The sequence below is a fragment of the Polypterus senegalus genome, chromosome 8 (assembly GCF_016835505.1).
Source record: "Polypterus senegalus isolate Bchr_013 chromosome 8, ASM1683550v1, whole genome shotgun sequence".
Taxonomy (NCBI): Eukaryota; Metazoa; Chordata; class Cladistia; order Polypteriformes; family Polypteridae; genus Polypterus; species Polypterus senegalus.
Genome location: NC_053161.1, coordinates 44,834,900 through 45,110,567, shown reverse-complemented (window position 1 = coordinate 45,110,567; position 275,668 = coordinate 44,834,900). Strand labels below are relative to the sequence as shown.

Sequence of the window (275,668 nt, the reverse complement as noted above, 5' to 3'; positions counted from 1 at the left end):
TCATGGTGGACTATGCCACCCGGTACCCAGAGGCGGTTCCCCTGCGCCCGCTAATACTAAAAGCATCGCACGGGAACTGGTTAACTTGTTTTCACGCGTGGGCATACCCAAGGAGGTCCTCACGGACCAGGGTACGCCCTTCACTTCGGATACGTTCAAGGAGGTGGCCAAATTACTGCAGATAAAGCACCTGAAAGCGTCAGTCTATCACCCGCAAACTGACGGGTTGGTGAGCGATTTAATCAGACGCTTAAGCAGATGCTCCGCAAGGTAGTCAGCGCGACGGCAGGAACTGGGACCAGCTCCTCCCGCCGTGCTTTTGCCTACCGGGAGGTACCCCAGGCCTCTACGGGCTTCTCCCCTTTTGAATTACTATACGGGCGACAACCCCGGGGAATCCTCGACATCCTAAAAGAAGGCTGGGAGGCCGAGGCTCTTCCCTCCTCTAATATTTTGAGTACGAGCGCAACTGCGCGACCGACTCACAAAGATCAGGCCCCTCCTAAAAGAGCACGTGACTCGTGCGCAAGCAGCGCAGGCCCGGTGTTACAACCGCAACTCCGTCCTCAGGGAGTTCCGCCTGGGACCGAAGTTATGGTGCTCGTCCCGACCTCCCACTCGAAGCTGCTCGCTCACTGGCAAGGGCCTTACGAGGTTAAGGAGAGAAAAGGACTCGTCGACTATTTGGTAAAACAGCCCAATCGTCGACCGAGTGAGAGGATCTATCATGTCAACCTGTTAAAGCCCTGAGAGATAGAGAGGAGCTTCCCAGCCCCGTAGGTCACTCTCCCTTTCACAAGCACAACTGCCCTTAACCTCGGAAGAGCTGACCCCCAAGCAGCGGCAGGAGTTAGCCCAAACACTCCGAGCCATCCCGAGGTAGTGGCGAGTCACCCGGCGGACCGCTGATTGAGCACGATATAGTCACGGAGCCCGGGGTAATCGTCCGGGAGAGGCCCTACCGACTCCCGGAGGCAAAACGCGCAGAGGTCGAACTGGAGGTGAAACGTATGTTGGACATGGACATAATTGAAGAGAGCCATAGTCCCTGGTCCAGCCCTATTGTCCTCGTCTCCAAGCCAGGCGGCTCCTGGAGGTTCTGTAATGACTTTAGACGCCTGAATCAGATCTCCAAGTTCGATGCCTACCCCATGCCCCGCATTGACGACCTCCTTGGCGGCTGGAGTGCGGCTCGATATCTGACTACCCTTGACAGGACAAAAGGGTATTGGCAAATTCCTTTAACGGCATCCGCAAAGGAGAAAACGGCCTTTAGCACCCCTAGCGGGCACTGGCAGTACAAGGTCCTCCCATTTGGGCTGCACGGGGCTCCGGCGACCTTCCAACGTCTGGTAGATAGAGTGCTGACGCCTCACCAGTCCTATAGCGCCGCCTACCTGGATGACGTTGTCATCTATTCCGCACCTGGGAGGAGCATCTACTGCAGGTCGCAGCTGTCCTCCGAACACTGGCTAAAGCCGCCTCCGCATAAACCCCCGGAAGTGTTTTTTTGGATTAAAGGAGGCCAAATATTTAGGCTACCTCGTGGGACAAGGACAGGTGCGGCCACAGAGCTCCAAAGTGAAAGACATCTTAGAATGGCCCCGTCCGAGTACCAAGAAACAGGTGCAGGCTTTCTTGGGGCTTGCGGGTTACTACCGCCGGTTTGTTCCCCGTTTCTCCAAAGAGCAGCACCCTTGACTGACCTGACAAAAGGGCGCCCCTATACGTGGTGTGGACCGACAAAGCAGAACACGCGCTCAGTGACCTAAAGAAGGCCCTAACGCCGGCACCTGTGTTACGGACGCCCGATTTTGGGCTCCGTTTATTCTCCAGACCGACGCCGGACACAGGCCTGGGTGCCGTGCTGAGCCAAAGCGTCGATGGTGTCGAGCACCCTGTGATGTACCTTAGCGGAAACTGATGGACCGGAGACCCGCACGCTGCAGTGGAGAGGGAGGCCTTGGCCATTAAGTGGGCAGTGACCCACCTCCGGTACTACCTGCTGGGTCGCGAGTTCGCTCTGGTGACTGATCACGCTGCACTTCAGTGGATGTCCCTGCACAAAGAGTGAATCCGCGGGTCACCAGGTGGTTCCTGGACTTACAGCCGTATAAGTTCACTGTCACTTATCGGCGGGCACCCTTCAGGCCAATGCCGATGCCCTCTCTCGTATTCACGACCTCTCGGTTAGGTCCGCCCGACCTGACGGTCCTGGGCTAAGGGGGGGATCGTGTCACGCGCGCTTGAGTAGGAGGCAGCGGATTGATTCGACAGCACCTGGGAAACCACTCGCCGCCAGGGAATGGTGGGGTATTAACTTTCTCCCTCTGCTTCCTCATAGGCAAAAAGACCGTCCTGCACCATAGGCATGGATGACCGCAGTGCGATACTTCCGCCCTTCCTCCGCCATCTTGCCCTGACGTCATCCTTCCCATCCTCCCTTGCGGTCCTTCCCGACATTCCTCCACTTCCGGCTCCTCCCCAATAAAATGGCGCGACGCCAGGAGTCGGTGTCGCGATATGAACTCTTTGTTTATGATTTTGACCTGTTTTTTTTCTGTACAATATACGGGCCGGAAAACCCCAACCCTTGCTACTGTCTCTCTCGGTCTTTACAATGTTTATATATGTGTGTGTATGTATATATATATGTATTTGTGTGTATATATATGTGTGTGTGTATGTATGGATGTGTGTATGTATATGTATGTGTGTATATGTAGATATGTATATATATATATGTATATATGTATATATATGTGGATATATGTGTATACAGTACAGGCCAAAGTTTGGACACACCTCCTCATTCAATGTGTTTTCTTTATTTTCATGACCATTTACATTGGTAGATTCTCACTGAAGGCATCAAAACTATGAATGAACACATGTGGAGTTATGTACTTAACAAAAAAGGTGAAATAACTGAAAACATGTTTTATATTCTAGTTTCTTCAAAATAGCCACCCTTTGCTCTGATTACTGCTTTGCACACTCTTGGCATTCTCTCGATTAGCTTCAACAGGTAGTCACCTGAAATGGTTTTCACTTCGCAGGTGTGCCTTATCAGGGTTATTTAGTGGAATTTCTTGCTTTATCAATGGGGTTGGGACCAGCAGTTGTGTTGTGCAGAAGTCAGGTTAGTTGGACGATCATTTATTTTCAACAGGACAATGACCCCAAACACACCTCCAGGCTGTGTAAGGAGCTATTTGACCAAGTAGTTTTGATGCCTTCAGTGAGAATCTAACAATGTAAATGGTCATGAAAATAAAGAAAACACATTGAATGAGGAGGTGTGTCCAAACTTTTGGCTACCTGCGAAGTGGGTAGCCATCAGGGCCTGCTGCTTTCCCGCCTTGAAGTGACTTTATAGCATCTAGTAATTTTGATAACGCCAGAGGTTTATCGAGTTCCTCCACACTAAAAGTGTCTATTTGTGGTATCTGTAATGTATCCAGAAATGCATTAGATTGTGTATTATCTTCTTTAAACTCAGTAGTATATAAGGATTTATAGTAGTCTCTGAATGTGTGCATTATATTTTCATGGTCGATGATTTTGTCTCCGTTCGTGTTGGTGATTACTGGGAATGCGTTGCGGACTTCTTGCTTGTGAATTTGTTGAGCTAAAAGCTTATTAGCTTTCTCTCCATGTTCATAGTAATGATGTCTGGATTTATAAATTAGTTGTTCAGTTTCTTTAGTTGTCAAGAGGTTTAGTTCTGAATGCAGAGCCTGCCTTTTCCAATGTAGAGCCTCGCTTGGAAGCCTGGCATGTTCTTCATCTATTCTAGTAATTTTGCTTTTTAGCTCTGCTACTTTCTTGGTTTCTAATTTATTTCTGTGGGAAAGATATGATATAATCTGTCCTCTTAAGAAGGCCTTAAGAGTTTCCCAGAGTATTCCTGCAGAAATCTCTGAGGATGTATTTGTCTCTAGGAAGAAACTGATTTGTTTGGATATAAATTCTGTACAATTTTCATCTGCTAATAGAAGGGGGTTGAGACACCATCTGAGATGAGTGTGTGGGGCATAGTGACTTTAGCTCCAAGATCAGAGGTGCATGGTCAGAAATAACAATAGCATTGTATTTGCAAGATTTAATCATAGGCAAGAAGTTATTATCTATAAATAAATAATCAATCCTTGAGTAGCAATGATGTACTGGTGAGTAGAAAGAATATGTTCTTGAGTATGGGTTTAAAAACCTCCAGGGGTCTGATAGGTTGTGATCAGTTATAAACTTTGTGATTATCTTTGCAGTGTTAAATGTCGTCTCCCCTGTGTTAGAAGTCCTATCTAAGAGAGGATTTAAAACACAATTAAAGTCCCCAGCCATTACAATTTTATAAGTGTTCAGATTGGGAATGGATGCAAATAAATTTTGTATAAATTCCTTATCATCAACATTAGGTGCATAAGCATTTATCAAAATCATTTTACAGTTAGATAAGTCTCCCATGACCATCACATAATTTTAAACAGTTTTTTGGGTTTTCAGTGGGTTGCTACTTGTCTGGTCCTTCCCATAGACCAGTTTTCAAATAGTATCCCTATCATGACCATACATCTCTAGATAACATATTTCTTAGGATCATTGAGGTGCACTGTCAAGCCTGACCACCACACTAAGGTCAATCCTTTTGGCTATCCATCAGGTAATGGTCCTATCTTAATGCATATTCTCAAAAACAAGATTTAATATAGATTAGCACAAGATCTCAAGATGCAAACAGACATCAATACTCTCATTTTAGAAACTGATACTGAAATTTCTGGAATATTCCATTTGAGGTGTGCATTGTTGTGATGGTGATACACAGAAATATGTTTATATGGTTTATAAATCAAAATAGATGTCAGATGATTCTTTAAGAGATTAAACTGAAGTTTAAGCCATAATGCCTATGTGAAATAAAGCAAAACAATAAAATAAAGTAACCTTAAAGATTATGTTCAAATAATTCTAAATTTGAGTTACAGATGTATTATGGATTACAAGCTTCAAGGGGTCTTTCTTATAAATTTAGAGACTAGAATGAAAAGAAATTCAAAATATCTTCATGCATGAATATTGTTGTAAATGTACTTCCAACAGAGAAACTGAAAACATCCACGCTGAGGAGCATTAAAATATCTATTGCAATCCAGGATATGTATGAAACTTAATTCAATGTAAGCTTGTTGCAAGAATTTATTTGTATGTATTTGTTACTCTGGTCACATTACTAGCTGAGCTTGCGTGTATACAATTTCAAAGCGCCTTAGGCAGCCTTTCAAAGCAATAACTGCTGCCAAGGTGTTATATTATTGATGATGTTTGCATTCTGGCCGGATTGGTACTCTTCTGTAAAAGCATTGCTGTGTTGATCTTCTGACGCATCTCAGGGGTGGCCTTGTTGATAAAGTCATATTTTACAATTATTATTATTAAATAAGTACAGCTCCATAAAATGTTAGCAAGAAATAGTTGTAATGCTTTGTCATTTTTCACTTGTGGTAACTCTACAATTTCTGGTTAGTACTGTGATGTAAGTTTTTGAAAATTGGCTGGCAAGAAAAGAAATCCTATTAAAGTAATAACTGCTATTAGCTAGTGTGTTTACGTAAAATATAAAAGCATCAAGTGGTGTTAGCATGTATATCTTTCTAGTGGGGGCTGCGTGGTCTCATTGCCTCAGAACCCCTTTGTTCTTTGTCACTTAGTATTGCCTAATCTTATTTTTATATTGTTCCCTTTTATTTTTTCATCTTTTAAAGCTCTTTGAGCTGCATAATTTAATATGAAAATGTGCTATATAAATAAATGTTGTTGATGCTGTTGTTGTAATCTGCTTCTCTGTCTGAATGAAAAAAGCTTGGTTCTCAGTGTACCAATTTAATTGAGTTTTATTAGGATTTCAGTGACACAATATTTTATAACAATGTCACAGTGACCTGGTATTGTACCTGCATGGCATTTTAAAATGCTATCAGAAAACATGGACTACTAGTGATAGCATTATTGTCATCACATATACAGAGCAGAAGTTCTTTCTTGCATAAAACATATGGACAATCTTCTCTTGTTCTTTGTATATTTATCAAAATGTAAAGATGCCAACATTTTCTATGTGTGTTAAAATGCTGGGTCCCATAGTATATATTGCTGCTGCCTAATGGATTTAGCATCATGTGTTCAAAACCTTTGTCCAGATGTTGTCCATGTGGAGTTTTCCACCTACAGTACAGGCCAAACGTTTGGACACACCTCCTCATTCAATGTGTTTTCTTTATTTTCATGACCATTTACATTGGTAGATTCTCACTGAAGGCATCAAAACTATGAATGAACACATGTGGAGTTATGTACTTAACAAAAAGGTGAAATAACTGAAAACATGTTTTATATTCTAGTTTCTTCAAAATAGCCACCCTTTGCTCTGATTACTGCTTTGCACACTCTTGGCATTCTCTCGATGAGCTTCAACAGGTAGTCACCTGAAATGGTTTTCACTTCACAGGTGTCCCTTATCAGGGTTATTTAGTGGAATTTCTTGCTTTATCAATGGGGTTGGGACCAGCAGTTGTGTTGTGCAGAAGTCAGGTAAGTTGGACGATCATTTATTTTTCAACAGGACAATGACCCCAAACACACCTCCAGGCTGTGTAAGGGCTATTTGACCAAGAAGGAGAGTGATGGAGTGCTGTAAATGGTCATGAAAATAAAGAAAACACATTGAATGAGGAGGTGTGTCCAAACTTTTGGCCTGTACTGTATGCCCCAAACACCTGTAGGTTAGGTACTTTGTCACTGTAACTTAGCCTCTGTGTTATGTGTATTGACCTTATGATGGACTGGTAGGATGTTCAGGGCTGTTTCCCAGTTTGTGTTCCTTGGGATAGCCTCTGTGACTGATCTGAGTTTAATTAAGTGGATGTGAAAATTTTATTTTCTGTTATTAAAATGTATTGACTAAGCACTTCTCTCCTTTATTCAGTGGTATTTAGTCTTAATTCTGTAAAACCACAGTAGCTTCAGGCTTTCAGTGTGACGTGGTCTCCTAATCAAAAGCTGATGGTGTTGTCTTATCGAATTTCAGATATAATTCTTTTATATTCTGTGTTTCTGTACGTAGGTAAACTTAAAATGAAAGTTATGGCTGGTCTACCCACAAATCCATTAACTACTTTATGTTTAAGTTTACATTTTTTTTAACAGAACTCAATTCTGCACAGTCAGTTTGTGTTTCCATTTCACTATTTAATTCTGTTTTGAAATATTAAGTATTGGGGGCAGTATTGTGATGTAGTGAAAACCTGTGCACAATTTCTATCTGCATGGAATCTGTTTGCTCTTCTCGTGTCTGCTTTTCTCTTTCTCTAGATTTTTCTCTTGATAATTCAATTTTCCTTCCACATCCCAAAGACTTACATGTTTTTTAAGTTACTTGAAACTCTAAGCTGGCCCCAGTGTGACTGTGAGTGCCAGTGTATGATCTCCTGTAACCCTGATCTGGATTAAGTAGGTCTGAAATATCATGTTAATACAATTATGTATATAATACATAATCATCTGTCTGTCCTTTTAACAGCATAAAAAGTTGACAGCCTGATGGGCTAATAAACCTTTTCCATTCATTTTGCCAATCCTCGTTTATCTAAAGCAAGCTTTCAGGAAGTGGCAGCCTACCTTTGTAACAATGGATACAAGGGATGAACTAAACCTGGACAGTCTAAACTCTGTACTTCTCACACACCTTTTGCGTTGTGTCTGAATTTCAAGAGTGTTACACTGTGGTTTATCATTACATTCAATCACCGTATGAAACAGAAGTCTGTGTTTGCCATTTAGAGCAATGAGACATCATCACAGACAAGAAAAGACCACTTAGTCATTCAATACTGTTGTTAAAAAACAGCATATTAGTCATATGCATTCTTGAAATTATTTTGTAAAAAAACTTACTGTGAGTTTAGCTCATTTTAACATATTCTAATATGATAAAGCACATTAAGAACAGCTGCCAGCAGAGTACTGGGTAACTAGACAATAGTAAAAGAGCAGAAAGATAGTGTGCTAAAAGAAGAGCAGTTAGTTTTTTAAATACTAAGATGGCAAGCCTTCAGCCAGGGTTTTGCTTGGTAAAGTGTTTTAAAATATAAGAGACAAGCGGTGCAAAGTGGGTTGAGGCCCAATGTGGAAACCGTGTTTAGTTGCCCAGGGTGATGGTGAAATACCAACCTTTTTAAAATAAAAAATGTCATGTTTTCAGAACGCTGTTATTGCCGCCAGGGTGTTGTTCTATTAATTGATGGCTGCTTTCAGTCTTTTTTTATTTGCAGTGACTGCAAGAAATGGAGAGTTGGAAGTGACGATACAGGCTTTGGTCCCCTCAGTCAATCTCCACTCTTATGGGCAGAAAATGGATTAGAAACTGTGCCATAAGATATCATAATCATGTGTTTGGCAGTATATAGTGCTTAATTTCAGAGATGCATATCGAAAAATCAAGAATTTACATCTTAACATCCACAAGTTCTATATGTGGTTGTAATGCCTGAGCACTAACAGTAGCACTTCAGTGCAAGATCTGTCTTCTAATATTTCATGCTGAATGGTGCAATGGTTAAAGTTATTGCCTCATGGATCCACGTTCTTAGGTTCAAATCCCACAATCAGTGTTTTAATTAAGTAAGCTCTATAAATGGATTGATGACTTATCCAAGTATATACTGATGTTTCAGTGTCTAGGAAAACACAGAAGATGTAAAGATTTATCTTTATATCAATATATGATCAGTGTGGGAACAAAACAGATAATAAACTTCCATTTGAATTTGTATCAGTTGAAAGGAACACATTCTAAGTGACCATGCAGGATGGTCAGAGCAACAGTTTTGAAATTAATTCTTGCAGTAATGGAAAGCCAGTGTAGACAGAAAAGGTGGTGTTTGGATCAAGGGATAGAATACACCAGGTCAGCAGTACTTGATTTTTAGATATCTTTTGCAGTTGCAGGATGCAATGCTAGCAGCGAGCTATCCATTTTACAAAGAATAAGAACCTTAAGAAGAAGCTCAACAGCATAATTACTGGAGAAGGGAATTGTATTGTTGTTGTGAAAGAAGAAACAACAAGAATCAGTCACTTAAGAGTCACCCCAGCATATGCCAAAGTTCCTCACAATAGCATGTGATGTTTTTAATATGGAAAAAAAAATGAAATAAAAATCTAAATATATATAAAAAGTATATATATATATATATACTTTTTATACATAAAGTATAAAACAGAGTACCAGAGCTCAGTTCTATTTTGAGGTGCAGCAACAGCCATTTTGTTGCATATTTTACCATACTGACAATAACTTATCTTAATTCATAGGAGAGCAAAATAAACAGATATTAGCAAAAATTGTAAGGAATGCAGAGTGAATAACACATCATAGGGTGACTATAATGATCAATAGAGAAGGAAAGGAGACCGACAAAAAAATAAAAAAGAGATCTTAAACACACAGAGGAATGACAGACAAGCAGGGACGAGTGATTCAATTAAGATGAAAATGAGATCAGACAGCAGGCAGTCTGAGTACGAGAAGACACTGAAAGAAGACAAAAGAGTTTGAGGGAATCAACATTCCCTGACAAAGTGACACAGTAGTGAATGAGACCGATAACAGAAAGAAATCAAGATCTACCAGAAGGAAGATAAGAAGCAGGCCATAAAAAAGGATTATGTGAGCTGCATGAAAATGAAATAGATAAAGAGAATGGAACAGTGCAGGCAGCTGACATGAGGGCACTCTGGTGTTCCCCACAATGTATCGAAGCTCATAAAGTTTTTGCAAACCTCCACTCTGCAATGGAAATTTAAAAAAAAAACAAATATAGACTTGTTACTTCCTGGAACAGTTGAATTACCTGTTAAATAAATGAGATTTTTCTTAAAAATATCTGATAAAAATTTTTACATTTTAATCAAAACTATATTTTTTTCTTAATGAAATAACAGAATGACAACTGTGGCTCATTTCCATTCAGAATGATGACAAGTACAGTAGTTTCTGTCAGCATGCAGCTATTTTAAATAATAAATGTTGTAAAATGACACAGAGATCACAAATAAAGAGTTAGAGTATCACCTGGGTAACCCCACATAATATGACAGTTTTATGAGTAGATCAACATGCAATTAGTTATGGGATGTCTTTACATGCACAAGTCCAAGCAGAACCAAAGTAGGTAACTGGTGTGCCAATTTATGAAAGAAGATGGTAGGAAGGAGCAGGTTCAGGAGGACGGACACCAGAGATGATGTCAGTGATGGTAGGGCCATCAATCTCCTGGGGCCTCATGTATAACGCCGTGCGTAGAACTCGCACTATAACATGGCGTAAGCACAAAAGCCGAAATGTGCTTACGCACAGAAAAATCCAGATGCAGGAATCTGTGCGTACTCCACCTTCCACGTTCTTCCGCTACATAAATCCCGATCAGCATGAAAACTAACGCTCGTGCACGCGCTTTATGTAACGCCCCAACTCCTCCCAGAATTACGCCTCTTTGAATATGCAAAATAATATAAATCTCCCTTAAGCGCAGCCTTCTGTGAAAAGACAAAGGGAAAAGCACGGGGGAAAATATAAGAATTTCAGCGAATACCAAGTGGAGGCAAAGGAAAAACATACTATTTGTTCAAATAAACCGTGGTATAATCAACAAAAGGAAGTTGATCGAGTGACATAGCGTGTTGGAGAAACTTGAAAGCTCACGTTCACAATGTCGCACAGTGCCGGAAATAAAAAAGAAGTCACATATCAAAGTCGCCGTGAAAAGACGAGTTGTAAGCCCACTGTCTAAATGTCATATGAAAGCTTATTAGGGTACAGAGAAAAAGGCACACAGTGGGGAAAAAGCACGAAATGTCAACTTCAATCTCGACATTTCCACTTTAATCACGTAGTTTATTTTGTCATTAAAGTAGAACATCATAAACTTCATCTTAAAATCGTTTAATTAACCAGTTTCTCAAATCACATCGTAATTAAAGTAGCACGTTAAATGCTTTGTTTTGTATTTGATCTTCTATGTGCTCTATGTGTGTGAATCACTACTTGCTTCTTAAACCGGCTCTCTTCCTCCAACTGGACACAGAGTCCATTACATTCGTGATATTACAGCTCTCTGAATAACTAAAATACTGAGATGTATACATGATGTAATTTTCATGATGATAGGAGTTAAAGCACGTTATTAAACATGGGTTTCACTTCGATGAAATAATTTATTGCAGCAGTACTCAGGGGCGGCTCTAGGCTTGTGGTGGCACTGGGCAGAGGAAGAATCGGTGGCTCCTTCGCCCGCCAATGTCATGCATGGTGGATGGCCACGTCCGTTGCAGACACTGCATTACCGCCTCGTGCTCATGACACAAGCCTTTAACTTTTGCCGAAATTTGTAGCTGTGTTGTTATTTTCTCTTTCTGTTTTATATTCAATATATATTGGCGTAGCCGTCACTGCAGTCAGTGCTTTTCTTTCCCCAAGTAACCGATCGCCATACAATCAGCTCTGTAATAGACGTTAAGCCATCTGTAAGCTTAGCACCGATTCTTCAAAACGTTTAAAGAACATTGAAATATCTTCGTAGTACATGTTTAATTATTCTATCCTTAATGACACTCGCAGTGAAGAATATAGATTATTTAAATGAAGTTAAAGTTTTATCTGTATAATTTAATAAACATATTTTGCTGCATTTCACCTTAAAAATGATATCGTCATCATATGTAAATACGCGCTTTATAAAGTGGCGCAGGTTGTGCGATATTATAACTGTAGTGCAAGTTTACAGTGGGGTGATTGTACTTATAAGTACAAACAGTTCTACAAGGTGCAATTGATTGAGTGCATTTAAAGTTCTTGGGATGAAACTGTTTCTGAACCGCTGAGGTCTGTACAGGAAAGGCTTTAAAACGTTTTGCAGTGGCTGAGACACTAATAAACAATATGCGGTTAGTTTCAGTGTATTTATAAAGCCGCGTCAGGAAAATAAGGAGTAACCACACAGGAACAGTAGCACTGTTTTGACGCTGGGTGCCACCAGTCTGCAAAACCGAGTGGAGAACTTGCGTACGACAAGGTATGAGGTACCGTGGAAAAGTGCGTGGCTTTACGCCAAGTGTAGGTTTTATACATCGCGATTTGAACGTGGAAAAGTTCTTACACAACATTTATGTGCGTACGCACCATTTATACATGAGGCCCCTGGTCTGCAGAAGGAGAAAGAGAGGGAGGATGAGAAAATGGAGCCATCCCCTAGCTTGGCGGGTAATTACATTAACTAGAGTGTTAAAGCCATCCCCCACATGTGAGAGAATGTACTGTAAATAAGGAAGGTCTGTGTTTCTGACAAAACACACTGGGGACACTGTTATCTATAATGTCACTTCAGTAGAACCCCAAATATCTGAGGTAATGTGGACCAATGCTATCTAGGAAAACTGAAAACTGTTGAAGGCTTTGGTCATTTTGGATTAAAATTAAGGAAGGATTTTAGATTAAGTTAGGTAGATTAGATTACAGTAGATAGAACTTTATTTATCCCCAGGAGGAATTTTGGTGTTTTGCTGAATTTCTTTAAAATAAATAAATACAGTACATAAGGAGATAGATAAATATATGTACAATACTGCATGATTGTGACACACTAGAGTGATATAGATATAGAGGTTCCTTGGTGCAGTGGAAGTCAATAGCCAGTTCCTTGGTTTTGCTGATATTAAGATGTAGATTATTCTCTTTGAACCAAGAAAGTTATCTGCTTGATTCCTGTATTCTGTCTCATCCCGTTTTTCAGTACACCCCGTAAGTGCAGAATCGTCTAAGAATTTTTGCAAGTGACATGACCTGGTATTATATTTATAATCTGACGTATACAGAGTGAAGAGAAAAGGATCCATGTAGTTCATTGTAGTGCTGCAGTATTACTTACATTCATATCAGAAACACAGTCCTTGAGGCTCACAGTATCACTTTTAAGCCTCTTTTCATACATAAGTGAATTTAATGTTCCTCGCTTCTACTGCAATGTTCCACAGCCACCTCAGCATCAAAATGTCAGCAGGTGTAGTGTCTTACTGCCGTATGATATAAAAAAGTGTTGTTTCAACATCATTTAGACCATCTGAATAAGGAATCTTTTGTGATTTTCTGTGCAGATCTCATCCTAATATAAACACAAAATTCCTCAGTGAATGAAGCATTATAGCATGTGTGTGCAGTCAACACTGATGACACATTGAAAAGTTGGAGAGGGGTGAGTGAGTTACAGCCATATTCCCACAGTCACCAGCTCCTTGTACTCTTACTCAGTACAGTCGAGGCTAAAAGTTTAGTATTTACATGCTTTTTACATTTTACAAGCTTTTACAAATTATAAGAAAAGTAGTGTATTACACTATCAGGTTCACTTCAGATAATTTGGAACCACAGTTAATCGTGGGGTGGATAATCGGGGTTCTACTGTATTTTAGTCACTACATTCTATTATTTTGGAGTTTACAATTACATTATTTGTGGGTAAATTCATACATATGTTTAAATCAGTTGCTCAATGGTTATAATAATTATTAATATTTTGCATAGTGCCAAGCTGTGTAGTTAAAATTTAAAATTGACCATTACCAATTATTTTCTAATAACTTTTTTTGCAGTCAAATTTTAAAATTGAATTAAGTAAGCAAAAACCAACAATCAGATTAAAAATAATTCTAGTGACAGTTTGCAACAACTCCCGCTGTGACAGCGAGCCCTCTCTACCCAATACTCCCAAAATCATAAAGGATTAAAGTTTACTTACTGATACTTGTTTAGACCAGTGAGATCAATATGAGAGAGAGAAATCAGATAAAGGAAGAAATAAGGATTAAGATTATTGGCAGCCAAACAGCTCCCCACCAAATGCACAACAGTTTGTCATTTCTCTGTTTTGAAGCCATACGATCCATTGATTTGATCCACTGATAAGACTAAAGAAAGAGGATTTCAGAAGTTTAGAGAGAAGGAGTCAGTTGATTTGCAGCAAGAGGATAAGATTAGTATTGCAGAGATGGTACACAGACAAAATAACCACTGCTGGATAAATGTCAGGGTAAGAGAAGTCCAGGAGAATAAATATATAAGGCAAAGGAGAAACAGAGAGAAAAGAGGACAGGCAGTTAGAAATATCAGACCAGAAAGGAGAGACTGGAGGACAATCCCAAAACATATGAAAACAAGTACCTTGGATATTTAAAGTACACAACTAATAGATGGGATCAGCAGACAGATGAATAGAATAAAGTTTATGAGGGATGAGGTACAGGAGAAGGACAAACTTAAACTTATTATGTGGATAATTTGGGCTTCTACCCTAGAGGATGCAGAGATATTATTAAGTATAGCTTTCCTTAAGATGGGTGGAGAAGAAGGAAGGTCATGCTCCCAGAAAAGACGGGCCACTCTTTTTATGATTACTAAAAATAATTAAATAAAACAAAATAAGTTAAGAAATAATAAATAGCAATATATAAAATTTCAATTAAAGAATTATCTGAATAAGGATGAAATATGAAATTATTTTACACTATTACAGCTGAACAAATATAATATAGTGTACCAGAGCACATTTCTACTGCGGTGCACCAAACACTCACTCTTTTTGTATTATAGCATACTGACAAGCTTGGCATGTTGAAAAGCTGATACAAAATAAGGTAAACTGTTAGTTTAATAAAATACTGTAGTAATAAGTCAGTATATGTTTTTCTGTCTTTGTCTCTCTCTTTAATTGGTGTGTATTACAGTGTCACCATGATTAGTACAGGGTCACTTGATGAATCTAAACTCGGCCTATATGAGTGATTGTGCACGTGTCTTACTGTATAACATCTGGTCCAGGGCAGATTACTGCATTTCATGTGACATTCCCGGAATAGAATCCAGCCGCCCATAACCTTGAACTGGATAAAGCAAGTTTCAAAATGCAGAGATCTTCTTTTGTTCTTTAGGTACATAAAGCAAGTTTCAAAATACAGAGATCTTCTTTTGTTCTTTAGGTACATCTGTGAGGTCTCAAAGTACATATAGAATGTGGCCTAGGGCTATGTTTGATGTAAGATGAACCACTGTGGAAGTGGTTGAAAGTCTGACTAAAGAAAACATAAGGGTTTACTTCTTAGAAATTGATGTTCCAGAACAGTGTAAGAAAGTTATTCTTTTTTTTGTGCTACTTATTGAAGCGTCTAAGAATAAATACTGACTTTCACCTGAGTAAATTATTTTTGCTTAACTTAACATACCTCCAATTCTTGTCTCTTTCATGCCACTAAGAATCAGAGTAAATACACTCACACTGGAGCATTTTAGATTTACCTGTTCAGCAGAGATTATTTGTTTGGTAAGTTTAGGGAAACCTATATCAGCATAGGGAGCTCATACAAACTTTACAAAATAGAGCCCACAGACCAGGAATGAACAAGGTTTTATGGAATGTGTGAGGATAATGTTGCCTACTGCACTCCCATTCTATCTAATAATTAACAAACACATATTTAAAAAGTTTATTTGAAATTTTGACAAAAAAGTGACAGTGTTAATTAAACTTAAGCATACTTTTTTCTTTTTAAACTTTATATTTGCATTGAAAATAACATCCTTTCTAAAACAACTCCTTAGACGATCCAACCAAACCATTCACCCTGTTGAAACCACTTGCCTTTTGAATCAAAAACAAGCCTATTTGACTGTCTTAGTGCTACACACAGACAATCTTCCTATTGTATTATGTATCTGACCCCCTTGCTGCAGGGCTTCTGCTTTTTCTCAACATCATGCTTGGCTGGAATCTTCTACTAACTTTTCAGTCATTAAGACAAATTGTTTGCCTGGCCTCTTTAAGATATGTTTTGAGCATACGCTCTCCACAGTAAAAGTAAAAAAAGAACACAGAAAGGTAAAATGTAATTTATAACTTAAGTTAAAATGTAAAAAATACCTGCATTTGGCAGTATATGAATATTAACAAAGTAAATAAAAAGTGTCTCATATAAATTAAATCAAATTATTTACATATTGTAAGTATCCCTGTATTTAGCGATCATGATTGTGATTAACTACTTTACCATTCATTAGGTGTGAAATCCACATAATAAAGATATAGGGATATGGGGGCTGGAGCTTACCCTAGCAACATCTGCACAAAGCCAGAGCTGATTTCTCATGGGTGCCACCTCATCAAAGAATCGAATTTGTTCATTTTAAGTAATGAATAAAATGTCCACTCCTGCATTAAGTCATAATTATCTGATATTTTGGACAGTCATACCTTAAAATTTGCAAATTACAACATTAACATAATTGAAAAAAAAGAGGACATCTTGTTCATTCGTTCATTCTTTTCTGAGCCTAGTTATTCCATCAAAGCTTCAGATAGAGAGTGATTCTATCCTGGCTTTGGATTCAAGACAGGCAGTGGCGAACCTACACTTCTGAAGCCTGAACTGTTCTAGTGGCCCCTTCACAATCAGCAATAAAGTCTGGCAAACCACTGTTCATTAAAACAGTTGGCTTAGGCTACTCTAACACTATTTCACCTTACTACTTACCTTATTTTTCAAAATATAATATTTATTTTTGAGTAGGGGATACAGTGGGATGCAAAAGTTTGGGCAACCTTGTTAATAGTCATTATTTTCCTGTATAAATCGTTGGTTGTTACGATAAAAAATGTCAGTTAAATATATCTTATAGGAGACACACACAGTGATATTTGAGAAGTGATTTACAGAAAGTGTGCAATAATTGTTCAAACAAAATCAGGCAGGTGCATAAATTTGGGCACCGTTGTCATTTTATTGATTCCAAAACTTTTAGAACTAATTATTGGAACTCAAATTGGCTTGGTAAGCTCAGTGACCTCTGACCTACATACACAGGTGAATCCTATAATGAGAAAGAGTATTTAAGGGGGTCAGTTGTAAGTTTCTCTCCTCCTTTAATTTTCTCTGAAGAGTAGCAACATGGGGGTCACAAAACAACTCTCAAATGACCTGAAGACAAAGCTTGTTCACCATCATGGTTTAGGGGAAGGATACAGAAAGCTGTCCCAGAGATTTAAGCTGTCTGCTTCCACAGTTAGGAACATATTGAGGAAATGGAAGACCACAGGCTCAGTTCAAGTTAAGGCTCGAAGTGGCAGACCAAGAAAGATTTCAGATAGACAGAAGCAACGAATGGTGAGAACAGTCAGAGTCAACCTACAGACCAGCACCAAAGACCTACAACATCATCTTGCAGCAGATGGAGTCACTGTGCATCGCTCAACCATTCAGCGACTTTACACAAGGAGATGCTGTGTTAGAGTGATGCAGAGGAAGCCTTTTCTCCCCCACAGCACAAACAGAGCCGCTTGAGGTATGCTCAAGCACATTTGGACCAGCTAGCTTCATTTTGGAATAAGGTGCTGTGGACTGATTAAACTAAAATTGAGTTATTTGGGCATAACAAGGGGCGTTATGCATGGAGGAAAAAGAACACAGCATTCCAAGAAAAACACCTGCTACCTACAGTAAAATATGGTGGTGGTTCCATCATGCTGTGGGCTGTGTGGCCAGTGCAGGGACTGGGAATCTTGTCAAAGTTGAGGGACGCCACTCAGGATTCCACTCAGTATCAGCAGATTCTGGAGACCAATGTCCAGGAATCAGTGACAAAGCTGAAGCTGCACCAGGGCTGGATCTTTCAACAAGACAACGACCCGAAACACTGCTCAAAATCCACTAAGGCATTCATGCAGAGGAACAAGTACAACGTTCTGAATGGCCATCTCAGTTCCCAGACCTGAATAAAATTGAAAATCTGTGGTGTGAGTTAAAGAGAGCTGTCCATGCTCGGAAACCATCAAACCTGAATGAACTAGCGATGTTTAGTAAAGAGGAATGGTCCAAAATACCTTCAACCACAATCCAGACTCTCATTGGAACCTACAGGAAGCGTTTAGAGGCTGTAATTTCTGCAAAAGGCGGATCTACTAAATATTGATTTCATTTCTTTTTTGTGGTGCCCAAATTTATGCACCTGCCTGATTTTGTTTGAACAATTATTGCACATTTTCTGTAATATCCAATAAACTTCATTTCACTTCTCAAATATCACTGTGTGTGTCTCCTATATGATATATTTAACTGACATTTTTAATCGTAACAACCAACGATTTACAGTATACAGGAAAATAATGACTATTAACAAGGTTGCCCAAACTTTTGCATCCCACTGTAATTAAAATATTGTATCTTTATGAACAATTTATTGAAAAAAATTCTAGTCTAGATTGGTATCACAAGTGCCATCATGTCGAAAAGGCAATCACGATGCTAACATGATTCATATCAGCATTGTGATTACACTTTCAGCAGCTCCTTTTTGTTACGACATGTCATCTACTGTGTGTATCAACCAAAGAAGATATTTTTATGACCTTTTCATTTTTACTGTATTTTAATTGTACATAGGTAAAATTGTTCAATATTTATTGTAATAGAATTATGTTTAGCATAGTGTGAGGTTTTTAAAGATTATCTGTGTAAATAAAGTTACTGAAATATTGTCCTTTATAATGACTTCAATCAATGAAATATGCTTTCATCTTTTCGATTTTGGCTAGCCTAAGAAAAAAGCTTAAACAAAATTTTATTTTCTGCCATAAATGTTAATAATGTTTTAAAACATTTATAATAAGCGCTGCTGCCTCGCAGTTAGGAGACCCGGGTTCGCTTCCCGGGTCCACCCTGTGTGGAGTTTGCATGTTCTCCCTGTGTCTGCGTGGGTTTCCTCCGGGTACTCCGGTTTCCTCCCACAGTCCAAAGACATGCAGGTTAGGTGCATAGGTGATCCTAAATTGTCCCTAGTGTGTGCTTGGTGTGTGTGTGTGTGTGCACCCTGCGGTGGGTTGGCACCCTTCCTGGGGTTTGTTTCCTGCCTTGTGCCCTGTGTTGGCTGGAAGTGGCTCCAGCAAACCCTTGTGACCCTGTAATCAGGATATAGCGGGTTTGATAATGGATGGATGGATAATAATTTTATATTAAATATATTTAGAAGGAAGCATCCTTAATTTAAAATATGTTTGTTTATGGCTAGCCTACATATTACTTTAATAACCTTTTAATTTCTAACTATTATTTTGTATTGAATTACACAATATTGTTAATAATTTTTAACAACCCCTTCTCATACAGTAGACACCCAAAATTTTTAAGCAATGTAGACTAAAGTCGCTTCTGGGATGCCTCTGGGATTAGGGGCCCTGAAGCCTAATCTTCATTAGTTTCATAGTAGATCCGTTCCTGAAGACAGGAGTCAAACCTAGGCAGACCACCAGAACCTATTAGTACACACTCATGCATGCTTCCACACTCATTCAAGTAAGATTGATCACACCACAGTGGGATATTTTTAAAGTTGCACCTACATTTACAATGTGCAGGTAAACTGGAATCTCTAGAGAAAAGACACCAGACAAAATGAGAGGGTGCAAACTTCTCACAGATGCTGACCAGAACAGGATTTGAATCTGTGCCAGAAGCTGTGAACTGACTGGGCTAATCCCATCCTGTGCAAGAAATAATAAATCTGTAACAGTTTATTATTAGCTTTTCGAAATTCTATTTTATATTTTTAATAACATACCATACAGAAAATTTCAATAAATTTTTTACACATTTCAGGGTCATTTTGGGGTACAGGCGACATGGTGGCACAGTGGGTAGCACTGCTGCCTTGCAGTTAGGAGACCCAGGTTCGCTTCCTAGGTCCTCCCTGTGTGGATTCTGCATGTTCTCCCCGTGTCTGCGTGGGTTTCCTCCAGGTGCTCTGGTTTCCTCCCACAGTCCAAAGACATGCAGGTTAGGTGCATTGGCGATCCTAAATTGTCCCAAGTGTGTGTGTGTGCCCTGCCCGGGGTCTGTTTTTCTGCCTTGCGCCCTATAGTTAGGATATAGCAGGTTGGATAAAGGATGGCTGGGTTGGATAATGGATGGATGTTGGAGTACATAGGCTATTCTGGTAGCACTGGATGCAAGACGGAAAACAGCAGTCAATTTCCAAATGACAATTACTTTAACAGACATAAAGCTGAGGGTATGGACCAGAGTACCCTGAGTAAAACCAACACAGACACAGGGAGAACATGCAGAGTCTATAGACATCATTCAATCACGGAATCAACTGGGAAATCCAGTTGTGACCACCAGGTGGCATGGCAGCACCTCAAACCACAGACACAAGTCCAAATTAAATAAAGGGTTTTATTGTCTTAAATAGCATCACAAATGGGTTTACAGAAGGCACACAACACACACAAAATGATTCTCTGGCACTTTCTTTCTCCTCCACTCCTCCAGGTAAATTTAGTCTGCTTCCTCCCTAGTCTGACTTGCCTGGATGAAGAAGGCTGCTTCTTTATATACAACCTGGAAGCACTTCCGTGACTTGGTACTGTGGCTCGGGAGTACTTCAGGGTATGTCTGTAGTCTGGTGAAGTAAGGCTTGTAAAACTCCTCAGCCCACTGGTGGCATTCATGGGACCAAACAGGACTGTCCATACCCTGTGGGTCTTCAAAGCAGTACTGAAGCCCAGTAGGTCTGCCATCTAGGGTGTTGGGGGAGACAATGTCCTGAATAATTAATCTTCCCCTGTCCTTCCACAATATTGGCATCCCTGCCAGGTAAGGATCCCAGTTCTAATCCACCGGGATGCCAGTCTCAATGTGCCATTTTTCACACAGTCTAAAAGTAAATGAAATATCTAAATTAAAACTGTAACTAAATGTAAAATCTTTCTTTTATCTAATGGTTTTTTTACTAGTTGTTGATAAATAAATAAGCTTATTCTACTAAATCAAGGATGAACAATAGTGTCCAAGTAACAAACCCATGCATAATAAACCATTTAATAAAACAGCTTCAATTTAGAATGATCAGAGTTGGGTTTGGTTTAAAGTAATCAAGTACTCGATTAAGTAGGTTTTAGATCAAGTGAAACATAATGCGACTCTACAAAGTCGATACTTTAGTGAAAAATCTTGTAGATTCTTAATGCTTAGAAAGATGAGAAAACCCTGCCGCAAAGTTATTTTACTATTTATGATATGCCATGTTGACAGTTAATCTGCACATCTTTGGTGATTTGGGAGCAAAATCCACAAGAACAAATTCATAAAATGTATACTACCTATTGACAACGACTAGGCTTAAATTCATGTTGTAATGCTGCTCCTATCACTGATCCTATATTTTTTCCTCTTGTTTTTGTTTCCCCTTTTTTATTTTCTTTTAATTGTTCTTCTGTTTAGTTTACTTAAGAAGGCCTACCACCTTCTAGATTGACAATTTCTTTCAGGTGCTTTGGCAATTAGAAATGCAGTAACCTAAGGGATAATTAATTAAAAAGCTATATAAACAATTCAGACAATGAATATTTAAATATTTATTTTGGTGGTTGAATTTTAAGAATGGGTTTTAATGGTTTTTCCATTCCCTTGGTGTGAAATACTAGCACATAAGAGACATCGAACACTAATCTATTAAGCAGCAGTGATAACTATACCATAACACCTCTTATATTAAAAAGAGAATTTATTGTCTTATGCTATATTCACTTTCATTTTCACTTTTAAGAAAGTTGGGAGGCAATAAGCAGGCCAATAAGGGATGTTGAAAATCAACTTGGCGTCACTGGGACACTTGAGACAACCTTGTCTATAGCAGCAGAAATGTAATGACTCTAATCTTCCAATATTAACAATATCCTGCATTTTAAAACACCTGGCAAGGATTCATATGACACAAATATGCCTGTGAAACAGAGCATAACATGTATTATCATCTTGCATTGATCAATTGGAACAAATGCCCACACCTTTTTACATATGTCCTGACAGTGCCTCTGTTTGTTTTGTAGTCCTCTATCACAAGCTTTCATTCTACTATTCTATCATCATCCTTCTCCTATTGGACCTCTCCTCTGTTTGAAATAAGTTCTATCCCAATGAGGCTGTTCTCTTCTGGTCATAATCAATGCAGAGACAGCCCTAGCCTCTAACTGGGAATCTTCTGCATTTCTCCCATTCAATTTTTTAAAATCCTCTTTTTTGATTTTGTTCTACCTGAAATTTTAGCAGCAAGGATTAACAAGTTACCCTGCCTTATCACTGCAACTGTGGAAAACTATGGTTCAGCTAGTCTGGTACCAGGTGGACCTGGATTGTTGCTGTTACCCTATTCTCTAAACCTAGACAATCTGCTGTGTGGGTCCGAGGTGTGATCATGTATTGTCCGTATCATATGCTGTTTAATTTCCTCAACATGTCTAAGTTTGGCTGGTATGCTTTTATATAGGTGTTTATAGAGTCATTATTATCACATGTACATAGTACAGAAATAATGGCCAGATCTTTACTGATTCAATATTTCTGAACTACTCATTTAAGTAATCAATTCTTTTGATTCATACGATTCATTTGAATCATTCATAATCTACCAAATATGGGAAGCCTCTTCACCTCTGATCACATCACAAATGCATAATTTAACAATTTGTACATTATTTTGATATATAGTATATGTATGTGTGTATATAACTGAAATAACTGAATATATATATAAATATATATATATATATTGAAGAAGCAGCACAATACATCATAAAGGTTTGGGGTTTTAGCCCCATATACTGCAACAAAAAAAGAGTAACGTCTCCACGTATTTTGTTACAAGGTCAACATAAGACATATTATGAAGGGAAGAGGGACAATTTATACAGAGTGACCGGAAATTAGAAGGTGGAATGCTGGGAAAATCATGATGCAGGATGGGTGATTGACGTCATCATAGGGGAACTGGAGGGAAGAAGGGAACCCGGAAGTATGGTGGCTTTTTGGCTTGTCATTGTTATGGCTGTGATTCCTCGTTCTGGCTGAGAAAACAAAGGTTAGTGGGCAGCCGTTGTCCCTTGGCACGACCTGACGCGATGCGGCCCGGGTCCTTAAACTGCTCCCCATGTGATATATATATATATATATATATATATATATATATATATATATATATATATATATATATATATATATATATATATATAAATTTAATAAGGAAAAAACGCTGGGATACTCAAAAATAGTTGGGGAATTTCCCTGTATAAAGTCTGATGGACAATAAGAAAAAATGAGGTCAAAAGAATCAAAAATATGAGACATTTGACAAAAACATGGTGGGTACAATGGTTTATATGGCAGAAAATGGTAGCAAAATGGAAGTGATGTCATCTGAGATGGCCAGAACTGACATAATCAGGGATTGTCAGAAGTGCCGTCTTTGTGATGGAGCCGGAAGTGATGTCATTGGGGCTGGCCGGACGTGATGTCGTTATGGTGAAGCCAGAAGTGATGTCATCGATGGACTGGATTGTGGGATCATGGCCATTTTGAAAACTCGGAAGTATGGTCAGTGAATTATTGTTTTTCTTCTTTGTTTCTGTAGATAGGGAGAGAAAGAGATGCATTAATACCCATAATCAACCTCTTATCTCGTGAAATATCACTCACCTTAGCACTTGTTGGGTGCTGTGTGACAATACTGTATATAATATTCATCCATACATCCATCCATCCATTATCCAACCCGCTATATCCTAACTACAGGGTCATGGTGGTTTGCTAGAGCCAATCCCAGCCAACACAGGGTACAAGGCAGGAAACAAACTGTGGGCAGGGTGCCAGGCCACCGCAGTGTATATAATATTTAATATGATAATGCATATATCATTGTCCTGTTTTCATATACAAAGCATGATAATGCATTGAAGATGCATAATTAAAGTAAGATGTTAGTTTGTTACTAAATCACAAGTGCAAATTATAATGGTCACAAATAAAGTGAATGAAAATTGTTAGACTGATTCTCAGGTACTGACTCTTTCATGAATCGATTGATTGAGACTCATTTCAGACTTATTCTTGGGTAGTGATTTGTTTGAGAATCTAATAAATGGGCTCTTGAACAGGCACTTTAAACATCTATCAGCGTAATGAAAATGCTGACGAAATTATACAGGAATCCTATTGAACTCCACTGAATTGATTTGTTCGTGCTCACAAATTGGTTCATATGATTCACTGAAAAGAGTCATTCAAAAAAGAACAAATTGTTTGCGAATCACTCATGATTAGAGTACAGTGAAATTGTTACTTGTACATGCTAAATAACATAAATACACCATAAATAATAAGTAATTGCTTGTTTTTAGCTCTTGCTATTGCTGTTCAAAATTCTTGTATGTTACCTCTGTTTATGTTTGCTGATCAGCAACATTCACCATTTAATATGTTCTGTTTGCCAATGACCTTGTTCACTGTAGATTTTCCTGGAAAGTCACCTTACAGCTGGCTTAGATGAACATTTTTTCCCAGTGCCCAAAGATGGTTTGTGAGGCCAGCATGACTTCACAGAGTTGCAGATAGATAGATAGATAGATACTGTAGATACTTTATTAATCCCAAGGGGAAATTCCCATAATCCAGCAGCAGTATACTGATACAAAAAACAATATTAAAGAGTAATAAAAATGCATGTAAAAACAGACAATAACTTTGAATAATGTTAGTGTTTACACCCCCTCCGGTGGAATTGTAGAGTTGCATAGTGTCGGGGAGGAACGATCTCCTCAGTCTGTCACTGAAGCTACTCCTATGCCTGTAGCAGCCATAAACAGAAATTTCACATGTGTACTATAAGATCACTACCATCCAATCTGCTTGTGCACGCGTGGTGTCACAGCCCAATCTAACCAGATTTGTACCCGGTTTCTTTTACAAAAAACAAAAAACAAACCTGCTAATATTTCCATTTGAAGAGTACATTAGCTGAACATAATGAGAACATTATGAGTAGTGCCACTGGATATATGACACTAATCCCTGTGCGCTCCCTCAGCGAAGCACCAGGAGTCTAAACAAGCCTTAAAGGAGCACTTCCCACTCCCCACATGAAAAAACACTTTGTAAAGTAATAATAGTGACAAAAGATTTATTACTATTTTCAAGGTGTTTCTTTCTTTGTGATGGAAGAAAAAAGTCCAAAGTATTTGCACTGATAAATTAGAAACAAAACAGACATTCTAGCTGCACCCAGAGCCAGTTCTGTACTGCTCTCTTCTGAAACACCAAAGTGTGCCCAAAGATTGGAACTCAGTGAATGCGATGATATATATATTTATTTATTGTTAGTTTGTGCATATTTGTTGCATTTTGTTTATTATTATTGTTCCGTCTGCATCTTTTGTTGTATGAAACAAAGTGGTGCAGTGGTTAGCACTGCTATCTCACAGCTCAGATCACATTTTTGGTCAAAATAATCAGCCATATTTGACAGACACTTCCCTAGCCCTTTGGGACACTTAAAAGTCCACTGCACCATTATAATCCACTCAAAACTAGTTTAGCTACACCAAGCTTCTTGGTTTTTATGCATTTTCAATAGTTTTTGGAACACAAAAACAGTTTAAATAAATGATTACTATTACTTGGAAAAAGGTTACTATTCTATATTCTGTAAGACTATAAGGAAATATACAGAAATTAAAATTGAAAAATTTGTGATATTGCCAGGTCCATGGCTCTGAAAGAATGGCAGTTTCTTAAATAAATAATCACTACACTTGCAGCTTAAGGAGGGGACATGGTAGTGTGGCAGGAGCAGTTCCAGGGTGTGATGTGGGCATGGGCATTTCCGCACTAAAATGCACAAGTGCGGTATCGCCCGTGTCAGTAATTCATGCTAATCACCACACCTATGCCACGTCCCCATTATAAATAGGAAAACGTGAGTGCGGAGGAGGGGGAAAAAGGAAAAAAAGATTGTAGAACAGAGAATGGAGGTTAGTGAAGAGAAGAGGAAGGCCGGAAGAGAAAAAAGCCAGTGTGGGAGTGAGCAAGTGAGTGAGAGCAGGCTCGCTGGAGTGCAGGCAGCTGGGAGGAGAGCCATTCAGGAGGAGTGGGGGCAGATGAGCAATCTCAAGGAGCTGGAGTGTCCCAGAAAGGGGTTGACTCACCACGGAAGGCAATGGGTGTCAGGCAGGCATGGGATACTGAGCCCCAGCATGAGTGACTTGGTCACTGGGAAACACAAATCTTGGTCCAGCGGGAGCTGTATGTAGCCAGGGGATGGAAGGTTACCAGACCAGTAGAAGGCAGCTCCACCTGCAGATAGGGCAACTCCCCTGCTGCAGCGCCCGTATAGGAGAAGTATGGGATCCACCAGTTAGAACGAAGAAGTTACCAGGGTTTTTAAAAAGGACCACTCCCTGCCATAGTTTTTATTTGTTTTTTTTATTTTGGATTTTAATCTCCACTTATCATGTATGGACACTGTTTTGGTTTTGTTTGGTTTGTTTTTAATAAAAGCACTTGGATACCTTTACACCATCCCCTTGCTACAAGTATGATTTGTCCCCATCTGCCAGTTCATCTGGTTACATTACTGACGATGGTGGGTTCGAGTGGCTCCCAGAAGAGAATTGAGAGCATGGAGCAGGACCCGCACTGTCACAGCATTATAAAATGAATAAATGTTAATAACAAATTAACATGCTCATGACAGCTGGGTTTACTGCAGAATACAACAAAAATTGTGTGATTGACTTTTATTAGGTTCTTCATTATCTGGTATGACTTTTGAAATTACAGTATGACAATATGTTTTTGCACAAACAACTACAGTGAAACACTGAAAGGAACTCTCATTCTTTGAGAGAAATCAACTATGGGTATAAAATGTGTTCTCATGATTGGAAGTGCATGGAAAATAAGGCTTGTGGTGCCCACATTTTTTGCATTCTTGTATCTATTCTGAGTTAAAAATAATTTGCTCTAGGAATCATAATGATTTCAAAACAGCACATTACAGATAAGGCTGCCAATGTACAGTGGTTAATGCTGTAGTCAGAAACAGGGTTCTTCCTGCACCCGGGTCTTTGTCTGTGTAAACTGACTCAATATAACTGAGTGAAAGTGTTTGTGAACCTGGACATATATATATTATATTAGCAAAATAAGTCCTGGCTTACTCTGATCCAAAAACAGATCAAATACTGGAATGATGGTTCAGTGGTGCTACATATTTGCTACATATTTGATTTAAATACAAATCAACAAAAAATCATTTGACTCAAAATTTACTTCAGTTCCTGTGATGTTTACTATTGATGCTCAATCTGCAGTTTGGAACGGGTTAGATCATATTGTCAGGGATGCCAGGGGCCATGACCCGGCCAGGACGACGGGAAGGACCGGATGTGGGTCTGCACCCATCCTGGATCACGTGGGGGGTTGCCTTCCGGGTTGCTTTGGGGACCACGGGTACAGGGCATGGAAGCCCTACCCTGTAGGGGCCCGTGGTCACCGCCAGGAGGCGCCCCAATGGTGTGGCGGAAGTGCTGGGGGGAAGATTTATGACGGCGCCCGGAGAGCAGCCGGGAGGAAAGCCGGCATTTCCGCCACGCTGGGGCGTGGCCAGAGGAGGAATGCCGGGAACATCTGGTGCTCATCCGGGTACCATATAAAAGGGGCCGTCTCCATTCATTTGAGGCTAGAGTCGGGTGGAAGGAGGACGAGGCAAGAGGAGCTGTGGAGGCGGCCCGAAGACAGGCATTTGTGGCCTGGACTGTGATTGTTTTGGGGTATTGTGCACGTGACGGAGGTCTGAGTGACCATTGGCTGGGGTCTTAGTGACCTTTATTGTAAATAATTAGTGTAAATAAACGTGTGGTGTTTTAAACAACATGTCCGCCTGTCTGTGTCCGGGCCAGGTTCACAATATATTTAAGAAAACACACATACAGCTCATTTGGCTTTATTGCTTTAGTCTTTGCAAGGAACCTGTAAAACCTTGACTAACGTTAAGCTGATCTACTATATTTTTGATCATGATGCTATAACTAGTGCTGTCTCCTATTTAGCCTTCTGTGATGAACACTCTTTGTCGCCATTAGTAAGAATGCATGAATATTCTCACTTTCTCAAGATCTGTTTTTTCTTTCAGTGATGAACTATACCGATCAGCTCCACCCAGAGGGGAAGGTGTGTCGAGTCACCTGCACAGAACAGAATTACATCTGGGGATTTGGACAGGACATGTGAATAGCCAAGACCCCATCAAAGTGAGAGGAAGAAACCAAACATCCATTTACCCAAGGGTACAGCCGCAAAATAAAACAGCATATTTGTCATACACTGTGACAAACAGAGATTTATCTCAAATATTGAAATTACTTCAAAATTTTACCATATGTGGAGGAAAAACTAGGATTGGTAAACTGTTGTTTTAAGATTTTTTTTAAATTTCAAAAATAATGATGTTGACCACTAGTTGATCACGATCCCTTGGTTGTTTAAAACTGTTAGGCAGAAGTTTGGTATTTAAAGTCCATTTTAACATTTGGCCAAAAAGATGTTGTGCTTTGCATTTCTCTCAAGTAGCTCTGCTCTAAAAATCTTTTGTCTTCTTAAATGGTGCAAACAAAGACATGAGATATAACAGGTCTCTGTACTTCACACACAAGGATGGAATGTTTTCTTGAAATTGAACATTTTATTTTCAACATATTTGTTTAGATGTTGGTGTCTTTGCTAAGTTTTCATGTTCTTCCTGTGTCTGTATGGATTTTTCTTCAGGTTATCTGGTTTTCCTGTTACATACAGTACCAAAAAAACATCTGATACAAATAATGAGCGTAAATTGCTCCAATGTGAGGGAGGGAGTCCTACAGTTGACCTCTTTTTTCCTTGATCTTGGTTGTGCTGGGAAAAGCAGAAACCTTTTGTGACTATAAACTCTATTGGATAGAGTTTTTGGAAAACACATCAATGGACAGTTATGTGCCATCCTTTAGCCTCATTATATTTTGATCTCCAAGAAAAAAATCCAAACCTGTGGTAGCATGCCACAAAAGTCTCTCTATTTCATGGTTTGCAGCCTGTTTTAAATAAGATAATTGGAGCTTACTTCCACCATATGAAATAACACTGATTAGTATTCAAAAGAATCATTAAGTGATAGCAATTAATGGGTAAGGAATACAAAACAATTCAAAGTACATTATGGAAACTTTAGGTGATGTGTGATGAGGCCCTTTGTGCCTTTTGCACTGCCCATTCAATTAGCCATTGATCACAGCCTTGTTAGCAACAGATTTAATATTCTACTTTGTTGTAAAAAAATGATAAAATACATAATTGACTAATCAGCAAACCATGATTCAGTATGTTATTTTCATTAATTTTATGAAGATTATTTGTCTTGTGATGTACACTTTTTCTCTATATATATAAAATCCAATGTCTGTCTGTATGTCTGTCCGCTTTTCACAAGAGAACTACTTAATGGATATAGATCTGTTTTTTTTCTATAATTTGCTTGAACATTCCAGTTGATTTTGCGACTTCTCTCATCGTGCTAAGTATCATAGTTTGCTCGCGGTCCCAATTTATTTGCACAAATTGGAGAGAGAAGCAGCGGGCCGAGGGGAGGAGGGTGGGGCTCTCCTCACTCACGCACCAACCTCGTGGCATATCTTACATCTGCTTAGCTAGCGAACAAGAGAACTACTTAACAAATTTAGATTGGGCTTTTTTCTAGAATGTGCTTGAACATTCTGGTTGATTTTGCAACTTCTCTCATCACACTAAGAATCATAGTTCGTTTGCTGGAGTGATATACTCATGCTAATTCGAGACAAAGGCTGTGGGCCAAGTGGAGGGGGAAGCATGACATCAGGAGCAGGGAGCCGGGCAGGGCCCTCTTCACTGTTTTGTTTCACTATTACATGGGTGGAGCCGTGGGGGATGGCTAGTAACATATAAAAGAATATCTTTTTGTCAGTGTTATAATTTCAAACAGCTTGTATATCTCAACAGTTGCTGTCAATCGAACATCCTTAAATCCAAATGGCCTGTGAAATTTCTTCAATGAACAGCCATGAATGTTTCTTGGTCCTTATTCCCCATTCCAACAAAAGACAGATCTAAACTAATAGTATTCTTGCTTGCATTCTTTCCTATGTAGAGAACTTGCTGAGGGCAAACATTAGTCATCAGATAAAGCTAAAATGGTAATTACTAGAAATGAATTTATAGAGAGGAGCAGCCAATTGAGCAAAATATCATGATGTGCAAAGTCTGAATGCTCACTCATCTCACTGCTCCTCTGTCTTTCTGTGATTATTCTTGTATATTTCTTTTTCATATTTGACAAGAAAAAAGAACACCTATTGAAATAAATGAATACTTTTGGGTATGTTGCTTTTCTAATTACAGATATCTTCAAGCTTCGTTTGCTATTATGCAGAAAATTTCACTTCATATCTAGGGTAGTTTGACAGAAGTTGTGTACCCATCATTGCTATATGTTTTCTTTTGCATTATCAAAACCTTCAAACCAGTTATAATCCTGTTTGTTCATTATTTTATCAATGCTATTTTCTGCTTATTAAAACACAGTTGGAAAATTGTCCATTTACTTCACCACTGAGATATCATTAAGACTACCTGGAAAAAACAGGCCTTTTCGTGCACAGTTGCAAGATCAAATATGCAGAGCCTTCTCTCTTTTTCAACAGCCTAAAATAACATCTGTTCATAACAGCAGTGTTTGTTACATATTCTTGCACATTTTCTTTTGATGGTTGACAAGTCTTATGTCATGAGTAACACTAACTTCAGCCTGAAAAAGACAACAATTATACTTGTACCAAATAAAAAAAAATGTCTTTGTCAGTAATTTCCAACCATTGCCTCCATTAGAATGCAATGCATTGACAGGTTGGTGCTAAGACTTCAGCTATTACAGATTTTTGGAATATTGTTAGGGCACTATGTTCCTTACACTTCATGTTATACCCAAGAAGGATGTCTTATTCTTTTGGATTTCATGCCACCTGCTGAAATTGGTTTTGGATTTTCTACAACTGTGTGGCCAAACAAAAATCCAACTTATTTGTTAAAAGTGTTGATGATACCATCGTCACAGGCCTGATCACTAGTGATGAGATGACCTGCACAGAGGTAATTACCCCTTCCATCACAGCGGTGCAAGGACAGTAATATCTATCTTAATATCTGAAAAGGAACTATAAATAGATTTCATGAGTGAGATCATACTTCCATCTGCATCAGGGCAAATGCTATGAGGAGAGTAAGCAGCTTCAGAAATATTTTTAAAGTCAACATTTCTGATGAACGTTGGTGTGCACAATACATTTTGGCTCTTATCAAGAAGGCTCGCCAATGCCTTTACTTATTCAGATATCTGAGGAAAGCGCAGATATTTCCATTTATACTCTCCCACTTCTATAGGTGTGCAGTGCAGTTCATTCTCAATGGCTGCACTAAATCCTGGTACAGAGACCTGCTCAACTCTGAAACAAAACAACACACTGCAGAGAGTGGTGGACTTGACACAGAATAATAATAATTAATGTATTATTAATAATAATTATATTATTACTGATAAATGGGGTATTTTTAACTCAGTATGCTTACAACTCAGTATGGCAAATTGTATTAATAAAGACTGCAGCCCCCTCTTTTCAAAAGGTACGATTCAGCGCTACTGATAATCCACTGTGGTCCCCGGCCGGGGCTGGAGCCCGGCCGGGACGCCCAGGAGGACAAGAGGAGGGCTTGTGCCTCCTCCAGACCGCAAGGGGGCGTCCGTCCTGGTTCTTTTGGGAGCCACGGGTCGAGGGCATGGAAGCCCTACCCTGTAGGGGCCCGTGGTCACCGCCAGGCGGCGCCCCGATGCCGGTTTATCCCGTGCAGTCGCAGGCCCGGCCGGGACGCCCTGGAGGACGTGAGGAGGGCTTGTGCCTCCTCCACACCGCGAGGGGGCGTCCGTCCTGGTTCTGTTGGGGACCACGGGTCAAGGGCATGGAAGCCCAGCCCTGTAGGGGCCCGTGGTCACCACCAGGCGGCGCCCCGATGCCGGTGTATCCCGTACGGTCCTCGGCTGGGGCTGGAGCCCGGCCGGGACGCTTTGGAGGACCAGAGGAGGGCGAGTGCCTCCTCCAGACAGAGTGGGGGCGTCCGTCCTGGTTAGGCAGGGGGCCTCGGGTACAGGGCATGGAAGCCCAGCCCTGTAGGGACCCGTGGCCACCGCCAGGCGGTGCCCCAGTGCCTAATTATCCCGGGAGCCCAGCACTTCCGCCACACCAGGAAGTGCCGGGGGGAAGACTTTATGTGGCGCCCGGAGAGCTGCCAGGAAGGCAGCCGACACTTCCGCCACGCTGGGGCGTGGCTAAGGAGCAGATGCCGGAAACACATCCGGGGGCATTATATAAGGGGCCGCCTCCCTCCAGTGATGTGTGGAAGTCGGGAGGAAGTGGACTGAACGGAAGGAAGGACTGGAGGTGGCCAGGAAGGCACAAAGGACTGTGGGCCTGGACTTTGGGGAAATCGGTGCGAGAAGGCACTGGGGGTGCACGTGAGCACAAACTTTGTAAATAGTATTGTAAATAAATGGTGTGTGGTAAAAATATGATGTCCGTCTGTCTGTGCTGGGGTCAGCGTTCACACCACCTATAATCATATTGTGTTGTGAGCTGCTAATTTCTTTTTTTTTTTTTTATTTCTGATCTTCTGTTTACTATTTGATACTGTGTTAATTGTCTGCCGTTACATATTCTTTGTTATGATACTGTCGTTAGTCTACAATATGGCCAGAATATGCACTGACAGAACATAAAGGAACATAAGAAATTTGATAAATGAGAGGAGACCATTCAGTCCTTCAAGCCCGTTTGTTTAGCTAATAGCTGAGCTGTCCCAATATCTCATTCAGATTTTTCTTATAGCTTGTCAATATTTCAGCTTCAACTACATGTATTTGTATTTTTTTCCAGTATTCCACAACTCTTTGTGTAAAGAAGTGTTTACTGGCTCCGGTTTAAAATGCACTTCCCCTTAATTTTCACTGATATCCTCGAGCACATGATTCACCCTTAAGATGGAAAAATGTTCCTGGATCTACTTGCCTCTTAAGTACCTAGATTAGATCTCCACATTGTGTGATCTTCCACTGTTGTTGGACACTTCAGAAGAAATGGTATTTTTAACTCTAACTTTATTCTGTAACATTAAAATGACTGGCACTCTCTTATCGATAAAGGTTGGTTTCTGTTGCATTTCGGGAAAAATAAAATTGGGCTAGAATATGTATGAAGAGGAATCTGTGAAGAATATGTTTTTGGTTGTTCATCGGCACTGCTATAATAATTTACTAAAGCATTAATTGGAAAGGCAAAAACTAGCCAACTCGTACACTCAGGTCCATAACTATTTGGATAGTGACACAATTTTCAGAATTTTGGCTCTGTACACCACCACAACGGATTTGAAACAAAGCAATCAAGATATGATTGAGTATAGACTTTCAGCTTTAATTCAAGGAGTTTATCAAAAATACTGTATGAGCTGTTTAGCAAAGACATACTTTTTTATATATGGTCCTCCTATTTTCAGGGGCTCAAAATAATTGGGACAAACTGGATAATCATAGATATAATGATCATTTTCAATATTTGGTTGAACATCCTTTACAGTCAATGACTGCCTGAAGTCTGGAACCCATAGCCATCTCCAAGTGTTGGGTTTTTACCCTAGTGATGCTTTGCCAGGCCTTTACTGCAGTTGTCTTCAGTTGCTGCTTGTTTGTTGGACTTTCTGCCATCGGTTTTGTCTTCACCAAGTGAAATGCATGTTCAATTGGGTTGAGTGCAGTTGATTGACTTGGCCATTAAAGAATATTCCAATTCTTTGTTTTGAAAAGCATTTGATTTGCTTTCGCAGTATGTTTTGGCTCATTGACCATCTGTACTATGGAGTGTTTTCCTATTAGTCTGCAGCATTTGGCTGAACCTGAGTATATATTATAGTCCTGTACACCAGAAATCCTCCTGCTACTTCTGCCAGCATTCATATCACCAATAAACACCAGTGACCTAACTTCCATTCAAAGCCATGCATGATCAGGCCTTGTTTCACAGATGATGTGGTATTCATTGATTCATGAGCAATTTCTTCTCTTCTCCATACTCTTCTCCAAGACAAGACAGGCTTTTAAAAAATATTTTCTGACAAAGCCGGATCTGTCCTTCCTATGCCTGAGGGTTTACCAGTGGTTTCCACCTTGTGGTAAACCAGCTATCTTTGCTTTCTAAAGCCTTCTCTTGATTGGCAATAATAGGTTGACCTCCTTGAAGTGTTCTTGCCTTGGCTAATCCAGCACAGTTGTCTTCTGTGGTTTTCCAGACTGTCTGGTTTTGCGTTTACCAATGCATTCCTTCTTTTTTAGAACAACAACAAAAACAACATTTATTTATATAGCACATTTTCATACAAAAAAATGTAGCTCAAAGTGCTTTACAAAATGAAGAATAGAAAAATAGAAGACACAATAAAAAATAAACATAAGTCAACATTAATTAACATAGAATAAGTAAGGTCCGATGGCCAGGGTGGACAGAAAAAACAAAAAAAAACTCCAAAGGCTGGGGAAATAAAATAAAATCTGCAGGGATTCCAGACCAAGAGACCACCCAGTCCCCTCTGGGCAATCTACCCAACATAAATCAAACAGTCCTCTTTGTATTTAGGGTTTTCACGGAAGGACTTGATGATGATGGTCACGTAGACTTCTGGCTTTCAGTCCATCAATGTTGGTGCATCCTGATGCTTTGAGTAGGTGGTGGTGGCGCAGGCCGCAACCACAAAGAAACCAGAAAAAGAAACAGAAGAGAGAGTTGGGGTCAGTACGGATTTTATGATGAATTGAATATACAGAGTATCAGTATTAAGTTAAAGTGAAGTTATGAGAAGGCCATGTTAAAGTAATGTGTTTTCAGCAGTTTTTTAAAGTGCTCCACTGTATTAGCCTGGTGAATTCCTATTGGCAGGCTATTCCAGATTTTGGGTGCATAGCAGCAGAAGGCCGCCTCACCACTTCTTTTAAGTTTTGTTCTTGGAATTCTAAGGAGACACTCATTTGAAGATCTAAGGTTACGATTTGGAATATAATGTGTCAGACATTCCGATATATAAGATGGAGCGAGATTATTTAAGGCTTTATAAACCATAAGCAGTATTTTAAAGTCAATCCTGAATGACACAGGCAACCAGTGTAGTGACATAAAAACTGGAGAAATGTGTTTGGATTTTCTTTTCCTAGTTAGGATTCTAGCAGCTGCATTCTGCACTCGTTGCAAGTGATTTATGTCTTTTTTGGGTAGTCCTGAGAGGAGTGCGTTACAGTAATCTAGTCTACTGAAAACAAAAGCATGAATTAATTTCTCAGCATCTTTCAATGATATAAGAGGTCTAACTTTTGCTATGTTTCTTAAGTGAAAAAATGCTGCCCTAGTGGTCTGATGAATATGCGATTTAAAATTCAGATTACAGTCAACAATTACCCCTAAGTCTTAACTTTTAATCCTAATGCATCAAGTTTATTTCTGATAACCTCATTGAATCCATTATTGCCAATTACTAAAATTTCAGTTTTCTTTTTATTTAGTTTGAGAAAATTACTATTCATCCATTCAGAAATACCAGTAAGACATTGTGTTAGTGTATCGAAAGAGTCAGAGTCATCAGGTGCTATTGATAAGTACAGCTGTGTGTCATCAGCATAACTGTGGTAGCTCATGTTGTGCCCTGAGATAATCTGACCTAACGGAAGCATGTAGATTGAGAATAACAGCGGACCCAGGATAGAGCCTTGTGGAACACCATACCGGATATCATGTGTCTTTGAGAATATACCAGATGGTTGATTTGACCACTCCTTGTGTTTCTGCTATGTCCCTAAAGGGTTTGTTTTGTTTTCTCAACTGATGAACTGTTTTTATTTGCATGGACAGCTCTTTTGACCTCATATTAAGAGTTCACAGTGACAGCATCCAAATGCAAATTCCACGCTTGGAATCAATTCCAGACCTTTTATTTGCTTAATAGTTGATGAAATAATGAGGGAACTGCTCTCACCTGTCTATGGAACAGCTTGTTAGTCAAATGTCCAAATACTTTTGAGCCCCTGGAAATGGAGGACTATGCAGAAAAATGACTGTTATTCCTAAATGGCTCATACAATATTTTTGATAAACCCATTGATTTAAAGCTGAAAGTCCATACTTCAATCACATCTTGATTACTATGTTTCAAATCCACTGAGATGGTATACAGAGCAAAAATTATGAAAACGGTGTCACTGTCCAAATACTTATGGAACTGACTGTATGAGAATGCTAAAAACTGAAACTGGTCTTTTTTGTCAATTACCCATAAATCACTGCAAATGATGGGGAGAGTATAGAACAATTTAAAAAATGTTATGTCTCCTGTCTTTCTCTCTTGAAATGTTGTCTCCAAAAACGCTCTGCTGTATTGCTGTGCTCCATCTACAGTAATTACATTGATGGTTTGAAGGTAGGGAAAGAACTATAGCTGAATGGTAAGACAGTTTACAAAAAAGATGAAAATCATTCAAAATGAACAAAAGCCTCTCTGTTTAAACATGTTCAAAAGGAAAGGGTACATATTTAATTTACATTGAAGCCACACACCACACAGCCTAAAGCTATATGCCAAAAATTCTAAATCTAACCACATATTAGATGTGTGCCACATGAATCAATAAGTATCTTTGTTGAACGGTATTAACTGTAACAGGAAACTTAATAATTGTATACTTGGCAACACACAGATATCACTGCCAATTGATTCATTAACTGCCTAATCCACTGTCAACTGGGACTGAAATTACTTCAAACAAGTTTTTATTATGTTTTAAGTAAAATACTAACGAGTTGAAACACAGCTATGTTCCTAATTGGGTGTCCTGCATGGTAGCACTTGCAGAATGATGGGACATTAACAGAATGTAATAGTAATTAAACCAGAGGGCAAATGGAAGTACTGCAAATTAAAGTCCAGCATTTCATTATTTCCATATTCTTGTTTAGTTAAGTCAAGATTAATAAAAATTATGATCCATATGCTGAACTATTTCCATGCTCTTGCACAAGTCGTAAAATATGACTTGAACTGAAAATTGTAATTTTCACCTGTCAAAGTTGAGAGGGTGAGCTGTAGTAAGTATTTTGTTTTGATTGATAAATCAAAACTCATAGGGTTTTGGGTCTCTCCACAACTTTGGAGAACCAGGAAGTGCACAACGTCATCCTTTGTTCCTATGAACTAGTCATGTCATGCACCACTCACTCTTCCGATTGACCTTACATAGCAGCAATATAGCAACCACCAACAGAAAGTTCCCAAAATGGCTGTCCCGTAAGAAAAACACTTGATTATTGTTTGTTTCCAGCAAACCTGCAAGTGATATAATTTTACAAAAAAAAACAACAGGAATAACTTTGATCTATTTTCAGAGGGTAGAAAAAAAAACCTGGAAATCCCAGAGATCCAGGTATAAAAGATTACGTTTCAAATGGTTTTGATATGAACTTTCCATTCTTAAAAAAGTCAGTTTAAGCTCTTATGACATACAATATTCTGTGTGGTAATCAATAAAATGTTTTAAGTGCAGGCCTTAAAGATCTGGACTTGACTGTCTCTTAATCTCTATTTGTTCTTTATGCACAGATTCGTGTAAGCCACAGTCTTAAACTCTGGCACAAAGGTCCTCTCATTATGAATCAGGATTTTGACATAACTCTCAGTCTTGAACTACGTATTGGACTTAGTGATCATATTCAGCCAAGACACAATATTTTTTTCTTGCTTTAAAATGCAGTGAAGTTTGAAAATAATATCGACGCAAAAACAGGAAAACCAAACTATGGTTTCAAAAGAGCAAGTGGTATGAAATACTAAAGTGTGATCTATTGACAAAGAAATAGCACCATACAGGTTGTGATGGTGGGGTGAAAATTAGTAGCTTGTGTTAATCCAAGAAACCCTGGTTCAGTTCCCACCCATTATGTTTAATGTTTCCTTTAATCAAGCATTTCCCTTGCTGTATTTGTCATGACCCAAAGATGCCTTGGGTGGAGCCATATTGTCTCTGGAATTATTTATGGCAACATGGGGTTCTTTGAATCACAATGAAAAAACAAGAATATTGTATACAATAAAGCTCTCCAGTACTAACAATAGTTATGTATAAAATACAACCACTTTAAACATAGTAATGTTTCGTCATGTACCAAATCCCATTACTGCCAGCTGGGATTCTATGCCCTTGAGCAAGGCCCTTAACCTGAAAATCACTGTACAATGGCTGACCCTGTGCTTTGACCTCCAATGCTCATACAAAAGGTCAGTTTACCCTCAGGGACTAATAAAGTATATCTAATCAAATAAAAAAAATACTTTTAATTACTTTTCAACTTTCCACCTTCTCACCAGGGTAATGCCAGGGAAACTGAAAAATTAGTATTAAAACTAAAGTAGTGGTTTACTCCAGTGTGGATGTTTGAAAAGGTCCCACCACTGTTGAATAATTGAAATTTTATTACAATTCAGTAGATTGCTATCACAATTTAACCTGAACCTGAGCTTGACTGACCCTGGGTTAAGCATTAAACTTCTGTTGACCTTAATGCAGAATGTCAACGATTAAGGGAAAATAGTACCCAAAAAGGATTAACAGGGAAGATACAGTGCACTGTGGGAATGTGTAATCATCAGACTGTTCAGCACAAGTCAAATAATTTGATTAGCTAAAGTAAAGCAACCCTTGAAGCTTTTATTTTACTGGCTTTGTCAATACTGTATACACCCCAATTAGCAGACAGTTTCATATAATGCATTCCACTCCACTAAAAAGTGGGCTAAGTAAACAATGGGAATTCTATTATTCTGTTAATATCCAGTGGTGCTTGAGGAAAAACGCCTTTGTTAAGCACCATTCTTTTATTTTTTAAATATCTACTGTCTGGAATGTTCAAAAAGTAAGCCATTCATTATTTTGAAGTGAGAAGAATGTAGGAGAGACCCCACTTCATCCTTGTGCCTGAAAATGTAAAAAGTGTTTTAGTAACGAGTGTTATTGTTTTCATATAAATGGGTGTAGGAACAGCTCAAAAAGCAATTTGACTTAAGGATTTAAAAATGTATACTGCATATTCTTCATTTTTTTGTTAAACTTAAATACATTTTTCTTATAAAATATATTTCCTGATAATGTGAATTAAATCCCTATTTTAAGAAAATACAAGTTTTTAAGAAGGTAAAAAATGATCCTAACATTCTGAAGTAAATGAAAAACAGCTTCAGACAAGAATTGCAGATATTGAAATTGACATATCATGAAATAATCTACATATATTTGCAGTGTCACCATATTAAAATGAAGGTGGTGGGGCTGGAAAATATCCTAGCAGCACTGTGCACAGACCAGAAAACAGCCGTTAACAGGGTGCCAGTCCATCACCCAGTCCACATATTCTGTACACCCAGACTAAGAGCAGTTTAGAGTCACCAATTAACCTGTTCTGTACATCTTCAGGGATACTGGAGAGGAAACCTAAAGTACCCAGATGAGGCCCAAAAACGGGACAGAAAATGAACCCAAGATCAGTGAAGTAGCAGTCCTAACCATCACACTATTATTACCACCCCATGACAATTGTTCTCCTGGGAAAAGAAGACTTTAGCATCAATTATTTTTTATTAACTTACTTATATATATATTTTTTTTTTCAAAAGCCTAGAAAACAAATTTAACATCCACTAACAATTGTTCACATTATGGAAGTGAATCTAAACACATGTTTCATACACGGATATGTGAGGTTGCTTAATTCAAAAGAACACACACACACTTTACATTTCTGTAGAATAAATATCCTTAGACATATTATAACAATGTAGGTAGGGCAAATTGATATGCAACTCTAGAGTAAAGATTGCTTCTGAGAGTTTGCATGCGTGCTGAGCCCTTTACATGTAGTTATGTTTCAAGTTTTAAGTACAGCTCCTATCACAAAATGTTTTTCTGAAGGTCACAGTCACTTGCAATCATGACACTAAGATACAAAGATTCTTTTAAAATTTGCTTGATTTAATGGCATGTTCTTTAAAAAGAAACTGCTACAACTATATTCTGGGAAACATACTGGTCTTCAATAATTTCTGTAGTGTCTTTATAGTTCACTTACATTTATTCTATGGGGCCAATTTAATGTCTCCTATTAACCTTACCCACATCTCTTATAGGTGCATGCCTGACTGTAGTCCATGACACTGATGCCAGTTCTGGTGTTATGATGCTGTCAGTACAGGTTCCATCAACCCAAACTGGATTAAGTATTTATGGAAAGGGATACACAAATAGATTTTTATAGCAACTGATACCGTCAACGGTATACTAATAATGAAAGTTAAAGAAATAATTCTGTCAATAATGCAAACAAAATATTTGTTTTAAATTTATTTTAATAAATATGCTATATTGACATTATTCAACAGGCATTTATGTAAATGTTGACTTATGAAGATTGAAGAATGTGCTTCACTTTTATTGCATATGGTATTGTTGGGGTGGTTTATAGTGAGCAGTAAATTTGTAAACAAAGTTATAAACCACTAAAAAGTGGAGATTTGTAGATCTTCTAATGTTGCCTAGATGAAAATGTTACTTACAGGTCACCCAGACATAAATGAGTATATCACTGGATGTCATTTGCTTGACAGCACTGTATTTTGTACCTGCCACAAGGCTTCATTGGTTGTATTCTGCGATATAAGGCATTATTATATTGTACTGTATGTAGATGACACACAGCTTCTAGCACACTTAAATCTTGTCTTTAGCTCTAAAATCAGACCAGCATTAAAACTTACAAGGACTAACAGCAATGAAAAGTCTAGAAATGGACTTTCCTAGCACTTTTTTGTTTCAACTCATTTCTAGGCCAGTTCAGTAACTAGTTCATGTACTGGGTGGCTGAATTTTTTATTGTATTTCTGCTCCACTTTTTCGATAGTCAGAGACTAGAATGGTTGAGTAATTACAGATTCTTTTTAGAGTACTCTGCATTATGTCCTATAGGCCACACACTAAGATTAATAAGTATAAAAAATGTAAGGATCAGTCTATTAAGGTTTTATGGAGTGTGTTGTGTTCTTTAAACAGACACCTAAAACACATGCACACATAATACTAATATAATACTTTAGCAACACAACTGAGTAAAGGCCACTCCTTCCAAAAAAGTGCCACAAAGAATGCAATTAAAAGGTATTCATTTTATGTGATGCACAGAAGTATGGGTGACCTAGCACAGTGTGTAAAGATCAGACATCCTGCATACGAGTCTTACACTTAACCACCTTTTGGGTTCTTTGCTTATTCAGAGTGTGGATGTGTGTGTGAGTATGTGTGTGACACTTCCTACCGTCTTCCTGATGCTGTCTTGGCACCCCCATCACCCTGAATTATATTACGCAGGTTGGTACTGTTATGTTATATTATACTGAAGAGGTTACTTTTAAAAATGTGTGGAATATGTTCACAACACATGTAAAATATGTCTGATATAGTAAAAACTATATTTATGAAAAATACATGCATGCAAGTGTATGGGAATGAGGGCAAATGAGGGTGTTGACCTTCTTTTGCCACAATTTAGTGTAATAATTATTAATAATAATATAACAATAAATCAACTTATGCCAACAATGAAATTCTTGTTTGTCCTTATATTGTGCATCTCTATTGCACTATACTGGCCACCCATAATTTAGGGAATTGCACAATAATTTTGCAGCAAGATTTTGTAAATATAAACAATGGAAATTATGTTAACATAGTTTTGCAATGAATCATTTCCATTTGCTTTTTCCTCTAAGAATTACTGATTTAAAATGATTAAATCACTCCGAAACATTCTGTTCTGATTTTATTACAGCATTTTGCTCTGGAACATACAACTATTGAAATATCTGCTCATATTGCTCCTAATTACACTTTTTTGGTTGATGTAAATGCTTGCAGAAATTAGCAAGCAGCTCACAAACATGAAGTATCAGTTTTCTTTGGGTTACCATGGCAATTTGTTTCAATGTATGCAACTGTATTTAGGGATCAGGGTGCAAGATGAACTTAAAAGAAATATTTCAGTTTTCTTTGGTACTGTATTGCCCTTATAACAAGAAGCACATGTTTCCTGGCTTATTTTTTCCTCATTATTCCTTCCCTTTGTACCGTACTTTTGACTATATTTGTGTTTTTCTATTTTTTCCAGTTCTGGTCATCTTTGTATATCAGTAAGCTCATTAACCACACTCACAAATGAAATATGGTTAGTAAAAATACATATATACATTAAGAAAAGCAAACATGACATACAGTGAAAGACATAACATGTATTTTATCAATTCAAATATACTTATAGGTGCTTTGATGAGGTGCCTGGTAGCAAAGTTGAGTTTCAGGTTAAAATGCACATGTGAGGGAGAGATAGACCACCGTGGCAAGAGTAGAGCAGGTAGACAGGCATGGAGAAAAAATGGAGGTCTGCTAGATGATGTTAAGCCCTGAATTTGTACTATGTGCCCTGGAAGAACAATAAAGAGGGATGCTAAGAACAAGTGAGGTTATGGAGGATGAGCATAACCCCTGCTGTCCAACATAGGACAGAACACTGTCACAGGTAAGGAGACAGAGATTGGTCGCAGGGCAGTTACGAATTTCATGCCTATGAGCTGCTTAAAGTATCAGGTTAAGACATGGAGAGCAGGATATTTAAAGATCAACTGAAGGCTCAGAGGAGAAATCACACTGTAACTTGTTAGAGGTGAATTCTAGCTTTGTGTTCTCAATGACAAATTTAGAGCTGCCCCTCGACCTCAAACATCATGTCTATGCTTCGCCTGACTTTTGTCCTGATGGGTTTCTAGACCGTTTGAGATAAAGTACACAGTAAATCAGGATTCAGGAGAGAAAATCTCACACAAACCGACGTCTGTCTTCCAAAAGTAAGTGAGATGGGTGCTAAGATTAATGGTGCTTTGTACTCCTTTAGCTGTTTCAGTTTGGTAAGCTGTTTCACTTGATAGGCCAGATCAAACTCCGCATACTGTAAACAGGCCTGGACGGACTGGCGGGTTTTTCTTTCTTTATTTGTAGTTTGTCATTTTTTTTTATATGCCTCAGCATTTATTTGGGAACAAGGGGTACCCTATCCTGTTATAGTCTGGACAGCCATAAGATCTTTTGTATTATTAATCAGGTTCTTGAAAGTCCTAATAGTAAAGAGCTAGTGCTGATATATAATTACCGTATACACTTAAGTATAAGTCGGGTAATGAAACCCGAACAATCGATCATAAAATCAGACCCCGACTTATACACCTGTTCAAAATATGACACTTAATTTTTTTAGCATCTTTTTGCCTCCTCCAATCTCAAATCAGTTTCTCAAAACATCGAATTTTGTTGCAGCAGCACAGTTACCGATTGCTTTCGCCACTTCAACAACTTTTAATTTAAAACCAGCTTCATATTTTCTTCTGCTCGAATGCTCATTCGTAGATAAGGGATGCTGTTATGATAAAGGTGTATGAGGGTGTGAGATACAAAAAACACAAAACAGTGCAAACGTCACTTTGGAATAGTTCGGGTAGTACCGTGTGGTCATGCAGGCACAATACATTGAAAAAAAAGGCAGTGTGCTCCGTGGTTATGCTCTCAGGTGGGTGTTAGCATATCTTAATCACTTGGACCAATAGCGTGAGTTTTCCGCATTCGACTTATACAACCGTCATTATAAAATACCAGAAATTATACGGTAAAATGAAGTCCCGACTTATCCGCTGGAGAACTTAAATGCGAGTATATACGGTAGCTAAGTCAACACATCAATGGATGTCAAGTCTTTTTATATCTCAAAGAGCCCTGGATTCTTTTTCTCTAATTAATATTTATAACATGACACATTCATGCTGTTCTTTCTGCATTAATCCCCCTTTTCATCATTTCTAGAATGATTTTTTTAGTCCTGTTGTGAGCTGAACTTAAATATATATTAAGTTTACGGACACTGTCATACTAAAATTTTTGAGTTCTTAAAAGCCTGTAACAATAAAAAAAGAAATGTAAAAATGTTTTCTTTGTTCTAGTGGTCTGTAAACTGATGGACTGTAAAGCCATTATTTATATGCCACAAACCCCTATGGAAAAAAGATTGTCATAAACATTCCTCATGCATGCAACAGCCTGAAACACTTGAAATAAGCCTCCTCAGACTTTGTTGGGATTAAATGTTAAGTTGTAATCAAAATATGACAGGGAAAGTCAAGTTATAAAAAGTGCAAGAAAAACTGTGGCCTACAATGGATGGTCAGCAATCACCACAAAAAAAAAAGAAAAACATGCACAGGTCATATTGTGTATGTAGTGCAGAATTTTAGGGGGATCCTTTGAGAGCAAAATTGAAATGCATTTTGCATCAAATTACTGCCTGATAAGATAAACCTTCATTTGAAAACAATAGGCAGGAACAAGATTTAACTGAATACTAAGTGCTGCCTGTGATGGCTACTAAAAAAAAGAATTATTCTTGACCAAAATGCTGGCAACAATAAGAAAAAAATGCCTGCAATACTTCTCCAGTTGACACGTGTATATACTGAGCCTTGATATTTTAGGAAGAATAACAGATTCTCGAGCCTTCAGCCAAATGGAGTTAAAAGTCAACTCAGACCACACACTATGTGTATTACAAATGTGCACTGCCTAGTCAAACTGCTGCCAGCGGTCGGCATGTGGATGGAAGTGCATTACACAGCCACTGTGACTGCAGTGAGCAAAACACAATGCAACAGACTGACAAGAGAAACCTAATGGATGTGTTTTTTATATTGAGGAGTTGGTGAAAAGGTGACCGAGTTCAAATGATATGCAAAATTTTAGAACAAAGAAAGGGGCCACACATATCTGAAAAAAAAAAAATCTTCAAAAGAATAGTTTGGCTATACTGTAGGCTGGGCTTCAGAAATTATTTTTATAGGGATGCTGGCAAAGGCATAGGGTCAGACCTAATCAGTTTTCTTTTTTGGAATAACAGAGTCACCCAGGAGGCATACACTGGCATCCTTCTGGCCAAAGAACAAGTTTCACAGTCTTAGAAATGTGTGCACTGAAGGCTTTGTGACTATATTGTCATTTCAGGTCTTTTGGATTAGTAGCTTTAGGTGACAGCATTTTACTCTAAAAGGAGTATGTGGAATGTCTTGTGCTTTATCAGGTAATGACTATTTTTAAGCTAGAGAACATTTTTCATTTTTAAATGTTATTTTGCAAGTGTTTTTCTGTCATTTTCAGGCATTTTTTGAGCATTTTTCAGTTGCCTGGTGCTTTCAGAAAAACTGTTTTGCAGGGAAGGTATGTCAAAATTTCCTTTTGCCATTTTGTGGATTGTGAGATGATTATCATATCTCTAAAATATTTTCTTTGACTTTGTGATTTTAATTATGGCTCTCACGGTACAGAAAAGGAAGTGTTATCAGCAATGTGACCACACATGTTGAGTTCACCCTATTTGGCAGCAAACGGAGTTTAGAAGTCTAGAGGACAATTCTGGACTCTCTATGAGCAACTCAGACAGCATCCTGAAAAATGTCAGTATCCGTTTCAGATGTCAGTAAGCGCAGTGATATGTGATAGTGTCTTTATGATATTTACAGAAGCTCAAAGAAACAATTTGCCTGTTGGTATCGGTGCAACATCATTCAAGCGCATGATCTAATTATCTAGTGACAGCTAGTAAGGTTAAGCATGTGCATAGCATGCAATCAAGTGAAAAGACTCGAACTGACATTATATTCATATACAGTAGTACCTTGGCTCTTGTCATTAATTCATTCCAGAAGTCATGATGAGTGGCAAAAATGATGAGTACCAAACAAATTTTTCCCTTAAGTAATAATGTAAATTGAATTAATCTGTACCAGATCCCCAGCAAAATTCACACTTTATAAGGCATATATACATTGTGGCATGCGGCTGGGGGTGGAGCCCAGCCGGGATGCCCAGAAATACCGGAGGAGGGCTTGTGCCTCCTCCAGACCACGAGGGGGCGACCGCCCTGGTTGTGTTGAGGGCCATGGGTAGAGGGCATGGAAGCCCAACCCTGTAGGGGCCCGTGGCCACCACCAGGCGGCACCCCGGTGCCTGAAGAACCCTGGACCTCAGCACTTCCGCCACACCAGGAAGTGCTGGGGGGAAGAAGTCTGGGGACACCCTATGGGCTTCTGGGTGCGCAGCCGGCATTTCCGCCACACAGGGGTGTGTCCGCGGGGGATTGCCGGGAAGCAGCTGAAGCCCATCCGGGTTGGGATAAAAGGGGCTGCCTCCCTCCGTTCATTAGCAAGAGTCGGGTGGAAGAGGACGGAGCTTGGAGAGAGGAGTGGAGGTGGCAAAGAAAGGCATTTTGTGACTGTGAGGCCTGGACTTTGGGGGATCGGTGCAGGAGACACTGGGATTGTGCACTGAACTACACTGTAAATAGTTTGTAAATAAAGGAGTGTGTTGGGTGAAACAACGATGTCCGCCTGTCAGTGTCCCGGTCCAGTTCCACAACATTAATGGAATTATATTTTACTAATAAACAGTTTAAGTTCATAGACATAAATAAAAATACAATAATTAAATTAAATAAATTTAAATTTACCTGTACTGGCTTGATTTGATAGCCTAAAGGGATGGTGTTGAAGAAGGTGTTGTGGAGATGTTAGTGCTTGGAAGGAGAGACTTTCTTCCATAAAAGCTTTGGGTAACTGCCGTTCAGGACCTGTTTCTCTTTCTGTCTTCTGTCTCTTATCACCACTGCACCAGGCTTAATTTTCACTAGAAACCTATCCAATGATGCCTGTTTTTGCCTCATTTCAAGGTACCTGTAAAGTAGTAAACTGTTTGATCATTCAACAAATTAACATTCCGGCTTGTTAGAGCTTTGTCAGGGTGATATTTTACAACACAATTTTGCACTTCTACCCATTTTGCACACATTTCCTTGATTAAAGAACTGGGGACATCCTCCCTTACAGGTACATCCTTCTCATCAATTATATCTGAGGCTTCTACGGTAAGGGCCATCTTAATGCATGGACACACTGGGCAGTTGCCCAGGGGCCCCATGCTAATCTATGTATGTTGTGACTTGCTGAGTGGTTGTGTAGGTAGGGGTCTAGTGCACTGCTTTGCCTGGGGGCCTATAATGCTGTTAAGACTACCCTGCCTGCAGCTCCTCCATGCTGAGCTGTTCTTCTTGTTCCTCAACTAACTCCTCCACATCATCAGCATTGACCTCCATGCCAATAGACTGCCCCAGAGATACAATATACTCCATAATACCTCTAGGCCTGGGCTCAGTCTCAAAGCCTTCAATGTCCCTCTGAGTTACAGCTTCTAGTCATCTGTTTATCTAAGGTAACTTCAAAGCACTTCTAGAAAAGTGCTATTATGTACAGTTTTTTTTTTCTTTATTAGAGGTGAACTGGACTAGATCAGAGGAGTTGTGTTAGGGAACAAGAACCTCACAGTACTTAAACGCCTCCAACAGGTCATCCTTCAAGCCTGGAGGGTGAGCAGGAGTATTGTCTAAAACAAGCAGAGCCTTCAGATGCAAATCTTTCTTCTATAAATATTTTTTCACAGATGGGTCAAACACTTTGTTCATCCACTCCAAGAAGAAATGCCTGGTGACCCAAGCTATTAGCTCTCCACATCACATGTAACTTGCTTTTTATCATGTTATTTTTCTTGAAAACTCACAGGTTAGACTAGCAGAGGCTTAGGTTTTCAATCCTCACTTGCATTCCTACACAATAACATAGTTAGCTTGTCCTTCATTGGCTTGTGCCCTAGTAAAGCCTTCTCCTCTAGAGTGATATAGGTCCTCTTGGGCATTTTTTTTCCAGAACAAGCCTGTCTCATCACAACTGAACACTTGCTGGGGAATAAAACCCTCACTCTCTACATAGTGCTTAAACTCATGAACATATGCATCAGCTGCTTTTTTGTTTGCACTAGCTGCCTCTCCATGTCTCACAATATTATGTATGTCACTTCTCTTTTAAAAGTTATCAAACCACCCATGAATGGCTTTAAACACTTCATGACTATCGTTCCAGGCTTATTTTTCAACAGATCTGCATGAAACAGTTTTGCCTTTTCACAAATGATTGAATGGTTATTCTTGGCATTCAGCACTTTATCGCAATATCAGACAAGTGAATACCAGTCAGATATTTCTTTATCTCTTTTTTCTGCTCCCTCATAGTACAAACTAATTTTCTTTTCTATTGGATGTTATCACCAACCTTCTTAGGACCCAGTATTTGTATAAGGAATAGAGAAAAAAAAACACACACACTTAAGAAAACGTACAGCAGAACTAGTGGGCTTCTGCACTGAATGAGGGCTACGGCGAGACTAAAGCATGATCCCAAGCTCTAGGGGCCATGACGACTGCCAAACAAATGACGGTCACCGCAGTGATTTTTTTTATCGGTCTATCTAACTATCCTCAAATGCAATGAATACCTAAATGAGTTTCAAAGCCAATGAGTATTAAGGTTTGCCTGTCCATTTAATTCTGCATATACTGAGGGATACATTTAATCCACCCAGTTTAGTGTCACAGGGAGCCAGTTAATATCCACAGCAGCACTGAGATTTAGGCAAGTAGCACACATGGATGGTACACTGGTTATTTACTGGGCACAATTGCACAGCCAACCAGAAAAGAATGTGTTGTATCCAATCCAGCAACAGAAACCTATTAATAAAGTTACATTTTTAGTTTAAGCCTTGCGCCCCGTGCTGGCTGGGATTGGCTCCAGCAGACCCCCCGTGACCCTTTAGTTAGAATGTAGCGGGCTGGAAAATGGATGGATGGATGGAAATTTACTATAGCTATTTTAAAACAGTGTGTTGTGGTGTTGAAGTGGCAAATGTTCATACTTTGAATCATTGGAGGCAGAGGTTGGCAGGGGAAACAAGGGGTGAATGTTATTTACTTCTCAGCATATGAAGGACTAAACATATTTTCTTAATTGGGAAGTATTAGTGACACATTACTTGTATTCAGTGTTAAAACAGCTAATTATCCACAGTTAAGCACACTCACTGATATGAATTAGAACATGCAAACTGCATACAGTTGACGCTGAGAAGCAGGAAAACATTTGTACTAAACTTACTAAACTACAGCCCCTGACAAAAGTCTTGTCACTTCTCTATTTTGTAGAAACTCCTGCTATTAACCTGACTTTTAATTAATCAACTGGTGTTAGAAATAGCTTATATAAAAAGCTCAAGCCCTCCCAAAAGATGTTTAATGCACTGAAATAAATTAGTTTCACTGAAAAAAGATTTATCATTTAATCAAGACAGAAAGGTCAAATTTGGGCAAGACAAAAGTTTTGTCGCCTATACAGAAAATTAACAACTTTACTGCAAATCCAAAAATATGTCAGAAAATTAAGTAGTGGTGCTGTGAGATCCAAATTTAATATCTTGTATGACTTCCATGAGCTTGAAGGACAGCATCCATGCGGTTTGGAAATGATTCATACAATTTATTGATGAAGTCATCAGGAATAGCAAAGAAAACAGTCTTGCATGCCTCCCAGAGTACATCGATATTCTTTGGTTTCGTCTTCCATGCTTCCTCTTTCATCCTACCCCACATATGCTCAATGATGTTCATGTCTGGTGACTGGGCTGGCCAATCCTGGAGCATCTTGATCTTCTTCGCTTTAAGGAACTTTAATGTGGAGATGGAAGTATGCGATGGAGCACCATTCTGCTGCAGAATTTGGCCTTTTTTATGGTTGGGAATATAAGAGGTAGCTAAGATTTCTTGGTATTTTAGACTATTGATGTTGCCTTCCACCCTGCAGATCCCTCACATACCCCCATACTGGATGTAACCCCAGACCATGATTTTGCCTCCACCAAACTTCACTGTTTTCTGGGTAAATCTCGGCTCCATCCGGGTTCTAGTAGGTCTCCTGCAATATTTGCGGTGACTGTGGTGTAATTCAACAGAAGATTCATCTGAAAAATCCACCTTCTGCCACTTTTCCAGCATCCATCCTTTTAGCAGGCTGTGGGCCTTGGCAAATGCCACACGGTTTTTCAATTGACTTTTGTTTAGTTCTGGCTTATGGGCACTGATTCGACCTTGGAGGCCATTTCGAGACAGAATCTGACAAACTGTTCTGGTTGACACAGGGACTTCAGGTGACCAGGTCTCGTGGAGCTCTGCTGCAGTGGAAAATGAGCTGGCCTTGGATTTTCGAGCCAACAAACGGTCCTCTCAAGCAGTTGTCTTGCGGGGTCTCCCTGACCTGGGCTTGTCAAAAACGTCTCCAGTCTCTTCAAATCTTTTTTTTATCCTCTGAACTTGACGCTGAGACACATTGAAGGTGTTTGCCACATCAGCAGTGGATTTGGTCTTCAGCCTCTTGATAATCAACACTTTAGTCTCAGGGTGAATCTTAGGCATGTTTGCAGAGGTCTAGTTGCAGTTGATGTGAAGGTCTAGTGTACTGGGGTTCTTTTTATACACACCTGAGACCTAATTGATCCATTATTAGTCACAGGTGAAGCTCATATGACAAGGTGACAACACTTATGTCTTGCCAAAAATTGACTCAATGGGCTTCACCAAGCTGTGAATATTACAATACTTTTTGTCAGTTTCATTTTGCACTGAAACCTTATTACAAAAGCTAATGGGGTTAAAATGACCCATTTCTTGTAACAAAATCTTGATTATAAATATATTTTAACGGCACCAGGTCAATTTGTACACAAGCGACAAGACTTTTGTTAGGGACTGTACAACTTGATTAAAACTACATGTATACCTATACCTTTTGCTCAGTCGAATTTCTGAAATTTCACATAATTTTAGACGAATAAACTAAATGTAAATGTGGCATGGTGACACAGCAGCTGGATCTGCTGCCTCATGGATCCAGTGTCCTGAGTTCAAACGTTACATCTGGGCAGTTTGTATGTGAGGTCTGCATGTTCTGAATTCTCTTACACGTACTCCAGTTTTCCTAACAAATCCCCAAAAATAAGTATGTTAGTTTAATTGGAAATTGGGCCTACTTAGTGTGGGTATGTGCATGAGTAGGCCATGTTATCCTGTTGGAAGTAAACTTCAAAAGATGGGTATACTGCAGTCATAAAGGGATGGACAGGTTCAGCAACAATACACAGGTAGGCGGTGGCATGTAAACGAGGCTCAGTTGAAATTATGTGGCCCACAGTGTGCCAAGAAATACCATTACACCACCATCACCAGCCCGAGCCATTGATACAAGGCAGGATGGATCCATGCTTTCATGTTGTTGACACCTAAGTCTGACCCTACCATCCAAATGTTGCAGCAGAAATTGAGACTCAACAGACAAGGCAACATTTTCCCAAACTTCTGTTGTCCAATTTTGGTGAGCCCATGCAAGTTGTAGCCTCAGTTGCCTGTTTTAGCTGACAGGAGTGGTTCCCAGTGTTGACTCCTGGTGTTGTATAAATAAAGTGGCCAGTGAGTGTATATGATAATAAGTTGCTGTGTTGTAATAATGTGCAGTACATCCACTGGAAAATCTTAAGTTATATGCAGGACAGAGTTAACTATGGAAATTGCCTTGCCATGAAGGATTGGGTTTCAAAATTCCTTACAATGAGTTCCAGCTGAATCACTCTGTATGGAAAATGAATGTTGCCTGTATCCTTGTGTCTGTGTTTTTTCCTGAGTGCTTCAAGAGATACACAGATTCTATTTAGTGGGCACTGGTTTAAATGGGGAGAAGTGGCACTTTCTGGGTAGGAATGTGTTAACCTTAGAACTTTAGAACAATTTTGACTAGAATCTTATTCATCAAATTTATCCAAAATAATGTAAACTCAAGTTTTGAGGGTCTTTAAAGTCCTACTATGGTCTAAAAGTTTTATTTGTGCAACTATCCTTCAGTGTCACCATGTTCTTGTGAAAGATCATACTTTAAAAACACAAAACTAAAAAGCTTCAACTCCTTCTGTGTCTATCTATCTATCTTTCCTCATGGCTCATTCTTCACAGTTATTGAATGAACCAAGTGACTTTTCTCTCAGCTCTGGAACATGGAGACCAGACCTGTGCACAGAAGTCCAGGTCTCACTAGTGTTATATATAACTTTTGTTCTACTTAGTGTACCCTATAACAAAAGATATCGGCTCTCTTAATTTCTTCATCTAGGTAGATATAGAAAATCCACTATGACGCCTAGGCCATTTTCATAAGGTCTACTTTCAATTTTTAAACCTTCAATTGCCTTTAAATCCAACATTTTTACTTTCTATGCATAATGCTTTACATTTACTTGTAATAAATTTCATCAGCCACAAAACTGCCCAAGTCTGGCATTCTTTACCACCGTAATAATTCATCTGATTCTACATTATCTTCAGTTCTGTCTATGCTCTGCTATTTTTTTGTGTAGCTGCCTTCACACAGCTTCTCCGCTGCTTTATAAACGAACACCATATAAGGCCGTCGTTTCTCCTTGCTTCGCAGTTCTGTACTGTTTTATTGTTCGTTTATTACGATTCTTATAGTCATTGTGTAGCTACTCGAGACTTACTTTACTGTTCAGGTACCCATTTCCTTTATTTAATCCGTGGCTTGTACGCTATTTTTTGTTCGTTTATTATGATTATAGATATTTATTGATTCCCTTCTTTAGCTGACTGCCTGCTCATATTAGACGCTCCGCTGGTTTTTTGTGAAGCAGCCTTTACACAGCTTCTAAGCTGTTTTATAAACAAACGACATATAAAGCCATCCTTTTTCCTTGCTTTGCCAAGGAAGCTGCCTTTTTATTTAAATCACGGGTTCTCCTCTGTTTTATAATTCGTTTATTACGATTATTATAGTTCTCTTTATATATCACGTTGTCAGTTCAGCACTCTGGTTGTAATATGATGAAGCTGCGCAAGCTCACTCTTGAGAATGCAACGTATAGTTGTCCAGGAGAAAAGCAATCTTGCCTGAAATCAATGGCAACCTTTTGTTGGGTCTGTCCCTGAGACTTATTACTTCTCATCGCGAAGCAGAGCCTTACTGGAAATTGGAGGCATCTGAATTGAAATGGGAGATCAGAGGGTGTAACGGGGATGCGAGGAATACATTGAGTGTGGAGAAACTCTAGAGACAGCATGTGTATTAACTTGTGGATTTTTCTGTGAGTATTTGGTGGCAGCATGACGAAGTTGCTTCCGCAAGACCGCGTTAGCTGTGGAGCTCAGCTTGGAGCATATTCTTTTCCTACCTTGTCAATTGTGTAATGCGTTTTTTGAACAGGTTTGATGCATGGAAGTGATCACTCATACTGCGTTCAGTCAGTTCATGTGAGCGGCTCTCTTGTGTGATGTTGTGATGTCCACGGCTTTATTTAATGTTAGCTAAGACCCGGCACTTAAAAGTTTCTGGCTGCACTCCGGTTGTAATATGACGAGGCTGCGCGAGCTCACTCTTAAGAATGCAACGTATAGTTGTCCAGGAGAAAAGCAATCTTGCCTGAAATCAATAGCATCCTTTTGTAGGGTCTGTCCCTGAGATGATGTCACACGCAGCTCCGCCACCCACGGCCATCGAGCTAATGTCCATTACAGTATATGGAGAAAAATAGGTTCCAGTTATGACCATTACACGTAGAATTTCGAAATGAAACCTGCCCAACTTTTGTAAGTAAGCTGTAAGGAATGAGCTTGCCAAATTTCAGCCTTCTACCTACACGGGAAGTTGGAGAATTAGTGATGAGTGAGTCAGTGAGATCAGTATCATCAGCACCTATCCTTGAGCATCAATTTTAACAATTCAGTGTTTTGGACAATTTTGCACGCACTCAAGCAATTCTTTAACTTTGCTGCTAAGCCTTTCATGTAGGACCTTATCAAGAGTTTTCTAAAAATCAATATAAATAGTATAATAACGTATTTCATCTGTAACAAGGCACTATATAGGTGCCTGACCCGACAGATGGATACGGAGACACGTATAAAAACCAAGAAACTTTTATTTTCTTCACCTGTGGGGCACATCTTTCCCGTGATCCCCACAGGCACAACACAGTCCCAAGTACAACTAAACCACCACCAAAGCAAAGCACACTCTTCTTCTTCCTCCACCACTCCTCCCAGGCAACCATGTCCTCCTCCTCCCAACTCTGGCTCCTGAGTGGTGATTGCTGGGCCCTTTTATAGTCCACCCGGAAGTGCTCCAGGTGGTTGATTGCCAAGTTCCGGCTGAACTTCTGGGTGTGGTGAATACGCTGCCCATAAAGGCTTAGGAGTCTCAGCTGCAGCACCCCATGGTGGTGCCTGCGGGACCCAACAGGGCTGCACCGAACTCCAATTCCCATGAAGCCCTGCGGGAAACCGAGGCGCCGCTCCAACCCAGGTGGATCTAGTGTCCAGGGGGAGGTATTGCACCATCCAGTACTACTCCCCCTGAACATACAGCGGATGGGCGTCCCGGCCAGGCATGGACCCGGCTGTCTGACACACATCATATATGTTTCTTGCTTCCTCTTAGAATTCTAGCATATCAATGGAACATTAGAACATTACTGTATTTTTTTTTAACTTCACCAGAAACGTGGATGTAACTTCAGAAGCATATTATTAATTATTCACAATCTTCACAATAAAACAATTGCATATAACTGCTGATTATGGCTGATTAAGACACAAGATATCATACCTCTCCACCAAACATATACTTCATTCTCCTGATAGAACACATCTTAACAACAGGACAAAGATAATAACAGATTTACAATCTAATCACATGCAATACCAAATACAAATCTCTGTCTATCTGAAGTGCAAGAGTTCACATGATTGTAAGTCAAATCATTGGTCTGATATTCAGGAATCCACTAATTCCATTTTTATGTATATTAACATTCTCTTTTTTGTGCAGTAGAACAAGGAAAATGGCAATTTTTATGATTCAGAACCCGTTTTTGTTACACACATAAGCGTGTGTGAGGAATGAGTAAGGCAGCAATAATAAATTTAAAACAAAATAATCATATGTAATTTTTGTTTATTGGATAAAAGAACTGAACTTAGCCCAAGCACAAAGTTGTACGTGAATGACCTGACTTTAACCTGGCCCAAAACCTGACTAAAAAACTCATGTGCTCCACTGTGCTAGTGATTCTTGCTCCAGGGTTGCAGAGGATGGAGAGTTGTTCAGCTCAGTTCTGTTAGACTAATTTACCTCTCTGTCATGAAAGGAAAATAGAGCAGCTGTAAAGCAAAATTACAAAGGTGCCTGACCTGGAGTTTTTCATGTGACACACCACAGTGCTTTTCCATACATTTAACTTCATTTTATCAGGGTCACTTCATTTGCTCTGAAACTATGATTATCTTCTCTCTGACCTGGTGTCATTTGTGTTAGTGAGCAGCTCAGGCAGGAGGCTTCATTCTTTTCTTTTCCCTAGACACAATCATCATTATGCATTTTCGGACCACGTATAAATACATTTTATCTGGCAGAGGTTTTTAAATACATGATCAATTATCCTGCAGTTTTTGCAAAAGCCATCTGGCAAATCTCTTCATGGGCTTTTCTAAGAAAAGATGTTATTGTGATGCTCATCTAAAATACAAACCCCAAAAAGACACTTTGCAGTGGCATTTAACTGTTTGCATTGCAATTTGCAATATTCTCTGCAATGTTCAGTGTGTTTTGATTGTGCTTTGTTCTCAAATTCACCTTACTTTAATTGTTTTCTTTCTTGTTTCCTGAAATGTAATACAACTGGTCACAGAAACCATATCCATAGGTAACTCAGAGTACAAACTGCCTGTTGATTCTGTACGGGCAATTATTCTTCTCTTAATCTCTTCAGTTTTAAACTTAAGATGGCTGAAATCCTCAGATTGTACCCAGAAATATAAAATGAGTTGTGGAGTATTAAATTTAGAAAGATGTTTAAAAACTATGTGCTTTTTGGTATTGATGGTTCCTGCTTTATTCTCAATATCTGCGGCTACTTCACAAGTGGATAGCTGACACTACATGAATCCTTACAATCAAATTAATTTGTAGAGCATCAGACAGTACCAGGTACGCAAATAATTTCACTGCACACAAAGGATGATCTAGCTTTATATGTATTGTGACAACTACACTATGGTTCTATGATAATAATAAGAAGCTGTCAATTGGGTCTGTATGGTTCACTGTCTGCAAGGTATAATTGTAGGCTCCCTGCAGTTCTAGGTGTGCCTGTAGCTTTTAAATGGATAAAAGAGAGAAAGAAATAACATTGGTTCACTATGTGAACCACACTTTACGTGATTCATGGGATAGTGATAGCTACCTCTCTCAAAAATCAATATTCCAAATCATCTGGGTCTAATTTAGAAAATCAAGAAACGGTGTAAGGATTAAGCACTAGATGCTAACATGGTATTTTAACTAGAAGTGCAGGTAGGCTAATCAATAATAGTAGTTTCCTAACATTTGAATCTATTAATGGGTTACAATAATGTTACAAGACATTTACAAATGATTTATGCAGCCTTCACCAGACTTGAAAGGCATTAATGATGATAACCTCTACCTACAGTATTGTGCATATACTAGTTTGTTACTGCTGTGTAACAAGACCTTAGGAAAGACTTTAGTTGTGTTACATTGCAACAAGTGATGAATAAATGCACCATAGCTGTCCCATAAGACCTCTAATCTAAAGTACTACCAATACTTTTTAAATCATACTAATTATTTTTACCTAACAGTATTAGACAAAATTAAACATGATTATTGGATATCTTTACATTTCTGGTTATAAATAATTCATAATAAATATAACTACCTTATCTTTTCTGATATGACAAATACCCCAGAACTCAATGAATTTCAACAGTATATGAAAGCAAATATTTCTGATTCTAAATGACAGTGATTTCTCTACTAAACTCCAACTACTTCAATACCCAAAGCAATATAAAACAAATAAAAACTAAGTAGAGAAGGTTGAAATAATAATATGTGGTCATGTGAGGATTAGAACCCCATCTCTGTTGAGTATCGATCCACAACAAAATGCCATATTTTATGATTGCCTTGAATATACAGTCCTCCGAACAGAAGGGGCTGAGTCAGTTGCTCTCATTGAGTGTCTTCTTTGTGCTGTAGGAACAGAAAGAGAAGATACCATTCGCAACAGTGTCCCTGCTCATCCCATTGTTGATAAATCATGTCAATTGCAAAATGACAAAAACAAAAGGCATAAATTCTAGCTTCTGAATTATGAACTTACTTAATAAGTACATTACACTTCTGAATGCTATATCAATATCAAGTACTATCATACCAATTCCTACCAGATCAGAAAATTTGCCTTTCCAATATTAGGTAATCTGAATATTTGGTGATGTTTTAGTGGCAGTCTACAAAGACAAGAAAAAAACAGACCAGAAGGTCTAGTACTAGCAAGGGTCAAAACCAGAAATCAAACAATAGAAATGTTTAAACAAAGTGAACCAAAAATCAGAGTCTTAAAATCCAGCCAAAAGATTAGTTGCACAAAGATTGCTAACCAAGTAGCACTCACAGAAGATTTAGAAAGTATCTACAATCATTGATGCTTGATTACATCATGTAATGTCCTTTAATGGACAATCACATCTTGGAGACAGAAACACATCACATAAAAAAAGGCATCATAAAAAACAAAAAGTATAATCATTAAATCTAAGGATGCGACTCTTATTGACATAGTTTAACAGAGTCTGGAGTTAGATGGAGGGGGGAAACAAGTGCTCAGTAGTAAGAGTCCTGGGTACAAGAAGAATGAGAGTAACGAGGTAAGGAGGGTACAGTGGTGGGTCCAGTTAGTTTGATAAACAGGTGTGAAGCCAGTCATGAACACTTAAAGTAATCTGACTGGATGGCAGCACAGTCTCATTCTGGCTGTTTTTTTTATTCCAGTTGACCTCTTCATATTGTATGCTGGCATAATGGATTGTGGGCAACATCAATGATGCTGTTAAAATGGACTGGTAGATTGAGCATTTTCAAGAAAATAAGACAAGAACAATGTTCTAGAATACCAAATATTTCTGTTAAAAACAAAATCCAGAACATTAAACAATAAGTGAAGTCAGGGCAAGAATGGCCAAAACGCAATGCCAAAACTAGGAAAACATTACCAGAACCAAAATGCTAATGGTATGAACTAAATCAAGAAATGGCAAACTATGAATTATAACCCACAATATCTAACACCATGAGTTAAAGAATAACACTTTTCAAGGTTTGGACAGCAAGCTAAAGCATTTTATAGTGGAGTCTTTGTGACATGACATAGAGTGCCCCTTGGCGGGCATTTCTTATCAGCAGTGCAGTGTACTCTAGTGACTCAGCAGCCAATTTCTGACACTCTAAAATAGCAGTGCGATGTAGTTAAATTTAAAATAAAATAGTGGCATTCTTCTGAAAGTAAAGAATTTAATCAAAACAAATTTTTGGTCACATTCCTTGAAAACAAACCACAAAGAATATTGAACAAATAAAAATTATGTAAGACCAAAAACTTTTCTTTTTCCAATGAAATATCAGAGATTTACCAATTTTTAATAACAAGATGTCAGACCTGTACAGGTAGGCAAAGAGGGCCAGCGTGTTTTTGTTAAGTTGCAAAAAATTGCTTGTTTTCTTTTGTAACTATCGTCCCTGTGATACAGTAGATTTGTCAGTTAGAAATTTAAATAAAAACAATAACCAATTCCTGTCTTCAACACAAAAACACAGTTGACAGTTCTGCTGTTTCACAATGCCAGAGTAATGGATTTTGATTTTATCCAAGGTACTGCCTGTATTTAAGATGTGCACCTTTTCCCTGTGTTTGTATAATTCTTCTTCTGGCATCCTAAAGATGTAACGATTATACTGATTGACCAACTCTGAATGATTGCTGGCATGTTTGAGTGTGACTGGCTTGCATCCCATCCAAGACTGACTCATTGGCTCCTGCCATATACCCTAGGTGACTGGAATGGATAGGGTAGCCAATATCTAAGCATGACCCCATGCTGGTGAGTTGTAAGAATTTCATTGTACTCTGTCCATTTTACAATACTACTACAAACCTGAAGGGAGATAATAAATGGATAGAGGAATGCATGTATTTCCTTTATGTGGCATATCCAAGTTAATCAATAATAACATCACTCTTTCACTTAAGCTGACTCTGCCTTTCTGTTCCCTTCCTTAAATGTTTAGAGCATATACTGAACTAGCAGACCACAAATTTGCTCCTTCATTCACTTGTGATATGCTTGGCACCTCATCACACAATAAGACATAGGAGAAATCAGAATATTTTAAACAAGAGCACATTCAGACTATTTGCAAAGGAACTATATGGTAAGTAATTTACATGATTACATATTTTTAAAGTAATGGTTCATTGACTGGTATAGTGCAAGCATGTCAAATTTAATTTTTCAAGAAATAAGATGTCAATGTATATACAATAATTTAAGAAACAGAAAATTGTTTAAAGATGGTCCTTAAAATGTGTGGAGGGTGATTTTCATAGTTAGAATATTATATGATGCTAGTGAAGGACTAAAATTCCATTGCAATACTGATCAAAAATTCAAATAGAATCCTTTGGTCCCTTTTCCTTCCTTTCCCTATCTCGCTTTCACAGGTTTACGGATAGGGTTAGGGTTGCACATATTTTAACAGAAGTCAATGTCAGGAAGAGTGAGAGAAATAGGCAGTAAAATAAGCAGCAATAAAGAGACCATCGTCTTGAACCACCATATTGCTGAGCAGAGCAAAGAAAAAATTCGATGTTGGCAAGGCTGCTAGTAAAAAAAATGAACTGAACAAGACTTCTTTGATTGTAGGAGTTTAATATTGTTAAGGGATGCTACATATAGGAGAAATAACCTAAATAAATGAAAAACAATTATCAAGGTTTGTCCAACTTTCAATTTAAAACTTTTTGCTTTATGTTTTAGAAATCTTGGTAAGTATTACATTCCAAAGATGGAGTAAAAATGTCTTGGTTGTTTCTTTTAATTTTTATATTATTTTAAAAAGTGTTTTGTTTTATTCATCAGGCACTAAATAGGGAACTATTTTCAAAGAAGTTTAGTTATCACATGACATTTCAGTATACAGTTGAAAGACTAGACTGGGTTAAACTATTAATTGTTTTAATCTTGAGATTTAATGGACAAAGGGTGCAGAGTATTTGCATTTGCAATGTCTGAATTGATCAATTATTTATTGTAAAAAGAATACAAGTGAAGCTGGAGCTAAACTCTGAATTCAAAAGATACATAGGATGCCTTATGGAAACATCTCTTTACCAACTGACCCTCCGACTGGAATGCTACGAAGTGCCTCTCAGCATCTTGTCTTGATCATTGTATGATTTCTCCCTTGGTTGGGTAGTAGTTGTCCTATTACCTGTACCAACAGAATTAAGGGCTAACTAACAGACATAGCTAAGTTTGCAAATATATGGCTTCTGCTTCTCTTTTACATCATACATACAAAATACATTTGTCCTATTCTTGACTGTTAGTTCATGATAGTACTGGTGTAAACAAATACAATTACAACTTTTTACTTTCCTTACAAAAAATTGAAAGAAATCTTTCCAAAACTAAAGGCTGTTCTGTGAATTTTATTTGAATACGTTGTTACTTTACAGTGTTTGTTCCCTTACTCATGAATGTTTATTTCTGTTTTTTGTATCTTCTTTATTTTATTGTAATTTGTCTTGTTCTGTTTATTTATTATTTAGGAGTTATGTATTGTACTATGTTCTCTTGTATTCTGTGGGTGTAGCCTAAGGAGGCGTCCCCACCTATCTGAAAAATGCCACTCATGATGAGGTTTTGTAGATTTCTAATATTAATGCTAAGGCTTCACCACAAAGATAATAATAATAACCTTATTAGAAGAAGAAGCAGAAGTAAAACATAATAGATCAAGATACTGCACGAAAGTGCACAGATTTGTTGCCACTTGATTGCAACAACATCAAGAATAATATAATAACAATTACCAAGATGAAAAGACCAAGACACACACACTGAACGAGAGTTAAGCCAGATAACAGACATGTTTACTTAATAATGAACGATCTACAGCTGTACTTCCAGAAGAATTACCTTCTGGCTTTGGGCCACAAGAAGCGCCTCATAAAGTAACAGTTACTGAAACTAGCCATGGATATAAGTCGCAGTCAATCTTCCTATGTTTCTTTTATTTTCCACTGTGCCATACTGTGTCCCTTTCTGTGATCTCCTCTTTCCTACTGCAAGACTCAGTTTATCTAATGTCCTGGGAGCCTCCGCCTGCCTTTTTGAATCTTACCAGGCTTGTAAATTGTAACACAAATGTTACAGCGGTTTATGAAATGCAAAGTTCAGTGTATTTGTGTGACAATTCACTCTCAGTCACCCATCCAGCCTTGCTTATTATCAGGGTAACATACTGGCTACTATAGCACAGTTTGCATCCATGGACACTTGTGCATTGATTTTATAATACCGTTAGTGCCTAACATATGCATGCTCATCCACACTTAGAGCAATGATGTTTATGTTCATGCCGATTTGCATGGATGCTGCCTGCATTAATATTAACTTATGTGGAGCCATGGGGAAATGTATAATCAGTATCACCCCGTGCGGTGTACAGTAAGCGCATTTAAAGTTTGTACAAAATTCTACAAATGCTTGGTTACCCAGAACATCACTATTGGAAAGCTGTATTTTCCCTGTAGACAAACATTATGAAAGCTGTCATTTTGGATGAAAACATATGGCTTCTCCACATATATAATGTTATTCCATCTTTGTCAGATATATTTTACAAGTTCATTGTCCAACTTTTCCAAAACATTCAACCATTCATGGGATGTCTGTCGATCTCTTCCTAAATTTCACCTTCTTGCAGCTCCTAGCAAGTGACAATAACATAAAACTTCTCCTAAATCAAAAGGAAAATAGGAGTAGTTTCCTATTTAAGGAAAACTGATACAATGTTTTTATTCCTACTCAGGTATACCAAAAAAGGAGCTGTGTCTGCTCAGTCAAGGAGTCGGAATTGGGTGTAGCAGAAGGACAAAACTCACCTAGGAGGAGTGAAGGAGAAAGAGACAAAGGAATAAAGAATAAGGAAAATTGTAAAAACCTGCCCAACAGAATGTCCATGTACAGAAAACTAGGAAATTTCAAAAAGAAAGGAAAATGTATTTGACAATCTTACATACACCCTGTGATTCAGTTATGGCAGGACATGATACCCTTTGATCAGCACAGGACAAATATTCAAAAAATTATAGCTTGAGGATAGGTAAAAGCACTGATCCAGGAATAAAAATGGAGTTTAAGCTTCTATATTTTCCCAATAGAGTAAACATAATGGAATCTTTTGTTTTCTTAAGCAGCTTAATTTAACAGTTTTACATGATTTAAATCACATCTGACACAATAACTTTAACTATGATTTTAATGTTCCCCTGGGCAGCAGGAGATCAACATTTTTTTTTTTGGCCATACAACAGGAACAGCAGCTGGCCAAAAGAAATGGTACCTGTGTAAAATACCTGGGACCTCATGTATAAACGGTGCGTACGCACAAAAATGTTGCGTACAAACATTTCCATGTTCAAATCGCAATGTATAAAACCTAAATTTGGCGTAAAGCCACACACATTTCCACAGTAGCTCATACCCTGGCGTACGCAAGTTCTCCGCTCAGTTTTGCAGACTGGTGGTCCTCAGCATCAAAGCAGTGCTACTGTTCCAGTGTGATTTCCGTTTCTTTTTTAGATCCACATCCCTGATGCGGCATCATAAATACACTGAAATTAACTGCATATTGTTTACTAGTTTAATGCATCTGATTGTAATTAACCTGTAACAATATAATGGTCCACAGAATGGTCAAACTATTCTAAACACTATAGCTGTTTTACCGTTGTTACTCTCACTGCACCTAATTCTTCTTCTTCTTCTTCTATCAGCTGCTCCCGTTAGGGGTTGCCACAGTGGATTATCTTTTCCATTCTACTCTCACTGCACCACTTATTATACTCAGTACTCTTGAGTATTTATATCACTGTATCTGAGTGGGGAATCACAGCTGTACAGCAGCTTATCAGAAAGAGAATTATCGGTATACAGTATCGAGCACACGCTGCCTCAGTTCTATTGAACTGCTCTCGTACGGCAAATGCTTCAGAGCCTTTCCTGTACGGACCTCGTGGTTTAGAAACAGTTTCATCCCAAGAACGATAAACATACTCAATCAGTCCATCAAGTGCTCCTTGTAGAATGCTTTGTACTTATAAGTACAATTACCTCACTGTAAACTTGCGATACAGTTATAATATTGCACAACCTGAGCCACTTTATAAAGTGCGTATTTACATATGATGACGATGTCATTTTTAAGATGAAATGCAGCAAAATATGTTAATTATTTTATACAGATAAAACTTGAACTTAATTTAAATAATCTATATTGTTAATAAATAAACATGTGCGGACACGGTGTTGCAGCGCTGGCAAGGAGCTGGTGCTCCATTCACAGATTGTTCCTGCCTCGCGCTGTATTCTTGATGGGACTGGCGCGACACTGGAAGGATAGATGGATAGAATAATTAAACATGTACTACGATGATATTTCAATGTTCCTTAAAAGTTTTGAAGAATCGGCGTTCTAAGCTTACAGATGGCTTAACATCTGTTACACAGTTGATTGTGTGGCAATTGTGTATTTGGGGAAAGTAAAGTAAGGACAGGAATTGTGGGTTAGTACATTTGAAAGAGACAGTACTGCTACAATAAAGTATTTCATCGAAGGTTGTGCAGCAAGCATCTTGCATGAGGCATGAACAATCACTGCGCCACCATGTTCCCATGTTTAATAACATGCTTTAACTACTAAAATCAAGAAAATATCAAGTATACATCTCAGTATTTTAATTATTCAGAGAGCTGTAATATTGCGCATGTAATGGATTCTGTGTTCTGTCGGAGGAAGAGAAAGCTCGTTTAAGAAGCACGTAGTGATTCACACACATAGAGCGCATAGAAGGTCAAATACAAAACAAAGCATTTAACGTGCTACTTTAGTTACAATGGGATTTGAGAAACTAGTAAATTAAACGATTTTATTATTATTATGATGTTCTACTTTAATGACAAAATAAACTACACGATTAAAGTGGAAATTTCGAGATTAAAGTTGACATTTTGAGCTTTTTTCCCACTGTGTCGCTATTGTTTTTTCTCTGTACCCTAATAAGCGTTCATATGACACTCAGGCGGTGGGCTACGACTCACCTTTTCACACCAACTTTGATATCTGACAACTTCTTTTTTATTTCGGGCATTATGCGACTTTGTGAACTTGAGCTTTCGAGTTTCTCCGACACTCTATGTCACTCGATCAACTTCTTTTTGTTGTTTATACCACTGTTTAAACCAACAAATAGTACGTTTTTCCTTCCCTATACTGGGTATTTGCTGAAATTTTATTTACGGCCGTGCTTTTGCCATTGCCTTTTCACAGAATGCTGTGCTTAAGGGCTATTTATATTGATTTGCATATTCAAAGAGGCGTAATTCTGGGAAGTTTGGGAGTGGCAGCAGGTGCGTGCACATGAGTTACTTTTCACGCTAAAAGGGATTTTTTTGTGAGTACGAACATTTCCGCTTTTGTCCATACACCATGTTATAGTGTGAATTCTACGCACAGCGTTATGCATGAGGCCCCTGGTGTTGGCATCAGTCAATGAGATGAATTTGCTTACCCTTCAGATTTGGACATGCTGGGAAAACTACACATCAACCTTACTCACATTGTAAGACATACTAAACTTCAATAATAAACAATGGAATAACCAGAGTTTCATTTCTGGCTGAAGTATCTTTTATGTTTTTTATGTATTCTTTCATTTGTCTTTTGTTATTTACGTACTCTATTTTATAATATTTGAGCTGTGTATTTGTTACCTCTGTTCCTTGCCTTCCTTATATTGAGCCCAAGGAAGAGGGGCCCCCTGATGCTGCAGCTGTGGGACCATCCCCAGGCCTTTATAATCCTGCAAAATTCATAGTGCTGAGACCAATGTACATTCTGTTTGTTCAGCTCTATCTTATATTTTTTGATTTTGACCTGTGGAAATTATATAAATGTTTTTTTCTGTTCTTCTAGTTGTCATTTTGCTTCTATTTGAATTTGTTGTGAATCCTGACACAATTAAGCACAAAAAAGTGGAGTATGCTTCAGACATTACTCATAATCTGCCCAGTCCCAGACTCAAAAGGCATGCTTTCCACGTGTATGGGTGCAAAATGTCCACAAAAAGGGGAGAAAAAGCATAAAAACCTCTGGCCAAATGGAAACAATGTTCTCTGAATATTTCAAAATGTCTAAAAAGAAGGAAGAAAAAATTAAATATTTTTTTTGCCTTTCAAGGAAGCAAGTTCAAAACCAGAATCTAATAGTATGTTTAGATGGAGCAGGGGGTACAAACCAGTAAATCAAAATAAACCCACAAGGATAGGAAGTCAAAATTGGGCTTCAGCTACTCCTTAAGTACTTGCTACTCCTTACATTCCTGTTACTTAGATGGCCCTGCTAACTTGGGCTCCACATAAAGGAGACAGGGCACATAATAAAAACCCAAACAATAATAAACACATGCATAATATAAATCCAATCAGAGAAACAAAAGTATTATATAAGCAAACTTTAGCCAGGATTATAATCCAGGCTGAAACATAACATTATTCTGATTATTGGATTATAGGTTAGTTTTGTTTGATATAGGTCTATCATTTAGGCTTAACTTTTTGATTACTTTTTGCTGTATTTCCTTTAAGAACAAAACATATAAAAGAACAATGTTTTGTTTTGTTGCCCCAGAGATGTTATGTTTTCACTGGACTTTGGTCTTGGTTAACTTTGGCCTTTGTAGGCTTTGAAGTCCGCAATTTGAGTATGGGGGCCTGGCCTTGAGGCCAGGTTTTTCGATAAATGTGTTGTTTTGAGAGCTGGGCAGATTGTAACAAGCAATTTTGTTACTGTGTCCCACAGCACTTGAGGGCAATATGTTGTGGCTGCAGAAGGGTACTTAAAGGAATACTTCAACCAAAAATTATATTTCTATTACCCTGTGCAGTTTGTGGTAATGGCTATGAAAAAGTTTTAATGTCATATTGTAATGCAGAATGGAGATAACGTTTCTGATAGAACAGATGTCTATGAAGAAAACAGCAAACAATATCAAAGGCATCCATGAAAAAAAATCTAACATAACTCAAGTTGCATAATCCACATGTCAACACATCCAGAATTATGTTCACAACATCCTAAATATGTGTATTTTTACTAAAATTTTGTTAAATAAACCTCTTCTGGAAAATGCACTTATGAACGAAAGTAGAACTCACTGAAAGTGATACTCCGTTCAAAAATATATTTTAAAATGTCACTTACCCAATGTAGTTTGTAGTGAAGGCCAAGAAAAAAATGTATCTCATGTTTTTGTGGAGAAATTATATATTACATATTCAAACTCAACTGGGCCCAGTGATGACTACATAATATTGGTCAAAAGCCCCGTTTTCCATTCAAATGTGCAGCATTGTGGTAATGACTTCTTTTCTTAATAATATTTTAGAGGACAATTTCACACATTTTGCATGTATTGAGACCATACAAAGGGATATGAGACATGTAGATTTTGTGACATGAGTAATTTGTTTTTCTTTTTTACAATGCATGTTTTTCATGTCATTTGCTGTTGTCCAGAATTGTTCACCAAAAGACTCCACTGAGTTTGGCTATTCAATATGTAGTTTCTTCACAAAAAACAAGAGGTCAAAAAATTTTCTAGCCCACCACTACAAACCACATAGGATAAGTAACATTTAAAAAGTATATATAAGTGTATAATTTTTGGGCGGAATATTCTTAACCAAGCACTTGACGTGTCTTATTCATTGGTCAGAGGTCCACCCTGGTAACAGTTCATTCATTTGCTAACACTGTGTCTCACGTGATATCCACATTACAAAGTGCTCTGAGATGTGTGTGCAATTAAAGGCTAAAGAAAAGCAAATGAAAACATTATCAGGAAGAGAATATGCTTCATATTTGTGCATATATGATATGATCCAATGAGCAGAAGATCAATTAATCCGTTCAGTTTCATAGACTGCCACTAATTAATTCAGAAGTACTCCAGTTAGAATATGAATATAAATGTAACAAAGGGAAGCAGACCTTCAGTTCAAATGCGTGTTAATGTTTGAGTGCATTCTGTTTTCATTTATGACAGTTTTCCGGAAATGTAAATGCAACAAAGGGAAGTGGGTCATCAATTCAAATCGTCAACTCGGGTTTGAGTGCATTTTCATTCATGAGAGTGTTTTCTGAAAGTGGATGTTAAACACTTTTATTTAACAAAACTTTGGTAGTAAACCAGAATTTCCTGGATTTCAAGACAAAGTAGTGGATAAGGGTTCTACTGGGCGGTAGGAATTAAAGTGGAGAAGTAGAGAAAAATAATGTTTTTTTAAGAAGGTGTGAAGAAAAATGTGACTTACAGTGGGTATTGGACCAGCCATCCTTTTGGGTCCTTAAAGAAATTACCGCTATAAGTAAGCTCTGTGCACAGGTTTTGTGTGCCATACCCTAACTGCATTAATTATTTATTGTTGTCAATAAATCACATTTTGCTTGCTATTTTGGTTTTCTGTGTCACTTCTGGGTTCACAGTCATCTTTTGAGAACTTACTGAACTCCCCAAATCCAACATACAGAAGGTTGCAACCTGTGTTCTCCTTTATGCATTCTACTGTATACAGTATTATCCAGACCATATGAGAAATACGTTCTTGGGATGAAACACTGTACTTTGATAATAATCTTTACATTCTTACAAATTTTGAACCTGCATTATCATTCTGAGTAACTGGAAGCTATCTTGGCAGCATTGCAGCACAAAGCAGCCAATACCCTATCCACCTGTCAGCGAGGAACTGGTAAAAGACCGGGCATAGCTACACCCACACTCACTGAGTCAGTAGCTGTCGTGCACAATTTTGGGTTGTACTGTAGAAAGAAATTCATGACACCAGGAGAAAACCCCAATAAACATATGTTGTAATAATAATAATAATAATAATAATAATAATAATGAATAGTATGAGTCAGTTTCTCATACTATTTATCAGCTTCTTAAATAATGAAAGGCTCCTTACTTCCTTTTTCTAGTTATTATGAGCTTGGTTCTGCATTCCAATTTCATTCTGTGGCTCAGCTGTTTCAAACATTTTCTTTATACCACTGACACTCAATTACCATAAAACAGGTTTAACCATCAGGCCAGCCTGTCTGAAATTCAGTGTTTGCAGACTAGTTGTGTGGCATTAAGTAGTGGAACAGTAATCCCCTGTCCCCGTCAGTGACTTCTTGTGCAAAATTAATTAAAGTCAAGTAGCCTGCCTGTGCTTTGAATATCTGAAAACAGATTAAAAAAAATGTATTGCAAATCACTTTGCGGTGTAAAATGAAATTATTATTTACAATTAATATTTTGAGAATACACGATTTGTTGAAAAATGTTGCATTGCAAATATATAACCGGCACTAATTTTATCATTTCATATGCTTCAGCCTATAAAATTACATAAAAAAACAGGTGTCTGAAAATATCAAGCAGATAAGTAAAATCAATGATATAAAGGAGGTTACGAGTGATAATTTATATTGCAACTAATGCACATTTCATGGTATTGGATATTGATATACTGTATTCCACTCGCTGTGCTTTAAGTATGAATTTTAAATAAGTCCCACCACATGAATGACATTCGTTTTCCCGATGGTTTTTACATGCTGGCGATGGGCCAGTTTAAAAGGCTTTTTAGTAAAGAACTTAATTGATTTGCAACCAACAGCTGCATCTGACTTATGAGGTACAGTAAGCTGAGAGGAGTTACTGTACCTTTCTATTTGGTTAAGCATAATTATACTGTAAAAACTCTTAGGAATATTAAATTATTCTATAAGAAATGTTTAATCATTTGTAAATTATCTTTATTTATTTGAAGTGACATTCTGAGGGGGTAACTGAGAAATTAAACTGCAAATAATTACATCTTTTAACTATTTGAATCACACGTTACAAGCATTAGAAAAAAAAAAACCTTTGCATTTTACATTACATACATTGCCTATAGTGGAAGTTTTTTTCCCTAGTGGAAGTTTTCACATGTTATTGTTATACAACATTAAATTAGAATAAATTTCATTTGTTTTGTTTTTTTTTTTTGGTCAACAGAACAAAAATATTCTCTTACGTCAAAGGGAAAATTGATTTATGCAAAGTGGTGTAAATTAATTACAAATATACAAAATTATTGATGACATAAGTATTGACCCACTTTAATTTGACAAATCTGAATCATCACTAGTGCGGCCAGTTGGTCCCATATTCAGTTCAGTGTAGCTCACCTGTCTATATCCAGGGGGTTTCAGCTAATTGTAGTATAAATACCCCTTATCTTGAAGGTATAATTTGTGGTGTGTTAGTATTGTGGTATAACCTACACAATGAAGACTAAAGAACACTCCAGGTAACTCTTTGAAAAGGTCATTGAAAAGCACAAGTCAGGGGACAGAGACAAGAAAATATCCCAGTCACTGAATATCCCCTGGAGTCCAGTTAAACAATTCATTAAGTAATGGAAATAATATGGCACAGCTGTAAATTTGTCTAGGGAAGGCCATCCACAAAAACTGAGTGATTGCACAAGAAGAAGGCTAGTGAGAGATCCCACCGAGAGACCTGACTCTGAAGAGATGAAAACTCTAAAGGAGGCACTGGCTACAGTTACTGAGACTGGAAAGATTGTGTAGACAACAACTGTTGCCTGGGTGTCTCAGTAGTCACAGCTTTATGGGAATGGCAAAGAGAAAGCCAATGTTAAAAACACACAGATGAGATCTTGGTTAGAGTTTGCTGGAAAGCACATGGAAAATTCTATGGTTTGCTGAGACCAAAAGTGAGCCTTTTTACTCATTAGACTACACACCATGTTTGAACAATGCAGCTTTTTCAGAAATACACCATCCCCAACGTGACGCATGGTAGTTGAAATATCATGCTCTTGTGTATGTTTCTCTACAGCATGCCCTGGAAGACTTGTGATGGTAGAGAGTAAAATGAATGAAGCAAAATACAAGGAAATCCCAGAGGGATAACCTGATTCAGTCTGCAAGAAACCTGTGCCTTGGACAAAAAAATATTTTCCAGCAAGCCAAAGCTACACAGGAATGACTTGAAAACAGCAATGTTAATGTCCTGGAGTGGCTGAGTCAGATCCCAGATCTCAATCCAGTTAAGAATTTGTGGCTGGACTTGAAATAGACTATTCACTCATGATCCCCATGTAACCTGACAGAGCTTTATCAGTTTTGATAAGAAGGGTGGAGGAAAATGTTTGTGTACAGATGTGCAAAGCTGATAGAGACCTGCAAACACAGACTGAAGGCTGTTATGGCTGCTAAAGGTAAATCTACTTAATACTGATTTGAATACTTATACAATCAATTATTATGTTTTATAATTGTAATTTGTTTAGATCATGTTACAGTGATAATTTTTCACTTTGCCATTAAAGAGTCTTTTTCTGTTGATCAATGTAAAAAAAACATCTAATGTGATACGTTATGTAATAATAAAATGTGAAAACATCCAAAGGGATGTTGAAAAGTTCCAAAGGGGGTTGAAAATATTTTTTTTTTGTTATAGACACTGTACAATTATTATTCCACCTTGCCTACATGGAATTTTCTCTGGATACTGTAGTTTCATTCTCACATCCTATAGATTTGATTGACAACTTCAAAGTGCCCCAAGTGTGCCATCTTATGTACTAGCGCTTTGTTCCCGTTGCTTTTTGGTTTTGCCAGTGGTGTCTGTAAGCCCCCAACAAAAGTTAACTGTATTAAGCAGCCTCAATACTGCATGGTCTATATTTCCTGAAAAAATTATAATAAAATATTTTACTGATGCCAATATTTCATGTGCATAAACTGGATGGAGGCCATTTGTTCAACTTAAGTAACAGGCTGAGTATAAAATAAGCACATCAATGGTAAATGAGATGTCTTTTCCAGTTGTCCCCATACTCCATCTTCATTTTTCCCAGGTCTTGTTTGCAGGGAATGCAGCACAACAGTCAGTCATACCAGTTATAATTTAATCCTGTGAGCAGAGCAATAAACAGAGCATGTCTTTGGCAATCTGATCTCAGTGCTGAACATGCTGTTTTTCATAGTGTAAAATATACAGCCTATAAATCTTGACACTTCAAAACACTGAATGTCAACTGTTTAAAAAAAAAAAGTTGCCATCTTTTAATATTGACCTCGAGCACATACAGTATTCTAGACTGTCAGATTAATTTTAATTTTAGTGCATCCCTTTCCTTACGAAATACTGAGGTCACTCTACAGTTGATGATTTAAATTGTTGAACAGTAATGATTAAAAAAAAGTTTCAATTTGTACGAAAATATGAATTTAGAGAGTAGATATAGAAATGTAAATGCATTAATTAATAGTGTTGGTTTAAAAATAAAACGTGTGAGCTTATTTGTTGGCTTTTCACATCTCATTATTTTTAGTAGAAGATACACTAGGAATAGAGAAATGAGCACTGCAGTTGCATAAACGCCACTTAAAAAGTCTGAAGGAATCAACTATATTATTCATCTAAATTCGGGGTTTAAAGTAGTACTCTCAAAAGGCACTACAAGTTCATACTTTACTGTGTAAATACTTTTACATTTTAAAAATATATATTGGACAATTGCCTCTCTTAGCAATGTTATGTATTCTTTTTTTTTAATTTAAGGTTCTTTCTTATTGCTCTGGAAATCTGCGGCAGCATATGTGTTTGGCCAGCAATACATTTTTGGGCTGGGTTATCTGTCTGCTGTCTACTAAGCTGGGAGTGTATGAAAGCAGTGCAGCACGCAGTGAAATAGGAAACCTAGACCACCTCCTGCTGGATTTCATTCACTCCGTCTATTCAGAGTAGAAGGAGAGGCAGGAGAGTAGATGGGAGCCGTTTTCCTCTTTCTAAAGACAGGCATTCTAGGGAACTTTGAAAAGCTTTGCTTTTTTAAACTGGACAACAGGAATCACATCCAACTTGGTTACTGGAACATTACAGGAGAGCATTTTCCCTGAGCCGGGAGACAGTTTTATAGAACTGTCAAGGTAAGTAAACTGGTAACAAAATTGTTCAGGATATGAGAGTTGCAGTCAGCATGGATCGGCAAGGCTTAGATGGAGCTTGCTCTGCTAAACAGGTGCAAAATTTTATCTTTATGTGATATAGTGCTTTTGTTAAAAAATTGAAAAGGGAGCTTTTTGATTTAAAATTGCAATAATGTGAGAAACCTATAATTTACAATTGTATTTAAACAGAAATACTGTTGAGTTATTGCACTCTGCCTTTTAGGGAGCATTTATCTTTTGCAGTACGGGTGCTCGCTAAGTGTTATAAGATGTGACAAGCTACTGTATATTATTTGAAATATGGCTGGGCTTTGCTCTCTCTGTCTGCATTAAATTTATGACTTCTGTACATTTGCTAAATAAATAAAAGATAAAGTAGGCAAGTATAAAGTGAATCACAGTAATATTAAGAAAGAAATCTAAAACAGTCAGTGCTGTTTGGCAGAAATACACTGGGAACAATTTACTTACTGTATAATATGTCCTAAAAATATAGGGAATTTAATTTGCAATATTTCTGCTTCTCCCAGGAGATGACAAGACATTAACTTGGCAGGAAAATCAAGGAGAAGCTTAATAAATTAATTAATTAAATGAGAATTCATGGAAATGTGGCATTCATAAATAATTTTATTTACCCATTTACTGAAAGAAATTGTTCCATTTAAGGTTTTTTGGAAGCCGGTGCTTCTTCCACAAGTATTTTGCACAAGGCAGGAGCCAAATCTGAACGTCACAGAGCAGAGTCACACAAATGCCCACACTTACTCATGTCGGGCAGTGTTAGAGCTGCCACTCAACTAAACACGCACACACTTTGAGATGTGAAACGGTCTGGAAGAATGGGGGGCATGTATACGCAGGGACAATAGCAAACTCCTCACAGAAGGCAAACCCCGAGCTATAGAGCTGTGAAGGAAGCATCCACTTTTATAAAGAAAAATGTATTATTCAGTTGAATTTTTACAAATATACTTTGATGATGAAGATGTTACAATTTAAGAAAGCAATTAGCTTAAAAGGAATTAAAGTATTTTGCTAATTTAAAAAGATAAGTTCAGCATTCAGATTAAAGCAATGCAGTCCTTACTTATTGATCTATCGCCTCATACATAATAGCAAAGAAGCCATAAATCCTCATAAACATACATCACTGATACTAAGTTATTTACCTGATCTCCAGACAGCAGCACAGTGGTGTAGAGGTTAGTAATGCTGTCTCACAGTGCTCAGTCCTTTGACACCCTTAGCTGGTTTTGAAAGTGGATCGCTGATATCTGCCTTTGTCCCAGATAGTCTGCATTGACCAGTCCACTTGTTTCGTTAGACAGCACTTTGTTGCATGAGGTTGTTTCTTTTGTAAGCTTTAAGATACAGTGGGAGTAGCCCCATTTTCTCCTTACCAGTCTAATTTTGGTTATTTATTGTTTTCAAAGGGGCATGGTAGCAAAGCATTGAGGTGATAGATAAGCTGGAAAGGATGCTAGCTTGAAATTTATTTGCAGGTCAATTTAGTTCACTTCATAAATTCCTTTGGTGCCAATTGCAGTTTTCATTTGTAAACACAATAAAATTTTATTAAAATTAATTTTCCCTCTTTTAATTATAACAATTATTGAATGCATTGTGAAAAAACTTAATTGATTTGCAACCAACAGCTGCATCTGACTTATGAGGTACAGTAAGCTGAGAGGAGTTACTGTACCTTTCTATTTGGTTAAGCATAATTCTACTGTAAAAACTCTTAGGAATATTAAATTATTCTATAAGAAATGTTTAATCATTTGAAAATTTTTATCTTTATTTATGTGAAGTGACACTCTGAGGGGGTAACTGAGAAATTAAACTGCAAATAATTACATCTTTTAACTATTTGAATCACATGTTACAAGCATTAGAAAAATTTAATTATAACAAGTATTGAATGCATTGTGAAAAAAACTTGCAGTTGTAAAAAGACCAGTTAGGACATTAGTATAAATTGGTTATATAAATATTAGAAGTTTTATTTTTTAACTGATGATTGACCAGATAATATGAGTGGAGCAGATGTGATGTACTTAATAGTAAGTAGTCTGAACTACTTCTTTTAGATTCGGCTAGGCACTTCAAGTAGTCGACCTATCTTGTTAAATCATGTTCATTATAAAATGATAAGCACTTACCCAGTGATTGGCCATGGAGTCATAATTTGACAGTAACTTAGATTTTGAAATGATTTGGTTTCAAAACTTCACTTTATCAATCATAAAATATCTACACAGTTTAATTTTACTTCTCTTGACTGAATGAGCTATTTAATCTTACATGTATCACTACTCAGTTCCATTTTTAATGGTCCTTCTGCAAGAAGTTTCACCATTTTACACCACATACCGAATGGCTCTTTGATCCTACCAAATTTTGTGGTCACCTTACCGTGTAGTTGCCTTGTTTACAGTGACTCTGGGATATCAAGTCATCTTCAGCACCTTGTTAGTGAAATTAATGTTGTTTGTTTCAACAGAAAAGAATACTTGGCACAGACCATGAAATCTTCTGACACCAAACATTTTTGAATTTACAAGAACATGTTGCACAACAGTTGGCAAATGCTCGTTCAGATATGTGGCTACAGCTCCCTGGAAATTCTTTTCCTAGGTCTGTTAGTGAAGCTCCTAAAAAGACAATGATTAAAGTTCAGGTGTTATGCCTTCATTTACAAATTTTGAAAACTATCCACTATTCACTATGCTGGTCGAAACCCATGGAGGATGCAGGCAAAGGTTCATCACTGATGTTGCCCATAAAACAAAAAAACATGCTAAAATAACTGCACAAACAATGAATGTAAAAAACACAGGTGCCTTTGTTTAGTACAATAAAACAAAGTAATGACAAACTAAACATGTGCAAAGTTAATGAAAGGTAAATATAAATAATAATAATAATAATAATAATAATAATAATAATAATGGTATATATCTTAATTGGGTGCTTTGAGGCAAATGCATAATCATAAATATATGAATGTAATAATAATTGAAAGAACACAATTATCTCAAAAAGCTATTTACATTATACATTATATAAACATAGCAATACTTGCAGAGTTTTCACAACTGACATCTAACAAAATGTAAGGACTGACATGACATTGTTCGAGACACCTGATGAAGATGTGTGTGTTGAGGGTGATTCTTGATATTATAAACGTGCATCTGAAATGACATAAGTGACAGCGCTATAAAATACACCCAAGTAGTTCCACCAATACCTTTTTACTTTCTCATATACGAAGAAAGTATTGTAATAGTCCAAAGATCTGATGTTGAGATTTTGCTGAATCTCGACATTTTAGATCTCTCTGAGTCCGAAAATACTATTTTTGGAATTATGTCTGTGTGTCTGTCTGTGTCTGTAAACACAGTAACTTGAGTACGCTTTCACTTAGGTCAACCAAATTGTGCATACAAGTATTAGGTACAAAACGTAAATTTCTATTAACTTTGGGGCTATTTCCATTAACTGGAAGTGGAACTTTACCTTTTATTCATGCAGCTGCAGAGTCTGATTTATTCAACTCTACTTTTTTAATAATTGTTCAATATATTATTAATTTGATTTGATTTGTTGTTGATAGTTCTTTACCTCCCTGCGTGGTTTGCATGTTCTCCCGATGTCTGCGCGGGTTTCTTCCAGGTGCTCCGGTTTCCTCCCACAGTCCAAAGACATGCAGGCTAGGTGGATTGGCGATTCTAAATTGGCCCTAGTGTGTGCTTGGTGTGTTTGTGTGTGTCCTGCGGTGGGTTGGCACCCTGCCCGGGATTGGTTCCTGTCTTGTGCCCTGTGTTGGCTGGGATTGGCTCCAGCAGATCCCCGTGACCCTGTGTTCGGATTCAGCGGGTTGGAAAATGGATGGATGGATGGATGGATAGTTCTTTAATGTACATAATATAAAAATATAACCATTGCCTTGCGGTTTTACTCCTCAAATATCCATCCCCACCTCTGATTATACGAGAAAGTCTAGGGGAGACCACTCCTGTTTTTATTATAATATTACTGACACATGTCACTGATTGCAACTATTAAATGATAAGGAATATAAACACAATCAAATTCTGGGACATATTCCCTATTGACTTAATATGGCCATGGAGGCATGCTTAGGTAGTAGGATTAATATGGCAATGATTGCGACATTTCAGTAACTTCAGACTGAATGTGCAGTCTTTTCCTTAAAACTTCTCTGAGCACTATTGAACTTGGTGATGTCTAGATAGCACTGTTATGTATATAAAGAAAATAAAGTATAGGTAGCTAAGTACAAGCAGGCAATTAGCAGCCTGCAGGCTAACTTTGCATATTCATTATGTTGCAAAGCAAGCTCATTTGTCTTACATTTGTGCTTATAGTATGTATGAATTTACATAAGGACAGAAATGTTTATACCTCTTTTCTTCTTTCATTTCCTTTTGCAGTATTGAGTGCCTGACAGCTTTTGCCTTTTTATTTTGAAAAACTCCTTGATGAGTCCTTGCCCAGTTGTTGGCACTTCACTTGCAATGCAGTTTTTGATGGTAGAATGGTGAGATGAACGGGTCCCACCAAAATAACCTATCAGCAGCCTTGACACCTTTTCCATCCCCCCTCATCGCATAGCAAATCTATGCCTGCACCGCAGAAGGAACACGTTGTTAAGGGCATGAGGAGCATGTAGAGCACAGTGTGCACTGTCTGAGACAAAGTGAAATTGACTTTCTTAATTGGCACCACCCCAGAAATTGAAATGACTGGCACTGGTGATACTACTGTCATTGACATAACGTACCCTGAAAAAGTCTCAGTAAACCTATAACTTTAACTTTTCTCTTTGTCCAAGTTCTTGTCCTTGGGAATGGACATTTTAACTATTTCATTTTTAAAGCTCCTTTTGATGATTATATTGAAATTTTCCTAGCTGCTCCTAGTATAAATTGGTGCTTCATTTACTGTTTTAATTTGTATTTCATATTTTATCTTCATTATACTCATCAGCTTGTATATTTGATGCTATATTATGTTCTTGCATGTTCTGCAGAGTGCATTGGGATGAGGATAGATGCAGATTTTTTTAATCGATTGATTGAGTGTCAACTTATTTTATGGACTCTTTGGTTAAAAGCATTCCAAATCCATTGGCTAAAGAGGAAGCACATGCAGCCATATATTTACAGTATAAATGATCGTTGATATTAGTTTTTTTAAATCATGTTGGCTTTATTTTTATTATTTTGTCTGCTTGTTAAATAACCAGCTGAGATTGTTCTTTGATTGATTTTTGAGCTGATTCAAAGTAAAATGTTCCAAAGCAAATGCTATATAAAGAGTGATTTAATGTTGGGCTGAGTGTATCGGTTGTGGCAAAAATCTTCCCAGCTAACCTCATAGACCGTTTAACCATGTGTAGCACTTTGCACTCTTTTACGTTAAGCTGCATTTTCCAGGTGTATGCCCAGTTCTGAAGGTTGTCCAGGTCTTTTTGAATTGTTTTTGTTGCCTCTTCAGCATCTACCATCCCTTCAATTTTACTTTCATATGCAAATTTGACAAGTTTACTGACTATACTGGAATCAGTGTCACTAAATCAGAAGAAGTAATGGTCCAAGGACCAGACTCCGATGGACTCTACTGATGACCTTGTCATTGGGTCTTTGGCAGACATTTAGAATGTTTAAAGAAGTAGACATTAATTAGTCATTAAATGTTTAAACTATCCTTGCCCTGTTCAAGAGTGAAAATATTTTTTCAAATTTTATTAGAATGACTCATTGTTCACTGGAAAAGAGGTACACACCCCAACAATCAGTAAAAATGAAAGAGAACACCCTTCTGTGTTTTAAACAAACCTGGGAGAAAAGCCAAAGGTCCTTTTATTTCTTGAAAAGTGATACCATAGATTACTCCAACTACCAATGGAAACAGACTAGGCTCTCAGGTTGGTTCTCCCATAACCTTCTCTGTCTTGGTCAGAAATTAAGGCTTGAAGAAGGCTGTCTGCTTGACAGTCCTGTTCAACTTTTCTTTTAAATGTGCAGCATGATTCCAACTTTCACAACCACTTCTATGACCTGGAGTTTTTGTGGCCCATTTTGACCTCTCAAAAGTTTTTTGTATGTAGCACCATTTCTGTAATCTGTTTGTTCTATTTTCTAGTAGTTTCTTTCTTCACATGCTGGTATGCAAAGAGTGCTCTCTCACTTCCAGTTTAATTAGTTATTTTGCTCTCTTATGGAGGCATACCTAGGAATAATCCCTGTGCCATCTTAATAATGCCCATGTTGCTTGCAACTGTTTGCCCACTGAACAAAAATTATAATAGCAGGCATTACTGCATTTTCTTAAGATATTATTAAAAAAATAAAAAGGAACCATTCAGCTGCATGATAAAAATTTCAGATTATGTTGAACCTCTAAAATGTAGGTATATAATACACAGTTTAAAACAAAAGTCTCCCCGGGTGATGGCTGATATTTTCAAAGCCCAAATAGTTGTTGTGCAAAATGAGTAATTGAACTTACTATCGAAATGTTTTGTACAATCCTCTGTTTTGTCTTCTTAAGCATTTTTTCCAGTTTTTAAACATTCTCAAAATAATAAGAAAAATATTCATGCCAGTTACTGATGACACGTTTTTGGCTGATGGTGCTGGCTCAACTAGCCCTGCAGTGTTCTTAGTTAACACTTGGGTGTGTGTGTGCAACATGAGCCTTCCAGTTTAATGATGTGGATTCCACTTCATCAAAAACAAGCTAGCAGCATGATAACAGTGTTTAGAAAATTGTGTTTTCAATTGTTTGCCAGCCTTTCACTGTCCTGCAGTCACCTGGTTGCACAGTTAGTGTAGGTACCAATCAGCCCCAGAGACACCCCATGCTCAACATAATTACTAAAAAAAATATTTTTTTTTGAAGTACGTAAAATAGTTTTCATGCTTAGTGCTACATGGTTGTTTTCGGGTGAGAAGCTTTAACAATGGACCCTGGAGTTTTCTCTATAATATTATCTCCATATGTCCAGCCTGAACTTTTCACCTTAACAATGGGACTTAAGGTCATCATCTATATTAAAAATAGGACAGTCTGTTGTTTGCACTTTCGGTTCTCACTTTTCTCAGCTGAGTCCATAGAACACACACCAGCAAAGAAAAATCTATCACGATTTCTTTCCTTAATGGTAGCCACAGTAATCTGAAAAAAGAAAAGAAGGTAAATATCAGGACTACACTCTTCACAAGACATTATACTGCATCTTGATTTTCACTCACCACTGATAAAGACCTCACTAAATTTGAAAAGGCCACCAAGGCAGCATACTCCTTAAACTTCATGGGAAATGAGCTGCCAGAATGATACTTCTGTTTCAAAGTAGCACACAATCTCAATGTCAGGAAAAACAGATATTTATGTAGAAAATTGTTTTTTCAATCATTTAATTGACTGGTTATTTCCACTATTTAATCCAGCCTTCCATTATACTTCCTTTGTGGGCGGGATGCCTGACTGTCCTATGGGACATCTACTATATACTGTATATACATATATATATATATATATTATGAGGGGCCGTTCAGGAAAAAAAGATTGGTTTGTAAATATATAAATTGGTTCAGATATATATATATGGGTTGAGATACATTGGTTTAGATATATACATTGGTTTGAATAGAAATAGATAGATAGATAGATAGATAGAAATACATCTGTTCAGATATATACATTGGTTGAGATATATCCGTTTGGATATATAGGTTGGTTCAGATATATACTGTACATTGGTTTGAATAGATCGGTTGGAATTTATGGGCAGGCACAGCATGGCCACCTAAGTTTAGCATCTCCCCATCGCTTCATCATTGCTTCAAAATTGTTGTCATTATTGTATGTATTTTATATAAGTAGCATATGCCTGTCTGCCACATATTGTTTCATACACCGTCTCGGTTGGGGGACCTCGATTTCAAAGCACTTTTTTTCCTTTCATTATTTAAAACACTCGCACAGATACCCGCCTCCTTGCCTCGCTTTGTCCCGCCCCGGCTCAATGCACCCGCCTCACTCGCTCCCTCTTGTCTCTCCCATGACAGATTCTTCTCAAAAGTTGAGTTACCAGGAAGCATTGATAGCAACCACAGTACCTCCCATTTTTTCACCTCAACAGACGCTGGTTTATCATTGACCGAAAGCTGCCCGGTGATTTATGTTATTCCGTATTGAAAGCATTTCATTAAAGGGCGATCTGTTTCAGCAAGGACATTAGTCCTGTTTGCCGAAATGGAGGAAAACACTGGAATAGCGCTGTTTCTTCTGAATGTTTATCAGGGATCAGAATGATCAGAATATCCCTGCTTCACAAATAACGAGTGTTTAACTGTTTTTATAGTAAAACTGACAAAACCACACACATGCACACGTACACGCGCACATACACACACACACACACACTCAAACTCACAAATCGTGGGTCGCACACACTATTTGATTAAGTGTATCTGTCAGGGGTGATTTTTATTATTCCTTATTGGCAGCATTTCATTTAAAGATGATTCACGTCAAGAAGGCGAAAGAGTCTCTTATTTTGTCAGGACAATCTTTTTTTAGGCGTAAGCACTATAAATCCGTTCAGAGAGGCCAGTTTACATATTCTCTTCTTGTGTGTGCATGTGCGAGAGTCAGAGATAGCCAGCCACTTAAATCAAGTACATTAGTGCAGCACAGAACATCAGCTTTTCCTTCCCGTGCACATGCATTGTCTGGGTGTGGTCTGCAGCATACAAATTACTTTGTACCCGGGTCAGGATGAATTTATGTATTCTAAGTTAGAATTGCTCATGCTGATTGCATCATTCATCAAACAGTCACTTTTGCATTTGAAGAGGGCATTTTGATTGTGAATAGAAAAATGAACTCAATGGCCAAATTACTAAGTCATTTAAGGGAATATTTAGAATCTGATAGCAGTTTTTTTTTTTAAATTGTTCTTGATTAAATCAGGTGGAGTTGTGCCTTTGATGTTTAATTTCATCATTTCTATTATCTCTCTGAAACAGGAAAAATGTTCCTGAAATTTTATAAAAGAATAAAATATTTATGTAATGAGAATTAGTAATGCTGAGTGGAGGCCTGAGTTGCTAAGGTGATGCTTTCGTTTACCACTTCTTGTGTGAATTACTTATGTTTGAATGCTCCATCTCATCAAAGTGGGAGAGAGAAAAAAAAGAGGTTCTCCACGGTAATACATGACTTCTGTGAAGGCTGGCGTAAAAACTGCAGTAATGTGGAGGTCCCCACTGCATTCTTGAGGACACCACTTTTGCTCTGATTCACTGGTACATGCTGTTTCATGTTGTTTCGTAAAGAAATCTACATTTGTAGTCATCTCCAATGTTAACCTTCAAATGACATGGCGAGTTTGGGTTCTGGGAGATTTGTATGTTTTATTTAGAAAGGTTGAAGCTAGGCTAATAATATGGGATAGCATGACTACTATGAATTTTCATCCTTTGCCTACATACTGTACAGCATATTATACATTATTTAAAAAGGTAGGATATTTGTAGCTCCTCAGGTTAACTTTAGTTGCTGGTCTAGGTTTGTATATTATCAAAATCTAAACAATTACTCCAATATTCTAAATGTATTTTAATATATGTTATGAAAATAAAGGAAAAAGAGCAGATTATAATTTTGTGTATGTTAGTTCATTATGTGGTAGTTAATTCTCAAGATATCCATTCCTCATTTAGTAAGAGAACAAATTCATTTAAAATAAATCATGTTTACTTGTTTATTACTGGAGTTTTTCTTGTTGTTTGTTTAAATATCATTTGGTTAAATATCAGCAGGCCATTTATGCCTAGTAAGAGGTTTGGCAGTTTAACAACAGTACATGTCTAAGTTTTATGCTAGTGGGTTTCTGTAAAACTAGTTAAAACCTTGATTAGAGTATTTAACAGGATTATCATACTTTCAATATTAAGTAATCCTGCTTCTAATTCCATTTGCTATGATAGTGTCCCACATTTCTAAATTTACTTGGAATGCTGTTGATTCCTTATTGATTTTGTTTACATTTGTATTTTTGTTTTTGGCATCTCGCAGCATTCATCTCAATGGTCAAATCAGCACTGGAGCATTGTACTAATTTCTGTTCTTTTTGATTCATCCATCCATCCATCATCCAACCCGCTAAATTTAAAATACTGAGTCAAAACCCATGTTTTCATATTATTTAATATAAATTTTTCCAACATCATAGGTTTTCGCTTTTTGTAGTTTTCTTCCTGCTCAATAGCACTATTGTTTTCTTCCTTCTATAATAATATATGGAAATAGTTTAATAAACTCCATTGTAGTCACTGGTTGGTACTCACACCTCTGATGAGCCTGGTTCAGAACTTGGCTTGGTTACTGTCTGTGTAGAAATTGACATTTTCCCTTCATCATCTTAAGCTTCTTTCCACATCTCAAAGATTTGTATGTTAGAGTGGCTGACGAATTTAAAGTACACTTTTGTGTATGAGAGCCTTGAGATGAATTTGTGACCTGCTTAAGGTTGATACCTAACTAGTGCCTGAATTAAGCTCAGTTAACTGCAACCTTGAATTATTTATTAACTTGCATACTTTAATCTATTTATATCATGTCTTTCCAATAATTGTTTTCATACTTTTATGCTTCATTATTTTATAGGAACTATCAGGATATTACATATTTTGCAAAGGGAATACAGAGGCAGCAATAGATTAGCAGAAGGACGAAGGGAGCCCAGCTATGGGCATGAAAAAGACACAGACAAAGAGTACACTATAGACATAATTTGTCTGACTTGGGCTTTTGGTTTAAGTTAGTTTTCACTGAGTCCAGTGGGTTAGTCATAGGAGGAAACTCTTGTAACAGTCGTCCACATCCAAAATAACACATAAAAAGGAAAAACATAAACAAAAGTGGTACCACTCAAGAAGTATTTAACATCTTGTAAAGTACATTGAGCTATATACCATGTATGACACCGTAGTATATGGGCACGACACCTCTGTATGCTTTTCGGGTTGGCTTACCGTAATACAACACACGATGTATACCCTTCGTTTTTTCTCTCTCTGTTTTAGACCCTAGGCCCTGGTGGTGAGGCAACATCAAACTTCATCATCAGCTCTTGTTTAGCTTAATCAATTCCAGAGTTGTAAGTTGCCATACTTTTGCATCATGGACTATAGGAAAACATTTTAGTAATTCCCACTATTGGTGCACTCCTAAACCATTAGTTGCTCTTGAAAGGCCAAGTCCCTCAAGCAGCTCTTTAGATCTACTCCTTACTCTTACATTTCGGATCCATGTGCTTCCTCAGGTCTTCTGCCATTCCATACCTTTAAGATGACAACATGGTCCATTACCCATTGCTTGAGACTATGCACTGAACCTTTTTTGTCAGTGTTACCATCTCTAGCAAATCTTTTGTATCCCCACTATCTCTGTTAATTGACTCTCAGGTACCTTTCTCAAATTTTGAGTATCTTACCTGTTGTCATCCTTGAGAAGCACTTCATGCTTCTATGCAGGTCACAATTATCTCTTCTTTCTGGGTATAGTATGTCTGCAGGGCACTTCCCACATTGGTATGGCACTTGCTTCATCACTATTAGTTCCCTGGTCTTCTTTAGCATCTAGGTCCTTTGTGAGCCTTGGTGCTGCTCTTGCTGTTTTTGCATGAATGCAGTATCCTTGTCCACCAGGGTACTCATCACTTGCTTTAGCATCTTCGACTAAAGAGTCTTGCAACAGAATATATATATAAAAAAATAAAACAACACCCAATATGCATTAATATACTCAATGGACATTTCAGGAGTCTACATTACTACCTATCTACTATGTGTCTTAAATAAATAAAAATATAAAAAAAAATATGATGCTACACATCTGTAACATTAATAACATGCATAGCAGGATTTTACTTATCAATGACTAACTAAAATATACAGTAAGCCAAGAAAATATTGATTTGTTTTTGTAAATTGAACAGTTTAAAAGCTATACCCTAATACTAACAAGTGGCAGCTGGAAAATGCAATTTTCGCTATAAAATCAAGTCTATTGTTTAACCTTTTATCATGTATCAAAATCCAAATGCAAATAATTCAGGTTCATTGAGGTTAACAAATATCATAGAACCTACTATATGCACTCACTGGCAGCCTAACCCAAATATTTGTTCAGGACAGTAAAGAGAAATGTAAAGAGATTGTTACAACAAATTGCTTAAATGTATCATGGTAAAATAAACGTCACAAAATGAGTGAGTCAATGACAACAGGATCTTTCACCCTACAAAGTCAACCTGGTATTGTCATTTCAAACTGAGTGGAAGGAAGGAGGTACACACGCTCAATAAAAAGGTGAAGATTCTCATTAATTTTTTTCATCAGTAAGACAGTGAAGGGCAAATGGTTGAATGATGACCTCACTAATTATAAGCCAGTACTAAGCAGATTGGAAAGTTACCCTGTTCCTGAAAAAAATCAAGGTCATTGTAATGGATTTGGAGCTTTTGTATTGATGTTTAAGGTATGTTTAGGACCTTTACATTAAATGGAATATCAATCTTTAAACATGACCTATAAATTCTATAGACTTGTTTGTAATTTAATGTTGTAGCATTGGCGGAACTCGAGTCCAAGGAACAGAGATATTAATAATTTGTGAGTAGCAGAGATTTTAATGGTCTTTCTAAAAGGCAAGACAAAGCAAGAGACAAGTCAAATATGTAGTAGTACTCAATACACAAAAGACATTTTATCTTACAACATGAAACACAGGACAAAGTCCAAAGCAAGAGTTTCTTTTCCTAAGTCTATCGCAAAGGCCTTCACTATGCAGCCAAAGATAAGACTCTGTGCATGCAGCCTTATTGAACTGTGAAGCTGAGCTGCTAGGACTACACTAATTCACATTATTTTGCCCCAATAATGGTGTTGCATCCTGCATTGTAAAAAGAAAAAGACCATAAGATTGAAATGAAAAATAAAATTAAAATTCAGAGCACAAGTTGAATAGTAATGTGCTCTTGATTTGGTATAACAAATAACAGCCACAAATGATAATAAACCATTCAAGCCTTTCCTGACAAATGTTGCAGCTTGCATTCAAGTTTCTTTTTTTAATTAAAAATCCAGTATATAAATGCAAAAAAATTTAATAAAATTGTTGACCATAAAAGAAAAGATGAGAAAGAATTAAATGACAACTTTGAATAACATATAGACTTTTATATCATATGTTGTTATTTTGAGACCTGATCTATAATAGGAGGTACTGGAAAAAATACACTACTTACAACTAATTGTTGTCTCCAAAGAAAACTACAGACATTGTAAAATCATCCAGTTTAACGGCATATCACCCAGCATCTCACTGCAACTCTCTGACTCCCAAGATGGATCTTCGTGTGCTCTTCAGCATTACGGTTAACAGTTTTTTGCGACTAACAGCTGTTGTGTGAGGAGATATGGTCAAAACAGACAAAGATGATCATTAAAAAAAAATAATTATGTATATATGCCATATATATGTGTACATTTATATATACTGAACTGACAAAATCATTAAGCAAAGTTTAATCAAAAGTACTGAATACTGAGAGTACAAAAAGGCTTTAAAGTAAAAAAAAAACTGGGAGACTAAACAATGGCTGAGCCAAGAAAAAAGTTCAAGAGACTGTTTAAGTACAACAACAGATCGGCGAAACGGTTTCAAATGGCTGCCAAACAAGTCCATTTGTCATGCAATTGAAACTAGGAAGCATGGCAAGAGTGAATGTGTATTTGGCAGACATGACCATAGGCATGAATATGGGAGCTAAAAATCCCCCCTTCTGAGAATAGTTAGTGGGTTGGCCCCAAAAACGAAATGAGAACAAACATTATTCATCTAGAACACCCTTCTACATATTAGAAATGAAATTCCAAAAGGTTGGGTTCAGAAAGCATGCTTATGAAAATTTCAAAGGTAAAGTGTATAATGTAACCATTATTCAGTCCTAAGAAGCAGTCTGCATTAGATATCTTCCCAGGCCAGGGAGGATCATGGAAAGGCACTGCCTCTGTGTTGAAGCAAAGTTAAAAAGGGAGCTGATTCCAAACCAGATGAGAAGGAGGAGGTTAGGAGCACATACTAATACAGTGCATTGCCGCATCCACCACACGACAAACCAACTCAGGATCCAGATTAGGACCCAAGTGCATCCATGCAATGGGTGACATCTCAGCAACACACTAGTTCAGATGGAGTGGAACAGTGTGAGGTTTTTTTATGGTGGCTGGAGTGCCAATTCTGCCACCAACCCCCACGTTTTTCCCTGCAGGTTATTCCAAACTAGAGTCATCCGAAATCAACCCTAAACATGTTTATTATAAACACAAAACATTTCCCTTAGGTTTACAAATGTGAACTGAGTAATAAAATAAAATAGCAGGGTAAATTGTCCCCTTTGGACCATCAGTAAGAATGCAATAATTGTAATCTAAAACAAAAACATTCTTGGAAATGTTTTGTTTCAAACAACAAATTGGGTCAGAGTGAGAGGAATAGTATTTTCATTTCTTTTGAAAACTGCAAAATAAAACTCTTTATTCTGTATTTATTTCCCTGGATCAAGTAAAGAGACCAAATCTCAGACTTACATGACTTCATTCAGTGAGGCTCAGTCATCATATTCCGTTGGAGCTGCTCAGCCAGCCCTACCAAAAATGTTTCTTAATGTCCCATTCTTCTCTCAAGGTTTACTCTCCCTTAACAGAGGGTTTTTTTTCTGTAAACAGAGAACTTGAATGTGCCTATAAAATAGTATCAGATGGATGATGTGACCATATATGTCATCTCCTGAGCATTTGTATTGGTGTTGGTGAGAATATTGGATAAACTGTAAAACATTCATTGTTCTTTACAGCCTAAATGAATATTTCATGGAGTAATCTTTACTAATAATATAGGGTGGTCCAGATCTAATTATGCAATTTTCATTACGCTATAACTTATTAAGTTTATTACATAGAAAATCACCCGAAAAATCCTGGACCATCAAGAAGTGTACAAACTGACGACATGAAGAATCGTCTTCGTGCCGAATTGGAATCGTCCCTGCATAAATCAAAGTTATCCAGACTGCATAAGTAGATCGGGACCACCCTGTATATAAAATGGAAATGAATAACAATGATTACTGGTTTGCTATTTTTATTTGAGTACTAGGGGGCTTTGCCCACTGCTCGCTTTGCTTGCCCATCCCTCCCCAAGGGGGCACGTTGTGAAGGGGAGGGCTGAACGCACGCTAAGGAGATACGGTCGGATCAGCTGCTGACTTGCATGTTCTGCTTGTCGTGCTGCAAGTCGGCCATTTAAAAGCCTGTACAGCAGCAGTCCTTTTGTGTCACTGCCTTGTCTCGCAGGACGTTAATGTGTCTCTCGCGGGACGTCAGTGTCTTCTGAGAAGATCACGTCTCGACCCAAGATTTTTTTATTATAATAGAGAGATATTCCTAAAATTATCATGGATGTGAAACAAACTACAGAAAAACTATTATCTTAAGCAAGTGGGTAAAAGGAAAAATTGGCACCGATTTAAAGTAGGGCAGGTCTGGTTTCATTAATATTTAAAAGAAGCAAAAATATCCAGTATAAATAATAGCCTATTGTATCATCAGTTCCATCATCCAAAAGAATATATGACAAAAAGACACAGGAGTGGCTTAAAGGTAAACCAAGTGTGCTAGGTAGTTAGATGGATTAACTGGCATGGTGCACGTTTCCTTCTCATTTATAGCAGAAGTTAAAAGTAGGCACTGTAGAAATGCTTTTTTTTTAACTTCTCTGTTTACAATCTTGCACTTCTTTAACTTATTATCATTGGTACTGGAATTGGCTTGGACATTTCTCTGGTGTCTGTCTTCCTGGTTACCATATTGTGCCTGTTTTCCTAATCACCCACTTTCTTTTCCCTTTTACAGGTCTTTTCTCTCTAACTCTAACAGTTTTGATGGCAATACAATTTCACAGCAAAGTTTAGGTTCTGTTAAATGCACATGGCAACCTAGCCATGTAACATCTTAGATATCACGCTCACACTCATGAAAATAAAACAGTACAAAATGGCGGTGCACATGAAAAAGTAAACATAAACAATTACAATCAAATGATGTCACTGAAATAACGATAAAAACAAGTACAAAAATGTAGCTTTTTTTGCTTACTCCTTACAGTGTCTGGCACTTTGATATATATTTTGCAGTGCCTGCAAGAGTTTGTTATTTTGTATATTGTGCCTTTTTATAGGGCACCTCATTGGACTCCAGGTGCCCAAGCTTCTTCCAGTCACAGTTAATGGTGTGGCAGAAGTGCTCTCTTATTGGGCCCTGAAAATGTCCATACGCCGCTGGTAGTGGCCACAGGCCCCAGCAGGGTTGAGCTCCCATGCTAGGGTTGCCCTCTGTTGGTCCTGGGGAGAAACTGTCCTGGAAATACTCTCTCCCCCGGTCCATACATAATCCAGGTGTCCCAGCCGGGTAAGGGCCCCAGCCGTCCGCCAAGTTTTATGAAATAGTTATTCCCCTGTTTCAAATCTGAGTTTGAGGGAAGGAGTGAGCTGATAGTCAAAGGGAATAGATACTCTAAGGACAGACATGTGCAAGACGTAATGTTTGCATAGATATGTGAAAAATGATGTTGATGTAAACAGGTGCACATTTGTGCACATCTATAAAGAAAAAATACATAATTGCACAAAAGGGGAATTGAAAACACACATTGAACTATATGAAACGATGGTTAAATATTACTGGGTATAATGTTTTACTTTCTATATCTGACCTACAGAAGCAGTCAACAACACAACAGAAAGATGATATTCAGAATGTTGAATAGCTTGTCTAGTGCCACTCTCTTTCATTTGTAATTATACACTGCTCTGTGTGTAAAAGTGAATCCATCTATCAAGCTGAAGCTCTCCTATTGCTAGTGCATATTCTATGGAGCAGCTTTCAGTCATTCTAAATGCAATCATTAATGAATAAAAGTGCTGCACAAAAAAAATATTAATAGCATGTTACTTTTAACTGAATGATGTAGCTAAGTCATTCTGGTCCTTTCACAGATAAAATACAAAGGGGAAAGTAATTACACAAAGCCACCCATTTTTTGACACATGTCTTTCTTGTAATTTAAAATAAATTATAAGCTGTGAATATACATCTGCTGATGCCTCAGTCTGGACCTTACATCAATAATGTTCCAGGAATCATCAAGTGTTTCAGGTCTTTGAATATCATACATTCTCCTCCAGGTGACCTCACCAGGGCTGTTCAAACTCCAGCCTGTGTCCTGATAGCTACCTACTCTGACCCCAAGCTTCTCCTCAAATGAGCCATAGGCATCTCCAGGCTCTCTCTGGCATTTTCATGGTACTGCAGATGGCTCTCCTCTTCCTCTCTCCTTTGATGCCCAAACCTTTAAAAACTCTGACCAAAGAACAAGCTGCAAATCCCCTGCACCCAACCTCCACTGGGAGACACCTAGCTCTCCATTCTGACTGCTGACACATGCTGACCAGCTTGGCGTACTTGGAGAGCTTCCTATCTAAGGTTTTGTCTAAACAAAGACAGACTGTTAGCTCTGGAACAAAGACTTGCTTGGTGAATTCAGACACCAGGAATATGTCTAGTCACAGGGTGGTGGCTGCAGTGTGGCTGGGCAACTTCAGCTGCTCTCCGAGGTCCACCAATAACTGCCAGTCAATTGCTAATGCCAGGATGCTTGCAGATGATGATCTCTTGGTGGGATTTGGCTGCTCTCTAGCTCTTACAAAGGCGATAGTCTTCTTGGAAGATTGGCACCTCTTTTCCCACCCAAGTCCTGTGCTGATTACTTCAGCAATAATCTTCAAGAACTGATCATGCCTCCATCGATACCTTCCCTCTCCAAGTGCCCTTGTACAGCTGCAAGGTTACTTGCTTGGAATACTGTGGGAAGCTGGTGACTCTGCTATGCCCCGTGTGTGCAGATTTGATGGGCTTGGTAGCACATCATATACTGCCTGGATGAGAAAACTAATGTGGTGAGGTTTGTTATTCCAGAGCTCAGACCAAGTCACTTTCTTCTCAACCACATTTTGGCATCTCTTCCAAGCTCCCTGCTGCTTCACTCACACAGCCTTGCAGGGTCTCCTCTCCTCAACTGTTGCTCTCATCTCCTGCACTAGGCAGCACCCATCCTTCCCTCTGCTGGTATCTGATTGGGGCGTTGGAAAGAATCCTAACCTGACTTGGCCTTGAGTGGCCACTCCCACCAGCCTCCTGTGATGCAGCCTTGCCTCTGCTTCCTGAAACTGCATCCTCTGCCCTCCACTTACTGCCAGTCCTCACTTGGATTATTTTTTTTATTTTTTTAATTTTATTGATTTTATTGTAATCATTCCACACAAATAGAATAGAGAAAAAAAAAGATTGAAAACAAATCAACCCCCACCCCTTTCACTTGGATTCTTCAGTTGGCCACCATCGGTTCACTTGAGTCTTCCTCCAAGAATCTGAAGGGCAGTTGCAGGTTGTTGTTGCTGTAGAATGTGATGCTTCTCAGGCTGTTTGGCAACCCCAACCATTTCCTGAGGTGGCTGCTGACCATCATCTGCAAGGTTTCAACAATTGAGAATGGGATCTCATAGATAAGGAGGGACAGTGCTGGTAAATCCAGGCTTTGAACCTACCTGGTAAGCCAGACTTTTCCATGGCTTTCAGCCAGCCATCCAATTCAGTACGGATTCACTGGACGGGATGCTGTGTCCCTCAATGAGCTTTCAAAAACTCTGCCCAAGCTCTTAAATGGTTTCTCTGTGATGGTTAGGATGGCTGCGCCTGCAATGGTAAACCAGAACGTGTCCTCCGCCTTATTCTTTTTCAGCACAATGGATAATGATTTGGCTGGTTTGAAACACATCCTGGCCCAATCTACCAGCTTTTCCAGCCCCTTCTGCATTGACCGGCAACCTGTATCAATTCCATGGTAATTATTAGGTCATCCATAAATGCCCTAATGGGTGGTTTATTTGAGTGGATTTCATTCTGAGCCCTCTGCACTCTGGTTCAGCAGACTTGGTGAGCATGTTCATGGCTAGTTAATATAGCGTCACAGAGATTGTACACCCTGTAATGATGACAATGTTTACCTTGTCCACCTTGATGTTATTGCTCCTGAAAAGACCCTCATCCTGCAATTGTCTTAATAATCATCGATGAATCCTGATGGGGACATGATGTTTTGTCAATGTAAGCTGCACAAACTTGTATGGAATTCTGCCGTAAGCATTCGTGAAGTCAAGCCACAACAAAGCCAGGTTACTTCTGTTCTCTCTGGCCTTCCTGATGAGTTGTGTCACCACTCCTGTTTGTTCCAGACAACCTGTATCCCTAAAATACTACCCTTCTGGACTGATGTATCAATGTAGTTGTCCTTTGTCAGGTAGGTGTACAATCTCTTGGAAACAGAACTGAAGAAGATCTTTGCCTTGACACACAGCAGGGAGATAATGTGGAACTGGTCTATCTGGGTGGAATTTTCCTCCTTTGGGATCCACACCACTTCAGGTACTTTCCCTTAAATTGGGATCTTTCCTCTTTTCCAGAAGACCCGCAGAATTTTCCACACACGTAACATGAATTTGGGATAATACTTGTTCCCTTTCTATGAAGTGCCACTTGATCCTGGAGCAGTATTTGCCCTTGCTTTGCGGACAACCTCTCTGACTTTCTTCAGCTGTAGCTCTGACAAGTCAAACTGCACTTCCTGTTCAGGGGGGTCTATTAAGATGTTGCACGTTCCCAGCTCCTGCTCTTTTTCCGGGTCCCAGTATGTCTGCCTCAGATGTTGATCTATTTCTTCCTGCGAGCAGACCAGCTTCCCATTGCACTTTTGCCCTAGCAGCTCCTATGGATTAACCTCCTTAGCGTTAGACTCAAGCGTTACTCGGGCTGTATAAACAGTGATGCAAAACTGTTAGTATCACGTGTCACTTGGTCAACGGTATAGATTTGTTTCATGCTAGTGCCGAATAACACTTGGGCTGTAAAAGCACTAACAGCGTTATTGCCGAGTGTTACTCGGGCAGTTGCATAAGTTGACATAAGCATCAAATTCAAGCTTTACTATGGCAACAGTGCAGGCACGTCTCCGTAACAGAATAATGTCGTCTGGTAAGAAACATTTTTCAGCAGTGCAGGCGTTGCTCGTTCTTGACAGTGATAAATGCAGTGATTTTGAGAAGCTTCTCATCAGCAGTGATGACAAAATGAATATGTCTTCAGGCAGTAAATCCGAAAGTTATTCTGATGAATATTAAAGTGATGCTCGCATTTGGGTTTCCATTGACCCTGCTTCAAATAAACAAGAACCACCTTGTTTTAATTATTATTATTATTCATGTCATATTATTATTATTATTTGTATCATTATTATTTTTACACTTCTGACTTTGTTTTCTTTAGTGTTTTGCATGTTTTGACAGTATATGTAGTATTGGCACTATAGTAATAATAATAATATTCATTTTATATTATAATTCAGCATTATTATTATTTGTATCATTATTATGCCTTTTTACACTCTTGACTTTGTACTTTTAGTGTTTGCATATTTTACAGTAGAAAGATGAGGTTTAATAAAAATTTAATTTTTTTGGGGAAAAAATGTAATGCTAAGTAGGTTAAAAAAGGGTGCAGGTTGTTAGCTGAAACACATCTAAAAATTGAGTTTATAGTAAACGTGATTATAGTAAATATATGTGATATTTATATATATACTGTGTATATATATATATACTACTGTATGTATATATATATATATTTATACTGTATATACAGAAATCTTTGGAGAGGTTACTAAACACATTGCTAACCCTGTAACAAGAACAGGCAAGCAGCTATATTTATAATAATTAATTAAAACAGTAGTGTAAATGCAGAAAAATGCTTCTTCACATGTGGATTTATGTCTTATCTATTTCTTGATTTGTCTCATCTCCGTCTAGTAAGGAAATGGTGTTGTCTCCTGTTTGGAGGCACTATGATGTATATGAGGGAGGAAATTAAATTGTAGCTTAATAGAGTGGGGAGTGAGACTTCTGAGTTACATACATGGGAGAAGTTATAGGGGGGCAAAAGTTGCTTGAAGATTTGCATTAGTCACAGCTAAAATGTCATGGACAAGTGTAAGAAATGCAAAAAGAATTACTTTTTTACCATAATATTGCTTCCTTAGAATCCTTGCCAAAACCTCAAGTATGTATTGTTTCACAAGAAAGTTGGAAGTATATATTGAAAGCTGTGAAAATTTGAAACAAGCACATTCTGGAATATATCATCCTATTCCTGAGGTGGGCTGCAGTGAATGAACCAGTCTTTAAAATAAGAAGAATGTCATTCACACCCTGCCAGTATGATGGTAGCTGATTGTAGGAAAAACATCTGGAAATGTTCATTTTGTCAGACAATGTAATAGTTGGCAGAGCTGGAAGACTATAGTATACCTGGCACAAACCTTGTGGATGAAGGAAAGAATATGCTATACATATAAGACAGAAATAATGCTTATACTGGTGTAGTTGGAGCAGTTGGGGTGGGCATGTCTTACATTTGGATGCATCCTTTGTCAAAAGCTGATAACAGCAAATTAAAGTGACAGATTCCCCTGCTTGAAAGTAGTTTCCAAGCGACTGGAGTATGAGTATTGTGTTATTCTAAAACAACAATTAGTCAGAAACATTAAAGAAATGAAACTCAATCTGAAAGTACACAATAAAGATACAAGTACACATATATAATAATATAAATAATTACAATGTTATTGGATCTTTTATTCATGTACTGAGCATATTATTTCCACTGTAGATTTATAAGAATCTGGAGACTCTCCCAGCATCAGTGGAAGTTGGAGCTAGTTTTGGATGGATTGGCAGGCAATTGCAGAGCTTTATGGAATCACAAACACAAAATATGAATTGGCACAGCTTCTAATCAAGCTAATAAACATTTAGACTGGAACCTCTAACTAAACCGGGCTATCATAATTAGGTGCCCCAGTAAAGAACAAATAATTTAAGCTTGGAGATGTGGAAACAGAAATATATTGTACTGTATGCAGATTTTGACATGAGTGACACATTCATAAAAAATATAGACTCGATTCAGGAGATTGTTCATAAAAATAATCATTGGTTATATTCTGGCACAGCTCGTGTCTGTTCTTTCCATTTAAAATACAGAGAGTAAAAAAGACTGGTTGAACCTTAATACTGTTTCCATTGAATCAGTACCACATTTTGGCCACAAAATGATTAAAAAAGGGACCAGAAAAAAATTAAACTAAAAAATACATGCAATTAACTATTACATATTCTTTTTCTGTGGTGGAAAATTGGTTAAGGGTGCTGTTTCATAGTTTAGGAGTCATTCATCCTGTTTCCAGTCTTGTCACTTTCTGTGTGGAATATGCATCAGTTTTCCTGATGATCAGATTTGGTTGACTGGTGAGTCTAAAATGGAACAGTGTTATCGAATATGGCTGTTTGAAGTGCTTCCTGCAATAAACTGTTGTCTTATCTTACACTCAGTGATGTCAGGACAAACTCTGATTCCCAGAAACGTGGATCAGGAAATTAACAAATAACATTGAAGGACTGAGAAAATGATTGAATGAATAACTTAGCAGATAAATACTGATTTTACGATGATAATAATAATTTTTTAATTATATAGCACCTTTCCCATACTCAAAGTACTTATATTTAAAATTCTTAATACTTATTTAGTGCTAAGTGTGATCAAAGACTCTTTAATTTAAAAACAATTTTCCATCTTTACCAGAAAATCAACATGAATGTTTTGGTTTAGTCTTATTGACTTTCTTTATTTTCAAAAATCTGCTTAATTAGTTAAATAAGTTTAGTTCAAATAAAAATAATGGAATTCTTCTAGAACTTTTTGAAATAATAAGGAAAAACACTGAGACCTTGCATTCCATGGTATGCAGTTTTATGGTGAGTTTTATCCTTGTACATACAAAGATTGTTATATACAATTAAAATACATACCTAAATAGCTTACACACAGCATCTCTCATATGCTTAATCGCATCAAAATCTCATTTCGGCCAGTTCTGTTATACCTTAAGAAGTGAAGCATGCTGGTTGCTGAGGGCGTGTAACATTTATATCAGTTTCCTATATATGCACAGCAGTAAAAACTAAGTCAGTGTAGGAGATGACAATGCTAAAAAGGAAAATAAAGTTGTAAAGGTATACCACTGCAGTGGACTGGTGCCCTGCCCGGGGATTGTTTCCTGCCTTGCATCCTATGTTGGCTGGGATTGGATCCAGCAGACCCACATGACCCTGTAGTTAGGATATAGCGGGTTGGATAATGGATGGATTAATGGAAGGTATACCAAAGCGACCAGAAGCAACTTTAAAATATATCTTGTTATGCTTTGCTGCTTGAGATGTAGTGAAGAGTATTTTTTTTTCTTTGTGTGTATCATTAAATTGCTGTTTTCAGTGTTTTGTAAATGTGTTTTAATTTCAACATTTTAAATTGTTAATCTGTTCTTGAACATATATTTAAATATAATATACACATATTGCTTTTCTTTGACACCAGTATAACATTCAATGATAAAAATTTGTGATCAGAAATTTTAAAAATAATTAAAAAATGTAGATAGAGATTTAGGCCCCTGTGTTTAGGCTAAGAAATCCAGAATGTTTTGTGCAATGATTTTATTATGTCAACACAGAAATATTAAGGATAGATAGATATCCAGATGGATAGCTTTATTTGTCCCCTTGCGTAAATTTCTCTTTTTACAGAAACCCATTAAATAAATAAATAGTGCAAACAAAGTGGGCCCCATTTAATGCCAGGAGTTGCTATCAGCAAAAAGAGAGAAAATAAAGAGCACACATGGGTGTTAAAACAAAAAAGAAAGATGCAATCCATAGTGTAACCCACTCAGTCACTGTTGAGTCCAAGACTGACTTCCTCCTTGTAGTGCCACATGTTTTTAAGGTACTGGGTCCCAGAAGACATTGAACTATGAGGAAAAGAGATGTTGCATCAGCGACAGCGTCCCCTCTCATCGCAGTGGTGGTAAGGCTTACATTTTCGGAGCCATGTGGATGTCTCCTATTCAAACATGCGTATCGATAGATAGATAGATAGATAGATAGATAGATAGATAGATAGATAGATAGATAGATAGATAGATAGATAGATAGATAGATATTCACATGGTCTAAACATACACTAGAATGACTAAAAAGGAAGAAAATAAAATAAAAAAGTCTGACTTGGCAGTCACAGCCCCAGTAAGACATTATGCAGGTGAATTGCTGTTGGTACAAAGAAGCCCCAGAAGTGTTTCCCAACACACTTCGGCTAAATAATTCACTGGCTGAAAGTATTTAGCAACAATGTGTCAGAGCACTGTTCAAAATGGCACTCAGTTTTGTTTTAATTCTCTCCTTTGCTGCTATCTCCAGGTGGTCCAGGGTGTGTTCCATAACTGAGACTGCTATTTAATTTAGGTTGTTGATTTGATGGGCCTCTCTTGCAGTAATGTTATCAGCCTAGTACACCACAGTGTACTGTACATTGCACTGGCCATCACAGAGTTGCAGAAGATCTGAAGGTTCTCATTTCCCACTTTATTGGAACGCAGTCTCCTAAGAAAAAAGATCCTGCTCTGCCCTTTCTTATTTAGTTCCTCTGTGTTATGAGATCAGTCCAATCTATCATTGATGTGGGCCCCCAATTACCTATAGAGTGCACCTCCTCTGTATCCTCTCCCTGAATAGCGACCGGACATAGAGGCTCTTGGGTGTGGTGAAAGTCTTTGGTTATACTGAATTTGGTGGTGGTGGTCCAGTGTTGCTCACATCCGTATCAGAAACATTGGTCTTTGAGTCTCATAAGCTGTGGTCTTCCTGACAGATTGTTCATTATCCAGGACACCATAGGCTCATCCACTCCATATCCCTGAACTTACCCCTTAACAGGGTTGGCTGGATGATATTGATTGCAGTGGAGAAATCAAAAATCATAATCCCCACAGTGCAACCAACTTGGTCCTGGTGAGAATAAGCTTTATGGAGTAGACAGATTATTACATCATCCACTTCAATCTGAGGTAAACTGTAGTGGGTGATAAATTTAAGGATGATCAATTTAATACAAATGCAGAAGCAAATTCATAAATATTTTATGGGACAATCTATTATAGATTTGTGTCATTGCCCCTAACAATCAGATTGATAGATTCATCCACCTGCCTGCCTTAAAATATTCATCTCAGATCAGTTTATTTCTGTATGGTGCATTAAGTACAGGCTTTCACATATTTACAAAATAAAAAAACTGCAGCAACACTAAACTTTATTAGAATATAATATTTACATATGTAAAATGCACAAATGTCAAGGTGACTAGACAATAATAGAGAATATAATATGTTTGTTTGAAATGTAAAAAAGTTATGCTAATTTACCTTCAAGCTACCAAAAAATATGACCAGTTGTGAAGAAGTGGAAGGTGGTTGAATTCATGTTCTGTTAGGTTGTCATTTTTCTCTGTTTTCTCAGTTTTTTATGTTCTTGAGCTTTTTTTTCCTTTTGAAGTTTTTTGTTGTAGTTCTGCAAATTTTATCTGGTTGATTGCATACTATGTTGAAAACATAATTAAATAAATCCTAATAAAGAGAATGAAGAGAGGGAAACACAAACTCCAGTTAACAGGATAAACCTCTGAGGATCCATACTCCTTTGTAATAGGCAAAGGTACAGATGTGTGACTCTTCAAAATTCTGAGAAACACCATCCAGAGCACTGCCCCTCACCTCCAGTTCTCAGAAACTGAACCTCCACTCTTACAAAGTATAAACTATATATCCATACACCAAATTGTTATAAAAAATCAATACCGATTAAAGAAGCAACCAGATACATAAAGAATGTGTTTGTACTGAATGTAACCCTTAGAGTAACAACAGAAACTCTGCTCTTTGAGATAATTGAGTTAAGGACCATAAACGATAAAACTAAACAGTTCTTGTTATACAAACATTTATCATTATAAAATTCCAATGTTAGACAAAATACAAATTTGGTACCCCTTTCTAAAATACTACTGTACAATAAAGAATATGTGATAGTTAATTAACAAAGCAAAAATACATTTCTTATCATTGCTATCACTATATCTTTTCTTCTCTTTTCTTTTCTGACATTCAAAGGTAACAAGTGCGGAGTTTAAAGTATCAAGTCAATAGTAAGAAACTGCTTCACTTGCAGTGTGAGCAAGTTTAAATTGATCTTATTAGTGTCAAGGCAAATCCACTATAAATGTTCCATGAAGACAGCTCATAATACAAAGTTTATGCAGCATATCAAACGGCACGTTTGGAGACCACAGTCTCTTCTTCAGGGCCCGTTACGTGACATTCTTAAAACAGAAAGTGTTTCTTTTTTAACACAAGTAGCAATTGAGTTATATTAGTTGCTGCAACAAAGCAAAAAGCTATAGAATCATTCATAGAAATTAAATCATTTATAAAACAAAAAGATATTTGTTATGTTGTATTCACAAGTTTAGATTCTGCAGTGTTTTGCTGCATATAATCATAGTACTGAAATGAGTGTACCACGTGGACTAATTATGTTTAATGATAAATAACTATAAGAAGATTCATGCACACATGATAGACTATATCATTTATAGGGGATACTGCCAGGATATGCCCTGCCTCACCTCTACCCTAATTGGATTAAAAGGGTTTTACAATTTAATGCTTTGTTATGATAAGCCCACAAGTCTTTCACTTGTGTTAAAACTTAAATCTTTTGGCTCCCAGAAATAAGAGTTATGTTACTTATTTAGGTCAAACTCAGGCATAAAAGATTACAATTATTTATAGTACAGTATGTAAAGTGTCACTAAGTTTGATTTTTGTATTTTAAAAGGGATCTCTGGCTAGGATGGACTTCCAAAGACTCATAAACATGGCCAATGTATTGCTGCTTGAAGTGGTTGTTGGAATGATTTTACACATCAGCTTCAGCTTAGAATTTTCCCAAGTTTTGCCAAGGGTCTATTTAACATTTGAAGGTAAGTCCAATGCTTCTTGCTGTCTGATGTTTTTTTTTTAATAGATAAATGCATAAATCAAACTGTTCATATTGGCTGGTCGGAGTTCCATAAAGGTGTGATCAGGTTTGTTTTGGCAGTTAGGTTAGTTTGCAGATCATTGTGAGGTTAACATTAGAAGAGAAATGTGCCATTGATTTATTACAGACTGCTCAAAACAAAGTCTCACTTTTGCTGTTGAATAACGTAAAAGGAAATGGGGAAAACATGCAGATTCAATTAGTCTTCATTCGATTGCTTGCCAGCACTTTCATTTTAACACTCCAGTTGTCCCTGTTTATTTTGTGAAAGAATGTAACTGGCATATCTGGAAATAAGAACGCTCAAAATATCTCACATTTCTTTTTTTGAACCCCTGCTGTAATTTAATAATATATTTTGTTGGACTAGTAGATAAGTGGGCTTATGCTAGTTCAATGATTAACTGCTAAGGTCATCATGTTACACTACACACATTTATTTTTATTAAAGGTGGGGGCAAATGAATAGCTGCCTAAGTACAAAGGTGATATAATCGTTATTATTACTCTTGAATAAACTGTTCAAGACAGTAATACTTTGGATAGTACATATTTTGAATATATGCTTGTGTTAAAACACTGGTGACTCAATTCTGCACTCTATCATTGTAAAGTTAAAGTTGTAATAGAACATAAAAAAGTAGAACAATGTATAGTTCAAATGTGTAGGCAACACTTTCTATGAAATTTGTAATGTTTACAGCATTATTGAAGATACCAAAACATCAACATTAAATGGGGTTTGTTTCAATAATATTAAAGAGTATTTGTATTCTTTGTTTAAGAATAATGAATTGCAGCAGGCCAACTTAGTTCAGCTGCAGCTGTTTTACATTTTTAAGAATTGTAATTACTGCAGTTTTCTGTGGCATGTTAAATATTATTGTCTCATTTGATATGTTACTGTTTTTTTTTTTAAATACTGCACTCACTTTCAGACTTGTGCAGCAAAGCATTCACAAGAAACAAAATGGTGAAAGAGATCCTACAATATCATTGACATGTGCTTTAAGTACTGCTGAAGTTTCTGAATGTGAAATAATAATAATAATAATAATAATAATAATGACGTATAATGCTTTATATGTTGTACCTTTCTGTTTAAAATACAGTATTTTGTGGTTGGATAAATGAGGGTGTTAAACATTTGATGTAATTTGATGTATGTTTTTCCTGTTTTACAATATAAAGGGATACTGAGAGCTAGTGAGGATTAGAGAGTCAGCGCCATCCTGTGTGGCTGAACTCATTCTAGTTACAAAGTGAGGCCAGAGGCCAGTCATTCTAACATCTGGATTGTGACCGGGGTTTTCTTCTTCTTTTATTTTGTCATTCCAAGCAATATGTTTGCACTCTTGACTGCCTCCTGTTTTATTTTAAAGTGCTAAGTCAGTTTGACATTGAAGAATTACGATTACTTTTCTTAAACTAAATATGCTACTTTACACCAGGAAATAAGTTTGCATGTGAGGTGTAGTTTGGTACATCAGATTTAGAACACATTTCCACAAACAGCAGAATTAAATAAGTATTCAGTACTCAGGTTACAAGAATTTTCATCATGCCTGAAATTAAAAAAAACTTGCATAAGAATGAATCAACATCCATCCATCCATTCATTATCCAGCCTGCTATATCCTAATTTAGGGGTTGGCAAAGTTATTCCTGAACTTCCTTATTCAGGTTGTCTTTATTTGGTCATTTATTTTGCAAAGACTGGTAATGAACAATCAAATATCCTGTATGCTTGCTCTGGGTCCCAAACAATCTGTACAAACAACATCCTGATTAAAGCTGTAACCTTCAATTAACTAAGATACCTGCGCTCTTTATTTACAATAATTATAGTACTTACTCCGCAGTGGGGTTTCTGTGGTCAACAAAAAAAATTAATGATTTCTATGGGTCATTGGCATTATTTATTTTCTGAATGCTGCAACTTTATGCTTTCTAAAGCAAAAACAAGGGAAAACAAATTTAACCAACACCTCCACTCAGGGGTAGAAATTTTGTATCTGGCAGAATGACATAGGTAAGTCTTTCTAAGACAGTGGAATAACGTTTTTAACTGTATGTTGAACTGGATCACTGTGTTTAACCAGAACAGTCTGTTAGAGGAAGATGATGCAATTCTTGCATGATCAAGAACTACAACAACATTCATACAGAGGATGGAGCTCAAAGTGCTTTACAGTTTGTCAAAGAAATATGGACAGTGGGCATACAAGTTACCACTGACCCCGGGTCAGTGGACTGAGGCAGAGAGACAACCCCCGCTATGAGTAGGCAAAGGGATGAAGCAGGTGGAAAATGCAACCAAAGTGCTCACTAAGTGCTGTGTCTGCGAATGGCAATATCCGAGCTGCTTTCTTTTTCCACCCCCTGTCCTACCCCTTCAAATAGTTTAACATGTATATACATTTAATACTTTTGTGATTGGTGGAACCCTGGTGTACCTTGGGATATTTTTGGGTTGCAAAAAGTGTGCCACCACAGAAAAACAGTTGTGAAGCACACTGTACCTACATCGTTGCTCCTGGCATTCTAAAAAGATCTTCATAGCTGCTATCTTGCTTAAAAACTGACAGTGTGCATTACTTGGATGGTTATGTTGTGTACTTTGTATAAATTATTGAAGATACCGTAAACTTGAATAATGGTTAGGGATAATCATTACACTTCGATTTTGTTGAATTTTTTTTATTATATTAGGGCAGTCAGCACTCTAAGCTGGCTGGCAAACTAGTGAGTTAAATAAAGAGGTATTAGAAACCTATTTTGGTTTTAGTGCCACTCAAAAGATAACTCATTTAGCACTTATGTTATATGACATTGATTTGATCTTCATACAGAACCATGAAATGAGAAAAAGAGCATCATTTTTACCTTTGCAACTTTTCTCTAGCATTGCACCACAACTACCATAACCCTCCCTCTCCATCAGCCTTTTGCCTACACCTCTGCACCTGTCAGAAAGTAGGAATCAAGAAAATGAACACCAGTGCTATGTATTGACGTGTAGCTTATTGTTGTTAACTGAAAAAGTTAAATTCATTGAAATGTTAAATCTTTAAATGAAAATTTTATTTCGTAAAATTTTTAAAGAATTTTTATGTAATACTTTAGATACACAATTAACTTAGTTGTATTATTATTTTGTAATGTTTCTTAAAAAAAATACTTGAGAATGCTACCCTGACCAAAGCAACAGTATTTTTTAATGAATTAAACAGGGCAGATTATTTGCAAAAATATATGCAAAAATTAATATTCCCAAGCCTAATATATATATGCACAGGGGTGGGCAAAATAGGTTTACAGATGTAAGTGAAATACAGAGTTTATTCTTGTATTATTATTGATTTTTAAGTATTGTATTATTTATTTGCATTATTTGTCTTCTTCTTATTATTACTATAGTCATTATTTTGCATCCTTACTTATGATTTATATTTTAGGCAATTTGTGCACTTATGAGTTTGTACCTAAGTGTACTGTGTCAGTGTCACATTCTTTTAAGTTAATAAAGTTAATAAAGCTATTGTGTTAATAAAGCTATTTTAATTATCATAACCTGCATGTCTTTCTCCTAACAAACAACTGTAACCCTACTCTGTGCATAATATATGGAAAATAAAATTAGTATATTGTATGTATTAGCATGTTAGCAAATATAAAAAAAATATATAAGCATTAACCTTAGTGCAAATATTAATACAAGTCAGGCACACTAAGTAAATGGTTAAATAAAGGCACATGCCATATTTCTTTTTTAATTAGAACTTAGTTCTAGCCACCAATAGCTTATTAGCTCGAAGACCAATGAAGGGAGAATGATAAGCTAAGGCAGCCCAAAGGTGGAAGAGGGAGAACATCTGCAAACTCAAAGCCGACTAAAAAATAAGCGAAGCAGAAAAATAAAGATAAATAACATAAAATAAAATTACCAGTGGTTCCCATAAAACACTTTTTTGACAAGTCAGCTTCAGAAAAAGGAGTCAGAATGAGCAGTGAAGGAGCTGTTTTGAGATAGGTCAGGATGATAAGAAATTATTATATAAACTGTGATTTTTGGTCTGTTTGGGGCTCAGCTAAATTTGGCCTAATTGGGTTGAGTCCACATTATTGTTTTATTGCAATAAAGCTATATACTCAGTTTGCCTATCCTCTGACTCCTAGAGCCTTCATTTCAGGTGAAGACCTTTAGGTGCGTCTTTTGCTCCAACAATTTGACATTCTACCTGTCATAAATGTTCTTTAAATAGTTCCTTGATTGTTTTTTTTAAGCATTGTCTTAAAGGATTCGATGCAGTGGGTCTTGTGGGAAGTTAGGGTATCTGCTTTCATTCCAACATCACAGTACAAAGTTCAATGCTACATGATGTCATGATGGCCATGAAGTCACGATGATCTTACCCTTACTGACAATGTTTGTATTAAACACAGAATGTACAAAGACAGAGACATGACATTGGTAAAGAGTTTACACCTGGCCATCACCTATGACAACAAACTAAGCTTTGATAGAAAAACAAAAGAAACAAAGCTTAGACATGGATCACACATTTTCCTGAATTTCACTAAATGACCAAATGACCTTCTCTAGTGCCAGCTTTTCTCACCCATTCTTATCTTTCACTCCTTTCATCTTATTCTGCTACAGAAAATTGCGGCAGATTTTTAATTAAAAAGAACTGGAAGGAGAAACATTGTTAAGTGTCATATACAAATGAAGAATGATTTGTTGACAAGCCTAAAAGTAGTTCCAAAATTCAAGGTCAACAGAACTAAAGCCCAGGGTCTTTGCCAGGAAATCAAATAAACAAAAATGGTCTCATAACAATGCGGGCTTCTATTCACAAACTCGAATAACTAGGAAGTCTTGGAGCTGACCTATGTACCCTCCAACCTGTGACATCACGGTTCGTGACCTGCAATTGTCCTGCCTGGCATTGTGGCTAGCAACAGTAAACAAACTAAGAGCAAAATGGAAAAGCCCATGGAAAACAAAAATGGCATTATGGAAAGATGTTAATATATTTTATGTTTTAAATGAAAGGTTTTACAAAATAAGTATCAAAATCAAATTTAAAAACTTTGAACATACCAAAATGTTTAAGAAAACATGAAGCTGTAAAATTTACAACACATCTCTCCTGGCTTATTTCCCCTCTGCTTCAGTCCTTCAGTCATACACCTAATGAAGCCTATGCAACCAAAATGTTGAGTCTCTAAAGGCTAATGTACTAATGATCAGATTAGCATAGCATAGAAGGCATAGACATTTCAAAGTAAGAAAATAATTTAATGGAAAGGATAAGCATCTCTTAAATAGGCATACATTAAAACTTGTTTTAAAACTCCGTAAATACTGTTCTTAACTGTTCATCACCAAAAGTGAGTTTTCTATTTTTTCAGTGTGAGAATAGCCTTTACCTGTTTTTTCTAATGCAGATACAGTATATAGTATGTTACAAATATAAATAATACATAGAGTATATATGTATGTGAGTAAGTATGTTTGTATGTGTGAGAGTGAGACACTAAGTGCACTAAATAATATGCTTCAATCCTTGAATATGTTTTCTCCATATTCAAAGTGGTATCATTCACAGCTCAACTGTAGGAATGCCTCCATTTTTTGTTATGTCCTTACTAGGCAACTGCAATAACACCATTATCATCGGAGGCAATTAGTTCATATGTATTCATTACCTCCAATAATAATGCAGTCTTTTCTTGCTGATTGTCTACTCATGAGGTTTTTAGGTTGGTTTGCTGTAGTTTTTAAAATGCCATGATATTTGCTTTGTTTCCAACTTCACAAAATTTAATTTGGCTTCCTTTATTACTTTTTCACTTTAGATGTTAGATACCTTGCCATTCAACAGGATGTAACCTGGGAATCCCAATGATGAAATGAAAATCCATAAGCAGCTTGAACATCTTGTTTTAAACCATTTATTTTGAAATTTATAATGATCAATGCTTCCTCTGTTAGGCCTATAAATTTGCTAGTATTTTTCTGTAAAATTTCTTATGAAAATTTAGAAATACTTTACTTAAGCTCTCCTCAACAAATGCACACAGTTTTCTCAATTATAAGTGACATATTCATAAGTTCTTCTGTTCATGTTATACACAGTAATCTTTTCCTGCAACATGATTTCCAAAACTAATTTTCTTTTGGACTGCTTTATTCATGGTCCCTTTTTCCTTTTCATATGTTGCTACTGGAAAAAAAAATTGGTTTTAAACATTCAGATTTAATTTGTCAATGCAGAATCTCTGGATTTAATTATTATGTCTTTGGTTTTGTCATGGCTCTCTTCCAGGAAAATGAAGATTTCTTGTTTTATGACTAACTAACATTTATCTACATTTCTGAGGACATATAAATTGCATCTTTTACTGTCTCTATGTCTTCATTATCTGTTCACTTAGTTAACAACACCACTCAAATACCTTAGTATTCTTAATACTGAGCATTATTCTTAAAAATTTGCATTCTTTCATCCTTATCTTAGATTGTCTTAGATGCTTCTTTTTAGCTATTAAAGGTGTAATTAGCATATCTATGTTCAGTTAAGCTCCAGTGATATTGTAGTCAACTGAGAGGTTGCCTGAGAGAGCCAACACATTTCAAGCCAAAAGAATATTCAGAGATGCAGGGACTTCTAGATGGGCTTGTGGCCTGATGTCCCAATTGAAACTATAGAGCTTTCTCTAAGAAAAACATAATTTAATGGACAAACTTAACCTTGGGATGAGGTTTAAATTTCACTTCCCCACTCCCTGCATGAAGCTTATCATGTGTGGATTGAGATGTAAGGCTGTGACAAGTGCACCACTTGGTGCAGAAAGAAAGACATTGGTTGAGGAGGATGAGGGAGTGCATACTAAAGTACCTTAAAGGGGAAGATGGACTAGCCACCCTTCCTGGCAGTTGAAGCATATATCACTGCTAAGTATGTTCCATACAAGTCCTCATGGATGATTTATGATGTAAGTGGTTGATATTATTTGTTTGTTTTGTGAGGATGAAGGAGCATCAGATGAAGCACTAAGAACATATTAGTAACCAAAATCTTAAAGACACTGTATGGTGCTACTTCTCCAGATACAGTGGTAAAGGATAAAATTAGACCACAGAAAGAAAGAACATAGAACAAGGCAAACAATTTTAGTTATTCAAAAAGCCAGAGAACCAGAAAGGATAGAACAGGGGAACCAGAAAGGTCAACCAAAAATTCCAAAACCAAATTTGTTGTTGAATTCTAACTCCTAATGTTTGGTTTTCTTACTCATAATTACCACCATTTATCCCCAAATCAATGATGCCTAGATATGTGTGCTGGACAAGATGATTCACCCTCCACATCAGGTAACTTATAATTGCCATTGCAGCAATAAACAATTTGACTTTGACCATTGAAAAGTAAATAAAAAAATGGAGACAGTTGTGAAAAGTTTCCAACATAATATGACATTATGGTGACATCATCAAGATAACATTAAAATTGAATAACCTTACAAATAATGTATTTAATAACATTTTCAATACAATAGTAACCTTGAATTTTAAACATTCCAAAACCTCAATAAAGAAAAAAGCACATGAAAAATGTATAAAATTGTAAACAGTGTCAAAACCAGATACACGACTTACTATCAAGCATTGAAGTTTCTATAAAAATCTCCAGTCTGGGCATCCTTAAGATGGCAAGGTGATTTTGTGTGACATGTACTTATGCTGCCTGTTTCTGGAAGCTCATTGTTTAACTTAACATTTAACAATCTAATTGGGTGAATAAAAATGAAGAAAGGTAATAATGTTTTGTTTTTTCCAGTGGCAGAGTTCAGGCACTAAAGGGATTTGTAGCTACAGAACAGCACCAGTGGTCACTGTCAGAAAACAGCATACACAAAAATATTATTTACTATGCAAAAAGGCAGAACTCGGCACATATTAAGGCAGTGCTTCCCAAACTCGGTCCTGAGGACCCACTGAGTCTGCAGGTTATTGTTCCAACCAGCTTCTGTTTTTAATTGGACTGCTGGCCTAATTAGGTGAACTGTTATTTCCCAAGTTCTGTGTTTTGGGAACAATATAGAAATTAGAACACTAAGTTTGGTAAAAAAAAAAAAAAAACTACTCTCTATATATAAAATCCTAAGCCTAAAAGTGCAATGTCATGTTTTTGTCACGATTTAAATCAGGCTTATTTTAAAACCTACATCTATATGTTTGGTATCATTCTTTTCAGAATTTATCAAACTCTAATGTGATGTTGTTAGATTTTCAGATTCTTATTCCGTTTTTAAATTATAAACTAAACAATATCAAGAACTCATGTCCCTGTGTCACTGATTAGGAATCTGGTTAGAACAAAAACCTGCAGCCACAGTGGGTCACAGGACCAAGTTTGGGAAGCACTGTATTATGGAATTTGAGAATATAAAAACTCAGGACATCAGAACAAAAGGAGTGGTGATTTCAATTAGGGAGGTTCTTGGCTCAAAACTAGAAAGATGTTTAGTAACCTGGGCAGGTGCCATGAGACAGGATCAGCAGACTGCATAAACTAAACAATTTCCAATGCAAGTGCTAGTGGGCAGAGAGAAAGATGCAGGGCTCTTATGAAGATAAACATGATGGAAGCAGATGACAATTTGTTTAGAGAAGGTCAGCAGCACAGACAAGACTAAAACAATTGACTGTGGACAGCAAAGGACGAGGATTGGTTTGACTGCACAGAAACACAGAATGTGTTTTGTTTATTGACAAAAGGCCAGCAGGCTGCACAGAAAGTCAAATCGGAGATTGCCTGTGGGACATGTGTTCTTAGGCACTTTAGACAGACATACAGAGAAAATTAGCAGAGTAGATAGTGCCTAAATAGGGATGAGTCTCTGATGTTTAGACATTTATGTAGTACTAAAGAAAGTTGAAAGGCATAACTTCATGGCATGTGAATTGCCTCTTAGGAAAAAAAACATAAAATGTGTTATTGTCAATAAAAAAAACAGTGAAAGGAACCAAAAACAGTCCCCATTTTTTGTTATAATTCTTTAAACAAAGCAACAGCAAAACAAATGTGCTTACAGTCTGACTTTTATAACATGGTGGGTAATTTCAAGCATGACAGAGTGCATGGAAGCAATGCACACTTCTTGGCCACACATCCTCAAGGAAAATGTTGTGACTTAATGCCAAAACTCAAAATTAAAAGAAACCCAAAAAAAAGGGGAACACATTTTAAAAGGACCTACACAGCCCTCAGAGAGCTTATCTTCCAGTAAAATGTTGTAAACAGTTTGTATTGATTTACTTGGCAAAATATTGGATATTCCTGCTACAACTGTGTTTAGACATACAGTAGTCTTTCACTTTTTCTTACAGCTGTTGTCCTCTAGGAATTGTTTGAACGCATTCATGAAAAAAAGAAGTGGGTCAAACATAAAATGATTAACTAAGGTTAAGCTATTTCTGTCTTTTAATGTTCTGCAAAATGTTATTTATGCTTTTATTTCATCCCATTTAGATTTCTGTAACTCCCTGTATACTGGTTTTGCCACTCATCTCTGCTTCAGCAACAATTGATTCAATATGCTGCTGCCAGAGTCTGAGTGGCACCAACCAAAAGATCAAATTGCATCCATCTTAGCTTCCTTTCATTGGCTGACTGTGAAATGCAGATTTTAAGATTTTGTTGTTTGTCTTGAGTCTGCTCTGACTCACCTTGCTGATCTCTTATGCCCTTACTCATCCACCAGGTCTCACAGACCCCTATAATCAATAATTTCTGTCTGTTCCACACACACACACTTGAAGATTGGCATGGCTGTGTTTTTAAAAGGAGTACCAGGCCCTCGTCTTTGGAAAAGCCTGCCCATTGAAATAAGATCAGCTCCCACAATTGATTATTTTAAAATCTTATTTAGAAACATGTTTTTATTCACTTGATTTTATAAATTTGACAAACTAGTTAAACTTTGTGAGTTTAGTTGTAGTCGCCACTCTTTTTTCTTTGTTCTATTCCGTTTAAAATATGTAAAACATGACACATCAGAAAGACGAGTCTCTCTCCTGTTTTGCGAGGTTCTAAACATGCGTGTCCTTTATTTCTCTTTGTGACATTCTATGCATTGCAATTGCAGATTTGCATTCATTGGTTGTCAGCTCTCATGCCCACGACCAAACACATTGGATTGGATTTTATCTGAGCGAATCATAGGCTAGTTGGTGTGAGTCGCTTGGTTTGTCACATTAGGCAACTGGTATCATAGGAGTATGCTGCAGACAGTCTCAGACTTGCCAAGATTATGTAAAGGAAAGCTACGACTATAAATCACTGGATAATTCACCTAATGTGACATAGCCTTTAGTGGTGTGTTACTTCACCTCTGTTTTATCCTTTTATGTGAATACTAGACATTAAGCCTGTTACAATAACGGACGCTAGAACAGTAGTGCATAAACATTAGTAGGAACAGTATATTAAATGGCAAGGGACCTTGTATGTGGCTGTAATATGCATCACTTTATTGTGTGCCTTTAATTTTCTCTCGCAGTAATACTGGTTTGTATTTCCATAAAATGCCTGTAATTTTCTCTGACAGTAATACAGTGGAACCTCGGTTCACGACCATAATTCATTCCAAAACTCTGGTTGTAACCCGATTTGGTCTGAACCGAAGTAATTTCCCCCATAGGATTGTATGTAAACACAATTAATCCATTCCAGACTGTACGAACTGTATGTAAATATACTGTATATTTTTTAGGTTTTTAAGCACAAATACAGTTAATTATACCATAGAATGCACAGCGTAATAGTAAACTAAATGTAAAAACATTGAATAACACTGAGAAAACCTTGAACAACACAGAAAACTAACACTGCAAGAGTTTGCGCTATAGCGCTACGAACCACTCGATAAAAAAAACTTTTTTTTAATGAGTTTTAAGCACAGGGAAAAAAATGAACACTTGAAAAATCCATAATTTAATAAACAACAAAAGTAACATTGCAACAATGCACGTGTGCGCCTGTGTGTGTGTGTGTCTCGCTCACGTGCCTCTGTGTGTGTGTGTCACTCTCGTGCGCCTGTGTGTGTATGTGTGTCTCTCTCGTGTGCCTGTGTGTGTGTGTGTCTCTCTGACGCGCGCCTCTGTGTGTGTGTGTCTCTCTTGCGCGCCTGTATGTCTCTCTCTCGCGCGCCTGTGTGTGTGTGTCTCTCTCGCGCACATGCCTGTGTGTGTGTGTCCCTCTCTCTCTCTCTGCACAGGGAATGCACAGGGAGAGACTGAACACGAGGCCCCGCGCATGCGCACTTCACCAGAAGACACACACACACGGACACCTGGACGCACACAGGGGTTTTATTAAAGAGGATATCATATTGATGTTGTATTGTTTTAAAAGTGTCATATAAATAACTTTGACATGATTGAACAGTATACACATTGATTGTCTGCTCACTGTTACCACATATTTGCATCTAAAAAAACAAATCTGTAAACCTCTCTGTCTCTCAGTATACATCCTTCTGGTTACACTCAACCCTCCCTTGAGTGAATTTCAGGAATTCACTCAGGGTGTCACTCCACCATCCAGCCATGCATCCTTCTTGAGGCAGCACTGCCAGACCATGAGCAGAATACTAGACCTTGATGACAAGCAGAAGCTACAACTGCAGTAGCATGACTTGTAGTCTTTTCCTATCTAGAAAGATGTAAAGAGTTACACAATAAGCTGAACTGACTCACTAGGTGGTTAAAATGATTCAAGTGCTTGACAGATGACCACAGAACTTTCTGTGACAACATGCAAGACAGCAAAAGGTAGACAGAGCTCACTATTAGAAACAAGAAGGAGTGGTGTCTCTGTAGCTACGACTCTGCACTGCTATCTGGAAGGTTGCCTGTTACTGCCAGAAGGGATTTTCCTCTGTTGGGCCTTTGAGCAAGGCCCTTAACCTGAACATTCCTCCAGGGGTGCTATACAATGGCTGACCCTACACTTTCACCCCCAAAGGGAGAATAAGTATATATAAAGTATTATATTATTATCATCATCAAGTCACACCAGTCAAGGAGCAGGAAATCTTAATTCACAAGGCAAAATTTTATGTTTTTCTTCACAATCAACCTTTTTTGTTACAAGGCAGCTTGATAATTCAGTGACAAGTCCTACTGGAACTTGCTTGAGAGGAAACTTGCTGGTTAATTTAAAACCTGCTGAAGCCGATTAAGGATCACTAGGAGCATTAGTCCCCAAAAGTGTCAATATAGCTCTCTCATTGGACAGCACCTCTAACATTCTAAAGAAAGAGTAAAGAAAAAGCCAGGATTTGCATTATATGGAATGATGCTGGGATGGTTTGAGGTTGGTGGTGAGAATTGGTTACAGTTTTAATAAGCTGGTTATTTCACTGACTGCACAGAGCTATGGAGTGAGGGAAGCTCTTGAGAATCTAATATAGGGCCACTGTTTTAGGTACTGTCAGGAATCTGAATCACATCTTGTTTTATGGATGTTTGTCTGCCATTTCAAATCTTGGTTAAATAAATTTTCTTATTGTTTTAAATGCCTGCTATTCGTGACAAATTTAAAGTTTTTTTGTAAGAGCCTTTCTTCTATTGTAATCATTTATGTAGCAGTGAGATCTAGTGTTGCGCAATTATGTAAAAACATTTGTAATTTGGCTAACATGTAAGTTTAATGTTGTTCATTATAGTACATTAGGGAATTCAGACCAGATGTATTCCTTCATACTGTACATATACGATATATTACCTAGAAGTATGGACATTTCTGGGGTGATATATTAATTAAGTCTTTACTCAATGTTCATATTAAAAAGTGCATTAAAGATGAATAGGGCTTCTTCTTACTGGTCCCCTCCCTGGTATTACACAGTGAAAAAAAAATCATTGAAAAAAACCTATTCATACATTGTTCACATCAGGTCACAAGTGACTATCAACAACATGCCCCTGATAAAATGTCACTAATTCAACAATATGCTGTTTTGTAAAATCATGTCTCAAATTTATTTTTTAAAGTAAAAAATTGTTTTTTAATTAGAAATATCATGAAAGGAACCAGTTAGTGGCTATGTGCCCTCCATCTGTATTGTTCTTCATGTTAAACTCAGTGTAGTGAGAAGCTGGCATATCATGGCTGCAGGGCTACCTCCTCAGCTAAGAGACCTGACTGCCTGCCACAGTACCACGTCATCAGTGTTTAAGCGCAAGAAGCTGTTCTTTGTAACAGATTGTATGTGCTTAAAATAATACTGTATATCAACTGTTAAAAATAGATGGTACATAATATGTGCAGGATGATATGGTTTCTCTTATTTATGTGTTTGTAGCTTCTAGAATGAATAACTAATGACAGTGATTTTATCATTTGTATAATTTATGTATTGGCAAGTTATATCCAATGACTTTCTTTTGGTGACACAGTAAATAACAGTCCAGAGCCTTAGTAAATAAATCATGCTGCTCAGATAAAGGTTTAAGTTTTTATTTGAAAAGAAAATATATGATTTGAGAGCTCAAGTTAATTAAAACAGAAATATAATATAGTAAATTCACATTTTTTCCCCTTAAAACTCCCGCTTTTATATATAATGACACTTAAATTTAGTTTGCATTATTCAACTTAGCAAATGACAAGAAAAATGACTTTAGACAAAATATTTTAAAATACAGATGATTTAAAATTAACATAACTAGAGCAAACTCTGCAAACACAGATTTTGGTTTTAATTATTTTCATTTCCTATGAGACTTTCTGATTATGGGTTGCAACACATGGCATTGTTTATGAAAGATTATGTAGGATTTTATAGAAATTTACGGTCTGTTTAAACCTCAACATCACACTGATTTTTTTTTTTTTTTTGATCAGGCTGCTTTTAATGGCCTTCATTAAAATCACTTTTTGAAATGCAAAGTCATTCTGAACTACAGCTGGTATTATATATAATAATGTGTTCTAATAGACAGTATAAACTCATAGCTGCTGGTTATTTACTGGACAGTCTTCTGCTTAGTTGGCATGAACCATATAAGTGTATTTTATAAATGTTTGATCATTGCCTCCCAGGTGAATACTGCTTTTTTGGCTCTTGATGACTTTTATACCAAAACTTGCATCTTAAACACTCATGTATTGCATAGAAATATATTATAAAATTCAGATCATACTGCATCAAAGTTATCCACAATGATTGATTTGACTGGTTCTAGGTAGGTGATATCATAAGACACAAAAATTGTTTTACGTCAAAATTGCCTAAATGTATGTGCTTGCTTATATCACAGGCTAACAGGTCTGCTTGTGTCAAAATTGTTGTTGTGGTGATGTTGGCAAATGCACAACCCTTTCCTATAGAAAAAGAAAAAAAAAACACAATATCTGTTTCTTGTCAGCACTTCACTATTTTTGATTGTGATCCATTGGGTTTTATATAAAATAAAACTAAGCTGGAAGTTTTTCTACAAATAAATTTCAAAAATAATTAAGACAAATTAACATACAATTTTTAAAAAGTGGAACAATTACCTTTGAACCTTTTTCTTTGTAAGTACACATGCACTGATCACATTCTTATGTGTCTGGTCATGTGGTACCTAATTGTCATGCCTTCAGTCATGATGTAAATCTCTAAAATTATTAATATTATTCATGGATCTGAGCTTTATTTATTATTGAAGATGGGAGAGATGTGTATTGCATCCATTTTCTGCACTTGTGTTTCCTCAGGGCTTTAATATTTAAATTTGTTTCTTTTTACATTCCCCTTTACATTCATCTAGGGTATCTGTGCCTTTCACTTATTCAAAATAGGTGGTGAGGACCGTTAAATTAGTTCTTCATGTAGTTTTAGTTCCTGCCAGGAGCATATTCTGCCAAATGATTCTGAGCACTAAAGACATCATCATGTTTCTTGTAACTCACTGGTTATTTCCAAAATATTGAACTAATGCTTTAAGAATTTTGTTCATCATTGTCCCAATTTGTTAAACTACAGTTGTGGCCAAAAGTTTTGAGAATGACTAAAGTATTGTTTTTTTACGAAGTTTGCTGCTTTAGTGTTTTTAGATCTTTTTGTCAGATGGTTTTATGGTATACTGAAGTATAATTACAAGCATTTCATATGTTAGAAAGGCTTTTATTGTCAATTACATTAAGTTCATGCAAAGAGCCAATATTTTCAGTGTTGGCCCTTCTTTTTCAAGACCTCTGCAATTCGCCCTGTCATTCTGTCATTCAACTTCTGGGCCAAATCCTGACTGATGGCAGCCCATTCTTGCATAATCAATGCATGAAGTTTGTCAGAATATGTGGGTTTTTGTTTGTCCACCCATCTCTTGAGGATCGACCACAAATTCACAATGGGATTAAAGTCTGCAGAGTTTCCTGGTCATGGACCCAAAATTTCGATGTTTTGTTCCCTGAGCCACTGAGTTATCACTTTTGCCTTATGGCATGGTGCTCCATCATGCTGGAAAGGGCATTGTTCATCACCAAACTCTTATTGGATGGTTGGGAGAAGTTGCCCTCAGAAGATGTTTTGGTACCATTCTTTATTCATGGACATGTTCTTAGGCAAAATTGGGAGTGAGCCCACTCCCTTGGCTGAGAATCAACCCTACACCCCACAGTTTATGAATACCTAGTAATGGAAAAGGTGCATTGAGAAAATGCTAATATATTTCAAAAATTCAACACATCAGAGAGTACATCCAAATTAATTCTTGTCCAGGATTGCTTCCTGATTTTTGTATTGGATGTTTCCAAGAAAACTTTTGCCCGTCTGCAATCTTGTAATGGAAAAGCAACCTAAGCAGTTTAATTGGCGGAAAATCACTGAATAGCATAAGCTACATTATTAAATATAGAAAAAATGTAACATTGGCACAGTGTATAGTGCTATTAACTCATATACACTAGATTTGAGTCTCAGCCTTGGCTCTGCCTGTGTGGAGTATTCAAATTCCCTGAAATGTCTGCACTGTTTTTTCTCCAGGTCTCCTGCTTTTTCTGTTTATTAAGTTAATTAATGATTTGCGTCATATACATAAATGGTGTTTAGGATGCACTGACACACCTTATTTTGGGTTGGTTGATGTATTATACCCAATGTCCCCAAGGCTCTGGCTCTGCTCATCTGTATGTTGTGAATTGGTAGAGGTGTTACAGACGCTGTTGCTACTTTTTCAGTACTGAATAAATGGGTTCAGAAAAGAGATGGTTGAATGATTTGATGATTGGAGTGATGTTTTTAATAGTTCCAGTGATAAAAAAAATATTTAAAAAGTCAAAGCTTTCCTAAGCAAAAAAAAAACTGTCCTTTTTTGAATCGATTGTACCACTATTCAGGTTTAATGCTATGCTAATTGTTGCTTCTGGTTGGTATAGTCTATGAGTTATTGGGTAGGGCAGTGGTAGCACTCCTGCCTTGCTACGAGAAGACCTAGGTTTAAGTCTCCCTCGGTTTGCATAAACATAATCTGGGTGGTCCGGTTTTCTCCCACAGTCGATGCAATTTATGTGGATTGCCGAAGCTATATCAGTCCTGGTATGTGTGTTTAGGGCTGACACCCAGTCCAGGAATTGTTCCTTCTTATACCTTAATGCTTGCTAAGATGGACTACTGCTCTCATGTGACCCTTCTTTCGATTAGCAGGTTTAAAAAATGGATTGATGCTTGTTTTATTTTAGTATTTCAAAATAATTGTCGGTGTAGCTAAAGTTTTTCTTGTGAGCTGTTGTTGAATTATAAATACATGTGGTGAGTAAATTACTTTGACATTTTAATGTAACATACTGTATTTATTGTCATTGTTATAATGAAGTTTCCTAATCCTTAGCTATTTCCTATTCAAGAAAGTCTTTTTAAAAAGCATGTGGCAGATCCGATTGCATTTCATAGCTGGTAGTTACAACCTGTGGAGCTATCCTCAAGGAAATACAAATGAAGGGGTATGATAATAGTCCTTTTTATGCATGTATTCTAAGGATTACACTTCAAGGCAATCTAAGGTCTGCTAGCGGAAAGTATCACAAACACTCCAAAAAAAGCTTATTCTCAGCTAAAAATGCACACACCATGATATTCCCTCTAAGTAGATATGCTTTGAGTTAATAAACTAACAGGCATGCAGCGTGTGAAATCCTTGATGAATGGCAGTTATGTGAACTGCTGTCTGAGAATCTACTCTGCCTTAAAGGTCAAAGTACCGGTGAAATTAAAGATTAAAAAGAACTGAATATTGAGAGTAAGTATTGAAGTATTATATTTAACATTGTGAGCAATGAGCATACAGAAAAAAAATAAAGATTGGCATTATTACTGGGGATAATTCCAAGGATAGCTACCCACTGCGCTTTCATCACTAATAAAAGTGTAGTCAGTCAGAACTTTGAAATGAAGCTGAATTCCAGTCTAAAAGAAAGCACATACAGGCCTTGGGAAACCTCCCTTTGAGGTGGGAATCCGCTATAAATTTTAACTCAACTTCTTCAAAGTCATGGAGAGGAGTTTACCTTAGTATTTTGTTTATTTTTCCTTGATCTTCACTGTGTTTAACTGATAAAAGATAAGCATTACATGTTTCTCTGTAATTAATCTAATTAGTGTCTTGATTTGTGTTGTCTGAAAGGATAAGATCTGTAATTTTCAAGACAAAGTTTTTCTTCACACTCATAGTATACATTCATTTTCTGTGGGAAATTGTGTTCTTAATTAAAACATTTTCTATAAATTAAACAAATGATGAGTCTGTTTCTGCAGTTTAAAATATTGCCTGTTAGGCAGACATCCAAATGAGAAAGTTAATGCTGTATAACTTACCAAATATGTCCATTTCCATGCCAAGAAGGTTCTTGGGTATCGCCACTTGCCTTGATGTTGCACACCCACTCTAAAGCTTTGTTTTTATGTCATTTTCTGAAGAACAAAAATGTGAGACTACCAATGTAAATGAGGTCCAGTCCAGCTGTGCTTTTCACCTCATTGCCCATCTACCTCTATGGCATCACTGCATGGAGTAATGATGTCTTGTAGCTCATTTTGCGAATGGTGCAGTTGCTGCTGTTGTTTTTGGAGTATTTCAAGCACTTACACAAAATTTTTCACACAATTTCGAAAAAAACATTTAATTTCATATGTACGACCTTGAAGAAAAGGAAACATTTAGCCACATTGAAATCTGAGATTTGAAATCCTTCTTCCCCATTTTTTGCATGGCTGCAACAATAATGTTTACAACAATGATGTCCATTTCTAGTTTTATGATCGGATGTCCATTGCAGAGTACCTATTTAAAGGTACAGTGCAGCAAATGCTTTACTCGTGTATTAATTCACTTACAAAACAAAACAATGACCTTTTTGAGTTTAGGGAATCAAATGTAGCTAGCACAAGGAACTTCTAGCTTGCTCTCTTTGTACTTTCAACTTTCAAAGGTATTCCAACCTTTTTGCCCTTCCTCACCCTTGTCTTTTCTGTTCTACCATCTTGGCACCACCCCTAGCATTATAGGATCCTAAAAGCTATTTCCACAAGGACTTTTCTGCTAAGATGCTTAATCATTTCTTTCACTGTAATGTGTTATGTGCTTCTAAATAATCAGTTTGTGTTCTCCATTTTCTTGTAATAATACCCTTGCCTGTCTGTTTGTACGACTATTGTATGCCCCATCTCGCAATGGCACCAACTCGTTTATTTCACCTTAGAGCAAAACAAGTGCATGTGTGAACCAGAAAATTATTATTCTTTTTTTTTCCAATTTAAATTTTCTTAAGCATTATCAGTATATACACAGAGGGAATAAAAAGAAAACCCACCAAAAATACCACGTAAACCCTTAAGAAGTGGTAAATGTTAATTAAAGTAAACAAACAAAAAAAAAGCTAGGGACAAAAGTCCAATAGTCAACGGGCAATCAGCAAATAAAGGAGATTGCAGCATAATGAAAAAGAGTGAGGAAACCTCATCATGGGGCAACCACCATCCAGCGCCTGATAAAATGAACTACATTAAGCCAACTTTGAAATGCGGAGATGGATGCATTATTGATTCACAGTTCCAAGAGGAGTAGGGTGGAAAAGGATGTCCTCTAGTGAGAAAAAATGATATAGATGGATTTTCTCCAGCAGGAGATTAGCAATAGTTTTCTAGCAATAGCAGCTAGGATGATTACCTCTCCTGCAATACAGAGAGGGAGAGAATTAAGAAATCCAAAAGAAGGAGAACCTGATATATCAAGGGAACTATAATATACTGATGAGGAGCTATAACAGAATGGAGATGAGATAAAAAAGAGAAAGGCAGTAATGGAGAGGCAAAAGGAGGGAAATGTGCAGCCTGAAACTACAGGGAGTCTCCAGACAACTAGCAAGGTAATTTCTTGTTGTTGTGGCTACCATAAAGGGGTTGATGGAAACCGTAAACTCTTAATTTTTCATTTTATTGTCACATCCTAGATATGTATATTTTCCAAAAAAGGCAATGTTGCGCTAAACATCTTTAGACATCTGTGTGATTTTATTTTTTATTTCCACTCACGATGGTTGCTGTGTACCTACATTACTACATATAGTGCAAGGAATCAGTGATAAAATGTATTACTTCCAGTTTTCTTTTGTTGCCTTAAATATACCTCAGAAATTCAAATGTCATGTTTTCTTAAATCAAAATATTTGCCAGTTCAAAATGAATGCATTTGGTAGGTTTTAATGCATTTATTTTCTCATTTACAACAGGCATGGCATTTTGTTTTCATAGAAGAAAATACTTAATTTAACAACACTGGTGAAAAATAGCTGACTTGAAAAATATCAAACTTATATATTAAGCAGATATGTAGTTATTAAAACTTTTACTACCATATACCATTTTCTTCATATGATTCATGAGAAATGTAATTGGATTTATTAAATATCTGCACTGAAAGAGCTACTTTTTAGTAGCTTACTATATTTTACATCTGTGTCTGGCCCTTACTATAAGCAGAAGTCAGAGCACAGTCCATTCTACATCGGAGGAGGGGGTGAACAGCTTTAAATTTTTTGGAGTGACCATTACTGGTAAACTGAAATGGGCATAACACAATTCATCTATTGTCAAGAAGGCTCGCCAATGTCTCCACTTCCTCCACTTGAGGAAAGTATAGATCTCTCCATCCATTCTCAGGAATTTCCGTAGGTGCACAGTAGAGTCCATATTGAAAATGGGCTCAAGAGGGTAGTGAAGGTGGTGCAGAACATTACCTGCACACAACTTCCTTCTGTTCAGGACATGGACAACACTCACTGAATTAGTTAGACAAACAGTCTTATTAAGGATCTCAGCCATCCTGCATGGACACTTTTCTCACTGTTTCCTGCTGGCAAATGGTAGTGTAATTTACGGTCAGTTTGTATCCACTGGTCATAATAAAAATCATAATAAAAAATGCTGTACATAAAAAACACTGAGAAACCTAACTTAGTAGTAGTTAGTTATTTTGTTGCATGTACAGAGTAGAGTATAGAACTGTATTAAATATTTTTAAAATGTATTTCTTTGACTTTTCTTTCATTTTTTTTTCAGGGATTTAAATTTCAAAACATGAATTCACAGTACACCATGTGATGTGCTAGATTTTAAAATGAACATTTAGTAGCTAAAGGGTTTGCTGTAGTGCATACAAAGACAAATTTGTTCCACTGAACTACTAAATGACCAATGACCAAATTGCTTTGGTATTTTTAAAATACTGCATGTTCATAAGTAAAGACTGAGCTGGCTAATGTTATCCGGTATTTTAGCAATACTTTCTCTTGTCTTATGCCAAGTCAAAGTCAAACATTCACTCAGAAATCAGACAGAGAATTCACATGTATTACTTGGAGACTTTTAATGGCTTTAGCTTTCTTTACATTCTTATGCTGTACCTATTAATAAGTTAACTTCCTCTACAGACTAAAACATTTTTTTAATTATGAATAAAAACCTTAGGGCCCCTTGCTCTGTAGCTGTTGGATTTCCTTTTGAAACATGTTCTTAAATAAAAAATACATTTATGCTATTATTTGAATGAGCTTAAATAGTGGGCTGCAGTTTTGTGACTGAAATTTTCAACATTAAATACACAAGTCTTTTTTGTCAAAATAAAAATAAATGTATTTAGGCAAATGATTATTTGTATGTATTTACAGTGAAAGTAGTAAATGCTACACTACCTTAAAAAGCTACTACAACAAGAGAAATGATTTTCAGCCTGTAAAGAACTATCCTTTTTAAGTCAATAAGTACTTTTTCAATTTCCATTCCATTCCCATTATTTTATCATCCTGATAAATTCTGACCCGTTAGACAAATTGATTCTTGCTGCTGATAATTTTTCAAGTCGCCAATAGTCCAATAAGCAACTCTTTTTATAAGACAAAACACAAACTCATCATTTTGTAAACTGGCTGCATTCAGCAACTTTTGACTTCCTAAGAGCTTCTAGTTCTTATTTTCTTGACATTCCAACACCACTGCACAATCACACCTGTTTCAATTTAGACTTTGGAGATTCTAGGAAAAAAGAGCACTCCCAACAATATTTACAAATCATTTTTAAATTCATCATGTACACTACATTGAAGTTATTTTTTCATGCCTTTTGTGAGATGACAATGGCATAAGTTGTAGGTTCCTACAACTTCTAAAATGGATTTATCAGGATCAAAGAAATCTGGATTGATATATCTATAGAGTCTAGTGCGGGCCACTGGAACCCGATGATGCCAGGATCGGCTCCGGCCCCACCAACTTTCTATCTGAATTATCTGGCTAGTGAAACAAATTAACAAATGTACTCTACAGTGTTTCTTTTGCTTTATAATTAATTTAATTAATCATAGAACATATTAAAAAAAGAAAAAAAAACTGTGTAAACCATTATCTATTTGATCTTTAGTTTTTTGTATTTTTAAAAATAAGCTGGAAAACGCACTAACTGTCCTTGTTCTTGTATTGTTCCTTATTTTTTTGTCTTTTGACCATTTATTCACTTTGGAGCAATGGCTGTTTGGAACAAACTCTTCCATGAAGAGCACTTAAGGAAAGCCATCTCTGGATTGTAGAGGGGTGTTCCTGAGTTCACAGCTTATAGCACTGCTGGATGTCTTACAATTTCAAAGGGACATCAGTTGAATGAATCTATCATTCACCAACCACAATGGTCCACAGCCCTGCCTATTTCCTTTTTCTTCTTTAGCAATGTTTGGACAGCACACCTAGAAACTCCTAACTGCTGCAAACTGTATGCTTGGAAGAGACTTTGCTGATGCACAATGGCCACCTTTACCACCAACTGTGTCCCTTGTTTCTTCAACAGCATGGATCTGACACTTAGCACCGCTCCCACCAGGCATTAAAAGCAATGTCACGTCCGTGACTGGGCCAATATAAATGGGCAACTCAGAGTCTAAGATAATTTTCAGACCAGATTGAGACTGAGATTGATGATTGGAACATTAAAGTGCCACATCTTCCTCACTGTTACATTTTAGTTTGGTTGTCCTTCACCCAGTTTCATTTATTCTGTTTCAGTTGATCAGCTTAGTTCAATCAACTTATTATGTCAGTGATCTTAAGAACCTATCCACCAGACTATATACCAACAGTGTAATAAAGCTGTTCACTGAAAATTGGTCTTTCAGCTAATATATAAATTTCTTTAACATAATACATTTTCTCTTTAGCATTTACTTTTTTGGAAAATTACTATTTGTAAATCAGCAATTTGCTCTTTTCTACTGACACATTGTTCAATTTCAATTTGAGTGTACTCCTGAGTGGGCACAATGCAGTACTTTAGAATATACTATGCAATATTAAGATAAATAATCATCTTAAATCATAAACAGACAAACATCTGTTTAAGTTCTAAGAAATATTTATACTTATATGATGCCTTTTTTAAACCAAATTCTGATTTACATTTAAGCCACATTTTCAAATGCATATATGCACAGTGTTATGCCCTGAAGAGGACATTAAAAGTCTGTAAATAATTTGGAGACTTTTGTCCTATGCAAATCACTTCAAATTATGATACCAGACTGTTTTACAACAGGTTTATCTTACAGGACCTGACAAGGTAACACGTAATGTTTGGCTCTCTTAGTCTCTACCGACAAACAAAGAAGATGGACAGGCATAGCGTAGTCTAAAACTGAAATGTGATCACACAACAACAACGCCGGCTGCCATACTGTGCTACCCAAGTTTATTCTTTTGCACTTGTAAAATCAGCATTTCATAACATTACAGTATTTGAGTGCTCAGTGAAGCACAGTATAAACCCATATGTACTTCATATTGGAAATGGGTTACTACTTGTAAATCTGAGTCTGTGTAATGAATGCGTGTAAGTGTAAATGGTTTACTGGCAAGCAGTGCTCTTTATGCCTTTGTCTATTTAGACTTAAGTGTGGCATCTCTCCATTTATAAAGTACTGTACATCTACTGTATATTGAAGGTGAAAGATTAAATGAAAGCAAAAGAAAGCCTGGTACATTTTAATGTTCTGAATGATCTCCTGATAGGTTATTATTTACCAATAGAACAATGATTATTTGAAAAAAATGTATTACACATAAAATATGTTGTTAAGAAACAATCGTAAGATGTTTTTACAATTATGCAAAGCTAGCACAGAGAGAAGGAAGTTCAAACTAACTTTGATTTCCTTTGTGTTTTGTATGTGCCACAGAGCAGTGTATTAATGAACATTTCCCTTTTGTATAACATCAAGACACATTTTTTTACTCATTATTTTTAAATCCTATAATCATGCTCTTGGTGATATATCAAATGTATTTGGCATCATGTTGAAAATGAATATATCTGAATACTGAAGTCATAATTTCACGGACGATGAAAGGGTCTAAAGGAATAAAAGAAAATACAACTGAAAATTTTTTTTTGCTTACTGAAATATTTGTGTTTCACACAAATTATATCCAGGTAGATAAAACTATAACATAACATTTTGAAACCCCTCACTTAATATGCTTCAGGGTTATGGGGTAGATTACAATGTGCTTTTCATTTTTTGTGCATCTTTTAAAAACATTTGAAGTATGTGCTATCTGATGTTTTGTAGAAACAACACACTTGACATCTTACTGCTTGCATCAGTGGTAATAAAACACAAATGTTCATGATCCAGTACTTACAAAACAAAAAGCTGTGTATTAAGTAATGTAAAACACGTGTTGGGAGTTTCTGTTAAACGAGTTTTATTTGTCTGTCTCACTTGGAACTCAAGTCTATTTTTATTAGCAATGGGCACCTAATTAAATTTCTAAATTAACCAGACAACATGTGGGTGGTGTGGCAGGCAAGTAGTAGAGTAGGGCTGCTACCTTACAGCTCTAGAATCCTGCGTTAAAACTCTGTCCTGGTCACTGACTGGGCAGACTTTGCCCATTAATTCATGGGATTTCCTTTGGATTATAATGTTTCCTACATCTCAGATATATGCAGCCTGGATTAATTAGTGACCTTATGTTGGCTCTGTAGATATGCTTTTGTGACTGATATCCCACCCAGGTTTGGTTCATTTCTCAAATCTGACACTACCAGAATAGACTCTCACTAATGTACAAAGTGGATTTAGAAAACGGATGACTGATCAAAGTCATGTTTACAACTCTGGATAAAAGAACTGTCTTTTTTAAAAATCTAACAAGATAAAATTATATAGCTGCATGATAATGTAATTTAGGCAAGCTATTTGTTGTTGTTGCAGAGTATGCACTTGTTTCTTAAATAGAATGTAAAATTAATATGAGAATGATTTGATTCGAAAGCAATGAAATTAAGCTTTACTTGACAAATCTAAATAAAGCAAGACATAAATTACTACATCTCTTTTCCAATAGGCAGAAGCTGGAAGCAATTATCTACATGACATTCCCAACAATCCAAGCAGAGAACAAACATACTGTAAGAAAATAAAAGTGAGAGGGGAATGTTAACTCCCTGCAGGTTCACACAGTTTTCTGTTCATCAGGCCATACTCTGAATCTAATCTTTTCTGTAAAGCGAGAAAATAGCCTAGGAGGAATGAATGTTAGGCAGGTGCTAGTCCACTATCTGGGATACTTCCCACTACACTGTAAGAAAAAAATGAAATATATACAATAATTTGGAAAAATCTATTGGAAGTGAAAGTTTATTTTTGTAGGTGAGAGTGTAATAACATGTAATGAACCCTTCCTGTTAAGGTAATTATTAATTGCTGTGGCCACATTGGCGTAAGTTTGTGTTAGAAGTGGGCAAGTGCCCACTTTTGAAGTCTGATGAGAGGATAGCAGGATGTAAGGAAGAGCTGAGGATGAGAATGAGGATGAAGTCCTTGTTAAGGGTCCACTATCCATGGTCTTGTGACAATAAGGACACCCTAGAAGGATGTTTTACAGTTTAAAGGTTGAAGTGGAGGAACTAAGCTTGCCTCCCATAAGGACCAGCAGTAATGGTTTTATTTTTTGTTATTGTCTTGCCATCTACCTCTATGGTTTTATTGATTCAAAAAACGACCATTTTGGCCTTCTATAGGTCAGATCATAAATTGCACAGTTCTTCAGAAATTATAGTTTCATCTTCTTGCACATTATATATTGGTGGTCAGTCTCAGGGGTTAATATTGTATCTGAAATTTTTTTTGTGTTTTTGTATAGTATCACTGCTTAGTTTTATTCAATTACTGCATGGTGCATGGTTCTTTAAGCACTTAAGCTTATTTACATTTTTTTTTAAGTCTGTAATAGTTATTTCCTTGTCCTTCTTGTGAGGTTGTGCAGATTGAGTCACCCCAGCCTTTCAGTATAATAGCCCATTTACTTCTGAATAACAGCTGTGTTCAAGGACAACCATGTTTTTCCTTTTATGTGGCAACCATAACTATGCACAGTACACTTGGTGCCCTCACCAGTGAGTTGTGAAAACTCAGACTAGCCGAAGAACACAAAATAGCTCACCGAGAAAATAAAAAGGAATTTCTTCACTCAATCAAACTAAATCTACTGGCATCACTGCCTAGTGATACAGTCCATCATTTAATGTGCTCTTTGAATTGCCCCCTCATATATTATTCAGGATTTATAGGTTGCTTTTCCAAACTGTTGCACAATGATAGTTATAAGACTTTGGGCATGATTTATTTATTTTTTGCCTAAAAGTATTCCAGTATCACCACAACTTGGTAACATAATGTCATTAAAATCATTAGGTACATTTGAACAAACTGTACATTTTGTAGCAGGTTCATACTTTTACCACCTGTTGCTTTAATGATGATCAGTAGTGAGAGGAAAGAATGTTCATACAAGGAATTACACTACCTGACAGTCAGGGCTACTGTTTACATTACTGATCAGATAAATGTCTGTAACATTATTTGTTTGTCAAGTTCCTCTAAAAAAGAATAGAAAAAAGGCCTAAAATAATTATGATAAAATCTAGACACGCAGATCATAACAGTCCCTTTCACCAAGAATAAAATTTCTCTTCTGTCCCACTCTAACATACTATAAAGAAAAGTGTTGTACTGTATTTGCCCTTCTGTAAACCTGAACAAAATTTGACCCTCCTATGTCCAGCCTTCAAAGCTCTCAAAATGTAGTGTGAACCAAACAACTGTAGGTATATTGTTATCTTTTGGGTGTTAACTGGCCAAACCCCATTTAGTAAAAGGCAGATCGATAGTAAGCAATGCCCTGTACCACATAGACAAAAGTCAAAAGTGATCCCTGCAAGTTCAACAAGCATTTGGTCTCTGAGAGCTCCGTCTCTGTAGTCTTGATCTGCTCTGAAGACTACCTTAGACTCTGAGCTGACCGTTTATATTGGCCCAGTCTCGGAAGTGGTGATGCTTCTGATGCCTGATGGGGGCAGTGCTAAGCATCATCTCCTGGCAAAAGATCCATGCTTGGAAGAAACAAGGGGCATAGTCGGTGGCACTACTCCTTCCCAACTTATGGTGGTTGTGTTTTTCATAACTGATCCCAAGGCTACCTGCGTGACAGTAGTCAGTAGTCATTTTCATATTGTCTTCTAAAAATCAGGGGCTGTGAGTGGCATCTTTGCTAGAAAATATTTTCCTATCTTTTAAAACGTCCAAGAGATTTATAAGGAGCCATGCAATGTTTGCTTTTTTGGATTTCTCCACTCTGATATGAATTACTGGCATATTTGAAAAAAAATTGCAAAAATACAAATTGGAATACTTAAAACTGTATTTACCACACAAAATTCCACAAATTCTATTACTTAATATGTTCCTTATTCTATTCCATAGTAAATCAAACCTCAAAGTTTAGAGATCACTAACACCAAGATACTCTGTTGATCAAATTTGACCAACATCAAGGCTATCATTGCTCACTGTCACAGCTACACTAGGTTAGCCATGTTATCAGAGTGCCTGACATACTAATCTCAAAACAGGTTCTCTTCTCTGACTTGCTACAAGGAAATAAACCACTTGGGAGACCCATGAAGAGGTACAAAGACAATCTGAAAGCCAACATTACCATTTGTTTCATCCCCTCAGATGACATAAAATTCTTCGCTTAAGACCGACAAGGCTGGTGGAGAGTCTCAGCTGTTGCATGTGCATTCTTCAAAAAGAGACACATTATAGCTGAGAAACAGAAGAGAAAGAGGAGAAAAGCTCACCTAGCTGTTCTTTGCAGGACATTAATGAAGTTGGGGTTAATCTAGCACTCCACACTGCCCAAGAAATCTTCAGATGTACTTGGGCCTTCACAGCCACGTAAAAACTCATCAAAGGAAAGGAAAATGAAAGGGAAGGAACTACAGGTCTACTTCTTGAACTGAGAAAGGTGCATCATCATTAAATCAACACTTTAAATTTAACTTAATATTCCAAATATTTATATTATTTCTTTAAGAATACTGTTCAATCAGGCAAACACATTTTAGCAGATCTTTACTCAAGTGTAAATTCTTTATTTAGTTTTTCATTCGGATAAATGCAACTAATGTTGTTAATGAACTGAAAAGAAGCCAAAATATTTACTAAAGAATTTTTTAATTATTTACATTAAAACAAATAATGAATACAATTAGTTCTTCCAACACTTAAATCACAGATATTAAGAGAAACAATACAAATAACAATAAATTGAAAATTTAATAAAACAGAATTGCACTTTGATGGCCCTTAGTATGCCCTATTTCTCAACGGTTTATTATCCTCATTTTCATAACAAAATGGCTTCACTTTCCCCAACTACATAAAACAAATTTGATAGTTATTACAGTATTGTGGCTTCTATTTTCATGTGCAGTATTTTGAGATAACCAATTTAAATATCTCTTTCCAAAAGGACAAAGGGCGCCCACATATTGTTATATTGCATTTAAATTTCAAATCTACATGGCATACTTGAAATAGTGGGACATTTCAAAATATTATAACACAGGAGCACTATCATTTCTGAACTAAAATGAAGTAGAATAATGACATTTTTTCCATATCTTAGTAAGGCTCAATGTGAGCACTATTTGGAGGTTGAGAGACATGAAGGCAATACTCCTATCATTTGTAACTGGCATAATGATTTCTACAACAAATCATTTTCTGCATAATGTTTTCCATATACGGTATACCCTTAGAAGAAATCCACTATGATTATTCACACATTGTGTGTCAAAGCAGTAGCTGTATTGGTTTGCTGGATGATTATCTCTCAGGAACATTTACAGAGAAAATAAATAATGTTTTGTTTGCGGTGTCTTAAATTTCCATACAAATGTGTCAGTAAGTTTAAAATGACTCCATTTATTTTTAGATACTATGCATATTGTAGCACCAACCTCCATCCATCTGGGTGTTTGCTAGAGTGCACGAGGCCAGCAAGCAAATGCAAAAATTATATTCTAAATACCTGAAAGGGGCTGAAGATTTCAAGCCCCATCATTTAACTAAAAGTTTCAGGTTGTGAATGCACACACTCACCCAAGTGTACACCGAGAATACTTCACTGCCAACTGGACCAGTCAAATCAGCCAAAAATGGGATGATAGCCCTTTGCACAAAGACAATTTCACATACTGCATAAAGCAATATTTTACATTGAGCATATGATGGAAATTGGAAATTTTTTTTTAAGAAGACAAAGGTAAGTATTGTTGCAAACATTTTAATAATCCATTAAATGAATGTGGGATGCTTAATACTTATTTTAGACAATATTTGTTGAGTTTGTTTCAAATTGTCCCTTAATACACAAACACCACTGTTAACAAATTATTTTTGGAGAAATGTACAGGTAAGTAGTATAATTTAAAGTACATTCAACAAAAATTATTTTGTTGTTTTTTTCTCATATTACAGATTAGTAATCTGTAATATGTAGGAATCTGTAATCTATAGTAATCTGTAAAACTATGTAATACAGATTTCTTTGAATAGTATTTAAGCCATTTAAGTGGTTTTAAATGTTGCTGCTGTAGATTGCAGCAGACACACACACTTATTCTTCCAATCTGTATCTTCTTCGCACACCTATATTTTAATTTTTAGCAACAAATTTAGTTATTTCTAAGATGCTCTCTCATAGGAAAAACGGAAATACAGTACATAAGTAGTCAGACTTCACATATTCATATTTAGTTGACCACTTCGAGGCAGAAATCTATCAGTTTTACCCATGGGTTAGTAGTGAATTTTTGCCCATTTGCATTGGTATGTTTACTTTGGGTCATTTATGCTTCTGGGATAATAATTGTGGAAAACTGTTTCCAAATTGGCCCCTAGACTGTTGATGGGACTGAGTTCAGGACTGTGACTTTGCCACTCATACTTATTAACCCTTTTACTCTTGATCCACTCTCTGTTGGGTTAAGAAGAGAGTAAAAATACCAGTAAGATGTAGGGCATGCAGGATATTAAGTATGGAATACAAGTCAAAAGCAGTTCATTTTGTAGTATGGCTCATAAATATTTTATCAGGAAGGAACCAAAGAACAAAAGCAAATATAGATAATAATCCTGACCAACTGGTCTACTTTTCATATACAAAAAAATATTGTAGCAAATATGAAATTAGGTTCATTTTAGAATTTATGTTTGACTCTGTTAGTCTAAGCACACTCAGTAAGAATGTGACATCATTCAGTGGTTGATGATTAATAAGTTGTATAATAAGGCATCCTACAGCTTAATGTTAAAAATGAAATTTGAATTATTATTATTCATTTCAGTCAAGATTAACAGTGTCGTCTTTCACTACTGATTCTGCCAAGCCTGTTCATGCATTCATGTGCATCACCAATTAGATGACAAGGCTTTGAGCTAGTTTAATAGCTGAGGGGCCCAGAGTTAAATTTTAATTTGGAGAAAAATGTCATTCATCAGCAAGGGACACTCAGCACAGGCCTGGTAGCACAACTTCATTAAAGTTTTAAACATCCTGAGATAATCCAATTCGGGACTGATGAGTCTTGAGTACAGAAGTATTCTACAAGAAAACTAGTACCTCTTCTGTTTTAATCATCATCTTCATCATCATCATGATAATAATGATAATAATAATAATAATAATGAAAATAATAAACACTTGAGAAATAAGAGTTTTTGTTTCTATCATAATGGCATTTTTTCTTTAGAAATTGTGTTGGTTCTATTTTTATTGAAGTGCTGCTTCCTTATTTCAATGTTATTATGGTCATTATTGTCACATTATTGTACAGGGTGCAATGGAACTCTTACTTGCGTGAAGTAATTAATATGTAATGTGCCACCTCTCCAGTGCCATAATTAGTAAGTATAATAATCTTACCTCAAAACCTCTGCATTCTTTTCCTGAAACATTTGAAAACATAATTGTTCTTTAATAATTACACTTTAATTCTCCTTTGGTACAGAAGCAGTGCAAAGTTTTGAATTTCTTTATTGCCCTCTTAAGGAATTATGCTAGCTTGGAAGTTAATAGAAATGAGAAGAACAAGGACCAAATTATAAATAGGCACAGTTAAATGGTTATAATATGACAGTAAATCTATCAGACTATTTAATAAATACTGTCTCTTTTTAGACATCACTCACCTTCTTCATTCAGAATGCTACCTTTTGCCTTCATCCTGATCAGGTCAGAGTGAAGAAATACCAAGGGTAAAAAATAATAGGCTTGAAATGGGTATCAGTTTTGATAACTTTATGTAACAGTCGTGTAAATAAAATATATCATCATCATGGATTTGGTGCAGTTTGATTTTGTCAAATACAGTATCTGTACATCAGTAAATCAAGTCAACTCATATTTTATCTGTCACATACAAATTACACATACATTGCAATGGTAGTGAAATGCCTACTTTACAAAAATTCAACTATATGTATATATGTAATTGGCATAATTATATATATATATATATACTGTATATATATGTGTGTAATTGGCATAATTAGCAATTGGCTAGAATTAGAGAGCTGCCTTTGTTAATCACAGGCGTGTAGGAGGAAGTAAGCTGTAGACAGATCTGTTGAGTTGTACTGCAGGTTTACACTTAACGGCATTGACATTCCAAGTTCAGCTTTTTGTGCTCACAAATCCAACATGTTAATTGATTAAGTTTGTTTGTTCCAAATATCCCCTTGGTCAAGTCAACAGAATTCTATGGTCAGAATGATTCATCTTTAGAATGTTGTTAACAGAGTTATTCATTTTTTTATTCCTGAGTCAATAAACTTTGACAAATAGGGGGTGCCACTGAGCCCCAAACCCTGGATACAACTGATTCAATCACAGACTCAGAATAGAGGCTTTTAGTATACAATAATACATCACAAGGGGTTCTCCAAGGTTATGCAAGCACAAATAGAAACAATATTCTTCTTTCTTTCTTTCTTTCTTTCTTTCTTTCTTTCTTTCTTTCTTTCTTTCTTTCTTTCTTTCTTTCTTTCTTTCTTTCTTTCTTCCATCTCTTCTCTCTCTCTCCATCTGTTTCCCTCCAGTGAGTGACTCTCAGCACTACAACTCCCATCATGCCCCACAGGGTTACACATGGATATTGCCATCTAGCGTATGGGGGATAAAAATATACAAAATTAAGAGTTTTCCCTAATTGCTTGCCCTCCCATCCGGGTAAAGGTCCCATACTTATCCCGGTCAGGGTTGCCAGATAATTTTGCTTGCCACTTACACTCCCTAAGCAGTAACATGGACACAGTCAGTCAGTATTTCAATGAGTGGATAAAGCATTTTAATTTTAATTGTAATGTGCTCACTTTTTCACCATTGCCTATTCTCTCATTTCCCAACCCCGTCTAGCCTTTCCCATTCTGTTTGAAAACTGTCCAGCATTAAAATAGTATCTGAAATAAGATGTTTAAGCTGGTTCTCCGCCACAATGAACATGTTGCTTATTATGTATCAGAGTATGAATACTGGGTTTAGTTTTGTTTTAATATGGTACCTTAGGTCTGCAAAATATTAATTCTGCTAGCAATCAAGATATTTTCATGGAATAATAAAATTATAATCAAACGGCACTGAATTGTTTAAGATAATGTTATGTTTATATCGTACAATATCATTTACTTTTTGTCTCTTAATTGTAAGGTCTTATAGTGCCAGAAAAGGTCCTAGAGAAGAGCTAAAAGTCGTATTCCAGGATTGCAGGGTTTGAGCATGAGGAAAGACTGTTTTAGCTGAGGCAATCAGATTAATTCAGAGATGCAAATGAAGCAAAGGGCAATATACTGTTAGGTATAGGTAAGATGGATGCTGCCTTTAAAATATGTCTACCATGTGGGCATACATTGGAAGCATTAATAGCGACTTTCAACAAAATATATCCTTTCAGAAACAAATATAGATTAACAGAACAACCTTAAGGACCTTTCGATTCTTTAATCAATATGATTTTGGAAATAACAGATTAAAATCAATTAATGGCCTCTGTGCCCTGTTTTCATGAAAATATTTAAATGTTTTTGTAAAATTAAACAAATAAGCAGCAATATTGTAACTATATTATCACTGGGTGTCCAAAAAATTTAATATCATTAGAGACTGCTACTCAGAAATCATTTTGATGTTCACTGAAAAACTACATTGAATGAAATAAAATACAATCTATTTCCAAATATGTACAACTCTAGGGATTTCATATTCAGATCTGCAATATGTTTCATAACATGAATGACTTCACATCTCCTTTATTTCATCAAGAAAAAAAGAGACAAAACACATCCATTTTACTAGTTGAGGCCAATCTGCTGATGACACATTTGTTAAGAGTGCATAGCTAAGAGCATTCTGCACTTGTGAATGTCAAAAATGCTGAGAGTTAAAAGGCAAGCACCCAATGAATCTAATTAATGGCTCTGCTGACATGTGGTTTTTAGAGCCCAGCAAGACATATTCTTTTGCATGCTTCAAGTGACTACAGTTCAGAGCTGCTGTCATCTGTTACCTGAATACATTTGTCGACTTAATTGAAAGTGACTCTCAGTGTATATGTACTTTTTCAAAGTGAAAAGCATTAAATTATATGACGCTCTTACATAAAAATCATTATGTAATTAATAAAGCAAAGAATTTCTTTAAAGAAATACAGTACTCTCAAAATTTGTAAAATCAATATTGAACTTTATATATCATAACAAAATATAAGAACTACAAATGTGAAGGAGTCAGGGTATCAACATCATCAGTAGGCACTACCACCATAATGTTTGGTCACACTAGACCTTAATCTAAGTAAGAGAAATATTATTAATGTGCTTTCTCTCACAAACGAATAATAAATACCATTTTATAGTTTTAACTTCAGAGAGCCTCAAAGTTATTGTTTACCATTTTAAAAAGTCCATTGTCCGGCTTGAGCAGGTAAGCCTGGAATTGAGAGGTGGCTGATGATAAGGGTTCAATAAAATAAGGCTTTCAGGGGGATATATGTAGTACAGTTTCATACATTAAAATCACAGAATTAAATTCATAAGAAGTGTAATACCTAGATACATGTAGAAAGTACATTTCAATTTACAGTAAAGAAGCTCATTATTCAATCCTTAATGTTTATTTTCACTTTTGTGTCTCCTTCCCTTTAAACCTTGTGAAATGATTGGACAGACACAGGCAGAGGTTTGGGGGCAGCCGAATTAGGCTGCAGATTTGAAAAGTTGGTTCCATAGAACAGATCTCAACAGACTTCAGTCCAACAATACAACAATCATAATAGGCAAAGATGGCAGGGGAAGTGTCGTCATTGTGCCTGGAACCGGAATTGACGACATCTGCCCCTGAAATGGAAGCAACTTCCTTGAGTTCAGGCGAAATTTGCCATGGTTGGTGTGCCGATTTAAAAGAGGGAGGATTAGTGCACCCTGCCACCCCCTGGTTTGGCTTTTTGAGGCTTTCAGCTGCCTTCCATGTGTACGTGTGTAACAGGCACACTCCAAAAAGAATCTGTTTCTAAGGTTTTAAATAGACTGTAACTCTATTTGTTTTATTCTCTAAATGATGCTACATATTGTACTTTACAATTAACTTTACAGTGCTCTTTATCTGGTTTAATACTGCAGGTCTACATTTTTACTTCTTTGAGGTAATCTTTATGTTCTTGATGATAGTGTTGAATCGTATATTTCAATATATTTTATTGTTTCATTTAATTGTATTACCTGCTACATGTGCTACATTACATATGATGTTGGTTGGTATCTTGAAACAGACTTCAATTGCAGATTGAATTATGTTATGAAAAGGTTTTACACCATTTTAAAATGAAAAGTAAATTGTTTTGAGATCTCTTGAAACTGCTTTATGCTACCTGATATACTGTACATATTAAGGTATCTTGAAATAATTCCTATTTGCATCACTCACTGGGAGGCATCTTGGTCCAGTGCTTGATATGCATTGACATAATTTAGCATGTGTGTATGTAAATGTGTCCTATGATGGAGTAGCAGCTTGTCCATGGCTGGGCCATGTCTTGGGCTCAGTGTTGCACCCTGTGACTCCAATATGGGTAAGTAGGTTGGAAAACAGATGAGTAGATGGTGGCAAATGGGTTGAAGGAATCCCAAAGAAAAGTTGAAACGCCATTGGGACCACCCCCTTTTACTGCTATAGTCCAAAAACCAGGACAAAATGAACGCATGGTGGTGCAACAATAATCATGTGTAACAAGTGCCTTCATAGCCTTTATGGCTTCCCTAATAATTATGCTCTCTCAATCAGGTCAGAGTCGAGGAGCTCCATCATGTGGGATTGTGTTTCTCTGACTGAGATGCCATCATCTTGGTGAGCTTTTAGATGTATCTGATCTCGACTGGAAAAGGAGGGTTTTCAATGACAGTGAACGTGGCATAGATGTCCTCAATGGCCAGCTTCTCTGAGATACTGAGGAGAAAAGAGTCAGCATTGTTAGTGCTAGCACCCCCTATTGCTTACCTTATCTGAGCCTAGAAGGTGATCTTCAGAAACCTATGCATAACGTATCTACTCTTGTATGAAAAGGCACCACTAAACATCCATGTAATGGTAAAAGAAGAACACTTGACAGTCATCAGTAAACAAAATATTCTCCTCTTTGTAACGAAAAAGAAAAAATTAGATAACCTTGAGAAAATATATGGGGATCCCAGGACACTGATCCTTCGTTGGACCATGAAGGCCTACGGCACTGTTCACTTCTATTTCAAGGTTCCTAAAATGAATTAATTTATTAAACATAGCTTAAAAAGCTAACACTCTATACTTTAAACAAATCAGACAGAAAGAAACAAAAAACTCTTCTCTCCTTTCTTCTTCATAGGCCATGAATTGTGCAGTGTTCTTGTCGTATCTTATACTGATCACCCAAAGAACAATAAGATACCATTAGGTAAACTGTATAGCTTAAAACCAAACCTTTTTTCTTACAAGTAGGATTTCATATAACAATTTTCTTTTTTGCCAAATTGCTGATCTAAACAAAAGTCCCTCAATCACCTTTACTCAGTGGAACAAAACGGAATTCTTTAGCAAGTGCTGTAATGCCTCATTTCCATTATTTTCAGTAATTCATGTTGGCCTCTGCCCATATACCTACAGCTGAAAATTGACTGGAAAAGTATGGCCACCTTGGCAGTATTTACAACACCAGAAAGATTTCCTTAAAAGATTTTCGCTTAGTAGTTTGATATAACATCTGTCTTCTACAGAAAAATCAAAAGGTAGGTGTTTGTATGCAAGCCTGAGATGTTGGCTGCTTTTACTGAGCCGCACAGCCTGAATGCATGCTGTTCTCTGTGATTCCCTACAAGGCTTTGCTCTCTTTCCCTTTGATGATCATGACTAAGTGTCTCAGTAAAAGGAACTGCTTATTCAAACAGCATCTGGTGTCTCTCTTTTCATGGCATGCGCAGTTCATGTTCGCTCCATGCTGAGAGGTCATAATATCATCACTCATGTAAGATGCCATTTGATTCTAATATTTCTGAGTCTAGCTGTAGGAAAGAATTATTATGTTTTTATTATTCATTTTTATACACTGGCTTTAATTAAAATAACGATTACATTTTCCAAGTTACCAATTAACCTAGAACACATGTTTTGGGACTTGGAATTTAATCAACTGCAAGAAAAGCTATGCAGACACTAGGAGAACATGTATTACTGCAACACAGAGTGACCAGGCTTGGAATGGAGCTTAGAATATTAGAGATGTGAAGCAGTAGGAACCACTGTGCAATTACTCTAACTTCACAGAAAGCTGAAGAATTGTATTTCAAAGGTCTTTAAAGCTATTAGAAATAAAATGCATACATTATTAACACCTAAAATTACAATAATAATGAAAAACATTTAATCAAAGTCAGTGCAGTCAAGTATTAATTCTATGAACTGAGCGTTGACTGGGTGACAGATCTATCTTTTTGGGTCAGAAGTCTGCTATTAGTTCAGATGTTTACTTATTCCTAACAGTTCCCTTTTTCACTGAAATGTTCTTCTTTTGCATGGCCATTTTGTCATATTTACAAGTGAGTTATCATTATTCATATCCTGGTACTTATTCTCTTTTTGGTTATGTGGGGCTACATTCACTTCTTATAAAGATACTCAACCTTGTGGGTACTTGATTCCTTTTGAATTCTCCAACAGATATTCTGGGACCTTATCGCATAGTATTTCTAAGCCTTATTTAAATGACTTCTCACGGATTAGAAAAGTTGGTTTCAATACCAACAAGAGAATGACAGCATAGTGACATCAAATGTAATCAGCAGAAATGTGTTATTGGATTACTGGATTTTCTTTAAGTATAAAAATAAGAAATCAAAGCATATATATTTAGTTCGGAATGAATTCTCTTGTTTGATGTCTTTGTTTATAGCAACTTTAATAGCTTTCTTCTCCAATTGTTTGTACCTAATCAGATAGCTAACAGTGATAACATTACAAGCATTTGTAGTTTTCCTTATTTTGTATATTTTCTGCAACAGCTAACTGACAACATTAATGTTTTAAGAGCTGCCTACTATTGGGTGATTGAAACGTGGTTTGAGAATTACTTACATAATTTTTATTTAAAGTAAAAAAAACTTTAGGTGAAACTGGTGGTGCTTCATTAAATGATACATATATAAAATAAAACTTTGTAAACAATAATAATAAAAAATAGTGATTATTCAATAATTAACTCAGAACAAGTATGATTCACTTGATTGGATCATGCAATAAATTATATTGTTTGAATAACGTTTTATATTCTATTAGATAATTCATGGTGAACATTATTATAAAATATTTCATAGTTGCATCAAGATCAGTATTCAAAATACACAGAGCACAGTTGCAGAAAGGAACTGAGAACTTGAGAAGGTTAGTAAATGCAAGCACTAATGGAATACTCGTGAAAGGCACATTGGTAGTTTTGGGTCAAATAAGACAGATACTGATAACTTTAAAAAGTACCACTGCACAAATAACAATGACAAATGCATCAGACAAAGTATGCAGAGATGTTATCTTGACAGTTTTATTAAATAAGCGTTAGTCTAGAAAGCTGTTTTTTCTGTTGGAGATTCTCTAATGCTAAAAGAGTGAAAGGTAATACAGCATCTACTGTACATATAATGTCTTGCACAGAAAGCAAATGAAACGTGACGGGTTTGGTAACATTTTTGTTGAAGTGGTGATAGATTTGCTTCTTCAAAAAACATGTACCAAATGGCAACAACAATAGAAGTTCTCTTCTACATCTTACTTACTTGCCATTAACCCACACTTCCAAATTAACCCTGTCGCATTGAAAATGTCCTAAAATATTTGAAGCTGAAGGTAAAAGCAGCAAGTGCATAATTTGTTACATAATAACTCTAACCTTTCCTAATTTTTGACACATATTTTTGAGTAAATATATTTGCAGCATCTTCAAATTTAGCTACGACATACAGTGCATCCGGAAAGTATTCACAGAGCATTACTTTTTCCACATTTTGTTATGTTACAGCCTTATTCCAAAATGGATTAAATTCATTTTTTTCCTCAGAATTCTACACACAACAACCCATGAAGGCAACGTGAAAAAAGTTTACTTGAGGTTTTTGCAAATTTATTAAAAATAAAAAAACTGACAAATCACAGTACATAATTATTCACAGCCTTTGCTCAATACTTTGTCGATGCACCTTTGGCAGCAATTACAGCCTCAAGTCTTTTTGAACATGATACCACAAGCTTGGCACACCTATCCTTTTCTCTATTCTGCATGAAAACAAGAAATTATTTTTTTCTCTGCCATAACTACAAAATACATGGGGTAAGTGACATAAAAATATTATTTTCAGCCTTTTTAATCTCTATGGACAACAGTAATCTATAATAATAAAAGGCAAAGCCCTCACTCACTCACTCACTCACTCATTCACTCACTCACTCATTCACTCACTCACTGACTCATCACTAATTCTCCAACTTCCCGTGTAGGTAGAAGGCTGAAATTTGGCAGGCTCATTCCTTACAGCTTACTTACAAAAGTTGGGCAGGTTTCATTTCGAAATTCTACGCCTAATGGTCATAACTGGAAGGTATTTTTCTCCATTAACTGTAATGGAGTTGAGCTGCAATGACGTGGGGGGCGGAGTTTCGTGTGACATCATCACGCCTCCCACGTAATCACGTGAACTGACTGTCAACGCAGTGCGTAGAAAACCAGGAAGACCTCCAAAAAGCGCTTAAGAAAACATGCATTATATAATTGAGAAGGCAGCGAAACAATAAGAAGCGAGCGAGTGACATATACTACCATATTCATGAGTGTTGCTACCTCAGAAAGAAAGCAAGGTGTAAACCTAAACTTTAAATTAAGTTCATAGACAGGCTACCGCTGGCATTTCCCATGCCCACAGGTAATGCGGGATACAAGTTTAATGAGAGGACGCAGGATATAAACGAGAGTTTTGATCACTTTGTAACTAAGTTAAAATTGTAGGTGAAGGGGTGTGCTTATGCAAATTCCGAGAGACTGTGTTTGTGGGGGATTGACAGTTAAGGTGGGTTGGGGAGTCACATCATCATCTCCCCTCCCATTTACCTCATTTCGCTCTGAGCTGAGCTCCGCGGATAACGCCGTCTTCCGAAGCAACTTCGTCACACTGCCACCAAATACTCACAGAAAAATCCACAAGTTAATACACACGCTGTCTCTAGAGTTTCTCCACACCGAATCCTCCAGGCACTACTTACAAAAGGTTACATTGACAATCGTGTTACGTTATTTTTAAAATCTTTCGTTTTCTTAGCACAAGCACAGCTGAGAAGCTTCGATGCATGTGCTCCATAACGCTTAAAAATAATGCATTTAATCACACTTTGCATTACAAGCAAAGGGAGCTTTTGTCAATGCATGATTTCCTGGTACAACGATTACACTGATCAGCATCCCGATTCATTTTACCCTCGCACCACCTTAGTTTGAGAAGAAGTATGAAAAAATATGAGGTTAACACAGAAAAACAGATCACCAATTCAAGCTTTATGAATAATCGATTCGCCATCAATAATTGTTTTGGTAAAGCCATACTCAGTGTAATCCTTCTTCCATTTTATAATTTTTCCACCACTAGCCATGATTAAATGAACGGTAAAAGAGTAAGAGCGAAGCGAGGGTGACTTATTTAGGCAGGAATATATATGACAGCAACACTCATGACAATGTCAATCATGTTACGTTATTATTAAAATGTTTCCTTTTCTTTTTCATTACTTCTTTAACACACTACTTCTCCGCTGGTAGGCTGGTATTTTGCTATATATATAATATATGAATTACCTCCAAAGAGCACTGAGACTTTTGATATCATGAACGTGTGTACAAAAGGGGTCTCCTGCCCAGCAAAAGTCGAGCAGCCAGCGCGCGCGCACATAGCTGTGTCGGCCTTTGTTAAGTCAAAGTGAGCACTTTTAATTTTTTTCTTCCTCCCCCTGCGCTATAGCCCAGACAAGTGCAAACACGGGACCCCTTTTCTACACCACGCAAAATAATATTAAGGCGATTCACACTTTCTTTTGCACGTATACGATTATGAGGTCCTCAGCTCGGATTATGAAGATACGCACACGCAGTGGAGGACTGACAGTGCCATCACAGACGATTAATGGCGGGGACGTCTCACCAGTCTACACAAGACCCACGCGACTGTCGTCAAAAGGCGATCATAACGTCAGCGAACACATCTCTCTATACTATATAAAAGAAAAAGGCAACTTTCCTTTCTTTACACCTTTTTTCCTTTTATCCCAAACCAAAGCCTTTCTCTCAACACTGCAGAGGATACAAAAATAATTTTCTTTAATTGCCGGTAAGGCACATTACCAGAGGCACAAATTTGAACGTTCACATAGAAAATGTAATTTCTATACCACAGCCGTCGTGTAGCGCCTTTCAAAATGGATCTACTACCGAGAGATGATCCATATACATTTTAGCTGCTGTCAGTACTACTTACCTGTTCTGTTATACCGTCTTTTAAAATGTAGTTTACCCGCAACCACTCCAGTAGTGCTCAATGTACCTGTACTTCTTAAAACGTTAATGTTTTACTGTTTAATAACTTATAGACTATATTTTATTATTTTTCCCTTGCACTCAGTGACCAAAGCTATACACACACATATAGACACATACAAACATACACACAAGTATATGTATGTGTATATATATGTATGTATGTGTATATATATATAAATACACACACACACACATACATACATACATACATACATACATACATACATACACACATACATACACACATATATATAATTTGTGTGTGTGTATGTATGTATGTGTGTGTATATATGATGTAGATAGGTATATATATATATATATATATGTGTGTATATGTAGATATGTATATAGATATGTATATATAAAGATATGTATGTGTATATATATATATATATGTATGTATGTGTGTATGTATGTATGTATGTGTGTGTGTGTGTGTGTGTGTGTGTGTGTATATATGACAGCAGCAATCCAAGCTGTGAGAAAACAGTAAAAAGGAGGCGTGTCAGACGTCGTGGTACATTTTCTGATGCAGCTAGACGAAAAAAACTTTGTGACGCTGCCACCAAATACACAAAACAATTACTTTGACAATCATGTTACATTATTTTTAAAATGTTTCCTTTTCTTTTTCATAACTTCTTTAACACACTACTTCTCCGCTGCCAAGTGCTGGTATTTTGCTATATATATATATATGAGAACAACATATATATATATAGATAGATAGAGATATATATATAGATAGATATGAGAACAACACTCATATCAATGACAAAACAATTACATTAACAATCATGTTACGTTATTTTTAAAATTTTTCCTTTTCTTTTTCGTACCTTCTTTAACACACTACTTCTCCGCTGCGAAGCACGGGTATTCTGCTAGTTGATTATATTAGACATTTTAGTTTAATATCACTCATTAAGCTTATTCCAGTTCAAGGTAATGTGAGGGGCCTGGCGTCCACTCCCGCAATAATGGCCACAAGGCAAGAAACAGCCTTGGAGAAAGTGGCATTCCACCATAGAGAGAACATTTCACTCACAGTTCTGCATTCAGACATGCTAATTTCAAGCTTTTAAACAACCTAACTTGCACATTTTTAACATGTGCTAGAAAACTGGAGTGTCTGAACAAATCTCTGCTGGACACATGTTCAGATTTCACATAGATGCTGCTCTGGATGGAACTAGAACTTTGGGCCTATACTCAAGAAACATTCTACTGCACTGTGCTTCAATAGGTTCAGTTCAATTCAGAATGTTCTTATATAGCACACTTTCCTTTATTTGCCCACAATGATTCACACAATTATAAGTAATGTTAAAATTAAACACTACATTGTATAAAAAAATACACTTATATTTGTAAGGAAACACACTCTAACAAATAAATACCAAAACATGAAACCCTATCTCTAACTATGTTATGTTCCACAAAAAAGTCTGCCCTCATCTATCAGCTTTAATTTGGAATCCTGTTATTATCACATTGAACCTGAACTGTAATTTCACAATAAACAGAATATGTGGGAACTTGATTAAGTGAGCCTGCAAAATTTAAAAAAATCAACAAAAATGTAAAAATTTAAATTAGCACACAATATTATTACATAAGTTAACATGTATTTCACTTTGTTAATTTAAATAGTGACAATATAGTTGGTCTCGTCCGATGCGAGAGATGGACGTCTGAAGTGGAGCTCCGCTAGCAGCGGTGTTATTTTTCATATTATTTGCTTATTATCCTGAGATATCCTGTATTCATTCAACCCGAGAGGGACTGCTACAGTATATGTAAGCACATATAAACATGGCCAACAAGAAGGGGGGTTCGAAAGAATCGAAAACTAAAGCTACACCCAAGCTACGATCAGCAAGCCCAAGTTCAAGATACAGCCTTTCAGAGACAGACCTGGATCAGATGGGCGAAAGCACAGACTCCTCGGGACCATCGTCGCCGGCTGAGAGCGAAAAGGGGAGCGAAGGTGCAATCGTGAGTGCAGATTTGGATAGCTCGCCGATCGGAGAAAATCACATGAAACTGGAAAGGGCCTTGAAGTCCGCGGCTTCAATTACGTGAGCCGGGAGCAGCGGGGACACCGGCTACAGCTACAGCAAAGTCTGCTGCTTTATCTACGGTACAAGAAAGCACAATTGCACTGTCTGAACTGAAGGTGTTGATCGCTGAGCTCACGCAAGATATAAAGAAAAGCGAGAAGGCTAATGAGAAAGCAAGGGCAAAGGCAAGCGAAAAAATGAGACAAGATGTGAGACAGGAATTGAAACAGGCAAATGAATGGCTGCGACAGGAATTCCAACAGACAAATGAAAGGCTGCGACAGGAATTTCAACAGGCAAATGAAACGCTGCACCAAGAGGTGCAACTTGAGCTTCGACAGGTGCTGGGTAAAATTGAAGAGTGCATTCAGGAAAACTCGGTTAAACTGAGCACGCTTACTGATCAATTGGAGGATCTCAAGGAGACATTCACGAATCGGATTGATATGGCCGAAAAATGTAGCTGCCAGTGCCGAGGAAAAAGCAGTAAATGTCAGCGCCGAATGCAAAAACTCGGAGAAAAACTCGGAGACAGACTGGCTGCTTTGGAAGATGGGAGTAGAAGGTATAATGTCAGAATTGAAGGTCTGCCTGAGAATCGAGAGAGTTCAAACCCTGTAAAATTCACAGCTGAACTTTTTTCTAACATAATCGGGGACGACTTTAAAGCAGAATCTGAGATAGCAGCGGCTTACCGCCTACGCGGATCAAACACCGTCAGACCCCGACCAAGATCTTTTATAGTTCGTTTTGAACGATTATCATTTAAGCTAGAGGTGATGGCACTTCTCAGAAACAAGGAAGATATCATATATGAAAATAACCACATTCATATCTTCCCTGACTTCTCTCCAGCAACAGCTACCAAACGCACAGCCTTCTATAACATTAAACAGCGGCTACGGCAAGCCAGTGTCAAATACAACCTCCTTTATCCGGCAAAAGTGAAAGTGGAATGCAGGGTCAATTGTATGTCTTCGCTAGCAAGGAAGAAGCAGAAAAGGAATTAAGAAAGCTGATCCCGGGACTATTCTGATACATAATAGTGAGTCATGGCGGTTAATGATAAAGCAAGGATTAATAATCTTTTGTCTGATCTATTCGTTTTAAAATACGGGTTTTTATCAGCATATATTCTAATATATTCTCATTATTACTTAGTATTACTAGGGCTCTATCTGTTTATGTTTTATTGTGCTTAATTATTCTTTTTCCTCCTTTTTTTTTTTTCATTCTTTTCTAATTATTTCATCTCTACCCTAAACAAGACTGTTCAATATCATACCCTTGGTTTACTGTTATTGCTATTACTGCATCACTGCATTAAAACTTGTTATGCTTATTCTGGACTCATTTTTAACACCATCCCCCGTGTTTATTATCTGGGTGTATCATCTTAATGCACTAAAATTGCTGAAGACTATATATATATATTTTTAAGTGCAAAACTCCCTTTTTTTTTTTAACCCTAAAGCGTCGCTGCATTGGGGCCTGTTTTGCTTTGGACGTGCTCTGTCTCTGGATATGTCAGAGGACAGGGACTGTGTGAAGTGGGTTTTAGCCTCACTTGGGGAGGAAAAAAGGGAGGGTGAGGGGTTAAGGGGGGAGAGAAAGAGAGCAGGTCTGATCTATACCTAATCTATCCTCTCAATCTTTATAATTATAATACTGTAAGACTATAAAATGACATCAAAAACTCAGAATCAGTGTCTCCATGAAGGGACAGTTAACTTTGTAAGCTGGAATGTTAAAGGCCTGAATCACGAATTAAAGAGAAAGAAAGTACTCTCTCACCTAACAGGTCTAAATGCTAAAATAGTATTTTTACAGGAAACCCACTTACTAAGCAAGGATCAGTTCCGGCTGCAAAAAGACTGGACTGGCCAAATGTTCCATTCTAGTTTTACGAAGAAAACTAGAGGTGTGGGAATTCTCATACATAGAACAGTACCATTTGTAGCATCAGATGTAGTATTGGATCCTGAAGGGAGATATGTAATGGTCATGGGAGACTTATCTAACTGTAAAATGATTTTGATAAATGTTTATGCACCTAATGTTGATGATAAGGAATTTATACAAAATTTATTTGCATCCATTCCCAATCTGAACACTCATAAAGTTATAATGGCTGGGGACTTTAATTGTGTTCTAAATCCACTTTTAGATAGGACTTCCTCCACAGGGGGAACGGCATCTAACACTGCAAAGATAATTACAAAGTTTATAACTGATCACAACTTATCAGATCCCTGGAGGTTTTTAAACCCAAATTCAAGAACATATTCTTTCTACTCACCAGTACATCATTGCTACTCAAGGATTGATTACTTCTTTATAGACAATAACTTCTTGCCTAAGATTAAATCTTGCAAATACGATGCTATTGTTATTTCTGACCATGCACCTATGATCTTGGAGCTAAAATTACTAAGCCCCATACACTCACCCCGCAGATGGCCCTCAACCCGCTTCTATTAGCTGACGAGAATTGTACTGAATTTATATCCAAACAAATCAAATTCTTTCTAGAGACAAATACATCCCCGAGATCTCTGCAGGAATACTCTGGGAAACTCTTAAGGCCTTCTTAAGAGGACAGATTATCTCATATCTTTCCCACAGAAATAAATCCGAGGCCAAGAAAGTAGCAGAGATAAAAAGCGAAATTACTAAAATAGATGAAGAACATGCCAGACTACCAAGCAGACTCTACATAGGAGAGGCAGGCTCTACATTCAGAATTAAACCTCTTGACAACTAAAGAAACTGAACAACTAATTTACAAATCCAGACATCATTATTATGAACATGGAGAAAGCTAATAAGCTTTTAGCTCAACAAATTCACAAGCAAGAAGTGCAAGCAATCTCGGTAATCACTACACGAACGGAGATAAAATCATCGAACACAAAAATATAATGCACACTTTCAGAGACTACTATAAATCCCTATATACTACTGAGTTTAAAGAAGACAATACACAATCTAATGCATTTCTGGATACATTACAGATACCACAAATAGACGCTTCTTTTTACTTGATAAACCTGGCGCGTTATCAGAATTACTAGATGCTATAAAGTCACTCCAAGGTGGAAAGCAGCAGGCCCTGATGGCTACCCTGCAGAATTTTACAAGAAATTCTCCGCTCAGCTAGCTCCCATCCTATTAGCAACATTTACAGAAGCCAGAGATAACCAATCTCTTCCACAAACCTTTCGCCAAGCACTAATCACTGTCTTTCCAAAACAAAATAAGGACTTATTACAATGTGCATCATACAGACCAATTTCACTTCTGAATAACGACGTTAAAATACTCTCTAAAATCATAGCCAGAAGGATGGAGAAAGTGCTCCCTCGGTAATATCACAAGACCAAACTGGATTTATTAGGGGCCGACACTTATCTTCAAATCTTCGCCTGTTTAATGCTCACCAACTAAATCAAACACCCCAGAAATATTATTATCATTGGATGCAGAAAAGCATTCGACATGATTGAATGGAAATACCTTTTACTACATTGGAGAAGTTTGGGTTTGGCCCAACATTTGTGCATGGATTAAATTACTGTATACTAACCCAGAAGCTTCAGTTTGCATCAACAACATTTGCTCAGACTACTTTAAACTAGAACGTGGCACTAGACAAGGATGCCCTTGTCACGCTGCTGTTTGCATTGCCATTGAACCACTGGCAATACATTGTCGAAATACTGATCAGATAAAGGGGATTAGCAGAGAAGGACTGGAACAGAAAATCTCATTATATGCAGATGACATGGTACTGTATATATCAGACCCAGAAAATTCTGTGCCTGCAGTCTTAGCAGCACTCACAGAATTTCAAAAGATCTCTGGTCTCAGAATTAATCTGAATAAAAGTGTACTCTTTCCAGTGAATTCTCAAGCATATAATATTAGATTAGATACCCTACCTTTTATCATTGCAGAACAGTTTAAATACCTCGGGGTAAACATCACAAGTAAACATAAAGCTCTTATCAACAAAATTTCGCGTCTGCATGGAAAAAATTAAACAAGACTTGCATAGATGGTCAACCCTTCATCTCACACTAGCTGGAAGAATTAACACTGTTAAGATGAATATTCTTCCTAAGCTCCTTTTTATTTCAAAACATCCCAATATACATTAATAAATCATTCTTTAAGCAATTAGATTCAACAATAACCTCATTTATTTGGAATTCAAAACATCCACGCATCAAAAGAGCGACCCTACAAAGACAAAAGGCAGAAGGCGGCATGGCTCTACCTAACTTCCAGTTTTATTACTGGGCAGCAAATATACAGGCGATAAGAACCTGGACACAAATAGAAGAACATACACAGGCTTGGACCGCAATAGAAGTAAAATCCTGCAGTACTTCTTTGTATTCCTTGCTCTGTGCTCCAATAAACACACGTTATCGGCAATATACAAATAACCCAATTGTGCTCCACTCACTTAGAATCTGGAACCAATGTAGAAAGCATTTTAAGACGGAGAAGCTTCTATCTGTGGCACCTCTGCAAGAGAACCACCTCTTTCAACCTTCACAAACATATGCAGTTTTAATATCTGGAAAAATTTGGAATTAACTTGCTTAGAGATCTTTATATAGACAACGTCTTTGCATCCTATGAACAATTACATTCCAAATTTAACATTCCAGCTACACATTTCTTTCACTATCTTCAAATCAGGAACTTTGTTAAACAGAACCTTCCAGATTTTCCTCATCTTGCACCCTCATCCATGCTGGAAAAATATTGCTCAATCTCAAGGACTTAGACTCCATCTCTACAATATATAAAATCATTTTACAATCCCTCCTTTCAAAGATCCAAGAGGACACTGGGAAAAGATCTCTCAATTAATATATCAGAAAGGAGTGGAAAGTAGCAATGCAGAGAATTCACTCAAGCTCCATATGCAAAGCATACAATTATACAACTCAAAATTATATATCGAGCACATCTGTCTCGACTAAAACTCTCCAAAATGTTTCCAGGGCATGATCCAACCTGCGAACGTTGCAACCAAGTCCCAGCCTCACTAGGTCACATGTTCTGGGCCTGCAACAAATTAACATTATTCTGGACAAAATTTTTAATTACCTTCAGACAGCCTTGGACTCACAATCCCTCCTAAACCCATTAACAGCTGTGTTTGGGGTTCTTCCAGAAGGGTTTAAAGTGGAGAAAGACAAACAAATTGTGATTGCATTCACTACACTGTTGGCACGCAGACTTATTCTGATAAACTGGAAGAACCCAAACTCTCCTCTTTTAAGTCAGTGGGAAACCGATGTGTTATATTATTTGAAATTGGAAAAATCAAATACTCAGTTAGAGGATCTGTACAGACTTTTTCAAAACATGGCAGGATCTAATCAGTAATATTTTAAAATAAGTTCATAAAGCACAGAGAATTTATTAATTTAGGTATGTTTACAAGCCTTAAATTTAACGCCGTTTGGCTTGCTCTCTCTCTCAGGGTGGGGATCGATCTGTTCTTAACTTAATTTTTCTTTTTGTAAAAACTTGATTGCTTTGTATGGATTGTAATAAAATTAATAAAAATAAAAAAAAATAAAAAATAATAAAAAAAAAATAGTGACAATATATATGTCCTCTTTAATTGAATATATCTATACCTCATTATCTTTCTTGCAAGAAGAAGTATGGAACAAATTATGTGTCAAAGTTGACCATATATTCCATCCATTTTCTAACCCGCTGAATCCGAACACAGGGTCACGGGGGTCTGCTGGAGCCAATCCCAGCCAACAAAGGGCACAAGGCAGGAACCAATCCTGGGCAGGGTGCCAACCCACCACAGGACACACACAAACACACCCAGGCCAATTTAGAATCGCCAATCCACCTAACCAGCATGTCTTTGGATTGTGGGAGGAAACCTGAGCGCCCGGAGGAAACCCACACAGACACGGGGAGAACATGCAAACTCCATGCAGGGAGGACCCGGGAAGTGAACCCGGGTCTCCTAACTGCGAGGCAGCAGCGCTACCACTGCGCCACCATGCCACCCTGACCATATATTTAACATTTTAATTTTTAAAAGGATTAAGTATTTAATGCTTCTCATACTCATACATGCATTGAGACTTTTTATGTAAAATGGTATTACAATGCCATATTAGCTTGGGCCAACAATAGTTTAGCAGACTGGGATCAGTTTCCAGCCAGGTCGCGGTTAGCACTGACTTACATCTCAAGCAGTAAAGGTTAATTTCTAGGTATTAAAATGTGCAGATTCTCTGTGTGTTCATGTGTGTTCTGCATAATAGTCTGTTGTTAACACGTTTTACAACTATGCTGACAGGTATCTAAAGATATTAATTTATAACTGGCAGTATTAAGATTTTATACATTTTTTTTTTAATTTAGACTGCAGTGTGACCATAAAACTAGGGAGGTTCAAGTCTATATTGTAATGAAAAAGTACATGCTAAAGAGACACTTGACCACTTACTTATAAATTAAACATTCTCCTCATATTACCTTAACATTGTAGACCTATTTAATCTGAGTTCAAACCTTTAAAATGTCAGTCTTGTTAAGAAAGACTTAAACAACCAAAACATGGGGAAATATGGTACAACATCAGCACGTGCAAAACAGGAAATTAATCAGTTGACATAGTTACTCTGTTTAATTTCATTGAACTGTAATGACAGCTTAACTTTGCAGAACTTGTTAATGAAATCAGCATAGCCAACAAACAGTGAGATATGTCTAATAGCCTGGAATGATAACTTTACCTCACAGTCAAAAAATGTGACCAGTCCCATTACTAATTAAGGACATGTGTCACATGTGTTGTTTAATGTGAACTTATTAAATTAAAGGCCTTTTATAGATACAAAAAATGTATTAGTGTTTTTACTCATATTTCAGTCTTAATATATAAGAACTCCTTTTTTAGTATGTAATCTCCCAAGGCTCTTCTGTTTTGTATTATAAATTAGGCTAGAAGTACAGGAAAAGGAACACAATGGAACAAATGAACATTGAATAGTTTTTTCAGCAGGTATGTTTTACTCTAGCATCATTCATTTCTGACCTCATTTTACCTCTGTTAGAGTAGGCTCATTTGCTGTACAAGCAAAACAACTATTCATTTCAGCTGTTTTTTCTTTCTTTTTTTAATCAGACTCTCTGGATTTTACATCTTGCAGAATTTAAAGTACAAAAAACAATCGTCTGGCACATGCTTGATTAACAAACATAATGTTTTAGTAACCCTAGGTATTACCAATGAATATTATTTGAAACTTTCTAAATGAACTATGAAGCATATATTCATCCTCCCATTATTCTGTTCAGGGTAGTGGGGGCTAGGGATTACTGATTCTCAGTTACTCTCAGCACAGGGGAGAAATCAACCCTAGTTGGTGCATCAGTTCATGCATGAAGCCATATTCACTCATACAGGGCCAGTTTAAAGAAGTTGGTTAACATAACATGCACAGAGAATATGTGAAAAATGCATATAGACTGTGCCAAGGCCATGATTTGTACCTAGACCTCTGGAACTGCACTGTCCAATAAACCAGTGTAGTGTAATTAGTTGCTGGAGAATTTTTACAATTATAGTGTCTGAAAAAACTACATTTTTGAAATAGTGATCTCACTTTAAGAAATTCTGAAAAGCGGCATAAGAACTTAACTGGAATTATAACTCTGAGGCCTTTGAACAAGAACTAACAGATTGATTTCAACATAATGTAAATTCACATCTTTATTTATAAAATTAGGTTATTACTAGGTGTAATAATGGATTTGAGGGGCGGCACAGTGGCACAGTGGCAGCGCTGCTGCCTCAGTTAGGAGACCCGGTTCGCTTCCCGGGTTCTCCCTGTGTGGAGTTTGCACGTTCTCCCCTTGTCTGCGTGGGTTTCCTCCGGGCGCTCCGGTTTCCTCCCACAATCCAAAGACATGCAGGTTAGGTGGATTGGCGATTCTAAATTGGCCCTAGTGTGTGCTTGGTGTGTGGGTGTGTTTGTGTGTGTCCTGCGGTGGGTTGGCACCCTGCCCAGGATTGGTTCCTGCCTTGTGCCCTGTGTTGGCTGGGATTGGCTCCAGCAAACCCCCGTGACCCTGTATTCGGATTCAGCGGGTTAGAAGATGGATGGATAATGGATTTGTATTTTTACATGTATTATCGATGTTTGTTCTATGCTACAGGGATAGGTTCCTGCCCCCATGACCCTGAACTAGAACAAAGCATGCATAGATAATGCAACACAACAGATGGATGTTAATGTTTTGGAAAGTGACATTGTTAAAATCATTTCAATTTTGGACATCTATTTTTTTTAAAGCATGGAACACTGGTTAACACCCCTTTACTTATTTATTTTCCTGTGTTTGAATTATGCTCTCATTGCCTTTGTGGAGTTTACACAATTTCTTTTCTTGAAGTTCTCCAGTTTTCGTTCCAAATGCGCAAACACGTGTAGATAAGGGTTCTTGTTGATTTTTAACTGGTTCAGTGTGCACAAGCAGTCCCTCAAGAGCACTAGCATCACATCCTAGGCTGATTCCTGCCTTGTGCCCAGTTCTGCTTTATGAGGTTCTAGCCCTTGAGACCAGGACTTGAATTAAATCAATTTATTAAGTTATATTATTTTATTTCTAAACCTCCTATTTAATTGTATTTTTATTCTGTTCAACTTTTTTTAAAGTCTACTAAAGTATTTATAGCACAAGTTAGTGGAATTAGCAAGGATTAAACTATAATACTGGAATTTTTTACAGTCATAAGAAAAGGCTTCAAATAGAGTACGGGATTTTAATCTCTGTTTCTGTTACATATTTTTAAATATTAAAGCCTTATCTTGTAAAATTTACTGTAGAGGAAGTCAGTACGGTAAGTTTTACGAAGATGTCTCAGCTTTGTTTTTACTCTTCCATATAATAATTTCATTTTTATAGCTAACAGTTTCCCTTCAGCACTGATTGTATTCACTGTGATTGACTGGTTGAAATTCACAATATAAATTTGGTGTTTACTATTAATAAAACATTAAATATGCCAAAAGAAATATAATGTACAAAACACTGTGCACAAAACGTACAAAACAAAATTCTAAAGTGTCACAGTGTGTATCATCTTGTGCTACATTCATGTCTAGTATCAGTTACTTGTGTGTTTATTTCAATGCCTTCTTGAAACTGAATCAGGTTACTCTCGGTTAGTGGGTTTTGTCATCACGCATGTTTAAATGTATTTGCAAACGTCTATAGTTTCAATTTCTAATTTACAGTATTACATTTATGCATAATATGTTTTCTTTTCAATTCATGCAGACTAAAATACTGCACTGAACAGTGTTTTTAATTTGCCATTCCTTGTTGTGGACAAAATTAAATAAGACAATGTAAATTAAAACTGGAGACTTTTTTCAGACTAAAACATAAATTATTAATGGAATACACAAATATTTACAAGAAAATCTTTATAATGGTGAAATGTGGATTTTGGGTGTTCTGCACTCTAAAAACAAATATTTCTGATCAACAAAAATTAATGCAAGTTTTCAACTAGCTTTTTCTGTTAAATTCTGCTAAAACTGAAGTGTGTTGGGCCTACTTTATGAGTAAGGTGATCTGCTTTTAAGTATTTTTAATTACAACATACTTATTATTATTTTTTTTTGTAGCCAACTTAAAATCCTGCGTGTAAATTATATTAAGTTGTTCCAACATACTTTCTTCTCAACATGTAAAAGTATTTTAAGCATCATCCATCCAGTGCCAGTCAATCGCAGGGTAAACATAAACACCCTCATCTCCTACAGCCATTTAAGCAAGCCAGTTCACCTAACCTGCAAGTCTTTATACTGTGAGTAGAAACAACAACAACAATTTATTTTTTGTATAGCCCAAAATCACACACGGAGTGCTGCAATGGGCTTTAACAGGCCCTGTTTTTTGACACATCCTCAGTCTTGACTCAATAAGAAGACAAGAAAAAACCTTTAGGAAAAAATGGAAAAAATCTTAGGAAAGACCCCTTTCCAGATAGGTTGGGAGTGTCAGAAAACGGAGTAAATACAATACAATACACAGACCAGAACACAAGTAATCCTTTTCACAGGTTGAGATGGCCAATCTGTTATTGCCACCTCAGAAATACAATACAATAATAATCGTACAAGTGCAATGCAAAATGCAAGAGTAGATTATATCACATATGAGGATGCAGATTTGTTTAGAGCCCTGGAGACATTGGCCACCAAGCTGCTTCCCTGCTACTGGCCATTCCATAGCTGAGTCAGTTCCAGTGCTGGGGCAGCCAATCTGATGAAAGGACTCTTCCACCCAATGATTCCAGTGCTCCTTTATTAGAGATGACTTTTCCATTCAATATTGCTAATAGGGCAGTGGCACCAAGTGCTACATTTGAGTACCAAGAATAGAAACAGAATAGGTGACGGTTAGTAACAATTTATTAATATATTACTTATGTTTTAGAGCTAGTGACCAACAACAGAGATGCAGTAGGCACAGTTAATCAGCAACTCTAATCAGGGTGTACTAAACTGAAGTAGTGGGTCTTCAGCCAGGATTTGAAAGCCGAGACTGAAACGGCACCTCTTATATTAGCAGGTAGACCAGGTCCATATTTTCTTGTTCTTGTAATAATTCTTGCAGCAGCATTTTGGATTAACTGAAATCTTTGTAAAGAATAATTTGAACATCCAGTGAACACTGCATTGCAGTAGTCAGTCCTACTAGGAATACTTAAATGAATTAATTTCTCATTATCCCATATATTTAGAAAATGACTTAATTTCCTGACAATTTTAAGATGAAAAAAAAAAAACGTGTTTTGGACAGTTTTGTAATGTGCACTTTATATGACATGCTAGTGTCAAAGATAACACCTAGACTGTGGGCTGATTCAGCAAAACTAATGGTGATTCCAACTGAGTTAAATAATGACTAAATATTTTTACGATCAGCATCATTACCTCCAAAATCATCTCTGTTTTATCTGTGTTTAAAGATAGGTAGTTCTCACTCATCCACTCCTTTAATTCACTAACATGTGTAATTAAGGATAACATTGGAGCAACATCATTTGGCCTTAAAGAATGGTATAACTGGGTGTCATCTACATCCATCCATCCATCCCGCTGTATCCTAAGTACAGGATCACGGGTGTCTGCTGGAGCCAATCCCAGCCAACACTGGGCGCAAGGCAGGAAACAAACCCTGGGCAGGGCGCCAGCCCACCCCAGGGCACACACACTAGGGACAATTTAGAATCGCCAATACACCTCACCTGCATGTCTTTGGACTGTCGGAGGAAACCCAAGCAGACACGGGGAGAACAGGCAAACTCCACGCAGGGAGGACCTGGGAAGCGAACCTGGGTCTCCCAACTGCGAGGCAGCAGCACTACCCACTGCGCCATCATCTACATATGAATAAAAATTAACATTATGTTTTCTAATGACAGTACCCAGTGGAAGCATGTAAAGTGAAAAGAGTGAAGGTCCCAGTACTGAGCCCTGCGGGACACCATATCTCACTTCTGTATATAAGGATGGAGTACTCTTGGCACATTTCTGTACGTACTGGAATCGATTTGATAAATAATAACTAAACCAGGCAACGACAGTGCCTATAAACCCAATGTCAGTTTCCAGCCTGTGTAGTAAAATAGAATGGTCAATGGTGTCAAACTCTGCACTTAAGTCTAATAACATGATTACAATAGAAATCCCTTCATCAGAGGATATCAGAATGCTGACTGGCTACTATTTTTTTTAAGTATTTTAGAGAGAAAGCATAAATTTGATATGGGTCTGTAATTATTAAATATATGTCTAGGTTTGACTTATTAAGTAATGGTTTGATGACTGACAGTTTTGTGCATCAGGAACTGTGTCATGCAATAAGACGCTATTGATAATGCTAAAAATTGGTGCTTCAAGAACTTCCATTATGCTTTTTACTAATTTGTTGGCACTGGATCTTGTGAAGAAGTAGTAGGTTTCATTTTAGAAATTAAAGTTAAGACTTCCTGTTTTGTTACAAGCTAGTATGTGGTTTGCACTGTGATGCTGAGATCAGGGATCTTATATTTTTAATTTTCTCATTAAAGAAGTTCATAAAGTCTGTACCGTTAATGACTGTTGGTATTTTGAACTGTATTGTGTGCTGAATTCCCATTTGTTAAATTAGCCACTGTTCTAAACAGTACTCAAGGATTATTATTATTGCGATCATTATTTTACAATAGTAGTCTAAGCAAGCTTTAATGAGAGCTTTTTTATATTTTTTAACATTTTCTGTCCATGTAATTTGAAACATCTGCAGCTTTGTTATTCTCCATCTACGCTTCAGTTTTTAACACTCTAATTTAAGAGCTTGAGCGCTTTCATTAAACCAGGGGGAGTTTCTATGTGCTTTGATCACTTTTGTTTTAAGGGTAGCCACTGCGTCTAAAATCTCTCTCAAGGTCACATTATAATTTGATATTAGCTCATCTAAATTGTTTTCCACAATTACATTTGACTTACTCAAAGTATCTATATATTTTGAAGCAGAATTACAATCTAGATATTGCACTGTCTTTGTTTTAATCTGTGAATCTATTGGTAAGGGCAGAACCAAATTAAACATAATTAAGTACTGATCAGAAATAACTTAATTTAATGGAGTAATATTTAAAGTTTGTATTTCAACTATGTGTGTTATAACTAAGACTAATATGTGGTTATGATTATGAGTTGGGCAATTGAGAATATCCTACTGAATTTAACAAATAAGTAAAACATTTCTTAAAAGTGTCACTTTCCACAACAATGTGTACATGAAAATCCCTCATCAACACTAGACAATCACAATTTATAGCCAAATAGGATAAAATGTCATACTCAGTTATGAGTAATGAATATGGCCCTGGTGGTCACATGAACATGGAGAGAACATGCAAAGTCCACACAGAGAGTGCCCAGGACACAAACCCTGCTCCCATAATTGCAAGGCAGCAGCAGCTCTACCACTGTGGTACTGTGCTTCCTTTGTATGTATCATGTACTTAGTATACATAAGTATCAATAAATTTCACACATTTAGGTTAAATATTACCTGTTATATCACGAACCAAGGCCTGCATGCAGACATCACATTAATCATAATAATGTGTTTGTAAATAAAGCACATTCACTTTAAGCAAACATGTCTGCTGCACTACATACCAGGTAGGTAACACACCATGCACTTGTGCCAACATGTTAAGTGGACAGGGAATTTAGACATTCTGTTTCAAATGAAAGTGGAGGGAAATCATGTCACCTAACTGCCTTGATTAAGTTACCATAAGTTTGTTTTTTTTTCTTTTTTTTATCAGTGAATGAATGAAATAGAGTTCAAATTACTTTCACTAGTAAGTTGAAATAATGATTATTATTTTGTAAACAAAACTTTTAAAATGATGTTTACAGTTTAAGTTTAACAGAATCATTAAATTAAAATTGTTCTTTGCAACCATGCATTTATTTAAGTATAGGCTAAAACGTTTCCTGAATTATTTTTAAAATGAACTAACATCCTATTATCAAAACAAATACATACTGGAATACTATTTAGATGGGGTATAAAATGAGTTATATCTTAAACGACAATTAAACTAAAACCTAGCCACATTTTTAACTAATTATTATCAGTTATCGGTAGATGTTATCAATGGTGGCCTTTGGGGAACATTGTTAATTGATGTTTTGAATGGTGCAGTGGCATGGGTCCCCTGCAGCTGGCCTTTGGGACAGATGGGCAGAGGACCCCAGCTCCTTTCTTTCCTTCTGAGCCACAAACAAATGCTACTCATCTCTGCCTCTTCTGACAACTTTCTTCCTGCTCTCTGTTTCTTAACTTCAGTAATTCCCATGCCATTCAGCAGGTAGCACATCTACATGTTGATGAATTCATGGCGTCCTACCTTAACCGGGAAAGTGCTGGGTCTCCACCTCTCTTCCTTGCACTCGGCAACCAGCTCAGGGTACTTGGCCCACATCCTCTCATTGGAGACTTCTGTTTTACTCCTCCCATGGCCCAATCAGGTCTAAGAGAAGCACTGGTTTCGCAAACCACTATGTCTGAATGAAGACATGATGTGACATTTTCCTGGGGGAACGGAGTTAACGTTAAAGGTTGACTCTGATCTTCTACTCCTTACCAGGTATCAGGAGTCACACTGGAGCTCTTATGGTAGTGCCTACAGTTACCCCCCACTGCCTAATGAACTGGATGTGCTGTCCTTGTCTCCATCATTTCAACCAACTTCCTCAGGACATAGTCATGTCTTTACCATAAAAAATGACAAATATCAAATATAAGCAGCTCGAAATATGGAATGTGAGCATTTACTAAGTAATAATAAAAAAGTAAAACTGCAACACTTAGAGAAAAGGAAAAGGAAAAAAAATACGCTTTTCAACTAGTAAATCACCACAGTTCAAACCTCACGTATTTACAGTCCATTGGGGTGGTCAAAATGTCTATATACAGGAAATATTTCTTCCAAATAGGGTCTTCAGCTTGGCACGAAAACATGAAATGTGTTTAACCCCCAGCAGGCTTCTGTCAGCCAATGTGTTTCAAGCATAGCTCTTCTTCAGGGCCTCACATGCTGCATTACATAAAACACAAATAAATATGGCAATGGTCCATATATACTATGCTATTGAATACAATCAAATTTAAGACAGGAAAAATTGCATGTCTTTTTTCTTTTTTTTATGTGAATCATATCTAAATTTTCAAATCTTTCTACATTGGTGCGCGCTCAAATAAAAAGAAATAAAATAGTAACAAACAGAAAATAAATAGAAACATACACAATATTACTGCAGTAGACTAGAGAATATAAAATCCTATCGTACCTCAGTGATTGCCTATAAACAATAGTGGACATTGATTAAATATGCAGTGGGGAAAGAACAAGGACTTCCTACAAAACCAGAAAAACTGAAAGTAAAGAAAACTTGTTATAGTGCTTTTTATATACAGCATAAAAGTTTGTGTACTAAAAAGAATATGACTTATATTAACAAGGACACTACTGTAAAGTCTATGGGGGCAAAGTGATCTGAGGTCGGGATAAAAATAAACAAATGAATTTAAGATGGTCTAGACTAGGATTTTTGAAGATGATGTTTATAACAAAGCAGGTGTTATCACTTAAAGGTGTTATGTTGCCAATAGCATTAAACACTTATCAAAGCCAGTGTTGCCACACCAAATCATTTTCACAGCTAGTAGGTAAAGAAGAAGAAGAAGATACATATCCGTGTTTGCCCCGTAGTATTTCATTTAAAATAATAATATATATCATGAACATTATAAACACAGCCCTTTGCTTCCTGTGGCTAAATTGCCTCTTATAAGTATAGCACTGTCATCGATTTCCTCATACATAACATAACACTCTTATTCCATCTTATCTTGAATTAGAATCATAGAGCCTGGAGGCTATTCCAGCAGCTTTATGCACAAGGTAGGAAACAGCTTTGGAGAGGGTGCCTGCTCACAAAGTCAGCCATAATCATGCCCATTCGTTGCCAGTCTAAAATCAGTAATTAACTTAGCCAGCATGGCTTTTAGCATATACAGTAGCATGAAAACCAGAGTAAACCCCACATGGAGAATGACTAAGCTCAGAATTAGAACCTGGGAAACTGGATAAATACACAAAGTATTGATTTATTTTATAATTAAATCATTTTAATCACTGATAAGTCCAAAATTAAATTCTATTTGATGTTGTTTACATTTGTAAATGCTGTTAATAATAAAATGTCATTTGAATGCAGATACGTTATCTAAAGTAACAAATCTGTGCAGCAATCTCTTTTTGTTACCTGTCCTGGGAATATGAAGGAAAACAACTGGAGAAGATGTGAAAAGGTGTCAGACTTTCATTAATGAAAGTATGTCTATTTTTAAGCTTTAACTGATACAAAAAAAAAGTTTTGATTGAAGCTAGGACATTGAAATGTTTGTGAATATTAGAGTAAATAGATTAAATTGCAGTGCATTTTAGAAAACATCAAAAATTAGTGTTTAAATGGAAAATTTTAAAATACAAGCGACAGATAAAGAACTTCAATGTCAAAAAGCATGAACGTCCCTTATAAGCCTGCTAAAAGAATAACTAGTGTAAGCAGTAGGGCACGCTTTAAGTGCAATACATCACCAATTTGTAGCTTGATCATTTTGCTAATGGGTTTCTAGGATGTCAGGCACTGCTGCTAGAAGGCTGTCTCCAAAGATGCACCATAAGCCTTGTCATGATCTACCTCTTTATAACCTCACATAACTTACAGTACAGTACAATGTCTGAAATTGCAGATTTAAATCTTAAACAATCCAAGTCTTGTGCTCATTGCATTTAAAGCTTTCTGGTTTACGACACATAACATTCCATTTCTTGGCTGTTTGCAGTTTTAGCAAGTTGGTTTTGGTGACAACATGTCCTTTGGTTAACAGCTTTTTTTTTCAGACTTTGCTCATGGTTTTGCTTTCTTTAATTAGATGATGACATTTCAGAGTTTTAGGTGTTGCCTTTGGTCACAGTTTCTTGAATACACAATCCAACCAAGCCACTTTAGATTCTAGTAACTGGCATTAATATCTAAAGTTAATGTTTAATCATTTTTCTGAGCCAAAAAACATTTTTTTATTTCTACTTAACCCTTTTTGGGGATTTGAATTTCAGGAAACTCAATAGAATTATTGATTGCATGTTATGTTTTGATTTCTAGATTTATTTTTTTTAGTTAATGTTATGTTGTTTTTTCGTGGGCGCTGCTATTTTTTGACACTCATTGCTATGGCATGATAATGGGTTGCTGAGCATCACGTCACAGAAGTTGCTTTGCATAACATCATCAGTGTGACAATTCAGAAGCTAGTACCACAAAATCAAAGACTGTGGATTTAATTTACAAATCTTTCTAGTGTAATTCAGTATGTTTCTGAGATCTTTAATTTAACAGACTTCTGGCAATTACTTAGACGTTTGATTTCTATTTTGGTTTTGATAAAAGATTTGTTTTTATCTCAGCATTTGTCACCCTTTCCATGTCTTTTCTCCAATTTAATATTTTTGATGTTGTGGTCAGACACTCTGTCAGAACACTAGCATTGATTCCCTATTGTTATATTACACATCATCTGCAGATTAGTAGACACTTAAAAGAATATCTGACAAAAATTTAGTGTTAGGAAATTGTAAAGGAATAAATTGGCATCTGGAATATATTCTGTGTGACAACAATATAATTTAACTCTTTAATGTACAAACATAGAGCCAATTCTGTTAGCATTTATCTATCACTGTTTAACAACCTGTCTATCTATTTGAAGAGTCTTCCTCACTGTGTTATAAATGTTCTCTTTTGGAAAAAAGGGATTTGTGAGTCTGGCTGAATAATGCACAAATACACTTTGCTGCCAGGTCCTGGGAATCCTTGAAGAAAAAAGGTTCAATTGGATTTCCTTAATGTCTTCCTTTAAAGAACCTGAAAACGCCTAATTTATAGGGACCCTACAGGTCCTTTTATATACGTTCTTCAAATTTCAACTTTGATATGTAGTTTTGTTATGAAGTTGAATTTTAACTGTTTCTTTGATTTTCCACCCCTCTATGGGTTTTTGATTATGATTCTTTCAGTTTCCATTCATTGCTTCTATTTTCTCCTGCACCTTTATCTTTCTTTGTATTCCTCTGAGCACCTGCTCCTTGCCAGATGATTTCTAGCAAACATACAGCACTTTGTAATGGGCTACACCCTGTCCAGTACTGGTTGCTGTCTTCCTGAAGATACTGTCATGACTCTCAGTATTGTTTGTTTAACGAATAAATTATATTTTTACATTTTGCAAAATAACCAGAAGCAAATTCCAAAGGTATGTTTTCTGCCTAACCCAGTTTTTGCACTAAGGTTGAATTGTTATTGTGTAACTTTTGTGACCTTACTGATTTTTCATACAAGTTCATAGGAAATGAGTCCACTATGGGCCACATTTACGCACAAATATGACACACACACACACACACATTCAAGTTTAGAGGTGTCAGCCTGTATTGCCACATGACATAATCTGGCAGGTAGTTATTGAACAGAATGAACCTGGAAATAAATTGTTAACCAAAAACAAAGTAGGGTGTTGTAACCAGAAAAATAAACAATCTTCCTTCAAAGTCATTATGAAAAATAGATATCAACAATTTCTATCCAAAAAGTCAGTAAGCAAATATTTTAACAGTAAAATACTTGACAAAGGTTTTGATAGATAGATAGATAGATAGATAGATAGATAGATAGATAGATAGATAGATAGATAGATAGATAGATAGATAGATAGATAGATAGATGACACTGTTCAGTGAATGCAGTGGATTCTTCATGATTGACAGGAGTTTGCTTAATGCCCGTCGCTCTACCACAGATGTTAAACTGTCCAATTTTACTCCTACAATAGAGCCTGCCTTCTTAACAAGTTTGTCCAGGCGTGAGGCGTCTTTCGTCTTTATACTGCCACCCCAGCACACCACGCGTAGAAGAGGGCACTCGCCACAACCGTCTGGTAGAACATCTGCAGCATCTTACTGCAGATGTTGAAGGATGCCAACCTTCTCAGAAAGTATAGTCTGCTCTGACCTTTCTTACATAGAGCATCAGTATTGGCAGTCCAGTCCAATTTGTCATCCAGCTGCACTCCCAGATTTTTATAGGTCTGCACCCTCTGCACACAGTCACCTCTGATGATCACAGGGTCCATGAGGGGCCTGGGCCTCCTAAAATCCACGACCAGTTCCTTGGTTTTGCTGGTGTTAAGATGTAAGTGGTTTGAGTCGCACCATTTAACAAAGTCTTTGATTAGCTTCCTGTACTCCTCCTCCTGCCCACTCCTGATGCAGCCCACAATAGCAGTGTCATCAGCAAACTTTTGCACATGGCAGGACTCCGAGTCATATTGGAAGTCTGATGTATATAGATTGAACAGGACCGGAGAAAGTACAGTCCCCTGCGGTGCCCCTGTATTGCTGAACACAATGTCAGACCTGCAGTTCCCAAGACGCACATATTGAGGTCTGTCTGTAAGATAGTCCACAATCCATGCCACCAGGTGTGAGTCTACTCCCATCTCAGTCAGCTTGTCTCTAAGGAGCAGAGGTTGGATGGTGTTGAAGGCACTAGAGAAGTCCAAAAACATAATTCTTACAGCACCACTGCCTCTGTCCAGGTGGGAGAGGGATCGTTGAAGCATATAGATGATGGCATCCTCCGCTCCCACCTTCTCCTGGTATGCGAACTGCAGAGGGTCGAGTGCGTGGTGGACCTGTGGCCTCAGGTGGTGAAGCAACAGCCGCTGCATGGTCTTCATCAGATGTGACGTCAGAGCAACAGGCGGAAGTCATTCAGCTCACTAGGACGTGATACCTTTGGGACAGGGTGATACAAGATGTTTTCCAAAGCCTTGGGACTCTCCCTGTTCCAGGCTCAGGTTGAAGATGCGCTGTAGAGGACTCCCCAGTTCCAATGCACAGGCCTTCAGCAGTCGTGGCGATACACCATCTGGACCCGCTGCTTTGCTGGCACGAAGTCTTTTAAGCTCTCTGCTCACATGGGCTGCTGTAATTGTGGGTGGGGATGTCTCACCTATGCTGGTATCAGCAGAAGGATGGTTGGAGGATGCAGTACTCGAGGTGAGAGTGGGTTAGGGTGATCAAACCTATTAAAGAAGTTGTTCATTTGGTTTGCTCTCTCCACGTCTGTCTTGATGGCGGCACCCGCCGAGCTGCAGCCAGTGATAATCTTCATCCCATCCCACACTTCCTTCATGCTGTTGTTCTGCAACTTCTGCTCCAGCTTTCTCCTGTACTGCTCTTTCGCCCTGAGCTGGACTCGGAGTTCCTTCTGCACGCGCTTGAGCTCATGCTGATCACCACCTTTAAAAGCCCTTTTCTTCTGGTTCAAAAGGCCCTTGATGTCACTTGTAACCCATGGCTTGTTGTTAGCATAGCAGCATACTGTTCTTACTGGAACTACAATGTCCATACAGAAGTTGATGTAATCAGTTGTGCAGTCAACAGCCTCTTCAATGTTCTCACTATGTGACCCCTGCAGGATATCCCAGTCCGTTGTTTCAAAGCAGTCTCTCAGAGCCTGCTCTGCCTCAGGGGACCACTTCCTGAATGAGCGTGTGGTTGTAGGTAGCACCCTCACTCTTGGTTTGTAGTGAGGCTGAAGCAGAACCAGGTTATGATCTGCTTTTCCAAGCGCAGGCAGCAGGGTGGCGCTGTATGCGTCTTTAACGTTTGCATACAGTAGGTCAATAGTCCTGTTTCCCCGGGTGTTATAATCCACATACTGGGAGAAGGCAGGTAATGTTTTGTCCAGCGTTACATGGTTAAAGTCTCCAGCGATTAGCACAAGTGCCTCAGGGTGCTGCATTTGTAACTTAGCAACTGCGGAATGGATGATGTCACTCGCTATCTCCGCGTTCGCTTGAGGGGGGATGTAAACAATAACAACAATCACGTGTCCAAATTCTCTGGGCAAGTAATAGGGACGCAGACTTACGGCCAACAGTTCGATGTCCTTGCAGCAATTGGAGATTTTAATATTTACATGTCCTGAGTTGCTCCACTTTGTATTGACATAGAGAGCGAGTCCTCCTCCTTTCTACTTTCCACAGGTACTTGCGTCTATGTCCGCTCTAACTGTGCTAAACCCGGGTAGCTCCACGTTAGCATCTGGGATGGTAGTTGTTAGCCACGTTTCACTAAAACAGAGCAAGCTGCATTCTCTGTAGGTTCTGACATTTTTCACCAGCAAGTTCGTCAATCTTATTTGGTAGTGAGTTTACATTTCCCAGGATCACAGAAGGCACCGACGGTTTATAACTCCATTTTCTCTCAAGTTGTCTCGATTTAACCTTATCTTTTATCTTTGCACTGGCTCGGCTGCCCTGATATCGTCTTCTTACCTCGTCAGGTAAATAAGGAACCACACCGGCATAAGCATTTCTTCTCAGTGCTTTAAGCTGACTACTTGAATAGGCGATTCTCGAGTGTAAAATCCATGTCAAGTAGTAAAATAGTAAAAAGTGTCCAGGGAGCAATTCCACATAAAAGAAAGTGGTAGAAGTGATCAGTGAAATAGAGAAAAATAGAGATAAAAAGGTAAAAAGATAAAGTCATATACGGAGCTGCTGGAAAGGCTGCCACTCGGATGCAGCGCTGGAAGCATGAGAAGGTATACATAAATTTAGACAAAGCGAGACACCCAGCACCAACTTAAATATTGTCTGGAACCACTCCTTATTGTGATTATAAATGTCCAAAATGGCTGTGATCCCTAAAAAGCAGTATTTCCAAAACAGGATGGTAAAATAAAATATTAAGTCCCAAATCCCAAAAAAATGAAAATAGAAAATTAAAGTGAAACCAAGCCCAAAGAAGTTTAAAAAACCCAACGAAAAATTAATAAGTAACAAAGAAAAATGTATTACACCAAGGAATAATATACAAAGTAGAATCATTCATAGCAGAAATTCACCTAGCATTTCTATATTTAAGATACTGGAAGAAACCATAGAAAGTAGAGGAGCCCTTTGTCCAGATAATGAGACCATGCAAACTCAACAGACACTTTATTTTAAAAAAAATGTTATCATTGCTAATGGAGGAAAGGCAGACATAGTTAAGGTGAGGCAAAAATTGATTGTTATGTTAAAGGATATGTTTTAAATTCATAGTCAGAAGCAACACCAGAATCATGAATTTTCCTAACCAAAATAGAGATGGTTTACAGACAGTAATTGACCTAACATGCTCATCTTTGGCATGTAAAGAGAATCTATAAAACCCAGAGGAGACCATTGCACATGCAATAAGGCCATGCAAACTCCACAGGCAATGGCTAAGACAGACCTTTTACCATGCAAATATTATTTTACAGACCCCTTTTTACCTTGGCTCATACTATTTGCTATTATTACTATTTATAATACAAAGCAGGCATAGAGACCTAATTGTAGAATTGCTTGTAGTATTTTAAACAGCAGGTTTGTTTTACAATTAGCCAACATGGATGGTTTATCTTTTTTAACAGTGCACTTTGTTGTGTCATATTAATGTAATGGCTTTGTTTCATTCCCGGTTACAAAAGCATTTAGTTGGACTTCAAGAATATTTTGATGGAAATAGAAAAGAACGAAAGTCAGTTTGCTTTGTGCAAAATGACTGACAATGGGATAGGGAAAAAATTGAGACGTCATTTATTTTAGCAATGAGGAGTTGAAGATACTTGCAGCGCACACCCGGAAAGTATCAAAGAAGAAACACTTCCTAGTTGGTGGAATATCAGCTTTTTCTTCATGAAGTCTCAAAGATGTCTTACAAGCTTATGTCATGTTGAGGCTGATGTCCCATCTTCAGTTTTTCTTTCTCTGTCTTTGTACCCAGCAGATGGTGATGCACTACTACAGGATGAACAGTAGTGAGTATTAGCTGCAGGAGGAGCAGAACAGAAATTGTTTAGTCAACATGGAAGTGTACACGATTGTCATAAAAATGTAAAATTATATGTAAAAAGCATTTATGAATGCGCTAGACCCTTGACTCATGAGATTGTCTTCCTGAGTAATGTCAGGGCTTGGTGTTTGATGACTTTTTACCTTCGGTACCCACGTATATTTCATCTGCATTGACAAGATTATTATGGCAGTTTAGCTACTCTTTGAGTGTAATTCGTTATTCTAAAAATATTTATTTAAGTCTATCCTCAAATTTGTATTTATTTGTTTACTGTTTTAAATTATTTAAGGTAGCAGGTAAATATAGTTGACCTGTCACAAACATATGCAATACTGTCAATTTTACTTGCCATGTTCTGTATAAAAGCAAGCCAAATCAATATTTTGTGTAGAGCTGTTATTGAGAGCAGCTTATAGAGAAGAGCCTTCATGATCCTCTAAATTGAAAACAGTAGTCAAGTGAACTTAGCCCTACAGCTCAAAACCATATGTAGTGAACTCTATCAGTTATCTATTTAGCTTTGTTGGCACCACCATCTCCCTAGTCCTGTAGTGCAATGGTAGCCACACCTTTTCCTTTCAGTTTTTTAATAAAATGCCTAATCTGTCAGGTAGCAGAGCGCACATTTCATTAAACTGTTTGATCCTTTTTTTTTGCCAAGTCAGAAATTTCCATCTCTGTGTGTTTTACTTTTATGGGAAAAAGCTAAATTTACTGAGTGGAATTATAGAAACCTTTTCATCTTTCTAAATACTTTATTAAAACAGCATCTTCATGAGACATGTGCAAATGATTCCAAGCTAACTGCTGCCTACAGTACATTTTTATTGAGTTTGCACTTTATTGATAATTGGATGCTGGTTAAGTAAAAAAAAAACAAGATGGCAGAATCTTGATTAGAGTAAGCTGAATGTAGGAACAATGTAAAAAATGACTTTCATACATTGAACTCTGTAAATGTCCTTTTATTGTCTACCTAACTCCATACTCTAGTAGCCTCAGTAGTTGTTTCAGCTTTAAACCCCATCCCAGTGTCAGGTCTGGTCAAGCACAGGAATTATTTCCTAGGTATGAGCTGCTGTATATTTAAAACAAAGACACCAGGCTATGGCTCAACAGCACCTATGTTCTTCCATCAGGCCCAGACTGACCAGTTAAGTTAACCTGCGCATCTTTGTGAGAGGTGAAAATACCAGAATTCACGGAGAAAACACCACATGATCTCTGAAGAATTTTCAAACTCCACACAGACATTCACTAGGCCTGGAATCTAACTCTTGTCACTATGAGCTGTGTTGCATGAGTGTTAAATACTGTCCCACTCTTTAAATCATTTGTAATACTAAATTGTAAATTTAACTATTATGATGATATTTATGTTTTTCCCTTAATAAGCATTCTTTTCTCTAAAAATTATTTGAGGGAAAGTTGGAAAGATTGGAAGACATGGAGAGCTAGAACAATTATCTACTTTTAGTTTGAAAATAATTACCCAGTCTTGCCTAATTAAAAAAATAGCATAAAACATATTACCTTTTTAATTTGAATGAATTAATAATAGCAGTAAGAGGCAACAAACAGGAGTATTATTGTGCATTGCAGCCTCACATCTCTAGAGATATGGATTAAAATCCTGGGCCAGTGATGTAACTGTGTGGAGTCTGCATGTTCTCCTCATAGCTGAACTACTTCCGCTTCTTTTTCTCATGCCAAAGATGTGGAGGATCAGCTAACCCGCTTCTCCAGTACAGGTTTGCAGGGGGCCATTGCCTCCATAGCACTACACACAAGACAGAAACAAACCCTGACTGGAACATCATTTTTTTTCCTGGTTCAACCGCATACACTTCCATATTTAGTTATGTGGTACCAGTGTAGAGTCACACATTAAGCTAACCTGTATGTCTTTAAAATATGGGACAAAAACCCCATTTTGAGAAAGAGGAAAATAGTCAGTACCCAGGGCTGTGCCTTGAACCTGAGACCCTGGAGCTTTGAGGTATGAATGATGAGTATAAACTGGCCATGAATGTGCTTGTTCTGTGATAGAGTGGCCTCACATGCTGCTGACCTTCTATTTAGAACTGGTGCCTCTGAATCTACAAAAGTATTTTTAATCAAACAAGAAATACTACTTGATAAAAAATCTATTTGAAAACTCACCTACCTCATTCAGTGCCATTTTCTATTGGAATCTATGATGTAGTCACTAACACCCTGCATCAAGGGGTTTTCATTACACTTTCACATTAGGTGGTACCTTGCAGATTACACAAAAAGCTGGCACAAAGCATCTTAGATTCAACACCCTTTTGTTCAGATACAATAATAAACCAAACATCAAAGTCTGTGCTTCAGAATTCTTAATCTTGCCAGTGCCCCAGACTCCAACATCCGATAACATCTCCTAAGGTTCTAATTAAATGCATACTTTATACAGAATTGCTGCCATAGCACGCCTCGGCTGAAGTATGTCACAGGATTGCTTTCAGTATGTGACTGACAGAACGTAGACTGCTCTGCAACTAAAGCACATAAAATACGAGAAACAGCAACAAAAAAAAAAAAAGTTGGGCAGACTTTATTGAAAAAGTCGCGTCTACAGAAGCAAACAAATGTAACATCAACATCAAAATTAGGGTATTGGCGTCAGCTCTCAACCAAGTCTCTGGACTCAGCTTTCATCTCCTGGCACTTGGCTCACAGCTTTTCAGCCCATATTTTAAAAAGGGAACAAAGCACCAGACATGCCACTTAAACAAAATATCTAAATAACTAAATAAAATGTAACTCTGACATTGCTATTGTATTATTATTATTATTTTTATTTTCTTTGCATTGATTTTCTTACCTCACAGAGTACTTAAGTCTTAGAGATCAATAAAGCATCTGGGAATATATTCTTCCCTGGTGACAGTCTTATTACTCTAAGAATTTATTTTCTAGGTCAGACATGGTAATTAGTAAGCTGAAAGCTCCTTAGTGATTACCTGGAAGCCAAGGCATGGCATTTTTGAACAATGAAATAGTTTCCCTTTTTTTTTTGCTGATGGATGTTTCAGTTTTTGGAGTTGAAAAGCTGATTTGGGATCATTTTTAAGATCTTTTCAAATTCTTTACTTTATTTCTCAGTTTTGTTTTCATGGCAGTTGCATACACTAACAATTACTCTGAAAATAAATATGGTATTTCTTATATTTTGCTGAAGATTTTATTTTATATCATTTAGATTTGGCACTTATTCACTTCAAAACAAAAATGTGACAATGAAATGTTACAGAGTCACACAATAAAACTTCTGGGCAGCCAACTTATGTAATTTATGTTTCTTTGGTTACTGATTCAGCCAAGTTTAGCAATATATATTCATGGGTAGGACACCATTATGTGACACCAATAATTATAAGATCAGATTGGACACCAATATGTATTACACACCATTCCAAAACTACAGCAGAACATTCACTTGTATATAACTAGAGTAAATTTGTCATTGAAGTCAAAACATCTTGTTGCACAAAGTCCATCTATCAATGCACCCTTTTTCTGAACTTGCTTTTTCAGGCTTGGGAATGCAGAAGCCCAGAATCACTTGGCACAAATCAAAAACCAACCCTGCCTGGAGTATCATTCCATCACAGAGCATAGACACACATGGTGAATTTAACACTAGAATTACTAAAGCCTACGAAAAAACTTGTAAATCTGGCTCACCTTAAATCCCTTCTCTCCTCTCAGTCGGGGTCTTTTGTCTTGTTAATGTGCCAATCAAGACAACCAGCAAGCAGCCTACTATTCCATCCCCCCACCGTGGCAGAACATGCACAAAGTTCTCCCAGTTCCAGCCTTGATTATCTGGGAGTGAAGTGCTGGGGTTTTACAGTGGAAATAATAGATTGTTATTTGGAACACATGCATTTTACATGTGTTCCGTTTCTACAATAATCTGTGTAAACACATTGTTAAAACAGAAATGTTTTTCATATTTTAGTAATAAATGACAAAATGTACACACAAACTATATAATCTGTGAAGCCTGAAGTCCAAAAATCAAATAAACACTTTCAGAAAAGGTTCAAGGAAGATGCGACAGCTTGACCTGGCGGCGATCAACGCGCATGTACTGTACAAGGCATATGGGGTCCACTGAGAAAAGAAGTGTTCATGGCTCACTTTTCAGAGGAACTTTCTTTCCTCTGCATGTTCTGCAGTGCAAAAGAAACACCACCATGCACCAAAATGTACAGACTTGGAAAAAAAACACGTGGTCACTGACTACAACTGCAAAATTGTATGCGAATGAATATGAACAATGTTACATCAGTGCCACAATGGTACTAGCCTCAACCAGCAAGATGGTAAATGAACGAAAACATATTATGTTTGACAGCACTTGATATATTTTTCCTTCTCTTGTCATCTGCAAGGTGGTCGAACAAAGTTCCAGTCTGTGGTTTGTTTTTTTTATCTTGATTGAATGTAAGTGCAAAGTTAGCTGCTGGGTGAAAGTTATGATATTAATTATTATCCTTTGTCGCCCACAATAGGAAGGAAAAATAAAACATTTGTTGCTGACTGTGCCATTTTCCTTCCTTTTTACCCAGTTCCCTCACACCAGATACCACAAAATACTCACCAAGTTTGCATTTCTGACGCAGTCTACAATTGATTAGCATACATGTCTTTGATAAGTGAGAGAAAACTGACATGTCGAGAAAACCCATGTAGACAAAGGTAGAATACCAGTCATGCACATTAGGCTAACTAATGACTGTGGTTGTGATTTGTGATGTCCAATTCCTGTCTTGCTCCAGTCATGCTGGTTTAGACTCTGACTCTTTATTACCCTGAAATTGAAAAGTGAGAGTTTAAGTAAATAAATGGGAGTATCATATTTAAATAAAACTGTGATTATATTCTGTACAGCATCAACATCTTAACTTTTAAATCAATATTAACTTTTGCTATTCTGCACAAAATAAGATAATTTGTCTGCCACAAACTGATTTGTGAGCCTAAAGACGACTAATGATTCATAGTTCGTATACTTTGGCAAATGTTGGATGGGTGGGTGTTGTGGTTCATGATTATTGCTAGATGTTTCCATTCTGAAAAGTAAGTAACCAGTATACAGCTGATTGAAAAAGTACTGCTAATAAACTAAATATCACACTGTAAATAATTTTAGCGACATTGGTAGAATTATACTCATAAAGCTTTTGGGAATGGGAGGAGCAAATAGACATTGTTTAAACCTACTAGCCAATGAGTGAGGCCGTATAGATCATTTTTACAGTGTTTAAATGGCAAATTTACTTATACTGTATAGTTAATTTATTGTAAAGTGTAATAAATACCCCAAGGGTAACTAAAGGAAATAAATCTTACCAGGTGAAGTCTGCCAAGCCATCCATCTTTTATGGCAGTGAGTTTACAGAGTAGAGTTATTCATGACAGCCATAGCTCAGTGTCACGGAGCACTGTTCTAATGTGCCCGATAGTAAAATGATAGAGACATTTGCAAAGGTTAGGAAGATGCTAGGATTAAAGAATTCTATCATCAGTAATAATCACACTAAATGATGCCAGTGTTAAGGTATAAAAATGAGTTTTTAATTAAGATGATGTAAAGTGGTTAATAAATATTTTCACAAACTTAAATGTAAATGAAATCCAGTCATTAAAAACAAATTGCAGCAGGAAAACTACATGCATTATTTTATAATCATTTTTCAAAGGCAGTCACATTTTATTAATAAGTAGATTTTCCAAAAGTTTAAATAGAATGTATCATTGTATCTAAATGCCATACTTTATTAACAATACAGTGTACATGATTCTGTAGTTATTTTTTAATAATTATAGCTGATTGACAGGGTATGTATGAAATAAAATGTTTACATTTCAGAGCACTGTTAATGTAAAAACAGACTTTTATCTTTTCCAATGTTAACTTCTAGCTGAGGTGTCAGAACCACAGCCAGAGTTGTACAGATTACACCTTCTGCTATTTATATCCTTAAGCGCAGTCATATATACTGTATATTAAATCATAATGACACATGTGACACATGATGACTTACTTATGTTTATATTATATCAAACCAAGCTATATAAATGTTTCATGTTATAAACTGTGAAATGAAAAATAACATTTTTTAAAGATACAAAATAGATATATTTTGCTGACTAAATAAACTAAGTAATACTGATGAAAGTCATATGCATGCAGAAAAAATACAGAGAGGTTTCTCTGTTTCTAAAATTGTTTTAATAAGTTGTCTTTAATTCTTTCTTCACATATTAGAAAATGAGTAAAATGAAACACACTATATGTACAAATAGGCATATTTAAAATTGTTAGTATTATGCATGCAAGTCACATCCCTGGGGTCATTTTTAGGTTCTTTACTTTTTAACTGGAAATTATCATTATTTACACTATTACACTAAATACTACTAAATAAGTAAAGACATTTATTTCACAAAATAATATTTAAAAAGGTACAGGTGCTAAGAATGGCACATACTTTTGCTGTAATACCTTTGTTGTGCTTTTGTACAAACTGTCATATTTACTGAACATGCCATATTGAGAATGATCTGGCAAACTTTCTTTACAATCCATGTTACATCAGATCTAAATCATAAGGATCGTTTTGGGCAATATGGTCATATAGTGTTTTGCACTTCTTCCTCCCATCTCTGGAGTGGTGGGTTTGAATCACATGTCTGTTCACTGCCCATGTGGACTTTGCATGCTCTGTCCCATGTCTTTGTGGGTTTTCCTTCCATATTTCAAAGATGGGAATGCTATATTTTTTATCAGCTCTTTCACAGTAGATTGCCATGTTGGTCTGATGAGGTAGCCAATGATGTCTATTGTGTGTGATTGAAAGTCAAAGAGAGGATCATTTTAATGCATCCACAAAATGTTTCTCACTGTGATATACTCAAACCCTTTATGAAATATCCACGATGACGTTATCAAAGCAGAAAGTGGTTAGTTTTACTGTCGCAAACCTCTAAAGACTAACTTTGAACTCAGACCTGGTCACAGTCTGTGAGATGTCTGCAGGTTATCTTTGTGCTGGTGTGGTGTTTCCCTTGGAAACTTTGGTTTTCATCTTACATCCCAATGAGTTAATTGATGGCTTCAGATTAGCTCACCATAAGTTAGTGTGGATGTGTAAGCACCCTGTGACTTGTACTTGTTCTTGTAATCTTATGTAGGGACCGACCCCACTCATGTTCAGTCCTCAACTGGATTAAGAAGCTTCAAACAGTAACATATAGATAAATATACTGTATATGTAACCAAATTAAATCCCCTCTAAATGCTAATATTCAAAGACAAAGGATGGTAAATGCAATTCTAGAGAGTCCCCAGGAAAACTACTCTGGGAGCATCAGCTATAGACCACAAGGAGACAAAAGAGGAATTTCAGCTGGCAAGAAGAAGAACCTGCTGTCCAATCCTCACCAACATAATGAGAATGAACAAACACTGCCCAGACAGTGAACTTGGTTAGGAAATGATAGCTGACCACCAAAGGTGACTCCGCACTAACCATTGCTTCATTGTGCCATCTAGAATATGTTCAATTAACAAAAATATTTATTTCATTCAGTTAGCAATTTTTCACAATAACTGCTCAATTATTTACCAATATTCATAGATTAACCCTGCCAGTCAGCACTGAAACTTGACAGAATATTAGATTTAGGTTCATTATTCTGTTTTAAATTCAAGTTTTCCTCAACAGTAACTTTTATTCTTGTTGTTTATGTTACATTCAAAATATTATTGAAATACTGTATCATCATATTTTTTACAGACTCTATAAATTCAGTAAATGTTGAATGTGTTTTGAAAAGCATGTCTTTTGTTTCCATTTCAGAGTTACAAGCCACACAAACCTCGCAGCATTACAGTGTATCTCCATATCCCATGGACTACAGGATTCTACTAATGGATGAAGACCAGGATCGGATTTATGTGGGCAGCAAAGACCATGTTCTGTCATTAAACATTAACAACATTACCCACGAATCTCTATCTGTAAGTTGTATCTTCAATAATAAACTCTATGTGGCACAATAATGCCTTTCTGAAGTGTACTTCTACATATATAACAGTATGCAACTCAAAATTTTAGATTTGAAAATGCAGACTCAATGTTGTTAGTTCTAAACATGGCAGAGAGAAGTGCTTGATTTTAAATGTTGCCTGGAAAAAATGTTCTCTGTTGAGAAAAAGCTGTCTTTTTTGAATGCTGTTTTTATTTCACACAACAGAAAAACAGTTAAAACTGTATATCTCAATAATCTGTAAATACTAGCCTTTCACATGTGAAATATATAATAAGAAGCATTAACCTGGTATTTTTATTTTTTATATTACAAAGCTTCAAAATTGCATTGACTGTTTTTAATATGCTTCATTTAAAAGGTATTCTGGCCGGCATCAAGCAGCAAAATTGAAGAATGCAAAATGGCTGGCAAAGATCCCACGGTAAGGAGAAAATAAAATGTTTTACTTCTGAGTCAGTTTACCCTAATGCTCTTGCCAAACAATGACTGAGATGGCCTTCTAACAGGCTGAACAAGGAAATAAATGATATATAACAAGATGTTTTGTGGTTTTAAAAATGCATACAGGGAAAGTGCATAGGAAAAAGAAAAGGAAAAAGATTTTACTAAATAATTTTCCACTTACTTAGGAAATGTTTTTAGAGCAAAGACATACTTTTTACACTTACAAATACAATGCTTATTCTTGGATTCCTATGTAAAACTTGCAAAATATTTTTGAACAATATGTATTATTTTAATTTACTATGCTTTTAGAACTATTTACAACATGCAAATGTTTCATAAATGTCTTTTAGATAACTGGACTGAGAAATACAGTATTCAAGTATGAAAATTTTCCCTGAATCTATCTATCTATCTATCTATCTATCTATCTATCTATCTATCTATCTATCTATCTATCTATCTATCTATCTATCTATCTAAGTGAGGTGCTTCTGTCTATATGGTGAGGTGGGTCAGCTGCTTAAAATACAGTACAACAACAGGACTCCCACTCAAATTCAATAATCAACTTTGTAGTTGTGTGATTTGATCTGAAAGTATGATGTGGACCTCCACATAAAGAGCGATGCTGAGCAGATAACTGCTCATAGTTCATCAGTGATTTGGTGGAATTGCCAAATAACAGCTAGTACAGAACCTCATTTTGGAATAAATTTAAATGTCACCTCTGTAAATGTATCTCTTTACTTATTATGGCTACAGCAGTTTGTATGCACTAGCTGTAAGCAAAACAATCAATCTACAAAGTGGGCACTTCCACACAAAGATTCTCAAGATTAAAAAAAAATGAATCGGTTGGCTAGGAGCATATCTGGGTGGGAAAATATTCATGTCAAAATGGAGGTGTATGATGCTTTGGACCTGCAGCCATGTCTTCTTCTTTTATCCAATGACATCAATAGCCATAACCAATGAAGGACCAGAGTAAGTGAGCAGACAGGTAACACTTTAAAATCAGAATACTGGTAGTTCATTTAAAAGAGGAGAATAATAAAATGCAAATAGTGTATATTCAAATAAGGCAATACATAATTTGAATAAATAAATCCATACAATCCGTCCATTAATAAAGTATCTATCTATCTATCTATCTATCTATCTATCTATCTATCTATCTATCTATCTATCTATCTATCTATCTATTAAAATAAACCAGAAACTTTGGTGCGTTCAATAAATAAATACATAGAAAATTTTAACAAATAAAGTTCAAATTGCAAAGCAGTGAGTTAAAACCATCACATCCTTTCCTGATCTCTTTCTGTCCTTATCAGTACAATGGGAGACTTCACTGTGCAGCCCATTGCATCCCTGATCCCCCACTCAGACCTGAACTAAAGCATTAATGGTTTCCTAAGTTTCCAGGCTGCCTTGCTTTTTTCTAAATGCCACTATATCTGGTTTTCTCTCTAACACAGCTTGCTGTGTTCCCAATCAACCATACAGATTCAAACTATTGCCACAGCTCTCAGAATGTCATGCTCTTCTCTGAATGCCTCCATGTTCTGAGCCTTCCCCTCTGGACCAACTCCCGGTTCTCTGTCTCTCTCTCCTTCTTGCTACTGATGAGAGTACTGCCACAGCAGAGAACTGCATCTTTATGAGAAGGTCGACCAAAATAAATGCTGCCCGTCCCTTTATCCTGTTACCTCTACTACTAGCAATAGATCTCCCACTCTGATTTTTCTCATAGCAAAACACAACCCCTCCTGCCCCATTCCCTTTTTTTACTCAACCTACAGTTGGTGCCTGCTGATTACCATCACTGCTTGAGTGGTAATTATATAATTAGTTCAGCACACCCTGCCACGTGTGCTCCTAACTCTGGCACAAGCTGAAAATGTATGCTAATTTGCTGGGGTGGACACTTTAGCCAACAGATTAATCTTGGAATCAGGAGGAGTAATTTGAATCCTGTCCAGCCTATAAAACTTTAGGCCAGCTCTTTATCCTTGCACAGATATTTGAGAAGCTGCGACTGTGTACTAGTTATGTGTAAGGATATTTTGTAGACAAGAAGACAGTTTGTTTTGAAGTATATTGCTGTGCCTTGTGTGTGGCACTTGAACATATTGGTATTCCAGTGTTGGTGTTCAGTATCATTCAATTTCTTATTCATTCTTCATTATCAATAAGTAAATTCATCTATGACTTTCTCTGAAATCCATTTAGGATTGTGTGAAGAATGAATGTTATCTTCTTTACTGGTCATGATTTTCAGAGTTAGGATAATAATGTTATGTAAGGGTTGTTGCTGTGTTTTTTGTATTATTATTGTGTAATGATGTCTTCCTATTCTCATCTGACCATGGCATCCTGTCTTCAGTGGAGGGATGTGCAGATGAGTGTGAATCAGCAAGTTCACCTCTGAGGTCAAAGTTCTTCTCTGAGAACGTTAATGAGTAGAAAGAAGTTGTTCCAAATGGAGGAGTTTAAGTACATGGTAGACTTACTTAGGTGGTGAAGTGGTAGTGTTAGGATGAGTAGATTGAGAATCTCAGAGAATTTCAGAGTTCAGAGTAGTTAGCCGAGTTTGATTCCACAAATAATGTCCCCTGCCTGCCTTTTACAAGAGGTTTCCCAGGTTCAGCTTTCTGAGAGGAGATCTTCAGGGTGTACTGGAAAAAATGGCATGTTTTAGCTACCTTGGGAGCACCTAGAATTCCCTTCAGATGGGGTGAGCATTATCTTTGGGCAAGGAAGTTTTCTAGATTTAGGCAAAGTGTACCAGAACATGCATAATTAAAATGAGATGAGAATAAAGTATTACCTATTAAATCCATAAATTAAATATGTTGCAAAATGGAAATGATTGAATATCCAGCTTTTTCTTCCAGTTTATGTTCCATTTATTTCAGATATTTTTTCTCCCATTCATTAGGTTATCTGTAAGACTAATTTATCAAAGTGACACTTCTGATCCTTAAAATATTGGTGTGAAATGTGTTGCTACATACAAGTGAATAATAAAAAAAAACAAAACATAGTGGACATTAGCCGATCCGCTGTATCGTATTGTAATTCAGTGTCTTTTTTTACTATTTTAGCATGGATGTGGAAACTTTGTGAGAGTAATTCAGCCGTATAACCGTACACATTTATTTATCTGTGGCAGTGGTGCATTCAGCCCCGTGTGTACCTACATCAACAGAGGACGCAGATCAGAGGTAAGCATTTTAAGATTTAAAAAAAAATAAAAAATTTCGATGGAGATAGTTGACTCAAACTGTACCACCAGTCAAGGATATGCATTTGCTGTGAAAAACCTTATTGCAAGTAAGAATTTACAATAAAAGACATACTGAGTAGTTATTCATTTCCAGATGGTATTAGTTACCTGTTTACTTTTTCAACAGTAGAATATTGTTTCAGAAAAGGCAAAAAATCCAAGAAATCATTTAAAAAACTCTGACCTATAATGTCACTTACAACAAAAAAGATTATAAAAATTCCATCTGTACCTTTAGTGTACTTTTGTCTTGCATGCACAGGTCCATATTTACTCATTCTGGGCCAGTCTGTGGTTAGCTGCGATAGTAACTGGTCTGTCTTTAGTACAAAACAGCCATCTGGAGTATCTACAGTATATAAAAATCAAATGAATATAGAGAGAAGGCACAAAGTCAACATGAGGCAGCTGTGCCACAATGCAGCTATACCAATAAGCCCCGCTAACATAATGCTATATATAATGTATAATAGTGGTCTTTAAAAAAATGAAAAGAGTAATTAGTAATGGATTAGAGGAAATGAGAATGAGAGTGGTAGTAAATGAGTGTAATCAAGAGGGATTCTTCTGTAGTTGTTTGTCCAAAACATTTTTTAAAGATCACTACAAAGAGAGGAAATTTGAAAGCACTGGAGGATATCCAATATTAAACCATGTACTGTATGTATGGTTATATAGTATTACATGAAAAATAATAAATAGTTACAATAGATTAAATGGAAAAAGCAGCTATCCAGTACAGTGAATGCAGATTTAGGTAGAGGAAATTTTATTTTTAAGATGTAGCACTTTTATTTAATTTGTTGGAAAGCAGTGGAGTGTGAAATGCTGTCTGCCTTGATTTATAGAAAGCTAAGATATATGAGAGTAATCATCGGACTACATGCAGATGGGTGCAGAATTAGCTTCAACACATAAAACATATCCTTGTTGTTTAAGGATGATTTTCTGAATATCAAATATATCTTTCCATCAAATGTAGGCTGTGGCTGCTAACACTACTTTTCATTAAATTAGGCGTTCACCAATTTTCCACAGATCGATCTAATTAATTTTTTTGAGATATATATGACAAATGAAATATACAGCTTTAAGAGATTTCAGCCTAAGCCATATTTAGAGTAAGACTGAAAGGAGATAGCAGCATTTACAATTATGAAGAGAATAAGTGCAATGGAGGGTGTTTACATTGATCACGGCACCCCATGAAGCTCAACTACACAGTTATTATTTTACATACATGAATATCTTTAAATTGTTGCTATTAACTTACAAAGCTGTCAACAACTTTACCTCAGAATGTGCTTTTCTTCACAATCTAAAAAAAGGGACAATTAAGAAGTTTTTACTGTCTCATAGCCAAGCTACACAATTCTTGTTGAATGTTAATTTAGGTTTGTAGCTGCAAATCTCCCTCTGCGACACTAGATTGGATTAAGTGGGTTTGAGAATGTTATGTATGTTATGTCAGCTCTGAATCTCTGGGATTCCATGCTTCTCTCTTTTTGTGAGGCCCCTCAGTATTTAACATTTAAATCAAAGCTAATGATGCATCTCTCTCCTCTTTTATGCTTCTACTGTGGAATTATTCAATTCATTACATGAAATATATCAGGCTTTACTGAGGCATAACTTTTCTGTTTCCATCATAAACTGTTTTATTCTGTGAGATAAACATGTGATGAAATGTAAAAATAGGCTGAGAATGTTAATGGATAGATTTACATCTGATTACATTGTTAAATATGGATGTGTATGCTTGGATGTACTTCACCAAACAACTGGCATCAAATACAGTATGGATTCTGTCTACAAGAACAACAAAAACAACATTTATTTATTAATTGCAACCTGTAGTTTTAAGTGGATTAAAATGGTGACATGGTCTGTCCCTAAGGGCTAGAGAAGTGTCTACCAATATGATCTGCACTGTATAAGCAGTGCTAAACACTGCACCACCATGTCTCAAACAACAAAAGATGCAGAAAGAACAAATACTACAAGCAAGAATACAACAAATGGCCACAAACTATCAATAAGCAAATAAAATATAGATCATTGCACTTACACAGTTCCAATTTTGAGGCACACATTCTGTGTGCCATGAAGTGGTAGCGTAGGACTGCTCCATTATTTTAAGCTACTATTAAATAGTAATAAATCTTTTGTTATTAGTATTTTTTCTGATACAAGAAGGCTGAGGGATCATTTAAGCCTTGTTTTCAAAGTGTAGCTGGGCACATGGCTAATTATCCATGTGGTGCTGAGCTGTGGGTACACAGGGATCAGTGTTATATATCTGGAGATAGTACTCCTAATACTCTCATTATGTTCAGCTAATGTACTCTTCAACTAAAAATACTGCAAGTTTGTTTTTGTTTTGTAACAATTGTGGGAATAGAAATCCGGCCAAAGTACAGTACTGATTGGTCGGTGACAGAGAACACTGTTAACTACAACAGGTTAACTGTTAAGCAGTGTGTGAAGGAACTGTTTTTCCCAGACACTCTACAGTTAATGTTATACAGTAGGTATGCAGACTGTATAAAATAAGATGAAAGTGACTCTTCTATAGTAACTGCACTATGTTAATTGTAAATTAAGTCCATTTAGAATTGTACAGATATTTGAAAATATCATGCTAGACATACAATCATTATTCTGTTTGTTATTGCAGATTGTATGACATGATTTTTTTATTTTGATTGACTATTATATACATATAAATAATATATAAATATATTTGATTTTATCTAGTTTTACAGTAACTAAAGCTAATGTGTTTTTCTTCCAAAGAGACTGAAACACAAACAGATAACAATATAGATTCCTTCAACTGTAATGAAAAAAACAGTTTGTACTGAAATAATTCCATTTACAAGTACATTATATATGCAAATGACTTGTGTGTTCATGTGACAAAAACTACAGGGGTGATGGCATGTGAAATACTGGAAATGTTAAGCTGAGAGTCTAAAGGATTTGAAATCAAAATAATTTCATTTTTTCTTTTATTATTTTCTGCAGGACCAAGTATTTTTTATTGATTCCAAAACTGAATCCGGAAAAGGTCGCTGCTCCTTTAATCCTAGAGTTAATACGGTATCTGTCATGATGAGTAAGTAAAATGACTCTTTCCACCCTTCACTCCCCTAGCATTCACCAGCTTGTATTACAAGATGTGTTCTTATTTATCCTTCTCTAATACCATTTGTCATGTCTTAATATCCTGCCATTCAGCATTGGGCTTTGAAGTAATATACCGTCAACGGTGTCAAGTTCATGTTGACAGTGTGCTTGCATCACATCAAAATTTTTAGATGGCAGTCCTCTGTGAATACTATTAGTTGTTCATAATGTTAACATTTCATGCTACATACAGTTTGCATTTATTTATATATATATATATGTGTACTGCATATATATATATATATATATATATATATATTTATACACACACATATATGTGTGTTTGTGTATTATGTCATATATATACTATATATACATGTACATAAATAAATACATACATATAGGATGAACTAAAACCTTACATGTGTTAATGCATTTGCTTCAGTTTATTATTATTTAAAATTGACTATGGAAACTAGTCTCCCTGAATTCAAATAACCTTGCACATGCATGTGTTTAATTTCTCATCGATACAAAAATAGCTGATAAATCATACAGGCTGGCTCTTCTAATTTTATCTGTGTCAGATGTCTCACATAGATAAAAGGGAGAAATAGAGATCATTTATTCGTTGTATGTGGTGACATGCTAAAGTATTAGGTCCTACATTTTTGCAAAGATCTATCCCTTTCACAGCCAAGGAAGTTATATTCCAGTTTTAAGCTCACTATTGATAATGCTCATTCTAAGTTTTTAGCATCCTAAAGATAAATAAACTAAACTATAGCTGGGGGTTATTAACAACATGTTATAATTATGTGTGGTAAAATTGTTTGCATTATGTAATTTCTAATTACTTTACTAGCAATTCAAATAATTTAATACACATTTTCTGCACTTACAGATATTGCCTTATGTGGAAACTTTTATGAAAATAACACTTTTCTAAATTTGTACTTTATATAAACTTTGTGATTTTTTGTTTCAATTATAATTGATTTGTTTTTAAATACTACAGGATTTTTCATGAAGAACATCACCCTATGTAAAACACCATTATGATATGCATTTTTGGCAATCAAAGAGTTTTATTTAGCAGATCAAATTTAGTATTTAGGTGAAATTGAGATTTTCATCCTGACTCTTTAACTGGTATAAGAACTTGCCAGACCAGTTAGTCTAAGAAGGTGTAACAAAATTTTAGCAAGATTAGTGAGATGTTTTTGTTTTGTTTAAACCAAATTGTAAACAGCTGGCACTGTGCTGCAAATTATAGGCTATTTATATTTTAATTATTTACCTATAATACAGTATAATTTTTTCTAAATTATCAGTGTTTCTGCTTTGTATTGCTTCATACCCAGTTTAACTCTTTGGAGTTTGTTTTCAATGTGTTTGTATGGGCTTTACTCTGGCACACCAGATTGACTGGACCACCTCTCAGTGGTTTGTTCCAGCATTGCTTCCTTTCTTCTGGCTCCCCATGACCCGAAACTGTATAAATAATAAATTTTAAAGCCATTAATCTTCCAGCCTACGGAGGGGGAAGAGAAAAGGTGCTAATATACGGCACCAACCTGTGGAACAATGAGTAATTACTATCACCGGAGCTCTTAAGCAGTTCCCTATCTGCATGTGCGTGACATAGTTCCCTCTGAACATCATACTAATGGGAAAAGAAGGACTTAGATAAAACACATAAGTACATGAATTCATTCAACTTTACTGTCAGCAATCAGAATGGTTATGGCTGTTTACTGATGCAGAATGAAGCTTCTTTGGCGCACATTACTTCTCTTGTATGCACTTTGTATAAGGAGCTATATGATATCTGAACATATTTTAAAAAATGTTTTATATTCATTTAAAGGGTTTCATTATAGGTTAATAAAGTGTAACTCGTTAGTGCATACAGGAGTACTCCATCTTGTTCAAATCTGAGAAGCTCTGAAGAACTATAAAACCACATTTAAAAAAGGAAAAGTCACACAGCTGAATCATTATCAAGATTACTTCTATAAACTTTAGAATGATATTATATGGAGATCAAAAATGCTTAAATTATAAACTGAAAAGTAGCAAAACACTGTCCATAAACTAATTCCTTCTTCTACAAAACAATAACATGATATCACAATATATAAGAATAAAAATCATACAAGGTTAGATCTCATCTTTCTGTCTTCCTTTGGAATGGTAAAAGATCTTCCATTAATCAGTTAAATTTGATTTTTTTGATAGTTGATAAGGGGGATGTTCTACCTGATTTAGAAATGTATCATTATATATCTTTTAGCCAGTATGGACCAGATTAAACCCTCCTGCTATCCTGCTATCTTCATTTCTTATTTAATTTAACCTAGTCTATTCCAGATTCCTCTCTGTTCTTCTCTTTATTTCATTCAAAATAAAGTCATACCACATATGCTTTCTTTATTTGTGGAAAATTTGCAAAACATTTTGGCTCTTCTCAAGTTTGGCACAAAAACACACTCATTTTCCATAATGCTGTTCTTTTTTTGCACCCTGAACAGGTCAAGGTATTATGGTAATATTTATTACAGTTCTGAACATCCCACCTAGAGAGGTCCTGGTTTTCTGTCCCTTCTTCTACCTTCTTCTCCAACTGAGATCAAACTTCAAAGCAAATGGTGTCATAATGTCCTCTCCACAACTTTTCGACTTCCTTTATAACATTTCACGTTCACTACCTTCAAATCTTTAGCTAATGGTATCCTTATATGTAACTTTACATAAAGCATTTGCTAGACCTCCAGCTTTATTTTCAGTCTGACACCACGACCTGCCTTCATCTTCCCATGTCTCTTGGAAAGCTATACTTAATAATATCTTTGCATCCTCTAAAAACGCAAATTATCAGCACGTTTATTTTAAACATGTACGTTGACATAAACTTTATGCTATATAATGGGCTTTAATCTCATTTGTGTACCTTTAAAACCCCTGTTGTTTTTTTACTCATAAGTTTTTTGTTTTGGTTTTTATTCCCCCCCTTTTTCTTTTTATTGGCTTATTGCATGTCCTCTATATTCACTCTAATAATATTCCGTTTTTGCCATTCTTATGGAATTCTCTACTCTTATCATCACTTTCATTTAACAACAAAAGTTATTAGTTCTATGATTCTGGGGGACCATCATGTGGGATATTCTTGTCTTAAATCAGTTTTCATGGCTATTGTTTTCTTGTTTCACTTCTATAAAAATGTGATCACAGGAAAAAATAAATATTGTACTATATTGTTAATCTTATCTTATTCTTTTTGTACTCAGTCAGTACTATTGTACTACTAAAAATCAAGTTAAAACGAAGACTTAAGTGCCTCTCAAAGTATCATGAGAGTCACTTAGGAATAAGGCAATGAAAAGCAAACCAAAAGCATTGTGCATCTAAGCCTTGAGTGAAGGCACATATGCAGACAGCTTTGCCCAGCAAATATCTTATTTGCAGTGCAAATATTCAAGCAAGAATTTTGAGTTTCTAAGAATTCGAAAAGAGTAGCAGCTGAACATTGTAGAGGCCAGCATATTTTGGGCTGACTAGTGCTTTGACATAATGCCTCCTCTCTGTATTAACTTGCTTAATGAAGAAAATCCATGGTGGTATCCAGAAGAAGGCTGAACCACCCTGGTCTCTTCTGGATTTGATGAAGGACCATCTAACGCTTCTCTTCACTTGTCCTTGAGCTACACAACTTAAGAAAGAAGGAATAAAATTCATGAATAGCTGTCAAATTTGTCAAATGACTATACTATAAACAGTCAGAATTCTTCTGTTTGAATTTATATTCAAATTTAAGTGGACATAAAGGACTAGTATTAGACTGGTCACTAGAGACACTGTTTAGAGGCAAGCTCAAAAATATGGCATTGACAATAGGTGGATAAGGAGACATCTAAGGTCGGAAAACAGTTGGTAACTGCCAAGCAAGTAACTACATTGTCAAGTGCATACAAAAAAGGACAAAAACACAATTTTGGCAAAAAATACAATCAGAAAAAATTTAAATTAAGAGAAAGTCAAAGTTAAGAGAAAATCTAATCTACATGACTTTTATGGAAACATGACCAAGGTAGAAAAGGAAGGCCTTATAAATAATCTGAGTACCAAGCTTAAATTTTAAAACAATTTTAGCCCAAATTAACAACACAGCTAAATAAACAATGAAACAATAAAATATCCCTGCCAATGACAAGTATATTTTATATGTTGTTAGGAAACATGGGATTTAAAATGAATATTTTGGAAGACACTTTGATGAGTCAATAGCGGACAGTGAAGTTTTCCCAAATTTAACACATCTCCTTATTAGCAATCTGCAAATTTACAAATATTTTCACTGTTCAGATACCTGAATTGCAAAGTCAAGATGATCAAGTCCTTCTTCACCACTTTCTGCATTAGGTTTCTATCACCTTCATAGTTTCAATTATCTGTTGTACTGTCGGCATTAATAATGAACGCATCTTTCACAAACTGTACACTTAGTATGCCTTTTGTGATTTGGTGGACTAACAAGCTGTAAAGTTTCAAAATGTGATTTTCTTAAATGTACATTAAAGAAAGCATTTGTTCTGACAGAACATCTGTTCAGATCCCGGCCTTTGCCAGTTTTTGATTTGAACAAGGCTTGGTATACATAACATCACTGAAAAAGAATTCCAACATCTCAGTACTGGATATATTAGTAAATGCAAGAAATTGTGTTTACATTAAGAGTTGTAAAAGCTCTCCATGTCTGTGTCCTAAGTGTTACACTTGCAAGGGCAGTGCTGCAGTGTCTTACATGAAGCATTATTAGTTACATGACATATTCATGTTACATGCCTTCACTGCAAGGAGTTCACATTCTAAAAGGTTTTATTCTGTGTAAATTTGAAAATGTTCCTTCCCATCTGTGCACCTGTCGCAGAGATGGAAAGAAAATGAAACTAAAGCATTAAGGGCAGGATGTACTTGATGTGTTTTTTATATGGTGACTCACTCTGCCAAACAAAAATTAATGATGAGTGCCTTGGAATTGCAGGATATTATGATCAGGTCTTTGTCTGTTTTTGAGAGTAGGGGCTTTTAGCCTTCTCCACCTAACGGATAATCATGTGTCTGAAATTAAATGTATATAGCCTACAGGAAAGGCCAAGAGATTTATATGTTGTTTGACCAATCATAAGAATGGGCAAGATAAGTGGACCAAAACACTCTGATTATGATATTCTTGTTTGTGCAAGTTATGGTGGTTCTAGCATATCAGAAACAAACAGCTGTCCTTCTGCCAATTTCATTCACCATTGTGTCTATAGGGTTTCTTTGAACGTTACAACAAATAAACATCATCCATTGATGATGGAGGAGAATGGTCAGACTCAAGCAACGGGAAAGGCAACGATTGCTCAAATAAGAGCTCTTTTCAGCCGTGGTATATAGAAGGAAATGTTACAACCTACAACCTATTGGACCTTGAAGTAGATGTGCTTTAGAAGCAGATGACCTTGCCAAGCTGAACTTAGTTCAGATAATAATAGGCAGATGACGCTACAGTGGGCAACTGGATGATTAAATACTGGAAAATTGTCATCTGGTCTAATAAATCTCAATTTCTGCTGAGACACTGTGTCTGGATAAAGATCCAGTCTGACTTTCCCAGGGAAAAATTCAAATCAGTTTCTGCTTACAAGTTTTTTTGGATGCTGATTAAAAAGCACACTTGCATTAAAATTGCTCTTAAACATGGTTATTATCTTCTTCTGATAGCCTCCAAATGTGATCTGATCACAATTCTATCAAAAATGCATTTACATCTGGTTTTAAATGTGCTCAAGGGCTGTCCGATTATGAAATCCCAAAATTGCATGTTAATGTCAGGTGTGCCTCTGACACAATGAGCAGTGCTATGTTGGACATTTTTTCCCCTAATAGCTTTGAGTTTCTTTGTTCTTAAAATGCATTGCACCACGCAAACAAGAGTTGTATTTTCAATATGGTGCAATGTTTATATAATAGGAAATCAATAATAGTCATAATAAATGATTTTTGCATTATAAATGCTTGTAGAGTTCAACAGCTACAATGATTATTTAAAACTCTCCATCTGAATTTGTCTGCCTTTGTCCTTCACAAGTAATTGGTCTGAACACAACAAAAGGGATTCCAAAACATGCAGTCAATTATTTGTGCTGCTCTTTTATGTCTAATTGCATAAATATGTGGCTGTTTTTAGTAACTTGTGATCATTCCATTATGTACTATTTTGCTAATCAAGCTGTACCTTTCTTTACAGATGAAGAACTTTTTTCAGGAATGTACATAGACTTTATGGGCACAGATGCAGCCATTTTCAGAAGTCTTACAAGAAGAAATGCAATCAGAACGGACCAGCATAATTCCAAGTGGCTTAGTGGTATGAATGTAAACTGCCTTCATATTATTACAAAGAACACTGTGAAAGGTCTTGTTGATGTTATATATATCTGCAGGCACAAGAATTTCAACTTATTGCATTTTTAATTTTTAAGTTTATTTGCATACTACAAATATAAATTAAGCATTACATTTCAATAATGTATCATTTGAGAAAGTGTTGTTTATAGGCTCTAACAGATCAGAAACAAACCAGGGACTCATTACTATATACTATAACTAAAACACCATGCTTTTGAAACGTATAGTAATACCTCAGAAAGTAAACATATTACCTATTATGAATCCAATATAATATTATTTACAAACTGATTATAGCCATTCATTAATTTCATGCTATCCGCATACGGTAATAAACAAATACTCATAATTCTTGAGAAAAACTCTGCAAAACTGAAAAACAAAACAGGACAAAGTGAGATTAAAAATAGCTGGATATGCATAAAAAAGTGACAAAAATGTTACCTCATTTACTATAGTGGTAATTTGGTGCTGGTTTCTGTTTTGCACCCAGTGGTAACCACAACCCTACAATTGTGTTTCTTGGGATCGGTGGTTAGACATGCTCAAGTAACTCCTGAAGACTAAGCTGAAAAAGGCATTCATTTGTGGGCTCAGTCCTTTCTGCATATGTTATAATGAGCTATCTTAAAATACAAGTTGGTACTAAAATGGAAACTGTACTTAAATATAAAAGTTTTTATGTATCATATTTCAACAACATCATATACAGTCCATTCTTTTACCACAACAGGAAGCAAAGAGATGGAGGTGACAATTAAATGTTTTTAATGAGACAGATGAGACAAAATATTTTCACAAACAATGATCCAATACGCTGGCTCTTGTATATTGAAAAAGAAACCTGTTTTCCACAATAAATTTTGTCCTGACCCCTGCCTGTATTTATGCCCTTAATAATTAGTGCTAAGTGTATGTACTCTATTGCATTATAATGGCACAGAAAATCAATTTGTTGCTTCATATCTCTTTGCCTACTGGACTGAGTATCTTCTGTATGCATGAACTTCCCATATTTAAATTTTTTTTTTTCTCGAAAATGCCGATTTCTTCTTTCAGTAAAAAAGACAGTAAGTGTAATCTACATTTGCCTGGGATGCAGTTTTCTGATGTAATGTACCATTGTGCCTATTGCTCTGGCTATCTAACAAGTTTGAATTGTATAGGTTTGACCTTTTCTGTATTACACAGTATATATATATATATATATATATATATATAGAGAGAGAGAGAGAGAGAGAGAGAGAGAGAGAGAGAGAGAGAGAGAGGTTACATCTTACATTACATCTTGCCTGAAGAAGGGGCCTGAGTTGCCTCGAAAGCTTGCATATTGTAATTTTTTTAGTTAGCCAATAAAAGGTGTCATTTTGCTTGAGTTCTTAGTACATCCATAATGGCTAACACTGTACAACACCCCAGCACTATATACAGTATATACCTGTACATATTGGGTGGATGGACTGGTATAAATATTACATGAAAAAAAAATCTAAAAGTGAATTTCTTTCCACTCATTAGAATGAGATTCATTTGTTCTTCATGCACAAATGGTTAGCCGTCAAATTCAGTACACCACAGTGGTTGCCTGATTAATGAGTTACTTTCACAGCCCTTATCCTGGTAAACTTTAGAAGCCACCCTATTTAATATTATTTTCTCAAATACTATGCCAAAATTGACAAATAAGGAACTAGGAAATGCATGTTTTAAACTCTATAGTGCATATCTATATACTTTTTCAGATAAACATAATTGACTGATAGACTGATACTGCAGTCAAGTAAATGAAATTGACAGAGACAAAGTTTAAAACTGGTTAACCTGGCTTGGAGCTATTTGGTGTTAGACATGCCTACATACACTACATATTACTTAATATACACTGCATATTGCACAGAAATAGTCATCACTAATAATTTCCTAGTTACTGCAAGCACTGTTTTATGGACATTTAACTATGAAAGACAAAAACAAAGGGTATTGCAAACAAGATACAGCATGAATATTTTACATATGGCATCATTTAATGTCACAGATCTTGGCCGGGTTTCTCAATAATGGATTGTGAGAGATTGAGTAGCACTTTTCTCACTAGCTCTTCCACCAGTTTTTGGACTGCATGTGAAAAGATCAGTGAGAATAAAGAAACTACAAGTGGTGAAAGTTTGGTTGCAGGAAGCTTTAATAATATTTGTGGTTTAAGATACTGTGCTGAAGTGAAACAATACAAATAATTCAAGTAATTAATAATGAAATATCGATATTATACATATTGCAGTAAATAAAGCATACATGAAATAAACAAGACACTTAAAGTCCAGTCTCTCTGGACTTTAGTAATGAAGCTATTGACACTTTCAACATATTGTTAACGTGTATAAATAAATTCTGGTGGGGGATATGAGAGAAATGTCATAAAGATGACTCAAGCAATTCTGAAAGGTCAACTGTACAGGGAACATGCAATTTCTCTATTTGTGACAGGAATAGAAATGTCCACAGATGCTTATAAAACAGTGGTATAATTATTCAAGTGATACCAAAGAGAAGGCAGCAGGCAGCCCACAAAATTACTGCAGCTGGTAGTGACACACCCATTAGATAACATCAGGCAAGAAAATAATTGAGAAAAAGGTAGCGTGGGAAAACAGATTTTTTGTCAGGGAGAGTGTGTTTATTCAAAAAATGTGTAGAGTGGAATTAAGTGAACCATAATTATTACTAATGGGCATGTTTGTGATTGCACATCTTGCTCACTTTTTGTCCACATTAGTAGTATTAGAGTGATCTTCTTGGAAGCCCACGTATTCCATGAAATTCTCCCTTTACTGTTTGTAGGCCATGTAATAGACTTTAGGATGTAATACATGGTTGAGTGCTGCACACAATGGCAAATGAGTAGTTTAACGAGGAAGTAGTCATTCCAGTGGGTCTCCAAGAGCTCCAGAAAAGAACTCTAGCCAGGCATCTTAGGTCAAGTGGGGCTTGATTCTGTGCATAAGATTAACTTTTAACAGTGGCTCACTATGTACATTTCCATTTTATTTACAACAGTTTAATTTTCTACTATTTACTCATGGCTTATTAAGTTAAATGTATTTTCAATACTTCTTTGTCTTTATCTTGGTTATCTGTTGAAGAGTATTTAGGTATCTTAAGAACATGGAATATAATAAACAGACTATTTTCCATCTCCTGAAGTAATAGCTGTATGCTTTCATACAACCACTTGCACTTTTCAATAAAGTCATCAAAATTCAATGTTATTCTCACCATCATAAGTCTCTACTCAATGATGTACTTTGTTCAAGAAACCCAGTCCTTATCTTTTAAATGATAAATTTGTAGTTACCATTTGCACATACTTTAACCAACACCAACTACAAATCTACAATGGGAACAATGCCTGGTGGGACACAAGGCAAAAAACAAAAGTGCATTTTTCAGTTGAGACACATTAATAACTAGAAATTACTCAAAGTGCATTGTGATAAACCAATTTTAATTTGTTTTTGTTATTCTAGAACCAATATTTATTGATGCTCAGCTCATCCCTGACGGCTCTGACCCAAATGATATGAAATTATACTTCTTCTTTAGAGAAAGACTGACAGACAACAATGGGAACACGAAGAGCATTCACACCATGGTTGCTAGAATATGTCCAGTAGGTATATTGTGTTTCCATGAAACTAAACATAATCCCATACTTACATGCATCCAGACTAATGCCCTTTTGGCCAATTTTCAATTTTTTTAAATGAACTAAATGTACATCTCTGATAAATTGTCTGTCATCTGTGTTTTAGGTGGGCTATGGAAAGGTTAGCAAGTTTACTTTTAAGAAAGAAGTAGGCTAATCTACAATTAATGTAAAGAAAAAATATAAATACATTTTAATAATAACATAATAGTCATTGTGTCAAATATCTCAAAGAAAATGTTTTGAGATAATTAACCATTTAGTATTTCTAAAGAATAATGGAACATAATGTGCAATTACTGGTTTGTCTTTGCACTAAGTAAAATATAAGTGAAAATCAAATAAAGTAGTTACACTGTTTTAACCAAATGGTTTGCACTAATCATGGATTAATTGTTTATAATATACCTATTGAGACTAAGCAGACCAAACATTGCATTCTTTACTTTCTTAGTAATTTATTTACCAATTGCTTATGCTACACCTTTCTTTCTTTCTTTCTTTCTTTCTTTCTTTCTTTCTTTGTGTCACATTTTTCATTTCAGAATGACATTGGTGGACAGCGTAGCCTAGTGAACAAATGGACAACCTTTTTAAAAGCACGGTTGGTGTGTAGCGTTATGGATAATGATGGAGGTGAAACACATTTTGATGAATTAGGTATGTCAATGAGAAAATCTTGACAACTAGGAGACTACTTAATTCAAAGTCAGAGGTTGTAGCCAAATTTTTTTCAATACAGAAAATTCATATTTTCTTAATTACAGATCAGGTTTAATAATTTCTATCACTTTTTAAATATATTAAGTCTAACACTTTTAAGCTTGTTTAAATGTTGATTACATTTATTTTTCAAAAGTGATTAGCTTGAAACACCAAGTAGTTACATTATTAGATTAAGATGTTTCACTGTGATCTTATGATCTGCTTTATTAAAGTAAAATGAATGCAAAGATCTTTTAACCAGCATGTGCAGGAAAATAATTTGCATTTTATTTGAAGAGTAACTATTCAGCAAAAACATCAAGAACATTACAGTTTGAATGTCATTTTTAGTTTCTGTGGGTCAACAAGCAAATAGAGATGAGATTTGTATGTGTCCAACTGGTATACTCGTAATTAGAAAAATACAGTATGTCTAAAGTCTCAATTTATTATGGATAACCCTTTGAATGATTAAACAAATATTAAATTCTAATTTAAGAACATGTCAAATGTTGGTAATCAATGTTATTAAGTCGGCTGGAATTTATAACATAAAAATATTGAAATGCAAGTGGCAGGCATGTGACAGAAATTACATATCCTGAAATAAATTAGGAGGAATTCATTACCTGTCTACAAAAGAGTTACATCGAATAATATATCAAAGGTGTGTTTTGACACGTTCTATTATATATAAATATCTACACGTGGGAGTGTGTGTGTCTGTCTGTCCGGCCTGGAAGTGTGAAGCTACAGCATGAAGCTCAAAGAAAGCGACTCTGTTGCCAAACTGAAAATTCAGAGAAAAGAAAGAAACTCGCTTAGCCACGAATACACAAGCAAGACGAGCACGTCAGCAAAATGAATCCTCCTAGGAGAGAGATGCACAGTGTAGTTCCTTTCAATTACCTGACATCTCTACATTTCGATTTTTTTTCTGACAATTTCAATAGTTTCTAGGACACTGGGCTTTTTACAGCACGGGCTTACACAGCTAGTTTATTTATAATGATTTATATCATTGAAAAGAATAATGCAAAATACAGATTTAAAAAATAAACAAAATGCATTAATACATTTATTTTATGTTGAAAGAAAGCCAACAGATTTCTCTGCTTTAAACTAAGCATAATCAGGCTTGGGGACTGTTGCAATTATCTGCCTACCTTATGTTAATCATACACAAATTTGACACATTTTTATACTCACGAAATGTCACACCTATTTTCCCAACAGACAGTTGTAATAAGTTGGTTTAACTTTTTGTGAAATGGTTTTTATATCTGTGAACATAGTACATGATTGCTTTACAAACTATGTTGTCAAGGAGGAGTTTTATTTGCCAACTTAGATATTTATATTTGAGTTGGAAAAATAGGCTTGAGAGGGTTGTTATATATTGTCGTAAACCTGACATTGATAAGCTCAAAAATGGTGTAGGCCTCAAAACCAATACAAATCAAACCTGCCCTCATCAAAGGTCTGGCATAACTATTAGACCTCACTACTTCAGACACTGGGACCTCAAACACAAGTGGGCAAAAATAGACAAAAGTCATATGTAGAAAGGGAAAAAAAAAAACCTGATCACTTAGAAGTGGTGGATCCAAAAATCACAAACCAGAAATAGTACCTTCATTCAAGAGTCAATAATCAAAACCAGAGAATCTGCAGAAAATCACAAAAAGCACAGTGCAATAGTCTGGAGCCATCATTATTTCCGAGGTAGTCATACTATCATCTGCTTCTTCTTAAACAGCACTTAGGTGGTTCCTCAGCTGCAGCATTAAGTGACTCTGCCAGAGTCAAAACATTCAAGACACAAGAAAATATACTGTAATTTACAGTAACGGATCAGGCACCAAAAAAAATAAACTCCAGGTCAACGTCACACACCCTTTCTAGTTATTCAAAATTCCCAATAAAGACAAACAGACTTTGCCTATTTAAAGTGAATTACTCCATGGCTTTAGAATTTTCTTTGATGAGAAGTTTTGTAATAATGTATTGGGCTAAGTCTTCTTGGTATTATTTTGAATTTCATTACGACCACTGGTTGGTATTCTTGACTTTTTTGATTAGTTATTCTTGGTCCACTATTTTTTCTGTTCCTGCTCATTTTTTTATTCTTGGTAGAACAGCCATTTATCATAATTGTCTGAAATCAAATTAAAGATGTTTAATTTTTTGACAAAACAAGAAAAACCATTGTGATTGAGTTAGAGAATAAAAGTTAGGAAGTCATTTGTCAGTAATCATCAGCTCACATTTTACTACTAAGATATGAATCGAGATAGGTGCTATTGAGTGGGCATGTCACAAGTGATATTTGTAAGAGTGACACAATTAACATTGTAGGTATAGTGGACTGCAGTTACAATCCATTGTTAGTTTTCCGTGCTTTTCCTCAAAATATCACAAAGGGGTCCAGGAAATCCACATAGCTTTGTGCAGTCGGAAAGAGAGTTCTAAACCTAGTAAACTTAAAAACCTGTGTTGTGTGCAGGCATGGAAGCTATTTTACAATAATTTATTTTCAGTAAACTGGTAAACTTTTTACACACCCTACTTTTGAAAACAAAATTTTTCTTCTTGTTGTGACAACATGGCTATTATACCTTGGATCACAGATTAAGTATAGTTAATATAAATTAATAGTTTTAATCAATCACAGAAATGTGTAAACCATTAAACAGTTAGCATTGTAGACTTTTTTTTTGGAATTGCTAAACCAATCTATGGGGAACCTGTTGAAATAATGGATCAAGTAATTTCAAAATTTTTTTTTATCAGTTTATGTCTCATTCGTTACTTTTTTGTTGAAAGTCTAAATAAATTATTTCCTGTAATCAAATGTCATGGAAATATTGGTAAAAAAACAAATATTTTTCTTGCAGAGGATATCTTTTTATTGGAAACAGAAAACCCAAAGGCCCTTTTGGTTTATGGAATTTTTACAGCCTCAAGGTATGATTACAAAAACCATTTTGGAAAATATGTACATGGGCCTTATCTGAAAAAAACCATTGCTGGCTCTGAATTTCCTTGCTAGTTTAGTTTTGTTTGCTACTAGGGAAAGTTAATTCTCTTTAGTATATACTGATGAAACATTTCTTTTATTTTTGCTTATTCTATTAATACTGTAATAAGCACTGTATTTAATTATATCATTTTCTACTTCTAATAACGGTCACATTTTTGTGTAACTAAATAACAGTTGCAGCATGGAACCGTAAATAGTCAGTCATTCCCATCATTTCAAAATTGCTAAACCGTAATATAAAGATTAGGAATGGTAATAAAGATTAAATATTTTGGGTACAGGTTGCCTTGATATTTACTTCTGCAGCTGTTAGAGCCACTTGCAAAGCTACTGTTTTCAAGTAACATGAACTGAGTATCTGGACAGTGTCTGCAAAGTATTTCAGCTTGCACATAATTTGGTAACACGTAAGAAAGCAATACAGTGTATGCCATTCAACTGACTGCCAACACCAACAACTTTCTAAAGAGACTAAAATTGGTAAAATGTAGAAACAGCACAACTGTTTAGAACATTTGCCAGTTTGGTCCAAAATCTAGCCAAAACATTGACATCAGTAGTGACCACTGGGCAGTTTGAGATGAACTCTTAGTATTTATGTCATAGTACCACTGTTATAGAAAAACTGCTAGAAACCATTTTGTGTTGTGGGCAAATTTGTTTAAATTTTGGTAGAAGGCTTAATCTTTGAATGTCTTTTAGATCCTCTTAATATGTGGAATTTTTTTATTCAGTAAAATGTATTTTTGGAATTTGAAGACAAACAACTACAGTATGTAGATTGTGTTTGACTAATGATAATGTAAAAAATGCTTTAAAACTCTTCTAGCTCTTTTTTAACAGATGTTAAGCATCAGCAAAATATGATTATCTCCTTACAATGTGATGCCTCCAAAGTCTACACTCAACCAAATTACATTCATGATATCCATTTAATACAATTAGAGGCTTCTCCCATAACATTTGCAAGATGCAGCCAAATTAGACATATGGTGAGATCATACCCACACAGTTTTTCTCATGCACTACTCCTAGACTTCCCTTTTTGGTATGCAGTCTACTTACATTGTAGTTACTAAAAAGATCAAAATACCCTGAGAATCATTTTGATAGAAGATGAACTAAGAATATAGAGTAAAAAAGCTGTCATTAGAATAATGTAGTTTAATCTGTTTGTTGAGCAACATCGGTCCTGGAGACTGCATTGGCTGCAGGTTTTTGTTCGAACACATTTTCATAATGAGGAGTCATTTACTGCTGATGAAGCACTTACTGTTCTAGCAACAGTTTTATGCTCCATTTTAGTTGTCTTGCTTGTTAAGATTTCCCACATTTAATGTCTTATTTTAGTTTTAAACAGCAACATTCACCTTTTTTATTTCTCCTTATTAGCAATAAAATGCAAATGACAAAGGAACAAGCATTCCATTTACACATGTACATATTCATCATGACGTCCCTGGTTTAATAAAATATTTGGAAAGAAACTGAAGAAGAAAAAGTGAAGGACTGGAAATGGAAAACATCTACAACATAAGAATGTCCTAATATTTTAGAGTTAAAATACTAACAAGCCATGAAATAAAATAAGATCTGCTTTTGGCAATGATTGCTTTCTAGTTAAGCAACTAGGTTGGAACAAAAAACTGCCACCACTGCGGTCTTCTAGGACCAACTTTGCTCACCACTGTTATACACCAATTATTTCTGTTGCATTCATTGAATTAAGTTACAAGGTATATTTGTCAATTTGCATGCTGATGAGAAGAAACACTTAGAGAAAGAGGTTACAAGTTCTTACCCAGACTTGACAACCAACAGAAATTCACTGGAGTATTATTGTATACTTATCCAACTACAGCATACCTTATGTGGCAAAAATTCATTTTGTTTAGTTAGAGAAAAATTGTGACCCTTCTCACCTTACAATGAACACTTAATTAATTTTCTAAACCTGCAGTGAAGCAACTCGGCAGTACCAGACACAGCCATAAAAACAAAGTTACTGTTTACATTCATTTTCAGTTTTACTATCCATCCATCCGTCTGTTTTGTAACTTATCCAATGTAAAACACGATCAATCAATAATGGGTGGTTGAATGATAAACTCTATCACAATCTATCACAAAAGACACTCATTTCATAGCCACAATGGGTCAAGATAGAGGTCAACAATCACTTCAGCATGAAGGTCTATTAAATGGACAAACCTCAGTGATGGAGGAAAATCTACATTGATTCATGCACAATATGTAAACTGACCAACATGAGACTTCAGTCATGGGACAGCAGCCCTAATCACTGCACCTCTTGTCTTCTGGACCTACTTTCAGTTTGGAGGAATATGTAGATGTCACAATGTCTTGCAAAGTGATCTGAAAACAGGTGCACCTTAATAAAAATATACAATTCAGTTCGAAAAACAGCATGAAATTTAAATGTATAGTGTTCACTGTAAAATTCTGAAATTTAATTTCATAATTTTTTTACTGAATCCTTCTTTTGAGCTTATTCTGGCAAAATAAATTCTTGACAGGATAACAGTCCATTGAATGGCACACACATTTTGATTTGTCAATAGATCCTAGCGTAACATCTTTAAAATGTGGTAGAAGCCTGGAGTACTCGGAGAAAACCCCAGCAGTCATGTACTCTAATAATGCAACCTAATATGGACAGTGTCTTGTATAGATTCAAATGTAGATCTGACATTGTAGAGGCAATAAGCTTGCAAATGGCCACACTCTGATGCTCTGAAATATAATACACAACTGGATTTTGTTTGGAACTTGTATAAAATTATGTTATTAATTCTTTTTTTCTAATTCTTGTTCATAGTTCAGTATTCAAAGGTTCTGCTGTGTGTGTTTACAATATGGCTGATATTCTGACTGTGTTCAATGGGCCGTTTGCACACAAGGAAGGTCCTAACCACCAGTGGGTTCCATATCAAGGAAAGATTCCTTATCCAAGGCCTGGCACTGTAAGTAACTTTAACTTAAATGTAGTATTTGGGCTTGTTTGAGTGTAGGTTAAAACACTAGACAGAGTGCTAAAATGTATACTGAAATAAAAATGATTAACTTAAAATAGTGTGTAATCACAGAAACAGTATATTACACACACGTACATCTACAATATGTGATTGACCAGTGGAAACATCATTATAAAATAAAATTGTGAAGAAAAATACCTCAGAATATTCATGATTCTTAACTTTATTGTAATTGTTTTTTATTTTATGGATTTTATTAAAATCAAATAACATTCCATAAAAATAACTAAGCTTTACATAAATAAGTTCGAAACAAATCAACCCCAATTTCCAATTCTTAACTTTAAACATATTAACAAATACCTCATTCTCTGTACATACTGTAATATGTGTATTTGCTGTCAAACAGACCTTCTTTTGCTAGGAGGAATTTTTATTAGCAAAATATGTTTACATGTTACCCAGATATATTGATTTCTGTTTAATGCCTTATTTAACTTGATATATGGATTTATATGTATAATAGTTATAGAGTTAACAACGTTATTGTTACTGTATCATGTGTATAAATATATGCAAACTATGCATGTGCTTAGTTAAAAATGGTATATATAAACAAACTAAACTTAATTAAAATGCCAATACACTGGTTTAAGACTCTCCATCAATTTAGAGTGGTTCAGCAAAATGTTTTAAAGCCACATCCAAGTGGTATAAAAGTTGCATTGCTTATTTATTAATTTAAAACCTTATCTTCTTGCAATACTTATAGAGGTTATTCAATGAGATTATTAATGTAAGTGATCTAATGAAATAGATCTATTCTGTGCTTTTCATGAACTGAACTAATAGCTCAACCAAAATCCTCAACCCCTTTGTAGCCAGTTGAAGTTAACGACTGGGTGAAGCAAACTGTGCAGTTTAGCTTGTCAGACATTCAAGTAGACATCTCAGTTTCAACTGCAAACATTCTGGCTATATACTGTAAATATCAAGTGTTGTTTCTTGAGGTAGACACCAAATATAATAAGAGTAATGTGAAACCCAAACCCCGTAACTGAAACCAAATTACCTTAGTAAAGGAAATTAAATGAAAAATGTAATTTTGAGTACAACTGTAGTGAACTCATCTTTGTTCTGTCGTTGTTGTTCAGCATGTATGATGTTTGTCAACAACCATCTGCAATATCACTGTTGTTTTCTGATTGTATTCTGCATTTAAGAAATAATGGCCTTGAGCTGAGCTCTACTTTAAGTTGAAGTTTCTCAGACATTCCTTTACAGTTAGAAACATTCTATTTGTAGGGAAGACTAGAAAGAAAATTGACTTACCTGTCAGTGCACCTAACCTGTTGATGAGTATTATTCTATCTTGTGTGGAAGAGAACTTTCTGCATAATACATCTAAGAATAAAATAGAGCTGTAGACAAAGGTAATCTGGTGTAATGTGAAATTACATTCCGAAGTCACAGTATTCCTAACAGTCACTATTCCTAAAAATGATAGGATTATTTTGTAGGCAGAGGTTTTGTGAATCTGTAGATGAACAGTCTTTCTAAAGTCTGATAACCGTTTGTAAATAAATAAATAAGTACAGTTTGTTTATTATCTTTTTAAATACAATTCAGAATTTGATTCACCTACTTTTAATTAATAACGTACTGGCATTGTGGTTAGGACTGTTTCCTGACTGATGAAGACTCCTTGGTTTAAAACCCTCCCTAGCCAAATACTCACAAGCTAGTTTAACTGGTGATGCTTAATTCGCTCAGAATGACTGGGTGTAGTTTTATACTGCAATTGAATATGCCTTACTAAACTCATGACCACTAAATCTAGTGAATGGTTTTATAATGGATGATCAGAACTAATCTTTGAATGGTACACATACAGTTAAAAAAATGCAACAAAACTGTAGTGAAAAAATAAGAAGGGTACAAGGAGAAAGTTTGTCAGATACACACTGATCAAACATAAAAGAAGCTTGGTTGCATAATATGAAGAACTTTCAAACTTCCCAGTAAAAACTATCCCAGGAGCTTTATACATACAGTGCAATTTATTACCATTTCCACAGAGCAACCACAAAAAAGTGTATTAAATTGCAGTTTAATAAGAAAGTATATGTTATGAATGTTAACATCTACATGAACTGATTACAAAAATATCTATAATTTCTACAAATAATAATAATATATATTTTTTTGTCTTTCTTATAGTGTCCTGGTGGAGCCTTCACTCCTAATATTTTGACAACCAAAGACTTTCCAGATGATGTAGTCACTTTTGTAAGGAATCATCCAGTTATGTACAATCCAATTTATCCCATGTATAAAGGGCCAATTCTGGTGAGAACAAATGCAGATTACAAATATACAACGATAACAGTTGACCAAGTAAATGCTGCAGATGGAAAATATCATGTCCTGTTTCTTGGAACAGGTAGGAAAAGTTTATTTTTTTATCAATCTAGTAATGTTACTGTGTGATTTGACAATTTTTAAATTATGTGTCATTTGAGATGAAAAATATAGTTTCATTATCTAATAATGAATTAGTTATGTCACATTGTGTTACTGAATCTCCTTGTTGTTCTGGTTTATACTGTACTGGTTCTATAATTACAGGTGCAACCACTACATTCTACGAGGGATGTTCAAAAAGTTTCCGCACTTTTTTTTAACTCTATTAAGAATTTCAAAAACAAATGACATCACTTTTCTACGTAGTCACCTTCCTTTGCGATGCAGTTTTTCCAGCATCATACCAACTTTTTAATGCCTAATTACTACTCCTGCCGCCTTCACCGTTTACAATGAAAACACAAAAGTGCGGAAACCTTTTGAACGTCCATCGTATCATATTTGTGGATAGGCTAATAGATCATTGAAATTGAAAGCTAAAGAATGCATTGCACAGTTACTTTGTTAATCTTGCATCTGGCTTTTATGTTTCAACAGATGAAGCAAACGCTTATCTCTTGATAGTATAACAAACACGATTTAGTAAACATATTAGTCGTCTACATGTTGTTGAAATGGCTGAAAGTATCTCACTCATGTATGAAATATTTTACTATTTGATGCAACTTACTAAACATTTTCAAATGTTTTCCTTCATTGAGTCTAATTTATTTTTTGATATAAACCCTTGGAATCAAATTAGCATCCACAACACAAGTATTAAAAAGAATACTAGAAGAAATAATAGAAGAACTCTAGCTCAGAAAGAAAGCAATAGCTACATGATTCATAGTACAATTATTTCGCTCTTTCAGAGTGACCATATGTCACACTGATTTACTGCCAAATGATATTTCTGTGAATTTAATGTTAACCCATACTTTTCCCAACATGTGCCAGAATGCAGGGGCAGACAGTCATAGGTGTCAATTAGCATTCAGATCATTGTAAGAGCTGCACAACAGCACTTGAGCAAAAGCTAATAAAAGTCCAGATGAACACACAGCTCTCTGCATAAGGTTTATCCATCAACCCAGCAGTCTCAGCTGTAATATTAAGGGCTAGTGGGATTTAAAATGCAATGAAACTTCTGTTTTTAATACTTTTTGTCAGCCCATTAAAGCTACTCTTTGAACTTCTGTGTCAATTCTCCTCATTCATCATGCAAATTTAGATTAAGAAGTACATTTTCTGCATTAAATCTGGTAACAGTATAACTGTTAGACATATACTTCAGTGTCTGCAGAATTATTGCTTGCACCAAACATAATTGAAATCAGTTTGGAATAAAGGTGCTGTTAGTATAAGTGCTTAATCAAATGAGACACTTAAGATTGCCACAAAGCCTTCTGCACAGACACTTAATGCAGCCATTGAATTTCAAACTTTTAACACCATGTACAAATTGAGCAATATATCTTGCTCCTGTCCCAATGATTCTGTCTGTGTGGTATCTCCAAGTACTTTTTTTGTCTATGCTGTTTTATTTTTCTGGCTACTCATGATTTCTGCCGTCATTCCAGAGACATAGAAGGAATGTTATGTGACAACTGTAAACTGTCTTGGCTTGTCTATGTCTGCCCTGCTTCTTTTCCCTTTTTGCCTTTTGCCTGATGTCAGTTATGAGTAACTAAAGTTTACAAAATAGGTGGTCTCAGTTGATTCCACTTTGAGACTGTCAGTGTACTTCATATGTATGGAAAATAAACAGAACTGAAATTAGTCTTTACAGCAACCGTCAATATGCTATAGGACTACTGGGATCTCTTGTCAGTTGACCAAAAAGTCAGGAGACATTCTAAAAACATTCTTTCACTCTTCTTGCCTGGGACATCTTTATCTATCAATTTGTAAATGATTTCAGATGTCCACTCTTCACATACAGTAGACTAGGTCAAGACACAAGAACGGTTAAAAAAAATCAAATAAATTAATTGTACACACTGATTATGAGATCTTCTGGCACAAGTTCTAGAAGAAGGTTTACAGACTTGATGAAACTTTACAGAGTCACACAGTTTTGTAAAACTAGTCATGATGAAACTGAATGCTTTGATTGTCGACTGTGGAAATTTTGAAGGTTAAATCCCCTACACACAGCACCAGGAATCCACATGTATAGAATTTCCACGTAAGATTACCATATTAAGACTTTTTACCATCTGTGAATGGAAATTGTTTTTTAAAAATATCATTTATGAGGCATCTCTTGCATGTTCAAGAAGCAAAAGCCACTGCTCCTTACTGTATTCTGCCTTTTCATAAGCAGTTTGCTTTGATCCCTCATACTTTAACTTTTTTCCTGTTCTGTTCTTCATCATGAAATATTTTCATATAAATGTGCTTAAATTAAATTACACAAACTTCAGCTCCATAAACACATCTGAGTATTTCATTTTACTTAATGCTTAATTTATTCTGCTATTCACTGTTGTCATATACTATTTGAATTAAACTACTGTCTTGTACATTTGCAGTTATACAATATTTGTGTCTCTTCAGTACATCTTTGACCTGGGCGTTGTTTTAAAAAGACTTAGTAAGACCATATGTGAGCAAAGAAATGTTAAATCCGACACCTGCCAGCAGTGTATTTGACCTTTTAACTTTGGCTTAAAAGAAAAATGTTTGTTTTCTTGCCAACCATCCCAGTTCCAGACACTGTCATGAATAAAATTTTGAAAGTTTTCCAGGTCTGAATTGCAAAAATGTTTTGATTTTCTAAAAGGTCTCAGAATGTTCACTGTGAAATTTGTTGCCACGTTTACGTTTTGTAATGTATGTTGATTTGCTCTCTTCAAATGAAAACAAAACAAACTTAATTGTAATATTTCACATGTGTCTAAAGGCAGACTCATTTTTCCATATCAATGTTTCCTAGAAATTTCTTTTTAAACCTGCGCTGAAAACATAAGCCCTGCAAGTTTAAAATATTACATAGTGAGAGTTAAATATTAGATAATCTGGGGTTGAATGAGTGAGACAAAATTTCACATATGGAAATAATTATTATATGAATATATTTACTGAATTTTTTGATTTGATGCCAATGATGCTGGTCTGTAGACTATCTTGTGCCATACCAGACATGTAGATTTTTTTTCCCTCATTGATTTGTCTGAGACAACAGATGTTTTCAAATAAATCAATAATTACAACAGTCAAATATTCTAATTCCTGCTTTATGTTTTACTGTGTGCCATGTAATATAACATTTAGGTGCATTGTGTTAGGAGAGAGGAAAGAAAAATCAAAATACAGACATCAGATCGCTCCAGCAAATAATATAATGTATGTGAATTATTTTAAATGCTTAAGATTTTTGCACTAGTAGTATGATCAAAAAGTAATTAATCACACTTTTTACTTATTGTTAGGAGTATGTATTAATTTTAATTATATTACACATAATGGATCCAGGATACCTTAAACAATGTCAAAAGATATATATTTGAGTGATAGCAAATATAACCTTTTGACTACTTAGTTATATAAACACTTACTGCTCTTTTTGCTTTTGTGGTTTAACCGATGAGCTGCGAAAATTCATTTGACAGTGTATTTGAGCAAGCAGTACTGCAAAAAAACATTTTACAAGAAGGAATAGCAATATTGCATAATAAGTTATTGAACTTATTCATGGGATAACTGGCATAGATATTACAGGGGGGGCACGGTGGCGCAGTGGGTAGTACTGCTGCCTCACAGTTAGGAGACCCGGATTCGCTTCCCAGGTCCTCCCTGCGTGGAGTTTGCATGTTCTCCCCGTGTCCATGTGGGTTTCCTCCGGGTACTCCGGTTTCCTCCCACAGTCCAAAGACATGCAGGTTAGGTGCATTGATGATTCTAAATTGTTCCTAATGTGTGCTTGGTATGTGTGTGTGTGTGGTGTGTGTGTCCTGTGGTGGGCTGGCGCCCTGCCTGGGATTTGTTCCCTGCCTTGCTCCCTGTGTTGGCTGGGATTGGCTCCAGCAGACCCCCGTGACCCTGCAGTTAAGATATAGCGGGTTGGATAATGGATGGATGGATGGATATTATTTACAGACATATAATGGCAGATCACAAAATGGAAAAACAGATTAAAAAATTAAAAAATAACGTAACTCTGCTAAAAAATGTAATATACTATTATGAAGATATAAACTTTATTATGAAGATGTACAGTATAATAAAATAAGATGGCATGTTGGAGTAGTGATTAACGCTGTGGCATTACAGCTATAAGAAACCAGGTTGGAATCCCACTGTGGTCACTGCCTGTATAAAGTTTGTCCATTTTCCCAAGGACTTTGTTTTTTTCTACAGGTGCAGGTTTTCCAGTGACATCCCAAAGAGGACATATGTTTTAGGGTGTGTGTGAGTCAGTGTGCTTATGTGTATGAATCTGTCCTAAAGGTTGATTAGTATCCTGTTTTCAACTGCTTCCAGTTTAGCACCCAGTTCTTCTGGGAGATGTAGGTAGGTCAGAAAATGATGGATTGATCCTGAAGCAGATGACATTTACAGTCAAAGAAAAAAAACAAATATGGGTAAAACTGTTACAAATTGAATCAGATTAGTTTCTCTCACAGAAAATTCATGATTTTAAAGTAATGTGTCATCCCTCTTTTACTTTTATATTTTCTATATTCATATCCCAGTTCTACCTTGACAAGTAAGGTAGCAATGTGGTATACATCCCGTCATTTAGACAATGCTTTTAGGAATCTGACACACAGCATCCAGACATCTGCAAGCTTGGCCTATTTGGGTGCCTTATACATGGCTGGCAAGTTGACCATACTCTTGCAAATCTCTTTTCCATGCATTTGTGGATGCCAAATTGAGTGGCCACAACCCAGCCCTTAGGGTTATACAACATACATTAAATGACATAGAAACTCTCATGAGGATTTCCTGTTTGTGAGACAGTTCTGTCACTTTCTGTAACTTTTTTTTCTAAAAACACTGGTCAATATTCCCCTCATAAGTTACACGGAAAATGTGAAAATAATTGGTGAGAATCCACCGTAGTAGGAAAAGTGGATCTTCCACTTCATGCAGTATTTGAAAGCCATTCCCAGCAAACATAAACTTTTATTGCCTTCTTATTTTAAACTTTTTACAAGGAAATACATAATTTGGAAGGAATTTAAAAGCACAAAATACAGAAACATCATATAATTAATTGCTGTAGTTTTTGGAGTGATTAATATACAAGTGCCATTTTAATTGAAATTAGTTAATGTAGAGTTATAAACAAATCTTTAAAAATCTGCAAGCCTACATATAAGCAGTTTATTTTGAAACTCTCCTCAGAATAAAACTAGTCAGATTCATTAAATAGTCTTAATGTAACCATTTCTTTTAGCATGACTAATAAAAATGCTCACCATTCAGTGGAAAAATAATTACAGAAGTTTAATAATACATTATACATTGAGTAGTGAGAAAAGCACTATATAAATGTAAAGAATCATTATTATTATTATCATTATTATTATATTTTGATTTGGACTTAATCTATGTCAGGGTTTCAGGTACTTGGAGCTTCCTTTAGCAGCAATGAAGTGAAGGCAGGGTGCAGCCTTGGATGGAATGTCAGTTCATTTCAGGGCTCAGTCACATGCACAAAAATGCCCATACTGATGTTGATGATGATAACACAGATAGGTAGAATTTGCAAATCTCAAACCCAGAATGACCAGGTATGGGATTAAAACTCAGGACACTGGATCTGTGTGACAGCCACTCTACACAAGATTATTACTGTAATTTTCAAAGTATTTGAATCTAACTTTTAAAATCTGGCCTTAAGTAACTTGTGAGGCGTCAAATAAGGGTTTTTCATGAATCTGAGTTGACTGTTAGCATTTGTATTTCACCACAAACACTCCATTATTGAAAAAGGCCACACTCACTTTTACATTTACATTCAAAGTAGCTTTTATTTCACATACTTATATAATGCTCAGAGTTATTTCTCATTCACAATATCAGAAGCTTCAAGAATCATTGTCTGTGTCTTTTTCAGACACAACAACATCATCACTACAATTTCTGCATGCAATGCCTTTACAGACTCCACAGGCCGAGAAGCACATGACCCCATTATTCTTGCAGCTGCACCGCTGGTTGCTGCAATCTCCATGACAGTTACAGCGCATGAACTTAAGTAGCTCCTCAGGAGCCATGGGGTCTAGTGTTGGAACTGGCTCATACCCATGCCCACCTAATGTCCATCCTTATCACTGGGGTTCAGAGACATGCTCTGTAGAAGGATCTAGTCCCGGATCTGCAGGTAGGCATGGAGTGAATGCTGTAAAGCTGCACCCTCTGTTGGAGGTAGAGTCTCTGGTTTGAGCTCTCCTGCTGCCGCCTTCCTTGAGAATATGTTGTTCCATATTTCACCCAATGTAGTATCTGGTCCATGGAAAATGTACTGGCAAATCACAGTACCAGCCTGAATCACTGCCTCTTTGGTGGCTTCTGTGTCAAGGAAGATGTCCATGTACTCATCCACGTCCCCCGCACAAAAACTGAAAAAAATGCATCAGGTTTGTTTCAAGTATAATGTGAAACAGAATTAAAATTATTATTATTTTTAATAGTTTGCTATGATGACAATTATTATTCTTATTCTTATTATTATTATTATTATTTATCAAAGTAATAGTAGTATTATCATTATTACCTGTCAAATAGAGTTGTTTTCCCATGGCCAGCGATTGCAAAAACCATATAACACTCTGTGAATGCATGACAGATGAGCAGGTAGTGCATCTGTCTTTCAGATAGAGATTCTTGGATCTTTCTGATGTCATAAGAGCTGTTTGATGTGGTGAAGAAGAGTGGATGGTGGCTGCCTGAGCTATGGTGCACCAGCATTACCAGCACGTGTGCATCTTTTGCCAGGACCTGAAAATAGAACAAGATATACAAAGCATAATGAACCATGCAAAAACAGATCAAATTTTTCAACAATGTGAATTCTCTTCTTTTTAAACTACGTCTTCCCCTTCCGGGCACCATCTAGTAGTTAATGAAGAAAAATACAAACACAAATGTTACTGACCTCAACAGAGCAATCTGAAGTAGCAGCCAATGCCTCTCTAACAATCGAAGTGTCAGCATCATTGTCACACTGCTCCACAGTGATGTGATGTTTTAGGAAGGTTAAAGAGAGGAGGTGGATGAGCTCACTCTTGTTATGAGTGTTGTCCAGGAACTTTCTCTCTTGGGGTCCAGTGGAATATATATGGTCGAATCTGGAGATCACAGCAGGAATTCTTGTTACGCCGGATGTGGTTGTGATCTTTTGGTGATCTGCTGTAGCCATCAAAGACCACAATGATCTTCTAGGAACGGTGGCCCAGACACTGCACATAGCACAGGTAACTGTTGCTGATCTAGTGCCAGGTCTGATGTTGTTCCCACTTCACCATGTAGAGAAGCCATCTGCCATCAATTACCAGGATGCAGCAGGGTTGGTTACTGAGGTCAAGTGGATCAGTTAACGCCTTCAGGCTTGTCTTTGAAAAGTCTGCCTTGTTTGCCTTGTTCATCTTCTGATCTTTGTTGCTGCACAGGGACAATGGAAAGGGAGTCAGCTCATACTGTAAGCTTGTCTCAACTGTCATATCCCGCTGGGCAAAAATGATCAATCAGTTGAACAACTTTAGTGAGTCAAGGGGAATCTTCTTCTTGTTGACCATGGGGATCTTTCTGAGTGATGACAGGGCTTGTACTTTTGACTTGACACCCATGGTCAATGTCGCTGACCGTCCATCCAGCTTGATCTGCATTTCTATCCCTACTTCAGCTGCTCTATCAGAATTGACTGAGTCATTTCCTGTGCTTGTGAATCCTGTTAAGAAAGACACGAGCAACTCCTTGTCTCGATCGTTGTCGAATGGCTTGTTCTGCTATAACCATTTTAGAACAAGTTCAACTGCCTCTGTATCTCGCTTCATCTGTGTTTTGGCAAGGTCTCTGTGGAGCGGAGCATTTTTTCTGATGTCTTCCTCCATCCGATGGTTAACTTCAGAGAAGTGACTGAGGGTGAGCACCCAGCACTTGTGGCCAGAAACACTTGGCTGCCTTCAATAATGTCTGCTCAATGCAGATGTCACACCAAGTGCCGGACCACTCATGGTTGGAGTAACGGACAACGTGGTTCCCGTGGGCAGTGAAACTTTCTAAGGTGTCCTTGTAAGCAGGCAAACTTTCTAACTCCTTCATGAGTTGAGAGTACAGCCGTCCGCCCTTGGTGTATTGATGATGGCCTGCAGTGGCAAAGATGTCAAGCATCTGTGTAACAATGCAGGACAGATGCCCTTTGTGGTCTGCAAGTCGCTTGGTTCTGATAAAGATCTTGATCACATCTACCATGTGGTGGTACTGCACACAGACTGCAGGTGTTCTTCCTCCTTCTGCGAGTTGTTTGAAGGTTTCTTCACACCTCTGCTCAAACACTGCCACTACTGGGTCTATGTGTCTGGCTCCCATCTTCCCATCAGCCACCATCTCCATGAAGGTCCTCATGTCACCATGCTCCTCCTCAGTGAAGGCAAGTTTCATGATGTGTTGATAGATGGCTGCATCAATGAGGAGGTGAGCACGGATTGCCTTGTCAAAACGTGCTCCATCCATGATGTGGTTGGCTGTCGTACTTCCAGGATAGATAAACTGGATCACCTCTAGTAGTCCAGAATCCTCCATGATGTTACCCATTGATTCAAGATAAGACTTCAGCAGGTGAAATTCACCCAACCTTGCAATGACGGGTAGATTTACCTGCTTTATGATATCCACAGCCTTCAGTCAAATCAGAAAATAAAGGTCATTATAGCGACTCTGTCAGCAGAGAGCCATATGAATCTTTGACAGTGGTAAAGATGGTGTTGAGGTCATATGGGTCATCTTCAATGACTGGGAGGAAGTTGATCTGTGTGCTCTTCTTTGCATCATCTGCATGGATTCTCTTCATCCAGCCATTCCAGTTGGAGTGTTGGAACTCAGAATCCTGGGCTTTGATCACCCATCCCGCTGCCCAGGAGGTGTGTCGCCTGGAGTGAGGAGTGGCTGATCATGAGCCTTAGAGGAGGAGAACTCAGCGATGGGTAGAAACGTGATGGTGTTTATTCCTGTCTGTTTCCTGTTGGTAAATGGAAGATTCTTCACTTTAGCTCCTCTCAGGATCTTAGCTTTGTCGAGTGCCTTCAACTTCACCCTGGGTACAGCTGCTGTTGTCTGTGGATCTGGCAAAGGTGGTGCCGGAGAGGTGACTTTGATCCAACCCATTGAGTGGAAGGGAGTGTTTCCATGAATAGAGACAATGTTTAAATCTACATTTAGTGACTGCATTGTTTGTTTTCCCAGCCTCCATAGAGTCTGATTGTTACTCGACATTTCACTGTCACTGGCTGTCATCACTGATAGATCCTCAGGTGCAGCATCAACCGCAACCTCATCATTGATCTGATCATCGGTTTCTTCCACAATGGTGTCAAGAGTGCCATAAGTATCTGGGGCACCATCTCCATTCCTGCTATTAAGGAAGCAGTATTTGTAGTTTTGTGTCTCCGAGTAAGCCCATTTGTAATATTCTGATATTTCCTTTTTTCAGTGTTTGCTAACCTAAACTTTAAATTTAAACCTCTGTCAGTTTACTTCTTACCATTTCACCATTTTAGATCATTCAGTGCATTTCAACTGACTAAATTTGAAAAAAAAAAAAAAGAAAAAACAGATAAAAACTAAGGTGTTCTAAAACTTTTGACCTGTAGTGTACTAGCTGTGATACCGATCTTTGAACAGAAAATAAGACAATGGGCTTCAGTTATGGTGCTGTTAATCAGATGCCTCAGAAGTACTATGTAACTAACAGGGTACTTTTCTGTATATGAATTTTTTTTAAGCAGGGGCTAATATTATCTATATATATAATTCACTAAGGCAAGACACCCATGGAAAACACGCTGGAAGGGGCGTGGATTCACTAAGCCGCTGACAAGTAAGACACCTATGGCACACACAGGGAGGAGCCATGCCCACCAACTCTAAGACCATTGGATACGGCGACAACTCGCAGAGCCACACCCACCAATTCGGACACGACGACACAGAAAGAACGGCATCATTTATATTCGTCTGTCGTAGAGGCCTCATGTACCTCCGAGCCACCTTGACTGTTCATAGAGGCATGTTTCTCGCGGAGGTGAGTCGCCATATGCAGCGTGTGAAACGGTTTGCGAGGGGTATCCCATGGGATCCTTAAAACAATCCTTTACAACTGAGGTTAAAACACAATGAAGTAAGCAGTCTTTAAAAACCGAGTTTTCGGTTACGACGCACGACCTCGTGCACCATAGCAAACTGTTTTACACACTACATACAGCAATTCGCATCTGCGACAAACATGCGTCTTCTTCACTCACGGACAATTATATGTTGCTCTCTCCAGAGTTCCATCTTTTCATTCACTTTCTGTTGTATCCTCAAACCCTCCCTTTTTAGACAACTGTGTCTTTCCAGAAGTGTTCAACCATCAGTAAACAATTATGCGGCGTTTGTTATGCAGCGGGTTCACTATTGTACTGTATTTTGCTCTCTCCAGAGTTCCATCTTTTCATTCACTTACTGTTGTATTCTCACACCAACCCGTCTTAGACAACCGTGTCTTTCCAGAAGTGTTTAGCATTCAATAAATAATTATGCATGAGATTAAGCGTGTGTCTACCCGGTGCAGAGAGGCATGGGTAAGCCGTTGAACCCCATTCGGGCTGCAAACCGTGGAATTCCCACTAAGTGCGACTCATACTCTCCCACTGGTTACGTCCCTACCCTTTGTACACACCCCCCTCCCACCACGCTACTACCGTGGTCGGGTGTCTTGGTGGATTATATATTGAAAAGCAGCCAAAACCACACTGAGCAATGAAACATCTATGTGAGTCACAGGTGCATCTGGACTGTGTAAAGATGACAACGACTCAAGTGATGAGTTGAAGGTGGGCACATGAGCGGGCATACTGAACGAGAAACCAGCAGATTAGCATGACGGAGGGAGCTGAATCGATGTCCTTCTCCTCTCCTCCCATTCCACACTCCGTGACTGAGCGACGTGCACCCCCATCCCTCCGTCTGGCAGGAGAAGGCGCGATGGTGGTTCGTCAGTTTTCAGTCACGGACGATTGTGTGTTGGTTCGTTCCGTGCATTGTTACAATGTTGTTTTTCTTGCTGATTTATTACATTATCGATTTTTCAAATGTTAATTTTCTCCCTGTGCTTAAAAATCATTAAAAAACCGGCCTGATTATGCGGCGTACCATTGGCTAGTTGTTATTATTACTGTATCTCCTTACTCTTGAACATGCTACATGCAGTTAGCCATGAGTAAAACATTTATACAGTAGATTTCCTAGTGACTGACCTTGGCTTTTGTTATTGATCTTTGGAAAGCAACTGTATTCTTTTGAATTTAAACAGGTAATTAGATGGAACATTGAAAATTTTATAATTGATCAAAGCATTTTTAATGTTATGCCATTATTGTTTTAGCTGTACTATGTGTCAAGTACTTTTAAAGTAACAGCACATGTTTTCTGCTGTATATTACATTGAAGAATGATGCAGAATAGTATTATGTTTTTACTCATCGATTCTTCAAGTTGATAGACTGAAAAAACCATGCCTTGTAAGGTTTCTTGCATTGGTAAAGGTAGATTAAAATGTTTCCTGCAATTGACAAGTTTATAAAGTAAACTATTCCTTGTTTGTTTGTTTCAGATAAAGGAACTGTCCAAAAAGTAATTGTGCTGCCAAGTAATAGGTCAGAAAATGAGGAACTTATCTTGGAAGAGCTGGAAGTATTTAAGGTAAATTTTTTTTCCAAATCACACAATCTCATTGTTAAGATCAAAGCTTTTAGGAGAGCTATGTTGGAAACAATTCAGACAATAATAGCAATTTTAGCACCACCATAGGTATCAGGGGACCTTGATAATAAACTCAGAAAGCATTTCCATGCAGAGAATGTTAAATTATATTATATGGATTGTGATTTATATAAATAAGGCATGTACAGCGGTGAGAAAATGTTTATGAAACTTTAAGAATTATATGCAGTGAATTAGCTGAAATGTTATTTTATCTTAATCAATTCCTTGATAATATATATTAATATATTCTGATTAAACACAAGCCATGAAAAAATTTACTTTTTTGCCATCTTTAAACAGATGAATAGCCCCTTCAATTGACTTGAGCAATGTCCAAGCCTGTTTTCTGCCTTGTGCCTAAGACTACCCAGATAGTTGCCTGCCCTGAATGGAAATAAGTCAGTCAGTCATTTTCTAACTGGCTTTGGAACAAACTTTTAACAGGGTGCCAGTCCATTGCAGGGTAAACATGCACTCACACACATACACACACCTATGTACACCTACACATACACAACACATACCCCCAATCACACACTAGGGCCAATTTAGTATTGCCAGTCCACCTCACTTGCATGTCTTTGGGGTGTGGGAGGAAATCAGAGCACACAGAGAAAACCCACGCAGATTCTGAGAGAACATTCAACCTTCACACATGGAGTACTCAGGACAAAAACCCTGGTCTCCTTACTGCAAGGCAGCAGCACTACCACTGTGCAAACAAGCCTTGAAATAAGTGTGCTACAAATGTTATGCATGTAAACACAAGTAAATGTTCAACTTAAAAGCTGGACTGTAAAAATTAAAGGTTACTTGTTCATTTCCCAGTTACTAATGTTATTTGTTTTGTTAATGCTATAGTTGTATAAATACACAGAATAACAATTAATTTGATTTGGCTAAACATCTAATGCCAGTTCAGAGGTACTATGTCTTTTAAAAGAAAGCAATCTTTATTTGGAATAATTGGTGACACTGGGTAATGGTAGGCTTCAAATCATAATCAGAGGACAGGGCAAGAGATGTCAGGGAAAGTGAAGGCACCAAAGCAAAAGCAATCAACAGCCAAAAAGGTCCTTTCCTACTGTTTATTTGTTTCCCCTCAGTGTTCAAAATAAATAAGTGCCTTTGTTAATCCAACATTACTACAATAACGGATGTCTTTTATTGGCTGGGAAGGATGACTCAGTATGTCATGTGACCAGCAATAGGCTTAGCAGCCATAAACAACATGTCCACGGCTGTGCAAAAAAAAAAATTCAGGATACAGAATGGTATGGTGGTAATATCAGTTCAATAAGAAATAAATAAACATCCACAAATATAGTTAGACAACTTTCAAAAATGTGGAGGGATTGTGTTTATTTTACTTCTGCATCATCTCACAATGATCAATAACCAACAAGTGATATGTTTCATCCATGCTAAAGCAACTAATTCATACACTTAATTGTTTTTAGTAATTGAATAGTTAACTGAGAAGTCAGATAAAGGTTATTAAACAAATACAAAATATAAAGCCAAAACACAATAAAAGTGAAGTTTTGTAAATAACTTGCAAGAAACCAATTTACGCTTAGTGTTTCATGGTTAAAAGATTTCTTTAAAATACATTCTTCTAAGTATAAACCTCTTTTTATTGACTGTAGCATGATATACACATTGGCAGAGTTAAGGGGGTCTTGCGCTCCCCCACATACAGATGTACTATGTTACTACATTCAGTCTCATATAAAGGGTATTTGTTCCCCATTTTCTAAGGCCACAGTTAATATAAATATGTTAGTAATAAACAAATTAGGCACACAGTGACACAGGGGTAGGGCTGCTGCCTTACAGTAAGAACGTCTGGTTGCTTCCTGCATGGAGAAGGTCTCTGTGGGTTTGCTTTGGTTTGCTCCTACAGTACAAAGACATGCAGGTTAGGTGACTTGGAGATACTAAATTGTTCAGGAATTGTTCAAAGCAAAAGAAGGTTTTCCAAATTAAACGTCTTGAAATAAAGACTAATTTACTTCAGGAAATGACAGATTCTCTCAGAATGGCATGAAATAAAAAAAATCACTCATTTGATAATCCTACTGAAACTTAATGGTACAAAAGCAGACACTGTTTGTATATCTAACCATGAATATAATAATATCATAGACTATATTTAAAAAAAAATGGAACAGGTTTCAAAGAAAATAATGAATGTTGAATTTGCATCATTTCTGAAGTACTAGGTTGTTGTACCGTGTTAGCCATTATGAATGTAGAGAAAAGCCAAGCAAAATGACACCTTTTATTGGCTAACTATAATTACTGTAATTACATCTTGCCTGAAGAAGGGGCCTGAGTTGCCTCGAAAGCTTGCATATTGTAATCTTTTTAGTTAGCCAATAAAAGGTGTCATTTTGATTGGCTTTTCTCTACATCATTTCTGATTAAAGAGAAGCATATGGACCTGATTGTTTCACCGCATATGAAAGATTTGACAGCTGCTGTCACTATCAAAACAGTGGAGGTGACTACCCTTAAATGTCATGGCATAAGTCACAAAAATCCACATTTTGCAACATTTGCAATATATACTCTAGTGTACAGACATTAGAAATGTTACTAAAACTTTATTTAGTAGAAAAACTTTAAAATTAGTCCAGTAGTTAATGAACTAAAAACACAATTTATATAATTCTACTGCCCAGTTCTGATAATGATCTTTACAGCAGCATTTTCAAATCACTATAGGTTAGAAATAGAACTATTTCAGACCTTGTGAGTAAAGAAATGCACTTATCAATTCTATTTGATGTACCTGCCAGTACATGCTTTCCTCAATCAAGTGCAGAGTGATTTTACCTTTCCTTTATCTCACCTGTTACCACATTTCTTAACAGTAATACTGTTGGCAGTACTGTTATGCCATTGCTATAAAATGAATCGTTTAATGGTCATTCATAAAAATGAGCATTTATGCATTTTGAGTTGAAAAGCTTATATTAAAGTGAATATCTTTATTCCAGTGTTTTAACTTATTGAGTTGGTCAATGAAGAACACATTAGTAAAAGCATAAGAATGAGTGGAAGTGAATATTATGTTTTTGAACGATATCTCCTAAAGGTAGCATATATAGTGAAAATAAAACTGGTCCCATAAATAAGCCTCGAGGATCATAATATGTAACTTAAGACAGGAATCATAAAGTAATAAGGCATTTTGATTTGCTAAATTTTACTAAACAAAACAAATTTAAAGTATTACAAATAAAATAAGTTAGTCAAAACCATCTGAAGGGGATCATGATAAGAATCTGAGGATCATTAAATGGAAATAGTGTAATAAAAAGTACTGAAAGGCTAAAGTGACCTAAGATGGAATTGAAGAAACTTAAAAATCTTTTTATTTAGTATTATATGTAAGTACTTTTTAAACATCCAGCTATTTTTTGTTTTATCATTGGAGACTAGCTACTTTGGACAAAGACCAGGAGAGCATTAAACCATCTGTAATAACAAAATATTGCCTTTTTCCAAACATGCTACATTAATTTTAAAGATAACACACCAGCTGTTATGAGGTAAAATATATCTGCAGTTGTAAGTTATATATTTTATTAAGAAATCGTGAGCTACTTGTACAAAACAAATTTATTGTATATCTTAGATATCAGATTGGATTCACAATTTTTCACAGTGAATCCATGAATATTGGAATTTACATTTGTGTTTTGTCAGAAGACACTCTACATAGAAAATGTAACCATCTCTACAGTGTGTTAAAACCCTAATATTTCTAAAATGAAGTAACAAATATAGCATGCTGAGACAACCTAAAAATACTTATTTATCTTACTTATCTATATAGATGCTCTGGACAGCAACCTAACAAATTTTGGTTGGTGCAGCAAAGCTTTTTTCTTTTATGATCTTTGTATCTATTATTGAAATAAATTTTACAGGGACATATCATTTTATATCAGAGCTAATTAGTAACCCAAATACTGCATACACATACACACACACACCTAAAAATAGATAGCAAAGGACAAAACACTCAAACATTAGTGGTAAACAGAATGTAGCATGAGATCTAATGCTGATTTAACTTCTTGATACAAACAGCTGTCAAGGAAGCAAGGACATCATCAGAGAAACAGAGTACAACAGGACCACAGTTGTGTTTCTTGTCTGTCACTCATTTGCTACTAATGTCACTGTGACCACCATTGGTGTTAGGTTAAACAATGAAAAAAAGGGTTTACACTGTTCGTTCCCTAGTTAGCACAGTAGGGACACTTGTACTTTAAGAATGTTCCATTAGACATTTTCATGTACCCAGGAGTAGTCTTTAAGGCATGGTTATTTACTCTAAGGTAATTAACTGTTGACCTGCTATTCCTCTTTTCTTGGCTACTTTTATATTGCCCAGTAAGCATGGCATTGGAAGGAGTAGTCTTTTGGGCTCCTTTCAGACCTTTCTAAACTGTGTTGACTCCAAGAGCATTTCCTGGATTTCTTCTGGGGTGTGCACAAGGTGACACTGGTTCCCACCTAAAACGAGAACAGAACTGGCTCTGAGATGTCCCAAGTTCTGAAATAACTTTCACAGACTACCCTGGTCCTCCCGGCACATTTCAGAAGGGCAGATGGAGTAAACTGTGGCATCACCTTAATTTGAACCACAACAAAATTAGACATAACTCTTGTAATTAAAACATTTTGGTGGAGTAAATAGTGAATATTGTAGATGTGAGGATTCAACTGATCTGTAAAACGTAAAATACAGAAAAACAGGAGACCACTTAAAGTTCATGCTGACTACCTTCTAGGTAGGACTATATATGATTATATACATGATTTAATGAGAGGACAAAAGTTAATTTTTTACTATCAATACATAAGTAAATATGACTAACACTTGTTTTCTTTAAGTACCTTTCTTATTTTATTTCAGACTCATTCCCCAGTAACAACTATGAAAATTTCTTCCAAAAAGGTAACATCAAATTTCTAACTAAAATTATTTATGATAAACATTTTTACATCATTTTTTTAGTGATGTACATTTTTTACACAACGCTTTAGATCTGTAATTTAAAAGGTATTTTTCATAGTCAATAAATGGGCTTTAAACTGTAATTAGAACATAGCATGTTTATTCTTAGAATCTATTCTAAGGATTGAAAGAAATGGTGCAGCTTCCTTCGGAAGTCTGAATTAGCCATACCGTTTTTAGCAGCTTTAAGACTATTGAAATGCAATACAAAATGAGCAGGATTAAATGTTGTTCAAGTGCTTTATGTCTGTTTTTTTTTATCTCTGCCATGTTTGTCTTTGACACCTTTATGAAATTAAAACTGTTTGCCATCACTGCAATTGAATTCACACAATTGACGTCATCCGTCATACTGGGTGCAGCTGTTGTTTATGTGAATTTTTTTTTTCTTAGCAACATCTTTATGTCAGCTCTGAGGAAGGCATTACTCAAGTGTCTTTGCATCGTTGTCATATCTATGGTTCTGCCTGTGCTGACTGCTGTTTGGCCAGAGATCCCTACTGTGCTTGGGATGGGAATTCATGTTCAAAATTCTATCCTTCAGGGAAAAGGTAAAGTTTTAAATATTTATAGTTTTCAGTATGAATGATGTACATTTAGATAAATCAGAACAATGCCTTGTGTAAAAGTTACACTCCAAACGTTAAGTAAAACTCCATAGCACAGGTAAAATATAAGGCTGCCTTAAGATGCCATCACTTAATCTCTATTCTGTCACGGCATCTGGGAAAGCTGAGTCACCTCCTGAAACTAACTTAAATAATGGACAGGTCCCAGTTTGTATATGAGGGTCGTTAATTTGTGATTGTTCCACAGTTCTACTCTGTAACATGACACTGACATGATGGGTATAATCATAGTTTCCACTCCACTTCTGTTGTGCTTCTGTTAATTGTGGTGACATGAAGTGTGTGGGTCTAATATATAATAAGAATGCAAGCTTTCCATGAAAATGTCGTATTTAAATCAAACTACCTGGTTATCAGTGTTTTGTAAAATATGTTGCTAGTTTACTGACCAGAGTGTATCAACATGACAGATTTCAAAATGTTTTCCTTTTGATTTGCATCACTACTGATTATAGCCAGCAAACATTATAATCTGGACTACACAATTAACAAGATGCAGTGGCAGAGCAAAGGTTTTGATCTGGTGGGAAAGCTCTTTAGTAGACCCCCTACCCCAAGCAGTTCCCCACACCCAAGGCACAATGCACACAGATTCCGAGGATTTAGCATATGGTCGATAAGAGTTCATGTGACACCAGGGTGATTCTGATTTTGGACCCATTGCAGATCAGTAGGGTAGCTTTCTTGAGTGTTAGGCCTGAGTGAAAGTGTTAAATTAGCACTGTCAGCACTGGTAAACTGTGATTGCTATTGACAGTGTTAATGCTTCATATGCCTTTAATTTACATTAGCCCCTGTGAAGCTGCCTGCAAGGTTTCTAGTTCATTATTTTGTGCAAAGTTCATAGTAAGTTCATAATATAATACAGAACTGCTGTTTTAGGCAAGTTTCCACAATTGTAACTGCCAAATGAATATGTAGTTCGACTGGGCATTGAGTGTATGGCTGTGAGGCTAATTCTTGTGAGCCTAATGGTAAATGTGCATAGTTAGATATGCTAGTGAATTATTGTAGTTACACCTAGCCTTGATAGCTGTAGCTGGTAGAAATTAACAGAACTACTATGTCAATGACTCTGTTAGAGGCTGGAGTTAGTAGAAGATGGCCTATTCTCTTTAATCTAGAGCAGCACATGTTGTGAAACAGTGTAATTCAGAAAGATACAGTATGTAATATGTAGCTTTAGAATTTAGAGCTGCATAGGGAACAAATGGCCCTTGGGAGACTTCAGTTTAACACAGACTGGTTGTCACAGATGTAACAGAGGTAGGGTGACACTACAAGTTGGTAACTCTAACAAACCAATATGATTAAAGGAAAAGGGGGCTACCAGTTAGATGTTCCATATTCGTTACATCTTAGTCAAAGAGAAACCATCCTTAACATTGGTCATGCAAGAAAGATCACTTAAAATCCGGATACTGTGTTTGTAGATTGATATTGTTTATGGCTAAACAAACAGCTGAAATAAATGGAAATCAATGAGGACTGTCTTTGTGTAAATTTGTAAAGCCTTTTACTAAATTTAAGGAAGTTTATGAAGTGAAAAATCTACTTTTAGAAGAATACTTGAACATCAGATTGATTTTGAACGAAACACCCAATATAAAAAATGATATGCTCAGGTTCAGTTAAGCGAGCAAAAAAAAAAAATTATATCAACAAGTAGGCAGACATTAAGACCTTCATTGCAAACATGATCCTATAACTGCAAGCACTGCATAATTATATATTTTTTTAAATATGTACATGACATGCAGTTATTGATATGACTTTTTCTATGTCATCTTCTATAACTCTGGACAGTGCAATTTTGTACCCTGTAGTGTGCTGGGCTGGTAATATCACTTCAACAGAGGCAAATCAAAAATCAACAGGCTGATTAAAAGGGAAAGTTCAGTTATGGGACACACTATTTACCCGCTAAAGGTAGTAGCAAAAATGAGAATTAAAACAAGATGCCGTTATAAACAATACTGCACATCCTCACTCTGACACACTGACACCGAGTACTTTCAGCAAATTATTCAGCAGGAGTGTGTCAAGAAACACTACTGGGGCTCCTTTATACTAACAATACACCTGCAAATTGCCTCACTGTGACTGTGACAGCCAAATCAGAAGTTCTTTTTCTTTCTTTTTAATATTCTTGCCTTATAATCATTCCTGTGTGTGTTCATAACAAAGATTCTATTTATTTAATTATGTACTTATCAACCTATTTATGTGCAGGTATTTTTTTTTAATTAAAAAGCTTCTGTAAAAAAACAAATTTCAACCTTGGGAAAAAAAATTAAGATCTATCTATCTATCTATCTATCTATTGTCGCAAGAACGAGACATGGACAGATAAAGGTTTGGGGCAGCCACCAGTATAATGTGGTATCCTGGCTGCAAAAGTTGTTTTAACAAATAATCAGCACTGAAGTGCATTCAACTGAGTCCAGAACAAGACTGAGGAAACAAAGGAAAAGGGGCAGGTTTTAAAGGGGGAGACAGGAAGTGAGGTCATATGGATCCGGCACGTGGTCTTCCACCATTGGTTCATAGCCGGACGTGACATCAGAGGGACTGGAGCTGGTGTGGCCGACTTCCATTGGCTCAGTCCCGGAAGTGATGTCAGGAGAGCCAGATGAAATCCCCCGGGGATTGTCTACAGGCAAGGGAGAAAAAGAGTCAGTGCACTCTGCCACACCCCGGCATGCCTCCGAACTGCCTTCACTCAAGCCCTTTAGCTGCCTCCCATGCGCACGTGTGTGACAGTATCTATCTATCTATTTTTCTTCATGTTTGAAAGAGGCAGATGGTCAATTATTCCTATCTACTGTAATATAATTCTCAATAAACATTTAATCCAGTTTGTATCATTTTTCACATCCACCCTTCAACCCTTTGCAGTTTTCAAATTGATCACACTAGAGGATCAGTTAGTCTCGGCCATAGGCCAGGCCTTCTCTTTCTGCCAAAATGGAACTCTGCCCAACCTGTTCAAGTACATCATGAGTCATCATACTCCTAATTTTTTGACTTTGTCCAATGTATTACAGTACTAGGGAATTAACATACCAATGTACAACTGCATAGATCTTATGGCAACTACAATGGTCTGCATTCAATTTCAATAAAAATACAGTATATGCAAGGAAACTAAATTTCACTTTAATTCTAAAAATTTACAATGTTAAGATTTTAGATGATATGCAGTGTAAAAGAGTATATTGTACTGCATTCTGAATATAATAATATATGTCATTTTATAGGACTAGAGATAAACTAAGGCTCACTAAGCCATTATTCTGAAAAGCAGGAATTTTATATATTTCATTATATAAATTGTTTTATTTTTAAAGACCATCCTTTAAAATAATACACCTTATATTGTTGACTTAAACAATTTAAAACTTGTTTGTTCTGACTAAATAATGACTGGAGGCTTCACCTCTACTGAAAACGTATGCCTTATAGATCAGTTATATATTTCAAAATGAACAACTGATTAGTTAAAATACTTATATTGCAGTTTTTTTCATCAGAATTTCCAATTTGCATAGAACTCTGTGCTTATTTTTCTGAAGAATTTATGAAACTTCAGTGCTATTCACGAAGATACCATGGACACAGTTCAGGACTCAAGCAAAGGTCAAGCTCATTCACTGACACTCACACTTCAGTCTGTTTAATCCTAAATGTCTGCTTCAAAGAGGTATAGATCTCATCAGAGCTGAGTGGAAATGCAGGGCATGAGTCCTTGTTTTGGAGAAAAATACCCCATCATTATTTAAAAGCCAATTTTCCTGGGATTGAATTCACATCCTCACACTCAGAGCTCGACTAATGAGTTGACACAATTCTAAGCTAAAAAAGAAAATCAGACACTATGTTACCTGAGGGGTAAATATACAATAACAATCTGTTATAACACTATTAAATATAACCTAACATCCTCAAACCTGTTTAATCCACTAGAGGGTTGCTAGAGCTTATTCTGGCAGTGCTAGAAGCAAGGCAGAAAACAGCTCAGGATGGACATAAGAAACATGGCTTACTCAAATATATACAGTATAACTAGCCATGTGCGCCCAACTACATTGCGCGTGTTAAAGTTGTCTGTGACGGGCTCCCTGTTTAAATGCGGCTGCCAGTCGTGAACTGGGCCCTTCATCGCACAGCATTATGGTTTTTCATAAGGGAAACAAAATTACAAAAGAAAACCCTTGGATATTGATTGGATAGGAATGGCCTACTCGGAATCACTGTCCGAATAGTAATTATGTGGTGGTGTAGAATCATTTCTGCTTCTGCCCGTTCACAGTCCGTCTCATTTTCACAACGCTGTCGTTTCCTCTCATGATGTCTTCTCAACCTTTCTCCAATCTCGCAGGTTGCTTTGTGGCAATCTAAAGAGTAAGGCAATATACACTAAGCAATGGTTATAAAAGGGGGACACACAGGTATCCAGGTTCTTTAAAGCATAAATAGGGATCACTTCACTGACATGTGAGCAAGCCATGGTACAACTGTGAGACGTGCAGCGCTCGCTGGCTACAACGTAACAATAATAATTTCCGGAACGTGCGGTTACATTGTCATTCATTTTACCCACTGTCTTTCTTTCATTCATATGTTACGTAGGCATGTACCTTTTATCATCGGCAATCTCATTCTCTAACCAGGCCTCAGGAGCTAATAACCAGCGTAACAGTGTCCACCACCCCTTTCGTTATTCAGGCACATTGTTGACATCCGTGAGTAACGACAACGTACTAAACTGGAAGGTGGTCTACACATGTGTGGAAGTCGTGGACAAACAAAGATCAAGATCTAAATGAAGATCTCTTTAGTTGATTTAAAGCACAACAATTTGTTTAGTTTGAATGTCTGTGTTTTGAGGTGTGACTGGAGTACTACAGTCTTCAGTAGTATAAGCCTGGAGGATGCAATGCCTATGTTTTAGCTGTCTCTCTACTGCCATCTAGTGCTTCTTCTTCTAATTCATTCGCGAACAAACAAAGATCAAGATGCAAATGAAGATTATATATATAGAGATATCTGATATTCTCTTCCAAAACTTAAAGAAGGTGTATTATTATTAATTTAGAGCATATTGAATGTAAGATTGCTAAAACATACAGTCAAAGAGTATATGATAGGAAATTTAGCAAGAAAAAAAGAGGCTGAGCTGGGGGACAAGTAAACTGTCTTAAAGGCTTTTTATTATCAAATCAAAACTACTGCTGATGACTCACTCAAGTTATTGATTGAACAAATTGGGTTTTGCTACTTCTTGATTGGATAAACCTTTAAGTTTAAGTAAAAGCCTCCCTACTTTCAAAACCGATACTGTGCACAGAGAAATTCTTGAGGCGACTTCTGGGGCAACAGGAATGCTAAGAAAACAGAGACATTCACATTCCAAATCAGCTTATTCCTTCACAATCATAATGGGATAAGTCTTTACTGAAAGCATCAAGCATAAGGCAGGAACCACCATGGACAGATGGCCAGTCCACTGTAAGTCACATAAATGCACATGCCTTTACTGTCTAATACAATGCCAGTTTAGAAACATCAATTAGTCCTCACATTTTCGAGTCTTCAAGTAAACTTGTCAGGAATTTCATTATGTTGCTATTTTGGTTTATTTTTGTTGCTTTGATATATTTTGTAAGTGACATCATCATATTTATATTTTGTGCAATTGTTACATGTCCATCTATAAAACACCACAATGCATTTCCCATAACATCTACACTTTACGATTCAAAGGCCAAGACTCATGTGTAGATGTGTAGAAGAGAATAAAATCTTCTTAAACAATTACATGCTTTTTGGTTGGTTTTTTTTTTTTCTATTTTTTTTTTTGCTTTAAACTCTTTCACTCATTTAAAGACTTGAATGCTGCTAGTTCAGTTTGTTTCTTACAGCTGTAGTGAACTCAGTATTATATCATTTGCCACTGTCTGAGTACTCCTTTGGCAGGTTCTTTCTAATAATTCCTTTGCAACTCTCAAAAACAAAAAAAGAAACAAATTTTGATCTGCTCTGAATAATTGTTTTTTGGGTGACTTTACCCAACCAGGATTAAAACCCAATGTTCTTGTTCCATCAAATGAAATTTCTTAAGACCATTAGATAAATTATTTGTGGCTTATACACACGAGTTTTTAAAAATCTGTCTATCCATTCACTGTAGCTCCATCAGAGACAGAGAGGTACTGCGGAAATATTTAGTAGTTTTCAATTTAACAGGTTTACTATGCTTGCGCAAAATGAGATAAATAAGAAGAAATAGAGTAAGCTGATTTTTGTATCTTTATTTGCAACGCCTGACTCCTGATATACAGTAAACGTACTTAAAGAAATGACTCACAGTAATCTGATATGAGTCCACTGCTAGTAGAGACATATACAGACATACATTAGCACACTTTAGGCTTTAAATAAATAAAAAAGCATGGAGGTAAGTGACCCAAAAAACTGTATTTTGTCATAAAAGTTTAGTATACTTTAACACTTCATAAAAGAAATATTTGGAATATGCTAGAATGAACTGTATCAGGTCAGCAAAAACATATTTATATTGCCATTAGTAGAACATGGAAACTGTTAGGTATTAGTTTGATTTATTTAGATCTACAATCCACTTTCCGTTCCTGGGAGTTCTTTTTTAGAAAAATGTACATGTAGGAAATCTTAGCACCAAACACAGATCATTTCCTTCTAGCTTCACTGACAAAACTAACACTGAATTCCCCTGCCACAGTAATTATCTCTATACCCTACTTTGCTACAATACTGACAACAAGAATTAAATCCATCATTATGAATAACACATCTGGAGATTTTTTTTCTTTTAAAAAACAGATACTAATATAAAATTCTTAATCCCACTTGGCCATAGGGTAGGAACCAAAACTGTACGGGGCACCAGTTTCACAGGGCCCAGGCATCGAAAGAACGTGCGCAACCCATATGGACAAAGACTGGATATCTGAGGATGCTGGACTTGTGGTATTTATACACTACCATGGCTTCAAAAATGGCTACTGATCATCTTAAATACAATTAGAAAATTTTAGCAATAGTTATGTTCAAATGCATACAGATATTGTTTGCAATTTGACAGTGTATTGTAGGAAAATTCAAATCAAAATACCATCTGGGTTATCTAGCTGCAAGAAAGCAAGTCTCGAGGGTGTCTCTGTTCTTAAATTACATATTTTTTTTATAAAGATCACTATCATAAGCAGCCTTTAAACAACATGGTTAAAGATAAATCACATAACATATTTTTCATAAAAGCAGATATAATGTAGTAAATATCAGAAAAGATGAAATCCAAATTTAAGAACATTATTAATGTTAAGTGATATATTATAATTTTGGTCTTTATATTACAAAAACATAAAGAAATTTATGGAAAAGTCAGACAGGAGGTACAGTATATAGGCTCTGTCAATCTAAAGTAAATTATAGGATAGGCTCTCTTCAAATCTAGAATCACATAATGGAAGCCAAAAAATAATAAAATGCAGACTACTCTAAAATCCAATGGGGGAAAATACAAGGGCAGAGTCTAAAGAGCAGGTGATAGTTCTTATACAGACATTCTGACAGAAACAGGAAAAGAGATCCACTTAGGTATAGACCAGATCCAAAAAGGCAGAGAAAAGACAAAAAAATACACCACTATAATTAAAGTGAGCTTAACAGAAGGCTTTTTTACATATACACCACAGAAAGTGCTTTTGCCATACTTTCCCAGTTTTTTTCACCTTGCCCTTATCATCTTGTGACAATGCCATGAATAATGTTGTGAGATAAAGCCACTGCAGTCAAGACCTTAAACTAAGACAGTGTGAAATCCCATTAGTGTGTTGATATAGAGGGTGATGTCATTTATTTTCAGTAGATGTGTGATCTTTGACTTCTTTGGAGCTAATTAATGTATCTTTATGGTACACAAGTGTGGAAGCACCTGGGTATCTTAAAGGGAGCTCATTCCAGATGACAGTTTTATGGGCAGGTATGAGTTTGTTATTTTCTTTGCTGTTTTGTTCCTCTCGTCTTCCAGTTCCACCACTTTGTCAGTATTACTAATTTGACTAACAAACCACTTTTGTTTGTTTACTTTTGGCTTCAATTTTCATTATTCCAGATTCAGAGTTGACTCAGGAGCATTCTGTTTCTCAAAAGACACTGATAGGTGGGACCAAGGATAATATGCAGTGAAAAAGATTCGCAATGGGAACCAATCCAGGGCCTTACCACATGAAATGCCTTGTGCAAACTTATTTACCACCTTTTCTTATTGATCCTCATCCAGTTAAACCCATGTTGAATGTATGATTCCAAGTGAGTAAATGAGCTGAAGGAGCATTTAAATCCAGTCAGGGAACACTTCTGGAATAAATTCTCCAAACATACCCAGGACTGAAAATATCTTGTAGGAAGTCCATGAGCCATTCTTCTGTATGTCGCTCTGGTAGACTTCAGTATTTCTTCTTCTATCTAAAGAGGAAGAAAATCACCTCTTAGGTTGTGTAGAATAATAGCACAAAACAAAATAAAGATTTGGGGTTTGGCCCTGTATATTGTCTAGCACTGTAGTCAGAGAAGACTGAAACCAGTCTTGAACGCTGTAAACAACGAAACAGACAAATGATAAATAAAAAGACTGAGAATTTATATTGAGGCGGCAGGAAGTAGGGTGAGGTTATCAGGTTGGGACAGAAGTGAGGTCATCTAGAAGGGAGGAAAGTTACTTAGTTCTGTGGGAAGAAAGACAGAAGGCATTAATATCCTTTACTGACCCTTTTCTCTGTGTTATCACGCCCTGATTTGGACCCTTTGGTTGTCCCCTAAGTGCACTTGTGTGACAGTTGTTTTTCACTATGTACAGAAAGAATTCATTTGTACGGAACAGGATCTCAGTGAAACAGTTATTTCTGGGGCATTTGTTAAAAAAAAATGGCATGCACCCTTTACGTTATTCTACCAACAACCAGCACCTCACAGCCTGCAATGGTTTTCTTTATGGGGCAGCATTGCAGTATGTTTTTATTTCACTTTGCAGAACATACTACCATCAATGAACACAAAAGTACAGTTCAAAGGAACAATTTAAGTACAAAATATTGTCATTGAATGCACGATAAATTACAAGGAAACAAATCGTGAAGAGTCCCTAAGAATTACTAATTACCTGACAATACATGGGACTAGTAGAGCCAATTAGACACCATAGTAACAGATGTATTTAAATAAAATTAAACAGAAATGAGGTAAGTTTTTAAGCATGATTTAAATGTGTCCATTAGGACGGAACTTCATTGACAGAGTTATGGAGAAAGGTTTGTGGAGCAGAGGCAAAAAAAAAGCCAAATAAAGTTTTACCAAGATGTGGGTAATAAATCTTTGGAATGGTGTTAAGGCTGGCCTCAAAGGATTTCAGATGTCTAGTTGGCTGGCTTGAGTCAAGTAATGATGATATAGTAGATTATCTGGGGAGCTTGTATTAACAGCTTCTTTAGTCAATGGGAGAGTTTTAATGATTATATGATGTTGTACAGGAAGGCATTCTAGTTGATCTATTCAAGGTGCATATGTATTATGCAGTTCTTCAATAGATGAACCTCAGACACTTATACATTTATGATTATTATACATTATTTTCTTGACCAATGTTGATGACCAGTGAATAGATAATGAGTAAGTCTGATGGTTTTTCATTGTCATCTTAACCCCTTATGTTCCAGGACTGTAAGTTTCGATGTGTTAGAAAACAGTGAAGAAGCAAAATCCTTTCATAATAGCCAAAAGGAGATTTAATGGAAGTGAAGTATTTAAAATTAGAGAAATAAGTAAAATATATGCAAACTATTACTGTAAAAATGGTAATGCAGGAAGGATATGGATGCACAGATGGAAGCAGGTTAAAAGTAAAATATTTCATAACAGAACTTCCCACATATTTCACACAAAAAATTATAAGCACATGAAATCATCTACAGAGTAATATAGCTGAAGTGAATTTTAAATACTGAATACAGCATGACAAAAATTTCCTTATTTTCACCCTGTATTTTTTTCTTCTTGTCTTTCTTTCTTGTTCCTTCACCGGCCAACTCAGTCCCTTTTTATAGCTTCGGTTCTATGGGCCAGTGAATCTGAATTTAATAAGTGTTCAGAAAATGCCTGCTTTATCTATGTAATAATAATTCAATTTATGTATTGTTTAAATAGGAGGAGTCGAAGGCAAGATGTCAGACATGGGAATCCATTGACGCAATGTAGGGGATTTAATTTGAAAGGTATGGAAATGACTATAAAAGTAAACATTATTGTTTTTGCTTGGTTTTGCACATGTTGCTTTCGTTTTAACTTGAGAATAGTGTTTATAAACAATGAGTCAAACGCATCGTTCTCATCATGATAAATAATACATTGTTTTTACATTCTGTTAAAATTCATGATGTGTCAACCCATAAGTAAAGTATAAATATATGTTGTATATTGAAAACTACTGTTTTATAATTACGTTATGAGTGCCTTGAAAGCAGCTTCACACTAAATTCTCAGAATAATATCTTATATTTCAATACATATTTATTAACAATGCAGTAAATTCTGAAGTGTGGAGTGCAGCAGCTGCCTCATGTCTCATGATCCGCTTTAACAGCATATGGAGATAATCATTTATCAGTATGGTGCACGTCCCCAGGGAACCGTTCCCATCTGACTTTGGCGAAACTGTTAGGAAGAGAGAAAATTTTTCAGATTGAATACAAAATGCAACAGATGGGACCCCCTGTCACTGCAATTTAGTAATCTGAAGGCAACGTGTTTGCCGCAGTAGGAGATGTTGACATGACAGGGCAGACAAAAACATTGGAAAAATGTTTCTTTTGAGGAAAACTGACATTCAGTGATTTTATGTAACTGCAGCATAAAATAAAGATAAAAAACAAATGATTGTTTTGATGCATCAGTTACTTCATAACTTTAAATTTGCTTTTAATGCTTTCATGCTTATGTGATGCATAAATCTTAATATAGCACACTTTCCAAAGGTATTGTGCTATAGCTTACATAATAGAAGGAACTGATTTTGTTTTAGCATTTGAAGATTTTAAATAATTTCTTTTCATATTTTAGTGACAGCTAACCATTTCATACCATACAGATTACAAACACACTTCGCAAAAGCCATATTATTAATACATAGCCTAGAAGAATGCAATTTATCAAAGGTCTGGTTAATGTGTTTGCAAAGCATCCCAGGAATGTAAATGACAAAGGCTGTGCCGAATACCTTTATGGTACTAATAAATGCTATGCAATTCCTCTGCCAAAAAAAATAGGCTGGTGCACATGGTTAGGTGAGCTACAGATTGTGTTCTGCTTCAAGAGGAGATGATCAACCCACTAAATCTGGAAAGAAACTTGAGTGAGTCAAAAGCTCCAAAACAGGGATGCTTTGAGTCGGTGCAGTATATTAGAAGACTTATAATATCTGTCTGGCCTGGTGCTGCCAGAACTGATATTGTCCCACAGCAGCCCTGGACTGCAGATTTTAAAATATTATTTTTATACTTATAATGTGCATTTATTATTGAAAGACAGGACTAGTATAACTAAATGAACTAAAATTTCAGAAATTCAAATTTTGTTTGAGGTTGACTGCCTTATAGCTCTACACTATCTGGTTTGAATGCTGCACATTTGGCTTCTGTCTGCAGATGTTTCCTTACACATCTGAAACAGGTTCAGGTTAGTCAGATTTGTATCTATACACTGACCTTGTGTATGTAAGAGTGTTTGTAAGAGTGAATGTGCCCTGCAATAGATTGATGTTCTTTCTAGGGGTGACTATCAAATTTAAACCCTTTAATTAAATCTAATAGAAAAAAAGTAGCTCAGAAAATGATTGAATGGGTGGCTGGAAGATCTGCTCATTACAGCAATATAAGCAAAATTTGGATAAGGATAAGTCCTCAGCTTCAGAAGTGTCCATGGCGATCTTTATGGCCGTTCTCTTGTCATCCCCAAAGATATGAAACATGGTAAGCGTCTTGCAGAAAGACTGGCCAGTGACTTCAGATGGCTTGCATATCATCTACCACCCATTCTCCCTTCGCTGTTCCTCCAGCTTTGCATATCTTGCTTTTAGATACCAATGCTCCCAAAGAACAGTAAGCTCATTAAATATAACCTACTAGGGGGATTTGAAGAGTAAGAAAAGTATGTTTTCTGTGATGTTGCTGCAGCCACTTCTAGGAACTTGAGTTGTCTATCTGGATTAACTCTCAGTTCTCATTCAAGTGTTGTAGCCGGTGGCACTTATTCTGGGTGATGGTACTATTGATAGTGTCTACTATGGCTTTTAAAACTTGATCATGCCACCACCAGTATCTCTGTTTCCATCAAAGCCGTCTTGCAGCACTTCGAGGTGTGCTCCAGGGTGCCATTCTCTTAGTACAGCAGGAATGCTGAGGTCTCCAGTATATCCTAGCAGAACAGTTTGGAAGGACCTGGTAAACATTATAGGCAGCCTGGCTCAAGACGTTCAAGTGAAGGGGTTTAGCCTTCCAAAGCTCTGGCCATAAGTCATATTCCTATCTACTCCAGGCTGCCCTGCTACCTCTCTCCTTCTCAATCACTGCGTGCAACTGCTTTTGCAGTAGGGAGATTCCTTTCCTTTCCCTGTGCCTATTGGAAAATTGTCCTGCACTTCAGACCAAACCTCCCTTGCACTACTGTGCCCATCATGTCTCAATGCCTCAGCTGAAACTCATCCAGATCAACAGCCTCTGCTGCCTTGCTCTTCTGCCCTGTTCTGACCTTGATGCCAGCTCATGCACTGTGGCAGCTCTCTTGCACAACATACTTTGAACTCCACACTCATACTACTGAAGAGGATATGAAGCCTGTTGCTTTTTGCATACAGAGCAATGTTACTCAGGCTTTAAGGTAGCCCCAGCCATTTGCACAGGTATCCACAGATTTTCCTTGAAAAGCCTTGAAGTTGGAAATTGACACTTCATAGACTCGAAGGGGGCAGAGGATCTGGGACAAAATGTCATGCTGATATATCCAATGTAATTTTTATGGCACATGTATGGGTATGTGACTGAGCCCTGTATTTCCAGCCTTGTATTAAGGATTCAGTGTCCTTCCATAGGCTAAGCATTTAAAAAAATGGAAAGATAGTTAATAGAATATAAATGATAAAGATTCATTAAGAGCTGGCGCCCTGCCCAGGGTGTGTTTCCTGCCCTGCTCCAGCAGACCCCTTGACCCTGTAGTTAGAATATAGCGGGTTGGATAATAGATGGATGGATTCATTAAGAATGCATATCAATTCTATTGTTTATCAAAACCCAAATACCTTTCATACTATGAATTTGTCAAGTTTAAAGCTTTTGTTATATGTCATTCTATTCAGGATAAACCCCAGACCAATACCCATAATTACCAGGTTAACCTAGGGAACCCTGTGACCACAACAGGTGGAAATGGGTTCAAATATTACTGGATGAATTTTGAGTTTAGTCCCTAATAAATAAGAAACTTTCTTTTTTCCAAGCCAGAACACACAAGTATGAAACAACTTGCTAAATGTATTTAAAAAAGAATCAAGAGCAAAATAGGTAATAAAATCTCTTCCCACTAATCTTGGTCCTACATAACCATGACAGCTTCTAAAGCAAAATCCTTCTTACTTAATCAAAAGCAGTAGCTGTGAGAGGAAACTTTATATTGCACACAGCTCAAGAAGCCACCTGCAAGTTAAGACAGGGGTCCACCCTTTAATTGCATGAGGGCTGACTGTCTACACTACGGATGTATGTATTGGCTCAGATGGTAAGGTAAGAATCCCTGTGGTTGTGCTGTTCATTTCCACTGGGACTTCCTGTGAATAAAGATAAATATTTCTGAAATCTGGCTTCTTATTTAGAACATAGAACAAAAGTTTGACGTTCAGTACTGCTAAATGAGTGAGTCTGGTGAAAGATTGTTCTGTATTTCAGCTTACAGAAATGCAGAGGAGTTGGTGCTATATGGTGTCAAGAACAATGCTTCTTTTCTGGAATGTTTACCGAAGTCACCACAAGCTGCAGTCAGATGGCTTGTCCAGAGAAACAATGACAGGAGAAAAGAAGTAAGTTTGTACTATAACTGTCCTTTTTACTGAGCTCAGTTTTATTTTCCAAGCCACTACTGGATAACAGGATATGTGTTCTAAATAAAAAAACTTATCCTTATGTGTTACCTACCTCTTCATTTACTTGAAATTAGCATAACCGAGGCAAGAAACAAGAAATTCAGAAAAGTTCCAAAAATTCTATAATCTACCACACAATACTGATGTCTTCAAAGATATAATTTAAATGACGCCTCAGTTTTACATACAACAATCGTTAAATTCATGTCATAATGTTTCCCACTCTACCTCCTCTCAGGTGAAGCTCAACGAAAGAATCATTGCAGCAGAGCACGGCCTCCTTATTCGATCTGTCCAGGATCACGACCAAGGCCTGTATTATTGCCTGTCTACTGAAAATGGCTTTAAACAAACATTGATGAAAATAAATTTTAAAGTTTTAAACAATGAATTCATCCATTCACTTGTGGACAAAAACTCTCCATGGTCCTGGGCCAGCACTGTGAATGGCCTGCCATTTAATCCAAAAGAGTTTCTGGCACCTTTCAATCACATGGAAATGCAAGCCATCAATCAGTATTGCAAGGACCGACAGAGAGATCGATACACTGACCAGAAAATCCAAGAGGATCTAGTGAAACTGAAGCCCCTTATTGATAGCAAGAAGAGCCGTAATAGGAGGAACCAGCTGCCGGGATCATAAAAATAAGGACCGGTGGGAGCTGGGTGGCCTATGTATGTGAAAATGCGAAGAACAACAGAATTAACTCAAGTAGTAATTTTTCTTTATTGTAAGATTATTTAATGCAGCACATTTTATTTTCACAATAACTGTCGGAAATGCAACAGTAAAGTACTTTCTATGTTTTCTGATGGCAGTTTAAACTCAGATCAATACCGTTGTGAATCTGTGGGAGTCATGCTGCACTATATGCAGTATTGCATACTATGGATTTATTGCTTCTCATATTTCCTCGCAGAATATGGGAAGAATGCTTGGTTTAGATAAAGCTGTTATTGAAACAAGATCCTCTTGCTATTTCACAAGGCAATTGTTCCAACAAAAAATCAAAAAATGTGTAACAGAAAAATTGCTGGAGTTTCCAGGAGGCATGTGGAGAAACACCTGTTCACAGGCGCAGCTGCTGTGAGTTATTGGCTATAATGGAAAGGGAAGAATATGTATAAAGAAAATGAAAACCTTCATCTTCTTGAACCTCATCTGTGAATGTGTGTGCACATGTTACCTATGAGTTACTGATCCTTCTACATTTGCTTCTTTTTCACTTTGTGGTGAAGGTGTATGTAATTTGCTGTACAGTTTACAACCAGCAACTGTGTAAATGAACCTTAGCAAGTGGATATTCAAACTCATTACCAAAATACAAATAAGCTGTATGCTTAGAATGCAAAAAGTGTGATCATAATATTATTACAGTGTCTGGTTTCTGCAAGGAGCTAGGAAAACAAAACTTAGCGTGTAACTTACATTGATTAGACATTTTATATAAATTGTATTGTGCACTGAGATTTTACACACTTTATGTTAAGTCACTGTGAATGGGAGGTAAAAATGCATGTTTTTTTTGAATGGTGTAAAAACAAAATCAGTATTATTAACATGTTAGACAGCACTGTGACTCAGTGCTAAACATAACTGACTCACAGCTCCAGGAGAGCCCCATCACTGTCCCCACGTGGTTTCTTTGTGCCTCGATGAATGATGCCCCAGATATTCCATTTCTTCTCATGCACCTCATAGAAGTGCAGGTTAGGCTTATTGGACCCTCTTAATTGTCCTGTTCTGACTGAGCGGGCACCATGATACTCTGATACCCCATCTGCCTTGTGCCTGATGCTGCTGGAATCGGCTCCAGCTCCATGCACCCGGAAAACGGAATAAGTTGGTTCAGAAAATAATTTGATGGGTATTATTGTATTAGCATTAAACTCTGAACTTTTTCTCCAATGTGAGGATGATCACTTTCTTTCAATACATTCCCGTAGTTGTTACAGCTTTGACATATTAGAAATATTTGATTACTATTTATTTTATTCAATCTGTTGCTTAGTATCTGGCATAATAATGAAAATAAATATTTTTTTATTTTCTTGAATGTTGCATTGAAGTGACACTGTATTATAAACTTCATTGATAACAGAGGGATATCCAGCTGTACTTTAATGGATATATTTTACACTTAATGTCATTTTTTATTGTTTAGCCATTCGTGCTTATTTTTATGAATTTGATTACTTTTGTAGATATTCTTGCCATATACGCTCATGTAGGATATTTTCACTGGACTTTTGCAAAGGTTTTTGACTAAGGTGTATTTGACCTACTTAAGATATTTAGGACACAGCATTGAGTAAAGACAAAATCATTACGATTACACTGTATTTATATAAAAAGCTTAGTAAAGGTGGAAGCACTTGTACATTATAGATTGTAATGTAGTCCTTTGTCTTCATAGAGATTTACTTAAATTCAAATCTGGAGGTTAGTAATCATTTTAAAAATGTAAGAGAATGGAAAAAGGTGCACTTATGAAAAAAAAAAAGGAAATACATTGGGGAGTCCGGTTTATTAATTATGCATGAAAGTGCTTTTATAAATGACTAATCCTAGAGATAACACTTGTTAGTGAATGACAGGAGTAAATGCTAGAGTATAAATAATTTTAAATAACAGTTTTATATCTGTTTTCATAAAAAATGTAATATTTAGCAGGACATATTTTGAATATTTTGATTAGAAAAAAGGTGCAAATAAAAATAAATGGAAGCAGGATTTTTCTACAGAAACAGGTTTTTTGCTTCAGCAGTTAAGGATACACTACTCTCCATTAGAATTCATGTTAGGAAGTAATCTTAAATTATAACAGTATGAATGTCCTGGATTCACATCCTGTGCATGGGTGTTATGTTTGTGTGGAGTTTGCACGTTCTTCCTTTGATTGTGTGGGACCTGCAATGAACTGGTGCCCTGTGTTTTCTGTCTTGTTCCTTGTGCTGCAAGGACAGACCCTGACCCATGTGGCCCTGAACTCGATTAAGTCAATTGAAGAATGTTATGCTAGTGTTATAGGAATGTACACGGTACAAATAATAATAATAATAATAATAATAATAACAATAAGCAGATTCAAAGCACCTTAAATGTAGAACATGTTTTTTTCTAGTAGATAATGCATAAACACTAGCAGCATTGGCCACTTTCTATAGTGTGTGTGTTTTCTGAATCTTGTTTGCTGGCATTTCACTAAATAATGTTTTCTTGGAGATTATGAATGTCAGTGAATCTCAGCTCCGGAATGAATACATCCATCTCTTTTCTGGCATTCCAGTTATTTTGCAATTTGCCTTGCTAAGACTTTTGTTTTTAATTTCTCCTCTTGGAGTTATGCCTAAAACATCTGTGATCACATTATTTTGGACTGTCACTCTATTTTTGCAGATTTTATGCATCTTGTCTTACATTTTAAACACAGGCCACTTTGGGAGTTGAGTGGACCCAAGTGCCTGCTTGTATCGTTTACTGTGATTTTTGACTATAATTTACTTATTTTTGACTCAATGAAAACACATTTTATCTTTGTCTTTGTCAACAAGGCCATCATCTGCCTTCTTTATATTTGTATTGTCAAAGATACCTGTTGTAATGAAAAAGGCCATTTCATAAAATGTTACATCTTTATAAACCTTTTCACTCAGAATGGGTCTTTAACTACCTGTAAATGCTTGTTAATTCTCTGACACAGCTAATTCAATGACAGTCTATTATGTACAATGCTCACCATGATGCCACTTTGTGGGACATTTCAAAATAATCATACAATAAGTTGCAGATATACAAATTAGATGCATTGTTTATAATGTGCCACAAAGGTTTTTGGGTGACTCTCCAACAACCCTCACTGCCACATTATACAACACCTCAGCATGTATCACTATACAGTAGAATAATGAAGAAAGAAAATGTTTGTTCAGTACTTCTTCAATAAAATAATGGAGGTTCTTGGATGCAGGAGTGGTGTACGGGCTCAAATAGGACAGTGCTCATCATTAGAGATCATTTACCCAAGTTATCCAAAGCAGTCAGTCATTTCTCTCAAAGTGGCTTCATCTATAGTTCTCATGGTTATGGGGAAATTGAGCACCAGTTTCAAATCTAACTGAACATTTCCAGATGTAGGACAATGGAGTCAGGTAAACACTTGCTTCATCTGGAAGGACTAACATGAAAGCAGAGATGCCCAGAGCCATTCGTTCCATTATATAAAATCAACACTTTTTCACAGGGAAGGAGCACTAGCAACTTGTGAGCTTTCAGAGTCAATCAAACTTCTTAAAAGCCAACTGTATCTATTATTACATTAGTGTGACTCCCAGCAATTCATTCTCATATTGGTGCATCTTATTTTTTATGTCTGCAATGAGCCCTTTATTTGTATGATATTCACAGCTAGGCTTGGCAGGAAAACATCATCTATTGAGGTTATCCATGTCAAAGAAAAGTATGTAGAATCAAATTCAAGGCTAGGTGAGCATAGCCAATGCACCAAAGGGTGAACTATTGAGCAGTAAAGAATAGGGTCCCTTAAGCCCCATCATGAAAAAGAAAGTGAATGGATGAAACTGGCACCCTGAAAGTGGAACAGAAGATGGATTTTTAGTCAAACCTCTTGGTTACTGGTTAAATCTATCATCATTTTCATCTACAGATATTCATTTTGGATAGCATCTAAAGTACACCCAACATAATTTATTTTCTTTCTGTTGTTTTGCTGAACTCTTTGACAAACTGAAAAAATTGAAGGATCGTTGAATGCCATTATAAGTCTGTTAGACTGAGAGGTTCTAGTTGAGGGAACTTTGACTTCAGGTTAAGATGGCCTTGTCTAAAGAAAGAAGATAACTGAACAGTTCCAGGACATATTGGTGGGACCATATCTCATAGTTGTTTAGGACGTTTCAGGGGAGTGGTCTATTGTTGGAGAATAATTTATCTGGGCTTCACAACTGCTTGTCCCCACACTAGTCTTCTTTGATACAAATCGTGTAGAAAATTAAGAAATGGATGCTTTCTAACCATTATATTCACATTCATTGTGTGAACTGGACATTAAAATATTGTAAACATGAAAAATTATACAGAATTCACAGAGTGCATCTCATTCAAGTAATTAAAGGTTTGGGTTCAGCAAATATTTCAGCTGCTGAGCTAAGGGGAGTTGATTTTTCTTCCTAAAACATTTTTACTGGGTAAGGGTGGAATTTTATGTGTTGATTGTAATTAATCTTAACTCTTACTTTGATATGTTGCATTGATTGTATTTATGTTTGGACTTTTTTTAACATAGTGTGTGTTTAATTGTTTTGTCATAACGATAAATAAATAAAACAACATAAAACATAAAAAGCCCAACACGAGTTGTCAATCTCTATTCTCGTAAGTCTTGCATATGGACATTGGAATGTTTTTCCTAATTATTTTGGGGAACGTTTCCTGAAAATGTATTTGCTCATTAACGAGTGATTCCTGAAACCGTTCATAACTTAGGTAGTACTTAATCTCATTCGAAAATTAACAAATGAACTGACCCACTCATTAATTTTACCATTGTATTTTATTTGGTCTTTTGCCAACAACTCTTTCACAAAGAGACAGAGGTCGGCTTAAAGTAAATTACGAAAAAAACAATAGTGGTGTTATTTTGACAACATAACATTAATAATAATAATAATAATAATAATAGGTAAATGTTGCAAAAGAAATATAACATTATTATGTAAGGCATAAATTAGCACAAAAGGAGATCTGCAGCTTTGATACCTGTACAATTTCAGTGCATAATTATTTAGTCATAAGCTAATTATGTTATCAGTCACATCCTTTAAAGTTAGAATGTGAATTGCCACTTAGTAGCAGCAATGACAATGGTTGCTGTGCAACTCAAGTTTAAACACCATTGTGACAGCACCAAGTCTCAGGTCTAAGTATTTTTTTGCAGGAAGGACATGAACTCCTTTGGACCATCTCAGTAATCAACAACTAACAGAGAAACACTGGCTGCACAGGGTTGAAATAATAACCCTCCCTGGTCTGATGCAGAACGAACTGGAAAGAGGAACACAATGCAATTTTGCCTTCAGTTCCATTATGCAGCTGCTGATAGAGCTCCATTTATATGCCCTTGGTGGATTCCTGCATACTATCAGAGATGCACATGGCCTCTGCAAGGTCTCTGTGTCCAAATTTGTGCATTCAGTGACAAGATTTCTGTTGCACCATGCACACAACAAACACTAAGATTGTGGGCTCAAATACCAATGTTGGCACAGTGTGACCACAACCAAGTCACTTAACCCCCACTGTGCTCCAATTGGAAAACCAAAATAAAAGCAACCAATTTTATTGTAAATGTAAATCATCCTGGGTAAACGTATTAGCCACAGAAGTAAAAATAAAAATAAAACGCTTTACATGACATTCAAATTAGTTTTCATGCTATTGCAGTCATACCTGGCATTATAGGTGCAGTGAATAGAACTCTCATTCCTATTCATACACCCAGCCTCTTGTATCTCATCCACACCTGGAAGCAATCATCAAAGACTTTTTATAAGTCTCATGGCAAAGTGGCCTGGGAGTATATGTGAAGATTATATCTGGTCCAACTCTGTCCCCACCTGCCTCAAGCACACAGCCACAATCCCTGTCCCAAAGAAAAATAAAAAAATAAAGTAGACTGCCCTAATGATTACCACCCAGTGGCACTTACTCCCATAGCCATGAAGTGCTTTGAGAGGCTGGTGCTAGAATACATCAAGGACATCATTTCTGACAGTCTGGACACCCTCCAGTTTGCCTACTGTTGCAACAGGTCCACTGAGGATGCCATCTCCATAACACTTCACACCACCCTGTCTCATCTGGAGAACAAGAACTGTTATGCCAGGCTGCTGTTTGTGGACTACAGCTCTGTATTTAACACTATCATTCCATCCCAGCTCATTGCTAAACTCCTCTTCTCTGTGCAACTGGGTACTGGACTTCCTCACCGGCAGACCTCAGCAAGTGCATATTGGTGGAAAACCTCCTCCATCATCACCATCAACACTGGCACCCCGCAGGGCTGTGTGCTAAGGCCCCTGCTTTACTCTTTCTACACCCATGACTGTGTAGCTAAGTACAGCACTAACACCATCCTCAAGTTTGCTGATGATACCACTGTAATAGGTCTGATTAGCGAGGATGATGAGACGGCCTACAGGAAGGAGGTCAGACTCCTGTCAGAATGGTGTCAGGACAACAACCTCACCCTCAACGTTAGCAAAACTAAGGAAATGATTGTGGATTTCCGCAAACAAGCAACAGAGTACAGCCCCATCTACATCAGAGGTGAGGCTGTGAAGCAGGTCAGCAGCTTTAGGTTCCTCAGAGTCACCCTCACTGATGACCTTAAATGGCCAAGTCACACTGCGGCAGTAGTCAAGAAAGCCCAACAACGCCTCTACTTCCTCAGGAGACTGAGTAAAGCCCAGATGTCCCCCACAACCCTGTGCAGATTCTACAGGTATACTCTGGAATCCATCCTGACAGGATGCATCACATCTTGGTACAGCAACTGCTCAGTCCAGGACTGTAGAGCTCTGCAGCATGTGGTGAATACAGCACAGCAGATCACAGGCACACAGCTCCCTGTGATCCGTGACATTCACACTACACGCTGTCTCAGGAAAGTGAACCGTATTAGGCTGAACCCCAGCCACCCTGCACTGTCACGTTTCACCCTCCTCCCATCTGGAAAGTGACTAAAGCCCATTCAGACGGGCACCTCCAGTTTCAGGAACAGTTTCTACCCAACTGCAATCAGACACACGAACAATCAGTAACCTTGTGTCACCACCACTGCTGCCTGCACATATACTTTTGCCACTGTCTCTATTTATTCCTAGGATTCTGGTTTTATTTATTTATTTATTTATTTATTTATATTCATTTATTTATAGTGTGTGGTTGTTTTGACTATTTTCACTGTCTGCAGGGGCACATGTAAGCAAGAATTTAATTGTACATGGTAATTGTACTTGTACACATGACAATAAAGAATTGAATTGAATTGAGCTGTGTTAGATGTCAAAGAATGGTGCATTTCCAATGTGGTGAAGAGGGCTGGGATGACCAGGCTGTGGTGGACAATTTAGCCAGGACATCAGGATGAAACCCTATTCTTTTCAAAAGATGGCCTGGGGTATTAATTGAGAGTCAGGACCTCAATTTTATGTCTTATCTGAAGGACAGCATCATATTTATAGCGCTGGGGCATTGGGCTCCACACACAGCTCCAGAGGGTAAGCATTCCTTCTGGCCTCACCAACACCTCTTCCAGCATCAACCCTAGATTTTACCAGGTGGTCTCATATCCAACTATTGGCTAGGCCCGCACATACTTAGCTTCAGGTGGATGACCTGTTTTGTAGTGCAGGTGATATGGATAGTGACAAATAGTGTGCCACAAACCCCAAGTACACTATTCCAATCTCATTCTTTATCCTTTTCTCTGGCTGTACCACCTCACTGTCTCAGCTCAAAAGGCCTCAGTCCAGGGGTGACTTTATACTCCAGTCGGAACCCTAATCAGGAATATCCAGTGGCCTGCCTCATAGTTCTTCCTGTAATGGACCTTTGTCCACATTTTTAAATATTTCAAACTTCTGTTGCTGCCAGCAGTTCACAATTTATTATTAATGAATCAGTTTTTTGGTTACAGTTGTAAATGGTTTACAAATAACAAAAAATTGGAAAATGATTAATTTAATATAACCAGTCACTTTGTTTGCGTGTTGAAAATCGGGTAGAAATTTTTGTTGAAAAAATTTGAAAGTTATTCTTTTTCCCAAATTTCTTCAGATGGTAAATCATAACCTCATTTAAATGTTTACACATTTTTATATTTTATGCATCGATTTCTGTCAGTAATTAGTGCAATGCTACAGGCCATTCAATGTTTGAGGTGTTGCTATGATTTGTGGCCATTTTTGTGACAGCTGATGCATTGTTTGTGGCTAAAGTCAAAAACTGTATTGCAGTGGATCATTTGTCTTGTAATAAGGGTTACAATAGTGACCTGAAAGAGCATTATGGTTTCAACAAAGGTCCAAAATAACCCAGCTTGTCCATAATATTTAAGAGAGATAAGACAGGGACACTTCTACCCTGTTGCCCTGTTACTGAAGCAACTAATCACCACTTTACTAACTTCTCATATCTGTTTCTTTTGTAGCTTAAAATTCACAGGATCCCATTACTTTAGAAGTTATTTGTGATCTTCTTCAACATAACATCTTTGACATAATCATGTATGATTGCTGAAGAGTGGGTGCTGCCCATTTATTAGTGAAATGAGCTGTCCAGATGGAAAATAAATAAAATACAGGCTGCATCTTAGTATGTCACTTTCTGTTTTCATCAGTTTGTCGATTGTTTTTTATTTTATATCCATGTAGCAAAATCTTAAGTCATAAAATGTAGTAATTAAAATAGTCACTCTTTATGTAGATTGTGTATTGTTCAGTGCAAAGGAGACTTGACTACCATGCATTTAAATTTTCTTCCACTTGTCTAACAGGAATGCTTCTTTCTGTATAAGCCTGTCCTTGCTTCTGACATTGCTGTAATTAAGAAGAATCAAGATGTTTATCTAAATGTAAACTTATAGCTTAGTGATCATTACGATAAAACACCATTATTGTCCTGTTTTAATCAACAATACAGCCAATTTTAGGCAGAATACTTTTTTTTTCTCATAATGCAGCATAGTGACTGATAGAACAGCGTAGCCTCCAGCTATTGAGATAGTGATCTGACTCTGAACAGTTGTGATGGGACTGGGTATGCTACTTACAGTGAATAGCACAGAATATAACAGCAGCTTTTTGTTTGCCAAGAAGTCCTTCTACCAGCTGCTCCTCAACAGCCCTGGACTGGCTCCATCACTGAACTGCGGTAAAACAGCTGTAGAAGAATCTGGCCTAATCTTTCAAATAGCTGTTTATCATTTTAAACAAGAAACATAGCCAACCATCACAACAGCACACCTTTGGAAGAAAATCAAGTTTAAATCCGAGAGAACATAATGTCCAAAGTCTCTGCATGTGGCAACTGCACCTTGGCTGAAACCTGATCCCATGAACTGTAAGGTGTCGATATTATGTACTACTGTGCTGCTCTTTTTATGTTTCTGTTTGTTTCCATTTGTAATGTATATTAACCATCACTGATTCAAGCCACGATCACACTTTGTACAGAACATTTGCACACAGCAGGCCATATATACAAAATACAAACACAAAGGGAAAATTTAACCTTCCGGTCCATTTTGGCTCATGAGTCAAAATACATGGAGCTTTGGCACTAGCTCAGTTTTCTAATATGCAAAGTATGAAATGCAAAAGTAAAAGAGAGAAGAATTGTGTTTAAAATTGTTAAAATGGGCATGGACCTTAAAAACAGTATGTCCGGTGACTGAGGACACTGCTGCCCCATAAAATATAAATCCCTGAAATGCTCAAATAATTTATTATATTTGTCAGGCCATCCTGGCTCTCAAATGACAACACCAGCATTCGAAAATGTAAGATGAATATTTGGGTGACAATACGTTCAGATGGCACAAACCATTCGTAACACAGTAACACTGAAATTACAAACCCAGTACCAATGTTTCATTCCCTTGTTTTAACCTAAAAACATTTTTTAAAAAACAAACAAATGCAAGAAAGGGCATAAAAACAGTACAAAGTGGCTTATGGTTTGATATTGTAAAATGTGCCTTATTTTGAGTGAAAAAATCATGTAAGCACATAACTGAAAGGTGAGTGGTCCTAGTAACACAACATGAGCAGTGACGGTAGGTCACCAAGAATGACAGTTTATTATTGCACTTACATGAGTCAAAAATGTGACCCAGTATGTACATTCATTGAATGTGTAGCCAATCAAATATATTCATATATTCCCCTGACTAGTGCAGTCATTCTTTACAAATATCTGCATAACAAAAAGTTAATTTCCTCCTTATTATAAACAATTTTGTGTGATGTTTTGGTCATTTTCAGTGGTAAAGTAACTATAATACAGTAGCTAACCAACATGTTAAATAATGCATTTGTCTGACAGCTCCTTAAATTAACAGGATAAAGCTGCATTACAAAAGGTTCCCAAAAGAGCCTCCAGGTTCATTTATTTCAATTCAGGTGGCAACACACAAGCCTAAGATTAACTTTTTTCACTTAATTAAATGAAGGTAAAGCTGAAGCAAGCTGCTTATTGATAGTGATTACTGAATTAACTTACTCTCCAAAGTGACTTAAATATTCTGTAATACTACATTTTTCTTTATGTCACTGTATCTGGACAGTACTGTTATGAGTTTTATTCACATGTGCATGTTAACTGTGGCACACAGGGGCTCAGCAGTTAGAATTGCTAGCCAAGCATTGGAGTAGATAGCCAGAGACAACTGGAGGCTTGTATAGTCAGCTGAAAACACAGGTTAGTGTATTTCTGTCCTCTATCAGCACAAATCTTCTTTCCTTATTGGGAGAATGAGAATCGGCATGTAAGCACTATGATATTTCTGTATTTTGTGGGGGAGGAATTCAGTCCTTGTTTGGAGACGGAGAAGACCAGCAAGTTGAAGAAGAACTGTATAAAAGGTCTGGACAGTAGCCAGACCCTTCGAGGCTGTGTCGACACAAAGTTGTTGAAAAACCTCCCAGCGTGGGGACGAAGAAAATGGCTGACTGTGTTGATCCAGATTTCCCACCTGGATAAAAGTCTGTCCATATGCCTCCCCGTCTGTAACCGCGTAAAACGCCAGTAAATGTAAGCTAAAAGATATTTTGTCTCATGTGATTCTTGTACCGCCGTAATCACTATGGGAGGGATATTGCCTTTTCTGGTATATTATGATATTGTTTAATTATTTAATAAGCCACAATATTAAAAGAACACATTTCCAAGAGAGCTAATGCCTCTGCAGGAAACATATTCCAATACAAAGTTTTCTATATTTCTAACATTAGAGCACTCACGTCTTCAATGAAGCATGCATGTTAGGACTTAATTCCAAAGCATTGTGGTTTAGATTTCAGCACGTTAGTAACAAGCAGTGATGTACACAAAGGAGTGCGTCAGTTAAATGATAGACTTGTAAATTAAAGTTGCACATGTTACTGTTTTAATCTTCACTGTATTAACATCCTTTTAGATGCCTTTGTCATCTTTAATGAGTGGCAGCAGCAACACACACCTCCACAACGGCATGAAAATGGGCATTAAAAGTTGCTGAAACAAAAATGTTTTCTTTGTTGAGACACTGACTGCCAAATTATAATATTTCATACCACACTTGATGTATCTGAGCCAGTGCCTTCTTACACTTCATCTTCTGTGGTGAATAGCTGACCCAGACAAGTGAGCACCAATCTTTTGAGCTCTGACAATGGCACCAGTGACAGGCTTTCTATTCTGCAGGATTGTTGCACAACTGCTACAAGCACATACAACTTAGAGGATGTGACTGCTGAATGTCATGAATGTCGTGTCCAACATTTGATACATGCCACATATTTCTAACCAAAAGCAAAGCCCTAAATTGTAACATTCAAAATTGCTGCAAAAGGTTGTTATATCTAACACTAGCTATAGTTCCTTATAGACCCTTTGTAAAGGGTTGCTTGCAATAGAATAATTACTAACATTTCTTGGGTATTTCATTTTTTATTTGTTCATGACGTAAATATTCTGCTTCTGAGCATACATCATAGAAGTGCAATATGAGTAAAAAGGAAATAATTTTGCATTAAATAGTAATAAAAGCCATGGTACGTCTAGTAAGTCATGTAATCATAAGTAACAATTATATATTATATTACTATGATCAAATACTTTTTAAAAGTTCATGACTACAACATAATAGTTAAGTCGCCCTTCTTTCAATAAGATTTATTCACTCAGGAGTTTTCCAATCATCAGTCTACAGAAGTTTTAAGATTCAGATCTTGGCTGCTTCCTGAGACATTTACATTTTTGTATTTTTTCATAAACGTATGCTGGTGGTTACCAGAATTTATCCTGGACATATTCTCAGGAAACTAATTTATTTCAGTTGACACTGGAAGCTAAAATTTAGAACAAAAATCAGAAAAAAAATGTTTCCTTTTTCCCTGTATTTTAAAGCTATGCATGATAATCATAGATTTGGTAGTTATTCATTTTTAACAGATGAGCTTTTTATAGATGAAATGGGCACCGTTTACTTCATTGTTTTGCTTTCCAACAAATGATTAAAATTTATGATTCCTCTAAAATGTAGTAATGATAATATAAAACTTCTGCAGGTGGAAAAGAAAAAGACTGAAAAATATATACATATTCTTCCAGAGATAGAATGCCTTCCTGCTACTCAATAATTATTTTTGTGTGTTTTAAAGACTCTTGGAAAGATTTCGATCACAACTGGGTGTTGATGATTGCATTGCCTATAGAAAAATGGTCTAAGGTGAAGCACAGAAAAAAACAAAAATACATCTTTCATGAAGATTCAAGATAAAGTTAAGCTACCTTTACCCTGAACAGAGATACCAGGATTCACTGCTGGAGCCAAGCATGGTGCTGATGTTTGATGGTCAGCATGTGATGGCTTAATGACTTTGGGAGCTGCCTGGAGCTGCCAACTCAAGGCAATGGGTGGGGATAAGTGACAGGCTGGACAGTCAAGGCACACTGCTGCTTAGCTCTAGGTGGGTACGATAAAGGTGGGCTTTGTAGAGGTCATTGAGAAGGTTGCTTCGATGTGACATTGTGATGTTGAGAGAAAAAATGTACTCTATAGTTCCTTGTTTGCCCTTAAAAGCAAATTTAAATATTTTGTGTTTTTTGCTAAAACAGAGAACTGCCTACTGAATCTTTAGTTACAGGAAGACTTATTTGTGGACAAAAATACTTTGAATACCATAGTCATAAGGAAGAGCCTGTGAAATTTGAATCTGAGTGGTGAATTGTTATTAGATGTTTAATATTCTTTGCTTCTGATTTTTACAAAGATCAATTTAAACATCCCTTTTAATATAACATTTGCATCCTCCCACTTTTGCTTACTACTTCATTTTTCTTCCACCCACGATAATAACCTACAGTACATACTAAAATAATGAGGTGTAATTTCAACAGTAAGTTTGCCTACTTACACTCAATCAGAGTTCTAGATATTGCGTTATATGAAAATCGTATTATCTGAAATCATGCAGGAAAGTATCAGAATTTTAGTTGTATTAATATTAAGTTATACAATTAAAATAAACACTGCTAATAGTGCTATTTTGACATCTGCATACAATATGTGAAACATTTATTTGAAAAAGAAAGAATTCAGCTTCTGTAAGGAAGTTAATGTAGCATATCAAATAAATAGCAATTTAAACTTATGGATGTTGCTTTCTGTTTGTGCAGAAAACAGTCATTCCGAGCTGTACTTTTAATTATCATATGTGACTTCATAAGTACTTGTACTGGTTCTATTTTTGTTGTATTTCTGCATTAATTGTGTATGTTGTTGAGACATCACAAGATGAAAGTTGTGGCTTCTAATTTCATTAAGTCATTTTGAAATTCTCATTAATTTAATGTCATAATGATTAAGTCAACTGTTAAATGTTGGACTAACTGGTGTGTGCCTTTCTCTAATATTTTTTCACATAACCAGCCTTATGAGTTTGCTCAAACAAACACATATTTATACAAGGAAATGATTAGTACAGAACTGAAAGAAAACATATGATTGTACATCCAAAAAATTAACTATTGCTTTTAATTCATTTTTCAATATTTGTTGCGGGCCCATTTGTAATTTTTTTCCCTCTATTAAATGAGTTGAATGAGTTCCGAAGTGAAACAACCTGTACCAAATACTTTCCTGCATTGCATTTTCAGTTGCCTTTTCTAGCTGCATTTGTGATATTGTTGGACGAAATTTGTTTTTCATATTTGAATGTCTAGGTTTTCATTGTAATTGAGTTTCGTACTTACCTTTAATTTTAATGTGTAACATGCATAAATTGTTAAAAATGAGCAACAGCAACCACATTTTAGGAAACTTACTACCAGTGCCTGGCTGGTAAAGGAAGAATAAAGTGAAATCCCCTAGGACATACAGTATGTCAAATGCTCCTCTACTAGGCTGTTAATGTCACCACAGAAGCTGATTTGTATATTATGGATCACTTTTAAATGCCCATCACCCATTAAATTATAGGACAAGAAGGACAAGTGTAAAGGATTTATATATTTGAATGAGCTGGAATGATGTTCAATTATTTTAGATTATTAGATATATAATAAGAATAAAATTAAAATAAATAAAAAGTTTTACCATACTGTTTCTTTTCTGCATAATGCATATTTTCAATGCTTATTTTTCACCATAATTATGGCTATGGCATCTATTGATGGTCTTGCTTCTCTTTTGTCTTTTGGATAAGGCCTTGTCAAAGAAGTTAATTCCAGCTATATAACGTAGCATGAAAGAAGCACGATTACAATCTGACATGGGGAAAGATTTTGTTGTATACTGTCAAAATTAATCAGCTGGATATTTACTTCATAAACAAACAGATGGCCCCAGGGTTCTTGCTTTAATCTAAAAATCTTGTGTCTTTTCTTCAATGTATGTCACAGTTTGTCATGCGATTTTTGTCTTTCATTATTAACAAATGTAGCCTTTGATTGAATTTCTATACTGCTTGATGGTTTTAGGATAAACATTTACTGAGCTAGATTTCTATTGTTTTAATAGTAGATACATTTACATGGTTTGTACTATTCACATTTAAATGTTGAAATATATTGCTTTATTAATTATCCTATTATATAATGTGAAATTACTGAATTCCTCTATGAATATAATTAGTTCTTCCTTTGTTCTTTCTTTCAAACTGCATTTTCTTTATTTTTTAAATTATCATTAGTGTTGTAGAACTGCCAGTTTGTCTATTTTTCAAATACATTTTTTAGAAAACCACAAAATGATAAAGTCAAATGTTTTGTTTATTATGTATGGGTAAATAAATTGAAAACAAACTGACTACCGGGATCACAGAGGAGATTGAAGAATCTTTTTATACTCTTAACCAATTTAAAGTGTTTACTTCATTACTTATTTGATGCATCCTGGCACCATTATCTATGTTACAGATTTTTATTTCATAATTTACTACATGTTTTGCTTACTGACTCATATTATATTTTGAGACTTCTGACCATTATTTACACCAGTCTTAATAGGAAGCAGAAAGATTTGAGTTGTGGTTTAAAGCATGTTGGGTTTAATGAGCACTTTGACTCTGCCTTTCCAAAGTGCATGAATAACTGTGCAAAGTAAAAGAGGTCACCAGGTAATATATTTATATGCAGAATTATATATAATTCTTATTACGATGAGTGATATATCTGCAATATGAGCACAAGTAATCACGTTAATGTTACATCTTGTATGGAACAAATGGTAGTAAGCTCATAACATTACATTCCATTGTCTTTTAACAAGAGTTTATCAAAATCCACAGAAGACATACATGGGAGAGTGTTTGTGTGTTCATTTGGGTGGCTTGAGGTTGTTGTGTGTGGTCCTCAGTACAATGACTTATAATGATTCATGTGTATAATTACATTTTATTATGTAGTTTGTAATTCTCTGATAGAATGCTGGAATTAAAATACACACCCTTATTGTTAGCACATGTAATCAATACTACATAAAACAATTTCATAGGAGGTGGTCCTAGACTATATTGCAATTTTCAACAGGAAAACATTTTTTCAAACTTTTATTGCCATTTCTTATATTATTGTTTTGGTTTAATTATTCTGTTATAGTACTAGGGTGTTGTGCCGTGTTGGCCATTATGAATGTCGAGAAAAGCCAAGCCAAGCCTGAATGAATCTATTAATTTTTTACATTTAAGATTTTTCATTTAAAGATTTACCATTGTTGTTTCTTGTCCTAGTATGTGTATATAAACACAGGGAACTCCAGTTTCTGTATTACATCTTGCCTGAAGAAGGGGCCTGAGTTGCCTCAAAAGCTTGTATATTGTAATCTTTTTAGTTAGCCAATAAAAGGTGTCATTTTGCTTGGCTTTATTCTGTTTATGAAATAATGCTTTGGATTTTATGCTTCATAATGTTAAAAGTCCTGTTAACACCAACTTGTGATGATTGCTCACGGCCGTGCTGTTTTTGAGAACAGCTTGGTTGCCGGGCATGACAATCTGCAGGTCACATCTGACCTGTACAAGATTGCAGAGTGCATTGTCTTACAACCAAACATTGGGATAATACCCAACACTCATGATAAAGAATCAATGCATTACTCTTAGGATAAAGAACAACAACAACAACAACATTTATTTATATAGCACATTTTCATACAAACAGTAGCTCAAAGTGCTTTACATATTAAAGAATAGAAAAATGAAAGACATAATTATAAAAAAATAAATCAACATTAACATCGAATAAGAGTAAGGTTCAATGGCCAGGGGGGACAGAAAAGAATTCTTAGTGGCAGTCAGTACCTATTTGTTGTTATTTTTAATTATAAAGGTTTTGCTTTTGTTTAGAATCATTTTATCTTCCTGGCTTTGACCGACATACATTTTTTTTACCACTCTTTTGTTTTATCATTTAGAGTGTTTTTCTCCCAGCTGTTGCTGAATAAAACCAAATTTTTGGACTGGCCTTGTTCCTTATTTTGGGTAAAGTAGACAGCCAGTGAAGCCATATATACTATGTTAGTGGTGTACCATTAAAAATGCATGACATACATTAAACCATTAATGGCAACAAAAAAGGAAGTAGGTTACCTCATAGTATGCAAACCACTAACCACAAACCTTCACATTTTTCAAGGCAGGGTTTTAAAAAACTTCTTTTTAGCAGTAGTTGCTGGGTTGGTTGTTTCTTTGAGGGGGTTATATTTTTAATTTAACTTAATCTTTTACATACATGGCTAAAGCACAAACATACACAGTGACATATGCATATAGTTTGCATATGCTGAATAGTTGATCAACCAGTTCATCTTCACCTGCTTGGGCTGGGTTAATTCCCTTTTCCGAAGTCTATTCCCTTTTCCTGAAAGAAAGGCAGGACAGGCTATGATTCATCTGGAGATCCTATACACAACCTTGTAGTAGTTGCCCCATACCAATACCTCATGGAAGAAAGCAAAATAAACTGTAACAAAGACATATTTACATCTTTATAATAAAAAGGGTCATCTAAATTGCAGAATTTGATATGCCTATTCACTTTAGCTTAATGGCATATAGTTCTTCATTCATAGTATCAATATATTATTCATATATATATATATATATATATATATATATATATATATATATATATATATATATATATATATATATATATAGTGGCGGACAGCTGGGGCCCTTGCCTGGCTGGGACACCTCTTCTTTATATGGTCTGCAGGAACAAGTATGGACTGAACAGTACCTCCCCTGGGATGGTAGATGGCATCCCCCGTGGGTGGCATTGGTGCCTCAGATTCCCGCAGGGCTCCATGGGAGATGGAGTTCTCAACAATCCTGTTGGGATCCGGGGGTACCGCCAGAGGGTGCTGCAGTGGTTCCTGAGCCCATGTGGGTGGTTCTCCCACCACACTGGAGTTTAGTTGGGACTGTGTTATGTCTGTGGGAAATAGGGAAGGCATTGCCCACAGGCAAAGAAAAGAAAATAAAAAAAACTTGCGTTTTTATATGTGTGCCTCTAGTATCTGTCTGTGTCAGGTTGGGTGGCTGACACGTCTCCTAGTGGTCTTTAGATAGATTAATCTATTTCAAAAAGATACACACCCATTCATTTTTAAACCTGCTTAATCTGCTCTAAAAGCAGTTGGCATAAGTCTGAAATCAATACTGAAGGGAACACTCATGGATCAGTTTTCATGTTGACCTTGTAAATCTTCGGAAGGAAACTGTATTAACAGGAATATATCTAGTACACCCAAGACAAAAGTACAAACTTTAAATAGTATTATAGAAATGTAAGACCACAGTGCTAGCCATCATATCACACAAAAGGAAGATAACAGTTTTAAATTCACCCTTACAATTATCTAACATGATTTAATGGTTACTCTTAATAAACTGCTCAAAAAAATTAAAGGAACACTTTGAAAACACATCAGATCTCAATGGGAAAAAGAAATCCTCCTGGATATCTATACTGATATAGACTGGGTAATGTGTTAGGAACGAAAGGATGCTACATCGTTTGATGGAAATGAAAATGATCAACCTACAGAGCCCTGAATTCAAAGACGCCCCAAAAATCAGAGTGAAAAAATTATGTGGCAGGCTAGTCCATTTTGTCAAAATTTAATTGCAGCAACTCAAAATTGTACGCAGCACTTTGTATGGCCCCTGTGTTCTTGTATACATGCCTGACAACATCGGTGCATGCTTCTAATGAGATGACAGATGGTGTTGTGGGGATCTCCTCCCAGATCTGGACCAGGGCATCACTGAGCTCCTGGACAGTCTGAGGTGCAACCTGGTGGCATTGGATGGACCAAAACATAATGTCCCAGAGGTGTTCTATTGGATTTAGGTCAGGAAAGTGTGGTGGCCAGTCAATGATATCAATTCCTTCATCCTCCAGGAACTGCCTACATACTCTCACCACATGAGGCCAGGAATTGTTGTGCACCAGGAGCCACTGTACCAGCATAGGGTCTGACAATGGGTCCAAGGATTTCATCCTGATACCTAATGGCAGCCAAGGTGCCTTTGTCAAGCCTGTAGCGGTCTGTGTGACCCTCCATGGATATGCCTCCCCAGACAATCATTAACCCACCACCAAACTGCTAATGCTGAATGATGTTACAGGCAGCATAATGTTCTCCATGGCTTCTCCAGACCCTTTCACTTCTGTCACGTGCTCAGGGTGAACCTGCTCTCATCTGTAAAAAGCACAGGGCACCAGTGGTGCATCTGCCAATTCTGGTATTCTATGGCGAATGCCAATCCAGCTGCATGCTGCTGGGCAGTGAGCTCAGGGCCCATTAGAGGACATGGGGCCCTTGGGTCACCCTTATGAAGTCTTTCTGGTTGTTTGGTCAGAGACATTCACACCAGTGGCCTGCTGGAGGTCATTTTGTAGGGCTCTGGCAGTGCTCATCCTGTTCCTCCTTGCCCAAAGGAGCAGATACTGGTCCTGCTGATGGGTTATGGACCTTCTATGGCCCTCTCCAGCTCTCCTAGAGTAACTGCTTGTCTCCTAGAATCTCTTCCATGCCCTTGAGACTGTGCAGGGAGACACAGCAAACCTTCTGGCAATGACACGTATTGATGTGCCATCCTGGAGAAGTTGGACTACCTGTGCAACCTCAGTAGGGTCCAGGTATCGCCTCATGCTACCAGTAGTGACACTGACTGTAGCCAAATGCAAAACTAGTGAAGAAACAGTCAGAAAAGATGAGGAGGGAAAAATGTCAGTGGCCTCCACCTGTTAAACCATTCCTGTTTTGGGGGTCATCTCATTGTTGCCCCTCTAGTGCATCTGTTGTTAATTTCATTAACACCACAGCAGCTGAAACTGATTAACAACCCCCTCTGCTACTTAACTGACCAGATTAATATCCCCCATAAGTTTTATTGACTTTATGCTATACTCTGATTAAAAAGTGTTCCTTTAATTCTTTTGAGCAGTATACTTAGATGAACTACTAGCATTAACATCAGTCTTAAGTACAAAACACTATGTTCAGTCTAATATTTCCCTCAAATTGTATGTCAAACACATGCCAAGGTTTGGTAAGCCTTGGTACTGTAAACAGCTGCTTGTCTTAGTGGTTTTTAGCAATTATTTTCTGTGTCTATTTTCATCTGGATTTTCAAGATTTAAATTTTAAAAAAGTACATGTAGAGAAAATGTGAAAATATTCTGGCCTGTATTCAAAATGTTCCACCCTAGCAGTAACTGAACAATAAAAAAAATCCACCCATATCATTTTTATTGGCAATAATTAACTATTCATTATGTTTTTGTGTTTTATGCATACCACATCCTTATATTTATTTTGGAATACGTTTCTTTAAGCTAAATCTTAAATTCTATCAGCATAAAGGAAAATAACTCGTCCAAGTTTTGGCTAAATGAAAGTGTTTTTGTTAAGAGGAGGTTCTGTGCATGAGGAAATATAATCAAATCCAACTGTTTAAGGAAGTGCAGTGTCTTGCATTATGAACATGAAGTTACAATAATATAGTAGATAAGACATAAGGAACTGTATTCCAGGAACAATTCTCTGAATGAGTGCAATAACAACATAGAAGTTTCATGTTTCAGAACATTTTAAGTGAGACAGGCTAAATAGTTCATGTTTCTTTGATCAGAATATACTTTTATGTACACTATAAACAGCGGTACCGCTAGAGATTTTGGGCCCCAAGGATACCCTATTGGGCCACCGCCATGTCCAAACTAACCCTGTACAATGGCTGTGTCTCTACAATCCAGTCACTTATCCCCTAACCCATTAAAAGCTTTTGATAACTTTAACTCTGCAGACTGGTATTGCTCAAGTTGAGTCCCATACTGACTAGGGTAGTCAAATTGGGTAAAAATAAGGCTTGAACATTCAAACTAAAAATCCATAATAGTCGAATATATTCAAACCTAGCTAAAATACCCAGCGTTGCCCAGGAACAAAATAAAGTGTTTTTTTTTAATTGTTTGAGAAAAACATAATTAAAAAAAAACAACTTTAAAAATAAAAATAAATTAACAAACAATAAAGACTCACTAATGTCCTTGTCTTGCGGTCTTGTATGTATGCTATCATCCAGTTCACGCTCGGAACCGGCCAACTCTATTTAATTTGAAAAGCAACAGGGGCACGGTGCTGCTTAAACATAAAGAATGCTGGCAGTCGCCAGCTATATACTAACTGTATAAGCCTGTGCTGTTAAAAGCACGGGATCCTAGAAAGTATTGAATTTATCAGAACTACTCTGGGCATCTCTCTCCTAGGACAATTCGTGTTACGGACATGCTCGCATCGTTTGTGCATTAGCAGCTAAGCAACTGTCTTCCTTAGGAGGTTTCATTTTGCCAGTGTGCTGGCTTCGCTTGCATATCCTTGGAGCTGGAGCCCTCACCCTGCTGACTCTACCTCTCACTTCCAGGCCGGACAGACACACACACTTGCACGTGCTACCGACCTCAGGCCTAGGGGAACCTGGGCCAGGCACAAGCCACTGTTGCTACAGGGTGTAGCCACAGCAATATGGTGTAAAGCATAAAAGAAACAGACAGCAGTCCCGAGTCTCAGACCATACTTCTGTTTTTTTTTATTCTCCTTTTTCCAGAAATATATATATACTTCAATTTCTGCATAGATCAACATGGCAATCAGTGAAAACAATGGTGCAAGCCAATTTCCTCTGCATAACAAATAGTGTAAACACATTTACTTTGAGTCCTTGATTAGAAACCAATTTTCCAAGGAAGCAGACAGTTCTGTATCCCCACATTGTATGTAGATGAGACACTAAATCAAAGCAGTCTGACTATTCAAAGCAGGTGACTCTTTAGCAAGAAAGGTAAATATTTATGTCCTGTAGATAGCCACCAGCAATAACCTGTAGCAGAATTTTCCAGAAATTCTGCCTTTTCTTTAAAACACTGGTTTAAAGCCCATTACACTAAGTAACACATCGAAATGTTATTTTCTTTATAATTCTGAGTTCTAGCCCATTACACACGCGTAGGACTCTATTTAATTTCAACAGAGCAACAGAGGCGCGGTGGTGCGCAAACATAAAGAATGCTAGCAGTCACCTCCAGTTCGCCCTCTGGTGGTCATACCAAGTGTCAACTGAATGATAACGTGCATACAAGACCGTAAGATCACCCCCACCCTACCTAGAAGGGGTTGGTTAGGCAAGATTTCACCCTACAGTATTTTTAGTCGACCATTGAGAAAAGTGTACCAAGTTTCATGAAAATCGCTCCAGCCATTCAGACATGATGCTGGAACATACATACATACATACACACATTGACTTTTATATACAGTGGAACCTTGGTTTGCAAGCATAATTTATTCTGGAAACGTGCTCGCAGTCCAAAGCACTCGTATATCAAAGTGAATTTCCCCATAAGAAATAATGGAAACTCAGATGATTCGTTCCACAACCCAAAACTATTCATATAAAAATGATTAATACAAAATAGAAAGTAAAAATACATAAAACAAATTAACCTGCACATTTCCTTTGAAAAGAATCATGGCTGGTGTGAGTGAGTTTCTAAATTCTTGTGGGATTCCACCCAAAGGGACGACATGTGGAAGAACGTCCCAAAGCAATCTCAGTCACCCAGCGCTGTAGCAGTTCGCTGTAAAAAGTGAATCCAGAAAGATCGCGGACATGCTATAAGCGCCTGCTGTCAGTGGGTGATACAATGAACAAGGAACATTATAAATGCACAGGGCACAGTACTACTTGGCCACAACCCTGCCTGACTGCTGTGTCTGTGTATAGGAGAGTGGCAGATCCTGCTACAATAAATAACCGCGCTGTTGCTGTTTCAAGCTGAATAAAGCTGGTGGTGCAAGACGGGAACTCACACGTCACAGCGCACATGCACACACACACACACAGTCACAATCTTATTATAAACAGTATACACTCATACGGATGTTGACTATATGAGTGAGGCACGCTGATTCAGAAGGAAAATAGGAGATGATTGCTCACAGTCCAGCAGCGAGAGAGAGAGAGAAGAACCATCAGCTCAGTTGTGATTACATGATGCTCAGCAGACAAAGCGTATACATACTACTCGTATTGCACGACGTTGCTCGTTTATCAAATCAAAATTTATTCAAATTTTAGCTCGCCTTGCAAAACACTTGTAAACCAAACTACTTACAAACCGAGGTTCCACTGTATATAGATTAGGTTAACAATTCTAGCTGTTACTGGTGTGTATACACCTTTTCATACATTATTATTATAACAGTGACATCATTAAGAACTTAAGCCAGCAGAAAAATAGTAATACTCGGGTAACTGTTATATTTAAATATAGAGGAGAGATTGGGAGTATGTACTGATACAGCACATTCCTGCACCCAGCACACGACAAACCACCTCAGGATCTCCGATTGGGAGCTGTGCAACAGGTGACAACTCAGTACCACACTAGTTCAATTTGAATGGAACAGTGTGAGGTTTTTTACAGTGGCTGGAGTTCCAGTTCTGCCACCAACCCAATGGTTTTCCCTAAAAGTTGGTTGGAGAAATTGCAGGTTAACGGCCTTTCTCAAGGGCCCAGTGGAGTGGAATCACTTTTGGCATGTACGAGATTTGAAGAGAAGCATCTGCATAGCCATTGTGATGGCTGGATGAGTGATAATTGTAGGATAGTGTGTCATAAAATCAGCCAAGAAAAGGTGCCATATTTTTATTTTTACTTTTCATTTCTTTATTATTTTATTTTTTTATTAATATTTTTATTTTTAATTTGCTAACAGTAGGTCTGCAAAGCATGAAGCACTTAGGGCACTGCGTATTACATGGATGCTGCAGCCTTCAAACGTAAAGAGAGCTTAAAAACATCTTTCTCTGTGCATACTACGTGAGACAATCATAAAGAAATATGTTTGTATGTTTATTACTGCCTGTAATGCACATATGAAGCCCAAATAAAATAACCCCGGATTGATTAAACAAGCTAAGTCATTATTTTTTTTTTCCTCAGCTAACTGGCTTTTTGTTACAGGAGGCCAGAAAAAGATCTCTTATATACAAATTGAGGCATGGTGACTCAATTGAATAAAATGGTGCCTGTGTTAGCATCTTAACACTAGAATCCCTGAGGCTTATGACAATATTTGTAAGGCTGGGCCCCCTTAAATTCCCTCGTACTTCCTCATCAGCATCTTTGTTTAGCAAATGTGTCAATCAGTACTGGCAGCAAGCAGCCTGCTATCCCATTCCCGCACCAGTCTTGAAATGTATGTATTTTAAATAACGATATATTAATTACCGTATGCAATTCCAGACACCTAACTCCCAGATACACAGAATTCAGCTCTGAGAATTTCGCGTCTGACTTGACTTCGGTCTACAACAAAAGACGCTGATGAGGAGAGATGCGAGGAAATTTACGTCACCTGGCATTACAAATATTTTTGTAGGTTTTAGCGATTCTAGTGTTATGTAACTGAATATATTACATGTTGCTTTGAAATGATCTGTATATGTTTATTTCTCATTATAATTGTTTCAGCAGACATTTTCAAAGCAACTTAAAGTCTGTAAAATGAGCTTCAGTGTTTGCCAGGAAAGTACAAATGTGAAAAAGCTATCTAGCATTAAAACCACTAGCAACAGAAATGTGTCATTTTCTATTTATTGTGATGCAGCCCGTTCCTTGTGGATTACTTAATATTAAGCATTGTCACATATGTGTGCCTGGGGGGCCATCTTCTTACCTCTATCAAGGTAAACAGAACCACCCCTGCACAAGATGGCGCACTGTTGCTGACACTGTCCTCTTTCCATTCCACAGTTCTAACAGGTAGCCAAAGGACGATGCTAAAGCCCACCTTCAGCCCTGAGATGGCTCCACCTTTTCTGGCTTGAACACTATAAAAACTCAGAGGGAAAACTTATAACACACCATGTGGTGCATTTTTGTAAAGCCTGGACAATATGACCATGAAGTCAATAATACTTGGGAAGAACAAAAGCACTACACAAGTATTTTATTTTTGCTTCATTCTGTGGCAAATGTGGACAATTAAACGGGGTAGCCCAACTGGTGCCCCGACTATTTTTGCTGGCTCTTGCACAGTCAGTCCACCAGTCACAGCATACAGTACACAGTTTATTCAATCTCGCTTTTAATTAGATTTTTTAATCTTTTGGTTGTTAGGTTAGATTGAACAATCTTGTAAATAGGTTAATTTGCACCATGTATGGAGAATGGACTTGATCTTTCTTTAGGAAGAATTGGGTGACCAACTGTGGCTAACTCTTCTCTTGTCCAAGCTTTTCCTCCCTTTCTTTTGTGGTAATCGGAATTTTCTTTTCAATTTAAGCAAAAACAAAACACATATAATTTTAAGTAGCAAATGTGTGGATTACAATTCTATAACTTCATGTTTGTGAGGATTGAGCCAAGCCAGTCTGGCTAAAAGGGTTGGGGTGGGTAAAATGTAGAGACTACCTGGATTGCTGTTTTTGGAAAAAAAAGTAGTTTCTAAATTGTAAACTGATAAAATTATGTTCCAATACTTTTGAGGGCCCCTGTCAATCATAAAGTTGAAATATACAAAGTGCTTTAGAATTTTTTCAATCCTTAGAATCAAATGATGGAAAGATTTTGTAGTCATATCAGACAGTCCGGCCCAGAGTTTATGGCAAAATGTCCCAGAAATGGGCGGCCAGTTGGCCCAGGTCTCTAGGACTATGACTGTGCTAGAACTGACCATGGACTTTCAGATGTTTATTTTCCCAAGGGATGCTGCTGACTAGACATTTTGTTTCCCTTTCCTCTATTGCCAACTTACCAGTTCAGCAATCTTTTTAATGGACAGATAATGTTAGTCTTCATTTATGTTAATCAGTTTGGAACGGCATTGTCTTACTGTATGCTTAGGCAAGTCTGTGTCTTTATCTGTGTACATTATGTAATTTGCAATTTGCAAAGTTTGTCATTGTATTTTACCTGTAAACTTGTTATACCACTCTGGCCCTGGACTCAGTGATGATTGTTATTCAAAAATGAATTGAATTGTTCATTGCACAGATTATTGACAGTATTAGAATACCATCAACAAATAATTAGTACAACACCATATATTAAATACTAGTACAAACTATTGAATAAATGCCTGTGCCATTATTCGTATTAGTGGCTCTAAAGTAGCCTTATGAAATGTGAAATTAGTTGGTGTGATTGGTAATGTTTCTTTAACTTTTAACAAAACAAAGGGGAGACAGAGAAAGAGAACAAAAAAAAAGATTGCATAGGATAGATGAGTACAACAGAAGGCTCAGCCAACTACTTTGTTGAGAGCTTGTGTTGAGAATCAATGTGGAGGAATTGATGCTGGCAGTCTGGTGTTGTCTGATCCGTCGGGTTTCTATAAAACACAAAATGCAGCAACAGAACCTTGCCTAGAAAAATGCTTGACAAAAAAGGTAATTTCCCAAAATGTTTCGTCCAAAACTTGGTGGCTCGTTTTCATCTCCATGGAGAACCCGTCATATCATGATTTCTTAATTTCTTTGGGGTTTGCCTGATTTTTGCAGTTTTCTATTAATATCCATCCATCCATCCATTATCCAACCCGTTATATCCTAACTAAAGGGTCACGGGTGTCTACTGGAGCCGATCCCAGCCAACACAGGGCGCAAGGCAGGAAACAAACCCCGGGCAGGGCACCAGCCCACGGCAGTTTTATTAATAGTTGTGATACTATTTTATTTTGTCCAAAATTGAGTGCCTCTGTCTTTAATTATTTTGTAAATGACTTTAACCATATTGTTTATTTTTGTCAGTCACTATCATAGGTCATAAGATCTGCATGAGCTGACACCTTTCATCATGGCAAAACGTGGCAGCACACTCAGTTTACCATCTGAGATCAGGATTAAAAAAAAAAAAAAAAAAGCAGTAGAGGAAGCCAAAAGGCACTTTCAAGAAGAATTTCACTTAAGACTTTTCTACTCTATTTTATTTATTTATTTACTTATTTGTTTTTGGGAGGTTTCATTTGAAATTCTAATTCAGTCAGAAAGTTCAGAAAGTCTAATTGAAAATCTGTTCACCGCCTCAGGCTGTCTCTTTACTATTTGTTCACTTTGCCCCATCCTTGATTTATCTATTGGCATTATAGTGCAAGACTATTTTCCAGCTACCTTCAAAATTCAGCTTTTATTACAGCTGCAGTCAGATGCCATGACGATTAAAATAAGAATGAAAATGAATAAATAAAATAAGGACAAGCATTAATGACTGGGGGTTTTATGAACTATGTAAAACAATTTGGCCTTTAAAAGTAAGCTTTCTCAATATGAGGCCTGGATTGGATCAGTGGCTACAGATTTTGTCTCTAACCAATTTCTAAATTAAACATTAAGTCTTCTAGCTAATGTACAGTAACCTATTATTAACTCCAAATCTTTTTGCTCCATGGCTGACATTTTTAATATTCTTCATTTTCATTTTCAGGTTACATCATCCACATTTTTGCAGACTATAGCAAATTTGAGTTTTCTGATCCTTAATTTTTCTTTTCCATTTCTTTCCTGATGTGGGAATAAAGCTTAATGATGAACACATAAAGGGTCAAAAGAGCCAAGTTGGCTATTGAGCTGATGGCTTCCTTTTTATTATTTGTACTGTATTTCATTACTACTTGACAGTTGGTTAGTAAAATAAAAAATTTGGGTGTGAGCATCAGTAGAATTTGCGCCCTAGGAACCAAGTTACCCGAACTATTATATAACATTTCAGTAATTATTTATCTGATGCTGATATTTCTGATCATAAAATAAGTAATTACAATAGCAATTAATGAGAAGAATTCATTATTTGTATTTGAGGGTTAACCAAGAGTTCCTCTTTCTCTTGCACAATTTGTCTCAAAAACTAGCCAGCACATTGTCACCTCTTAACAGGCTTAAGTTTCGAGTTTGGTATTTTTACGTCCAGCTGTTTTGGCTCTAGATCATCCTCAAGAAATTATGACACACAGACAGACACACACATATCATCAAGATTTCAGAGTTTGTGGTATCAGGGGACCCTACAATGTCGAGATCCATCAAAAACTTCAATCTCTCTTTTTTCATGGATCTTGACATTTTAGGGAATATAAAGCTTTCGCTACCCAAACCCCATATGGTGGGGAGGGCGCAAAGCCAAAATAGAAATTGCACATGCAGCTGAATAAGAGAAATAGGAGAAAAGGCAGTGAGTCTTAAAAAGCAAGGAAATTTAAAATAAGTCCAGAAGATTATCAAGTATAACTAGTAACAAATGACGTCAAATTAAGAAATTACAGGAATGAAAACTTTCAAGCACTGCAGCACTCCTGTTGTAGGGGCTTAATGAGCAAAGAGCTAATCCTGCCAAATGTAGAGTAGGAGCTCGGATAGCACTATGGCTTAAGGGGCCAAGGCCCTATATATTATCCACCAGGTAGTCACTTCAAGCCCAGCTATTAAATAGCAATTAGGCAAATTGAAAATTGTATCGACTAGATTTATTTAGACAGTTCAACTACTTCTGGGGGTCTAAGAAGCCAAAATATAGTCCCAGGTTGCCAATTCGGACCCAGAACAGATTCTCAGCACTTTGCAGCATGCCTGTGGATACTGAGAACAACAAAGTGCTCATACTTGGTGATTCCATAGTACAGAATGTTAGAATTTCAAACTATGTTAAACCAGCAGTTAATGTTAAATGCCTCAAGGGGCACAGATTTCTGACATAAAGGCTACATTGGACTGTGTCGCTGACGATGAAGTATATATCTACAAAGTAATTGCTGCATGTCGACACTAATGATATTTATTTACAGCAATCTGTGGTATTAAAGAGGAACTTCATCTCTCAATGCACCAAAGCAAAAAGAAAATGTTTGAATTTAGTTGTGTCTGGCCCCTTACCAAGAATATGTAGAGGAGATGTGATTTATAGCAGATTGCGTTCCCTTCACTGCTGGCTAGAAACCTGATGTGCAAATAAAAGCATAGCCTTTGTGAACAATTGGGATGATTTTTGAGAAAAGCCTGTATTTTCCAAAAGAGATGGTCTTTATCCTAACTGGAGTTGACCTTTAGCATTATCCAAAAATATGGTAGCAAAACTACCTGGCTGACTGATTAGAGCACCATCCAGGCTGTAGTCATGTGATCTTAAATCACAGGCGGTTGTTTATCCCGCCTGTTACTTTTCTGAAACTACTACCCATAGTCCCTGATATGGGGCATCCAGTAAATTTACTCATGATGCAGACCTTAAATTACTTGACCACCAAAAAATAAGGTGTGTAATTAGACCAAGAGATAAATCAGACACTCCACCAGGGGCACCTGTAATAGAAACGGAGTACAAATTAAGACAAAAAATATATCACCAGTTCAGAAAGAAGCATGTAGTTTTAAATGCTGCTTATTGAACATTCATTCTCTTGGAAGTAAAGCTGTTTCGTAAATGATATTATATTATGTACAAAATCGTATCTGTGTCATCTCACTGAAATCTGGCTTAGTAAATCTGATACTGTTCCCGTAGCTGAGGTGGCACCAGATGGATGATCGTTCCTTCATAAGTTTACAGATTCTTGTCAAGGAGGAGGCCTTGGAATAATTCATTGTAACAAAATGCAAATCACTTCTAAAAATTACAGTGACTTCATATCCTTTGAAGCATTCATTTTAAATATTAAAACAGATTGCAACACAAAAGTGGTGCTACTCTAAAGACCACCAGGGTAATAGTCATTGTTCATGACTGAATTTGGCAACCTTTTAATTGATTTGGATCTAAATTATGATCATGTGGAGTTGATGGGGGATTCTGTTGTATGTGGAAACTGACACTTTTAGCAAATATTTTACTTTTTTATTAAATTCAGCAGGATTTTGTCAGATTGTCAAAAGTCCAACTCATACTCATAACCACGCATTAGATTTAATTATAACTTACAAAGTTGAAATTCAGAATTTAAATATTACTTCATTAAATGAAGTTATTTCTGATCACTACTTAATTATGTTTGATTTGGTTCTACCCTTCAAATGAGTGTCTGCTTATAATTCCAAGAGCTTAAATTAAAAGAAGTGGTGAGGCAGCCTTCTGCTGTTATGCAGCTAAAATCTGAAATAGCTTACTGATGCAAATTCGCCAGGCTAATACAGTGGAGCATTTTACAAAACTGCTAAAAATCCATTGTTTTAATATGGCTTTTCTATAGCTACATTTTAGTGTAACCCTGATATTCTGTATATGCATTTAATTATCAATTTCATCATGGCTCTGCGATCCGTACTATACCCCTACTTTCTTTGCTGTTGTTTTTTTCCGTTTTTCTGTGGTGGTGATCTGTGCCACCACCACCTGATCAAAGCACCGTGCAGTCTTTACATTGATTGATTGAAGGCCAGATGTCCACATGACCATCATCATCTAATTCTTCCACATGAAGCCTGTAAACCATGAGGACTGATTTAGATCATTGATGCTAGGTAGAATGCCTAGTTGGGGCAGGATGATCTCATGGCCTTGGAACCCCTGCAGATTTTTTTTTTTTCTCCAGCTTTCTGGGGTCTTTCTTTTGTTTTTTCTGTCCTCCTTTTCGGTCCTCCTGGCCATCAGACCTTACTTTATTCTTTGTTACTTAGTATTGCCTAATCTTATTTTTATATATTTGTCTTTTTTCTTTCTTCATCTCGTAAAGCACTTTGAGCTACATCGTTTGTAAAACGTGCTATATAAATAAATGTTGTTGCTGTTACTTCCTGTGTCTGAGCCAATTCTGCACCCATCTAAAACATCACCCTGAACTCCAACTTCTTTTAGTTTTCCCAACCTCTCATATGGCACCTTATCAAATGCTTTCTGAAAATCAAGATAAAAAATATCATATGCTCCACTTTGATCATATCCTTTTATTGCTTTCTCAGGTAATTCCAGCATGTTATTAAAACATGATCTTCCACTTTTGAACCCATGTTCATTGTTTAGAAAAACTCCTGTACTTGCCATGTGCTGCTCAGTCTTATCCTTAATTATTCCTACCATAAATTTTCCTGTGATGCATGTTAAACCATACTGTTTAACACCTCTGTGTTTAATATTGGCCTCTAAATTTGTGTTACTGATTTCTGATCTTAGAGAACCAACCTCTGTTTCATCCTATTAATATGCTCTTACTTACCAAACCACAAGATTTGCCACTCTCTTAAAATTAATCTTTGCGTACACATATGTAAGGTTCTTAAAAATCATTAAATCAATAATCCTTAGTGTGGCATTTTAAATGCAATAAAAAAAAGCTTTGAAACATATAGATGAATTGTTAGAAAGGAATTACAAAGGCTGCCATTTTCAGTATTACAAAAACCATTACCTGGGGTATGAGGGGTCCCTGTGAGGAGAACATGCATAGGTGAGAAACTTAGGAAAAGAATCTATTTGGAACTTTCTGAGAAAACCTTTAGTAAGATTGAGATTTCAAAGGCTGACGTACAAATCAGTGTAGCATGAAGTATGACACTGTTAAGAATTTTCTAAATAAAGAATAACATGGTTAAATAAAATAAATAACAATCTGTTATGTCAAAATACTGTAAGTGAGCTCCTATAAAAGATAAATAAAATAAATAGCAATCTGTGATAAATAAATAGCAATCTTCAATGTCAAAATACTGTAAGTGAGCACATATAAATGAGCCAGAAAAGATAAGCAACATCAGAAGTAAGCTGTCTGTCATGATTCTTACTTTACATCTACTGTAAATTGAATAACTGACTATAAAAGCAATGTAGGTTATAACAGGTGGATTGATAAGAGCATCTGAGTTTATGGATAAAGTGGTGTCAACAAGTAGCTAAATGACACAGAATCTGTCTCACTTGATAATAAACATTGAGGGAAAAAAACAACAGTTAATCTTGAGTTAATGTTATATTAGTTAAAGAAATGAATGTCGACTAGTTTCACTAACTTCAGTAATTTAATCATACAAGATATGAAAAGTGGAATGTGGTAGTCAGTTAGGCAGATATCTAGACCTAAGTAGAGAATTCATGAAGAAACTAGGAATGTTCAAGTTGTAGTTGAGGTAATACATTTGGAAGACCACACAAGTACAAGTAGTTTAAATCTACACTAGAGCCAACATGATGAAAACTACTGGAAAGGAAAAAGAAAAAAGTAGATCTTTTCTGAAAATATGTTAACAGACAATCAATATGGGTCTAGACAGGGATGTTTAAACTTCTGTTATTGTTCTGCCAGTGAGGTGGAATCTGGCAAGCCACTAGGACAGGGTTGTTAGACCAGGAAATGTACGTATGCTCAGAAAACTAAACTGATGGTCAGTTTCAAACAGTAGAGAGAAAAATTAAAAAAACAACTAAATGGTAACTATAAATGTTGTCTAAAGAACAATTGTCAAAGGCTGGTAAACTAAAGACACCGGTCAACAAAACTTGAGTGTTACACCTTTAATAAAGGTGAAAAACAATTAGTAGAAGTTAGTAACCAAAAATTCTTTATTACTAGAGGCACACACAAAAAGGTTATTTTGAAGTTTGAATCTGTAATCTTGGATGGTGTAGTGAGTACAGCAAGGGTTTATAAAGCATAGTATCAGTGATGTGACACATCGTTCTTTCTGGAAGCAGAGATCCTAGCAATGGTGCGCCACGTCCTGACAATGCTATCATTAAATATTACAGCTTACAAAAAACAGAAAATGGTGATGTTGAAAACTAAAATAGTAATGAAAAAGTCTTATTTTGTTCCAGCTACATTATTAATTCAAGATACTAATGTATTAACATTCACTAATGTATGAAATACCACAACAAGGCAGCAGAGAAACTTTATTTTAAGCAAAATGTAATACTGTACATTTAATACTATGTTGTTGATAAAATACCACAAGGAAAAAAGATTAAATGTTTAAACTTGGAGTTCAAGTATTTAAAATATGTAGTGCAAATAGGTATGGTGTGTGGAACTAGTTTAGAAAAAAAACAGTTACGGTGCGAATTAGGTCATGTCAAATGTGAGGTCCCACAGGACCTATGGAGGAGCTGCTGCTGTTTTTAATTTATCTAACTAAGGCAGATAAAAATGGACGAAACCTGTTACTTAAATTTAGTACTAAATTAGGCATATTCTTAAATAGCCTATACAAAGCTAATCCCAAACAAAAACACTTTGGGTAAATAACATGAAATGCTGCGTGTGCTTTGAATTTGATATAAAATATGCCATCACTGAGTGTATGCTCAGTTGTTCTTTACCAAACTTATTGTAATGTGATTGTATAAATTTAATGTAAAAAGAAATATCTGCTCTGCGGTGTGCAGGCGTCCTGCCCAGGGTTTGTTTCCTGTGCCTTGTGCCCTGTGTTGGCTGGGATTGGCTCCAGCACACCCCAGTGACCCTGTAGTTAGGATATAGCGGGTTGGATAATAGATGGAAGAAATATCTGCATTAGTTTACTTAAAATTTGGCATTACTGTAGATGCAGGTACTGTTCTTTGTGTTAGTTTGTGATACAATAAGCATGACAGACTACATCAATATAGAGTATAAAAGAACTTTGATCTTTTTGTCTTTTCAAGGTAACATTAAGGACACAGACATGCTTTAAGATGCAGCCAGATTACTATAAAAAGTATCTGAATGCAATGTAATTGGAATAAAATAAAATATTTTGAAGGAAAATAAAGATTTACAGGTATAGTTAATTATTAACTGAAACAACTATGGTGCTAAATATAAAAGTTGGACTGACCAAGTGAGGTAATATAAAAGCATAATGGAGCAGGATCAGAACAGTAGCTTTGCTTAAAACAAAATCAGATAACATGTCAGACATGTGGCCTTCCATTTTCTTGGTGTACTTTGTCCAGTGTAGGATCATAGGTACCATGAGGCTGTCCTGACAGTAATGGCCATAAGGATGTAAATATTGCAGAGAAGCCATTCACACTTGCTTACAATTTAGAAGCAATAATTAATTCAGCACAAACCTCCTTCCAATTTGGTTGTATAGCAAAGTACCAGAGGGAAAAAGATAACAAGTGAATGTTGAAGTTCCACCTGGAAAGTTGTTATGCCAAGAACTCAATTCAAACCTCAAGGTCTTCAAAGCAATGGCGCTAACCTTTCCACACACAGAAATCAAGAGATACTCCTAATGTCCAGCTTTATGAAAAAGGTAAAGCAAAAAGATAGTGATACAGTATCACAGGGCCCTCAGGAGATGAATGGAGGTTGGGGATAATTCTAGCATAAACGGTCATCATAAGGCTTACACAGCTATAGTGGTTTATTCAGCTGGCATTAGGTTGATGGTAAAAATGTGTACTGAGACTAGGAGATATACACCCATAACTTGTGACCTCTGCTCTGTTTTATTTACAATATTTTATTGTAATATTTTGAATAGCTTCATGTTTCTTGCTGGTTCCTGCCTTGTGCCCAATGCTGCTGGAAAGCACTCTGACCGCCCACAGCCCTATGCTGGATTAAGTGGGTTTAGTAATGGATTGCTATGTTATGTCAAGTTTTAGATCATTATTATTAGATTAGTAGATTTACTAGGAGCCAGAAGTTTACTATAGATCTAGAAAATAGCCTAGAGCATCGAACGTGTGCTTGTTATAGGACAAATTTAAAAATACACATCCAGTTTATCTTGGGTGACATATTTAAATGGAGGTACAGAATCAGAAAATACTTGATCTTGTACTAGTAGCAGTAGTATTAATATTGTCACTTTTGCAGAGTACAGAGATATTCTTGCTTGTACGTCTGACCAAGATGTAACATGACTCCACTCTCTGGAGGCATAACAAACAAGATTGTGTTAAAATGCAGAACCTTATTTTACTTAATACAAAAACAAAAATCCGAATTTCCTGCCCATTTGCTTCAAAATGGGGTCCCGTTGTAATTTTAAGCAATTAACCTTGAACCATGAATAAAAGCTTCTCTTTACTGACAGATGCTGGGAACTTTTTATTGAAGTGGTGCGACCTTGGCCTGGGCTACTTTTGCCAATTAGTTGTAAATTGTCTTTTATGATATTACATTTCCTCTCACAATCCCAAAGACGTGAATAGTAAATGGACTGCCAACTATAAACTGGTTTCAGTGTGAATTAATATTGGTGTGTATGTGTGTGTCGTGCAGTGGATTGGCATTCTGTCTGGGCCTGTTCCCCACCTTATGCTCAGTGATTCCAGAATATTCTCAAGTAATTCCAAACTGGATTATACTGGTTGGACAATGCATGCATGCATGTATTATAGTACATTATATTTTTCCACTCTCATCAAAACCATTGTTTTTTGAAGGAGCCAATGCTAGTGTGGTTACTACATGTATTCTGCGGAGTGTGCATGCATGTAAACACAATAAGAAAATATGCTAAGCAAACATAAAAAATGCAAAAATCTACTATGCAATTAAGCCTAACTGTTATGAAAGAAAACAAAGTGCCACATTCCTATTAGTCATTAAAACTAAAAAAAAAAAACAGCAAAAAACACCCCTATGGACTCCAGTGTGGGCTTTCTGTTGCTGCCACACCTGAGGATGCAGCTAGTTGTTTCACTTTTGCCAGTCCATTACTTTCTGCTTTACCTGGCCCATATTTACAGAACAGTTCCTTCCCAACCGAATATAACTGCTGTTTCTTTAGTGAAATGAGAATCATAGGAACCTATATGGGAACTCTTAAAGTGTTAAAGAAGGCGAGTATTGCTCCTAATTTTGTCATTATAATTTTATTTCTGTTCTCTTGAGATGTATATGTGGTGAACATACAGGATATGTGCAAGAATGGCTGAGTTTGCAGTTTAGGGCTTAAATACAGTATAGTTTAGCCTTTCCACAAGTTGCAAGGTTGCAGTTACTGCACTTTTAACGAAACATTCCTGCAGAGGTGATTTGCCCCAGAACTTACATTATAATAGCAGTTATCAAGAAACCAAAGAACTCATTGCACAGTTCAATCACTTTTATAGGAACATATACAGGAGTATGATCAGAAAAGCCACGGTTTGTCATCTGCTGTTCTTTATTGGAGAGGAAATAAGGCAAATGATTGCATCTGGAATACTGCAAGATGAGTAATATTTTTATTATAGATGAAAAGGTGGATTAGGTATATGCAGACTGGCTGACAGGTATCATCCATTTTAATAATGAATTGGGTAAAGTGATCCTTCAAAAACATAAACTCCTTAAACCTTGTTCTGAAAGGCATTAAAAGCATCAGTCATGATGAAAAAATGTTTATTTGATCTTTTTGAATCACTTTTATCACAGTATCATGGTATTTTGTACCTCTGGTCCTAACATTCATACAACTCTGAAATGATCCTGTGGCACAAAATGCACTTGTGCTGTGAACAATGAGAATGGCCTGTTTCACACTGAGAATTTCAATTCAGTGTAATTTTAGAAATGTTAGCTGACAGCAACTAGAGACAGGATGGTTAGTGAAAACCACAGTGATATATGGCAACCTGAACAAGAGCCTGACTGCACTAAATCTTTTTTTGGACACCGTATTCAACACAAAATCAAGCAGGCACATGACAGTTCGCAAGAAGGTGATATGGATTGCTTTGTAGCATTTGGAATCACTGTACTGTATTGTTCCAACTTTTGCAAACTTTAAGAGTTTACAGGAGATGTCAGGGATGTCATTCACTCCTACCAGTATGATCTCCTCTAAATGAGGGAAAGAAAAAGATGATTTGACGAGACAGTGGATTCTGATGTCATACTGACTTTCAGTAACATTACTGACAGATTACCAAAAGAATGGATGAATAAAGAGCTGCTTTATATTAACCGTGCTAATGTGAGTGCAATTGGACTAAAGCACTCTTTCTATTATATCTGTGTAGTCGGTACAGGAGCTTAGCTGCTGAGCAAAATCGGTTCACAAATTTTATTAGAAAGGAGAAAAAATAAGCTACTCAAAGAACTGATGGAAATTGTGTGACAAAATGTACTACAGGAAACTTCAATTTTCTTTTTCATTCAGACTTTTTCTTACCCTGTCCAGGTAACTGTAAGAGTGATCTATTGTTTCCTCAAATGAAAGGATTAGAAATTAACTGAGAACAGCAGTCCATGAGAAAGGTTCATGAAACAATAAGATTTGGAACATTTACTAGGAGTGCAGGCCAGTTGAGCAGTGGTTAGTACACCTGTCTCTCAGCACTTGAAGATAGAGATTGGAGTTTGAACATTCTCATTTTGTTTGCATTGATTTTTCCCTCATTTGCTATGTTTTACTCTGTACATCCCAAAATGTACACTCTAGGGTGACTGGAGCTGATGTGGTTAAATGATATTTCAAAATATGATTGCTAGTTGAACTGGTTCAGTTTATTTGTCTGTGTTATGCAAGTACAATACAATACAATTTATGTTTGTGGAGCCCAAAATCACACAAGAAGTGCCGCAATGGGCTTTAACAGGCCCTGCCTCTTGATAGCCCCCCAGCCTTGACTCTCTAAGAAGACAAGAAAAAACTCCCAAAAAAAACCTTGTAGGAAAAAAATGGAAGAAACCTTGGGAAAGGCAGTTTAAAAAGAGACCCCTTTCCAGGTAGGTTGGGTGTGCAGTGGGTGTCAAAAAGAAGGCGGTCAATACAATAAAGTACAATACACAGAACAGAACAAATCCTCAATACAGCATAAAAATAAAAATTTTACAAGTACAGAGCAGAATTTAACACTAGATGATATCACATAATATGATTTGGATTTGTTTAGAGTCCTGGAGACCTCAGCCATCAAGCTCCCCCATTTGGCCACTCCACAGCTGAAACAGCACTGGGCCAGCCAATCCGATGAAGGACCCCTTTACCCCACAATTCCTGCAATCCTCCATCAGGGATGACTTTACTTTAGGCAGGCAAAACAACTTGGCAGGTGGGAAGAGAAACAGAATAACCAAGTGGTATTATACTGTGCACTCCACGATGTTGGGTGGCATTATCTTTTTAAATATTAAATCTTTTGAATTCACTGAACAAATTTTTAAGAGCACTCAAATAATAAAGGGGAGGGTCTCATTTTGCAAAAGAGCTACACTTTACTGTGACATGGATTGCGCAAGATGCATATCTTTGAGATTCTGGTCCATGTCAACATGGCTGCATCATGCACTTTCTGCAGATCTCCTGCTCTACCACATCCTAAAAGTGCTCTATTGGATTCTGACCTCACTGACATGTTCATGAAACCAGTTTGAGATGACTTTTGGGTTGTGACATGGTGTATTGTCATGCTGAAAGTACCCAATAGAAGATGGGTAAATTGTGGCCATGAAGGAATGCACATGGTCAACAACAGTACTCAAATAGGTTATGGCATTCAAGTGATGATTGGTTGTTATTAGTGGGCCCAAAGTGTGCCAGGAAAACATTCCCCACAGCATTACACCATCACCACTACCAACCTGGACTGTTGACACAGGACCCAAGGTTTTCTCCATAGTGCATCCTGCTGCCATTTCTGCCATGGGTAAGCAACACACACATACCCAGCTATCCAGATGATCTAAATGAAAATATGATTCCTCAGACCAGGACATCTTCTTCCATTGGATAATGGACCAGTTCTGACACTCATGCGCCCATTCTAGGTGCTTTTGGTGGTGGGCATGGGTCAACATGGTCACTCTGAAAACCCTATACACAGCAAACTACAATGCATTGTGTGTTCTGATACCCTTTTGTCATGGGCAACATTACATTTTTCAGCAATTTGTGCTACAGTAGCTCTTCTGTGTTATTGGAACAGACAGTCTAGTTTTCACTTCATACATGCATCAATGAGCCTTGGGAACCAATGACCCTGTCACTGGTTCATCAGCTGTCCTTCCTTAGACCAATTTTGGTAGGTACTAACCATTGAATACTGGAAACACCCTGCGATAGACTGGTGCCCAGTCCAGGGTTTGTTCCTGCTTTGCACCCTATGCTAGCTGTGATATTCTCCAGCACCCCCTGCAACAAATATCTGGATTAAGCAGGTTGGAAAATTGCATGATATTGGGTGTGTAGTCTGGGGTTAAGTGGCACCCCCTGGTGGTTACATTATGCTAACAATCTTGTAAAGTCCTTATTTACACACGTGACTCTGTGATTTCATGAGAAGTTTACATTACGTGCTTTTCATGAACATTTAGGTTGGCTTCTTCACTTGCCATTAAATTTGAAGTAAAAAAAATTGGAAAGCCAAAGTTCAGTGCTATAAAACAGGCAAGGAGTGATAACTAATAATAGACCCTCAGATTGAGCAAACTGTGTCAGTGTTCTTTCATGTAAACTACACTCCTTAACCAGATGTTCAGCTGGTGCCCAGTTCAGATCAAGCAACTAATGTATTCACTTACATTATGACAAAAATAAAGATAGCAAAAACTCTTCCATGGCTAGAATAAAGGAAGATACTTTAAAAGAGAACAAAATGTTTGGGAAAAAAATGAGAAAATTTCTTAGAAAACCATTAAGTCTGCTACCTATTATCCTCTTGAAGATGCTTAAGACTTCGGTGTAATTTGATTTCCAAACCTATTAGGTCATAATATATTACTTTAAAACATGTGCTTTGTTGTTACTTTAAAAGTTGAAATGCTTCATGATTTTTTTTCCTTTAATCTTTTATTAATTAACACAAGGTTTAATCTGTATTGGTTAAAAATACAAAAAAATGAGGTGGAAAATATCAATATCAATATTAATCATTACATCTTTTTAATTTTACATTTCATGTTAAGCTCTCTGAAGGCATCGTAATATAATTAACAAGTACAACATACACAATATCATTACAAACTGAGCTTTTATACTGATTTTAAACATACACAGTTTGGACTGCAGCATGCTATGCTGAGTTCATGAACCAATACAAAGACCACAAAATGTTTATTTACTGACCTTGTGGCTAAATACTTTGCTGAGGGTTTTTGGATAATAGAGTATCCACTTTAAGAAGCAGACAAGGAAATTTGTTTAAATTGCATATCACTGTCCTCTTTCTGAAGATCTGCTTCCTATTACGTCTCGTATGTCCGTCCACTCTTTTTCCACAGCTGTCCTTAAGTGCATGTTTCAGAGTTTAATCTTAAAAGAATCTGCTGGATGATTTTGATGTTATGATTAGTGCCCTACAAAAAGTGTCCTTACCCCTCAGAATAGGAAACATCCTTTAATGTAGGGAATTGCATATAACACCTTAAATGAAGACTCAAAATTACAGAGCCAAGTTTAAGCAAAAAGGCTTCATTTATACCACTAAAGGTTTATCAGGTCATTGAATGTGTTTTTTTTTTATATTGGCTTCTTACATCACTTCAACGATGAAAATGTTGTACCAAAACTAACAAGTAAGTCCTTTACCAGACGTGAGATATGCCACATTGTATTTTCTGTTGTTTCCGACATTATTGCTACCTGCTCCATAATGTCCAAAGTTCTCAAATCAAGTGTTTGATTTATTAATGCACTAACCCTTAATTTATATCACAAAATAACAAAGGAAGTGCAATGGTCTTCACATTAAGGTACTTCATAAACTTTGTATGATCAGCTTTTGCTCTTTAGCCAGCTCACATTTCATTTAATCGCAGTGTTTTTACATAGATGCACATTTCATTTTAAAGATGAATGCTTTGAGTCCAGTTTTGCAAGGATCATTTTGAAGACTTTCACAATTGTCCGAATTCACAATTTTCTGAACACACTATTACAAATGCACTTCCGTTTAGCTCCAAAATTCAGATCATTTATACAAGTATGAAAGCTCCATGCAGATTTAAGTGTCTGTCGCTACACAACCAAGGTATAAACTATGTTTTGAAAATAATGCCAACAAGACCACAGTGTGGTCAGAAACAGCCCTTTTTTTGATGTTACAGGCCATTTCAGTCTTGTAGCTTTGTAATCAACAGTGATTCTACCTCAAGATTTTGTATTCAACTGTATGGACAATATACAGTAGATTCAGAAAATATTCAGACCCCTTCATTTTTTGTTATGTTGTTTCCTTTCCAATCAACACTCAATACCTCAGAATAACGAAGTGAAAACAGGATTTTAGAAATTTCATTAAGTCATTAAGAAAAAAAAAAGTGAAATCCCCTTTGACACAGATATTCAGACATTTTACTCAGTACTTCATTTAAGCACCATCCATCCTACCATTTTCCAACCCGCTGAATCCGAACACAGGGTCACGGGGGTCTGCTGGAGCCAATCCCAGTCAACACAGGGCACAAGGCAGGAACCAATCCCACCACAGCATTTAAGCACCTATGGCAGCAAAAACAACTTCAAGTCTTTTTGGGTTTGAGGCAGCAAGCTTCACTCACCTGGATTTGAAGATTTTCTGCCATTCTTCTCCACCGATCCTCTCAGTCTCAGTCAAGCGGGTTGGAGACCTTCAGTGGGCAGCTATTTTCAGGGCTGATGAGAGATGTTTGATTGGGTTCCTAGAATTGTTCCTAAGCCGCTTCTGTATTGTCTTTGCTTTGTACTTAGGGTTATTGTCCTTTATTTGTCCCAGTCTGAGGTCCAGAGTGGGGCTCTGGAGCAGGTTTTCATTAAGGTTATCTCTTTACTTTGCTCCATTCAGCTTTCCCTAAACCCTGTCTAGTCTCCTAATCCCTGCACCTAAAAAATGCAGCAAGATACCGTCACCACCGTGATTCACCACTGAATGGTATTAAAGACATGATGTACAGTGTCTGGTTTGTTCCAGACTCCCAGTTTGGGAGTCTTTCAGAGGCCATTTTCAAAACAGGCTTCCATGTGCCATTTACTCAGGAGAGGATTCTTTCTGGCCACCTGGTCATAAAGCCCAGATCTGTGGGGTGTTGCAGTGATAGTTGTCACTGTAGATGTTTCTCCCATCTCCACACAGATTCTCTAGAGTTCAGACAGAGTTATCATCTGGTTCTTGTTCTCCTCTCTTGCCAATATCCTTTTCCATTATTCTTCAGCTTAGCTGGAAAACCAGCACTAGTAGAAGTCATGTTTGTTCCAGTCTTCCTCAATTTAAGTAAAATGAAGGCAACTGTACTCAGGATCCTTCAATGCTGCGGGAATCATTTGTAATCTTCACCAGATTTGTGCTTCATAGCTTGGTTTTTGCTCACCTATGGCACATTATATAGACAGGTGTATGCCTTTCCTTATCATGTCCAGTAATTTGAATTCACCACAGGTGGACTCAAACAAAGTTTAGAAACCTTTCAGTGATGATCAATAGAATGGGATGAACCCGAGTCAAATTTCCAGTCATTGTAAAAGTTCTGAATTCTTGCCATATTTCAGTTTTTTTATTTTTAATAAATCTAAAAAATTCTAAAATTCTATTTTTGCTTTGTCATTCTGAGGTTTTGAAACTTGTGAGGAAAAATTAAATGATTTTTGCAGAAGGCTGCAACATAAAATGTGAAAAAGTAAAGGGGTCTGAATACTTATGCTGTACATGATGAATAGACACTGTATACGGAAAAAAAGGTGCTAAGTGATTAAAGCTGTGGCAGAAACCTGCCTTTACATCAAAGTAAGCTCAACACGCAGCAAGGACTGTTAGGTTGCAAAAAATGTTTACATTGTTTAATAATCCACATACAATTCTACTACAAAAATTGTACTGCTAGTTGAAAGTAGGCCATTGATGAAATTTATAATCTTCCTGTGATGCCATGGCAATCAGATCTCTCTGTTTTCCAGTAATAAGGCTAGGGTCTATAATCAGTCTTTGATTGCTATTCGTCATTATCAGGCAGTTAAGCTGTCATTTTCTTTTTCAGTTCCTTAGTTTACTTCAGCATTAAGTAAAATGAAGCCTAGAGGTTGTAGGCTTAAATACCACTTTAGAAGATCAGCCATTTTCTTACTCTACAGCCCAAAAAGAGACACATAATATATACCATCCTCATTAAAAGTAATGTTGATGATTCAACAGTCTCTACCATTAATCACCATAAAGGCTTACACTTATTTTTTCTGTTAAAGCTTCTTTTTAATAATTGAAAGACATGAATTTTTGTAGGTTTAAAGTGACAGTTTTGAAATTTAAGGCCACTTGGGTTAAAGCTTAACCATTTAAACGCATTGATTTAATACATTCCTCTCAACAATATTTAATGATTTTT

The 275,668-nt window shown here is 36.7% G+C and overlaps 1 protein-coding gene across 1 annotated transcript; it reads left to right on the top strand.

Moving 5' to 3' along the window:
- The first annotated feature begins 72,234 nt into the window (after positions 1-72,234).
- On the top strand, positions 72,235-234,172 carry sema3c (sema domain, immunoglobulin domain (Ig), short basic domain, secreted, (semaphorin) 3C). The gene is made up of 18 exons (XM_039761054.1): positions 72,235-72,462; positions 99,557-99,701; positions 173,426-173,586; positions 173,977-174,039; positions 177,173-177,292; positions 180,382-180,472; positions 186,782-186,901; positions 190,467-190,609; positions 191,191-191,305; positions 194,248-194,317; positions 197,233-197,377; positions 199,610-199,832; positions 211,623-211,711; positions 216,711-216,752; positions 217,206-217,363; positions 227,687-227,754; positions 231,475-231,605; positions 231,907-234,172. The coding sequence occupies exons 2-18, from the start codon at positions 99,572-99,574 to the stop codon at positions 232,309-232,311; spliced, it is 2,274 nt and encodes a 757-aa protein (XP_039616988.1). The 5' UTR covers positions 72,235-72,462; positions 99,557-99,571; the 3' UTR covers positions 232,312-234,172.
- The last annotated feature ends 41,496 nt before the right edge of the window (positions 234,173-275,668 follow it).

What these genes read in the sequence shown, in the direction of transcription:
- sema3c (XM_039761054.1), top strand. Translation starts at nt 99,572, where the DNA reads ATGGACTTCCAAAGACTCATAAACATGGCCAATGTATTGCTGCTTGAA. An exon ending in TGGTTGCTAGAATATGTCCA is followed by an intron (nt 190,610 to 191,190) that starts GTAGGTATATTG and finishes TTTTCATTTCAG; the next exon opens with AATGACATTGGTGGACAGCG. An exon ending in TAGGGGATTTAATTTGAAAG is followed by an intron (nt 227,755 to 231,474) that starts GTATGGAAATGA and finishes TCTGTATTTCAG; the next exon opens with CTTACAGAAATGCAGAGGAG.